The 288,358-nt window shown below is 44.1% G+C and overlaps 1 protein-coding gene and 2 non-coding genes across 4 annotated transcripts; 1 reads left to right on the top strand and 2 right to left on the bottom strand.

Moving 5' to 3' along the window:
* Positions 1 to 80,568: 80,568 nt before the first annotated feature.
* On the top strand, positions 80,569 to 275,857 carry COG6 (component of oligomeric golgi complex 6). 2 transcript variants are annotated; one of them, XM_040340358.1, is made up of 19 exons: positions 80,570 to 80,777; positions 102,048 to 102,191; positions 111,467 to 111,538; positions 128,869 to 128,927; positions 170,939 to 171,050; positions 176,479 to 176,561; positions 194,886 to 194,956; positions 198,943 to 199,036; positions 213,983 to 214,111; positions 215,052 to 215,143; positions 218,475 to 218,539; positions 227,721 to 227,812; positions 231,134 to 231,251; positions 245,545 to 245,676; positions 246,965 to 247,132; positions 252,908 to 253,015; positions 253,900 to 253,953; positions 260,882 to 260,961; positions 275,637 to 275,857. In XM_040340358.1, exons 1-19 carry the CDS (start codon positions 80,658 to 80,660, stop codon positions 275,782 to 275,784), a joined length of 1,941 nt encoding a protein of 646 aa, XP_040196292.1. In that variant the 5' UTR covers positions 80,570 to 80,657; the 3' UTR covers positions 275,785 to 275,857. The 2 variants fall into 2 exon arrangements, with proteins under 2 accessions (XP_040196293.1, XP_040196292.1); XM_040340359.1 differs by lacking the exon at positions 260,882 to 260,961 and having other exon boundaries at positions 80,569 to 80,777; positions 275,637 to 275,742.
* On the bottom strand, positions 84,428 to 84,499 carry TRNAR-UCU. The gene has a single exon. It is a non-coding gene; the product is annotated as a tRNA-Arg (tRNA).
* LOC120929733 lies at positions 153,958 to 154,061 on the bottom strand. Its single transcript, XR_005747440.1, has one exon. It is a non-coding gene; the product is annotated as a U6 spliceosomal RNA (small nuclear RNA).
* Positions 275,858 to 288,358: the final 12,501 nt, after the last annotated feature.

Raw genomic sequence — 288,358 nt, 5'->3', positions numbered from 1 at the left:
TAAATACGCTACGCCCGGCGCAATAATGCACCGCTGTACGTGGATCTACCCCTATGTGTCTGCCTGCTGATGCTGAGACTTAGTTGCTTGCTGCAGAGAGAAGAGAGTAGGAACCCCAGAGGCTGGGCGCCCCCTAGGCGGCTGCCTAGTTTGCCTAGTGGTAGCACCGCCCCTGGGTCAGAGTTTAGGGAAGAGCTCTGTACTTGGGGTGGGGGAGTGGCTTTGTGTTGGTTTTTCTTCTAGTGTCACCACCAACATAGGGACAATTTTTTTTTCTTTCAGTGACGCGGGGACAATATTTTCCTTTCAGCACCGATTCATGCATTTTTCTTTTCAGTGACACTTTTGACACAGGGGCATTTTTTCATTCTAGTCACATCATGAACTCTGGAATATTTTTTTAATTTAGTGACACCACTGACCCAGGGACACTTCTACCTTTCAGTAACATCATCATCACAGGGGCATTTATCTATTGTTGCCATATATTTGTGCACATATTGTAAATTTTTCACTAGTACTATTTCATTGCATGCAACAAACATAAGGAACATTTTGGTGCTCCCCACTATTGACCCCGTTCCCTTCATCACCCATCGGGGTTCGCACAGCTTCCCATCCTCGTCTTGGGCATGGGTTGATCTGGTCTTAAAACTGGCTATAAGGAGATTACAGGCAATACTGGTGACTAGTTTTATGCCTAGCTTTTTAGGGCACAGCTTCCAGCATTCATTTGCCCTTTAAAGGGTAACTCCTCTTTCGTGGGAAAAAAAATAGCAAATAAAGAAAAAATAATACAGCGTGTACAATTGCGACACAAGTCATATTGTAATTGATTGTTATTATAAATGACCTTCCCTTTTCATTCTGCAGCCGCTGTAATGTTCTATAAATGCAATGCAATATAGGTACATGGAGTTGTTCTGTACACAGAGGGGTAGATTCACAACGGAGATACGACGGCGTATCTCCAGATACGCCGTCGTATCTCTGAGTATGCCCGGTCGTATCTATTCGCCTGATTCATAGAATCAGTTACGCATAGATTTCTGTTAGATCCGACCAGCGTAAGTCTCTTACGCCGTCGGATCTTAACTGCATATTTACGCTGGCCGATATGGGCGTGTACGCTGATTTACGCCTAGAATATGTAAATCAGCTAGATACGCAAATTCACGAATGTACGCCCAGCCGACGCAGTACATTTACTCCGTTTACGTTAGGCTTTTCCCGGCGTAAAGTTACCCCTGCTATATGAGGCGTATATGCGGCGCACCAATGTTAAGTATGGCCGTCACTCCCGCAACAAAATTTGACAATTTTACGTTGTTTGCGTAAGTCGTTCGCGAATAGGGCTGGACGTAATTTACGTTCACGTCGAAAGCAATGACGATTTGCGGCAGAATTTCGAGCATGCGCACTGGGATTTTTTCACGAACGGCGCATGCGGCGTTCGTAAAAAAACGTCAAATACGCGGGGTCACAGTTAATATACATAAAACACGCCCAAATCATCCACATTTGAATTTGGCGGGCTTACGCCGACACACATACATTACGCCGCCGTAACTAAGGGTGCAAGTTGTTTCTGAATACAGAACTTGCGCCCTAAATTACGGCGGCGTAACGTATCTGAGATACGTTACGCCGGGCGGATAGATACACCATTGTATCTGAATCCAGCCCAGAATGTGTACTGACCACTCCCCAGAAACATAATTTGCTGCTTGTGTGATTGGCGCACTGACTTTCCCAGAAGTCTGCTTAAGATACGTCAGATTTCAGGCATCTCCTGCAACAAAAACATTTTTGGAGATATTTTTCCAATAGGAATACATCTAAAGGGATGCAGCCCCTGCAGCTTTCCTTATTAGTGCTCTTCAGCCACACAGCTGACTGATAATTATGAAACCACTCCTATTAAACCCACTATACACAGAGGCACAGACAAACACACATGGATTTCTTCAGAATAACAAAAAGTAGGAATTTGCAAAAATGGTTGTTATAATCCTGCAATGTACATTGATCACCCAGAGGGGAATGTTTTTTTCTCAACAAAAGTGTAGTTACCCTTTAAATGAACTATACACTATGCCCAGACTTAGGGACAGTTTTTATGTAACATTTATAAACAAGGATAAGTAGGGGATTTTGTCAAATTTGATTATGCTGCGAAAACAGTGATTTCTACATTTATTTAAAAAATTCAAATCTAATTTTACAATGCAAGACAGCTAGGCAGCAGTTGTTGGGATGAGCTGACAGGAGGCAGGCGCCAAGCATTATATATAGAAACTGTATTTTTACTGCTTCTATAGATGACAGCTACCTGCATTGTGGCTCCGGCCACTCACACAGCCAGAGTCCGCGAACCCAGAAGGAAGACAGGTGAAGATGGAAGCTTGCCGCTGGAAGGGCTTCATTCTAAGATAAGTTTACATAATGTGCTAGTATGTGATGCAAACTAGCACATTATGGATTTACCTTGCAGGTAAGGGAAAAAAAACACACACATCGGTTTACTATTGCTTTAAAGTATAACTTAAGGCAAACTTTTTTTTTATCAAGTTTGAACATTTTGAGTAGAGATGGATTAGAACATATGCTTTTTTTTGGAGAGCTGCGGTGGCTCAACGCGATTGGCACTGCGCTGATAAGCCATTCACCTCTGCAGCTAGGGGTTCGGATCCTGGTCTCGGCTACATGTGAATTGAGTTTGGTGGTCTCAGCCCGGGTCCCGGTGGGTGTGCTATGTGAGGTAAGCCTGCGCTTAGTACGCCCACCCCCTCCCACAAAAACCACCACACTTACACGCACTCGAAATTGGGTTAACATGCACGCACTTTGACCACGCGGTCTCTAAAAAAGAGAGGCGAAGGACTAACGGGGCTGGTTGAGCGGGCAAATCCTCTCACTCCCTTATAGGGAGTCCCTCTGCCCCGTTGGGCTTCAAAGCGGAGCAGGTAGGGCGGGCTGTGTGGGAGGGCCCCCTCACACACCCGCCATTGCCACCCGGGGCATGGAGAAAGGTGGCAGATTGCCTCTGGGGGAGGCCTGCCTACTCCCAACTCCTGCAGTCCGGCTCCTCTCTCGAGTACACGCACAAAAAAAAAAAAAAAAAAGAACATATGCTTTTTATGGCTACCTCTCCCCCCATTAGGGAGCTTCACCCTCTATTTGTCCTGCTTACCGTTATCCTCAAAAGTGGAAAGTGATAGAAAAACAAACATTTTTGATTGTCCCCAGAAAAATTATAGAGGGGGAATCTTCCAATAGGGACACTAGTTCTGGACTTCTGGTGACCTGGGGGACCACAACAGATTCCCTTCATTTGCAGGGATTTCTTCTCACTTCCTGTTTTGTCTATGGGACAGGAAGTGAGGGTAAATCTCCCCAATGGGACACATATGGCCGGAAAGAAAGCTGATGGTGTTACTCCCTTTAATCTATCCAGAATTTAACCACTTAAGGACTGCCTCCTGTAAATATACATCAGCAGAATGGCACGGCTGGGCAGATGTATGTACCGGTACGTCCTGTACATCTACCCAGTCGTGGGTCGCGGGCGCGCGCCCCGCGACCCGGTTCCGAAGCTCCGGGACCGCGGGACCCGTGGACCCAATCGCCGATGGGGTCCCGCGATCGGTCCCCGGAGCTGAAGCACGGGAAGAGCCACGTGTAAACACGGCTTCCTCGTGCTTCACTGTGGCGGCTGCATCGATCGTGTCGTCCCCTTTATAGGGAGACACAATCGATGACGTCACTCCTACAGCCACACCCCCCTACAGTTGTAAACACACACTAGGTGAAACATAACTCCTTCAGCGCCCCCTGTGGTTAACTCCCAAACTGCAACTGTCATTTCCACAATAAACAATGCATTTTTTGCTGTAAAAATGACAATGGTCCCAAAAATGTGTCAAAATTGTCCGAAGTGTCCGCCATAATGTCGCAGTCACGAAAAAAAAAACGCTGATCGCCGCCATTAGTAGTAAAAAAAAAAAAATTAATAAAAATGCAATAAAACTATCCCCTATTTTTTAAATGCTATACATTTTGCGCAAACCAACCGATAAACGCTTATTGCGATTTTTTTTACCAAAAATATGTAGAAGAATACGTATCGGCCTAAACTGAGGAAAAAAACATTTTTTTTATATATTTTTGGGGGATATTTATTATAGCAAAAAGTAAAAAATATTGCATTTTTTTCAAAATTGTCGCTCTATTTTTGTTTATAGCGCAAAAAATAAAAAACCGCAGAGGTGATCAAATACCACCAAAAGAAAGCTCTATTTGTGGGAAAAAAAAGGACGCCAATTTTGTTTGGGAGCCACGTCGCACGACCGCGCAATTGTCAGTTAAAGCGACGCAGTGCAGAATGGCAAAAAGGAGCCTGGTCCTTTACCTGCATTTTGGTCTGGGGCTTAAGTGGTTAAAAAAAGGTTTTGCCCATAGTTCTACTTTAAATATGCTATAATAATTTTCAGGTGACAGGCACTTATAGGTAGATTCACAAAGAGTTAGACCGGGGTATCTACAGATAAGCCGACCTAACTCTGAATCTAAGCCGACCTATGCTTAAGTGTATTCTCTAACAGAGATACACTTAAACCTATCTAAGATAGGATGGCTTGCGCCGTCCTATATTAGATTGCAATGTTTTGGCTGACCGCTAGGTGGCGCTTCCATTGCAGCCGGCCTTGATTATGTAAATGAGCTTGTACGCCGATTCCCGAACGAACGCGAGCCCGCCGCAGTCGATTAACGTCGTTTCCGTACACGATAGGCCGCCTAAAGTTTTTCCACCTATGAGGTGGAATAACAATGTTAAGTATGGCCGCCGTTCCCGCCGCGAGGTTCGAATTTTTTACGTCGTTTGCGCAAGTCGTCCGCGAATTGGGATTTACGTCGTTTACGTACGCGTCGAAATCAATAGGCCCGTACGGCCTACTTAGCCGCAATGCGCACTGGGAAATGTAGTCGCCCGGCGCATGCGCAGTGTCAAAAAACGTCAAAAAACGTGAGGTCAAGCCTCATTTCAATACAACACGCCCCCCTCCAAGTCATTTGAATCAGGCGCGCTTACCCCCGCTCGTTTTAGGCTACGCTGATGAAAATTAGCAGGTAAGTGGTTTAAGAATCACTACTAGCCTAACTAATTTACGGCGGTGTAGCCTAAAAAGACTAGGCTAGGCCGCCCTAAAGTTAGGCGCCCCTACGTGAATCTACCTATTAGTCTGCATTCTCAGGAATAGTTCCCCCTAAGCACTCATGCATATGATATACAGAATGTTATTTACCTTTGTTTTGTGAAGCCTCCTTGGCAGGGGTCAAGTCCTGGGGAAAAAAGTGTGGGAACTCCCACCCAAGATCCACTCCCCCACCATACGCTCATATGCATAATTACTATACCGCATGTTTTTTTTGTTTTTTTTCTTTCGATCCACTGTAACTTAGTAATCCTTTATGTTATCGCCGGAACTTTAAGCAAGTTCTTTGTAAATCCCACGATAACTCACGGCAGACCTCCGCAACGTCTCCTGGGAACAATGACAAAAGCTCCCAGAAGACATTGCGGCATCGAGGAAGTGACGGAATACCCGCACACTACTCGATGAATCCATATACAGGAAGCGGCCAGTAACATAAAGGATTACTAAGGTTCGCCTGCCCCTGACAGTGACTAGAGCTTGGCATCGTCGCTTAGTGAAGGATTGGCTCGGGTGGCTCGGCTGCTCTAGTCCTGCAAAGGGAACTGCGTTCCTGCTGTGAAAAAAGTGCAGGAACTCCGTTCCCACGCGTTCCCGCAGGACTTGAGCCCTGCTCCTTGGCATCTCTTAGAAAGTTATACACAGGAGCTTATTGAGGTAAGTGGGTTAGAGTGAGAGGTTTGTAGATCTGAATGTATGCCTTTCTCTTGGGGCTGGATACACAAGGCCAGCCATCTCATTAGAAATGAGAAATTTATGACTGCATCAAATTAATTAATTTTATAGCTGATTGTTATCCACCCATGCTAATTTTCCAGCTGCTGATTTATTATCACGTGTTATTACTTTGGATATTCAAATCAACGAATGATTGCTGGATTCAAGCTGCCATGACAACAGAATGAACTTGATAGCCGTTTCACAGATCTGCTCTTACTGTACATCCTACTTTCCTGCTGTAAGTTGTAGCATAAATTCAGCTGCGCCAAAACTTTTTATACTAAAAAAATCTTTGAGAATTTTTTTAGTTTTTTACTTTTTATTTTTAAACCAGAACTGTACTTGTTCTGGATTCTGGGTGGAATAAGTCAGACATGAAGAGGTTAAGCATCATTTATAAATAGTGCAGTACAGCAGCACTCAGTGGAAGGATAAAATGTAACTGGAATATTGATCCACAAAACACTCTGCCACCGGCTGCTACTCAGGAAAGTATTTTTGCACATTGAAATATAATTGCACTCAGGCTTTGACTTCCTTCCCCTGAATCAATATAAATATAAAGTATAAATATCAGCTGAAGAAAAGAACACAGTCAATACATTTGGACCATCTTAAAGGTTCTTTGTTGTAAATAGCCATTTATGATGTAATATGCCCTTTGAAATGCACGTAACTCTATTTACTGTGGATCCAGAGCAACAGCTTTACTTTTGCTTGGTCTGTCACTGATACCTAATTCAAGATGATTTGTCCAAGTTTCAAACTGGTACGATGTGGTTTGGCCGCAAGGGGGTGTATCTGCGATTTGTATGCGCTTTAGCCGTTTTTATGTGTTGTTCTTATAGACTTTCCATTAGTTGGAGGCGCATTTTTGCAAAGTGCACCAAAAGCCCTGCAGGCTCAAACTTTGGGGCACTTTCAGAATACGTGCAAAATTGTGCATTCTAATAGACGGTCTATGGGACCGTGGCTAAAACTGACAGTAAAAGGGCATAAAATTGCCCGCACTGTGGCCAAACCAAAGCACACCAGTGTAAAACTGGCATTACTGTTGACATAATAGGGAAAATAAGAAATTACAAAACTAAAACCTAGTACAGATAAAAAGAGTGCAAATCTCATATTCCCCGCACCTCAATGTCCCATCCTTCGCAGTCCCATGCATAACAACCAATGATGTTGTGTACGCCTGCATCGTAGTTACAATGACATTGTGAGGCCCAGGGAGCCAGCATCCTGACAACCGAAGACTCTATACAGTCTGGGCAACCAGCATCCTAGCAACAATTATGTTTTGCAGCCCAGGGCATCAGCATCCTGTTAAACAAAGACACTGTGCAGCCTGGGCAGCCAGCATCCTATCAACAATGATGTTGTGCCGCCAAGGCCACCAGCATCGTGGCTACCAAAGATGCTGTGTAGCCTGGGTAGCCAGCATCCTAGCAACAAATATGCTGTGCTGCCCAGGCTATATCACGTTCCTACGTACCTGAAGGATGAGCCCGATGTGCAGAGGAAGCTCTCCTTTACGTATGTAGCGACCCCTTACTTTCAGTAAAGGTACTACGCTAAAGTTAGTGGGGTAATGAGAGAGATAATTTGCTCTCATTCCGAATTATGTTAAATTTGGCTGTTGCCAAATCTGGATTGTTCTGTGTGCCAGACTGCGTTCTAGGGATGCGGTACTATCCCTGGGCGGCAGGTGGCACCAGAGAGGTCCAGGCTTTTCCTCAGCAGCAAATGAGAGAAGTTTTCCCTTGCGGGGCATGCTGGGGAGGAGTATTTTTGTGGCATAGGCCGTTGTTCTTGGTTTTTCGCGTGTTCCTGGTTCCAGGTGCGGCACCCACCTTTAGGGTGTGCGCACATCGTGGGCCCCACCACTATGGCCTACCTGGCCTGGGGTCGCGCGCAACGCGGAGTTCCGGACTCTGGGCCCTCCTGGCCTGGAGCAACTGATGCCACAAAGGGGCCCCAGTGACTGACCGGGTCCCCCTTCTACTAAGGAGATCCCAGGCTGTATGCCGTTTCGGTGGGGGGTCGGCTTGAGGAGAACCCGGAGGCAGGTTGTCCAAAAGGGCTTGAACGAACCATCGGGGATCTGGTGACCGGGACATTGACAGGAACACTTCCACTTTCAACCGGTGACCCTAGCGCAAATTTACTGGGAGGATAAGCTCAACTATTTAGCTCATCCAAGTTCTAGGCCTGTGGCAGAGGCCCCATCAGAGCCAGGTCTGTGGCAGAGGTCTGCTCCTCCCAGCATCCTTAAAGTGACACTTCGGCTGCCAGGCCTGTGGCAGAGGTCTGTCCGAGGGCACTTCACCCACTCTGTCTGGAGTGGCGACGAACTGTATCTACTACTACTGAGAGCAGGATTGCTCTTCCTTCTATCCAAGCCTGATACTGCAAGGTTTTCTCACTTCATCAACCTTTCCTGTCCTACCTCATGTTGATGTTGGTCGCGTTGGGCCGAGAAATAAAGCATTCAGAAAACCTATTTCGCTGATTGAACATTCGTTTACTGCTCTACTCACTACTATCACCCTAGACAACGATTAGAGGTAACTTAATACGCCGATCCCAAAACAACCAGCCGCTCCTGAGGGGGTAGCGCTACACGTATCTGACTCGCGGCCCCTGGTAGAGCAGACAGGTGGCAAGGGAGTGCAAAATGGTATGGTGTGCCTGGTGGGTCAGCTGTTAGGAAGACCGTTCTGAGATTCCTGATGCTGCAGAGATGAGGACCAGCTGGGAGGAAGATCAGAACAGCAGACAGGCTGAAGGCTGAAACACCCGATATCCGGAGACACACAGATGCCGGGTCTGGCAGATAGTGGAACAGTCCAGAGGGGTGTGGATACAGGCAGGGATGGACTGGCCATTGGGACTACAGGGAGTTTCCCGGTGGGGCGATGGCTCAGTGGGCCGGCTTCAGTTACAGCGGACCGCTGCCCCCATTCACTCCTCTGTCTCTCCCTCCCCGCAGAGTTCACCTCCTCTCCCTCCCTGCAGCGCTCACCTGGGGGGGAACAGAGAATCAGGGGGAGGACCAGAGGAGCAGGAGGGACGACAGAGGAGCATGGGGGAGGGGACAGACAGCTGACTCAACAGCTATAGCCTGGGAGTTTCTCACTTCTGCCTAAACTTGTCCCATAAGGGGGAGCATCGAACTGATTCTTTGCCCCCGGTGAAATAATGTCTAGCTTCCCCACTGGTACCGCCTATAAGAGCACCAGTACCAACCATTCTATTCTAATAAAGTAGAAGGGCTAGTGGCTAGTGAAGGGGGAGAGGGGGCTTGGGTGGCCGGGGGCGGGGGTGCGGGAGTTGTCCGGCCACCATAGGAGAGACATGTCAAAGTGGGCCAGTCTGAATGAAGTCCAGGGCCAAATTTTTGTCCCAATCCAGCCCTGGATACAGGCAAGTGCAGACAGGCTGGGTCTCAGCACAGACAGGGGATGCTGGAGCACTGGCAGGTGCAAGAGGCAAAAAAAAATGTCAATAATAAAAAAAAATGTCATAATTCTATCCCCTAGTTTGTAGGCGCTATAACTTTTGCGCAAACCAATCACTATACGCTTATTGCGATTTTTTTTTTACCAAAAATATGTAGAAGAATACGTATTGGCCAAACTGAGAAAACATTTTTTTTTTAATTGGATATTTATTATAGCAAAAAGTAAAAAAAATTTTTTTTTTCACAATTGTCGCTCTATTTTTGTTTATATCGCAAAAAATAAAAACCGCAGAGGTGATCAAATACCACCAAAATAAAGCTCTATTTGTGGGAAAAAAGGATGTAAATTTTGTTTGGGAGCCACGTCGCACGACCGCGCAATTGTCATTCAAAGCCTGACAGTGCTGAAAGCTGAAATTTCGCCTGGGCAGGAGGGGGGTATATGTGCCCAGTAAGCAAGTGGTTAAGGGATACACCTTTGCTGATTCCGTCTGCAGCGTTTATGAGTTTATGAGCTGGAGACATCCATTTTTCTCTAGGAGAGGGTAAATATATCACTATCCATTCTGAAGCCATTATGTGCAGCCTTGACCAAAAGTGGCTCTTGTAGTTAGCATGCCTTTACTAGTGGTTTTCTTTCCTTTATATTTTTTTATATAGATCTGCGGGCTGCCCCTGATCTTTGGACTACTACATTATTGTATATTTGTCTCCTTGGGGATCCTACCTACAGGATTACTGCGTGGCAATATTATCTACATGCCAATGTCATTTAAAACGTTTTCCCGTTCTGACTAATGATTCGGATATGAAACAAGATTTTTCTCTTGTAATACATAAGCCACATTAGAGGTAAATATCAAAAGTGTCAATCTATATAAAATGAACTAATAATTATAAAGTACCATCTTTTTTTGATGTGATTTTTAAATATAAATACCGATGTCCCTTGCTCTGATACAACCTTTATAAGATTGAATTAATATTCATCTGCTGTAATTGTAGAACAATTTACAGTTTTACAGATACTGTACTTGAGAAATGTATAATTTTTTCTGTTTGTAGATCCTACACAATCAGCTCTCACATTCTGGACGGATGCGATCCTGGTCTGTTCCACGGTCGCCATTGCGCTGATCCACTTTGCGTCTGCCCCCGTGGCCTTTGATTTTTACCGCTCTTTGGGACACTAATTTTCCCTCACACGACTTTAGGGTCCTGTGGGGTTTTTTTTCTCCTTTTTTCTTTTTTTTCTTTTTCCTCTTTTTCTTTTGTTGATTTCCGCTGCGGACCACCATGCATGCATATCCATGTAAGTATGCCTCCGCCACTGTATATCCAGTACCCACGCTTTTTATATTCACCCTTTGCCATTATGATGACCTAGAATGTGTTTCTCTGATCAAAAATATTGTAAGTTTATGTATTGCTTTTGTATTTTAGATTACAGTATAAAAACATACAGTGAACTTTCCCTGAAGAAGGAGTTTCGTCTCCGTAACGCGTAGAAATTTCTTCATTGTATGATGTGTATACCTTTTGTATCTTCACAAACTGTATATTCCATTTTTATATGGCCGCATGTTTTATATGTTTCAACACTTTTAAAAAAAAATTATACTACTTTTTACCCTTTGTGGTTATACAAATCTGTGCCTACAAAGTCCAGCCCTTGAGGGGAAACTTCTTTTCTATATGTATCTAACCATGGGAAACAAAAATGTAGTATATTGCAGCTTACCATGGTTGTTGCACTGGTTTTCTGTTTTAAGCAATTACTGTATTTCTTTTATTTTCATTTAGTGATCCTCCCAGTAACACACTTCCTGTCCTAGGGTGACAAGACTCTATCAGGCCCCGTACACACGACCGAGTTTCTCGGCAGAATTCAGCCAGAAACTCGATCGGAGCTGGATTCTGCCGAGCAACCCAGCGTGTGTACACTTTCGGCCGAGGAAGCCGACGAGTTCCTTGTCGAGCCAAATAGAGAATATGTTCTCTATTTCCTTGTTGTTCAATGAGGAAAGTTGGCTCGCCGAGATCCTCGGCGGCTTCACACAGAACTCGACGAGCAAAACAATGAGTTTTGCCCGTCGAGTTCCTCGGACGTGTGTATGGGGCCTCACTGTACTGTATCTTTGGAGAAGCAGCATTGCCATCCTTGGATAGAAAATGTGTTAGGGCTACAGACCACCTCCCTTCTCATCTCCATAACATAGGAGGGGGTGTTCTGTAGTTATACATATATTTTCAGGGCCCATTCACATAAAAGTGTTGCAGTATGCGGTTAAACAGCTACTTTGCACCAAGGTCACTGCACTTCGTACTATTCTTTTTCACACCTGCCTCATGGGCCTGGCATTTTGGCTGGGACCAGAGTAAAGCCTCGTACACACGATAGGTTAACCAGAGGACAGCGGTCTGAAGGACCGTTGTCATAGGTTAACCGATGAAGCTGACTGATGGTCCGTTACGCCTACACACCATAGGTTAAATAACCGATCGTGTCAGAACGCGGTGACGTAAAACACAACGACGTGCTGAAAAAAAACAAAGTTCAATGCTTTCAAGCATGCGTCTACTTGATTCTGAGCATGCGTGGATTTTTAACCAATGGTCATGCCTACTAACGATCGGTTTTGACCTATCGGTTAGGAATCCATAGGTTAATTTTAAAGCAAGTTGGCTTTTTTTTAACCTATTGTTAAATAACCTATGGGGCCCACACACGATCGGTTTTGACTGATGAAAACGGTCCTTCAGACCGCTGTCCTCTGGTTAACCTATCGTGTGTACGAGGCCTTATTTTTCATTCCTGGCCGAAGGGCCGGCCATTGTATTGCACAATGGTCACTTTCACTTACCCCCACTTCCTTCTTCCCCGCTTCTTTTATTTAAACTCTTGTTTGTCACTTTTTTGTATTTTTTTGTTTGTATACAGTTTTACACATGTGACTGGTAGGGTTTAAGTCCTCAGGCCTGCCCTGAAAGTCTTGGGAGAGGGTGCACATGGCCTTCTGGCTTGGTTCGCCCTCTCTCATGGGGTCTCCCTTCGGGGGGGGGGAGCCCCACATAGTACTTGAGTGGGTCTGTTTGGGTAGACCCTCCAGAGAAAGGGGTCCATCTAGTTTCGGCCAGATGGACCAAGTGTACGTACCCCAGTCCCCGTCTGGAGCCTAACACCCTGGGGGATTAGGGCAAGGTCCTTCATTCACGGAGGACTATGTGTACACCCATTGCACGTCTTGTGTTACACTCTTTATGTGTGTGCACTTTTTTGGCCACTGGGTGGAGTTTTTGGGAGTGTGTTCACACACCATGGGCTTTAAAAAAAAAAAGTATTAGCGGTTAAACAGAGGTTTTACTAAGTGTATATACACCAAGTTTTAAGTACTGTATTTCACTATATCAACTCAGTCTACTGTTAAAAAAAAATGTAAAATGCAAAACTCCAATTGGTGTAACAAGATGTCCACTTGCTCCCTTCAAATAAAGTGTATCTTTGCTATGGTAGAGTGTGGTGTGAAGCAAGATGGCGGCGACAAAACATCACTTCCGTTACCAAATCTGACTTGCTCCCTTCTAATAAAGTGTATCTTTACTATGGTAGAGTGTGGTGTGTAGCAAGATGGCGGCGACAAAACATCACTTCCGTTACCAAATCTGACGGGTCGCCATATCTGACGGAACAAAGGCACTGATAGGCACTAATGAGGAGGCACTGAGGCTGCACTGATATGCAGCACTGATGGGCACTGATAAGCATCATCAAAGGACACACAAACACAGAGCGCGCTGGATGCGTGCCCCAGCAGATGTGCAAGGGGAGCAGTTCTGGGAGAATGTCAATAGATGCCCTCCTAGAACTGGACTTCATTCGGCTATAGCATGGTCGGCAAGTGGTTAAAGAGAAACTTCACCCCTCCCCACTCCATTTATAATTTTTTTTCTACTCTCTTACCTAATGCTGGGCATTCTGATACTTTGCTGCCACTGGTGCAGGAACAGATCCAGGGGGGGGGGGGGGAGGCAACAGGGCAATTGCCACCCCCGAGAAATTAGCTAATTTCTAGTTGCGAAATTTGCGGGCGCCGGAGAGTGCAGGGTGCCTTGGTGTGTGGGCGGGCGGCTTGGTTGGCGAGTGAGAGTGAGGCAGCGAGTGGGTGGTCAGCTCTATGGGTGAGCGGGCGGCTGGCCAATCAACAAGCCGGCGGCCGGGGGAGCAGAGAGATGACATCATCTCTCACCACCCCGCGCCCCGCTCTGCATCCCTGCAGTTACTTCTGCCCTCACTGTGCAGGCAGCAGAGAGATTACATCATCTCTCTGCTGCCTGACTCTGACAACAAAACACCACCTTAGCACGTGACAATCTGCAAGGTGTGGCAGGTGAGGTGGCAAGTGACAATCTGCATCTGGTGGCAGGCAAGTGGAATTCCACAACTTGTGGCAGGTGACGTGGCAAGTGACAATCCGCAACATGTGGCAGGTGATGTGGTAAGTGACAATTCGCAACATGCGGCAGGTGATGTGGCAAGTGACAACCCGCAACATGTGGCAGGTGACGTGGCAAGTGACAATCTGCAACTTATGGCAGGTGACGTGGCAAGTAACAATCCACAACATGTGCTAGGTGATGTGGCAAGTGACAATCTGCATCTGGTGGCAGGCAAGTGACATTCCGCAACTTGTGGCAAGTGACAATCCGCAACATGTGGCAGGTGATGCGGCAAATGACAATCCGCAACTTGTGGCAGGTGACGTGGCAAGTGACAATCCACAACATGTGGCAGGTAACGTGGCAAGTGACAATCTGCATCTGGTGGCAGGCAAGTGACATTCTGAAACTTGTGGCACGTGACAATCCGCAACGTGTGGCAGGCAACGTGGCAAGTGACAATCCGCAACATGTGGCAAGTGACAAGCTGCATCTGGTGGCAGGTGGTGTGGCACGTGACACACTCAGGGCTCCCACTGATTCTGCATTATGGTGAGTTGAACCATTTCATTTTATATTACAATTTAATAATATAAATAATGCGCTTCAATCATCCTGATACCATAACAACCATGGTGCCATGATCATTGAAGCGCCAACACCATTAATTTCCCTGATAAATTAAAATATTTTCCTGACGCATTCATGGCAGCACACAATGGGTTGTGACTCCGCCCCCACAACCTGACAGGATTGGTTACCTATAAATTTGAAGAGGGAACACCCCGCACCATTCTCTTTTTTATCCTCACCTGACAAGACTGGACGTTACAAGAAGATTTGCCTCTTACCGCAATCGCCCCAGCAGGTTCAGGCCTCTCCTGTTGGAAGTCCCTCCTGTACAGTCTCTAATAGAGCTATATGGTGGGAACCCCGCTCTGGTGGTCTCAGGGGTCTGTTCAATGTCTTTTCCTGGCTATCTTACAAGCTTTAAATAAGCTTAATGTGGCATGGCTCCCCCCTTTTTTCCTTTTACTATATTCATGGCTTCCCCAGAGTCTGCTGCTGCTGCCTGGTTATTGGTCTTATTAGGCTCTTCTGTTCCTTGGCCCCTGCAATGATTTACCTGGGTTGCTGGCTTTGCTGGGCTTTGCTGTCCCTCTCACCGCCACCGCTGCATCTCCCGGCCGTTCTGCGCATGCGCGCAGCAGGCTGATGACGTCGGCGGTTCCTTTCGCCCTCACCCAAGATGGCGGCGGTCGGCGCGGGACGCTACTGCGCATGCGCGGACGCGTCATTAGCGCCGCGACTACGGCGCCAATTTTAAAAACAGAGAAATCTGTTTTTTCCTTCTCTAGGCTGCTGCTCTGCCTGAAAAACTTCAGGAAAGCTATCCAGGTACCTGGGGGCTTCTCTCCTTTCAGGCCCTTCTGCTCCTTTCTCATTCCCCTAAAGCTAACATCTTCCTTTCTCCTTTCAGACACCTGCTGCTGTCCCTGCATCCTTTCATGGAGTCCACTGCCCTAGCAGACCACCACCAGCAAACAAGGTAAGGAGGCCGTCCAAGTTGGTAAGTAGTGAAGAGACAAAAGAGTGCCGGCCACTAACACTGCATTGTTTTTGCAGTCCCATCAGGCCTAGAGATGCAAGTCCACGGCAAAGAAGGAGGTCCAGCCGTGCATCCAGCAAACGCTCACGCAGAAGTCGGTCAAGGTCACCCTCTCGCCATTATCGGAGGCATAGCCGGTCACATCGCAGCCGCTCCCGTCGAAGCCGGTCTCACCGCAGACGGTCTCCGTCAGTCCACCGCGAGCATTTTCAGACCCGTCCTGCAGCAAATGCTTGCTGGGTGTGCGGTGCTGCTGCATTGCCAGGAAAATTAGCCTGTCGCTCCTGTTTTGCCGAGGCAACCAGAGAGAAGGAAGCTGACGCCAGAATGGCCACGGATATCTTAAGAGAGTCGGTACGGGAATCATTCATGGAGACCACGGCCATGCCTACTGACCCTATTCCGGGTCCTTCATCTGCGCATGGCTCGTATGCCCAACTAGCAGAGACCCACTCTGACTTCGGAGAACGCGAGCCAACATCAGGATTTGATTTCAGCTTAGTGGAGCCCTTTGCCCGCTCTGTTAAGGAGGCTATCGGCTGGGAGGAAGCCATAGAAGAGCCCCAAAAACTTGGGAAATACTTCCCTGAATTAAGAAAAGATCCTGAGCTATTTCCATTCATTGAGGAACTGGAGGATCTCATTAGGGACGAATGGGAAAAGCCGGACAAGCGGCCCAGCCTGTCCAATAAGCTGGCAAAGCTGTACCCTCTAAAGGAGTCCAAGGTCACCTCCTTCATTAATGCTCCTATTGTGGACTCATCCCTCATGCGACTCGCTAGGCATGTCACCTTGCCGATAGAGGATGCGGTCACCTTCCGTGATGTCCTCGATCGTAAGATCGACTTGGAACTGAAAAAAGCCTACTCCTCGGCAGGGGGGGCCTGCAGGCCAGCCATCACCACAGCGGCCGTGGCTAAGGCCATTTCTGCATGGGCGGCCAATGCGGAAAAAGCCCTCCGAGAAGGGACTGACCAGAATGAAGTACTCTCCTCCCTACAAGAAATCAGGCTAGCAGGTGACTTCATGGCAGGAGCCTCAGTGGACATTATTCGCTCCGCCGCTAGATCTATGTTGGCCTCAGTAATGGCCCGCAGGGCCTTATGGCTGAAGCCCTGGGTCGCTGACTCTGCTTCCAAGTCTAATTGGTGTAAAATACCCTATGACGGCACGAATCTGTTTGGTGCGAAACTGGACTCAGCAATTTCTAAAGTCACTGGAGGAAAGTCTGGACTTATTCCCTCCGACAGAAAGCCCAAGCCTCAGAAGGGCCCTGCCTTCAGGCGCAATCTGCCGGACAGGTACAGGGATACTAGATCCTACCGCTGGGGGCAGAACCCGGGCAAGGATTTCAGAAGGGATTGGAGGTCGACTCGTCCTTCCTTTGCGAGGGTCCAGAAATCCAAGGCCTTCACCGCCGGAGACCAGCAGAAGTCCTTTTGAAAGCTCGCCTGCCCACCCAGCTCAGGTGGGCGCCAGGCTCAGGAGTTTTGCACGAATTTGGGCAGAGCACATAAGAGACCCGTGGACACTCTCCACGATCAGATATGGCCACAAGTGGAATTTTATGTCATTCCCAGGAAGTTTCTTTCGTCCTACCAAGGTTCCTTCTTCCCCGGACAAGAGGAAACTGCTCCTGCAGTACGTCTCGGAGTTAATTCAGAAGGAGGCAGTCATAGAGGTTCCTCCGCACCTAAGGGGCAGGGGATTTTATTCCCCTCTATTCTTGGTGCGAAAGAAGTCGGGGATCTTCGGCCCGTTCTGGACCTCAAACGGCTCAACGCAAGCATCAGAATAGAGGCCTTCAAGATGGAGAGCCTCCAGTCCATCCTTCTGGCAGTAAATCTGGGAGACTGGATGCTGTCCATAGATTTGTCGGACGCCTATCTCCATGTGCCAATCCATCCAGCCTTCCAGAAATTTCTCCGTTTCTCCATCAACGGGTGCCACTTCCAGTTCCGATGTCTACCATTTGGTATCTCCTCGGCACCCAGAACATTCACGAAGGTTCTCCTTCCCCTCATTGCACTCCTCAGGGAAAAGGGGCTACGGGTGCACCACTACTTAGACGACATTCTCCTATTGGCAGAAGATCGGGAGACTCTGCTCCTCCAGCGGGAGACCCTAATATCTACCCTCCAGAACTTTGGCTGGTTGATCAACTGGCGGAAGAGCAGCCTGCAACCTTCACAGGTCATGGTATTCCTGGGAGCAGAGCTGGATACCAAGCGGAACAGGGTACAGCTCCCGTCAGAGAAGGTGGTACCTTTGGTACAGAAAGTACAAAACCTAATGTCGTCCAGACGTCCGTCAGCCAGAACCTGCCTGAGCATGCTGGGCTCCATGGCATCAACCATACCCATGGTGCAGTGGTCCCAGTGGCACATGAGAACGTTGCAGAACGCATTCCTCAGACAGTGGAACGGGACCTCAATGTCACAGTCCATCCATATTCCCGACTGGGTGAAGCACTCACTTTGGTGGTGGACTCACCACCCCAACCTCAGAAGATTCAGGCCTATAGTCCCTCCAAGTCCAGAAATAGTGACTACGGACGCCAGTCAGAGAGGTTGGGGGGCTCATTATCAGGACCATGCGGTCCAGGGTCGTTGGCACTTTCCAGCCCAGGGTGTAGTCTCCAACGTATTGGAGCTACGAGCAGCCTTCCAAGCCCTCTTGGCCTTCGCACCTCTACTACGAGGGAAGAGTGTCCTCCTCCGAATAGACAACAAGGTCGCGGTGGCCTATATTCGAAGACAGGGGGGTACCCGGAGTCGCACGCTGTCGGAAGAAGTTCGTCCCATAGTGGAGTGGGCTCAGATACACCTTCTGGATCTGAATGCAGTATATGTCCCGGCAGCGCAGAATGTGCTAGCCGACTATCTGAGTCGGGAATCGCTCTCGAACAACGAGTGGTCTCTGAACCACCGGGCATTCTCCCTCCTAACGAAGGCATGGGGCATCCCAGAGGTCGACTTGGCAGCAACACCAGCGAATGCCAAATGCCCGAGATTCCTCTCCAGAGCTCCCTTTCGGTCAGCCGAGGGGACGGACTGCCTAGTACACCCGTGGGACTTCAACCTGGGGTACATCTTTCCCCCAACTCCTCTAATAGCGAGGTTCCTAGCCAGGCTCCGGAGATCCTCAGTCACAGTAATCATGGTGGTGCCATTCTGGCCGAGGAGGCCGTGGTTCACGACCCTCTTGCAGCTCAACACCCGGCCTCCAATCCACCTGCCGTTCTCAGCAGATCTCCTATATCAAGGCCAGTTCCTCCATCCGGCCCCGGACAGACTGCACCTAACAGCATGGAGGTTGAGAGGATTAGGCTGAGAGAACAAGGTTGCTCCCAAGAGGTGATAACGACACTGATGCAAGCCAGGAAAAATTCCACAAATACCACCTACACTAGGGTTTGGGAAAGATTCTTCCTGATGGCACAATTAAAAGGCTGGGATCCTGTCTCTCCAGCTCCATCCCAAATTCTGGAGTTCCTGCAGTCGGGCGTTGATAAGGGACTTAATTCAAGTACCCTCAAGGTACAGATATCCGCCCTGTCCGCCAAAACAGGCACTAGATGGGCTATTCACCCTCTGGTTATTCAGTTCATGAGAGCTTGTCTGAAGATCAGACCCCCCAGAAGACCATCCTTTCCTACATGGGACCTTTCGGTGGTTCTAGAAGCTCTCTCCTTACCACCCTTTTTTCCGTTTGACTCCATTTCCCTGTGGGACTTGACTCTGAAATTATCCTTCCTCATCGCTATTTCTTCAGCCAGAAGGGTGTCAGAGATCCAGGCTCTGATGGTCAAGGAGCCCTACTTAGTCTTCTTATCCGACAGAGTGGTACTAAGGCCTTCAGATCGTTTCCTACCAAAGGTTGCTTCGGCCTTCCACTACAACCAGGATATCGTCCTTCCACACCTTACGGACGAGAACGGCGAACCCCACGCCTTGGACATTAAGACCACTATATCCAGCTACCTTTCGGCTACCACTCACCTTCGAAAGACAGAGGCTCTCCTGATCATTCCACACGGAGCCAGACGCGGCCAAGCAGCTACTTCTCGTACCATCGCCTCCTGGCTAGTCAAAACTATCGAGAAGGCCTACTCCGTTCAACAACTTACAGTTCCAGAGGGCATCAGAGCGCACTCGACCAGGGCAGTGGCAACATCCTGGGCAGCATATTGTGGTGTCTCATCAGAATCCGTCTGCAGGGCAGCAACCTGGTCTTCCAGGCATACGTTTATATCCCACTATAGAGTGGACGCTGCTCTTTTGTCTACAGCCGACTTTGGTAGATCCATCATCAGGGCCAATTCTTCCGCTCACTAGGAAATAAATACTATTGCATTAAACCCTCCCGACTGGCGAGTTATTTCTCATTGTGTGCTGCCATGAATGCGTCAGGAAAACGGAAAATTGTATACTCACCTTTCCGTAATTTTCCTTTCCTGACGCATCTTCATGGCAGCACACAGATCCCACCCTGCTGTTTAATGATGATATATACAGAGAATGGTGTGGGGTGTTCCCTCTTCAAATTTATAGGTAACCAATCCTGTCAGGTTGTGGGGGCGGAGTCACAACCCATTGTGTGCTGCCATGAAGATGCGTCAGGAAAGGAAAATTACGGAAAGGTGAGTATACAATTTTCCGTTTTCTGGTAGTGCCCCTCCCAAGACTAGACTCTGGATCCGCCCCTGCACTGGTGCCGCCATCTTTTCTAGCTACATCATTGGAAGCTGTCTGTCTCTTTTGGGTCCAGCAGCCGGCCCCGATGGCACGCCACGAGTCCGTCCTGTTCCTCCATTTGACATTTGGAAGCCTATGCCTCCTGGGATAAGTGTGCATGCTCCAGCACCCTATATTAGCACATCACGGGTTAATAATTAAACATCACAGGGGCTGTAAGTTTATGATAGAAATAGACATTTAGCAACACTCTGCTAAACAAAGGGAATATGCTTAATGAGCATGTACACACGGCAAGAGACAATTAGCCAAATCTTTTTCCTCTGTTGGTCAGGGGTGTCACCTAGTTCTTAGTCAAAGTCTTCATTCTGACAATTTATATCCTGCCAATTAATATGCATCACCACCCTATGTTATGCCTTACCATACCTTGCATTTCATGGTTAGAATAATTAATGAAAATGATTGGTTACAAAGAGGGATTTAAAGAGTGTAGACATTCTAAGGATGTGGGAGAGTTCTTTTTAGTTTGGGCCTTTCCAGGACCATATCTCTCCTAATATCTGTGTTATTGATAAATGATTGACACAATTTCTAAGTATTATGATGTATTTGTATCCACAGGTTTGCATTGGCTTTAAAATGACACCATGGTTGTATGACCCGGTCCGAAGCTCCGTGACCGTGGCCGCGGGACCTGCAGACCCGATCGCCGCCGGAGTCCCGCGATCGGTCCCCGTTCTTCACAGTGGCGTTGTCATTGATCGTCTGTTCCCTGATATAGGGAAAGGCGATCAATGACATCACACGTCCAGCCCCGCCCCCCCACAGTTAGAAACACATATGAGGTCACACTTAACCCCTTCAGCGCCCCCTAGTGGTTAACTCCCAAACTGCAATTGTCTTTTTCAAAGTAAACAATGCATTTTTATAGCATTTTTTGCTGAGAAAATGACAATTGTCCCAAAAATGTGTCAAAATTGTCCGATGTGTCTGCCATAATGTCGCAGTCACGAAAAAAATCGCTGATCGCCGGCATTAGTAGTAAAAAAAAATTATTTTTAAAAATGCAATAAAACTATCCCCTATTTTGTAAACGCTATAAATTTTGCGCAAACCAATCGATAAACGCTTATTGCGATTTTTTTTACCAAAAATAGGTAGAAGAATACGTATCGGCCTAAACTGAGGAAAACTTTTTTTTATAAATTTTTGGGGGATATTTATTATAGCAAAAAATATTGTTTTTTTTTTCAAAATTGACGCTCTATTTTTGTTTATAGCGCAAAAAATAAAAACCGCAAAGGTGATCAAATACCACCAAAAGAAAGCTCTATTTGTGGGAAAAAAGGACGCCAATTTTGTTTGGGAGCCACGTCGCACGACCGCGCAATTGTCAGTTAAAGCGACACAGTGCCGAATCGCAAAAAGGGGCCTGGTCCTTTACCTGCATAATGGTCCGGGTCTTAAGTGGTTAATGGCATCCCAGTCTTAGTCCGTAGGGTTCAAAATTGAGTTGGCCCATCCTTTGCAGCTATAACAGCTTCAACTCTTCTGGGAAGGCTGTCCACAATGTTTAGGAGTGTGTCTAGGGGAATGTTTGACCATTCTTCCAGAAGCGCATTTGTGAGGTCAGGCACCGGATGTGGACGAAAAGGCCATGCTCACAGTCTCCACTCTAATTCAAATCATAAGTGTTCTATCGGGTTGAGGTCAGGACTCACTAGGTTGCATTTATGAGGTTAAGCACTGATGAGGACGAGAAGGCCTGGCTCAAAGTCTCCACTCTAATTCATCCCGAAGGTGTTGTATCGGGTTGAGGTCAGGACTCTGTGCAGGGCAGTCAAGTTCCTCCACCCAAAACATGCCCATCCATGTCTTTATGGACCTTGCTTTGTGCACTGGTACACAGACATGTTGGAACAGGAAGGGGCCATTCCCAAACTGTTCCTAAAAAGTTGGGAGCATGAAATTGTCTTGGTACCCTTCACTGAAACTAAGGGACCAAGCCAACCCCTGAAAATCAACCCCACACCATAATCTCCCCTCCACCAAATGATTTGGACCAATGCACAAAGCAAGGTCCATAAAGACATAGATGAGCTAGTTTGGGGTGGAGGAACCCGACTGTCCTGCACAGTGTCCTGACCTCAACCCGATACAATACCTTTGGCATGAATTAGAGTGGAGACTGCGAGCCAGGCCTTCTCGTCCTTATCAGTGCCTGACCTCATAAATGCGACCTAGTGCTCTTAAATCTTCTGTCCCTGTGTTCCTTTATTCTGAGTGGGGGTACTCTAATAAAAGAGGTGTGTTACTGGCCAGATCCCCATGTGTAAAAAGAGGAAAAAAAGACTATATATATAAAAAAAACGAATGCTGCAACATTTATGATTGGTAAGCTGCAATATATTACATTTATGGTTTTGGGTTTAATACTGCTTTAACCCCAACGCGCCAACCACCTGCTAATACTTGGCCTCTTGGCGACCAGGCCTTGGTGCAGAGGGGCCGCATATTTGCGTGCATTAGCGCCGATAGAGCTGTGCCATGCCTGGCACAGTGACCGGCGGCTTGCAAAATGTTTTCTGATCACATGACCGCTGTGACAGCCAATCAGATGCAGTTACAAGCCCCACTCCGCCTCTTGAAGGTTTGGAAGGAAGCGGCACAAAGGGGTTAAACTAGTTAAATGGAAAAAGAACGCTCAGTGTCTGACCAGAATAATAATGTAAAAATAAAAAGCACACAAACTTTCTTATATTGGTGAGTTTATTCCTTTTAGAGAAAGTTCACAATGTATCATTACATTTAAATGCAGTTCATACATATCACTGTCTGCATAAAACCTTCCCACCGCTCAGGCTGCACTCAGTGTTACAAGTAGGGAAAAGTAGGGGAGTAGGGAAAAGCTTTTATGCAGACAGTGATATGTATGAACTGCATTTAAAAGTAATGATACATTGTGAACTTTCTCTAAAAGGAATAAACTCACCAATATAAGTTAGTTTTTATGCTTTATATTTTTAACATTGTTTTACATTTATTATTATTATTTTGGTGTATCGGTCCATCTACTGACGCGGTGCGATTTACCTGCGGGTTTTCGTGCAGGCTACTTGTGCTTTGCCATAGACGTCTATTGCATCAGGCAGTTTTGGCACATTTTCAGAAAGAACCCTAAAAGTCCTGTAATATGTAAGTATTGAGAGAGATACAGGGAGATATTAATATACTGTATATAAAATGAATTTATATATATTAATGCAGGGTTTGACAAATTTGCTTGGAATCTAGGAGCCAGCTAAAAAGGTTAGGAACCAGAAAACGCGCCCCGTCCCGCCAAGCTTAAGCGCAGAAGCGAACACATACGCGAGTAGCGCCCGCATATGTAAATGGTATTCAAACCACACATGAATGAAGTATCGCCGCGATGGGTAGAGCGAGAGCAATAATTCTAGCCCTAGACCTTCTATGTAACTCAAAACATGCAACCTGTAGAATTTTTTAAACGTTGCTTATGGAGATTTTAAAGGGTTTGTCGCCATTCCACGAGCGGATGCAATTTTGAAGCGTAACATGTTGGGTATCAATTTACTCAGCGTAACATTATCTTTCACAATATAAAAAAAAAGTTGGCCTAACTTTACTGTTAAAAAAGTATATTTTTTCCCCAAAAAAGTGCACTTGCAAGACCACTGCGCAAATACGGTGTGACAGAAAGTATTGCAACGACTGCCATTTTATTCTCTATGGTGTTAGAATAAAAAATATATATAATGTTTGGGGGTTCTAATTGGAGGGAAGGAGATGGCAGTGAAAACAGTGAAAAACACATTAGAGCTGCTGTTTTACTTGTAATGCCAACGGCCACCACAAGATGGCACCAGATCACAGAAGGAAGCTTAGGCCTGCAGAAGGCCACAAAGCCGCAGCCCCAATTACCGGCGGGCGCAGGATCCTGTGTCCAAGTGCGCCGCCCCACCTCCCCCGCCACGCCGGACAGTAATTGAGGCCGTGGCTTTGCGACCTTCTGCAGGCCTAAGCTTCCCCGGGCGCCAGGTCACAATTTGTCGCAATTGCGACCGGGCACCTGGATTTTGTCGAGCCCTGTATTAATGTAGTGCTCTTCTATCATATATAATATAAAGAGGCAGGACTACAATATGCAGACAATGTGATTCCTCTGGCGCCTATTGCCAAGAGTGAGTCAACTTGTTTTACCCCACAAGGTGGAAATATGCATATAAGCTTACAATCAGTGTGTTTTTCTGCACATGTACAAGTGGGTGGATCTGGTTGTGATGTTTAATAAGCGGTTTTAGAAAGATTTTATACTATCAGAGTTTCTCTATTTGCTGACATGTTTTTAAGTGGAAGATAAGATGTAAAGTTTGGAGCTGAACAAGAGTACAAACAAATTCTGTCAGACCTTTCTATAAAGTGGAGGTCAATTTGTTCCAGTGGGTTAGTTCTCTGTTAGTTCCCTGTTGCATAGGATACGGGATTCGATTCACATTGCTAATGTTTGGACTACAAAGTGCCAAAGAAACATTATTATTTACAAGAACAAACAAGTCTTTTAATGCACAGTGGTAAAGAATCACAAGCAGACACATTGTTTTATATTATTTGGCCTTTTATTTTTATAAAGATTTGCTTACATTTTCTAGATTTTAATTCTTTATTGTTATTGCATTGCATTGGTATCAAGGCTTTTTAATTTTATTTATTTTATTTTATTTTATTTAGCTTACTTGTAACAATTCTGTACTGTACAATGTTTGAAAAGTGACAAGGAAGAGCCCAGTGGAAGGGAAGAGGAAGAGCCTCGACTTTGGTGCCCAGTGGAAGGGAAGAGGAAGAGGCTCGACTTTGGTGCCCAGTGGAAGGGAAGAGGAAGAGGCTCGACTTTGGTGCCCAGTGGAAGGGAAGAGGAAGAGGCTCGACTTTGGTGCCCAGTGGAAGGGAAGAGGAAGGGGCTCAGTTTTGGTGCTAAATGGAAGGGAAGATAAAGGGGCTCGGTTTTTGGTGCCAAAAAGAAGGGAAGAGGAAGGGGCTTGGTTTTGGTGCCCAGTGGAAGGGAAGAGGAAGGGGCTCAGTTTTGGTGCCCAGTGGAAGGTAAGAGGAAGTGCTCAGTTTTTGGTGTCAAATGGCAGGGAAGAAAAAGGGGCTTGGTTTTGCTGCCAAATAGAAGGGAAGAGAAAGGGGCTTGGCTTTGATTCCCAGTGGAAGGGAAGAGGAAGGGGCTCAGTTTTTGGTGCCAAATGGCAGGGGAGAGGACGGGGCTTGGTTTTGCTGCCAAATGGCAGGGAAAAGGAAGGGGCTCCGTTTTGGTGCCAAATAGAAGGGAAGAGGAAGGGGCTTGGTTTTGGTGCCTAGTGGAAGGGAAGAGGAAGGGGCTCAGTTTTTGGTGCCAAATGGCAGGGGGAGGAAGGGGCTTGGTTTTGCTGCCAAATGGCAGGGAAGGGCAAGGGGCTCAGTTTTGGTGCCAGATAAAAGAGAGGAGGAAGAGGCTTGGTTTTGGTGCCAAATGGCAGGGAAGAGAAAGGGGCTTGCTTTTGGTTCCAAATGAGAGGTGGGGCTGCAACAGGAGATGCAGACTGAAGGAAGTGGCATTTAAATATTACCACCCACTCTACCCTTTTGCGACCTTAAGTCACAGAGGAATCACACCAGGGTGGTGATGGGACCGATCCCAAAGAGATAATGAGCAGAGAACTTTCCAAGTACCCAGGACAGGAAATATTAAGGAAAGAGGAAGCTGAAGCTCGAACTGAACTGAACTTAAGATGTGTTGGGAAGAGGTCTTTGCAAGCAGCATTATTCAGCAAGGTAATTGATGCGCAATACACAAAAATGTATTTTGTATGTAGTTGGGTTTATATTACACATATGTTTTGACACATTGGGAGGAATTCACCAAAACTGGGACAGAAACTAAAGCAACTGTACATGGCATCCTGCTTCTATCTTCAGCTTGTTTAATTAAGCTTTGTAAATAAAAAGATAGAAGCTAATAATTTGATTACAGAATAGACATAACAGGAAATTAATTTGTTTCATGCCAGTTTTATTAGGAGCTCACTACATTATAACATATAAAATGTATAAATTCATGTATATTCCCGGACTCACATCAGCCTACTATGGAATCCTTGGCTGACATGAGGAGAATCTAGGAAAGGAAAATTATGTTAAGTATGAAAACAATTTTCCCGAATACCTGTATATACAGTTTTTAGATTAAATGAATTAAATTTAGATTCTCACTAGCCTCTCTTAATTCTCTTCTGCTTGGGTGCTGGACAGACATTTTGTCCATATTTGGCTTATGGTTGCTTTAAAGAGCATCCGAGAGTCAACCATGCTCCAGGAAAAGGTCCCTAAAAGGTAGGAAGCTCCTTGAGAAGGTTTGGAGAAAAGACGGGTTGAGAGTGGACACATGTCTGGAAAACTTCCTAACTGTTGAGCTTAGATGAATGCTGCCTAAGCCAGCATTGGCAACATTTTCTGTGGTTAAAACCTTGTGTTGGTGAAACATTGTTTATGTTATTGTGTTAAAGATAAGCAGACTTTTATTTTGTAATTTTGCTAAAATCCATTTTTTTTTACACTTGCTACTGGAAGTGTTGCCTTATTTGCTTTTAGAGGAATAAAGTATTTCTGTCAGTTTAACCAGTTACTGTCCAACCTATAGCAGGACTTCCATTGATCTGGGTGGACATCATATGACATCCTCCCGGATCACAACTTAAATGCAGCTGCGGGGTCGCGCTGCGGCGTGATGTGTCCAACAGACACAGCCGAAGACTGATCAGTGCACCGGCCCACTGCAAGCACCATGTGATCGCTGTAAACAATCACAGCAGATCACATGACAATTGTAAACAATGGATGGCTTCCTCCTTTCATGCCAACCATTGTATACAATTGCAGTACAAGCTGTGATTGGTCACAGTGATCAAATGGTACAGACCAGGCCAATTACAGCCCATCTATACCATGTGATTAGCTGTGGCCATTCACAGATAATCACAACAAAATACACTGAATGAATTCATTTCATAGAGTAAAAATGGTTGCTTATACCAGTGAAATGCACTTGTACAAACAATCAAAAAAAAAAAAAAAAAAAAAAAATATATATATATATATATAGCATTACCCCGATTGGAGCTTCTGGATTTTTGGGCGGCATGTTACCTCGCAGCTCCTCCAAATTCTCTAGGGGTGAATGATGCGTATGTGCATAAACAGAAGTAAAGGAATGTCCACGACAGGTGCTCTTTTGCTGTGCTCTTTATTACCCAGCAGGGTAAAAACAATAAACTTGTGGTGACAAGAGTAAAGTTGAAAGGAGAAAGATTCAGGCGTAATGATAGGAAACAGTCCTGCTCCCAAATGTAACACTTCTCTTCGCAACTCCCGCCGAAGTGGGTTCAGTGTACCCGGACAGGCCTCTCTCACTGACCTGGCAGCCGGAGTATCACTTGGACAATTATAGGAATAAGTCTCTGCCACATACCCCTCTCAAAGAGCCTCAGAAGATACCTCTGCCACAGGTCCCCTCTGGGTTGGATTATTGGAGATATGCCTCCTTAGACCCTTTCACATGGGGCGGATCAGTAATGATCCGCCTCCGTATGCTCCGCTTGCTCAGCGGGGATCGCTCCGTTGATCCCCGCTGAGCCGACGGATGACAGGGCGGTCCACGCACACTGTGCAGGGACTACCCTGTCTTTTCTCCGCTCTCCCCTATGGGGGGATCGGATGAACACAGACCGTGTGTCCGTGTTCATACGATCCGATCCGCAGACGGAAGAAAAAAATAGGGTTTTCTTCCGTCTGCAAAATCGGATCTTTTTGGAGGCGGACGATTACGGGTGTCAGCGGATATTCATCCGCTGACACCCGCAATCTCATTGGGACCAATACATGTCCCTTTTTTATCCGCAAACGGATGGATGAAAAAGTGGACATACGGTCCGCACGTGTGAAAGGGGTCTTACTCGAGTTACGTCTGGATCTCCTTCAACTTGTCGCTCAGGTACCGACTGACAGGTGATCAGTCCTGCAGTGTCTGGCTACCTGTGATCCCCGGTGGTTTCGTCCAAGCCCTATTGGACCGCCAGCCTCTCAATGGCGCTCCTCAGACCAACTCCCCCACCAAACAGCACTCAGCTTGGGATCTTCAAAAGAGGGAACCTAGTCGATCACTGGATCCACATCGCTGGTTCAGATGCACACCAAAGAAAAACCCTTGTGATTGGCTGCTGGGAAGAGCACCCAAACCTCGACTTCACATGCTTCCACCTGCAGGGCTGGGGTTGGAAGAACTGAAACAGAGACCGCAATTTGCTACTAATAATCTGGATCAGAGTTTAACTACACTCTGATCTGTACTTAAATTTGACTAGCACCAGTACTATAAAGTACATGGGCGCTACACATATATATATCCTGATCACTTCCCTAGAGTAGTAGAGTGTTACTATGGTAACACTGTATTGCTCTGGTCACATTGTGTAAAAACAAAATTGTAGATTTTTTTTATAAAAAATAATTGATTTATATACTGTCGCCAGTCCCTGATCACCACCACACCCCCGGTACTGCACTGTATGTAAAATACTTTTTTTCCAAAAAAAGTGACAAAAAAAAAATGACAAATCTCGCCAGGTCTCCTACAAAATACCTTGGACTGTCTTCTTTCCAAAAAATATATATTTTTAGTGTCCTGGTGTTTTCAGGCCCTGAAAAAATGAGATAGGATATCAGAACATCAGGACTGATCAATTTTCAGAAAAATACTGTATAACTTTTATACATGCTAAATAATATACACTGATTTGGGTTATTTTCACCCCCAAAAAATTTAGCAGAAATGTTGAAGAAAGTTTATTTATTTGAAAAAATGTATGACAGAAACAAAGAAAAATGGCTTTGCATGTGGTCCTGGAGCATTACAATGGTTGTTAATACCCCAGAATTGTACAATACATACGTAACATTATCCACTTACCCCCCGGACCATATTGCTGCCCAAAGACCAGAGTACTTTTTGCGATTCGGGACTCTGTCGCTTTAACAGACAATTGCGCGGTCGTGCGACGTGGCTCCCAAACAAAATTGGCGTCCTTTTTTTCCCACAAATAGAGCTTTCTTTTGGTGGTATTTGATCACCTCTGCGGTTTTTAGTTTTTGCGCTATAAACAAAAATAGAGCGACGATTTTGAAAAAAATGAATATTTTTTACATTTTGCTGTAATAAATATCCCCCAAAAATATATAAAAAAAAACATTTTTTTTCCTCAGTTTAGGCCGATACGTTTTCTTCTACATATTTTTCTTAAAAAAAAATCGCAATAAGCGTTTATTGATTGGTTTGCGCAAAAGTTATAGCGTTTACAAAATAGGGGGTAGTTTTATGTCATTTTTATTATATTTTTTTTTACTAGTAATGGCGGCGATCAGCGTTTTTTTTTTCGGTACTGCGACATTATGGCGGACACTTCGGACACTTTTGACACATTTTTGGGACCATTGGCATTTTTATAGCGATCAGTGCTATAAAAATGCATTGGATTACTATAAAAATGCCACTGGCAGTGAAGGGGTTAACACTAGGGGGGGGGGAAGGGGTTAAGTATGCCTGGGTGTGTTCTTAGGGGGGGGGGGGGGTGGCCTCACTAGGGGAAACACTGATCCACGGTTCATACATTGTATGAACCGAAGATCAGCATTTCCCCCGCTGACAGGAACGAGAGCTGTGTGTTTACACACACAGCTCCCGTTCCCCGCTCTGTACCGAGCGATCGCGTGTGCCCGGCGGCGATCGCGCCCGCCAGGCACACGCACGGGAGTCGGGGGCGAGCGGGGGGCGAGCGGGGGACGTCATATTACGTGCTCTCGCCCAGCAGAGCCACCTTGTGGACGTATTTCGACGGTGCGGCGACGGCAAGTGGTTATAATACAAAAATGCAGTCTATGTAATGTTTAATATAATTTAAAGTGGTTGTATATGTAAAGCCGTAAGATTTTTTCAACTTAATGCATTCTATGCATTACCTGTACGTTCGTACTTTGACATTAAAAGGGGTTGTAAAGGTTTGTTTTTTATTTTCTAAATCGGTTCCTTTAAGCTAGTGCATTGTTGGTTCACTTACCTTTTCCTTTGATTTCCCTTCTAAATGTTTTTTTTCTTTGTCTGAATTTCTCACTTCCTGTTTCTCCTCAGTAAGCTTGCCCCCATCATCACCCGAGCTGTTCTGGCTGGGGGTTAGTCAGCCAGAACAGCTTACTGAGGAGGAACAGGAAGTGAGAAATTCAGACAAAGAGAAAAAACATTTAGAAGGGAAATCGAAGGAAAAGGTAAGTGAACCAACAATGCACTAGCATAACCTTTATAACCCCTTTAAATACCAAGGTTATGGCAGCAGCTAGCTGCTATAACTCCAGTATTTTCAGGAACGGCGTGTGGTTCTCTTTAGGATAAAAGTGGTCTCTGCGGTGAATTGCAATTGTGATGCCGCATACACATGATAATTTTTCGGGTTGTAAAAAATTACGTTTTTTTTATGTCATTAAAAACGATCGTGTGTGGGCTTCAGAGCATTTTTTAGGTTCTGAAAAACAGGCAAAATGATTTTTTTTCATGCTGAAAAATGATCGTGTGTACGCGGCATTATAGTTTCATAGATTTACAAAAAATGCTTTTATTTGTTTTAAGGTGGCGTCATCCGAATGGAACTTCCACTTCCATTTTGTAGTGCCGTTGTACGTGTTGTACATCACGCGCTTTGCTAGAGCATTTTTTTTCCACAATAGTGTGTAGGCAAGGCCGTTTTAATGATCAAGTTGAAAAAAACATTGTTTTTTCTAGAGCCTGAAAAACGTCCTTTTTTACAACCCGAAAAGTGATCGTGTGTACGCGGCATAAGGCCGCTGCGCAAATACAGTGTGACATAAAGTATTGCAATGACCGAAATTTTATTCTCTAGGGTGTCTGAAAAAAAATATAGATATGGTGTTTGGTGGTTCTAATTAATTTTCTAGCAAGAAAATATATTTTAACTTGTAAACAACAAGTCTCAAAACGAGGCTTGGTCCTTAAGTGGTTAAGGTGAAAAACCTTATGTGTTGCAGCCCCCCCCCCCCTTTTTATTACCTGAGCCCAATTTGATCCAGCAATGTGCACAAGCCCACTGTCTCCTCATTGGACAAATTGATAGCAGGGGGATCCATTGTCTCCTGCTGCTGTCAATCAAAAGCTGTGACACAGGAGTGGGGGGCAGAGCCGAGTCCCACCGCCTGTGTCAATAGATGCAGCAGCAGGACTCAGAAGCGAGCCCACACAGGTTCCCCCATGATAAAGTGTCTTTCAGTGGGGGCACCCGAGGAAGAGGAGGGGCCTGGAACGCCGATGGGGAACTCCAGAAGAAGAGGATTGGGACTGCTCTGTGCAAAACCATTGTAGGTAAGTATAGGCATGTTTGTTTTGTTTTTTGTATTTGTAAAATCGAACGTTTACAATCACGTTACCTTCTGCTTTTATGAATTTCAGACCGCAATGTACTCACTGCACATAATCCAGTTTAATCACATGGTTAAAATCCAGAACAGGTAATCCACATATACTGACATTACGTACATGAGAGTTTATGGAGTAAAAGACAAACACTTTGAATAGGAATTAAAAAAAGATTAAATAACACTCCAATATTTCTTTCTGGACTGAAAAATGTCAAAACACTGTGTTTGTGTTTCTCATAGATTGCATCAGTTTGACAGGTGACCAGATATCCACACACAAGGAGCTAACTAGCTGTGACAGGGCACTGATGTAACCCAGGGAGCAGAATAATTAGACGGAGGTGCCTCTGCCCTGGCTCAGCAGGTCTGTGCCAGCTACAATTCACCTTCTGCTTGTTAACAGTGAGACTTCCTAAATTCGCAATACCAAGGCAGATGCTATCTAAAAGTATTCTACCACACACAGGGACGGAACACACTTCTTGTGGAAGAATCCAATACAAACGTGCTAAATAATATGAAGTAAGAACTCCGACCAAACATAACAAAATATAAATAAAATAGCCCAATAAAAGATTAACCACTTCCATACCGGGCACTTACACACCTTCCTGCCCAAGCCAATTTTCAGCTTTCAGCGCTGTCGCACTTTGAATGACAATTGCGCGGTCGTGCTACACTGTACCCAAACATTTTTTTTATCATTTTGTTCCCACAAATAGAGCTTTCTTTTGGTGGTATTTGATCATCTCTGCGGTTTTTATTTTTTGCGCTATAAACAAAAGAAGAGCGACAATTTAAAAAAAATAACACAATTTTTTACTTTTATTTAATAAATATCACAATTTTTTTTAAAAAAACATTTTTTTTTCTCAGTTTAGGCCGATACGTATTCTTCTACATATTTTTGGTAAAAAAAAAAAAAAACGCAATAATCATATATTGATTGGTTTGCGCAAAAGTCATTGCGTCTACAAAATAGGTGATAGATTTATGGCATTTTTATTTTAATTTTACTAGTATTGGCAGCGATTTGCGATTTTTTTACTGTCACCGTGACATTGCGGCGAACACATCGGACACTTTTGACATGTTTTTGGGACCATTCACATTTATACAGCGATTAATGATATAAATATGCATTGATTACTGTGTAAATGTGACTGGCAGGGAAGGGGTTAACCACTAGGGGGCGTTGAAGGGGTTAATATGTTCCCTAAGATGTGTTATAACTGTAGGGGGAGGGGACTCTCAAGGGGAGGAGACCAATGTGTGTTCCTCTGTACTGGGAACACACATTGGTCTCCTCACCGCTGACAGGAGGTGTTTACACACACAGATCCGCACTCCTGCCGTGATTACAGACAATCGTGGGCACGAGTGTCGCCGCGGGCACGCGCGCCCTTGATCGCCGGGAACGCAGGACGTCATATGACGTCCACCCGGATCGAGGAGGGGTTCATGCCGCCGTCATTTTACAATGACGCGGTATGGATGTGGTTGAATAACAAAACCAGCTTTTGCTACAGTATTTACCTTCAATCCAGTGATTTTTACCGCAGTACTTTCCTTCTGCCACTAGCTGTCCTCATTCTGATGGTGAGAACTGTTCAATCTACTTCCTCTGAGCCAAGGTTGTCCTGGACCAGTCCCAGCCTATAATTGGACAGGGAAAGAAGCGGCACAGTGATAGGATCACTTCTCTCTACTCTCCCCTCCTATCAGCATGTCAGCACATGACCCAATTGTCTTTGTGCTGCTTCCTTTTACATTCTAGCTCTGCTATTCTGGGGCTACAAGAATCTGATTGCATGTCAAATCCAAGAAATTACGCAGCTTGCATGTGAAAAATACATTTAATGGTAGATTAATGATTACAGAACTGCATTAATTTGTGTCTATTATACACTATATTGCCAAAAGTATTGGAACATCTGCCTTTACACGCACATGAACATAAATGGCATTCCAATCTTAGCTCGTAGGATTCAATATTGAGTTGGCCCACCCTTTGCTATAACAGCTTCAACTCTTCTGGGAAGGCTGTTCAATTAGGAGTGTGTCTATGGGAATGGTTGACCATTCTTCCAGAAGCGCATTTGTGAGGTCAGGCACTGATGTGGATGACAGTCATGTTGGAACAGGAAGGGGCCATCCCCAAACTGTTTCCATTCAGTTGTGAGCACAAAATGTCTTGATATGCTGACACCTTAGGAGTAGCCCAACCCCTGAAATACAACCCCATACCATAATCCTCTCCACCAAATGATTTGGACCAGTGACTTGAGTAGTGCTAATTAAAACAGCTCTCATCGACTAAGATGGGATTTCACATGTCATGCAACTTGGAGTCTCACAATTCGGATCCCTAGTCGCGGCAGTGTGAACGGAGCCTTAGGTTATACTTTAAGCATCATAATGTAATGCTAGTTTAATTGTTGAGTAAGCCCTTATTTTACCACAATTTTACCACCTATGTTGAATATAAATGGTCCGGACCTCCTATTTCCTAGGTTGCTCATTCCTTATCTACAGAATAGGCCTTTCTCCCATTTCCATAAGATATTGGGAAAGTGTTCTGCGGTGAAATGGGCAAGGCCAATAACATTGTTTAAGATTTCAGTGCAGCACAGTCAGAGAGGAAAGTTTAATTCGATTTTTGGTAGAATCAACAGGTATTTTTTCCACATATATAAACTTACCAACTCTGGCCCAGATTCACGTACAGCGGCGTATCTTTGTGCAGGCGTAGCGCATCTCATATGCGCTACGCCGACGTAACATAGAGAGGCAAGGCCAGTATTCACAAAGCACTTGCTCACTAAGTTACGGTGGCGTAGCGTAAATGGGCCGGCGTAAGCCCGCCTAATTCAAAGTAGGCAGGTAGTGGGCGTGATGTATTGAAATGAAGCGTGACCCCATGTAAATGAAGGGCCGAACGAACGGCGCATGTGTGCGCATTCTCAGAATCACTTTGCATATACTCCCTAAGATACGACGACTCAATGCCTTCGACGTGAACGTAACCTACGCCCAGCCCCATTCACGTACGACTTACACAAACGACGTAAAATCCGATGGCTGTTCCGACGTCCATACCCTAACATGACTTACCCCTGCTTTATGAGGCTTAACTTTACGCCGGACGCCTTACGTAAACGGCGTAGATTACAGCGACGAGCGTAAGTACGTTCGTGAATAGGCGTATCTAGGTCATTTACATATTCGATGCGTAAATCAATGGAAGCGCCCCTTGCAACCAGCATAAATATGCGCCCAAGATACGACGGCGTAGGAGACTTACGTCGGTCGTATCAAGCCAAAATTCAGGCGTATCTTGTTTGCTGAATAAGGCGCATAGATACGACGGCGCATCCGTGGACTTACACGGCGTATCAGAAGATACATAGTTACATAGTTACATAGTTACATAGTTAGTCAGGTTGAAAAAAGACACAAGTCCATCCAGTTCAACCACAAAAAATAAAAAAAACAAAATAAAAAACACAGTAAAATCCTATACACCCAACTCCATACCCACAGTTGATCCAGAGGAAGGCAAAAAACCCCAGCAGAGCATGATCCAATTTGCTACAGCAGGGGAAAAAATTCCTTCCTGATCCCCCGAGAGGCAATCGGATTTACCCTGGATCAACTTTACCTACAAATCTTAGTACTCAGTTATATTCTGTACATTTAGGAAAGAATCCAGGCCTTTCTTAAAGCAATCTACTGAGCTGGCCAGAACCACCTCTGGAGGGAGTCTGTTCCACATTTTCACAGCTCTTACTGTGAAAAAACATTTCCGTATTTGGAGGTGAAATCTCTTTTCCTCTAGACGTAAAGAGTGCCCCCTTGTCCTCAGTGTTGACCGTAAAGTGAATAACTCAACACCAAGTCCACTATATGGACCTCTTATATATTTGTACATGTTGATCATATCCCCCCTTATTCTCCTCTTCTCAAGAGTGAATACATTTAGTTCTTCTAATCTTTCCTCATAGCGGAGCTCCTCCATGCCTCTTATCAGTTTGGTTGCCCTTCTCTGCACTTTCTCCAGTTCTCCGATGTCCTTTTTGAGAACTGGTGCCCAAAACTGAACTGCATATTCCAGATGAGGTCTTACTAATGATTTGTACAGGGGCAAAATGATATCTCTGTCTCTGGAGTCCATACCTCTCTTAATACAAGAAAGGACTTTGCTCGCTTTGGAAACCGCAGCTTGGCATTGCATGTTATTATTGAGCTTATGATCAACTAAAACCCCCAGATCCTTCTCCACTACAGATCCCCCCAGTTGTACTCCCCCTAGTATGTATGATGCATGCATATTCTTAGCCCCCAAGTGCATAACTTTACATTTATCTACATTAAACCTCATCTGCCACTCAGTCGCCCAATTAGACAGAGCATTGAGGTCGACTTGTAAATTGGAGACATCCTGCAAGGACGTTATTCCACTGCATAGCTTGGTGTCATCTGCAAAGACAGAAATGTTACTTTTGATCTCAGACCCAATATCATTTATAAATATATTGAAAAGTAAGGGTCCCAGCACTGAACCTTGGGGTACACCACTGATAACATTGGACCATTCAGAGTAAGAATCATTAACCACGACTCTCTGAATTCTGTCTTTCAGCCAGTTTTCTATCCATTTACAAACTGATATATCCAATCCTGTAGACCTTACCTTACACATGAGCCGTGTGTGCGGAACTGTATCGAACGCTTTTGCAAAATCCAAGTATATCACGTCCACAGCCACGCCTCTGTCCAGGGTTTTACTTACCTCTTCATAAAAGGAAATCAGGTTTGTCTGACAACTTCTGTCTTTCATGAATCCATGTTGTCTGCTGCTTAAATAGTTTTTTTCCAGCAAGAACTCATCCATGTGGTCTTTTATTAAACGTTCCAGTATCTTCCCAACTATAGAAGTTAAACTAACAGGTCTATAGTTACTTGGTAAAGACTTTGTTCCCTTTTTAAATATGGGCACCACATTGGCCCTGCGCCAATCCAGTGGTAATATTCCTGTCTTTAATGAGTCCCTAAATATTAGATACAGTGGCTTTGAAATGACAGAGCTCAACTCACCTAGGATCCGTGGATGGATGCCATCAGGTCCAGGTGCTTTATCCACCTTTATTCTGTCTAAATATTTCTGGACCATATCACTTTTGAGCAGAGGCGTCCCTAGGGGGGGGGGGCAGAGGGGGCCCTGACCCCCCCAACATCATGCTGTGCCCCACCATGTGCCCCCCCAATTTTTGTATTTTGCTCCCCGAGAGGGAGAGCGTCCCCAGTCAGCTCTGCGGGGGATTCCTCCCCCTCCCTCTGCTCGCCGACACTGCATAATGCGAGCGCTCACACAACCAGATATTCTAGCCTGGGCCGTGTTTAAGTGTGTGCACTGCAGACTGCAGTACACTGTAATCACTGAACTACATTATCTCCATCCCTTCTGTCCCCCCCCGATCTGTCTCCCTCCCCCTCTTCTGTTCTTTCAAAACATTCACAATTTACTTTCACTTTCAGTTAGGCAGATAATATACGGTGCAAATTTCTTTCCTGCATCCACAGATTGCAGGAAAGAAACTTGCATGATTCCCCCATCAACAGACAGTGGTGACAGGGTAATATCCCTCCTGCCCAGCAATTATATTCTCCCGACAAACAGTGATTATCACCAGTGGCTATACAGCAACCACTAGTGATAATTATAAGAGAATCTGCTCATTAATGGTTCAAATCTCAGCCAGTTTCTGCTGAACCAGCTGAGATTTAAACTGTCTATGGCTGGTCTTAGCTCTTAGGCAGCCCATACATTGATTAGCACTGTGGAGTGTCGGCTTCCTGGCGGGATTGGGCATGTGGGATTTCAAACACACCCGAGCCCATCTCTATTGGTTGTAGACAGTTGAGCTCCCTGAAGGTTGCTTAGCAGCAGTGGACCCTTCTCTGACATGCTGATCAGGATGCAATCCAGGTGATGCTCTTAGTCAAATCCTAGTCATAAATATCAGTGACTTTATTGATCAAAGCCCACACTTTACAGGCATAGAGCCCACATGGCTGCTGATCATACGGTTGATTATATTTATGTGGTTGTACTCTTGATGCTAATAATTACTGTGTTTATTAGATCTGACTGGGAGCATCACCTGGATCACATGCCGATCAGCATGTCAACAGAGAAGGTTATATAGCATTACTGCTGCTAGGTGACCAGCTGGGGGCTCGGCTCTCTATAACCAATAGTGCCAGCCTTCCCCTGCATGCACCCATAATGTCACCAGCACTAGATCCTAATAGACTGCCGCCGCTGCCAAGGAGACAGACGCCAGACCAGCTCTGTAAATAGCAGGGGCAGGACAGCTGGGGAACCCTAGAGTGGCAGAACACCAGGGCCCGGTGGCAAGACAACCTTTGCAACCCTGATAGTTCTCCCACTGCTTTGGACCCTTATATTTTCTTGGTGTGCTGGTGACATATCTCTTGTTTTCTGCCACCCTGGGGGGCCCCAGTATAGTAGGAAGGGAGCTCACTGCAGAACATGTGAAAGGGCCCATAGTGAGATCGTAGTAAAGGGCCCCAGGAGATATATATATATATATATATATAATTGCATTTTATAGTTGGCCCCCCTACTTTTGTCCCTGTCCCCCCATGTGCCCCCCCTAAATATGAAAGCTGGAGACGCCACTGCTTTTGAGCCATTGTGGATTTGAGGCTGTGTCACTCCCACCCCCATTTTGGACATGAGCTCCCCCATGCTCCATTGTATACACAGAGCTGAAGAAAGTATTTAATAAATTTGCCTTCTCTTTGTCCCCAGTCACCCACTCTAGATTATTTTGTAAGGGGCCTACATGCTCAGACTTCACCTTTTTACTATTAATATATTTAAAGAATTTTTGGGGTTTTGTCCTACTATCTTTTGCAATCTGTCGTTCGTTTTGAATTTTTGCATCCTTGATTTCCTTTTTGCATATCCTGTTATATTCTTTGTAACATTTAAACAACACTAGTGTTCCTTCATTTTTGTATTTTTTAAAAGCTACTTTCTTATTGTTTATAGCTTTTTTAACTTTGACCGTGAGCCACATAGGTTTTATTTTTAGCCTTTTAAACTTATTGCCCATGGGAACATACTTTGCAGTGAGGTTCCACACAGTCTTTTTGAAGAATTCCCATTTCTGTTCTGTGTTCATCTGTGCCAATAGTCCCTCCCAGTCCAAGTCCTGGAGAGCAGCCCTCATCCTTGGAAAATTTGCTCTCTTAAAATTTAGTGTTTTAATATTTCCTGTATGTATTTCTTGCTTATAGTTAACATTAAATGAAATCATGTTATGATCACTGCTACCCAGGTGTTCCTTTATCTGAACATTAGTAATAAGCTCTGCATGGTTTGAGATTATCAGGTCCAACAGGGCATCATTCCTAGTTGGCGCCTCAATAAACTGCACCATAAAATTGTCCCGCAATAGGTTTTTAAATTTTTGTCCTTTAACTGTCCCAGAAGTGCCATTAATCCAGTCAATTTCTGGGTAGTTAAAATCCCCCATTATTATCACCGTCCCAGACCTTGCAGCCCTTTCCATCTGTGCAAGGAGCTGAGTCTCCACTTCCTCATTAACATTGGGTGGTTTATAACAAACTCCAATGATTAATTTTGAACTACGCACATCTGTATGCAGTTCCACCCATAATGCATAATGCATAATTACGTCGGCGTAAATCCTTTCTGAATCTGGCCCTCTGTGTCTAGGTGTCTCATTAAGTAAAAAACATAAAACAGAGAGATATAGATAATAAATATATATATATATATATATATATGAAAAGAAAATTACTCATACACACATCCTATCTCGATGTACCAAATTTCAACCAATATGCAGATCTCTATTAAACAATAAATGAATACTCTGTCGCTGTGCTTAGTGATCCCTCCAGTTATCAGCATAGACCAGATGGCTAACACCTTCAAAAGCCCAGTGCTGAGCTCCATTACCAGCCCAATATGTGAAAACCCCACAAAATTGTTTGTATAGCCAAATAACAATGTGAATAAATGAATTGCAACAGATTGCAAATAAAGAAAAAAAAAGAAACAAATCAGTGCCCGTGCAAAACACAAACAAAAGAATAGTGATAATACTGTATATAACTGATAACCCATGTAGGAATTACACAGTGTCAATCCACTAGCCCCATCGGGGGTCATCAGACTTTCTAAACAAAGGGCCAGTTTTCTGACCTTTAGACTTTAGTGGCCAGTGGAAGTAGAAAATAGTATCTGTGGAAAGAATAGTACCCCATCAATGGTGTCAGTGAAAAGAATAATGCCTCATCATTGGTATTAGCAGAAGGAATAGTGTCCCATCATTGGTGTCAGTGGAAGGGATAGTGCCCCATCATTGGTGTTAGTGGGAGGAATAGTGCCCCATCATTGCCCCATCATTGGTGTTAGTGGGAGGAATAGTGCCCCATCATTGGTATCAGTGGGGGGAATCGTGCCCCATCATTGGTATCAGTGGGGGGGAATAGTACCTCATATAAATGTTGGAAATAGTGTCCCAAAGCCTGGATAAAGGCAAGCAAAGGGCCGCATTTGGAGACGAATACACTAGATGAAAAAAATCCAATAATATGAATATTCTATTCCAATAATGAGATCTGTGCTCTTCTTATTTAAAGTGGTTAAATAAATGTCCCCCAAAAAATAAAAAACAATTGCCTGAAAATCGCGTTTTATATAGCTAGAATACTTGAAATGGATCAGAGATCTGCCCCTCCGTAGACTATTTTCATGCATAGCTGCTTCACAAATAAAACCGTATTGCTGCTCTAGAAAATTGTTACCTCTTAGGCCGCGTACACGCGATCGGTCAAAACCGATGAAAACGGACTGAAGGACCGTTTCATCGGTCCAAACCGATCGTGTGTGGGTCCCATCGGTCCGTTATCCTTCGGTCAAAATAAAGAGAACTTGCTTTAAAATTGAACCAATGGATGCCTAACCGATGGGTCAAAACCGATCGTTAGTATGCAAAAGCATCGGTTAAAAACCCGCGCATGCTCAGAATCAAGTCGACGCATGCTTGGAAGCATTGAACTTCGTTTTTTTCAGCACGTCGTGTTTTACGTCACCGCGTTCTGACACGATCGGTTCATTAACTGATGGTGTGTAGGCACATCAGACCATCAGTCAGCTTCATCGGACCATTGTCATCGGATGGACTGATCGTGTGTACGCGGCCTCAGAAGCAACTAAAGGCAAACAATCCTTACACAATATAAAAGGGTCCAAATCATAAGACAAGTGGCCAGCCACTTTCTACTTTAAAATGATCTCACGCCTACGACAAAAGAATCCTTGGAAAATGTGTCATACACAGGAGAAAATAGAGAAAACCACAAAGCCACATTAATTCTTATTGCTGCGAGTCCTTCCTGTATTGCTCTCATTATTCTTGCAATTACACTAGACTATTTTCAGCTGAACTGACCCCATCTCATTACCGCTCAGCTATATTGTCCTCATGTACACATTCCTATTCCCTCGACTATAATAACAACAGAGTCACAGGAGACATGTCACCAGACTGGCTAAATGACTTCTGATACAAATAAACTTGGCTGATATTTCATATAGAGCTTAGAGTGTATCATCACGGTCATTAATTAAGCCCCACTGTTGCCAAAACCAGAAGTAAAAGGGTGAAAATTATGCCTACATTAGTCACCTCTGAGTTGATGAAATACTATTCTGCATTCCACTGCTGCTTTTTAACTTATCAAACAAAAGCAGTAGCAGGCTTTTTCAGACGGTACAGCGCTAAAAATGCCAACATGTGTTCCTGAAGCCCGCCCTGCTCTCCCAGCCTTTTCGAGGCCGCCCAGCTGGGCTGTCCCTGGACCCTGTGGCCACCCAGCTGGGCTGTTCCTGGAGCCCTTGGCTGCCCACTCAGCCTCTTCGCAGCCGCCCATTCAGTTCACAGCATGGCCAGGGGGCAATGACTAGAGGTCAGCTGACTGGTGAGGAATGTAAAGTGGGAGAGGCTGAAGGAGACCCTATCTCCTGATTTCAGCATAGGTGTCACTGCTGCGAGGCACCACAAAGTTTGAGACACTGTGAAGCCAGAGACACAGTGAGTAACACTACCTGATTATAGTTGCCTTTAAAAGTCCCCACTACAGTTCTCAGATCAGCAGATAAGCTGGATCAAGAGCACCTAAGTGCTGATCAGAATTCCCCCCAGCACTGCCACTGATCCCACCCCCCACCAGCACTACCACTCATCCCATACATGGAAAAGAGGGGGAGGAATAAAGAAAAAGGGAGAGAAAGAATAAGAGAAAGAACAAGAAAGACGGCTAGAGAGAGGGATGGGGAAAATAAATGTATCTTAAGGTGTTTTAATACTGTACGAGTGGAAGGGACTCAGGGAGCACTAAAGGGGGCAAATTACTTGTCTTGCCTTGGGTGCTGACAACCCACACTATGAAAATTTTAATGTCAGGGGTCCCTACAACTTGGGAAATGTTATCAAGGGGTCACGGCACTAGAGGGTTGAGAACCACTCCTCTAGGCGAATGGCTCATAGGAAATGTATCCTAGCTGTGGGTAATACAGGAAATTTACAGTATGTGCTTGTCACTGCCCACTGTGAGTGTCACACAAGGTTGGCAGTGGGTGGAGATGGCAGCAAACCAAGAGGAGGGCCTGGGCAGAGACATGAGGACAGTTATAATCTTAATAACCCCCTTTCACCGGGGCTTTGACACTTGTTAGCATGTTTATAAGACTCAAAGCAAAGCTCCTGGATTTATTAATCCAGATGAGGAGGGTGATCAGTAAGTGAAAGTCGATGCAAGCATCCTTCTGGGCTAGAATAATAAATCCAGAAGCTTTGCTTTGAGTCCTATAAACATTCTGACAAGTGCTAAAACCCTGATGAAGGGAGACTTCGTGGCTCCAGAAACGTATTGACTGCCTTTGTCTTCTCCTGTTATCATGTGCACATTGTCTTTTGGACTCCAAGAATGTCCGTTGGGCACACCTTCTGGTTCAAATACACATAGGGGCTGATTTACTAAAACTGGGTAGTGCAAAATCTGGTGGAGCCATGCATGGTAGTTAATCAGCTTCTAATTTCATTTTGTTTTATTAAGCTTTAACAAAAAAATGGAAGCTGATTGGTTTATATGCAGAACTGCACCAGATTTTGCACTATCCAGTTTTAGTAGATCAACCCCATAGACTTCTCAAGGGTGACCCCTGTTTCCACACAGGATAATTAGCTGTTTATGTCAAACAGTTTCAAAATGCAGCACCTAGCCCAGGACATGTAACCTATGCCATGACATGGGCCGTGTCATAAGAGGTAAGTTCTAAAAATTACATTCAATATTGAAATAAACATTTTCAACTGACACCTCACATCTAGAGTTGAGCGGACACCTGGCTGTTCGGGTTCGACGGGTTCGGCCGAACTTCGGAAAAAAGTCTGGGTTCGGGACCCGAACTTGACCCGAACTTGACCCCGAACCCGAACCCCATTAAAGTCAATGGGGACCCAAACTTTTGAGTACTAAAATGTCTCTAAAAAACTAAGGGAAAGGGCTAGAGGGCTGCAAATGGCAGCAAAATGTTGGTAAGAGCATGGCAAGTACTTTGCAAATAAATGTGGCTAGGGAAATAAGGCAGGACTGACTCCTATATATTTCTCTCCCTATAAGCACAATCAGGAACCTTTCCCTAAATTATCTAATGTAGAGTATCTCACAGGAACATATGCAGTGCTGGTGCAATATGCAGAGTATCTCACAGGAACATATGCAGTGCTGGTGCAATATGCAGCGTATCTCACAGGAACATATGCAGTGCTGCTGCAATTTGATATGTGAAGCAGGACTAACTCCTATATATTTCTCTCCCTATAAGCACAATCAGGAACCTTTCCCTAAAGTATCTAATGCAGAGAATCTCACAGAAACATATGCAGTGCTGGTGCAATATGCAGAGTATCTCACAGGAACATATGCAGTGCTGCTGCAATTTGATTTGTGAAGCAGGACTGACTCCTATTTATTTCTCTCCCTATAAGCACAATCAGGAACCTTTCCCTAAAGTATCTAATGCAGAGTATCTCACAGAAACATATGCAGTGCTGGTGTAATATGATTTCTGAAGCAGGACTGACTCTTATATATTTCTCTCCCTATAAGCACAATCGGGAACCTTTCCCTAAAGTATCTAATGCAGAGTATCTCACAGGAACATATGCAGCGCTGGTGTAATATGATTTCTGAAGCAGGACAGTCTGACTCCTATCTTAATTCTCTCCCTCAGATCAGATCAGCAGCAGCCTTTCCCTACCCTATCTAAAGCAGAGTGACAAGCTGTGCTATGTGCCTCTAGCTTATATAGAGGCTGGGTCACATGCTGGGTCACATGTTGCACTGGCCAATCAAAGCCATGCCATTAGTAGGCATGGCTGTGATGGCTTCTAGGTCACACGAGTGAAACAAATGGTGATTGGCTGCCCTGCAGCACGCCATTACATTGCCGAACACCGGACCTGAACCCGAACTTACAGCAAATTGTTCGGGTTCGGGTCGGGGTACCAAAAACCCAAAAGTCCGGTACGAACCCGAACTTTACAGTTCGGGTTCGCTCAACCCTACTTACATCTACTTGAGTAGCTAGTTATCTATTAAACAAAAAATCAAAATGTACTTTATAGTATAATATACTTTATGTCTACTGTTAAATAATTCATTTTCTCCAGGTCTTGTTTTAAATGAGTACTAGAAAATTCATTATGATTAAAAAAAACACTCTGAGGCCCCATACTCACGAGCAAACATGTCTGCTGAAACTGGCCCGCAGGCCAGTTTCAGCAGACATGTTTGGTCGTGTGTGGGCGCGAGCGGGCCGAATTCCAGCAAACATTTGCCCGCCGGGCCTTTTCCCAGCAGACAAATATTCCTGGACTTGTTTTAAAACAGTCCGCTGGAATTCTGCCCGCTCGGACATGTACGGTCGTCAGTACAGACCTACCGTACATGTCCAGGCGCCCGCCGTCCCTCGCATGCGTCGAATGACTTCGACGCATGCGTGGAAGCATTTTAAAGGCGGGCCGCCCACGTCGCCGCGTCATTGTCGCGGCGACACCGCGTCATCGACGCGGCGACACCGCGGACACGCCCCGCGTATTGTTTACGCGCGGACTTCTGTACGATGGTGTGTACAACCATCGTACAGAAGCCCTCTGGCAGACATGTATGGTGAAAACGGTCCGACGGACCGCTTTCACCATACATGTTTGGTCGTGAGTACCCGGCCTAAGAGGTGCACAGATTGCTTTAGAAAAATAGAAATATTGAATGCAAATTCAAATACTTCTACTGTAATGCAAGTAATGTTCCTGTAAATGGCATTTTAGGAAATTAGAGCATACTCATGACATTTACATTTCTTCCGATCTGCCTTGTTATTATTTATTGTTATAGTATGTTCAAATGTTTGCAGTTATCTCTTCTACTCTAACGAATAAGACATACGTGCATGCAGGGGTGGGGGGGTTTGTTACCCAGTTCTTGGTCTGATTTAAGCTACAGTAGTACTTCTTAAGCCTGGTACACACGATCGTTGGCCAGGAAAGTGTCTTGTATACAAACGGCACACAATTGTCAGCCAAAAAACACGAACGTAGCTACGTACTACTTAATTTTTCAGCTTTTTATCACCACCCTTTAGGCACCTTCTGCTAATGTTGTGTTTGGTAAGCATTGCTTCTGAGCATGAGTGTTTGTACTTTGGACTTTTGTCCGACGGACTTGTGTGCACACACTCGGAAAATCCGACAACAGACCATTGTCCGGGTAAAATTTCTAGCCTGCCACCCAACATGTCCGATGGAGCGTACAAACGGTCGGATTTTCCACCAACAGCCTGTTGGAAAATCCAATCGTGTGTATGAGGCTTAACATTCTAAATTGTCTTCTCAAGCAGCACTACCACTTTACCATACCAAGTACTTTTACAATAGTGTTGCTGCTAAGGCAATTGCAATAGTTTCTGATATACCTCATAAAGCAGTGGTCATCAACCCTGTCCTCAGGGCCCACTAACAAGCCAGGTTTTATGTATTACCTTGGGGAGATGCAGACTAGAATACTGCAATCACTGAGCAGCAAATGATATTACCTGTGATGTATTTCAGTTATCTTGCAAACCTGGCCTGTTAGTGGGACCTGGGGATGACCACTGTCCTAAAGCACCTGCATAGCAGCGTAACTGAAAACTCCCTAGCACCACCTCTGGTTACAGAGCAGTAATACTGTATAAGGGGCATTAACCACTTAAGGACCCCTTCACGCCGATATACATCGGCAGAATGGCACGGCTGGGCACATCCACGTACATGTACGTGGCTCTTTAAGCCCAGCCGTGGGGTCGCGGGCGCGTGCACGCGACCTGATCTGAAGCTCCGTGACCGCGGGACTCGCGGACCCGATCGCCGCTGGAGTCCCGCAATCGGTTCCCGGAGCTGAAGAACGAGGAGAGCTGTGTGTAGACACAGCTTCCCCGTTCTTCACTGTGGCGCTGTCATCAATCGTGTGATCCCTTTTATAGGGAAACACAATCGATGATGTCACACCTACAGCCACACCCCCCTACAGTTAGAAACACAAATGAGGTCACACATAACCCCTTCAGCGCTCCCTAATGGTTAACTCCCAAACCGCAATTGTCATTTTCACAGTAAACAATGCATTTTTAAAATGACAATGGTCCCAAAAATGTGTCAAAAATGTCCGAAGTGTCCGCCATAATGTCGCAGTCATGAAAAAAATCGCTGATCGCCGCCATTAGTAGTAAAAAAAAAAAAATTAATAAAAATGCAATAAAACTATCTCTTTTTTTGTAAACGCTATAAATTTTGTGCAAACCAATCGATAAACGCTTATTGCCATTTTTTTTACCAAAAATAGGTAGAAGAATACGTATCAGCCTAAACTGAGGAAAAAAAATAATGTTTTATATATTTTTGGGGGATATTTATTATAGAAAAAAGTAAAAAATATTGCATTTTTTTCAAAATTGTCGCTCTATTAGCGCAAAAAATAAAAACCGCAGAGGTGATCAAATACCACAAAAAAAAACTATATTTGTGGGAAAAAAAGGACACCAATTTTGTTTGGGAGCCACGTCGCACGACAGCGCAATTGTCAGTTAAGCAAAGCAACGCAGTGCCGAATCGCAAAAACTGGCCGGGTCCTTTAGCTGCCTAAAAGTCCGGGTCTTAAGTGGTTAAACTACAACATCCAATTACAGTTTAATATAGTTTGGTGCGTGAAAGATTAATTCTGATTGGTTGCTATAACTTACTACATTTTCCAGACTAAGCATGATATAGTGTGAAAACTATGTGCAACATGCATTAGCCCAAAGAAACCAATCAATGTTCAGTTTGCTGTAATTAGCCGCCCTTGGGAAGTAGTCTTTGCGCTTTAGTCTAACCTAATATACTCAACAGCTTTGTTGTGCTGGCAGAATGATGTGGTCACTGAGAGAAAACTAATTCTGGAGCTATTTATCTGCATGGAATCTATATATTTTATTCTAGAAGCCATAGAGCTTCACCTGCAATAGATCTTGTGCTTTAAAATGCCCCTTGGGCCATGACATTTAGTGTAGCAAGTAATTTGGTAATTAGGAGAATGGCAGCCACAGTGGAGATTTTACAGAGCAAATAAACGCAAGACTAATATGTAAAAGAAAGTTGAAGCCTCAGCACAATGAGGGTGAGGAATAAAAACCTTGTCTGTCTTCCCGTCCTCTGAAGCCGTCTCGGTCTCACAGATATTTCACTTGGTCAGTCATCTGGGGAAAGATCATAGAAATGTACCCGGTGAGTATGAAAGAAGAACAGCTTCCTCAATAAAAGATTGCATCTTGCAATTGCAAAGGCATTTAAAGGGTAATTCCAAGAAGATTGGAAATCCCTTCGGCACTTTAAAGAGAAAGTATAATGGTTCTTGCTCAATGTTTTTAAAATGTTTTTGAACGTTCAAAAGCATATAAACTGATGTTTTATATGGATGTTCAAGTTATTGATATGAAATTTTTATTTTACAAATAAACATTTAATAAAGGGTACATCCATGATACCTGCCTGGTTTTGCAAATAGTGCTAGGCTTTCTAAAAGGAAAGCTCAGCACTACCTGTATACTTGGCAGCAACATAAGGGCTCATGTATACGGTTGCAAAGGGACGTACACAGTCAAGAAGGAGTTTTTTTTCAACCCCATCAGTCACAGGTGCTTTCTTATGCCACGGCATAGGTGTGCGCAGCCTATTGCATTAGGGTGTGCACCCTAAATCTCAAACATACATGTGTGTGTCTACATATATACTATTTGGCCCTAGCACATTGATCTCCTTGCCGGCACAGTGAAAGAGAAGTGTACACACTTGTCTTATGGCAGAGCTGGTAAGAGGGAGAACTTTCCCATCTTCCTGCAGATACACACAGAGGCGGCTCTAGGCTTTGTGAGGCTTTAGGCAAAACTTGACATGGGGCCCCACTCACGCCCATGATGGGAAAAATTATTCAAGGACAAGAGCCTCTTCCCCACAACCCTGGCCGGTGGTTTAACAAGGTGACCTCCAGATCCTGCTCTTTAATAACTAAGGGGCAGGGGCCACCCGGCGATGTCACCTGCTGAACCCGCCCCCTTGTGACGTCATTGACTGAGGGCATGCTGGGTCATTGACGTCACAAGGGGTGGTGTCACCGATATTCACTGGTTGTTAGGAACACTGGTGGCCTCGCTCTTGAGTCAGGACTCTTAACGCTGCCTGAGCACAGCAGCGTTAAGGTCCCCTGTCCCTCAAAACTGGGGTAATGCATTGGGTAAGTTAGGCCGCCGCGAGGCACCTGTGAGTGTCAGGCCTTAGGCGACCGCCTAATTTGCCTAATTAAAGAGCCGCCTCTGGGTACACAGACCGATAATGCTCATGCACATGGAGTGATTAGGGTGTGCCCAGGCACACCTGGCACACCCTGTGTGCACGCCTTTGTGCCACAGCCAACACCCTGTACAAAGCAACGACAGGCTGATTGATGTGGAGGCTGTATTATATATATATATATATATATATATATATATATATATATATATATATGTAACCACACAGCTGAGCAGTTACATGTGTACAGGGACAGATCAGTTGGCCTGGACACAGACAGTTTGTCCAGGGCAGTTACATCTATACAGCGGTTTTGTCTGTCAGCTTGTCATTGGTTTGTAATAGGGTTGCGCTGATACCAATACTGGTATCGGTGTCGATACCGAGCATTGACCCAATACCTGGGCAGTCAGGGATGATTGGTGCGGCTGTGGGGGGAGTTACGAGCACCGATCTCCCTGTATAGATTTCAATAAAGCAGCTGACAGCCGCTTCTCCTCCTCTCCCCCGTGGCTTTCAGCTGCTTTACTAAAATCTATACAGGGAGATCGGTGCTTTTAACTCCCCCTCACCACAGCAACGATCATCCCTGACTGTCCCATGTGTCTTCCTCCGAGTCCTCCTCCATGCTCCTCTGGTCCCCCTCTCTGTGCTCCTCTGGTCCCCCTCTCTGTGCTCCTCCGGTTGCCCTCTCTGTGCTTTACCGGTCTCCCTCTAGTCCCCCTCCATGTCCTCTTCCGTGCTCCTCTGGTCCCCCTCTCTGTACTCCTCTGGTCCCCCTCTCTGTGCAACTGTGGTCCTCCTCCGGTCCCCCTCCGTGCTTCTCCGGTCCCCCTCCATGTCCTCTGTGCCCTTCTGGTCCCCCTCCATGTCCTCCGTGCTCCTCCAGTCCCCCTCTGTCCTCCTCTGATCCACCCCTCCCTGTCCTGGATCTGTCAGGATGGAAATCGGAGGAAGGAGCTGGTAAATCTATCATTTACTGGATCCTCCCTTTTCCAAATGCACAGAGTCAGTGATCACTGACTGCCCATTCATAACTGAGCATCGTAAACTGTGTTTACGATGCTTCAGTTTATGAATGTGGAGGAGCCGCTGTCTCCAGTCCATTTATCTTCAGTGCAGCTGAGGCTGAAGAGAAAGGGACAGGGGAATCTGTGTCCTAATTTCCTTTTCCCTGTCTCAAAGGGGAGATGTCAGGGGTAAAAAAATAATTTTTTTACAAAATAAAATGGTAAAAAAAAACTTACTGACACAGTCCACACGTCATCAGTACCCATCGGTGCTGCATATTAGTGCCACTGTCACATGACATTAAAAAAAAGTATTGGTACTTGTACTCGGTCTTAAAAAAGTGGTATCGTTGCAACCCTAGTTTGTAAGTCACTGCGAAGAAAAAAACCCTCTTGTGTCTGGCATAGCCAGCTGCACTCATGGGACTCAGAGAACCATACACCATCATGAAGGAGTTTATTTCTGTGCCCGGAAGTCACAGATGTGTGCAGACAGCAATGGCCAACAGCCTGTACAAATCAATGATAGGCTGACAGATGTGACTGCAGAGTAAAGCAATTACATGCATACAGGAACAGATGAGGGGCCCTGGATACAAATTAGATGAAATCTGGGGCTGCTTATCTGCCCCTGTATGCATGTAGCAGTGCCGTTACATTCGTATAGCAGTGGCATCTGTCATTGATTTGTTCAGGCTGCTGTCCTTGGCTTTCTGCACACACCTGTTATTCCAGGAGGTAGAAATATGCTCCAACTTTATGGTGTACCCCCTTCTGAGCCCATGTGCATGAGCCCTAGCTGGTTAAGCCAGACATACTGTAAGAGAGAGGGAGGGTTTTATTTCTCTTCTGTGACATATCTGGGTAAAGGGAGTGCAGAACTAAGTGCACCCCTGTGACCTACAGAACAAGAATGAACAAAGGAGGTTTGGCTAGGGTGACCAGACATCCCCAGTTTCAGGGGACAGTCCCCTGATTGAGGACACTGTCCCCGGACCAAGTCTGTCCCTGTTTTTTTCCCCAGATTAGATTTAATAGGGGGCAGGGGCAATTTCAAAGACAATCCGTGCAGAATTGAAATAAAAAAATTAGAATTGCACACCCCCGCTCCGCCGTGGCCCATAGGGGGGTTGTATTTTTCCCATTATCTGTGCCCCTTATCATGTGCTGGTCGGAGCGGAGGGAATATTTCTTCAGTTTCGGGCGCATGCCCATTCAGCTTCGCTTGCATGTTCTTCTGCCTTGGCTTAAATCCTGGTCAGCCTCCTGCCTATCTCCTTGCCTTCCCTGGCGGAGTGATCTTCCTCCGCTCCCCATTCAGTAGTACCTGGGGCCCGAAGAGTAATGCTGTGTACACACGACCATTTTTCGGCATGAAAAAAACGACGTTATTCGGCATGTAGAAAAAACATTGTTTTTTCCAACTTCATCATTAAAACGACTTTGCCCACACACGATCGTTTTAAAAAATGCTCTAGCAAAGCGCGGTGACGTACTATACGTACGTGACGCCACTCTTGGGGCTGCTTTAGCTGATTTCCTGTTAGAAAAAGACGATTAGTGCTTTTCTGTCTGTTACAGCGTGATGAATGTGCTTACTCCATTACGAATTGTAGTTATACCAGAACGAGCGCTCCCGTCTCATAACTTGCTTCTGAGCGTGCGTGGGTTTTTAACGTCGTTTTAGCCCACACACGATAATTTTTTACAACCCCAAAAACTACATTGTTTAAAACGTCGTTAAAAAATGCAGCATGTTAGAAAAAAAAAAATTGTCGTTTTTCAGAACCCGAAAAATGATGTGAAGCCCACACACGATCATTTTAAATGACATTTTTTAAAAACTAGTTTTTGTTCATGCCGAAAAATGATCGTGTGTATGTGGCATAAGACTTGAGAGGCTGTGAGGTGGGCGGCAACGGGCAGAGAGTCGTTGATTGTTGCCATTACTAGTAAAGAAAAAATATGTCCCTGGATCTCATTTAAAAAATCTGGTCACCTTAGCTTTGGCTATAATTTTCTTTAATCAGCATATGCTAGCGTTTGACAACATAGGATGAAGCATATAGCTGCAAAATTCCAACAAAGTTAGTGGATCTGATTCTGACATGTTTTGCCAGATACACAATCCTGTTAATACACACAATGCCACTTTCTTGTGCATGTTGACTTACTGTCACTGCTCTGTGCTCAAAGCAGACCTAAGAACTGAGCGATCTCTGGTCTTTGATCGCAAAGTTCTCGGGTGTAGAGGCGGCAGGGTGACAACGGCAGCATCTTAACAATGCTACATCTATATTGGTAAGTAGTATTGTTTATTTTGTTAGAATCCCGCACTCCTTTAAAATAAATGTGCTCAGACTGTTGCTGGATTTGTAAATTACCCCCTCTAGTGGTCAATAGTGAATAGTTTCAAATGTGTTTGATCAGATTGAAGATTCACCTCTCCCTAAAGCAGTGGTTCTTAACCTTTCTAGTTCTGTGACCTCTTGATAAAATTTCCCAAGTTATGGGGACCCCTAACAGTAACATTTTCGTAGCATGGGTTGTTGGCACCCAAGGCAAGACAAGTAATTTACGCCCCTAACCCGCGGACATTTAGCGCTCCCTGAATCCCTTCCACTCGTACATTATTAAAACCCCTTATGGTATATTTTAGGATGTACCACTCTTTCTCTTTGTTCTCCTTTTTTTCCAACCTCTCTCTATCATAATTTCTTGTTTTTTCCCCATCCCTCTCTCCAGCCGTCTTTCTTGTTCTTTTTCTTATTATTTCTCTCCTTTTTCTTTGTTCCTCCCCCTCTTTTCCTCTCCCTTCCATGTATTCTCTATTTTTATTTCTTCTCTTATTCCTAGCTGGTTTGTGTGTGTGGGGGGGGGGGGGGTCTAATCAGCCAACTTAGGTGCTCTTGATTAAGGTCATCTGCTGATCTGAACTGTAGTTGGGACTTTTAATGGCAACTATAATCACAGGTAGGCCTCGTACCGTTTTCATCGGACATGTCCGCTCGGAGATTTCGGTCTGATGGTTGTACACACCATCAAACCGAAATCTGCGCAGACAGGATACGCGGTGATGTGGCCGCGCCGTCGCCGCGACAATGACGCCGCGACGTGCGCGACCCTGGAAGGTCAATGCTTCCACGCATGCATGGAATCACTTTGATGCATGCAAGGGCTTTCGGCCGAGCGGACATGTCCGGTAAGCCGTACAGACGACCGAACATGTCCGACGGACAGGCTTCCAGCTGACATGTTTCTTAGCATGCTAAGAAACATTCGTCCGCTGGAAACCTGTCCGATCCGCCGGAAAATTGTCTGGTCGGGCGTACAGACGACCGAACATGTCTGCTGAAACTGATCCGCGGACCAGTTTCAGCAGACATGTTCGGTCGTGTGTACGAGGCCGTAGTGTTAATCAGGCTTCACTCTGTCTTCAGCTCTGTGGTGTCATGTAACAGTGACACCTATGCCGAAATTAGGAGATCGGGTCTCCTCCAGCCAGTGTCATCTTAAGAGCATTATAGGCCCCCAGGCAATACAGTGCACTGGGGCCCTGTCTACACAATCACGCACGAGAATTTACTGACAAAAATCATAACATTTACTGGCAGAACCACATTTTTTACTGCCACTGCAAAAAAAGTACCTAAAATTACAGTTTTCAGTGCCCAACAATGCAAATGTCAGTATTTAAACTATAAACATATAGCTAGTGGTATTAGAAATGTGTTTAAGTTAAACAAAAGTAAAAAAAAAAAAATGTCTTCATTGACATGAAGGTCAGGTTACTATAACCCAGCCAGCACAGAGTTTCCTCTTACATCAGAGTCTGCAGGATTCCCCCTTACAGTGAAAGGGAACTCTTATGTAAAGGGGAATGCTGCAGATCATGATCTAAGGGGGGAACTCTGATGTGGAGGGGGGCTATGGTGACCAGAGACAACCTTATATCAGAGTCCACTGCTTTCTCTTTCCCACTTACATCAGGGTCCGCAGACTGAGTTCCCCCTTGCATTGTAAGGGGGAATCCTGCAGACTCTGATGTGGGGGGTACTCTGGTGACCAGAGACCACCTTCCTTAGATTAAATACACTAAGGTAAGGGGGGTCACTAATATAGGAGGGGGAACCTTTATATCAGTGCCCCCTTACATTTTTGCATTCACTCCCCCCTTACATCAGCAACCCCCCGCACTCGTGGAGGACTGGATCTTCTCTGTGATTTCCGCGAACTGGGCATGGGCAGTTCTAACCCGTCACTCTCCATAATTTTTTACTGGGGTTGCTGGGCAGCCGGTGGGGCCCCCCAGGCAAGCGGGGCCCCCGGGCAACTACCCAGCGTGCCCAATGGAAAAGATGGCCCTGCCTCCAGCGCCTCCCACTTCACATTCCTCACCAGTCAGCTAGTCTCTGCTCTCCAGCCATTCCAGTGAACTGAATGGGCGGCTGTGAAGAGGCTGAGTGGGTGGCCGTGGGCTCCAGGGACAGCCCTGCTGGGCGGCCACGGAAAGGCTGGGAGAGCGGTGCAGGCTTCAGAAAAAGCCCAGGATTTATGACCCCTGACAAATCGTCATTTGACCCCTGAGGGGGTCCCGACCCCAGGTTGAGAACCACTGCCCTAAAAAAAATTAGCAAAATAACTAAATGTACCTAACATAGCTGGCCTAGGAGAGTGCAAAGTTTATAAACAAAATATAAAAAGTTATATTTATAGCATGTGTGATAATGCAAAAAGCAATGCATAACCAGTACCAACCAATCATTGTTTTAGTAATCTTAAATTGATAAACTATAATGTTCCCTGCTACTGGTTGCTTTGACTTTGGTTTAGTATACATGGAAACCCCAAATATTTTTGAAAATTATGTTTTACTAGGTGTTGTTACTTCTCCAGGTAGACCAAAAGCCACTGAAAAAAGACCTTTATACTGAAGGTGAAAAATCATTTTAGCTAGTCATCTTCATCCTCATGTCTAAATAAAAGCCCAACTTTTCCAACCAGATCCCCAATAAATCCCTGAATCATCTTCAGCAAAGTTCAGTAGAATAGCCCCCCACCCCTCTGCCCCCACCCCCACCTAACTCAGCAGGGACCTCGATGAGCAAAGCAGAAATGCAACTGGACTACCCAGAGGGGCATCAGCACTTCAGGCTGGGATATCCTCCTCCTAGACAAGAACCCCTCTATTCTAGGCCTTAAACTATTTATGCACTCTCCCAGACACCATTTGGGCACCATTTCCCAGGGATTGGCTGCTACTGGTTGCTTTGACTTTGGTTTAGCATTAATGTAAAGCCCAAATATGTTTGTAAATTATGTTTTACTAGGTGTTGTTACTTCTCCAGGTAGACCAAGAGACACCCAAAAATTACCTTTATACTGAAGGTGATAACCATTTTTTTCTAGCCATTTTCATCCTCACGTCTAAATAGAAGCCCAATCTCCACTCATAACACCAGGGGTTCCTCCACTTTTCCCTTTTTTGATCAATACTGATTTTTAGTTTTTAACTTTGACTAACTTTGTGGGACTTATGCCCCATACACAATAACCGAATTTCCGCCAGCATAAAGTCAGATTTGAGGTTCTCATCCGAAATTCCGACCGTGTGTATGCTCCATCACACTTTTGCTGGCGGAATTTCCGCCAGCAAAGGTTTGAGAGCAGGTTCTTAATTTTTCAGACGGAAAAAAATTCCTATCGCAAAAGCCCTTCGTCTGTATGGAATTCCGACAGGAAAAAAAACATGCATGCAACAATTCGACGCATGCTCAGAAGCATTGAATTTCTTTTTCTCGCCTTGTTGTAGTGTTGTAGTCTTCGCGTTCTTATGCTTGAGAACTTTTGTGTGACCGTGTGTATGCAAGCCAAGCTTGAGCGGAATTCTGTTGGAAAAACCATCCAACTTTTTTCCAACGGAAATTCTGCTCGTGTGTACAGGGCATTACAGTTACATAGTTACATAGTTAGTCAGGTTGAAAAAAGTCCATCAAGTCCATCAAGTTCAACCACAACAGTTCCATCGGACAAATACATAATCGTTGGTATTCAAAAGAAAAAGAGCATTCATCGTGGTCTCCTTCTTCCTTTCTGGTAATAAAGCAGCACTATATAAAACATGAAAGCATTTAATAATTTAAGTACATTCATAGTGATAGATCATTATTGTTTTAGCCTGACAATTCATTGATTTGAAAGGATTTTATTTGAGGAGGCACTATGATGGACGAGGTTAATAACGGAGCCGAGGAATGAATAACCTGATTAGGATCTCATTTTCTTTTGTGATCTGGAGCAGGATAGTCACACTGAGATGAATTTTAATAAACCACATGACACTTTTTTGAAGCATTAAACGCATTAAGAATTGATTGAACACATATTGCGATGGTATACCTCTGACACTACTTTCCTTCAACATATTCGGCAACAAAGGAAACGGTTCAATGAACATATCGGTGTGGGGTAGATTAGGCTTAAAAAAGAAATATAATGCAATAAGATATTGTGGATGGGGAAGTATGCATTTATAATATACTGAAATCAGATAAAAGTAGTATTGTTTAAAGTGTTTGGGGAGCAATACCACGGCGATGTGATATTTACATAGAGAGTCCCCACTGAGCTGTCAAAACAAGAAAACAGGTATTCAGGAGGCAGTAGTATCATCCCCTAAATGCCTGTCAGCTGCTGCTTTACTGTCCCCTGAAAAGCGATAAACCGCAATTGCTTTTCAGAGGGTCAGTAAAAAGTGCTGCAGGTATGAGCAAGCCCTTCAAAATAGAAATTAAAGCGGAGGTTCCGCCTTTTTTTTTTAAAGTCAGCAGGTACAAATATAGCAGCTGCTGACTTTTAAAAAATGGACACTTATCTGTCCAGCGCGCCCGCGATGTCAGCAGCCGAGGCTGAGCAATCGCTCGGTCCTTGGCTGCTTCCGCCGCCATCCTCAGTGAGGGAATCAGGAAGTGAAGCCTGACGGCTTCAATGCCCGATTCCCTTCTGTGCATGCGCGAGGATCGCGACACGCCGTCACTGGTCCCCGCTCTCTCCTGGGAACAGTGTTTCCCAGAAGACAGCGGGGGGAGTGATGTCACAGGCTGGATTCCCCTGTGGGGATCAGACCCGGAAATGCTGCAAATACCTGTCTCAGACAGGTATCTGCACCCCCCTCCCCCCGAAAGGTGCCAAATGTGGGGGGAGGGATCCAAAAAGTGGAGGTTCGCTTTTTGTGTGAACCTCCACTTTAAAGGTAAAACATTTGTTTATAGATATAAATATATATATATGAGGGATCAGAGGGCCCTGCTCGTTAGCGCTTACAATCTAGAAGAGAGGGTCAAGTGATACAAAAGGTAATATGATCTGTTTGTCATGCAGGGCATCCCATACCCTCAAGGTGGAAGATGTGAACAACAGCATGTCCTCGCTATGTGGGCGCAAATGGGGATGTATCAAAGGTAAGGACCTCAGCTTTAGGCAGGCCCGGACTGGCCATAAGGCAGACCGGGCAGATGCCGGTGGGCCGGCCGGCCAGGGCTGCCTGCTTTGTGGCCTGTTGCTGTTCAGGCTGCACAGCGGAAGGTAAGCAGCGCTAGCCGCTCTCAGGCTGCGGCCGCCGCTCATCTACCGCTATGCGGCCATGCATGCGGCCGAGTCTGTGTCTTGCTCCGGTGCAACATCATTAGCGCTGATTGGCTGAGCGGCAGAGCTGTGTCTCTCTAACACACAGCTCCGCCGTGTGCTCACACCCCCTGTGTCTGTCCTGCCCTCGCCCCGTGTCTGCCCCGCCCACACATCCCAGAGGGATGGCAGTAGACATTTAACAAGATTAAAAGCTGCAGGCAGCCTGCTCCTGAGCCTCCATCCTCGGGTGAGTAAGATCACCCTCTCTCCTGCCCCCCAATGTATATATAAAACACATTTAGGGGTGTTTTGTAGACTCTGTTGTAAGGGGGCTCAGTGTGGACTCTGATTTAAGGGGGCTCAGTGTGGACTCTGATGTAAGGGGGCTCAGTGTGGACTCTGATGTAAGGGGGCTCAGTGTGGACTCTGATGTAAGGGGGGCCCAGTGCGGGGGGCAGTGTTGCCAACCGTCCGTATTTTTATGGACAGTTCGTAAAAACTGGCACTTTTTCCCCCCGTTCGTAAATGTCTGTGGTTGCGGGAATGTGCCAGTAAAAATAGCCGAGATCGATTCGGCTTGGAATTGCGCATGGAGATTGGAGGCAGGGGGTGATTGGAGGCAGGGGGTGATGGTGGCTGTGGTGGCACCGCAGAGGGGGGTGGAGGCAGGGAGCAATGGAGGCAGGGGTTGTTAGTGGAAGGGGGTTATTGGAGGCAGGGGGTGTTGGTGGCACTGCAGAGGGGGATGGTGGCACCGCAGAGGGTGGGGGATGGAGACAGGGGTTGTTGGTGGCACCGCAGAGGGGGATGGAGGCAGGGGGTGATTTGAGGCAGGGGGCCTGGAGGAGATTGGAGGCAGAGGGAGATTGTGGCACCGCAGAGGGGGGTGAAGTCAGGGGGTGTTGGTGGCAGAGGGCGATGGAGGCAGGGGGTGATGTGACTAAATAATTTGCCCTTATTATATCGAAAATAACAAAAATATTTTTTTTTACCTTAATATCTACCTTAAATCACATTGCTATTTGCCTAGCCTACTTGTTTGTAGCCTAAATACTGAAATTTGCAATTCAGTAACTTTTGTGAAATGCCAGTAAAAACTTGGCTGCGCCAGTAAGTTTCAGGTGTCGTGCCAGTAAATTTCAATCTGGTAGGTTGGCAACACTGAAGGGGGTCAGTGTGGAATCTCTGATGTAAGGGGGCTCAGTGCGGACTCAGATGTAAGGGGGCTCAGTGCGGACTCCGATGTAAGGGGGCTCAGTGCGGACTCTGATGTAAGGGGGCTCAGTGCGGACTCTGATGTAAGGGGGCTCAGTGCGGACTCTGATGTAAGGGGAGACTCTGTGCGGACTCTGATGTAAGGGGGCACAGTGCAGACTCTGATGTAAGGGGGCTCAGTGCGGACTCTGATGTAAGGGGGCTCAGTGCGGACTCCGATGTAAGGGGGCTCAGTGCGGACTCCGATGTAAGGGGGCTCAGTGCGGACTCCGATGTAAGGGGGCTCAGTGCGGACTCTGATGTAAGGGGAGACTCTGTGCGGACTCTGATGTAAGGGGGCACAGTGCAGACTCTGATGTAAGGGGGCTCAGTGCGGACTCTGATGTAAGGGGGCTCAGTGCGGACTCCGATGTAAGGGGGCTCAGTGCGGACTCTGATGTAAGGGGGCTCAGTGCGGACTCTGATGTAAGGGGGCTCAGTGCGGACTCTGATGTAAGGGGGCTCAGTGCGGACTCTGATGTAAGGGGGCTCAGTGCGGACTCTGATGTAAGGGGGCTCAGTGCGGACTCTGATGTAAGGGGAGACTCTGTGCGGACTCTGATGTAAGGGGGCACAGTGCAGACTCTGATGTAAGGGGGCTCAGTGTGGACTCTGATGTAAGTTATTTAGTTATGTAAATGTGTTGCTAAGCCCAATTCTCACCTCCCTCCCCACCCCCTTGGGTGCCTCCAAGCCAATATTGTTTGCTTTTTTATATGACTTCAGGATTGAGGGTCCTCTTAGCTATGCCCCTTGTTTGGTGCTAAACAGTTCTCGATGAGTTTACCTCAATGAAACTAACATGATGACACCAGTTAAGTTCTCTCCATCATATACTATGAATGCAGGGTGCCATGGTGACACCAGCCTATTGCCGCGTACACACGATCATTTTTCGGCATGAAAAAAAAAAAAAAAAAAAAAATGTAATTTAAAATGATCATGTGTAATTTTTCAGGTTCTGAAAAACAACAACATTTTTTTTTCTTCGAACATGCTGCATTTTTTAACGTTGTTTTAAACGTTGTCGTTTTTCAGGTTGTAAAAAATGGTCGTGTGTGGGCTAAAATGACGTAAAAAACCCGCGCATGCTTAGAAGCAAGTTATCAGATGGGAGCGCTCGTTCTGGTAAAACTACCGTTCATAATGGAGTAAGCACATTCATCACACTGTAACAGACAGAAAAGCGTAAAAGTGACCCCCTACATTTGACATTTTTTGGGGGGGGTTCTCTTTTTAGGAACATCCAGCTCCCACTTTCTCCCGGGGCTTTGCGGCACAGGAAGGAAGTTCACCTCTCCCCCTCACCTCCCCAATCTTCAGGGACACGTCACAGGTCCCAGAAGATTGCCCGGCCGATCACAGTGTACAGCGTGATTCGCGCATGCACAGTGTGCGCCCGGCTGTGAAACCATAGCTGGGCGTTCAAAGTCAGAATGCCAGTGCCGATGAGAGGAGCAGGGCTTCGTTCGCCCCCATATCTGGACTGTGAGACAGATAAGTGTCCGGTTATTAAAAGTTAGCAGCTACACTTTTTGTAGCTGCTGAATTTTATATGGGTGGAACTCCGCTTTAATTATGCCTATTCTACTCATTTTTTTAAACTATGAGGGTGAGTTGGTCTTTAACCACTTGACAACTGGGCACTTAAACACCCTTAATAACCAGACCAATTTTCAGCTTTCGGTGCTCTCACATTTTGAATGACAATAACTCAGTCATACAACACTGTAACCAAATGAAATTTTTGTCCTTTTTTCCCCACAAATAGAGCTTTCTTTTGGTGGTATTTGATCACCTCTGCGGTTTTTATTTTTTTCGCTATAAATGAAAAAAGAATGAAAATTTTGTAAAAAAATGAATTTTTCTTCATTTCTATTATAAAATTTTGCAAAAAATGAATTTTTCTTCATAAATTTGGCCTAAAATGTATACTGCTACATATCTTTGGTTAAAAAAAAAAAAATTTGGATATTATTTAGTCTGGGTGAAAGTTATAGGGTCTACAAGCTATGGTACCAATTACTGAAAATTGATCAATTTGATTACATCTGATGTACTGACAGCCTCTCTCATTTCTTGAGACCCTAACATGCCAGAAAAGTACAAATACCCCCTAAATGACCCCTTTTTGGAAATAAGACATTCCAAGGTATTTAGAAAGAGGCATTGTGAGTTTTTTGAAGTTGTCATTTTTTCCCACAATTCTTTGCAAAATCAAGGTTTTTTTTATTTTTATTTTTTTCCCACAAAAGTTTCATATTAGCAGGTTATTTCTCACACACAGCATATGCATACCACAAATTACACCCCAAAACACATTCTGCTATTCCTCCCGAGTATGGCGATACCACACATGTGTGAGACTTTTACACAGCGTGGCCACATACAGAGGCCCAACATGCAGGGAGCACCATCAGGCGTTCTAAAGCACCCAGACCAGTTCTGACATTTCTCTCCTACATGTAAAAATCATCATTTATTTGCTAGAAAATTACATAGAACCCCAAAACATTATATACAGTATGCTTTTTTAGCAAAGACCCTAGAGAATACAATGGCGGTCGTTGCAACTTTTTATCGCGCATGGTATTTGCACAGCAATTTTTCGAACGCATTTTTTTGGGAAATAAAACAGTTTTGTGCTTTTTAAAAAAAAAAACATTAAAGTTAGCCCAATGTTTTTGCATAATATGAAAGATGAAGTTACGCCGAGTAAATAGATACCCAACATGTCACCCTTCAATATTGCACACGCTTGTGGAATGGCGCCAAACTTCGCTACTTAAAAATCCCCATAGGTGACGTTTTAAATGTTTTTACTGGTTACATATTTTTGTTACAGAGGAGGTCTGGGGCCAAAATGATTGCTCTCGCTCTAACGTTCGCAGCGATACCTCACATGTGTGGTTTAATCACCGTTTTCATATGTGGGCGGGACTTACATGCACATTCGCTTCTGTATACGAGCATGCGGGAACAAGGGGTGCTTTAAATATATATATATTTTTTTTTATTGTTCATTTTACTTTATTTATTTTAGTTTGACACGTTTTTCCCCAAAAATAAATGTTTTGATCACTTTTATTCCAATTACAAGGAATGTAAACATCCCTTGTAATAGGAATATAGCATGACAGGTCCTCTTTACAGTGAGATATGGGGTCAATAAGACCCCACATCTCACCTCTAGGCTGGGAAGCCTGAAAAAAAACAAAAAAAAAACGATCCTGGCTTCGATCGCAGCGGTGAGTCGGAAGAAGCACCGGAGGGCGAAGGGAGTGGGGACGTCCCCTTTTGCCTCCCGTAAGAACGATCAAGAGGTGGAACAGCCGCCATGATCGTTCTTATGGTGTAGAGAATCGCCGGCTGAAAAAAATGATATCTGAATGATGCCTGTAGCTGCAGGCATCATTTAGATATCCCTGCACAAAGTCAAGGACCTCATATGACGTGGGCGGGAAGTGGTTAAAACACATTTTTTTCCCCAGAGTATTTTCTGGGTATTGCAGAGTATTGGCCGGGGTATTGCAAAGTATTGGCCGGGGTATTGCAAAGTATTGGCCGGGGTATTGCAAAGTATTGGCCGGGGTATTGCAAAGTATTGGCCGGGGTATTGCAAAGTATTGGTGCGGGGGTATTGCAGAGTATTGTGTGGGGGGTATTGCAGAGTATGGTGCGGAGGTATTGCAGAGTATTGTGTGGGGGGTATTGCAGAGTATTGTGTGGGGGGTATTGCAGAGTATTGTGTGGGGGGTATTGCAGAGTATTGTGCGGGGGGTATTGCAGAGTATTGTGCGGGGGGTATTGCAGAGTATTGTGCGTGGGGTATTGCAGAGTATTGTGCAAGGGGTACTGCAGAGTATTGCGCAGGGGGTATTGCAGAGTATTGCGCGGGGGTATTGCAGAGTATTGCGCGGGGGTATTGCAGAGTATTGGCCGGGGTATTGCAAAGTATTGGCCGGGGTATTGCAAAGTATTGGCCGGGGTATTGCAAAGTATTGGCCGGGGTATTGCAAAGTATTGGCCGGGGTATTGCAAAGTATTGGTGCGGGGGTATTGCAGAGTATTGTGTGGGGGGTATTGCAGAGTATGGTGCGGAGGTATTGCAGAGTATTGTGTGGGGGGTATTGCAGAGTATTGTGTGGGGGGTATTGCAGAGTATTGTGTGGGGGGTATTGCAGAGTATTGTGCGGGGGGTATTGCAGAGTATTGTGCGGGGGGTATTGCAGAGTTTTTGGCGGGGGTATTGCAGAGTATTGTGCAAGGGGTACTGCAGAGTATTGCGCAGGGGGTATTGCAGAGTATTGCGCGGGGGTATTGCAGAGTATTGCGCGGGGGTATTGCAGAGTATTGCGCGGGGGTATTGCAGAGTATTGTGCGGGGGGTATTGCAGAGTATTGTGCGGGGGGTATTGCAGAGTATTGTGCGGGGGGTATTGCAGAGTATTGTGCAAGGGGTACTGCAGAGTATTGCGCAGGGGGTATTGCAGAGTATTGCGCGGGGGTATTGCAGAGTATTGCGCGGGGGTATTGCAGAGTATTGCGCGGGGGTATTGCAGAGTATTGCGCAAGGGGTACTGCAGAGTACTGACAGGGGGTTTTGCAGAGTATCGCGCGGGGGTTTCGCAGAGTATCGCGCGGGTTTTTTTTGCAGAGTATCGCGCGGGGGTTTTTTGCAGAGTATCGCGCGGGGGTTTTTGCAGAGTATCGCGCGGGGTTTTTTGCAGGGATGGCTGAGCAGGGATGGATGGATCTGTGACTGCAATAGTCACAGATCCATCCCACACTGCTGCTGCCATCCGCGCTCTCCTCTCACACTGTACCGATCGGTACAGCGAGAGGAGGGAGGAACCGGCGTCATCAAATGACGCCGGTTTGTTTACCTGTGATCGCGCCGTCATTGGACGGCGCGATCACATGGTAAAAGATCGCTGTTATCGGTCAGTTACCGTGATCTGTGTAGCGCCGGGTCTCATAGACCCGGCGCGCACAGAATTTTCTTTGTGCGCGCCCGCGGCGGCGCGCATTACTAATTCTGCTGGGCGCCGTTCCATAACGGCGGCCCCCAGTTAAGCAACCACCTTGCCGCCGTTATATGACGGCGGCTGGTGGTTAACTGGTTAAAGCGGAGTTCCACCTAAAAGTGGAACTTCCGCTTAATCCACTCCTCGCCCCCTTGCATGCCACCTTTGGCATGTAATTTTTTTTGGGGGGGGGGGAGTGGGGGCTTCAGGAGGAGTGGGACTTCCTGTCCCACTTCCTCCTTCCGCCGAGGGGCTGCTGAGGCGAATAGTCATATCGCCTTTTGGCAGCCCCTCCCTCTAGGCGATCGCCTGGGACCTGTGACAGGTCCCAGGCGATCGCCTGTTCAATCGGATGGCGCAGCGCCGCTTGCGCATGCGCAGTGGGTGCCCGGTCGTGAAGCCGAAAGCTGTCACGGCCGGGTGCCCACCCTTAGAATGAAGACGCCGGCCGGAGAGGGGGGGAGAGGAGCGGAGCCCTGGCCGGCACATCGCTGGAGCGTGGAGCAGGTAAGTATGTTTATTAAAAGTCAGCAGCTACACTTTTTGTAGCTGCTGACTTTTAATAAACATTAAAAATGACTGAAACACCCCTTTAAGTACAGTGAAGACAATGGCAATCTTTGTCAGGTTATGTCTTTGTTCCTATTGGAGCGTTGTCCTCGTATCTAGTTTGGTCGCCAGCACAGAAACTGGGGTGAAAGTAAGTGAATTAGCAATAAAATCCTTTTTCCGCTCCAACTACAACCAAAAAATAAATTTTTGGTCGTAGATGGGCTGTAAAAAGAGCTGAGCACATTTTATCATCTGTTTGGGATGCTGTATTTCGATATGTGGGTCTGTTCTGCAAATCAGATTTACGAATATAGTGGAATTCAGGAATATTTTCTTTTTATGTGCACAGCAGGCTGATGCAAAGTACAGCTTTAAACATCTATCAATAGTCAGGGAGGTTTGCGAAGCCTGGAAATTAACCTTTAACTTTTCTATTTTCCACCCCATCTGTGTGTAATGAAATCCTACTGAGGATAATCCTACCCCATACTATGCTAGTTTCCATTTTTCCTTTCACATTCTACAAGGAGCATTCATTTATTTTCTGATTCGTTTCTGGTCCCATGGTATCAGCTCTAGTCTAAGTTATTTCAAGAATAATAACTGTTTACTAGAACAATTCAAACTGCATTTTCAATTTTACATTATGGGTAAACAGATTTGTGTAGTGATGTGCAATGCACAGTATTAGCAAATGAAAAAAAAATACATGTTTTATTGTTCTCAAAGCAATTAAAGTGCACCTATGCCTAGACTAGGGGAGCCCTTTAATGTGGCCCGTGACCTCAAACCAGAGAAGCGCATGCCCAGGGTCACCAACCTATTGATCTCAATCTGGGCTTGCCATCCCAGAGGATCAGAGTACATGGAAAAGAAAAAGATGAGAATGGTGCGCTTATTCAATAATGTGCCATAAAGTAGTATACTCAAAGAATGAATATGATGAGTATCCAAACATACAAATAAATAAATGTGAAAAAAAGTCTAACTAAAGCCCAATGGTAGGAGTCAGTTCATATAAAGGTAAAAATCTCATAGGGATAACTCGATAGAAGAAAAAAAAGATAAAATATCAATCCAAACATCGACTGTTAAAGTTATGAATTGGCCGCTCACCTCCAACAATGACCCAAGGGTCAAACAAGGCCCATCAGATAGTCAGATAAGGAATCCTGCTGATGGATCTGTAAAGGCATCCAGGTCCCAGGCGAAGAACTACATCCAAAACTTGGCCTCAAAACATCTTGGGTAATTCCAGATATAGAGGAAACAGCTCGCTCCAAGGAATGACACTTCTTGTATAAATGGCGCTCGAAGGGAACAAAGAACAGCCATAGTGCAATATTGCCAAATGAAAATTAAATTTATTTAGTAAAAGAAACTGCTTACATCAAGTAAGGGTAAAAACCGCAGTAAAAATCAATGGGAGTAGTGACACACAGGCCTCCTCACCGTACTTCCGTAAAACACCACCGAAACTGACATCACAAGGCTTCACCCGACACGTTCGGTCACTGGTCACGTGACTTCCTAGATCACTCGTATCGCAAGTTTTTACTATCTGTTTGTAAGTAGTTCTTTATACTTTACTTCTAATAAAAGAATCTAAGGATAATGCACAAGGTTGGTGAGCCTGCATAGTGGCAGACTGTTGTGTCAGAGAGGTGACATCAGTAATGATTTTTCTAAGTTTGCTGAGTTTGATAACATTGGATCTTGGAACATTGGTTTGAAGAGCAGAGTCTAAGCTGTACATAAATTGGAGGAACAGCAGATGCTAAACTACATTCCTTGGAAGAATGCCGTATTCATTTCCTCTTGTACAATTGTGGATTGAGGTATCCACCATTTTATGTCCTGCATCATGGGAAACTAGGAAACTAGAGTGGATATCTTGTTTCATACTTCCTGTGGCTCTCCCTGCTAATATTTTGGGTGCTGTTATGGGGATGTTATATCAATCAAAATAATACAGTAAAGCCCTGTACACACGATAGGTTAACCAGAGGACAACGGTCTGAATTGCTTTTCTCACAATCCTGCGAGCTGTTCTGTCTGATATTTTTCTTGGTCTTCCAGATCTTGCTTTAACTTCCACTGTTCCCGATGACTGCCATTTCTTAATTACATTCCGAACAGAGGATATTGACATCTGAAAACGCTTTGCTATCTTCTTATAGCCTTCTCCAGCTTTGTGAGCGTCAACTATTTTCAGTTTCAGTTTTCTAGACAACTGCTTAGAAGAACCCATGGTGCTGATTGTTGGGGCAAGGTCAGATGAGTCTGGGCATTTAAAACCTTTGAGATTGACATCCCCTGGTCTTCCCAGACGATGATTGAGAACAATCCATGACACTGGCAGGTCTCAGCTTTGCAAAGGGGGCAGTGCATGCTATAAATTCTGCAGGGTGCCCAAACCTTTGCAGACGCCATTTTTTGTTTTCTGTAATTTTGAAAGTGTAAATAATGGAAATAAAATCTAACTTTTTTTTACATATTATAAGAATGTCTAATCTGTAATTTAATGCCCTTTGGAGATTTTTCCATCTTTCCTTGGCTTCGTTATGCACATTAATACAATTTTTTACCTGGGGTGCCCAAACTTTCGATCCTCACTGTAAGCTGTGTACAAAGTATGATTTTTGCATAGAATTTTGCATACACAGTAAATATATTTTTGATTCTAAAATGTAAACCTCACATGTCAGCTCTTGAAAACGTTACTTCTAATCCTTGTCCCTGTAAATGGGCAAAATGAATGCATGTCTGTTTACTGAATTCAGCCTTTTGATAGTATATTTATTAAACTGTGCCATGCATGAAATGAACTCATTCTTGAGATCTGTGTAGTTTAATGTATGTTGAATGTATATGTGCCGGGAATACCTTATTAGAGCAATGACGATATAAGCTGTGCAGAATGCAGGGCACGTTTTCTCCTTTAGAGATCATTGCAGCAATGTAAAATAAGAGATCACCTGAGCTTCTACATGAGGCATGGGGCTGCATTCAGCTTCTGGTATCTTTTATCCTAGAAATGAAATTCTTTTCACATTACGGAGTTGAACAATGTGTTCTGCATTGCACTTCACTTCTTATTTCAGGGGAACAGGAGTGATAACGTGGCCCAGATGTAATTTCAGCTTGCACAGGGTACCAGCAGGGCCGGACTTACCATTGTGCTTGACTGGGCTCAAGCCCATGGGCCCCGTCCAATAGTGGGCCCCCTTTAAAAAAAAAATCATTTTTTAGGGGTCCGGAGGTCCCCAGGGGCCCGGAGGCCCCCAGGGCCCCGGACGGCAACCCCCCTTTTTATTATTATTATTATTATTAATAAAAAATTTACATTTATATATATATATATATATATATATATATATATATATTTTTTTTTTTTATTAAAGCGGTGGTTCACACTAATATATAACATCAGCTCAAACACCCAGGCTCAGGCCGTTTTTGCACAACTCGTTAGTTAAAAAATATAAAAACGATTCCATACCTTTGATCAGCTGCCACTTCCTGGTTGGTATCCCGCGGGAGTGGGCGTGTCCCTTCGTCGCCGCATTGTTTCCTGGGATTACTGTGCAGGGTCTCGTGACACTGCAGAGGATGAGAAATCTTTGGCTCCAGCATGGCAAATCTCGTGTGATTTTGCATGTCACATGACTCTGCAGCAGCTGCTCAATTAGTTCTGAGCTATTGCTGAGAGAAAGTATTAGCTCAATTGTGTCAGCAGCACAACGGGGCGGGTCATTATGACACCGGCCGTTGTGATGGCAACTGAGCAGTGTTGACGGCGCGGCTCGCCGTCAACACTGCACATGCGCGGGATACAGCGGTGAATGCTGGGACTGCAGCATTCACCGCATCCCAGAAGAAAGTCCTGTGGGGCTTCACACTGCCAGGACATAAGATGGAAACGTCCATCTATAATTTATATAACATATCGTTTTATGGCAAATCGTTATGCAGCCACATAAAACAGCAGGACGGGTGAGTAGACTCTTGCATCTAGCAAAAGCGGGTGAAAGGGTTTTAAAAAAAAAAACGTAATTAGGGGGAACCACCGCTTTAAAGGGCTCAGAGGTCCCCAGGGCCCCATGTGGCAACCCCCCCTTTTTTTTATTTTTTTTATAAATGTTTATTTTTTTTATTTTTGTTTATATTTTATTAAAAGGCCCAGAGGTCCCCAGGGCCCCGGATGGCTAACCCCCTTTTTATATATATATATATATATATTTTTTTTTTTTTCTTCTTTATTTCTTCTTTTTTTTGTAAAGGCCCCCCCCCGCTTCTCAATTTCAGGCGGCAGCACCCCCCCCCCCTAGGTTCTCTGCTTCAGGGGGCCCATGCCTTAAGCTGTGTAAGGGGCCCCAAATGCTAATGACAGTCTGTGGCCCTGGCTGTTGGCACTCCCCCCGCTCAACAACTTCAATTTGCACCCCCCAGGGGCCCCCACCACCCTAAGTCCTGCCCTGGGTACCAGGTGTGGATTCATACCGGCCTACCATCTGATTCAGCATTTATCATTACAGGTATATGAGCCTGCATACTGGAACGTGCCATGCAAAAAGGAAAAAAAGAAAAACGACTTCTCGCTTTACTTGATCTGCCCCTTAAAGTAATACTAGAAAACAAAATTGTAAAAAAAAAAGAAAATATATATATATATATATATATATATATATATATATATAAAATAAAATAATTAGAAAAAAAATTATTTATATATATTTGTCTTTACATACAGTCACCAGTCATTGTCCCTGATCACCACCACACCAGTTATATAATAATGCTTTACTGCACTGGAACAGTATGTAACAAAAAACTAAGGATTGTGAACATTTTTGGGGTTATTTTCACCAAAGAAATGGAGGAGAATAAATTTTGACCTAAATTTATGAAAAAAGATTATTTATTTGCAAAAGTTTACAACAGAAATAAAGGAAAATAAAGTATTAATACACGTCGCAATGTATAGTGGAGTGTTATGAAGGAAATTAGTGTACAAAGCGCTAAGCATCCAATAGAGTCGCCTGACACTAATTGGGAAACAGGTCTCAGAAGCCTGCTTCCTGATTGGCGGGGAGGAACTTTAGTGTGATAATAACGAAAATCCATTCGCTATGGTCGCACAACTGGGTGGCCTTGGAGCGTAATGCTCTCCGCTCCGAGACCATACTTTTTTGAAGCCTATTAGAGCCTCTGGCTCTAATCAGGTGTTTGAAACCCCCCCCCCCCCCCCACATTGGAATCCATGGTCTGATGTTCTGATATGTAGATCAGGGGACCGGACGCATGGTTAGGTGAAGCGCCGCCTGTGCGCCCTCTATGGACGGTCTACCACTGCTATCTATCTATCTATCTATCTATCTATCTATCTATCTATCTATCTATCTATCTATCTACAGCAGGGGTCTCCAAACTGCGGCCTGAGGGCCAGATGTGGCCCTTTGTTAGCCTTTATCCGGCCCTCGGGCACCATCCCTCTCACTGATATGAGGTACTATTCCTTCCACTGACACCAACAAGGAGGCACTATTTCTTATACTGATACCAATAATGGGATACTATTGCTCCTACCAATAGGGGCACTTCTCCTCCTCCTACTGACCACCAACCCTGAGGTCATATTTATTCTCACCGATGCCAAGCCCAGGACATTTTCTGCCCCCGCTGGCCACAGTCTGGCCCTTCTAAAGTCTGAAAGACAATAAACTGTCCCTTTCTTTGAAAAGTTTGGAGACCCCTGATCTACAGTATCTAGCTACAGGATCGTGACTAACACGTTAAACCCATATAAATTTCATGTCTTGTACACTGCAGGAGAAGAAATAGAAGCTTAATTGTATTACCTGATCGCTAGCTAGAAAACGTATGAATGATACAGTGGGCCAGATTCTGGTACATCCGCGCAATTTTATGCGAGCGTAACATATCTGATTTACGTTACGCCTCCGCAACTTAGACGGGCAAGTGCTGTATTCTCAAAGCACTTGCTCCGTTAGTTGCGGTGGCGTAGCGTAAATCGGCCGGCGTAAGCCCGCCTAATTCAAATTTGGATCAGGGGGGCGTGTTTTATGTAAATCTACTGTGACCTGACGTGATTGACGTTTTTCCCGAACGGCGCATGCGCCGTCCGTGGAATTTCCCAGTGTGCATTGCTCCAAAGTACGCCGCAAGGACTCATTGGTTTCGACGTCCAGCCCCATTCACGGACGACTTACGCAAACGACGTAACTTTTTCAAATTTTGACGCGGGAACGACGGCCATACTTAACATTGACGCGCCGCACTTATGCCACCATAAAGCAGGGGCAACTATACGCCAGGAAAAGCCTAACGTAAACGTCGTAATTTTACTGCGTCGGACGCGCGTACGTTCGGGAATTTGCGTATCTAGCTAATTTGCATACTCAACGCGGAATTCGACGGAAGCGCCACCTAGCGTTCAAAAAAAAAATGCAGTTTAGATCCGACGGCGTAAGAGACTTACGCCTGTCGGATCTAATGGATATCTATGCGGAACTGATTCTAAGAATCAGTAGCATAGATACGACGGGTCAGATTAGGACTTACGACGGCGTACATGGCGCTGCGCCGTCGTAAGTCCTTTGAGAATCTGGACCAGTGTGTTTAATATTTCTATATAGTGATCCTGTAAATGGCATTGTCAGTGATATAATGAAAATTCATGCTATATTACAGAGTGAGCAGCACTTGTGTTTTTCCATTACAGAGAATGCATGATGACTATAAAGTTGAATGTTAGTTATAGAATGCGCTCGCTGGATTCTGCAGAGAAATAAGTCTGTTTGGTGTCATTATACACACAATAACACGGCACTGCCAATTTGTTCCACTCTATAGAAGATGGAAGGTTTTACATAGTATATAAATCACATTTTTGATTACCGTATTCCTGACAGTAATACCTATTTCCGCTGTCCTGGATTTCATTTTTGTACAATACTATATGACTAATGTATGACCTTTAAATGATAAACTTCCATTTCTAAACAAACCTGCTGCCAAATCAAAAATGCTCTGCTTTTTCATCTTGGCATAATAGAAGACACAAGAATGGAAAAACATCAAAAGGTTACTGTAGCATTGTGAGTCTTTCTATCTTCAAAAGCTGTATTTACCTTAATGTGTCAGGTTTGGTGTGATTGGACCAGACGGACATCCGTAACATATTTTCCACAGGAAATGTTGCATATCATTTTCCCCCACATGTCCCATATCCTGGAAGCATGCAACATTTTATATAATGGCCATAAAAGCAATGATACACCTATGATGGTTGGCTTTAGACATTCCACTGGGTTGGGTTTAGATGTGTTTTGCTTTGGTTAGGATGAAGGTAATAACTAGACATGTGCAGAACAAAAACAAAATAGTTTCATTTTGTTTTGTTATTTACTAAGGGCCAGATTCACAGTCGAGATACGACGGAGTATCTCAGATACTCCGTCGTATCTCTCAGAGTATCTATGCGACTGATTCATACTGTAGAATCTATGGACTGATTCATAGAATCAGTTACGCATAGATATCCCTTTGATCCGACAGGTGTAATTGTTTTACACTGTCGGATCTTAGGATGCAATACCGCGGCCGCCGCTGGGGGGAGTTTGCGTCGAAAACCAGCGTCGGGTATGCAAATTAGTAGTTACGGCGATCCACGACGGTTTTTCGCATTCGACACGTCGCTGCTAGTCTAGTTTCCCGTCGCAAAGTTAGTCGTCGTTTTAGGTGCCCTAACTTTAGACAGCACACGTATGTGCTGTTTAAAGTATGGCCGTCGTTCCCGCGTCGAAATTAAAAAAAAAATTCTTCTTGCGTAAAACGTCCGGGAATACGAAAGTACGCTACGCACGTCGCACGTCGTCGCCGTTCGAAAAAATGACGTCACTTCGCGCAAAGCACTGCGGGAAATTCAAAATAGAGCATGCGCAGTAGGTCCGGGGCGGGAGCGCGCCTAATTTAAATGGCACACACCCCTTTGAATTACGCGGGCTTACGCCGGAGGCTGCCAGCGTAAGTTTTCACGCAAGTGCTTGGTAAATCAGGCACTTGCGATGAAAACTTGCGGCGGTGTAACGTATCTACGATACGCCGCCGCGATTCTACGTGAATCTGGCCCTAATTTTTTTTTAGTTAAGTTCATGTAATTCTATATTGCAATTTGTTTATTTTATTCAAATTTGAATTAATTAATATTTATTATAGCAAAAAAGTAAAAAATATAGCATTTTTTTCAAAATTGTCGCTCTATTTTTGTTTATAACGCAAAAAATAAAACCCGCAGAGGTGATCAAATACCACCAAAAGAAAGCTCCGTTTGTGGGAAAAAAAGGACGCCAATTTTGTTTGGGAGCCACGTCGCACGACCGCGCAATTGTCAGTTAAAGCGACGCAGTGCCGAATCGCAAAAACTGGCCGGGTCCTTTAGCTGCCTAAAGGTCCGGGTCTTAAGTGGTTAATAATGCCCTTGCTATAGGTGTAGGTCATTTACATACCTCCCCAAAGCCTTCGAATTTGAATCTAATTCCATTCAAAATCAAAGTTATTCTATTCAAAATTTGGATTTTGGAAGATGGCTATATTCTTTCTATTCCATTCTATTCTATTGTTTTTTTGTATCCTTTTATTTTCTATTCTAGTCTTTTCTAGTCTATACCTGCAAAAAGGGGCCAGCCTGAAGTCATCCAGCAGGACTTAATTTTATGACTAAATTTCCAATTAAATGTATTTTTTTGCTGGCACCTCCTTGGTGAGAATGATGTGTCCCTCCTTCTGCAGCCTAGGAGGAACAAAGATTGTCTCTGGACAGCCGCACTCTGAACAAATTGTAGCCTTTATTAAAAGAAGGACAGCACTACAAGTCACAGCAAAATAAAATAAAACCTGACCTCTGACGCGTTTCGCACTGAAACTAGTGCTTAGTCATAGCTTAGTCACACCCTCCTTCTGCAGCCTCTTGAGATTTCCCCATCACATAGTTGTTTGCTATGTCTGGAACTATTTATACTGTATATTGTATTTAACCTCTTCACAGCGGCCGAACGTACATATGCGGCCTCTCAGTGTGTGGTCTTCACGCCAAGTGGCCGCATGCATATATGCTGCCCTGTGTAAACCACTTACCATGCTGAGAGCATGCTCCCTGCACACTCCCAGCACGGTAGCCGGTGGTCACTGGAAAAACTCACGATGCATACCAGCGATTGGGTTATTTTCGATCATGTGACAGCCAATCACATCGGTCACATGACCCGAATGCCCACATCCACCATTTAGCACCCTTAAAAGGCTGGGAGTTAAAGGATTAATACACCTTTACTAAAAAACTGCATATGCAGGGAAGGGTCTCCTGTAGATAAAAAGAAACTGTGCAGCTCTGACCAAATTTGAATAATGAATTACTATAAGTGTAGGCTGTTTACCTGCCTCCTGGTTAAACACTTCCCGCCCGGCCTATGGCCGATTTACGTCCGGGAAGTGGTTTTGAAATCCTGACAGGACGTTCCTGGACGTCCTGCAGGATTTCATGCCGCGCACGCCCGGGCGCGGCGATCGGTGATGCGGGGTGTCAGTCTGACAGACGCGAGTATAGGAGAGCCGATCGGCGGCTCTCCTGACAGGGGGGGTTCGCGCTGATTGTTTATCAGCTCAGCCCCCCCTCGGATCGCCACACTGGACCACCAGGGTGGGCAAAAAAAAAAAAAAAGCCTGCAAAAAAACAAAACAAAAAAAGGCTGAAAAAAAAAAAAAGCATACAAAAAAAAAAAAAAAAGATGCCAATCAGTGCCCACAAATGGGCACTGACTGGAAACCTGGGAAAATCAGTGCTGCCCCACAGTGTCCATCAGTGCCACCCCAGTGTCCATCAGTGCCACCCCACAGTGCCCATCCATGCCCAGTGCCCACCTATCAGTGCCCATCTGTGCCATCCATAAGTATCCATCAGTGCCACCCATAAGTGCCGCCCATGAGTGCCCATCTGTGCCGCCTATGAGTGCCCAGTGCCGCCTATGTGTGCCCATCAGTGCCGCCTATGTGTGCCCATCAGTGCCGCCCATGTGTGCCCATCAGTGCCGCCTATGAGTGCCCATCAGTGCCGCATACCAGCGCCGCCAATCAGTGCCACCTCATCTGTGCCCGTCAGTACTACCTCATCGATGTCCATCAGTGCCATCTCATCGGTGCCCATCAGTGCCGCCATATCAGTGCCCGTAATTGAAAGAGAAAAACTTATTTGCAAAAAAATTTACAGAAAAAAATAAAAACATATTTTTTTTTTCAAAATTTTCAGTCTTTTTTTAGTTGTTGCGCAAAAAAAAAAAAAAAAAAAAATCGCAGAGGTGATCAAATACCACCAAAAGAAAGCTCTATTTGTGGGGAAAAAAGGACGCCAATTTTGTTTGGGTACAATGTAGCATGACCGCGCAATTGTCAAAATGTCAATTGTCAAAATGCGACAGTGCTGAAAGCTGAAAATTGGCTTGGGCGGGAAGGTGCGTAAGTGCCTGGTATGGAAGTGGTTAAGAAACATCTAGACGTGGCAACATCCTGTTCTACCTTGTTTCTTCTCACCCCTCACCATCACAGGAACAAGCTCTCAGATTTGAATCAGCTGGGATAGTCTTAACAACATACTAGCAACAAGGCAGAACAGGATGATGCCATCTCTGGGAGTTTTTCGGTCAGGCTTTGGGGAGGTATGTAAATGACCTACACCTATAGCAAGGGCATTATTAACCACTTAAGACCCGGACCTTTAGGCAGCTAAAGGACCTGGCCAGCGATTCGGCACTGCGTCGCTTTAACTGACAATTGCGCGTTCGTGCGACGTGGCTCCCAAACAAAATTGGCGTCCTTTTATTCCCACAAACAGAGCTTTCTTTTGGTGGTATTTGATCACCTCTGTGGGTTTTATTTTTTGCGCTATAAACAAAAATAGAGCGACAATTTTGAAAAAAAATGCAATATTTTTAACTTTTTTGCTATAATAAATATCCCCCAAAAATATATAAAAAAAAAAATTTTTTCCTCAGTTTAGGCAGATACGTATTCTTCTACCTATTTTTGGTAAACAAAATCGCAATAAGCGTTTATGGGTTGGTTTGCGCAAAATTTATAGCGTTTACAAAATAGGGGATAGTTTTATTGCATTTTTTTTTTTACTGCTAATGGCGGCGATCAGCGATTTTTTTTTCGTGACTGCGACATTATGGCGGACACTTCGGACAATTTTGACACATTTTTGGGACCATTGTCATTTTCACAGCAAAAAATGCATTTAAAATGCATTGTTTACTGTTAAAATGACAATTGCAGTTTGGGAGTTAACCACAAGGGGGTGCTGATGGTGTTATGTGTGACCTCATCTGTGTTTCTAACTGTAGGGGGTGTGGCTGTAGGTGTGACGTCATCGATTATGATTCCCTATATAAGGGAACACACGATCGATGACGGCGCCACAGTTAAGAACGGTGAAGCTGTGTTTACACACAGCTCTCCCCGTTCTTCAGCTCCGGGGACCGATCGCGGGACTCCAGCGGCGATCGGGTCCGCCAGTCCTGCGGCCGCGGTCACGGAGCTTCGGACCGGGTCACAGGCATGCGCCTGTGACCCCACGGCTGGGCTTAAAGGGCAACGTACAGGTACGTTGATGTGCCCAGCCGTACCATTCTGCCGACGTATATCGGTGTGAAGGGGTCCTTAAGTGGTTAAACCACTTGACCAACAGAAGGTTTAACCCCCTTTATGACCAGGACATTTTTTGTTATTCAGCACTGTGCTACTTTAACTGGTAATTGCGTAGGCATGCAACGCTGTGCCCAAATGACATTTATGTAATTTTGTTCACACAAATAAAAAGGTTAAGTGTGTGCCTAACAAGTGTAAGGGTACTTTCACACTAAGACGGTACCGGCGTTCGCGCTTTTCGGGTGGTAGCGGGGCACTTTTAACCCCCACAAAGGGGATAGAAAGGGGATTGAAAGCGCCTGTGATGCTGCACTTCCGAATCGCTTTTCAGGAGCTTCGGAATCAGTGCCCATTCATTCCAATGGGCACTGCACCCACTGCCCCAAAAATGCTTCCAGCGGGACTTTTTTTCCCGTTTCGCAAGCGCACTGCCCCAGTGTGAAAGCATTTGGGCTTTCACATTGTGGAGGCATGAGAGGCAGTTTTCCCACTCTTTACAGGCACTGGCCCAGATTCAAGTAGCAATTGTGCCTGTGTAACCATAGGTTACACAGTGCAATTGCTTACTTGTCCTGGCGTTACGTATGCTCCTGATTCAGGAACATCGTAACGCCGACTGCAGCCTAAATCTGCGTGGCATAAGGCTCTTATGCCACGCATATCTAGGCTGCATTCTTGCGATGACCGCTAGGGGGCGTTCCCATTGTGGTCAGCGTATAGTATGCAAATTGCATACTAACACCGATTCACAATGTTGCGCGAGCCCTGCGTATGCAATTTACTTCGTTTCCGTACGGCGTGTTTAGCGTAAGGCTGCCCCTTCTAATAGCAGGGGCAGCCAATGCTAAAGTATACCTGTCGTTCCCACGTCGCGACGTTCGAATTTTACGTAATTTGCGTAAGTGATTCGTGAATGGCGCTGGACGCCATTCACGGTCACTTTGAAGCAAATGACGTCCTTGCGACGTCATTTGCTGCAATGCACGTCGGGAAAGTTTCCCGACGGAGCATGCGCTCTACGCTCGGCGCGCCTAATTTAAATGATTCCCGCCCCCTACGGGATCATTTACATTAGGCGCCCTTACGCAGGGCAAGTTTACACAGCGCACACGCAATTTACGGAGCTACTGCTCCGTGAATCGCGGGTAGCGCAGTAAATTTGCGGGGGCGCAGGGCAAAAACGCTGCCCTGTGCCTCCGTAAATAAGGGGCAAATCTACCTGAATCCGGGCCACTATTTTTAGCTCTAAAACGCCTCAATACGGTCTCAGTGTGAAAGGGGTCTTAATGTGTGTAAAATGTTCTGTTTTCTTTTTTCAAACATATGTTGGTTCCTTCAGCCCGGGTTTTCCACTGATGTGGCATGGGACACCACATGTAATTTGCACAGGAATCGCAGCACATTCCTGTGCGAATTACATGTGGTGTCCCATGCCACATCAGTGCGATTTGAGCCATGGATTTGTATTGCAACATTTTGCCCATAGTACTTCTTTAAAACCCAATCAGGTTTTTTTTTTGTTTTTTTGCATCCTGTTGGGCAGTTTTTTTCACTTCATGTCCCAGTGACACAGCAGAAAGTGAGAACAATTCTCTTCTTAGACAGTTGTACCTGAAGGTGTCTCTGTCAGAAGATCTCTCCTCTGTTACTGTACTATTGGCAGCTGAAAAAATGATGGGTTTCTTGCTGCTTTCTGTCTTGTTGCCCATGATCACTAGGACACATAGGGCCAGATCCAGAGAGAGAGTACGCCGGCGTATCTACTGATACGCCGGCGTACTTTCAAATTACCCGCGTTGTATCTTAAGTTTGAATCCTCAAACCAAGATACAACGGCATCTGGGTTCGATCGGACAGGCGTACGGCTTTGTACGCCTTCGGATCGCAGATACAATACTTTGGCGTCCGCTGGGTGGAGTTTGCGTCGTTTTCCGCGTCGGGTATGCAAATGAGCTTTTTCCGACGATCCACGAACGTACGCGCGGCCGTCGCATTCTCTCACATCGTCTCTAGTTGGCTTTTTCCGGCGTATAGTAAAAGCTGCTATTTTGCGGCGTATAGATAGACCTGCCATGTTAAAGTATGGCCGTCGTTCCCGCGTCGAAATTTGAATGTTTTTTTTCGCGTAAGTCGTCCGTGAATAGGGATGGACGTCTAAGTTCAAAAAATGACGCCGTTGCGACGTCATTTCACGCAAAGCACGGCGGGAAATTTCAAAACGGAGCATGCGCAGTTCAATCGGCGCGGGGACGTGCTTCATTTAAATGAATCAGGCCCTCTACCCGCCGATTTAAATTCCGCCGCCAGAAATACACTACGCCGCCGTAAGTTAACTTACGGCGCGAAATCTTCCTGGATTCGACTTAAAGCCAGGTAAGATACGGCGGCGTAGCGTATCTCTGATACGCTGCGCCTATCCAATTCTATGTGGATCTGGCCCATAGAGAGGGAGACAGGAGGTAGGTACAGGAGAACTAGACCAAATATTAATGAGGAGTTTGATATAAAATGTAAAAAAGACGGAGCCATCGCATCTGGATGCCCCCTTCATTAGGGGCTAAAAATTGCTGGTAAAAATCTGGATGGTCTCAGGCTTAAAAATTCAAACCAAACATCTGTTGGTTCCTTCAGCCCGAGTTCACACTGATGTGATGCGGGACACCGCATTGTAATTCGCACAGGAATCGCAGCACATTCCTGCGCAGATTACATGTGGTGTTTATGGGGTACGATTTGAGCCATGGATTTGTATGGTTCAAAGCGCACCGCATTCACACCAAACTTGCAGAGGGTCCTTTTTTTATTCGCCACCAGAATCGGATCGCATGGATGTACACAACCATGCAACACAATTATGAAAATTGCACTGCGTTTGGCAAACTAATTTCAGGGTTTCGGTAACCTTACATACATTCCTGCAAATGGATTTTATCAACGGGTTGCGATTTTGATAAGTTGTGGAATCCGCGCTTAATTCGCACCTCATCTAGTGTGAACTGAGTGAGTGAGTTGTATAGCGCAGCAAATGCGAACTTAATCGCCTCAAGGCGCTTGGAATCCAGCGTCGTACCGGTCTTTCAGAAGAGGTGGGTCTTTAGTTTTTTCCTAAATGCCCAATGGTTTTCCTCTAAGCGGATGGTGATGGGTAGAGCATTCCAGAGCCGTGGTCCTTAACCACTTGACCACTGGGCACGTAAACCCACTTAATAACCAGACCAATTTTCAGCTTTTGGTGCTCTCACAATTTGAATGACAATTACTCAGTCATACCACATTGTACCCAAATGAAATTTTCGTCCTTTTTTTCACACAAATAGAGCTTTCTTTTGGTGGTATTTAATCACCGTTTGGATTTTTATTTTTTGCGCTATAAGAGAAAAAAGACTGAAAATTCTGTAAAAAAAAAGAATTTTTCTTTGTTTCTGTTATAAAATTTAGTAAATTTAGTATTTTTTCTTCATTCTTTTGCATAAATGTGAAAGATGAAGTTACGCCGAGTAAATAGATACCTAACATGTCACCCTTCAAAATTGCACACGCTCGTGGAATGGCGCCAAACTTCGGTACTTAAAAATCCCCATAGGCGACGTTGCAGGGTATTGTGGGGTATTGCGGAGTATTGTGGGGTATTGTGGAGTATTGTGGGGTATTGTGGGGTATTGCGGAGTATTGTGGGGTATTGCGGAGTATTGTGGGGTATTGCAGCAGAGTATTTTGGGGTATTGCAGCAGAGTATTTGGGGTATTGCAGCAGAGTATTTGGGGTATTGCAGCAGAGTATTTTGGGGTATTGCAGCAGAGTATTTTGGGGTATTGCAGAGTATGGCTGGTACTGCAGAGTATTGCACAGGGAGGGATAGATGGCTGGATCTGTGACTGTATGTGTCACAGATCCAGCCCGCAGCAGCTGCTGCTGCTTCTGCTCTCTCCCCTCTCCTCTCTCACACTGTACCGTTCGGCTGATCACAGATCAAGGTAAATCGCCGCTGATAGCGGCGGTTTACCACGTGATCGCTCCGTCCAAGACGGAGCGATCACTTGTAAACAAACCGGCGTCATGTGATGACGCCGGTTTGTTTACAAGTGATCGCTCCGTCATTGGACGGAGCGATCACGTGGTAAACCGCCGCTATTAGCGGCGATTTACCGTGATCCGTGATCAGCCGGGCCCGGAGGAGGACCCGGTGGTCACGGAGATTCCCGTGTGCGCGCCCCAGAGGGCGCGCGATTCTGGGAGGACGTACATTGACGCCCTCCCAGAGTTAAGCAACCGCCTTGTAGACGTATTTCGTCTATAGGGCGGTTGTTAACTGGTTAAACCCGAACTCAGGTTTAAGGATCAAAATTTGATAAAGTGGGAACATCCCTGAAACCCATACAGAGCAGGCAAGAATGTCCAAAGCTCAGTGACCTATAGCAATGAATTGAATCCATCTTTCTTCAATTTAGCTACATTGACCTGGAAATGTACTCTTAGTACCCCTAAAACCTTTAAACACCAGCTTTATGTTCTTTATTATTTTCTATATGCACTAAGGAACGGTGCAGTATTGAACTTATGTATAATGTATTTACAGGCGAAATTCAGAGGCAACCAACATACAACAAACATAAGAATCGCTGGCTCACAATGTGCGCGTGCGCGTGCGCATACACATCTCACTCCGTACTCAGCACGGGTGACGTGTCGGTGTATCTGATTGGTTGGCATCCCGGAAGTGCGCCGTGCGTGTCACCGGGTGATGTGTCTGCGTCCCACGGACAGACTGCAGGAAGTGAGAGTTACCTACAGTGAAGGGAGATGGCAGAGGTAGAAGTGAATGGGGGCAATGCCGCACTTTCTACCTCCACGTCCCAGAGCTCCAACCCCCTGTCCAGGAAACTCAACAAGATCCTGGAGACCCGGCTGGATAATGACAAGGTGAGGGCCCAGGACAGAGCAGACCATAGGTGGGGGAGGGGGAAGGGGTACTGTCTGTACATTTCCAGACTCAGAGCTGCTGGGGCTTGCTGCAACTTCTAGTTCTACAGGAGACATGGGCGATCAGAGACTTTAATTAAATGTTGCTGACTAGAAACGACATCTAAATATTAAGATCTTATTACCACTTTATCCCCAGGACAAATCTGACATTTCACTCATACATGTAAAAACCAGCAAATGGGCACATAAGTGAATGGTACCGATCGCTCACTGTGTTTATTTAGGAATAGAAGGGGCAAGTAAATTACATTTACCAGCCCCTTCCCCCAGATCTCTCCTCCACCCTCCAAAGCATTTGATCAAATTGAGATGATTTGTTACTTTTAGCTTGTGGGGTTAAAGCACAACTCCATGATTAAAATATTCTCCCATGCAGTGGAGCTGTGCCCGCACAGCATGGGTTGCTCCTTTTGTCTAAGGGCGCACCGTAAGGCTATACATACCCAATCCTCTGAAAAACCGTGTTCCCCCATGTGCAGTGGTGAACTGTTTCTGCCGTCCTCGCGTCCAGAGCCGTTCTTTGGGTGTGATGGCCATTCACAAGACTGCTAGCGTCTGGGGGCAGCAGGGACTAAGAGATTGACGTATTAGATTAGTTCATCTCCGCTCTGAAATCCCCTAGACAGAATCAAGTAGTTAAAGCGGGGGTTCACCCTATATAAAAAAAAAAAAAATTTTTTTTCCCTCTAGCATTAAATCCGGCATAGTAGCGGGAGCTACACTATGCCGGTCTTAATTTTTTTTTCCCCGTACTCACTGTTATAGCGTACATAGAAGATTCCGGGGAATGGGCGTTCCTATGGACAGGGAAGGTGATTGACGGCCGGCCGTGGCACGTCACGCTTCTCCGGAAATAGCCGAAATAGGCTTGGCTCTTCACGGCGCCTGCGCATAGCCTGTGCGCAGGCGCCGTGAAGAGCCGAGACCTACTCCGGCTGTCTTCGGGGAGCGTGACGTGCCAGAGCCGGCCGTCAATCACCCTCCCTCTTGCTAGGAACGCCCATTCCCCGCGGCAGACGGAATCGTCAATGCACGATATAACCGTGAGTACCGGGATAAAAAAATTAAGACCGGCATAGTGTAGCTCGCGCTACTATGCCGGATTTTATGCTGCATTGTTCTTAAGGAGGGTAAACTACCGCTTTAACCCGTGCAGTGCAAGCACAACCCCAACATTTTGCATGGAGTTCTTCTTTAATACCCAGTTAGGTTTTTTTTTTTTGTGTGTCCTGTTGGGCAGATTTTCTTCACTTCCTGTCTCAGAGACACAGCAGGAAGTGAGAGGAATGGCCCTCCTAGACAGTTGTACCTGGAAGTGTCTCTATTGAAAGATCTCCCCTAGAGCTGCAAGATTCTGGGAAAAATGAGAATCGCGATTCTTTTGCATAAAATGAAGATCACGATTCTCAAAAATGTATTTTTTCAAAGTTATTTTCAACACAAAACGGAGCTTATGTGCTTAAATACAGTATATGTTAATCTGACGGACTGTTTACATGTTAGATTTTAAAAGCCGCAGCAAACCTGCTGACCTTACATGCTTGCTAATGTGAAAGAACACCTCTGATTTTCACATTTAACTCAGGGGTTGACAAATTTGCTTGGAATCTAGGAGCCAGCTAAAAAAGTTAGGAGCCAGAAAACGCACCCCGTCCCGACGAGCTTGCGCGCAGAAGCGAACACGTACATGAGCAGCGACCGCATATGTAAACGGTGTTCAAACCACACATGCGAGGTATCGCCGCGATTGGTAGAGCGAGAGCAATAATTCTAGCCCTAGATCTCCTCTGTAACTCAAAACATGCAACCTGTAGAATTGTTTAAACGTCGCCTATGGAGATTTTAAAGGGTAAATGTTTGTCGCCATTCCACGAGCGGACGTAATTTTGAAGCATGACATGTTGGGTATCAATTTACTCGGCGTAACATTATCTTTCATAATATTAAAAAAATGGGGATAACTTTACTGTTGTCTTATTTTTTAATTAAAAAAAGTGTAATTTTTTCCCCAAAAATTGCGCTTGTAAGACCGCTGCGCAAATACGGCGTGACAGAAAGTATTGCAATGATTGCCATTTTATTCTCTAGGGTGCTAGGATAAAAAATATATATAATGTTTGGGGGTTCTAATTAGAGTGAAGAAGATGGCAGTGAAAAATTACATTAGAATTGCTGTTTAACTTGTAATACCAACGGCTCACCATCAGATGGCGCCAGCTCACAAAAAAAAAAAAGTAATTTTTTTTTTTTTTTTTGCCACCCTTCCAAGCCAAGTCACCAGGACCCTATTTCTAGTCGCCATGGCGACCTGGCGCCCGGGATTTGTCGAGCCCTGATTTAACTAAATATGAAAATCAGAGGTGTTCTGTCACATTGGCAAGCATTGTAAGGTTTGCTTCTGCTTTTTTGTGTTTAAAATAACTGGGTGTAACAAGATGTCCGCTTGCCCCCTTCTGCACAGTAATGTTAGTGAGGAGTGTGGGGTGAAGCAAGATGGTGGCGATGAAACGTCACTTCCTGACGAGACAGCCGCCGCCGGGTGTACCAAGATGGCCGCCGCTCCGGAGCTAGGCCGAAGCCGGGGACTTTCCTATGGCCACACCCGAAAATCGCGTGTCATCCAGCCTGGAGATCACGGGGGATGGAGATTGCGATCTTTTCGCCATTAATCGTGCAGCTCTAGTTTCAGGCAATGTGCTCAGTCATATATGCCTTTTACTTTTGGCTGGTTGAGCTTCCAAATGATAAGAGTTCTACACTTTCTTCCATTGACTGTCCTGTATAAAATTCTTCTGATTTAGACATTAATGGCTGTGTGTTGTGATATTTTGAGGGGACAGAAAATGTACACTGTTATACAAGCTGTACAATCACTACTTTACATTGTAGATACAAAGTGTAATTTCTTCAGTGTTGTCACATGAAAAGATACAAGAAAAGGTTTACACTATTGCGAGGGGTGTACTTGCTTTTGTGACATGCTGTATGTGATCTCCCGCACACAGAGGGGTGTACTTACTTTTGTGAGATGCTGTATATATTTATTGTGATCTATAAGTGGTTACATCACACATGGCGTGTGCTGAGGTCTGCAGCAATGAAGGATTTTTGTATTTGAAACATTAATGTAAATCTAGACAGTTGAGGGGGTGTATTATTCCCGCTGGGTGGAGTATGCGATCCCCTTACTTTCAATATCGCCCCAATCGAGGGGTGATTTTTGCCGCGATTGTCGCCTGACAAATCGCAGGACTGTTTTTGGGAAACAGGTGTCCCGTCATTTTGTTTGTGTGATTTGTCAGGTGACAATATTGTCCCGTGATTGGGGTGTCATTGAAAGTAACGGGATCACAAGTGTGTCACGCGTTTTGCAGCAATTTGGAAAATCCGGAACGCCGAGGTATGATCGCAGCCAAAGCTAAGCGTCTTCTCTCAGTTGCTGGGTTCTCCTTCTATAGATTCTGGGGGAACATTTTCTTCCACAAACATTCCACACATTCTCCTCATTCTTTATTCCACCGCTAATATATACTCTGCATTGACCTTGTATTGCGCTTTTCTCGCTGCGGACTCCAAGTATTGGAGATGGCGTTGGCCGGGAATCGAACCCGAGTCATCTGCTTAGAAAGCAGCTATGCTTACCACTGCACCACCAACGCAAAAGTAGCATGTCTTTGTAGTGTGGGAGGAAACCGGAGTACACAGAGGAAACCCACGCAAGCACAGGGAGAACATGCAAACTCCATACAGATAGTGTCCTGGTCAGAATCTGAAACAAGGACCCCAGTGCTGCAAGGTTAACCCCTAAGCCTCTGTGCTGCCCATATGCGGCCTCTGTTCTAAGGCCCGCCCCCGCTGAGCGGGGTAAATCACTTATGTTCACTTAAAGTGCCTTCAGAAGAAATGGAACTTATCCTAAACTACAATATATGACACTCCTATAATAAAACGCACCCAAATAACAATAAAGAGGGGTACAGTGTTCCCCTTATTGGCAACACAGTGGAGCTAAATATTCCATTCACCCTTGCGCCTCATTCACATGGGGGGTATTTATCCGTACCCCATGGGAGGGCCATGATTACCGGAATGGGGATACACAGGTGTTACCAGCATGCCGTGTAGGCAGTCCCATTGCTGTCACCTGGGCTGAAGTGACTGTACCCAATGTGACATCTGTGTGGGTGCCGGTGCACGGCCCCAAACGCACCCAGGGTGCGTCCGCACAACTGCACCCACATGGATGTCCTTTTTTGGGGTTAACGCAGCCCCCACACAGGGTACAGATTCATACACCCCGTGTGAGTGAGGCCTTGGACTTCTCCATTTAAAACCTCACTGACGGGAAGAGTTCTCATTTCTCCAGCAGAGAAAGCCTAAAGAAAGTTGAAAAGACTTCTCCGACCTCTGAAGACAAAGAGTTCCAAACTCCCCTCATAGCTGGTCCAACACACGCCTCAAAAACATACCGGCCTTCAACCTACTCTTATAGCTGGTCCAACACACGCCTCAAAAACATACCGGCCCTCAACATCCTCTTATAGCCGGTCCAACACACGCCTCAAAAACATACCGGCCTCCAACCTCCCCTTATAGCCGGTCCATCACACGCCTCAAAAATATACCGGCCTTTAACCTCCCCTTATAGCCGGTCCAACACATGCCTCAAAAACATACCGGCCTTCAACCTTCACTTATAGCCAGTCCAACATACGCCTCAAAAACATACCGGCCTCCAACCTCCCCTTATAGCCGGTCCAACACACGCCTCAAAAATATACCGGCCTTTAACCTCCCCTTATAGCCGGTCCAACACACGCCTCAAAAACATACCGGCCTTCAACCTTCACTTATAGCCAGTCCAACATACGCCTCAAAAACATACCGGCCTCCAACCTCCCCTTAGCCGGTCCAACACACGCCTCAAAAACATACCGGCCTTCAACCTCCTCTTAGCCGGTCCAACACACGCCTCAAAAACATACCGGCCTTCAACCTCCCCTCATAGCCGGTCCAACACACGCTTTAAAAACATACCGGCCTTCAAACATCACAACATAATCCAATTTCTTTATGCCGATCGACAATACATAGATCAAACTTATCACCTGTAAAAACGTGCTTGAGATGTTGGTGGTAATCGGCCTGGGGGGAACCAAACCAAGTCCTCCCAAAAGTTACCTCATATCCAAAAGTTGCTAAGAGTGTATATGTAGACATTATGCTTTAAGGTTAATCAAAAATATCACATTTTAAAGGGAAAGGTAGAACAAGGGGAGGGGAAGTATGGAAGAGGCAGAGAGGGAGGGGAAGTATGGGGGATGGAAGGTTGCGGGTAGGGAAGGGGTGTGGGGGTTCCCCCCAACCCTCACCCCCTTCTTCCTCCAACCTTCCCTTCTCCCCCCTTTCCTCCCTCTCACCCTCTTCCATGCTCCCCCTTTGTTCTACCTTTCCCTTTAGAGTGTTATATTTTTGATTAACCTTAAAGCTTAATGTCTACATTTACACTCCTGGCAACTTTTGGAGGGTCTGGTTCGGTTCCCCTCGGGCCTAGCAGGCTGTTTACCACCAACATCTCAGACACTTTTTTTTTTTTTTTTTTTTTTACAGGTGATTATGTTTGGGTGATGTATTGTGGAACCTTAAAGCTTCTGCAGAAGCTGCAGAAAGGTAAATAGAGGGCTGATGGAAAGACCCTCTGGTTACTGGAGTGGCAGCCGCCACCAGTGTAGGGGCCTGTGTTGGTACAGCTGTACCTGGCCCCTGGGAGGGTTCCTCAAACTTTTTGTTCTTCTAGGCACAGCCAATTGTCTTGTTTGTCCAGCTACGTTGATAGTTGGTGACTCAGAAGCTGCTTATGAGAATCTTTTAAGAGATTGATGATGTAGTGGATTCCTGTCATGATGGCTTGAAATTAAGATCCTCTCCCTCATATTCACTAGCAAATCGTCCTCTTCTCATCATCTAGTTTAACTTTTCTTCCAACATTTTGGCCATCTTCAATCCCAAGAAAGCTGCACCCCTCCCATTTAAGTGCAATCCGTCGCTACTATGAAGATGGTAACGGCCTGAAAAGTCAGCCCAGTTCGCCATGAAGCCAAACCCCTCCTCCCTGCACCAGTTCCTCAGCCACTTGTTAAGTACCATAAGCTCTTGCTGTCTCTGTGGTGTGGCTCGAGGTACAGGCAGTATTTCAGAAAATATTGCCTTGGGGGACCTTTTCTTCAATATGGCCCCCAAGTCCCTGAAATCATTTTGTAGGGCACTCCATCTTTCTCTAACTTTGTCATTGGTACCGATATATACCATGACAGCTGGGTCCTCTCCAGCGCCATCCAATAATTTGTCCATGCAATCTGCAATGTTCCGAACCCGAGCGCCCGGTAAACTACATACTGTTTGGCGATAATGGTCTTTGTGACAGATTGCCCTCTGTATTCTTCCAATAACTGAATCCCCTACCACTAGTATGTGTCTATCCTTTCTGGTAACCTTGCCCCCATCTTCGTCACATGCTGGTGGAGTCTCTGTGTGAAAGTCACATTCTGGTGAATTCTTTACGCGATTGTCACATTCTGGAGGGGTCTCATTGTGAACATCACATTCTGGAGTAGTCTCGTTGTGAATGTTGCATTCTGGAGTAGTCTCGTTGTGAATGTTGCATTCTGGAGTAGTCTCGTTTTGAATGTTGCATTCTGGAGTAGTCTCGTTGTGAATGTTGCATTCTGGAGTAGTCTCGTTGTGAATGTCGCATTCTGGAGTAGTCTCGTTGCGAATGTCGCATTCTGGAGTAGTCTCGTTGTGAATGTCGCATTCTGGAGTAGTCTCGTTGTGAACGTCAACAACACATGCTGGTGAAGCCTCTGTGTCAACGTCACATGCTGGTGAAGCCTCTGTGTCAACGTCACATGCTGGTGAAGCCTCTGTGTCAACGTCACATGCTGGTGAAGCCTCTGTGTCAACGTCACATGCTGGTGAAGCCTCTGTGTCAACGTCACATGCTGGTGAAGCCTCTGTGTCAACGTCACATGCTGGTGAAGCCTCTGTGTCAACGTCACATGCTGGTGAAGCCTCTGTGTCAACGTCACATGCTGGTGAAGCCTCTGTGTCAACGTCACATGCTGGTGAAGCCTCTGTGTCAACGTCACATGCTGGTGAAGCCTCTGTGTCAACGTCACATTCTGGTGAAGCCTCCGCGTCAACGTCACATTCTGGTGAAGCCTCCGCGTCAACGTCACATTCTGGTGAAGCCTCCGCGTCAACGTCACATTCTGGTGAAGCCTCCGCGTCAACGTCCCATTCTGGTGAAGCCTCCGCGTCAACGTCCCATTCTGGTGAAGCCTCCGCGTCAACGTCCCATTCTGGTGAAGCCTCCGCGTCAACGTCCCATTCTGGTGAAGCCTCCGCGTCAACGTCCCATTCTGGTGAAGCCTCCGCGTCAACGTCACATTCTGGTGAAGCCTCCGCGTCAACGTCACATTCTGGTGAAGCCTCCGCGTCAACGTCACATGCTGGTGAAGCCTCCGCGTAGCGTTCATATTCTGTCTCGCTCACTAGGGCAGTCCTGCCTTGTGAGCTGTCTCTGCAGTAAATACTGCATACATCTGCAATAAAAAAAGAAGAATCAGGTTTAGCACTTTCACCTACATTATATATAATATAATATAATATATATATATATATTATGTGTGTGTGTATATATATATATATATATATATATATATATATATATATATATATATATATATATATATATATATATATATATATATATATATTTTTTTATACAACATCAAATTATACAGAGAAGTTTAAAATTCCAATGCCAGGGACAATAAGTAAATAAACCCAACATGACAGGGACACAGGGATCACTAATGGTGACCTTCCTATAACAATTTTGATTGCCTGCCAGTTATGCCGACCCACTAAAATGAATGGAGTCAGAAAGGGAACTGATTCTTAATTCTTTGGACTCCATTAAAGATGTTTTTGTAACAAAATATTTTTTTGCGTGTTTTGGCACCATTAAAACGTTTGTTATCCCCAAAAAATAAATAAAGATCCTGTTCCTTTAAATATCGGTCGACCGATATATCGGTCGGCCGATATATCGGCCGATATTTGTCCGTTTTTATGAAATCGGCATCGGCCGATTATTGTGAAAAAATCGGCCGATTCGCGGCATTCGCGGCTATTACAACAAACGGCATGCCAGTACTGACAAGTGCTCTAGCAGCGTGTGTCCCTGAATCCTCCATCCGCACGCCCACTATTGAAGTAAAGGAAAGATTTTACTGGCCTTGCATCGTAGCGCCCCGCCCCCGCTCCGCCTCCTCCCTTGGCGCGCTGTATTGCATAAACAATCACAAGCTAAGGAGAGATTTCACTGGCATTCGTTGTACCGCCCCGCCCTCGGCGTGCTGTAATAGATACTTGTAAAGTGCCAATAATTGTTTCTCTATTACAGCACGCCGAGGGAGGGGGCGGGGCAGTACGATGAATGCCAGTGAAATCTCTCCTTAGCTTCTCTATAGTGGCTGTGCGGGTGTATGAATCAAGAATACATTGCTTCAAGAGCACTGGTCAGTTATGCAGAGAAACAATCATTGGCCCTTTACAAGTATCTGCCACCTGACTTGCAGTACTGACCAGTGCTCTTGAAGCAATGTATTCTTGATTCATACACCCGCACAGCCACTATAGAGAAGCTAAGGAGAGATTTCACTGGCATTCATCGTACTGCCCCGCCCCCTCCCTCGGCGTGCTGTAATAGAGAAAAAATCAGCTTCCACCTGACATGGTAACTCCCCCCAGCAGGAGATCGTGGACAGCACTAGCTCTGTCTTCCTTTCCTGCTGAGGGGGAGCCTGCTGGCTGCTTCTATTACACTTGTTCAATGATTTGCTGGTCATCTCATCTGCATGCACCTAGCCTATCAGGTGCATGCAGATAGATACCTGCAGACTTAATTGTATGTCTTTTTAAAGTGAAATCTGGCTGAGGCTGGCATTGAGAAAATGGATGAGGATGACTGGGTAAATATCAGAGTTACATTGTGGAGATCCTCTTCACAATGTAACTCTCATCCTCATTCATTTTCACAATGCATTGCAAATCAATCATCTTCATTGCCACAACGCAGCACCACCCATCCCCCACCACAACGCAGCACCACCCATCCCTCCCCACAACGCAGCACCACCCATCCCTCCCCACAACGCAGCACCACCCATCCCTCCCCACAACGCAGCACCACCCATCCCTCCCCACAACGCAGCACCACCCATCCCTCCCCACAACGCAGCACCACCCATCCCTCCCCACAACGCAGCACCACCCATCCCTCCCCACAACGCAGCACCACCCATCCCTCCCCACAACGCAGCACCACCCATCCCTCCCCACAACGCAGCACCACCCATCCCTCTCCACAACGCAGCACCACCCATCCCTCCCCACAACGCAGCACCACCCATCCCTCCCCACAACGCAGCACCACCCATCCCTCTCCACAACGCAGCACCACCCATCCCTCCCCACAACGCAGCACCACCCATCCCTCCCCACAACGCAGCACCACCCATCCCTCCCCACAACGCAGCACCACCCATCCCCCCCCACAACGCAGCACCACCCATCCCCCCCCACAACGCAGCACCACCCATCCCCCCCCACAACGCAGCACCACCCATCCCCCCCCACAACGCAGCACCACCCATCCCCCCCCCACAACGCAGCACCACCCATCCCTCCCCACAACGCAGCACCACCCATCCCTCCCCACAACGCAGCACCACCCATCCCCCCCCACAACGCAGCACCACCCATCCCCCCCCACAATGCAGCACCACCCATCCCCCCCCACAACGCAGCACCACCCATCCCCCCCCACAACGCAGCACCACCCATCCCTCTCCACAACGCAGCACCACCCATCCCTCTCCACAACGCAGCACCACCCATCCCTCTCCACAACGCAGCACCACCCATCCCTCTCCACAACGCAGCACCACCCATCCCTCTCCACAACGCAGCACCACCCGCGCCTAGCAAAAAATAAAAAAATCGGCCCAAAATATCGGCCGCAAAAATCGCCATTATATATCGGCCATCGGCCGCCCTGATTTCTAAATATCGGCATCGGCCATAGAAAAACCCATATCGGTCGACCTCTACCTTTAAAGCCTGTTACAGTGCTTGTGCTGTGTATGAAATATCTGGCTGATCCTATCAGTTTCTACCCTCCCCCTCTCTGCACTGACTCCCATGTATCGGGGCTGCAGAGTCCTGACACCGGAGTCAGTATGTGTCTCCATCATACGCTGCTATCTGCGCGCCCCCCGCTCGCCCCGACTTCCGTGCGCGTGCCTGGTGGGCGCGATCGCCGCCGTGCACCCGCGATTGCTCGGTACAGAGCGGGGATCGGGAGCTGTGTCCGCCATCAGGGGGGTACAGGCAGTACACCTGTAAGGGTCCCGGAGGCCCACAGGGCCCCAGATGGCAACCCCCTTTTTTTTTATTTATTTTTTATAAAAAATATATATATTTTTTTAATATATTTTGATTTTATTTTTTATTAAAGGGCCATTTTTTTTGGGGGGTCCCAGATGACAACCCCCTTTTAAAAAAAAATGTTTATATATATATATATATATATATATATATATATATATATATATATATATATATATACATACAGTGTGTGTGTGTATATATATATATATATATATATATATATATATATATATATATATATATATATATATATATATATTATTAAAGGACCCAGATGGCAACCCCCCCCCTTTTTTTCTTTATACATTTTTTTTTTTTTTTTTTTTTTTTAGTTCATTATATATATATATATATATATATATATATATATATATATATATATATATATATATATATATATATATATATATATATATATATATAATGTATTAAAGGGCTCAGAGGGCCCTGGATGGAAACTCCCCCTTTTTTTATATATATATATATATATATTTGTTTTTTATTAAAGGGCCCAGAGGTTTATTTTTTTTATTTTTATTTCTTATTAAAGGGCCCAGAGGTCCCAGATGGCAACCTCCCTTTTTTTGTAATTTCCTTTTATAAAAAATAATAATAATTTGTGTGTGTGTATGTGTATATGTATATATATATATATATATATATAATCACACACACACAGGGCCCCAGATGGCAACCCCCCTTTTTAAAAAATATAAATATTTTTTATATATTTTTTTTTTAAAACATTTTTCCCAGAGGTCCCCAAGACCCCGGATGGCTACCCCCTTTTTTTTATATTTTTCTGTATTCCTTCTTTTTTTTGTAAAGGGCCCCCCCCCCCCCCCCCGGGGGCCCATGTCTGCAGCTGTGTAAGGGGCCCCATAATTCCTGATGGCGGCCCTGGCTCCCGGTCCTGTCAGGGGGGGAAATGCTGATCCTCTGTTCATACAATGTATGTAGTGAGGCCACCCCCCTCCTACAGTTAGAACACACCCAGGGACATACTTAACCCCTTCCTGCCCCCTAGTCTTAACCCCTTCATTTTTATAGTAATCCAATGCATTTTTATAGCACTGATCGCTATAAAAATGCCTATGGTCCCAAAAATGTGTCAAAAGTGTCCAAAGTGTCCACCATAATGCCGCAGTACCGAAAAAAAAACGCTGATCGCCGCCATTACTAGTAAAAAAAAATATTAATAAAAATGCCATAAAAATACCCCCTATTTTGTAAACGCTATAACTTTTGCGCAAACCAATCAATAAACGATTATTGCGTTTTTTTTTTTTTTTTTTTTTACGAAAAATATGTAGAAGAATACGTATCGGCCTAAACTGAGGAAAAAAAAAGTTTTTTTATATATTTTTGGGGGATATTTATTATAGCAAAAAGTAAAAAATATTGCATTTTTTTTTTCAAAATTGTCGCTCTATTTTTGTTTATAGCGCAAAAACTAAAAACAGCAGAGGTGATCAAATACCACCAAAAGAAAGCTCTATTTGTGGGAAAAAAAGGACGCCAATTTTGTTTGGAAGCCACGTCGCACGACCGCGCAATTGTCAGTTAAATCGACGCAGTGCCGAATCGCAAAAAGTGCTCTGGTCTTTGGGCAGCAATATGGTCCGGGGGTTAAGTGGTTAATCTTCAACTGCCATAATGCCGCACATATGATCCATTATGACAGTTTGATTGTGACAGTTGGCATTCCCAGCCAGGAATAGAAATGTTTTTTAAAACTGTTAAATCTATGGCTTTCCTTCCGCTTTATACCGGTTGAAACTTTAATATTTCCTTCTGTTCTAAAATTCTATGAAACTGAATCATTTTGGGGTAAAGGAGCCTTCGATCGATGAGTGTAGGTGACATCCATTTTGTATCGATCACTAAACATAGTACTTACCAATCTCGGTGTCTGTATCCCGGTGATGTCCATTGGCTTTACAGCCGGATCCGAAACATCCAGCGACGGTTCTGAAACAGCCGCGTACAAATGCTCGGGTCTTCTTCATTTTGGAGGGCTTTTTGGGGGTATCTGCAGGCTGGTCACTGATACCTCCTTCCATAGCTGCCCTTCCTTTGCTGGCTTTCTCTTTGGTGTTTTTCAGAGAAAAAAGCTTTTTACATTTAAATTGTCTCATTATTAAAAAATAAAGAAACACTCTTTAAATGCACAAGAATAGAAATCGCAATGAAATCGAATCGCAATGAATTCGAATCAAATCGCAAGAAAAATCTCAGGAGAGATTAGAAACACGTCTTCACTGGTCAGTGAACACTCAGCTACTGCCGTTTCTGCCTCCTTCCCTCTCTGCATCGGCTTATATTCGCTCAAGATATGACATCACAGTGACCTTTTTTTTTTAATCTCATTATGACTCAGCAAAAAAAATAACTGCCAATTTTTCTTAAAGGGGCCATGTCCTTATTTTTGAACTTTGTGAATTCAGCGTGTAGGATCAGTGTATGGATCTAATAGGGACACAATGTTATTGTGAATGAGATTTAACCCTTTCAGTCCCATGGCTGAAATAAAGATCTCTATTCTTATAACATCTTTTCATTTCTTTTATTTTCTAGTTATTACACCCCCAATTATTTCTCTATTTTTAACCCTTTCACTACGAAATCATATGTGTGTGTGTGTGTGGATAATTTTTTTTCTTTCATTTATAACCCTTTAACTGCCAAACCAATAGATTCCCCCACCCCCATGTGTTACATTATAAATACAATGGAAATGTTGTTTATTTTTAGTTTTGGATGGAGTGGAGAGGGATTATTAGAACCTGTCAGGCTTTTTCCTTTAAAAAGAAATTGTCAGTTATTTTTTTTTATTTTTTTTCATCAAATCTCTTGATGACTGAAAAATAACGGACAATTTTTCTTAACCACTTGCTTCCCGGGCACTTAACCCCCCCCCCTCCTGCCCAGACCAATTTTCAGCGCTCTCACTCTTTGAATGACAATTGCGTGGTCATACAACTCTGTACCCAAATGACATTTTTATAAAAAAAAAAAATTCCCACAAATAGAACTTTCTGTTGGTGGCATTTGATCACATCTGCGTTTTTTTTTTGTTAAAAAAAAAAAAAAAACAGATAAAAAAAAAAAAATACAAAACCGTTTTATATTTAGTGGGAATGCTTCAGCAGTCCCACTATTGTTGTTGTTGTGTGTGTTTTTATTTTTTTTCATCTTTAATTTAAAATTTTATTCCGTACGTTTTTTGGAGTAACTTCTGCATACTTTCAGCTATTAAAATTATTCAACTTTTAAAATGTTCAGCTCATGATGGGACTTCTTCAACTTTTTTTTTTCTACTATTCATACTTTTTAAAATATTAACCTTTTTAACACTTTTTTTTGTTTTGTTTTTTTGTTTTTTTTAACATTGAAGTCAATGAGAGCATGAGGTACACTTTTTGATGGGGCAATAGGATGGGGCCACTTTTTGATAAGGCAATAGGATTGGGGCCAGTTTTTGATGAGGCCATAGGATGGGGGCAATTGTGATGGTGCAGTTTTTGATGGGGCAATAGGATTGGGGCCAGTTTTTAATGGGGCAATAGGATTGGGGCCAGTTTTTGATGGTAGTTTGGTGGTAATATGATACTTTCAGCTATTAAAACCATTTGACTTTTAAAATGTTCAGCTAATGATGGTACTTTTTTGTTCTACTATTTATACTTTTTAAAATATTAAGCTTTTTAACACTTTTTTGTTTTGTTTTTTTAACATTGAAGTCAACATTGAAGTCAATGAGAGCATGTGACACTTTTTGATGGGGCAATAGGATGGGGCCAGTTTTTGATGGTAGTTTGGTGGTGGTAATATGATGGGAGAAATTTGATGGGGGCAATTTTATGGGGCAGCTCCTTCAAAAGGTAATTACTTTTAAAAAGATGCTAATTAGTGGGAATGCTGATTCTCACTTCAACTTTTTCTTACGGATTTAAGCTATTCATTCAGTTAGCTTTAGCAATTCAGCTATTCAGCATTCCCATGCATTTTCTCCAGGAAATGCATTTTCTAGTTATTATTACCGCAGTGCTGTACAGAGATCACTGTGCTTATTGACGTTTGTACACGCAGTAGAGCTGCACGATTCTGGCCAAAATGAGAATCACGATTTTTTTGCTTAGAATGGAGATCACGATTCTCTCACGATTCTCACGGCGTAAAATCTTTTACATTTATACAAAAAAAAAAAAAAAATGGGCTAACTTTACTGGCTATTTTTTTTTTAATTCATTAAAGTAATTTTTTCCAAAAAAATTGCATTTAAAAAGACTGCTGCGCAAATACAGGGCAACATAAAATACTGCAACAACCGCCATTTTATTCTCTAGGGTCTCTACTAAAAAATTATATAATTTTTGGGGGTTCTAAGTAATTTTCTAGCAAAAAAAATAATGGTTTTAACTTGAAAAGAGCTGTCAGAAAAGGTTTGGTGTTTAAGTGGTTGAACGTTCCTAATGTACATGCAGAAGTTTATTCCTTTGATGTGATACAATGTTTAGACTTAACATACTGATAAAGAATGTTTTCAAAACTTGGCAAATTGCCCAGACTTTGACTTTTGGCGGAGAGCAGAGAGGAAATTCTTTTCATGTCAAAGATCTTGAAACCCTGTGTCAAGAATCGCAATGGGAAAAAGATCGCGATAACGATTCTTGACGATTAATTGTGCAGCTCTAATCTCCCCTCTGTTCCTCTGATTGGCAGCTGAAAAATGATGGGTTTCTAGAGCTGCTCGATTTTGGCTAAAATGAGAATCACGATTTTTCTGATTAGAATAAAGATTGTGATTCTCTCTCAATTCTCGCGGTGTAACATCTTCTTTCACATTATACACAAAAAAAAAAGGGGCTAGCTTTTACTGTTTATTTTTTTAAAATTCATTAAAGCAGGGTTTGAAAAATTTGCTTGGAATCTAGGAGCCAGCTAAAAAAGTTAGGAGACAAAAAACGCACCCCGTCCCGCCAAGCTTGCACGCAGAAGCGAACGCAGACGTGAGTAGCGCCCGCATATGTAAACTGTATTCAAATCAAACATGTGAGGTATCGCCGCGATTGGTAGAGCGAGAGCAATAATTCTAGCCCTAGACCGCCTCTAACTCAAAACATGCAACCTGTAGAATTTTTTAAATGTCGCCTATGGACGCAATTTTTTTTTCCAAATACACTTTAATGCAGGCCTCGACAAAATCCAGGCGCCAGGTCGCAATTGCGACAAGAAATTGTGACCTGGCGCCTGGGGAAGCTTAGGGCTGCAGAAGGTCGCAAAGCCACTCCCTCAATTACCGGCCATCGTAGGGCGCGATCGCGGCGGGCCTGCACTCGCTGGTAATTGAGGCCGCGGCTTTGCAGCCTTCACAGAAAGAAGCTGAGGCCTGCAGAAGGAATCTAGTAGTGGCCATCTTGTGGTGGCCGTTGGCATTACAGGTTACATTACATTACAAGTAGCAAAAAACAGCAGTTCTAATGTGTTTTTTTACTGCCATCTCCTTCCCTCTAATTAGAACCCCCAAAAATTATATATATTTTTTATTTTAACACCCTAGAGAATAAAATGGCGGTCGTTGCAATACTTTCTGTCCGTCTTACAAGCGCACTTTTTTGGGGGAAAAATACACTTTTTTTAATTAAAAAATAAGACAACAGTAAAGTTAACCCAATTTTTTTTTTTATATTGTGAAAGATAATGTTACGCCGAGTAAATTGATAGCCAACATCTCACGCTTCAAAATTTAATCCACTCGTGGAATGGCGACAAACTTTTACCCTTTAAAATCTCCATAGGCGACGTTTAAAAAATTCTACAGGTTGCATGTTTTGAGTTACAGAGGCGGTCTAGGGCTAGAATTATTGCTCTCGCTCTACCAATCGCGGCGATACCTCACGTGTGGTTTGAACACCGCTTTCATATGCAGGCGCTGCTTACGTATGCGCTCGCTTCTGCACGCGAGCTCGGCGCCACGGGGCGCATTCCTGGCTCCTAACTTTTTTAGCTGGCTTCTAGATTCCAAGCAAATTTGTCAAGTCCTGCCATAATGACAACATGAAAGAAGTTTGTTTGAAATCTTTGCAAATTTATTAAAAATAAAAAATGAAGCCATTTTCAGATCTATTCAGAGATGTTCAATAGGGTTTAAGTCTGGGCTCTGGCTTGGCCCATCAAGGACATTTACAGAGATTTCCTTTGTTCTTGGAATGCCGACAAACTTTTACCCTTTTAAAATCTTCATAGGCGACGTTTAAAAAAAATCTACAGGTTGCATGTTTTGAGTTACAGAGGAGGTCTAGGGCTAGAATTATTGTTCTCGCTCTACCAATCACGGCGATACCTCACATGTGTGGTTTGAACACCGTTTACATATGTGGGCGCTGCTCACGTATATGTGTTCGCTTCTGCGCGCAAGCTCATCGGGACGGGGTGCGTTTTCTGGCTCCTAACTTTTTTAGCTGGCTCCTAGATTCCAAGCAAATTTGTCAAACCCTGTGATGAACGATGCCTGGTTTCTTCCAGACATGACGCTTGCCATTCAGGTCAAAGAGTTCAATCTTTGTTTCATCAGACCAGAGAATTTTGTTTTCGATAGAAGAAGATCCTGGACTGCCGCACTCCTTAAAACAATGTCTTTATTGTACAAATGAAATCCAAAAAACAACCAAAGCAATGCAGTCAAATTGAAGTGAACAACAGGAAAAATGTGGCTGACATGTTTCACATCATGTGATGCTTACTCATACCTATGAGTAAGCATCACATGATGTGAAACATGTCAGCATTTTGACTGCATCGCTTTGGTTATTTTTTGGATTTAATTTGTGCAATGAAGACATAGGGCTAGATTCAGCAAAAATTTACGCCGGTGTATCTTCTTTCTGTATACAGAAAGCAAGATACGCCGAAATTAGGCTAAGATCCGACTGGCGTAAGTCTCTTACGCCGTCGTATCTTAGGGTGCATGTTTACGCTGGCCGCTAGGTGGCGCTGCCGTCGATTTCAGCGTAGAATATGCAAATGACCTGTATACGCCGATTCAGAAACAATTTTTTTTACGTAGTTTTCGTAAGGCTTTTTCCGGCGTAACGTTACTCCTGCTATATGAGGCATAGCCAATGTTAAGTATGAATGTCGTTCCTGCGTCTAATTTTGAAAATTTTACGTCGTTTGCGCAAGTCGTTCGCGAATAGGGCTTTGCGTAAATTACGTTCACGTAGAAAGCATTGACTATTTGCGACGTGATTAGGAGCATGCACACTGGTATACGTTCACGGCTGGTGCATGCGCCGTTCGTGAGAAAAGTCATTTACGTGGGGTCATGTTTTATTGACATAAAACATGCCCACCTCTTGACAATTTGAATTTGGCGCGCTTATGCCGGCAGATTTACGCTACGCCGCCGCAACTTACGGAGCAAGTGCTTTGTGAATACTGAACTTGCCCGTCTAAGTTGCGGAGGCGTAGCGTAAATAAGATACGCTACGCCCACACAAACTTGCGTCCCCCTACGTGAATCTAGCCCACAGTTTTAAGGAGTGCGGCAGTCCAGGATCTTCTTCTATCCAATGCACCTGTGCATAGCCAGCACCCTTTTGGTTTAGTGGGATGGAAGCAAAGCCAAGGGATCAGCAGTTTTTAGAGCGCTATCATCTCTCACTTCCGAGAAGTTTGTTTGTCATAGTCTAAGAGTCCTTTAGGTGCTTTTTGGCAAACTCCAGACGGGCTGTCATGTGCCTTTTACTGGGGAGAGGCTTCTGTCTAACCACTCTACCGTAAAGGCTGATTGGTGGAGTGCCGTAGAGATGTTTGTTCTTCTGGAAAGTTCTACTCTCTCCACAAAGAAACGGTGGAGCTCTGTCAGAATGACCATCGGGTTCTTGGTCACCTCCCTGACTAAGGCCCTTCTCACCCGATCACTCAGTTTGGCCTGGCAGCCGGCTCTAGGAGGAGTGACACCTGGTGGTTCCAAATGTCTTCCATTTACGGAAGATGGGGGCCACTGTGTTCATTGGGACCTTCAATGCTGCAAAACAATTTCTGTGCCCTTCCTCAGATCTGTGCCTCGATACAATCCTATCTATTGGATCTACAGACAATTCCTTGGACTTCATGGCTTGGTTTATGCTCTGACATGCACTGATAACTGTGGAGCCTTATATAGACAGGTGTGTGCTTTTCCAAATCATCTCCAATCAACTGTGTTTACCACAGGTGGACTCCAATCAAGTTGTATAAACATCTCAAGGATGATCAGTGGAAACAGGGTGCACCTGAGCTCAATTTTAAAGGGTCACTAAAGGAATTTTTTTTTTTTGCCAAATAGCTTCCTTTACCTTACTGCAGTCCTGGTTTCATGTCCTCATTGCTCGTTTTTGCTCTAATCCTTCTCTGTTCTGAACACTTCCTGGTTGTCTGTTTCCTGATGAAAAAAGTCATGGGAGCTTTCTCTCTGTGATCACTAATCAAGGAGGTGTGATTACTGTGTGTCTAAAACCCCTCAACACCAATCAATTTCATTTTACAAACCATCACTGCCCTTTATTGGCTCTGTGACTCTGTACATCACATAAGCAGCAAACAACATGCAAAAACGAAACTGAAACTCCAGGTACATTATATGATTGATTTTTATCTATTTTTAATCATTTTTAAAAGGAATCAGTTAACTATTATGTCTCTATACCCTGTAAACAGTCATTTCAGAAAAAAAAAAATCCTTTACAACTCCTTTAAGTGTCATGGCAAAGGCTGTGAATACTTATGTACATGTGATTTATTTTATTTTTTAGGAAAATAATGAATTTAATCCATTATGGAATAAGGCTGTAACATAACAAAATGAGGAAAAAGTGAAGCACTGTGAATACTTTCTGGATGCTCTGTATACTTTAAAGTGGAGTTCCACCCATAAATATAACATTACATCAGTAGTTTTAAAAAAATGTCATTAGTCCTTTACGATTTTTTTTTTTTTAGATGCCTTCAAAGTGTTGTTGCTAGGCAGAATAGTTAATCTTCCCACTTCCTGCACCTAGGTGCTTAATGCTTCTTAACCTACACCGCACAGACTCCTAGGAATGTAGTGGGTGTAACTTTCCAGGAGTCTGTGCACTCCCCAGTCTCAAAGAATCATGTGACTTGGACAGCACAGGTGCTGAAACCTGATCTGACACTGCTTATGCAGCACTGAGCATGTGCGACATCTGCAAGGCTGAAATCCAGGAAGTCATACAGTCTGGCTTCATGATGCCCACACTTAAGATGGCCCCAGTCAATTTCTATTTTATAAAGTGTCTAAATGCTGTAACAACCTAACAAAACGGACCTTAGTTTACAGACTAACTTTACTAGAATACATTAAGCGTGTGTATTACAGGGGTATTTATATTTAAAAATGTCTGCTTTAAGACATTGCTGAAAGTGTTTTTTATGATTTTCAGATATTATAAATAGGGTGAGTTTTAACGCTCACATGCCGCATATATGCATAGCCGGGCGGCTGTTTATGTGTTGGGAGTACACTCACATCACGCACGCAGCAAAATCTGGGCAACAGATTGGTACCTGGTTATGTTTTATATATATATAATTTATACCACTTAATGTCGTACGAATGCCCATCACTACCTGAATTCTTGTTAAAGGGGTTGTAAAGGTAAAAAAAATATTTTCCCCCTAAATAGCTTCCTTTACCTTAAAGGTGCAGTCCTCCTTCACTTACCCCATCCTTCCATTTTGCTTTTAAATGTCCTTATTTCTTCTGAGAAATCCTCACTTCCTGTTCTTCTGTCTGTAACTACACACAGTAATGCAAGGCTTTCTCCCTGGTGTGGAGCGTCGTGTTTGTCCCCTCCCTTAAGGGGGGAGGGGGCAAACAGGGGAGTCAGGACGCCCACTAACGCACAGCTTCTTTCTCTATCTGCAACATAGAGAGTGTCCTGACTCTCTTGCTCGACCCCTCCCCCCTCAAGGGAGGGGGCAAGCACGACACTCCACACCAGGGAGAACGCCTTGCATTACTGTGTGGAGTTACAGACAGAAGAACAGGAAGTTAGAATTTCTCAGAAGAAATAAGGACATTTAAAAGCAAAATGGAAGAATGAGGTAAGTGAAAGAGGACTGCACTAAGGTAAAGGAAGCTATTTAGGGATTTTTTTTTTTACCTTTACAACCCCTTTAAGCCAGCCATAGATGGATCAAATATTGACCGGTCCAGCAGGGACTGGCTGAGATGTAATCCTTCTTTGGGAATGCTGGTTGTACTGAAGACGATCCATTAATCAACTTCAGCACAACCAGCCTGTCCGATCACTTGCGATCACTGCCGACGGCTAAAGCCACCATCAGTGACAGTTGTGTTCTGTTGGCATGGAAGGCTCCCCACCAGAAGAACACAAAAGCAAGGAATTGAGCAATTTTCTTCTCTTCCAAGGAAAACATTGCCTAATCTGTGGTGCTCCTTAAGCAGCTACTTTTAATGCCCAACTGAATTTAAAGTTTAAATCTGTGAAATGCAATCCAGGCACATGAAAACAGGTGTACAAAGTCAGACATAACCTGAGTAGAAAAGCCTGTCCAGAATGTCATAGAGAAGAACCCATGTGTGGAAGTGATTGTCTCTCTCTATAGAGAAATGTTAATCAAATTTTTTCTGTATTAATTGTAATCTTCTTTTAATAGGAAATGTTGGAAGCTCTTAAATCCCTCTCTATATTTTTCACTGAGAACAGTTTGAGGAGTCGGAGAAACCTGAGAGGAGATATTGAGCGACGGAGCTTATCCATAAATGAAGAATTTGTAGCTATATTTAAAAAGGTTAAAGAGGTATGGTGTGTTTTTTTTTTTTTTTTTTTAATAAAATAAATTGCTATTATATTTCAGCAGCAGTACAAAGTCATTTTTGAAATGGAAAGTGTGTGCTCATGTCTGGGGATCAGTATTATTTTTTTTTTTTTTTTTTGGCGCAGCACTGTAAGTATTCAATGAAACATCTCCCCCCACAGGTTCAGATAAGTGTGATGCAGAATATGTTCGTTTAGTGTTGGCATTTCTTTATCGTACATCACGGGACACAGAGCGGCATTCATTACTATATGGGTTATATGGAGTACCTTCAGGTGTAGACACTGGCAATCTCAAACAGGAAATGCCCCTCCCTATATAACCCCCTCCCATAGGAGGAGTACCTCAGTTTTTCCGCCAGTGTCTTAGGTGTTAGTCATGGTTTAGCTTGCCTCCACATCCTTGGGATTAGGTGAGCTAACCGGTTCTGTCCAAAAAAGCCTCAGCGCTAAAGTGGTCAGTAACCGGACCCCAAACCCTTGGGGTATAGCCCATAATGCTTTTCTTTTTAGAGAGCTGGACCCTGGGCCCAGAACTTAGAAACCTTTGGGTGCCTAATGTTTCTGTTGCCAGAGTGCTATATGGGCCCAGGACAGTGGATCCTTCATAGGAACCCAGGGCCTGAAGGTCTAGACATCCCCACCGAGATGGGGGAAGATTGGGCCTCTTGCTTGGCAAAGTCCTGCGGCATGGAGCAGGTAAGTGAGGGGAAAACTTGCGGAACTTGGTTCTTAGCAGGTTTTTTCTGGGGGGTCACAGGGGACATGCCTAAAGTTATGCACTGCATCTGGCAAACTAGTCACATATCATAAAGATAGGATGGCTCTATATGTATTATTCCCCATAAGATGTGACCTCCCTTGTAGTGTTGGAAAAGCATTGAGTGGGGCCTGTGTTATATAAAAATATATGTGTGTGTCAGAGAGCTGTGCTTACCTGCAAGCCTCCAGGCGATGCTCCATTCAGTCTTCCTCCTCACGGCCTGCAAAGCAGGCAAAACGCTGACCTCCTCATGGCTGCAGTTTGCTGGAGCAGAGAGGTCCCTTCCTCCCAACCCCACCCCCCCCCTGTCGGGAGGGGCATTTCCTGTTTGAGATTGCTGGGGGGGAAGGGCGGGTCAGTGGCTTAAGGAAGGGGCGGCCCTTCCTTGTTTGTTCCATATAGCTCATTCAATACTTTGGAACTGAGGAGGAAAGACCAGAACGGCAAGCACGGGGCGCCGAGGACACACAGTGGCCAGAAAGAATATTGCAGTCTTCAGAAAGACTGTTTTCAAGCCTAGGAATAGGCTGTTTCTTTTCCATCTCATAGTTTTTCTTGCAATACTACTCAGGGGGACAGAATGTTTTTTTCTTTCCTAGATTTGAAAAAAAAAAAAAAAAAAGATTTTTTTTTGAAAAAAAAAAAAAAAAAAAAAAAAAAGAGAAGTGTCATCTAGGGGAGAGGAAGCATTTTTTATCCCCCAAACAGGTGTTTGGGCATTTAACTATTTATAAGTCCCAGGTACCAATAAGTAGCAGGTGTACCTCGGTATTGTACCATGGCATCAAAAAACAAGGGTACAAGAGGTGGGGATTCCCCCAGAGAGTCTGAGGTCTCGGACAATGCTATGCCGCTGCTTTCCCCACAGGGAGCCTTGGGGCCATCGGGATCTGGGGCTGGAGCTGACGTGGGTCAGTCCAACCCTAAGATGGTCACGGAGGAGGTATTACTCACCTCTTTAAAAGAGATGCAGAAAAGCATGGGAAAAATGATATCCGCAGCTATGCGGGGCAGTAAGCGGAATAGATCTCCGTCGCCCGAGCGCGGACCCTCAGAAGAGGAGGTCCTTTCCTCAGGGGAATTGGACGACCTCTTGGACAAGGACCAAGTAGGTTCAGGGATCGAAGATCCGGATACAGAGGAGTCTGGGGCAGTCTCCCTGAGGGAGAGCTGGTGGATTCAAGGATTGTCGGACTTGGTCCATAGGGCATTCAACTTGCCAGTACCAGATCTCCAGGTATCGACGGTTTCAGCTTTGGGTTCACTGAGGGCGCCTCAAAGCAATGCTGTGTTTCCGATCCATCCTCTATTAGAGGGAGTTTTGTTCCAAGATTGGAACAAGCCAGATAAGATCTTCTTACCACCTAAGAAGTTCTCTGTCCTATATCCTATGGAAGAAAAATTTTCCAAAAGATGGGCTACTCCTGCAGTGGACGCAGCCATCTCATGTGTTAACAAATCGTTAACATGCCCTGTAGAAAACATACAGGTGTTCAAGGATCCAGTTGATAAGCGCTTGGAAGCACTACTTAAGAACTCCTTCACTACTGCAGGGGCAGTAGTACAGCCAGCTGTGGCTGCGATTGGGGTCGCTCAAGCATTATCGGATCAATTTAAGCAGATGCTTAAACTTATTCCTGCCCAGCAGGCAGAAGAATTTTCGGATGTCCCTAAGGCCATATGTTTTACGGTAGACGCAATCAAGGATTCTATCCAGCAAGCGTCACGTTTATCGTTATCCCTTATCCATATGAGAAGACTCTTATGGTTAAAAAGCTGGGAGGCTGAGCCCCCATGCAAGAAGCTCCTGGTAGGGTTCCCCTTCCATGGAGGACGACTCTTCGGAGAAGACCTAGATAAATACATTCAGACCATTTCAAACGGCAAGAGTACTCTCTTGCCAACTAAGAAGAAGGTTCAGGGGCCTGCGTTTAAACGACAGTATTCCCCTGGGCAGGGGCCCTCTAATGCCAAGCAGTATCGACGGCCTCCTGCAAAAGCAAACTTCGGCTTCAACAGCAAGTCACAAGGACAGGCTGTTAGAGGCAAAAGGCAGTGGTTTCGCAAACCAGCAAAACCAGCCCCCAAGCCAACCTTATGAAGGGGCGCCCCCACCCACGAAGGTGGGGGGAAGGCTGCGACTCTTTTCAGAGATTTGGGAAGCCAGCATTCCCGACGAGTGGGTACGGTCTTCCGTGGCCACAGGCTACAAATTAGATTTCCTAAGGTTTCCTCCTCCTCATTTCCAGGAGTCGAGGATTCCAAACGATCCGCCTCGGATTCCGGCCAGCCTGGAACAGGGGCTGGGTTTCTACTCCAACCTATTCATCATCCCCAATGGAGATGTCAGGCCAATTTTGGACCTAAAGATGGTAAATGCATATCTAAAGATCCGCTCATTTCGGATGGAATCCGTGCGGTCAGCAGCTGCCACACTCCAGAAGGACGACTTCATGGCGTCCATAGACATAAAGGATGCCTACCTTCATGTTCCAATTTATCAGCCACATCAAAGATATCTACGCTTCATGGTGGCTTCGCGTCACTTCCAATTCGTGGCGCTTCCCTTCGGGTTGGCTACGGCCCCCCGGGTGTTCACGAAGGTCCTAGCTCCGATCCTAGCCAAGCTAAGGATCCAAGGGGTCACGATCCTAACATACCTGGACGACCTCCTAGTCATAGACCACTCGTCTCCCGGCTTGGAGCGAGCAGTGGCCCTCACGGTCCAATACCTCGAGAGGTTCGGCTGGGTCCTAAATCGAGAAAAGTCAGCTTTCCAGCCCACAAGGCAGTTGGAATATCTCGGCATGAGATTAGACACAGAACAACAAGGAGTGTTCCTACCTCTGAGGAAGGTAAAAGCCATCAAGGAATTAATCCTACTGGTTCTAAGCAAGAAAGAACCGACTATTCGCCTATGTATGAGGTTACTAGGCAAGATGGTGGCCACATTCGAGGCGGTACCATACGCCCAGAGCCACACTCGCATCCTACAGGCAGCCATCCTGTCAGCATGGAGCAGAAGGCCACAGGCCTTGGATATCCCGTTGCCGCTCTCATCAAGAGTCCGACAAAGTCTGTGTTGGTGGTTAGACCCTCAGAATCTACTGAAAGGGAAGTCTTTCAGCCCAGTGGCTTGGAAGATAGTGACCACAGACGCCAGCCTGACGGGCTGGGGAGCAATTTTGGATGGTTGCACTCGCCAAGGTACTTGGGCAAAGCCAGAGAAGCAGTTGCCCATCAACATCTTGGAGCTCAGAGCTGCTCGACTAGCCCTCAGGGCTTGGACGTCAAAATTGCAGGGGTTCCCGGTGAGAATTCAATCAGACAATGCCACGGCCGTGGCATACATAAATCACCAAGGGGGAACCAGGAGTCAAGCCGCTCAGAGAGAGGTGAGCTTGATTCTCCTATGGGCAGAGGCTCATGTGCCCTGCATATCGGCAATATTCATTCCAGGAGTGGACAACTTTCAGGCGGACTTCTTAAGCCGCCAGACTCTATGGCCGGGGGAATGGTCTCTGCATCCACAAGTCTTTCAAGCACTCTGCCAAAGTTGGGGAGTGCCGGACGTGGATATCATGGCATCGAGACTCAACAAGAAACTAGACAGGTTCATATCCCGCTCAAGGGATCCGATGGCCTGCGGAACCGATGCGTTGGTTTGCCCTTGGCATCAGTTCAAACTTCTTTATGCGTTTCCCCCGCTCCAGTTACTACCCCGCCTGCTGCGCAGGATCCGGGTGGAGCACATACCAGTCATCCTGGTAGCTCCAGCATGGCCCAGAAGGGCAGGGTACTCACTAATCTTAAGGATGGTAGTGGGAGACCCTTGGACTCTTCCTCTACGGCCAGACCTGCTATCGCAAGGTCCGATCCTCCACCCTGCCTTACGGCATCTAAATTTGACGGCCTGGAAGCTGAATCCCTGATTCTCAGGGGTAGAGGTCTGTCTCAGAAAGTAATCTCTACCCTAATCAGAGCCAGGAAACCGGTCTCTAGGGTGATTTATTACAGGGTCTGGAAGGCCTATGTAGGCTGGTGTGAGTCCAAGCGATGGCTTTCTCGCAAATTTACCATCGATAGAGTATTAAGTTTTCTCCAGCTAGGAGTGGATAAAGGATTGGCATTAAGCACAATCAAAGGACAGATTTCTGCTCTGTCAGTGTGGTTTCAGCGGCCGCTGGCCACCCACTCGCTGGTTAAGACCTTCCTTCAAGGGGTCTTACGTATTAGACCTCCAGTTAAATCCCCGCTTTGTCCGTGGGATTTAAATCTTGTTCTGTCAAATTTACAGAAACAACCGTTTGAGCCGTTGGCTGATATTCCTTTGGTTCTACTGACAAGGAAGTTAGTATTTTTGGTTGCCATAGTTTCCGCAAGAAGAGTTTCGGAGCTGGCGGCCTTATCCTGTAAGGAACCATATCTTGTTTTTCATAAGGACAGGGTCGTTCTACGCCCTCATCCTTCCTTCCTACCGAAGGTCATATCCAGTTTTCATTTGAACCAGGATTTGGTATTACCATCCTTCTTCCCTAAACCTACTTCCAGAAAGGAAGGGTTGCTGCATACCTTGGATATTGTCAGGGCCATGAAGGCCTATCTTAAAGCTACAAAGAAGATCCGAAAAACAGATGTGCTGTTCATTCTACCGGATGGGCCCAAGAAGGGGCAGGCAGCTGCAAAGTCCACCATTTCTAGGTGGATTAAGCAATTAATCACTCAGGCCTACGGCTTGAAAGGGTTGCCTCCTCCAGTATCATTAAAGGCTCATTCTACTAGAGCCATGGGCGCCTCCTGGGCAGCACACCACCAGATCTCTATGGCTCAAGTTTGCAAGGCGGCAACCTGGTCTTCTGTCCACACGTTTACAAAATTCTACAAGTTGGACGTAAGAAGGAATACTGATACTGCCTTCGGGCAGGCAGTGCTGCAGGCTGCAGTTTGAGACCCTCGGATTCCGGGGGCTCCTCTTTTTTGAGTTAAATTTAAAATTTAAAATTATTTTTCTCAACTAAATTGGATTTATTATGATTTGAGTATATCTCTAAATTAAATCCTTTTGTCTTGGAGATGTTCTCCCTCCCCTCATTGTAAGCATTGCTTTGGGACATCCCATATAGTAATGAATGCCGCTCTGTGTCCCGTGATGTACGATAAAGAAAAAGAGATTTTTAATACAGCTTACCTGTAAAATCTTTTTCTTGGAGTACATCACGGGACACAGAGCTCCCACCCCTCTTTTTTGAGGACCATTTTGGGAGGCATACTGCTTGCTACAAAACTGAGGTACTCCTCCTATGGGAGGGGGTTATATAGGGAGGGGCATTTCCTGTTTGAGATTGCCAGTGTCTACACCTGAAGGTACTCCATATAACCCATATAGTAATGAATGCCGCTCTGTGTCCCGTGATGTACTCCAAGAAAAAGATTTTACAGGTAAGCTGTATTAAAAATCTCTTTTTCATTTAGAGACTACGATAAATCGGTTTAACCTGACACTGGTAGAATTGCAATTGAAAATTTTCATTTCAAGACTGTTCCTTTTTGATTTTCTAAATGTTAGTGGGTTGACAAAAAAATTTGAGAGCGCAAGATGGAAATCTTTCTCAAACAAAAAAATTTCGAACAGTGTACATTCATTCCACAATTGAATGCTAAAGCGGTAGCAAAGTCCCTTAACCCCCCCCCCCCCCGCGTACTAGCACATTATTGCCTAGTACACACAACAGGGATTCCTGACAGGAAAAGATCAGTCGGAAATCCTGAGGGGAAAACCGAGAGCCTGCTCTCTACTTTTGCCCCGTACAGACGCTTGGTTTTCCCATTGGGGAAACTCCGATGAGAGCTTTTCTTCGGGAATCCCGACCTTGTGTATGCTCCATCGTTCTTTTTCCCCCACATGAAAAGTGCCAAAAACTGAAGTTTGCCGCTGGGAATCCCAGCGGGAAAAAAGAGAACAGGTTCTCCTTTTTTTTTTTTTGTTCGGCGGTTTTTGGGCAGTTTTCCAGTCGGAAAAACTGCGAGGAGCATACACACGGTTGGGATTCCTGGCCAAAAGCTCTCCTTGCAGTTTTCCCATCGGGAAACCCGCTCGTGTGTATGGGGCATATGACATTCTTACCTGTAAAAGGGATCCCTCAAGTGGCACGCTATCACCACTGACTAGGGCTTCTATCTTCACTGAGTCTTTGTTCTGGATTCACATGCTTTGGACATTTGAATAATCGAGCCGTGAGGATGTTGATCCCACACATAGGAACGGGAGTCCTGCCACAGTGCTCTGGACTGACGGCACATTCAGTGTGCCCTCAATTCCGAGTGCAGTGCGCATGCGCCTGTGTTGTTACCAGCTGCAGGAATTGTAAATGTCTCCTAAATTGTGCAAGTTTAGGAGATATTCATTGTATCTACAGTGGGGAAAATAATTATTTGATCCCCCTGCATATTTTGTAAGTTTGCCCACGTACAAAGAAATGAAGGGTCTATAATTTTTATCATAGGTGTATTTTAAATGATAGAGACAGAATATCAACCAGAAATTTAGATGCAACAAATGTTATAAATTGAGTTGCAGTTCAGTGAGTAAAATAAGTATTTGATCCCCAAGCAAAACATGACTTGCTGGAGAAGCCCTTGTTGGCAAGCACAGAGGCAAGACATTTCTGATAGTTGGTTACAAGGGCCCAGATTCAAGTAGCAATTGCGCCTGTGTAACCATAGGTTACACAGAGCAATTGCTTACTTGCTCTGGCGTTACGAATGCTCCTGATTCAGGAACATCGTAACGCCGACTGCAGCCTAAAATCTGCGTGGCATAAGGTTCTTATGCCACGCATATTTTAGGCTGCATTCTTGCAATGCCCGCTAGGGGGCGCTCCCATTGTGCTCAGTGTATAGTATGCAAATTGCATACTAACACCGATTCACAATGTTGCACGAGCCCTGCGTACGCAAGTTACGTTGTTTCCGTACGGCGTGTTTAGCGTAAGGCTGCCCCTTCTAATAGTAGGGGCAGCCAATGCTAAAGGATACCCGTCGTTCCCGCGTCACGATATTTGAATGTTACGTCGTTTGCGTAAGTGATTCGTGAATGGCGCTGGACGCCATTCACGTTCACTCTGAAGCAAATGACGTCCTTACGACGTCATTTGCCGCAATGCACGTGGGGAAAGTTTCCCGACGGAGCATGTGCACTACGCTCGGCGCGGGAGCGCGCCTAATTTAAATGATTCCCGCCCCCTACGGGATCATTTAAATTGCGTGCTCTAGCGCCGGGCAATTTTGCCGGCGCGCCCTCGCAATTTACGCAGCTACTGCTCCGTGAATCGAGGGCAGCGGAGCAAATTTGCGGGGGCGCAGGGCAAAATCGTTGCCCTGCGCCTCCGCAAAAAAAGCGCAATTCTCTTTGAATCCGGGCCAAGGTTTACACACAAAAAAAATTTGGGTCACTTTTATTCCTATTACAAGGAATGTAAACAGCCCTTGTAATAGAAACAAAAGCATGACAGGACCTCTTTAATGTGAGATCTGGGGTCAAAAAGACTTCAGATCTCACATTTAGACTTAAAGCGGTTGTATACCCGCAGGACAAAAAAATAAAAAACCTGTAAGGCAAAGGCATAATGAGCTAACTTTTGTAGTACGCACAACCATGTACAGTTCCACCTATAATGCTTCAGACTCATCACACTCTCCATCAACCAGGTCCTCTTTCACACTCGCTTTGATATCACTTCTCACATAGAGATAGACAGCACCACCCCTCCGTTTTACCCTGTCTTTCCAAAAGAGAACATAGCCAGGAATTTTAATAGCCCAGTCATGAGAAGAATGAAGCCAAGATTCAGCAATACCAATTACATCATAGTTCTCCTTGTGCACCAGAGCTTCCAACTTGCCTATTTTGCTTGGCAGACTTCTGGCATTGGTGAACAAACACTTTAATTCATTGTCACATTTTGCAAACGTATGCTGCATATTTTTTATTTTTGTACATATAGTAAAATTTGCAAAGGTTGGGTTGTAACATGGGAACCTTTTATATCATCTGCCATAGCCCCCCATATTTTCCCATTCCACCCCCAAATAGGGGCTGACCCCTGTCTGACCTACCTGACCCAATATAATCTAATTCACCATCCCCCTACAATCCTAGTTTAAACACTCCTCCAGCCTTCCCATTAACCCTCTCCCCCCAGCACAGTAGACCCCCTTTCATTTAGGTGCAAACCATCTTTAGCATATAGATTGCACCCCAATGAAAGGTCAGCCTAGTGCTCTAAAAACCCAAATGCCTCCTCCTTACTCCAGCTCTTTAGCCATGAATTCGGCTCTCTAATCTCCCCCTGCCTTTCTGTGTTGCGCATGGCACAGGAAGTGTTTCGGAGAATATCACCATTCTATAATCTTGTATAATATAGTAGTCTGTTGAATATATTGCCTTCTGAAATTAGATGTGGCAAAGTATCATTGTTGAAAATGTCTGTTTTCAGGAACTAGAAAGTATAAATGAGGATGTACAAGCAATGAGCAACTGCTGCCAGGACATGACCAGTCGTTTGAAGGTAATTGTGCCATCTTATTCCACCTTCCATATTGGCATATTTATTAACACTTCTATTCTTTCTGTTGTGCACATTTTTATAAAGGTAGTTTTAGGTGCAAACCGCTAAATGCACCTATGAATTATTAGTATAGGTGGTGTTTTACCTGCAAAAGAATTTGTATTGCTGTCCATTTTTCCTGGAACTTACACAGCAAACGGGGACCTGCCAAATTTCGATCAATGTATGGGCAGGCTTATGGGCAGAGGACAGGGACAGGGACCGGCCAAATTTCGATCAATGTATGGGCAGGCTGATTGTACCCAAGTCGATCCATCGATCGACTTGGATACAACCAGCCTGTTGGTTTTTTCTGCATGCAATTACTACCAGCAGCTATAGCCACTAGCACTAATCATTTTATTCTGCCTGTGCAGGCAGAATACAGTAGTACTGAAGGAGGCATTGCCTCATCAATACTGACTATGTTGGGCGAATCGAGCGGCTTTCCTTTCATCTGTGGTGGAGGGGGAGAGCAAATCAATTCATGGTTCCTGTGTACTGTGTGAGGGGTGGGGCTGTCCCTTTGCTCCAATCAGCTCTCCCACAATGTAGAAGACCTCTACCTGCTGCTCTCCCCGTCCCCTGCTCTGTGCTACCGACAGATGAAGATGGATTTTATCTAAATTCTTCACTTTGGATGTGGAGAAGAGAAGACCGCAGATAAACATATACAACTTATGTAGAGGTTTCATCTCTGTGTATCGCCTGAGACCAGTCGCTTCACTGGGTACACGAGAGGCTTTACAACCACTTTTAATGGCTAAAGGAGCTTTCCCGGCAGGTGTTTGAGCATTTTTTTTTATTTTTTTTTTTCTGTGCCTGGAAACTCTCTTCCATTCTAGCCAAAGTGTCCATGCACACTATAGGCATTTTTCATGGGTTTTACAGGCATAACCGCCCCCCCCCCCCAATGATCTCACTTGAGGATAGATTCACCCCTAAAAACATAACAAAAAAGCAGCAGATACTGCACCTAATTAACATTGGTGAAAACTCACAGCAGGAGTTTTTTTTTTTTAACCCTGCATGCAGTGTAATCAAATCACTGCAGAGAGAGATGCAAGCTGGTCTTCTAGATGAAAAACTGCCATGTTTCTTCTGTTAACCACTTAGTGACCTCCTGCAATGTACGGATGGGCGGCCACTGTAGGCAAAACAACATATGCGTATGTCGCTGATTACTTCTGGGTTTGGGGCACGTGCATACTGTACGCGCCCCCCCACCTGGCATCCGCTGTGACTGCACACAGCGGGAGCCTATCGGCAAGTTTCGGTCACAGCCCAGAGCTCTTGTGTCAGGATGAGAAACAGATCTTTTAGTAAAAGCAGCACACTGCACACACATTACATATAGTTAGGCACATGTTTAACCCCTTGATCGCCCTAGATGTTGACCCCCTCCCAGCCAGTGTCATTAGTAAATCGGCATTGTATACTATTAGCACTGATCATAGTATTAATGTCACTGGTGATTAGGGTGGCCACCTCATCCCTTTAAAACAGAACACATATGAATTACACAGGTTCTGAGGCTAATTTAATGCAGGTAATGCACCAAATGAGTCTAATTACCACCTTAATTAGCCACAGAACCTGTGTAATTAATATGTGTTCTGTTTTAAAGGGATGAGGTGGCAACCCTACTGGTGATGCCAGTAGCAGTTAGTCAGTTCCCCCCAGCGTCACTTATTGTCAGATTGCCTTCCGCATTATTGCAGTCTGGTTATAAGTTGCTGATCGCCACCATTAGTAGTATATAAAAACTGCAGTATTTATAGCATAGCTTGTAGGCACTATAACTTTCACACAAACCAATCAATAAACACTTATTGTTTTTTTTTGTTTTTTCAAAAACGTAACAGAATACATTTTTGCCAAAATTCATGAATAAATGTTATTTTTTTTTTTTTTTATTGGATATGTTTTAAAGCAGAAGGTAAAAAATATTAGTTTTTTTCCCCCCAAATTTTTGGTCTTTCTTCATTTATATTGCAAAAAATAAACCCAGTGGTGAACAAATTCCATTAAAAAAACAACTTTGTGCTGGGGAAAAAAAAATATATACATTTTGTTTAGGTATTGTATGACCACACAATTGCAAGTTAAAAAAGAGCAGTGCTAAATATAAAAAAAATGGCCTGGTCATGAGGGGAGTAAAATCTTCCAGAGCTGAAGTGACCTGTATACCTAAATACGGGTATACAGGTGTAACATTACAAATTAAAGTGATCTTGCATATACTATGGTCTCCCATCTTCAAAATACCGTAAATCAAATAATGACAGGTATATTCAATGATATGGAATTAAATAAAACTACTAATTTCATACAACCAGTGTTCATCCAATAAATGGTGACAAAAATAATAAAATATGTGCAGTGAAGTCCATAAATATAAATAGTCCAATATTGCAAATAGTGATGAAAATGAACGAATAATAATAAATTGGCGTTTCCTCGAACGAGTAAAGCGCTGCCACCACACCACTGTGCTCACAGGATTCTCACCTCATGGGCGTAAGTCATATAAGATGTTCCGTTCCACATAAAGGTAAATAAGCCTCCAATAGTGTATTACCTATACAAAGATGTTTATTAAACTTAAAAGTGCATGGTGGTAAGAGTCCCCCTGAGGAAGTCGCATGACGTAATGTGTAGGGCGTGGCCGGAGTGTACCGTGGACCAGAAATTACATGAAAGGTGGCGTGAACACCGATTGTTTGTCTTTCTTTGGTACATTTTTTACTGTATTCATGTAAGCATGCACTTTTAAGTTTAATAAACATCTTTGATTTATTTTGTATATGGGAGACCATAGGATATGCGCAAGATCACTTTAAATTGTAATTTTGATTATTTCTGAACACTATTAGGTTTTGCTGAAATTCTATTTTATTTAAATTACATTTCAGTTATAATTAGTAGCGCAAAAAAATGGGGGAAAATGTCTCTGCGTCTTATGGAGTGAATATTGGCCAGAAGGCCCCCCCGCCGCGTTACAATAATGGGCCGGCCATGGCGACCGCCAAGCAGTATGGCCGCATAGATCCACTCTGCACCAGGGAATCGGCTTCAACATCACAGCCCAGGACCTCTTTAGCAGCTGACCGTCCAGACATGCGGAGATGCCGCCAAGACCCGCCGCCGGTTAAAAAAGTATCAGCTTTCTACCCGACCATGCAGGGCAGGCTTCACCAAAATGGCGGTGGGAGTCACAATTCCCCCTGCAGCTGCTGGACCTCCAGAGTCTTCCTACTCGGCTTGAGCAGCAAGCGCAGGCTCAGATTAACCTGTCATTACAGGTGAGCAAACTTCACACCATGCCCTGGAGGTTAACCCCTTATCTCCCTCCACAAGCCCAGTGAAATCTAGATTCTGGGGAGCCAGAAGTATGTTCTCCTCTTATGAATGTGGCAGACTCCTCTCCTTCACAGCACCCCCTGTCACTCTCCCAGACCCCATTGCAGTTTCCAACTACAGGCCAGCCCATGTCAGATAGAATAGAACAGTGGAATGCACGCCATCCTGTCAGCGCGAGCCGGGTGGCTATCGTCTCTTCAGTCTACTATTTTATTGTAGAAAGTGAAAAACGGAAAGTTAAAAAATGGTGACTAAAATAGTACAAATAGATGTGGTTGCAGTAATTATACACAGAGATAATATAACAAATAACCACAAAGCTCTTTTTGTGGAATACACATATACAGAGTGGTGCCAGAGTGGTATATTACTCTGTTATATTTTATTAAATATTTTAGTACACCATTTTTTCTTGTTTTCCTCCTCTAAAACCTAGGTGTGTCTTATAGAGCTAAAAATACGGTACACATTTTTCGTACTGGTGTAACGTGTTGCAAAAGGTGCAGTTAGTCCCCACAGCAAAAAATGTAAAGTCAGCAGCTACACATACTTTAGCTGCTGACTATATAATGCCATTTAATATTAGGACACTTACCTGTCCTGGAATCTAGCAATGTCGGCACCCTAGCTGATGTTTCTATCGAGTCTTGGGTGCTGCCGCCACTATTCATGGTAAGGGAAACCGGCAATGAAGCCTTTCGGCTTCACAGTGGGTTCCCTACTGCACACTGTGCTTTCTGAATATCCTGGGGGAGGTAGAGGGGGTGAACTTTCGCATGATCTCGCCGTGGTAAGATCTCTCGGAAGTGGGGATAGGTACCTGTCAATAACAGATACCGGGTCCCCCCCCCCCCCGAAAAGTGGCACTGGAGGGGGGGGAGGAGGCTGATGAGAGGAGCTTACAATTTTGGGTGGAACCCTGTTTTAAACTTGGGGATTCATGTTTACATTTCTCCTGAGGTGCTATCTTCTGGTGAAGGCTGGTATTGCAGAACAAGTTTTTGTATATGGCGCTCTATGTGCTCAATTGTATCTAAATGGCTGGAAATGTGTTCTTCGACTAAAAGTAATCAGCAGGTTGCTGTTACCTCTGAATTGGCCGAATAAAGGGGATGGGAAGCTCATTGTTGCTGTACAGCAGGAGTAGGAGAAGTCCATTTAATGTCAATTGAATACCAGTGACAAATTAATAAAAAACAGCAGTTGGTATAATGCCAAAATGGTGACTTGTGCTTGTTTCCAACCTTAAAAAAAAGTTGGGAATATGATCAACACAACTCGGCTTTTACAACAGAAATCTTTCTGTCATGGACTTGGCAGCCACTGAGCTGTCAATTTGCTTGTAGTGTTGCATTTGGTTTGGATAATTCAATATGAGACTGGTATTCATATTTTCATTGCACACACATCTTCTGAATGTCATAGAAAAGCCTAGCAGGACGGTAGAGGAAACATACGCTAGCTGCTCCTGGCTTTTTGTTTTGGCAAGCTGTTCAAGTGCTCTTTATTTCACAGGCAATTAGTCCATAATTCTCTGGAATCTCATTTGGTATTGTGTTCTCTATTACACTGTCAAGCTTGCTTAGCTCTGCTTAAGTGTCTTTTTATTAATAGCTGTAGGAATGAACATATCTTCTGGTGCCACTGAATGTAGGTATTTTCACTTTTTTCTCAAATTTTTCATTTAGTCAAAGTGCATGGTCCGAGGACACACAACATTGTATGAACACTTTGGCATATAATACAGCACTACATATAGTCATATGAAAGGAACATACAAGGACATTATGTCCATTAATCGCTCATGAAATCATTAATACTCTTGGCTAAACGTAGGAAAGCGATAACCAGGAAACTGAACAGGGTTAGAGTATATCGAAAGGAGACGGTGGCGGGGAGATGAAATGTGAAGTTGTGGTCACTGTATACATTGTTCAGATTGTGAATTTGGTATCTCCACAGTACCAAAGATATTCAGAATCATAATATTGTAAATTTAGCCAACAGAGTCGCTGTTAAGGGTTTGACCCTCGTCCGAGAAGACAAACATGTTCCATAGTGACCAGGTTTTGGAGTAGTGTTCTTGTTGGTGATGTGCCGAGAGTACCAGGTCTTCCAGTTAATTTATTTCCTCCACTTTCTTAAGCCACGTCCCGATGGTCGGGGCTTGTGCAGATTTCCATTTAAGAGGAATACATATCTTGGGGTCAAGGAGATGGCGAACGATTGATTTTGGGTAGATTTTCCCGGGGGTATTGGAGGCATGGAGCAGGAAAAAAGCTGGATCGTCCAATATCGGGCGTTCCCTGAATTTTTGTGCAATTCGTCTTACCTCCTTCCAAAAATTTTCTAGTTTGGGACAGGTCCAAAAAATATGGAGGAGGGTGCCCTGTTCCTCTTGGCATTTCCAGCAGCAATTGGAAGTTGCGAGAAATATTTTTTGTAAACTGGTGTCCTATACCATTGACAAAAATAGGTACAAATGCGCAACCTTTAAAGTGCAAATAACACTGCAGGTGAATAAGCTTAATTTAGATCGTTCAGTGTAATAACATAAACAAAGTCTACTTGGAGGTGGCTGAAAACACAGCCAACTGTGATCAGTGGTATGGGTGAGAAGCAATCTTCGTCCAGACTGCAGAAATGGTGTATAGAAAAGCCGCTTACCGGATCTGATGGATCCCTGTCACAGAGATCATAAGGGCTCAACGAGTGTCCACAGGACTCCACGGCAAACAATGGTTTTCTCCTCTAGTTCGAACCGTTCTTGCTTCACCAAACAGCGTCTGGACCAGGTGCATGCGATCGTGACACGGACAGGATTACTCCCGACATTTGATACATATTGATTCCCCTTTTTTCTGGGTTGCTGTGGTGTCCTATTGCCCCCTGTTTTAGCTGGTCCATAATCTCTGTACCCTGAAGTAGTAGAGGTGGGGCCCATTTGAGCTCTCTGGTGTTCAGTAGTGGGAAGTGCGACGTCACGTTAAAAAACAAAATAAGTACTTAAGCGATGTGGAGGATTATAAAAATCACAATGTCTTTTGGTGGCAGGAGAATCATCGTGAAAGTTTTGTCAAACAGCCCGAGAGTAGTAGTATGGAAGAGGGGGTAGTAGGGGATAGTGACGTCGCACTTCCCCCTACTGAACACCAGAGAGCTCAAATAGGCCCCACCTCTACTACTTCAGGGTACAGAGATTATGGATCAGCTAAAACAGGGGGCAATAGGACACCACAGCAACCCATAAAAAAGGGGAATCAATATGTACAACAACCCCCGATGAGTGGTTTCAATACCTATTACCCACCACCATACCAGAATCCTAGGAACCAAGGGAGGGTCCCCAATGGTAGAGGAAACATAGGAAATCTGTATCCTCAAGGGCAGGAAAATTACCAATCCCATCTATACACCCATCCGCCTATGAGGCCTTCATATGGGGACCATTATGGTCCATATGAAGATCCGGCATATAGAACCCATCAAGGGGAGCGGTATAGAGAGGGGGTTCCTGTTTCCCCTAGGGTGCCATGGAGACAGGACATTCCGGACAAAAGCCAGTATGGGCCTTTACAGGACTATGATGGTAATAGGGAGGAGGACGAACCGTACCATTTGGGAACTAGAATGGCAGCAACTGTTCGAAGGCCCACCAGGTGCAGCTCCCTTACGTACCTAGACGGATAATTTTTAGGAAAAGACCAGGGAAAAAAAAGGAAGACTAAGAGAGGATGTAGAGGAGGCCAATGGAGGAACTCCCAAGAAATCGAGAAGGAAGTAGTGTGTCAAGAAGTTTTCAATCTCAGTGGGGAAGAACTTACAAGGTCTGAAAAAATCACGTTAAATCAGGGATTGAAGTATGCCCCTAAGAAACCCCTAAATAAGTTTCAAATGTTTTTGGACATACAAAAATATACAAGAAAATTGAACATTAAACGTTATTTTTTATCCAATCCCATAGTAAGGAATAGAACTCTGGTGAAAGGAACTGGCCCAGGAGGGACAAGACTTAGGAATGCATCTCTCTTTAACTTTTAAAAAGGAAAGGCAGAAGAATACAGATGAAGGCATTGCATCACTAGGTCAAAGAAAAAATTGGGTTATAAAACCAGCTGATAAGGGGGAGGTATCGTGGTCCTAAAGAAAGAGGATTATCTCAAGAATATGGAGGTGCTACTCTCAGATAGGGGAATCTATACTGTCCACAAGAAAGATCCTATTGAGAAATAAAAAAAAAACTCTCAATGGTATTGTAACTGATGGACACAGAAAAGGGGTTATCAATGACAAGGAATTGGATTTTCTGGTACCCTTGGCCCCACGTACCCCTATTATCTATTATATCCCCAAAATCCCAGCCAACCCCGGGCCGCCCAATAGTAAGCGGCATAGATTCTCTGACATCTAGGGTGGGGAAATTTGTGGATGTTTTTCTCCAACCAGCATTTTTAAAAGATTTGATGCAAATCATTAGGGAAGTGTCTAAGCTTACAGTTGAGGAGGACATCCTGCTGGTTACAGCGGACATCTCTTCCTTATACACAATCATTCCCCACCATTTGGGATATAAGGCCGCTGAATATTTTCTGCGAAAAGAGCTCTCACTCAAATCTTCAACGTTGGAGTTCGTGATGAAATTGCTTTGTTTTGCCATGGAGCATAACTATTTTTTCTATGGCGAACAGTTTTATCTACAAAGCATGGGCGTGGCAATGGGGGCCAAATTTGCCCCCAGCCTTGCGGGCCTGTTCATGGCCTTATGGGAAAATGACAAACTGTTTTCCCTGGAAGAGCCCCACCTCCTCTTATGGCGTTGGTATATCGATGACGTGTTTGTCTTGTGGAGAGGGGATGCGGAATCCCTTAGTGCAGTGGTCATTAACCCTGTCCTGCAGGGCCCACAGGCCAGGTTTTATGTATTACCTTGGGGAGATGCAGTCTAGAATACTGCAATCACTGAGGAGCAAATGATATCAGCTGTGATGTATTTCAGTTATCTTGCAAACCTGGCCTGTTAGTGGGCCCTGCAGGACAGGGTTGGTGACCACTGCCTTAGTGAATTTATGATCACACTGAATACCAATGACTGGGGGATACAATTCACATATGAATATAGTGCCTCTTCTGTAAATTTTTTAGATCTAGTGATTTTCAAACAGGAATGTTCCCTTATGACTAAAACCTATTTCAAAGGGACGGACAGGAATGGTTACATTCCAATAGACAGTGGGCATCATCCCAACTGGCTCAAAGCTATCCCAAAGGGTCAGTTCCAACGAGTAAGAGGCAACTTCTCGCGTCTGGAGGACTACGAATCCCAGGTGTCTATACTAAAAAAAACGGTTTGTGGAGAAGGGGTATAAACCCCTAATCCTAGAAAAGGACATACAAGAAGTCGCATCGATGGACAGACAGAATCTCCTGATTCCCAGGAATAGAGAAACCAAGAAGAAAGGCACTGACTTACAATGGTCCTTTCTGACCACTTTTTCATCCCATTTTTGGTGGGTTAACAAAATTATAAGTAAACACTGGCCAATACTTTAATGTGACAAAGTGTTGGGACCACAGCTTCCTGAGCATCCCAAAGTTTTGTTTAGAAGGAATCGGAATTTGAAGGATCTGGTGGCACCCATTGTTGTTGATCCCCCTCCAAGGACCCATATGTTTGGGCACTTGAAGGGGTTCTTTCCGTGTAAGAAATGTAAAGTATGTGCATCTTCTAGAACTGTTAGGACTTCTACCTTTACTTCACACACTATGGTATGTGGTCTCCAGTATGTAGGGAGGACCACCCGTGCTTTGAAAGTTAGGATAGGGGAACACCTCTCTAACATCGGTAGGGGATTCGTAGGCCACAGTGTCTCATTGCACTTTCGCCAGCACCATCACAGAGACCCATCAGTATTGGAGGTTATAGGAATGGAGAGGTGACAATTTGCAACGCCACATATCACGCAGAGAAACAAGGTGGATTTATGATATGGCTTGCTACAGTCCCCTGGGCCTCAATATTGAATGGGACATCAACTGCTATATCAATAACAGTTAGTGTCAAAGGGGTCCCTATATTCCCCTTGTCCCCCTCGCCGCCTTTCCCCCCCTCTCCTTTTTCTGTAGGTGTTCACGTAGTACCTATGTAGGTTTGGAGTTTCATTTTACATAGGAGAAGTAAGGGGGGTAATTATTTCATATACCTACAAGTAAGGCCCCGTACACACGACCAAACATGTCTGCTGAAACTGGTCCGCGGGCCAGTTTCAGCAGACATGTTCGGTCGTGTGTAGGCCCGAGCGTGCAGGATTCCAGCAAACATTTGCCCGCCGGGCCTTTTCCCAGCGGGCAAATATTCCTGGACTTGTTTTAAAACAGTCCGCTGGAATCCTGCCCGCTCGGACATGTTCGGTTGTCTGTACAGACCTACCGTACATGTCCGAGCGCCCGCCATCCCTCGCATGCGTCGAATGACTTTGACGCATGCGTGGAAGCATTTAACTGGCAGGCCTGCCCACGTCGCCGCGTACACGCCCCGCGTATTGTTTACGCGCGGATTTCTGTACGATGGTTAGTACAGCCATCGAAACAGAAATCCCCGGGCAGACATGTACGGTGAAAACGGTCCGGCGGACCGGTTTCATCGTACATGTACATCGTACATGTACATCGTACATCGTACATGTTTGCCGGTGTGTACGCGGCCTTACAGTATGTTTTTAAATTTTTGTAACCACTCCCTGTAAGCTATAGAATATAAATGTATTTTTTAGTTTTAGGATGGTATAATGCTATGATGAACTACAGGATGTAGGTTGCTGGTCCTGTCGTCAATCTCTTTTGTGCCCGTTATGAATTTACTGACACAGGAGATGTATGAAGAATGGAGATTCCATGTTTTTTGTTAAATGTTTTTTACTAAATGTTTTTTATTAATGTTTTTATTTATTTATATGTTGATGAATTTGTGGCGGGAGCATGCCTTTTCGTTGATTTACATTACATTCAAATACGGATGGACATGCTCCAGTTGCACATTGATAATGAAGACATGGGAAGTGTACCTGTGTTTCCAGTGTCATTCTCCTGTTGAGTCTTTAAATAGCGTGGTGTGTGACGTCCGGGTATTGCCTCCTATCCCTGTCGAAGTCTCGTATGGAGAAACGCAGCGTCGGGCGGAGCAACACTATCTGACGTCACCACGCCCCCAGCTGACTGGCTTGAGCCGCGGCTGGATGACCGCAGAGTTTTTTTAAACTGTCTTACTACATGAAAAGTTTGTTTGGATGTCAGTACCCTGAAATATCGAAATAAAGGGACGTTCTATTCATCTATGTATCTGTTCATCTGCCGTTTTTTAAATGGTCTGATCCATGGTACAATGGCCACTGATCTGACACTAGAGGCCAACAGGGAAGAAAATACTGTAGCTGCTGACTTTTAAAATAAGGACGCTTACCTGTCCAGGGAGAACGCAAAGTCTTCACCTGAAGCTGACTCGTCCCTTGCGGCCTCACAGCCCGGTTCCCTACTGCTCACGAGCGCATTCTGAGTGGCCCCTGCTGTCTTCTGGGACCTGTGTTTCCCAGAAGACAGCGGGGGGGACGGAGGAGGGGCCGGACATGGCGTAGATCGCTGCAGATACTGTGGGCGATCTTTCGCCGGAAGTGGGAGCAAATACCTGTATTACACAGGCATCTGCTCCCCCCCTCCCCCTCCCCCCTAAAGGTGCCTAATGTGACTCCAGAGAAGGGGAGGAACTGGATCAGTGGTGGAACTCCGCTTTAAACATCAAAGTTTAGTAACTGAAGTGCATAAACAATATCTTTGAAAAACAAAAAACAAACAAAAGAACTTAAACTGAATATATCAGCTGGGTTTACATAAAAAATTACTTCAGACACGGTCCTTTAATCACAGCATGTCTTCCCATGATGATGTTTCAGTTGTGCCACCAGGCCTGGCATCTCTTTGTTGCATTGCTTTTCACGCATCCCTGCTTTACCCATAGGTAGAAGGACCTCATCAAAATATTCCCAAACTGGGTCTGTTTTATGGCCTGCTGCCATTTTGCTCCTTCTCAAGCTATGTGCAGAAAGTTTACAAGGTTTATAAGCTGCTTAGAAAGTTTCACTTTCATTTTTACTGCCTGCCCTTCCTCCTCACACCCAGAACCTGGTATAAAACAATCGTACAGTTTGTAATGTACATAGATTTGAAAAACCACGCGGTAAAGGAATATTCCTGAACTTTGTTTCATCTCATGGTTACTGTGAACTTGTGTGAATGCATCAATGCAGTGCATGTTATCTCGGCTTGCAGAGCTTGGATTCATTGAATGAGTTTACCAAAAATGTAAATGTAAATATTGCAGAATATACAGTAAGGGGCAAAAAATGTTTTTAATTCCCTCCCCTGGTGTTTTTTTGCTAAGGGGACAAGACAACTTCACTGCATCAAAGGGACCATGAACGGGGCCATGTACCGTCAAATCTTGGGTGAGAGAGGAATTGAATATGGTTCGCGAATGGGTATTCCAGCATACCTCCTGAGATGTGTGCAAACCTGGTGGCCAACTACAAAAACATCTGACCTCTGTGCCAACAATGATTTTGCAACCAAGTACCAAGTCATGTTTTGTCACTCATTTTGTCACTCATTAAAACGCAAATCAATTTATATATTTTTTTAAATGCATTTTTCTGGATATTTTTGTTATTTTTACTCGCACTGTTAAAATAAACCTACCAATAAAATTATAGACTTTGTCAGTGGGTGATTGTAGCCGGGCAAACGTCAGTGGGCAAATGTACAAAATCAACAGGGGGTCAAATACTTTTTCCCTCTCTGTGTAATTTCTGGTAACACTTTGAAATCTGCTGTATGGAAATTTGTTGTTGAGGGATAGTTTTATCCCCTCTGGATTTCCTTCTATGTAGTTTTTGAGACATGGACGCCTGTGTTAGGGGGAAAAGTCTCTGACAGTCATAAAGGTAACATATGGTAAATGCATCCAGCCATGGAAAATAATTTATCATAACTATTCATATAGCAGTTTAATGTCTGTCTCCAGGGTTGGGTGACATATTGCATTTTAGTATTTCCTTGATTTTACTGTGCTGCAGTTCATTAATTATCTTGTCGGAATGTCGATAATGTCTTTACCATATTCTTGCTAAAAAGCAGGATTCTAATATATTCTTATTGGAAGTATAAGACTTTCATTCTGGCCTTCTTTTTTTTTTTTTTTTTTATGCTTGGCTTACAGACTAAAAAAAAACTTTATTGCAGTTAATGGTCGGGTCACAGTAACGGATTGTACCAGTGTTTGGCCACAAAGAACTTTCATTTTAGTCCCTACCTGCTGTATGAATGACTGAACTTCTTCAGGATGGTCATATCTCTTTGTTACAAAATTCTTTCATCGGCGCAACCCTGATGAAAGCATTTTCCATCAAAGAGGAAACTGACAATCCTGAAGCTCCAGCATTCATACAGCAAGTAGGCATTGTAATAAATTATGTGTGAGAAGGCTCCCCAATCTCCCTTGCCGACTGCTGCACGCATGGCAGAATGGCAGCGGTAGGCAAATGGGCGTACCTGTATGTCCCCTTGCGTGCGGCGTGACCGTGCCCACGGGACCCACGGACTCGATGTCTGCCGGTGTCTAGCGATCAGGTCTCGGAGAGGCAGAACGGGGGGATGCCTGTGTAAACAAGGCATTTCCCTGTTCTGCCTAGTGACAGGACACTGATCGTCTGCTCCCTGTAATCGGGAGCAACGATCAGTGTCGTGTCACAGTAAGCCCCACACAGTTAGAATCACTCCCTAGGACACACTTAAACCCTTCCTAGCCCCCTAGTGGTTAACCCCTTCCCTGCCAGTCACATTTATACAGTAATCGGTGCATTTTTATAGCACTGATCGCTGTATAAATGTGAATGGTGCCAAAAGTGTCAGATGTGCTTACTGAATGGGCAAAGTTTTTGTGCCAGACAATGGAGGAGCATCAGCTCCCCCCTGATTGTGTGAGGTTGGCTGACCAGTTGGTAAAGGGCCTTGTGTATGTCTGTGATGCCACTCTGGATGCAGCTCCCTTGATCTCCAGAGCATCTGTATCGGCGGTGGTATTGCGCCACCTAATTTGGCTGAAATGCTGGTCTGCTGACCAAGCATCCAAAAAAGCTCTAGTAGATTTGCCCTTCAAAGGTTGGAGGCTTTTTGGTACCTCGCTGGATGACATTATTAAGGATGTCACTGGAGGTAAGAGCACACTTCTTCCTCAGTCCTCTAAGGGGAAGGAGCTGCGCCGTAAGCCTGGGCCCTCCTATTCCGCGCAGAAGTGGTATTTTAATCAGTCTGGGTCAGCCGGCAGATCCTCATGGTCTGACAAAGCTCCAGCTGGGGGACAGAAGCTCCCCCGGGTGCGCAAGCCAAACAAGCCGGCTACCAAGCCTGCTACCGCATGAAGTTTTGCCCCAGCCCGACTCAAGGGTGGGGGGGGGACGGCTTCACGGGTTTGCAGCTCGGTGGACCTCCCTGCTCTCCAACCAGTGGGTCTGCGAGGTGGTAACTTCAGGGTACAAGATAGTTTCTTTCTTGTCCAAACAGATTTTTCCCCTCCTTCCGCCTCGTTGGGCTGCTTTAATGGGAGCAGTACAAGAATTGCTCAGGTGCAGGGTAATTTTACCTGTGCCACTGAAGTAAATATTTCAGGGATTCTATTCAAATCTGTTTGTGGTCCCAAAGAAGGACGGTGTCCATTCGATCTTGGACCTCAAGGCCCTCAATGCCTTTGTGAGGGTGCGAAAGTTCAGGATAGAATCCATTCGTTCGGCTGTGGCTGTGCTCCATTTGGGGGATTTTCTGGTGTCCCTGGACAACAGGGACGCATACTTGCATGTCCCCATCTGCACCGGGCATCAGAGTTTTCTGCACTTTGCGATAGGCGAAGATCACTATCAATTTGTGGCTCTTCCCTTTTGGCCTAGCATCAGCACCAAGAGTGTTCACCAAGGTGCTCGTCCCGATTCTGGCTTTGCTGAGACAGCGAGGCATTGCTGTCGTGGGTTACTTAGAAGATCTTCTGAGAGCTGCTTCCAGATCAGGATTAGAGGAGGACGTGTATATAGCCAGTCAGACCCTCCGGGAATTTGGTTGGGTGCTGAACATTCAGAAGTCAGTCTTGGAACCGACTCAGCGTCTGGAGTACCTAGGATTAATTCTGGACTCCTTGGAGGCGAAGGTCTTCCTTCCTTTGGAGAAGTTGCAGACACTCCAGTAGGTGGTGAAATTGTTATCATCCCGCAAATGGTCGTCTCTCAGTTTTTGCATGCGAGTTCTGGGCCTCATGATGGCCTCCTTCGAGGCAGTACCGTATGGCCAATTCCACATTTGATTCTTGCAGAAGGAGATTCTGTCCAAATGGAACAAATCTCCTTTGTCTCTGGATCGTCGGAAGTCACCTGGTCAGGGCCTCCCTGAGTTGTTGGCTGAGATCCCCAGCTCTTCAGTCCGGGAAGTCGTTCCTTCCTCTCCATTGGACTGTGAACACGACGGACGCCAGCTTCACAGGTTGGGGGGGGGAGTCTGGGGGGGGGGGGAGAGTCTGGGGGGTCCAGTCGGCCCAGGGTCGCTGGATTCTGGACGAATCCCGCCTGCCGATCAATGTACTAAGACCTTCGAGCGACCAGGCTGTGCCTCTCCTTGTGGTCGCAGAGGCTACAAGGCCGTCCAATCAGGATCCATTCGGACAACGCCACAGTGGTGGCTTATGTCAACCATCAGGGGGGAACAAGGAGCTTGGCTGCGGCATCGGAGGTCACTCACATTCTGCGGTGGGCGGAGCACGCCAGCCCTGTCAGCCGTTTACATTCCGGGCGTAGAAAACTGGCAGGCGGACTACCTAAGTCGCCAGATGCTGGATCAGGGGGAATGGTCGTTGCATCCGGAGGTGTTTTAAACTCCTTTGCCGGAGGTGGGGCACACCGGACATGGATCTCCTGGCTTCTCGACTCAATCGCAAGGTGTTGAGGTTCGTGGCCAGGTCCAGAGATCCCTGGGCAGACGTGTCGGATGCATTGTTGGCCCTGTGGGGTCAGTATCGGTTAATTTATGCCTTTCCCCCACTAAAGGTTGCTTCCTCGTCTGCTTCGCAAAGTGGAGACAGGAGGTCCCAGGGATCTAATCGCTCCAGATTGGTCCCGGCGTCCCTGGTACGCCGATTTCGTGCTCCTGGTGACGGACGCCCCATGGCGGCTGCCAATGCGGGAGGACCTGCTGCCTCAAGGTCCCATACTTCATCCTGCTTTACAGTTGCTGGCTTTAACGGCATGGCTATTGAAAGCCAGGTGCTAAGGGACCGAGGTCTTTCAGATTCGGTCATCTCAACCATGCTGAAGGCACGGAAGATCTACCATCGCACCTGGAAGGCCTACATCTCTATGTGTGAGGAGATGGAGTGGCGTCCACGGGCATATTCTGTTTCTGACACTGCTTGGGGACGTCCCAAATGTCAAGATTTAAGGAGCTGTGTCCGTCCATGGACGAAAAGAGAAAATAGGATTTTTTGTACTCACCGTAAAATTATTTTCTCTGTCGGACTGACACAGCACCCACCCCTTCAAAGTTTGTACTGCTTTTTGACGAACTGAGGCTGCATGCTGCAGGGTGAGGGGTTATAACCGGAGGGAGCGCCCCCTGGGCAGGGCTGTTCTACTTTGTTAAAGTTACATGTTTTAAGATAACTAACATGTTCTGCCTAGTCCTCTCCTATGATCAGGAACATAACCCAAATGTCAAGATTTAGGGAGCTGTGTCTGTCCATGGGCGACAGAGAAAAGGATTTTACGGTGAGTACAAAAAATACTATTTTATCTCACACTGGGATTGTTTTGATTGGTCAAAGGACAAGTCAGACTATCATAAAGTTGGATTGAAGTAGTATCCTGTTCATTTAAGTCGGATGGATGTCGGACCAATGTAGGATCGATGTCGCAGAGCAAAGTAGGATGAAAGTCGTATTAATGTCGTGTAGTATCAGTGTGAACCCAGCCTTAAACTCTATGTGAAATGAGAATACACATATAAGAAAAGACTACCTAATAAAGTGGCCGGTGAGTGTATATCTCGCAACATCAAACTTCACTGCTATTCTAAACCAGGGTTTTGTGGTACCCTAGGGTTTCTGCAAATGTTGCATGTGGCTCCTTGAACTGTGGCTGATAGATCTCCCATTTGATGGTGCTTGCATAGGTCTGGGGGTCAGTGCCACTTCTCAAAGCCATCACTGTGTACCCAAATATCTGTTTAGTTGTATGCAAGGGAGGACATTCTTCCCACTACCCACCGAAGTAGGGGGCATTTTTCCCACTGACCACCAATACATACATTTTTTCAAGTGTTCCTTGAGACCAAAAAAATATTTCAAGGTTTTTCTCAAAAAGGTTGAGAAAGACTGGTATAACAAGTAGGACTTAAAAGGAAATCTCTTCTGACTGTCTGCTCCATGATTCCTCGCTGTCGGGCATTTGTTATTTCTTCAACCTAACCTGTTAATATTCTGAACCACTGGGCTATTACAGCTGTTCTAATAAAAATAAGAACATATTTCAGGCAACATTATCAAGCAAAGTCTTCAAGTCATTTGCCTGAATGTGTATCTTTGAATGAATAATTCATGACACATTCATTAAAAAGAGGTAAATAACACGGTCCCTTGTGATATGGCAGGTGGCGGTAATATGGTTTTCCTCATCGGAAATGTAGCAGTAATTATGCTTTGCTTTATATTTCTCAAGTAAGCTGTTGTGTTTTTTTTTTTTTTTTTAAATCATTACATTCATTATTTTACATTAATTTATTTTAAATGTACTTCTTCTTTTCCTCCCCTTTTTCAGGTATATTAACAAAAAATAATTTTATGTTTTTAGGCATCAAAGGAGCAAACTCAAGATTTGATTGTGAAGACGACAAAACTTCAAGCAGAGAAGTAAGTACATATCCTAAACACGGACCAGTAAAAATTGTATTTTCCAATAAATAATGGATAGAAAGATCCCAAATGTACGCTATATTACCAAAAGTATTGGGACACCTGCCTTTACACGCACATGAACTGTAATGGCATCCCAGTCTTAGTCCGTAGGGTTCAGTATTGAGTTGGCCCATCCTTTGCAGCTATAACAGCTTCACCTCTTCTGGGAAGGTTGTCCACAAGGTTTAGAAGTGTGTCTATGGGGATGTTTTTAGTGTCTGTTATAGCTGCAAGGGGTGGGCCAACTCAATATTGAACACTACTGACTAAGACTGGAATGCCATTAACTACTTGCCGACTAGCCGTCGCAGTTATACGGTGGCAGGTCGGCTCTGCTGCGCGAGATCACGTAGCTATACGTCATCTCGCTATGCAGCTAATAGGGGTGCGTGCGCGCCGCCCCTGCTCGCCCCCAGCGGTCGCGATCACCGCCGGGCATCCGCGATCGTTCGTTACAGAGCGAGAACCGGGAGCTGTGTGTGTAAACACACAGCTCCCGGTCCTGTCAGGGGGAGAAATGACTGTTCGTCTGTTCATACAATGTATGAACAGCGATCTGTCATTTCCCCAAGTCAGTCCCACCCCCCCCTTCAGTTAGAACACACCTAGGGAAAATACTTAACCCCTTCCTCGCCCCCTAGTTTTAACCCTTTCCCTGCCAGTGCCATTTTTATAGTGATCAATGCATTTTTATAGCACTGATCGCTATAAAAATGCCAATGGTCCCCAAAATGTGTCAAAAGTGTCCGAAGTGTCCGCCATAAGGTCGCAGTACCGATAAAAATCGCTGATCGCCGCCATTACTAGTAAAAAAAAATATTAATAAAAATGCCATAAAACCAGAGCTTTTTTTCTCAAAAAATAGGTGCAGGAACTCAACTACAACCCCATTCAAATTTCACAAACAGTATAAGGGTCTTAAAGGGGCATTAAATACCAGGATTGCATTACATACAGAGTGTAGAGTTCAGGGGGTTACACACAGAGTGCAGAGCTGTCACTTGTAAACACAGAAACCAGACTTCTGTGTTTACAAGTGATTGTGGTGAGCAGACGCCAAAGGTGGTGGAACTGAGTTCCCCCTGAAAAAAAGCCCTGCATAAAACGATACCCTATTTTGTAGACGCTATAACTTTTGCGCAAACCAATCAATAAACGCTTATTGCGATTTATTTTTTTAACAAAAAATATGTAGAAGAATACATATCGGCCTAAACTGAGGGAAAAAAATAGTTTTGTTTTTTATATATTTTTGGGGATATTTATTACAGCAAAAAGTAAAAAATATTATTATTTTTTTCAAAATTGTCGCTCTATTTTTGTTTATAGCGCAAAAAATAAAATCTGCAGAGGTGATCAAATACCACCAAAAGAAAGCTCTGTTTGTGGGAAAAAAATGACACAATTTGGTTTGGGAGCCACGTCGCAGGACCGCGCAATTGTCAGTTAAAGCGACAGTGCCGAATCACAAAAAGTGGCCCGGTCATTGACCAGCAATATGGTCCGGGGCTGAGTGAGTGAGAAACTTGTAAAGCGCAACACATGCGAACTGAATCGCCTCTGGGCGCTGTATCCATTTCATGGGTAAGGAACCCCTTGACCTCAGAAGAGATGGGTTTTAATCTTTCTCCTGAAGGCCAAGTGGTCCGACTCCAGTCGGATGGTGGTTGGTAGTGCATTCCACAGCCGAGGTCCCTGGACTGCAAATCTTCGATCTCCTTTGGACTTGTATCTGGCTCTGGGTATCTGGAGGAGGTTTTGACTGGTGGATCGCAGAATGCGATTGGGGTTATGGGCTTTTATTTTTTCGCATAGATATTGGGGGGGCGTTTCCTTGAATACACTTATGTATTAGACAGAGTGTCTTGAAAGTGTTTCTGGGCCAGATTCACATAGAATTACGCCGGCGTATCAGCAGATACTCCGACGTAAGTCCGAATCTAAGGCCGTCGTATGTTTAAGTGTATTCTCAAACTGAGATACACTTAAACATGCCTAAGATACGAAGGCCAGCGCCGTTGTATCTTAGGGTGCAATATCTACGCTGACCGCTAGGTGGCGTTTCCATTGCGGTCAGCCTAGAATATGCAAATTACTAGTCACGCCGATTCACGAACGTACGCTTGCCCGTCGTAGTGATTTTACGTAGTTTCCGTAAGCGATACGCGGCGCAAAGATAAACATGCCCCCTAGGTGGCGTACTCAATGTCAAGTATGGCCGTCGTTCCCCGCGTCGCAATTTGAAAATGTAACGTCGTTTGCGTAAGTCGTCCTTGAATGGCGCTGGACGCCATTTACATTACCGTCAAAACAAATGACGTCCGTGCGACGTCATTTAGCGCAATGCACGTCGGGTAATTTACCCGACGGAGCATGCGCAGTACGATCGGCGCGGGAGCGCGCCTAATTTAAATGATCCACGCCCCCTACCAGGATCATTTGAATTAGGAGGGCTTGCACGGGTGGACTTGACGCTACGCCTCCGCAAGTTTACAGGTAAGTGGTTTGTGAATCAGGCACTTGCCCGTAAAACTTGCGGCGGAGTAACGTAAAGGAGATACGTTACGCCGCCTGAGATCTACGAGAATCTGGCCCTCTGTCTTTTACTGGCAACCAATGAAGGGATCTGAACCAATGAAGGGGCTAAAGTGGTTAAATTTCCTTACTGAAAGTATGTCAGATAATATTACTGTGGTTGGTACAGATAGAATGTGCTTTCCTGAAATAATAATCACACTGCTGTCACCTGGCACAACATGGGTAAAACCCCCCTCTGTCACACATTGATACAGGTGCAAACAAATGTTATCACAAAAATGTGTTTCAGCATGTGATTTAAACTACTTATTCAGAGTGATGAGTGCCAAAATTGCAGATACAGAAAATATATTGGTGCTGACAATTCAACTGACAAAATGACCCACACCGAACACTACAGTAAGCACTAGGGACTTTGGGCCTTTTAAAGAGAACTAGCTGAATACCCGGCGTTGCCCGGTCTTCCTATCTTAACCTTTTGGGGAGGAAAATCATAGTAATATAAATATACCCATCTTTTATATAAGGGTGTAGGTAAGGGTTAATTTAACTGTCATATATTTTTATTTGGCATATAAGTAATATGTGTACCAGGTATTATTGAAATATCTCCAGGCGTACAGAAGTTATGTGGGAACATACATTTCCCATTGATTTGCATGGGACTTTAAACAAAAACCCAGACCCTCACAAATGGGGGTAGTTAAGGGATAAATTAACTATCCTATAGTTTAAGTGGACATATAAGTAACATGTGACCAAGTGTTATGGAAATATCTACAGCCGTTTGGAAGTTATGAAGTAACATGTATTTCCCATAGAGTTGAATGGGACTTTAAAGGAAAACCCCGACCATGGCAAATGGGGGTGGGTAAGGGTTAAACCACCTTTTCTATGTTTGTTGCTGACATATAAGTAACATGTGTGCCAAGTTTCATGTTAATATCTTTAGCCGTTTGGACGTGATGCTGGAACATACATACATACACACACACACACACACACACACACGTTGAGTTTTATATATATATAGATAGATGACAACAATTTATAGATGTTTCAGTGCCCTTCTACCTTTCTCGTTGTCCTTTTGACATTGCATCCTAAAAAGGATTATTGGGTTTTCGAAGCTTATGGCGTTTTGTTCTTAAAATCTACATGCAAGACCCCTTTCACACTGAGGTGCTTTGCAGGCGCTATAACGCAAAAAATAGCACCTGCAAAGTGCCCTATAAGAGCCGCTCCTCACACTCCAGTGTGAAAGCCCGAGGGCTTTCACACAGGAGCGGTGCGCTGGCAGGACACTAAAAAAAGTCCTGCTAGCAGCATCTTTGGAGCTCCTCCACTGCTCCTGCCCATTGAAATTGATGGGCACCATGGCTATACCGCGGCGCTTTGCGGGTGGGTTTAACCCTTTTTCGCCCGCTATCGGCCGAATACAAATACGACGGTAAAGCACCGCCAGAAATAGTGGCGCTTTACCGCCCATGCCCCAGTGTGAAAGGGGCCTAAGAAACTAACCTGGAGTTTTCTTTCAATGGGAAAGAGTGGTGGAGGAGTGGTAAACACACCGCTCCAAAGATGCTGCTAGCAGGACTTTTGGAGCGGTCCTGCTAGCGCACCGCTGTTTAGGGTCGGTTTGCAGGCGCTATTTTTAGCGCAATAGCGCCTGCAAACAGCCCCAGCGTGAAAGGGGCCTTACTGTTTTAATTTAACTTGCCAAATAGACATTTCCAGCTTGGTGGCATGCCATCATTTCCGTGCAAATTCTCCATACTTTGATGTAGAGCTGCACGATTTATCGTGAAGAATCGAAATCTCGATCTTTTTCCGATCTTTTTCCCTTCCCGATCTTCAAAACTGCATGTCGCAATCTTTCTAACAAGTGCTGAGAGTTCTCACAGCTGGAAAAACAAATCCAGGCCACCTGCCAAGTTTTAATACAACAACATGCAAATAAGTAGAAACAAAGTATCTTTTCTACTTATTTAAGGAAAGATATATAAGTAAATGTAAGGAAAGAACTCTGGTGTGTAGATGAAGGAGGTTTGACTATTTAAAGACCAAACCTTTTCTGGCATTTGTTGCTTACAAGTAAAAAAAAATCATTATTACTTGGAACACCCAAACGTTTTTTTTTAAGCAGACACCCCAGACGAGAATACAATGGTGGTTGTTGCAATATTTAATGTCGCACCGTATTTGCGCAGCGTTTTTTCAAACTCTCTTTTTTTTTAAGAATACACTTTAGTGAATTAAAGTGGAGTTCCACCCATACATATAACATTACATCAGTAGTTTTAAAAAAATGTCATTAGTCCTTTCCTTTTTTTTTTTTTTTTTTTTTTTTTTTTTTTTTTAGATGCCTTCAAAGTGTTGTTGCTAGGCAGAATAGTTAATCTTCCCACTTCCTGCACCTAGGTGCTTAATGCTTCCTAACCTACACCGCACAGACTCCTGGGAATGTAGTGGGCATAACTTTCCAGGAGTCTGTGCACTCCCCAGTCTCAAAGAATCATGTGACTTGGACAGCACAGGTGCTGAAACCTGATCTGACACTGCTTGTGCAGCACTGAGCATGTGCGAAATCTGCAAGGCTGAAATCCAGGAAGTCATACAGTCTGGCTTCATGATGCCCACACTTAAGATGGCCCCAGTCAATTTCTATTTTATAAAGTGTCTAAATGCTGTAACAACCTAACAAAACGGACCTTAGTTTATAGACTAACTTTACTAGAATACATTAAGCTTGTGTATTACAGGGGTATTTATATTTAAAAAGTGAAATTGTGGCCGGAACTCTGCTTTAAAACAAAACTAAATAGCAAAGTTAGCCCAATTTCTTTGTGTAATGTGAAAGAAGATGTTACACCGCAAGAATCGTGATCTTTATTCTAAGCAAAAAAAATAGTGATTCTCATTTTATTTAGAATCGCGCAGCTCTACTTTAATGTAGTACAATTCATATTTGTGTGTGTGTATTAAATATATAATTTCTCCATTTTTCAGTTTGTCTTTTAGCACTTTAGTCTTTGTGGCAGCCGTACTTTTCTGCTGCACGTGAAAGTACAGATTAAGTGGAAATCATCCTCCATGTTATGGCCTCTTGTAGAGCTGTGTTTGCAAAGTTCTGAACAATAAATTCATAGCGGGCAGATGACAGCACAGCCATAATTGAGATTTAATAACAGCCCGACTGGCCGTAATGTACCGTATGATGAAGCTTTTCTTTCAGTGGCCAAGTTTAAATACACAGGAGATTGTTCAAAACAAACAATTCCTGGTTGACAGTTCATAACACAAGCGAGTGAAGTTTTATGCTTCATTGGTAATAAAACACTAGTGGGTATAGGTGCCGCTTCTGTCACATTAATCTCTATAATGGGCATTTAAAAAATAGCAACGCCATTTGTCACTTTATTCATTTTGGAAAAGGAATAATTGCTCAGAATGGCTCATTAAACTTAATTTACACACAATCCTTATTTAGTAATTAGAGTCGATGGTGGAGCCACTGTAAGTCCAGGAGAATTAAGCTGTTGGCTATGTGGAAGCAGAATGAGAGTGTACAGGGAGGGAAGGGATCGATCAGCCCAGATAAAGGTGGTCCTTACTAAAAAATTAAGTTATTCCGAAGTAAAACAAAATGCCCGTACTTGTTTGATGTATACCTGTAGTTACCCTAAAGGGAACCTGTACTGAGAGAAATATGTTGGCTGCTGTTCTTGATCTCTTTTTCAGATTTCTAATTTTATTTGAATTGCTGTATATTTGCAGAGGAGTTCCAGTTTGTAAAAAAAAAATACAAATTTTTACAAATCCTGTAGCTGCTGACTTTTAATATTAGGACACTTACCTGTCCAGGGATCCCGCGATGTCGGCAGCGCTAGCCGATTTCGTCAATCGGCTTCTGGGGAAGGCGCCGGCATCTATAGTAAGTGAAACGGGAAGTGAAGCCTAGCGACTTTGCAGCCGGTTTCCTACTGCGCTTGCGCAAGTCGCGCTGCTCTTTTTGAATGGTCCCGCCATCTTATGGGGCCTCTGTGTGTCCCAGAAGGCAGCAGTGAGGAGGAGGGGCCGGAAATTTCATAGATTGCATAACGCTGATCTTACCCAGAAGTGGGAGCGGGTACCTGTGAAAACCAGGTACCCACCCCCCCTCCCCAAAAAGTGGCAAATGTGTCAGTGGAGGGGTGGGGGGGGTGTGAACAAGTGGAGCTTCCCCTTTTGGGTGGAGCTCCGCTTTAAAGCGATAATTAACTTAATGAGTCTGCATTTATTTTAGGCACCTACTGGAGGGCATTTTAAAAACACGGAAGCAGATAGAATCTGGAGCAGTTGTGCACCAACCAGCATCTATTGTCCACTTGTTTAGTTAAAGCGGAGGTTCACCCAAAAGTGAACCTCCGCTTTTCGGAACCCTCCCCCCCTCCGCTGTCACATTTTGACACCTTTCAGGGGGGAGGGGTGCAGATACCTGTATACAACGGGTATTTGCACCACTTCCTGGCATAGACTTCCGCGGGAGTCCGGCCCCCCCGCGTCACCCCCGTTGTGTTCTTGGAAACACTCGGCTCCCAGAACACAACGGGGACCAGTGGGAACGGCGCAGCGCGACTCGAGCATGCGCAGTAGGGAACCATGCAGTGAAGCCGCAGCGCTTCACTTCCCGATTCCCTCACCGAAGATGGCGGCGGGGGGAGCCGAAAGCCGAGCTACTGCTCGACTTCGGCTGCCGACGTCGTGGGCGACCTGGACAGGTAAGTGTCCATTTTTTAACCACTTCCAGACCTGCTCACGACGATGTACGTCCTATTTTTAAAGATGGATATCTCGGTAACGGCAGCAGCTGCTGCCCCAACCGAGGTATCGATCTTTAGTGTGCGCGGTCCGGTACACAATAACGGCGGTCTCCGCGGCGGATTCGCCGCGAGATCGCCGTTATTGGCGTCGGTAGCGGCGGAGGCGATCGGGACCGTTCGGCGGGTGACTGGGGACGAGACTGAAGGAAAAATCTCCTTCACCCGTCCCCATAGCTCTGCTGGGCGGAAGTGACGTCAAAACGTCAGTCCCGCCCAGCCTGTTAAAGAAACATATTTTTTTTTTCTTTCTTGCATTTTAGTCTAATTATGAGATCTGACGTCTTTTTGACCCCAGATCTCATATTTAAGAGGACCTGTCATGCTTTTTTCTATTATAAGGGATGTTTACATTCCTTATAATAGGAATAAAAGTGGTCACATTTTTATTTTATTTTTTCAGTGTAAAAAGTAATAAAATAAATAAAAATAAATAAGAAAACAAACGACGAGCTTGCGCGCAAAAAAATATATACTGTTTGGGGGTTTTAAGTAATTTTCTAGCAGAAAAAAAATGTTTTAGTCTTGCAAACACCAAATCCATAAGGTCTGGGAGTGGTTAAAAGCCAGCAACTGCTGTATTTGTAAAACATTTTTTTTCAGGTGAACCCCCGCTTTAAATCGGTGTTTAACCCAAAACTTAAAATGTAATATTTATTATTATACAGGATTTATATAGCGCCGACAGTTTGCACAGCGCTTTAGAACATGAGGGCATACAATACACTTACAATACAAATCAATACAGGGGGAATAATATATTGCACCTTACCAATATTCATGGTGATGGCTGCGGGGGGCGTGGCCGGACCGTGAGGGAGAATGGATGCCTAACCGCTGAGCTCCTGCCACCTCGGGATAACTTTCTCCCCGTACAGCTCACCCAGCTAAAGTTCACAGTCGTTACCGATATGGGAACAGCCTCTAGGTCCTCGTCAGCATCTAGATCCCGTTCGCCCAGGGAAAACAGCGGCACAACTACTTTTTCATCCACGGAGATGTCCCGCGCTAACAGGGGAGATATGGCAGCATCCCGTCAGAGGATTACCTCAGGTACCTCACAGACACAGCAGAGGGTCTCGGATGACATTATCCTTAGCCCGACACTGAACCCAGCGTTAACCCCGATGGGACCGGAGGCTTCGGGGTCACAGGGTGTCGCAACACAAAGATCACAAACTATTGATGACTTAAAAAGTGTGGCAACTGATATTAAAGACGCCCTGGCAGCCGCCATTTCGGAATTGCGGTTAGACCTCCGCTCCCTCACAGACAGAGTATCGCAAACGGAGACTGTTATAGAAGACCATGAATCTGCCCTCAGGCGATGTACTAGGAAGGTGGATGATCACACCCTTCAAATGAGGGATATGAATAGACACATGGAGGACCTCGACAATAGAGGACGACGCCAGAACTTAAGGGTGCGGGGGTTACCCGAATCGGTTGAGGGGGACCTCATCTCTCAATCAGTGGTGGGCCTGTTTAATTCTATTCTTGACAGACCCCCTCAGACTGACATAGATCTCGTCAGAATTCATCGCGCATTGCGCCCTAAAGGTAAAGAAGCAGACCCCCCAAGGGATGTTATCTGTTGCCTAGCTGATTTTAGAATTAAGGAGGATATTCTAAGAAAAGCTCGGGGTAAGCAATTATCCTGTCAGGGTGCACCGATTCAACTTTTCCAGGATCTGTCGGGCATTACATTAAAACACTGCAGAGATCTTAGACCCCTCTTAAATGTATTAGACAGAAACATAAGCTATAAATGGAAGTTTCCATTTTGCCTATCAGCATCTCATCAGGGTTGCACTGTTTTGTTGAAAGTTCCTGAGTATTTGCCACATTTCTGCGACACTTTGGGAATCCACTTGATTGCTGTACCGGATTGGTACGCGATGTATCGTCAATCAGTGAACCAATGGCCACCTCAGCGTACGGAGCCAATGGAGACTCAGTCTACCAATTACCGCCGTCGGCGCTCTCCGTCAGAATCAGAACTGCCACCTGATGACAGGGCACCCGGCTCTCAGAGCCTAGGCTCCACTAGACCGGCTGCTAGAAGAGCACGGAGAGACCACTGAGACCTTTCCTTCACTAGGCCCCGTTGGCGGTGTCCCCTGTTTCTCTAACTCTTCGCTACGGAACTTTGGCACCATTTCTGAGATGCAACCAAAAGTTAATACATATAGCTCTCATCTAACTGGGAATGCTGGCTTACTGTTAATACCATTTCTGGGTTAAAGATGAGGGCTGATATGGTTTTTGTTTGGGACTGAAAATTGGAATCCCACATCCCACTTAGCTTGCAGTTCATTGAAGTTTAAAGCAACAAATGGCCTTACTCGCACTTCTTTCGTAACACAGACACTCTATTCTACAGCTATGCCATGTTGAACATTTACTGACAGTGTGCAATTATACTTCATCACCCTGAAGGTTTCAAGGGTCCCTTATGTATACGGTGTAGGACCACAGTACCTTGTATGCTAGGAGGGAACGACATTACAAAATGTAAGCCTCTAAACTATTGAGGTATGGGACGTTCTCTTAGAACCCAAAATACTGGGTAATAGATCTTAGTACTAAAACCAGTACCGGATCTCTCCAATGCAACTTTAGCACGGTGCTCCAGATACTCTACATCTTCGGGTGCTTCTATGCCTTGGAGGACCACTGCCATTTATCTACACACGCTCCATCCGGATTTATCATATTAACTCTTGAACTCCACGCTAGACCTAGGAAGAGCACCTAGGATATCTTGCCTCACAAACTAGAAAGTGGTTGTTCTACTAATGGATAGATTCTATGGCCCATGCGGACGCACCTCTAAAGGAGACTTCCTGGGCACAGACTTGGCAGTGTTTGAGATTTTACCCTTCTTTATTCTTCTTCTGGGAGGTCTTTTCATTTTTTGCATTTGGAACTACATCCTGGCAGACATGGTCATCTACGAGTCACCGGAACGGGATTTCTCCTACTTCAATGTAACATCTTCATTTCAATGTCAATAATTTGTGAGGGTATTTCTTCCGTTAATTTTGATTTATCTTTGTAGATATGCTTTAGTGGGGAGGGTTAGCTTAGTTACTCCGTCTGTTATCCCTACATGCTAATGGCTCGTATAAAATGGTTTATATGACAATAATTCTCTGGGTACCACTGGGAGGATGTAGGACAATTAGAGGAGGTTTACGATGCATCCCCTAGCTCCTATTGGGCAGGGAATCGTCATCTCTAACAAAACCGAGAGGGGTGGGGATTCTGCCCTACTAGGGGGATCGGGTATTCTTATTTTGCTAATATGTAGGGGGCTCTATCCCTTACTGTACACTACGAGATCCATTGTTGAGAAGATTACGATCCATCCTCTCTAGCAATATCTATACTCCCTGGGTTACGATATTCGCCAGTAGTTTTAATTTTGGCTGGTATATGCTTATCTATGCTAGGGGTTGTCCTGGGGTGGCATGGGTCATTATAGTTATTAATATTTGACTGTTGATATTGTTGGTTATACTTTTTGAGTTACTACGTTCTGCTCCAGGCTCGGACCGGCCGACCCCCACCCGGTGGGGCCTGGTAGCTCCTATACCCGCTGGTTGCGGTATACCTGATTTGGGTGCACCGCACCCTTTGCCGTTCGGCCTTCTATTTGTTCGGTTGATTACTGAATCTTGTACTATTGTACAATTCTCCACTCCGCAGGTCCTGCAATATTGCTCGCTTAACTGAACTTTCCTCTTCCTTTTCTTCTACCTTCCCCTTCCTCTCTTACCTCGTTCTTACTTCCACTCCTGACTAATAGTGAGAAGATGGTCGACAGAACTGACGTGACCTTACGGTCCACTGGCCAAGACACTACTAATATGAATTTGAAATTATACTCTCTGAATGTAAGAGGCCTAAATACACCAGAGAAGCTCTCCTTATTACTTTCCTCTTTATGGAAGGAAAGGCCTCACATAGTTTTTTTACAAGAAACCCATTTTAGGTCAGATAGCATTCCCACATTACGGAGCGTCCATTTCCCGAATGTGTATCATGCCACCAATGGGGTATCAAAATCGAGAGGGGTATCCATTCTATTGTCTAAACATTGTCCACTTCAGGTTGAGAGCGTTGAACAAGACCCGGATGGGAGGTTTCTTTTCATCAAGGGCAAGATTTATAACTCCCCGATGACCATTGCTAATATCTACGCACCGAATTCACAACAGGTTAGCTTTTTTAGAGACATTGTTCAAAGACTCGCGGTGTTTCAGTCTGGGATACTGATCTTAGGCGGAGATTTCAATGTCCCCCTGAATCCCCTTCTTGACACATCCAATGGTTCTTCATGTTTGACTTACCGAGCCCTCCGGGCCATTAAAACTCAATTAGACTTGTTGACCCTACATGACCCATGGCGTATGCTCCATCCTACGACTAAAGACTTTATTTATTATTCATCACTACATACTAAATACTCGAGAATTGATTTTTTCTTTGTAACACAGGAAGACCTGGTCCGACTTTCTGACACGTCAATTGAGCCCATGGTGCTTTCGGATCACCACCCAATCACGATGACGCTATCGTGGAGGGGTCACTCTCCGGGTAGACCCATGTGGAGGATGGATGATTCTATTTTGCTTGACCCCAGTTTTGCAACAGAAATTTCGGAATGCATAGCCCATTACTTCGCCGATAATTCCACGAATGAGGTTGCTCCGGCATCGGTTTGGGCAGCACACAAATGCGTCCTTCGGGGAAAAATCATTTCTATTATGGCCAGACGGCACAGGCTCAGATCTGCCAGACTTAATGAACTTTTGTCTAAAATTAAGATTTTGGAAGCTGCTCACAAACGCTCTGTAGCGGTGGGTTCTCTCGAGGCTCTATTGGAGGCCAGAAGAGACCTTCAAACTGAACTCCACAAAAGACTACAATACAAGTTTAACCTAACTCATAAACTTTACTATGAGTTTGGCAATAAGTCTGGCAGGTTATTAGCACACGCACTACAAAAGAAAAAAGAGGCCAATACAATTCATCCCATCACCACCCCTACAGGAGAAATTTTCCATAGGTCAGACTTGATTGCTAATCAATTTACAGATTTTCTTTCATCACTATATGACTTACCTTCTCAGTCCGGGTTAGGGATGCCGATGCCCCGGGAGAAACTTTTGGATGACTTTCTCTCTGGGTATGGTCTACCGACTTCTCAGATTCCTGACCTGTCATATTTAGACGAGCCAGTGTCTGTGGACGAAGCATTGAATGCTTTGAAACAGTTGAAGCCGGGTAAGAGTCCTGGCCCAGACGGTTTGACGTCAGGATATTACACGACATATTCTACACTATTACTTCCCCACTTCATTAAAGCTTTCAATGACATTCCTTTTTCCCTCTCCACTGGATCCGACTTACTTGAAGCACACATTGCTTTGATTCCGAAGCCTGGGAAGGACCATACATTAGTTACTAATTACCGTCCCATTTCATTATTGAATGTGGACCTAAAACTCTTTGCTAAAATATTGGCCAATAGATTGCTTCCCCTCCTTCCGACTTTTATATCTACCGATCAAGTTGGATTCGTCCCGGGTAGAGAGGCTCGGGACAATACCACAAAGGCAATAAATATACATCGGTGGTTGTCCACTTCCAAGGTTAAGGGTTTCTTCTTGTCCCTTGACGCCGAGAAGGCGTTCGATAGAGTGGCCTGGGACTATATGGAAGCAGCGCTTTGTAAGCTTGGTTTACCGCATCGCTTCATGCAAATGGTCATGGCGCTGTATTCAACTCCCACGGCCCGGGTCATGGTGAATGGCCGGCTATCGAGCGCCTTCTCGGTGCATAATGGCACGAGGCAAGGTTGTCCTCTCTCGCCCCTCATTTTTATTCTAACTTTGGAACCCTTTTTAAGACGTTTGCGCGACAACCCGGATGTGCGGGGAGTTGATGTCAAGGGGAGACAATATAAGGTGGCTGCATACGCGGATGACGTCCTTCTATTTCTGACGAATCCTCTGATTTCCATTCCAAATTTACTCAAAGATTTCAAATTATTCCAAGTACTCTCTAACTTTAAAATCAATTTTGGCAAGTCAACCGCTCTGAACGTGTCGCTTTCTCAAGATGTTGTGACCCTTTGCAAACACAATTTTCCCTTTAAGTGGGACTCGAATGACATAACATACTTGGGAATCAAATTGCCCACCAAGCTATCTGATTTATACATACGTAATTTCTTACCAGCCTTGCAGTCTATCAAGACCGATTTGGAGGTTTGGACTAAGGGAACAATCTCATGGTTTGGGAGGGCGGCGGTTTTAAAGATGAATGTCCTTCCCAGGCTTCTTTACCTATTCCAAGCTATACCCATCAAACTCCCTGCCTCCTTTCTGGCCTCATTCAAAATCATATGTAGACGCTTTCTTTGGGCTGGACGTCCGGCTCGGTTGAATTGGGACAGAATGACCATGCCCAAGCTGAGGGGTGGATTGGGAGTACCAGATCTATCTAGATATCACAAAGCTTGCTTACTAACAATAGTCGATTGGCATGTCCACAAGGAAGAGAAGGATTGGGTTAAGTTGGAGGAGGCCTTTGTTGGTTTTCGGATTTCACATCTCCCATGGATAGATAAAAAATGTACTCCTAGGTCCTGTACTTCCCACCCCGTAATTGGCCCAACCCTTGCTTGCCTTAGAAAGACAAGTGGGGACTCATATGTGGCACCTTATCCAGGTCCTATGACCCCACTCAATCTAAACCCCGGATTTCCAGAGGGTATCAATACTAAAAATCCTGGGGGGTCTGAGATAGCCCCCACCTTAAGAGCACATCAGTTTTTTGACAGGGGCAAACTTTTATCCCACTCAGCCATGGTCCGGAGATTTCCGGATTTCCAAATCCCACGTTTTAAATACTTTCACATAAGAAATGTCATCCTAAACTCGCAAACATCTGATCTGTGGTGCAGGGATCTTTCACACCTTGAAAAGCTGTGCGAATCCTCTACCCCTCAACGTCACCTTATTTCAGGAATTTATTTGTGGCTCACCCCTCAAGATACCGCGATGTCCACTATCCATACGAAATGGGAGGCTGATCTTCAGGTATCATTGTCGGATGGTGACTGGAGCTCAGTTTGGACCCACATACATAAGGGCTCTGTTAATGTATCAGCTCAGGAAAATAGATACAAAATCTATTCCAGGTGGTACAGGACCCCAAGCAAGTTACACAAATTTTACCCGACGGTGTCACCGACTTGTTGGAGGTGTGGTGGAGAAGTGGGTACTCTTCTACATATCTGGTGGAGCTGTCCGAAACTACAGCCCTTTTGGCAGGAGATACATTTGCATATCGCTAAGATAACCTCCTATACACCTGACTTTACCCCAGGGCAGTATCTTCTCCATCACACCTCTCTGCCACAATCGATTTATCGAAAATCACTTGTATTACATTTGATCAATGCTGCTACTCAATGTATTCCGATACGGTGGAAGGACCCCCTTCCGCCTACACTGTTGGAGTGGCAGGTTAGGGTGGACAAAATCGAGATGATGGAAAGGCTGATTCACCAGGCTAATGCCAATTCTGAAAAATTTAGACACATTTGGAGATGTTGGACACTCTATAGGACCTCCATTACTCCTAACTCGACGTAGGCTCCCACCTACTGGCCCGACTTACATCTCTCATTAAACCTTATTTCTGAACGAGGATTCTCTGGTAAATATGCTATGGACATACTTTATATCTTTCACTGTTCTGCCTTTCAACTCCTTTTATATTCTTTTAACCCCCTTGGTCGCGTACGACTGCTTGAACTTGCGGAGTGTGAGTTAAAATCATAATCTCATTGAGAGGGTTTGAGGCCTCTGGGAAAAGAATCTCTTACTTTTAGGTAGGTCTGAGGTTCCTATTGCCCGGGATTTTTTGAGCGGGAGGTTAACCACAGTTTAAGTTTTTTGACCAGATGTTCGCTTTGTTGAACTTATCCTTATTTTTATTCCCCCTCTCCGGTATGCAGCTAAGTCCATGAAGGGGGCGTATGGGGTGGGGGTTCGCTCCTCCTGGTCTCTGTTTATTTATTTACACTCATGCAACTGGGTTACATGTGTATGGATAGAGTGATTAGAGTTGCTTTACCCTTTAAACTTCATATCCGATAGTTTACTGTATTAGGACGGGTATTAAGTATAGGAGACCCTTAATGGTACTCCTTCCTTATATTCAAGTGTATCTTCGGTCCAGATGACACGAGTCGGGGGTGGGTTATGATCTGTTGTTCTTCATTTGGCCTTTGTACACATGTAAGGTTTATATGATATTCTTTGCCAACTTTATTTTTGTTATATTAACTACTTACTTATGTAATTCATACCTGATTGTACTGACATTAACTTTCAATAAAGAATTTTCTGGAAAAGAGGTGATGGCTGCATCTGTTTTCTTTTCTTAAGCTTTTTCCCCTCTGTTTTCACCTGGTGATCTGGCCAGTAACACACCTCCTGTATTAGAGCGCCCCCACTGTAGATGAAGAAGTACAGGGGGCATCTTTGGACAGCAGCATGGGGGTGGGGGGAGTGTTAAATTTACTAGCAGATATAAATACAATAACCCAAATTTCAGCTCAGTTACAGCGGTTTCCCTTTTGATAAAAGTTTTTCATAAATAAAAGTGGCGTGAAAAAGTGGAGTGAATGGAGCCACTCTTTCAGAGCGCTTTGCCAGGAATGCAGCCCCCACCATTGCCAGGAATGCAGCCCCCACCATTGCCAGGAATGCAGCCCCCACCATTGCCAGTAATGCAACACTGACCATTGCCAGGAATGCAGCACCGACCATTGCCATCAGTGGAGCCTTGGAGGTGGCAGGACGAGCGCCAAAGATACAGGAGCATATCCTGTTTACACGGCGACCTCCTTAAGAGAAAGTCCCGCCTCGTTTAATGGACAGAACAGTCGTCCAATAGGACGTAATAGGAGACGGGACTTCCTATTACAGAGGCTGCAGTGTAAACAGGAAATACTCCTCCTGTGTGCATGGCACTGGTCCCACCTCCTCTCTCCGAGGAAGCCAGACTATATATCTTTTGTGGCCCCGGCGCTGGGAGATCGTCAAGGGCCACAAAAGATATATATGTTTAGATAACCAGGCGGGCCGTTCAGAACCGGACAGCGGGCCACGATTGGCCTGCGGGCCAGACTTTGGACATGCCTGATTTAAAGTGAAGCTAAACTGCATCTGAGCACCAAGAGCTGAAAACGCTATTTAATTTTTAATATTCAAAGCAAACTCGCCCATCCAGCCACGTATCCATGGTTTATTTTGTTGAGAAATCCCTTTGAGAAACAACCCCCTAGCATTTTTATCTGTGTCCGTCTTGAGTAAGGGCAGATGAATCATGTAGCATTTACTTCCTTGACTCCATCTGCCCTTAGCTCAGTCATGCAAGCAGACAGGTGTGCTTAGCTGAGAAAGCCCCTCCTCCCTTTCTCCAGATGAAATAAAAAAATGCCCACGAAGAATTCTGTGGTGTATGACATAATTTTAGCTGAGGGCAGGAACCAGGAAGAAACTGAACAAAAATATAAAAAGTTTAACACAAGTAACTATACTGTACTTTTCTCCCTGTTTACTAATATTAGCCGCATAAGGACTAAAAATAGTTAATGCTGATTAGATTATTCTTGGTTTTGAGAGAAATTAGTCTTGGTTTCTGTTCTGTCTTAAAAGAGGATAGAAGGAAAATCTTAAAGTGATTGTAAAGTCAAAGGGCCAGATCCACAATAAAGTTACGTCGGCGTATCTATTGATACGCCGCGTAACTTCTAGGATGCTCCGGCGTATCTTTGTTTTGTATCCACAAAACAAGATACGCCTGAATGGGGGCTAGATCCGACTGATGTACGTCTTAGTACGCTGTCGGATCTTAGGTGCATATTTACGCTGGCTGCTAGGTGGCGCTTCCAGTGATTTCCGCGTAGAGTATGCAAATTAGCTAGATACGCCGATTCTCAGAACCTACGTCCGGCGCAAATTCTTTGTGGATAAGGAACCTCCGCACTAAGTTACGGCGGCGTAGTGTATCTGAGATACGCTATGCCCGCTTATATTTACGCCGAGGTACGTGGATCTGGCCCAAAATGTTTCTATAAAAATAATAAACATGTTGCAGTGATTTTGCAAAGAGCAGCCCAGACTATACTTTCCTTGGGTCCCTGGCTGGTGCTCCTGGCCGCTCCCTGTTGAGTGCTTTTTGTGGGGGCACCCAAGCTGCAGCTCCATGTGTCCATTGAGACACGGTGCCCTGGTTTGGCCCCGACCCCTCCCTCTCCTGATTGACTAACTGACTTTGACAGCAGTGGGAGCCAATGGCGCTGCTGTGTCTCAGCCACCCAAGAGGTTAGAATAACGGACGGCCGAGGCAATTGTGGACCTTTCTGGATAGCGAAGGGGCTTGGGTAAGTATTAGGGGGTGCCTGGTCGGCTATTGCACACAGAAGACTTTTTTTAACTCAATGCATAGAATGCATCAAGATAAAAACTTGTGCCTTTAAAACTACTTTAATGCGTAGCACGGTTTAGGAGATATTCCCTGCCCCCTGCATGTGCCAATGTAATCGGCACATGCGCAGTGGGGCAAACTGAAGCAATTGCATCTGTGTGCCGTTACCGGCGGCTCATGCGCGGGAGTGACTTCATCGCCGCTCTGGCCAATCACAGCGCCGGAGCCACGATACCCGGAAGCAAGCCCCGGGCGACATGTCGGTGGCCGGAGGGGGAGACTAGGACCACTGCGGGGGTTTTGATCTGAGGTAAGTGATACATAATGAGCTAGTATGCTATGCATACTAGCTCATCATGCCTTTGTCTTGCAGAGTTTTTATTTTTTTTGTCCTCTGATCCCCACTGAGCAGGCAGATGGCTTGTCTGTGTCTGCTCTGCTTATGCAGAGCTGACAGACACAGCCCAGGGTCCTGTAAGGGTAGTCAAATGTGAGCAGGCCATCTGTCCATTTACACCCAATAGGCATGTTCGTTGACACCCACCGCCCCATAGAGAGCAATGGATGGTCTGAGCAGCCTAAAAAACTGAGTAGTGGAACCGATGGTTGGGTCCATCCATGTGATAGGGGCCTAAGATGTACATTAACTATAGGTTAAAGTAGTAGTAAAGGCTAACTATAACTATTCCTAAAATGATTTTCTCCATCCTCCTCCTACCTATCCTGCACATCCTGTATATAAAAAAGATCTGTGTTCTTATCTATTTATAATCCAGTCCGGTCACATGATTCAGCAGCTCTGTTTCCCCTGTGTAAGGCCCGTTTCACATGTACTGATCCCATGAGGATCCATACATGTCTCATCCGCTTGCTCAGCAGGGATCGCTCCACTGAGCCAGCAGATGACAGGACGGTCCCTGCACACTGTGCAGGGACCGCGCTATCATATATCTGCTCTACCCTATGGGGGGATCGGATGAACATGAACCGTTTGTCCGTGTTCACCCAATCCGATCCGCAGACGGATGGAAAAATACGATTTTCCTCCGTCTGCAGATCGGAGCATAGCGGACACTGATGAGATTGGGTGTCAGCGGATTACCCGCTATCTCAAAGGGATACATGTATGTATGTCCCCTTTTCATCCGCAAACGGATGGATGAAAAAACGGACATGCGATCCGCTGTTGTGAAAGGGCCCTAAGGTAGCATTTGACATTGGTTGAATTCCAGGTGCTGTGACGTCACCCATGTCTCAGAAGCTGTTGGCACCTCTGCTGTCCCCTGCAGCAGCCACTCACTGGGAGAGCCAGAGCTGCAGGATCGTATGACTGGATCGGAGTGGATTAAAAATACTGTAGGTAAGTATACAGATCCTTTATGTACAGGTTATGCAGGATAGGTAGAAGGAGGGGATGGGAAAAAATTAGGAAGAGTCCTGCTTTTCTTCCATTTTAACTTTTTAAGTTATTCTTACACAGACATTAAAGATGATTTGGTATGGTTGGTTCTACAATTTTGGCTATCTGACTTTGCACGTTGTTATCCCTTGACGCAAAATACACTTTCCCTGCTATGATGCTCCATGACTCCTGTATGGTACAGCGGATTGAACACACACAGATGTGACATGGAAGGGTGATTGGAACAGGAAAGATTCCAGTTTGCTTATTCCCTCCATTCTTATAGCGAGGACAGTAAGTGTGAGCTTGTTATGCGATTTCAACAACTCTTCCATTAAAAACAATATTCACATTTTTAATTGGATTTGTCCTGTGAATGTTTGCACATGTACCGGATTATTTCCATGGTTTGGCAGATTGCCATTTAAACATTCAATTACTATTGAAATTGGTTCTCCAACATGAGAATCTTTACAATGTGTTTTCAGTTCATTATATATTAATAACGACAGTAATTGTCACCCACATACAAAGGCAAAAAAATAATTGCATTTGTTGTAAGCTTTTTTATGAAAAATGTATTTCTCTTTTGTCTAAAACTTCTCTGCACATTTAGGGGCAGATCCACAGAGAGAGTACGCCGGCGTATCTACTGATACGCCGGCGTACTTTCAAATTTCCTGCGTCGTATCGTTGTTTTGAATCCTCAAAACAAGATACGACGGCATCTGGGTTAGATCCGACAGGTGTATGTCTTCGTACGCCTTCGGATCTAAGATGCAATTCTTCGGTGTCCGCTGGGTGGCGTTCCTGTCGTTTTCCGCGTCGAGTATGCAAATTAGCCATTTCCAACGATCCACGAACGTACAAGTGGCGGTCGCATTCTTTTACGTCGTCTCTAGTCGGCTTTTTCCGGCGTATAGTTAAAGCTGCTGTTTCGTGGCGTATAATTAGACTTGCTATGTTAAGTATGGCCGTTGTTCCCGCGTTTCATTTGAATTTTTTTTTTCGTTTGCGTAAGTCGTCCGTGAATCGCGGGATGGACGTAATTTACGTCCAAGTCAAAACAATGCCGTCCTTGCGACGTCATTTCGCGCAATGCACGGCGGGAAATTTAGGGACGGCGCATGCGCAGTTCGTTCGGCACGGGGATGCGCTTCTAAATGAAACACGCCCCCCCTACTCGGCGATTTGAATTAGGCGCCGTTACGCCGCGAGAGATACACTACGCCGCCGTAACTTACGGCGCAAATTCTTTGTGGATTCAAAGCTGCCAAAAGTAAGTTACAGCGGCATAGCGTATCTCACATACGCTGCGCCCATCTAATTGTATGTGGATCTGCCCCTAGTTAATTAAAGGGGTTGTAAAGGTTTGTTTTTTATTTTCTATATAGATTCCTTAAAGCTAGTGCATTGTTGGTTCACTTACCTTTTCCTTCCATTTCCCTTCTAAATGTTTTTTTTCTTTGTTTTCTTTGTCTGAATTTCTCACTTCCTGTTTCTCCTCAGTAAGCTGTTCTAAATGACTTTCCACCGCTCGGATGATGGTGGAAAGCTTACTGAGGAGAAACAGGAAGTGAGAAATTCAAAGAGACAAAGAAAAAGAACATTTAGAAGGGAAATCGAAATAAAAGGTAAGTGAACCAACAATGCACTAGCTTAAAGGAATCTATTTAGAAAATAAAAGACGAACCTTTACAACCCCTTTAAGATTGTAGTGCAAGTGGAACTTCTTGTTCATTTAATTCTGATCAAACGTCCCTATGATCTTTACTGAAAGGGGTAAAGCCATTTTCATGGGGAAAATAAACAGAAAAAAAATAAATATATAAAGTATGTACAATTGCAATGATGTCATATTGTAATCCAGGGCTCGACAAATCCCGGGCGCCAGGTCGCCATGGCGACTAGAAATAGGGTCCTGGCGACTTGGCTTGGAAGGGGGGCAAAAAAAAAAATTTTTTGTTTTTTTTGTTTTTTGTGAGCTGGTGCCATCTGGTGGTGAGCCGTTGGTATTACAAGTTATTACCACCAGATGTGTAAGCTGGTGCCATCTGGTGGTGGCCGTTGGTATTACAAGTTAAACAGCAATTCTAATGTAATTTTTCACTATTTTCACTGCCATCTTCTTCCCTCTAATTAGAACCCCCAAACATTATATATATTTTTTATCCTAACACCCTGGAGAATAAAATGGCGATCATTGCAATACTTTCTGTCATGCCGTATTTGCGCAGCGGTCTTACAAGCGCACTTTTTTGGGAAAAAATTACACTTTTTTTAATTAAAAAATAAGACAACAGTAAAGTTATCGCCATTTTTTTTTATATTATGAAAGATAATGTTACGCCGAGTAAATTCATACCCAACATGTCACGCTTCAAAATTGCGTCCGCTCGTGGAATGCCGACAAATCTTCATAGGCGACGTTTAAAAAAAATCTACAGGTTGCATGTTTTGAGTTACAGAGGAGGTCTAGGGCTAGAATTATTGCTCTCGCTCTACCAATCGCGGTGATACCTCACATGTGTTCGCTTCTGCGCGCAAGCTCGTCGGGACGGGGCGTGTTTTCTGGCTCCTAACTTTTTTAGCTGGCTCCTAGATTCCAAGCAAATTTGTCAACCCCTGTTGTAATCGAATGTTATTAAAAATGACCTTTCCTTTCCAATTTGCAGAGCTGTAATTCTTTGTAAAAAGCAATATGGCTACCTGGATGTGTTCTGTATACAGATTGTGTACAGAACGCCCCCCAGAAACATAATTTCCTGCTTGTGTGATTGGCTTACTGATTTTTCAGAAGTCTACACTAACATACAAGTCAGATTTCCGGCATCCCCTGCAACAAAAATGTCATTTTTGGTGAGATACTCACAATAGGAAATTGCATCTAAAGGGATGCAGACCCTGCAGTTTTCCTCATTAGAGCCCTTCAGGTGCAGCAGCTGATTTATAAATTATGAAACCACTTCCATTAGATTCACTTTTAACATGGACACAGACAAATGCACAGGGATTTTTTCAGAATAACAAAAGGTAGAATTCTTCAACAACGTTTGTTCAAATTCTTGCAATGCACATAGATCACCCAGATGGCAATGTTTTGACCTAAACTAAAGTTGCTCTTTAACATGATATACCTGTATACTGGAAAGTGGAGATGTTCAAGCAGAGCTAAACATATCGATTGAAAGTGCAACTAAGGTCCGCAATACTTGCCTTTCCTTCAATGGCCCGATGTCCCTAGTTGGCATCTTCTACTCAGTTTCTTCCAGGTGCTGGCCTGTGGCCACCTTCATTGGCCAACAGGAGATGATGTCACTCCTGCACTCCAGGAGTTAAGTTATCCTGGCGTACAGCATCTGTGCCAGGACGTAAACTGAGCTGTGAATGCGGGCAGGCAGCTTTTAATACTTGCAGAAAAAATACTGCATGGCTATTCTGCATTGAGACTTTAGTTACACTTTAACACAAAAGAGTTGCATTCAAGGCTTTCCGTGAATAGTAACTGTCACAGCGCCTTCTGCTCTCGGCTGAACTATCATAATTGATCAAATATGTTGCACCATGGCAACTGCAGATCAAACAAGGGCTAAGATGGCAGCTTCCTCGGTTGTAAAGAATAGCAGAGTTTGGTTCCAGTTTAGTTTAGTTTTTTACAGGCAGTGGCGGCCTGTCCATTAGGGGCGCCCGGGCTCCACCCCTTCTCTCCATGCCACCCCCCATATGCAATAGATATATTTAGCATAGCATGAATCTATCCACGGCCGCCCAGACACCCCCTATTCATGCGTACGGCACCTTTCAGGGCACTGGGCAAATGAATTGCAGCGGCCAGGGTTTTTTTTTTTTAAAGCACCTGATTAGAGTCGGAGGCTCCAATAGGCTTTAACATAGGGTGGGCTCGGGTCGCAGAGAATGTGCTCCAATCCCACCCAGGTGTGCAACAGCGAATAAATATTGTTTTTCATGCATTCCATGGTGTGCGCTCACAAAACGCTTAGATGTGAATGGAGCTTAACCGCTTCCGGACCACCCACCACATATATACTGCGGCAGGGCGGCCTGGCTGCACAAAATCACGTACCTGTATGTTATCTTGTGCACATGATCTGGGGCACGAGCACCGCTCCTGCTGTGGTTAGACACAATCAGCGGTTCTGGTGGCCCACGATGGAGGCTGGGATCTGTCGATCGTTCGCTGCATATGTGAATAAGGCAGACCACTGTTCTGTCGAGGAGTAAAATAGAGATCTTGTGTCAGAAACACGGATCTCTCTTTTTTGTTCAGTGCATCCACTCCCCCCCCCCCCCCCCCAGTTAGAATGCACTCCCTAGGAGCACACTTAACCACTTGATCGCCCCTGGTGTTAACCCCTTCCCTGTCATTCATACAGTGATTTTTTTTGATCTCTGTATTGGTGTCACTGGTCCTCAAAAACTGTCACTTAGTGTCAGATTTGTCCCCCGCAATGTTGCAGTCCCACTAAAAAATCCCTTTATGCCACCATTACTAATAAAAAAAATAAAGTCCATAAATCTATCCCATAGTTTGTAGACACTATAACTTTTGCGCAAACCAATCAATATACACACTTGTTGGGATTTTTTTTTACCAAAAATATGTAACAGAATACATATTGGCCTAAATTGATGAAGAAATTCATATTTTTTTTAAAATAAAATTGCTGAATGTGTTTTATAGCAGAAAGTCAACAAAAATATATATATTTTTTTAAATTGTTGTTTTTTTGTTTATAGCGCAAAAAATAAAAAAGGCAGAGATGATCAAATACCACTAAAAGAAAGCTCTATTTGTGAAAAAAAAAGGACATACATTTTATTTGGGTACAGTATCACACGACTGTGTTTGTCAGTTAAACCAATGGCGTGCCATATCACGAAAATGGCCTGGTCAGGAAGGGGATAAAACCTTCCGGAGCTGAAGTGGTTAAAGGGGACTGTTTAGCTAAACTTTTTTTTTTGGAGTTCTTATTTAACCATTTGACCTCTGGAAGATTTTACCCCCTTCATGACCAGACCATTTTTTTTTTCTATTCAGGACTTTGCTACTTTTAACTGGCAATTGCAAAGGTCATGCAACACTGTACGCAAATGATTTTTTTTTCATCTTTTCACACAAATGGAGCTTTTTTTTTTGGTGGTATTTGATCACCACTGGGTTTTTTATTTTTTGCAATATAAACAAAAAAAAATTAAAATGTAAAAAAAAAAAGATTAAAAAAAGATTTATTTATTGTACTTTCGGTTATAAAACATATCCAATAAGAAAAATTCGAAAATTACATTTTTAAAATTTAGACTATAATATATTCCGCTACGTCTTTGGAAAAAAACAAAACAAAAAAAACAATCCAAATAAGTGTATAATAATTGGATTGTGTGAAAGTTATAGCGTCTACAAACTATACTGGAATTCACGCAGCTATGACGCACTACTTGTAATGACGGTGATCACTGATTTATAGTTGGGCAGGCGATCTGATGCTAGCCAACACTGGCTGAGAGGTACACTAACTGACTAACTGACGCTGACATCAATAGTGACACTAATACACTGATCAGTGCTAATGACAATGGCTGGGAAGGGAATAGCATGTAGGGGCAATCAAGGGGTTAACCTGTGCCTGACAATGTGTAATGTGGTCTTTTTTTTTATATGGAACGCTTCACGAATTTGCGTGTCATCCTTGCGCAGGGGCCATGCTAATCTTCTCTGTATCGTTCCAATACATTTTTTTTTTATATATAGTATATGTGCTGCCGACGCAAGCACATGTGGTCTGTTTTTACTTTACTACTGGCCTGTTTTTTTAAACGGTCAGATCGCTGTCCACCGTGCAGAGTTTTGTCGTTTTGCAAACACAGAACTCTCTGCGTGATTGGCCACAGCCGATTAGCTGACTCCAGCCAGTGATTTGGCTTCAACCAAAATCATTGGCTGAAATCAGCTGCCAAACTCGTGTGTGTCCAATCACAGCACGGGTTCGGCAGGGGATGCGCTGCCCCCGGTAGCCAGAAAAAAGGCCGCGACGTACAGGTACGTTGCCAGGCCTGGTACAACTACTGTGGGTGGGCAACAAGCGGTTAAAACAGAATCCGTTTTTTTTTTTTAAATTTTACAATAAAAATCATAAAATAAGCCAACATTCTTGCTTTCTTTTACGGTGTCACTATAAAATGTACTATTTTGATTGCTTACTCTCCCAGTGCCATCTCGCTCTTAGAATACTTGCTGTTTTCACAGCTTTAAGATGCTTTTGCCTGCATTTCTAATTAGCAGCTAATTTTCAATCTGCGGAGTCATTTTTAATTTTGCTCTTCCATGAATATTTAGTAGTTACGCTCCCAAATCCTCAGGGAGTAATTATTTGTGAATAAAGAATGGCTGCATTGAGAGTCGAGAGACAAGGGGCATGCCTTCCTTTTATTGTAAAGTCTCCCCCGTGCATGGACTGTATGAGAATGGCGCTGTGGATTTATGTAAGCACGCTTGACTTTTGTCCTCTGGATGTACATCCATTGAGTGTACTTTACATACGTGTAAAAAGCCAGCGGCCCCATGAGTACAGGTTGTCTGTCACTGTGGGGATGTTTTTTCTTGTCTAGTTTAACGTGAACTTCAAAAGAAATATTTCATTATCATTGCTCCCAGCTGTCCATCTTTTGGATCCAATTCCCTATGTTCTTCGGTTCCTCATCATAATTCTTTAAGGGTCTGATGTTTGGATCTGTATAAATTAATGCTTTGATTTACTACAAGAGTACCTCTAAAGAACAGGCAACTTGCATCTTATTAGAAAGTACCGTATATACTCGAGTATAAGCCGAGGTACCCAACTTTACCACAAAAAAACGGGGAAAACTTATTGACTTGAGTATAAGCCTAGGGTGAGAATGCAGCAGCTACTGTAAGCGGAAAAGAGGGTCAACGATGCCCATTTGCACACCTCACTGTGCCCATTGCAACCTCCTGTGCCCATCGTCACTGTGCCCGTCGTCACTGTGCTAGTTGTCAGTGTACCTGAAATTGACAGGCTGCATGCGTCCATTCATTGTTTAAAACTCACGGCTTCCTCCTGGTCCCTTCCGTGATGGGCGTTTTTCAGCAGACACAGTTCCGCCTATCACGGACGTTCTCTCATCCTCAGACTCAGTTTCCTAGCAAACACTGTGTTCAGTGTTCTGCCAATCACAGACGTCCTCTTGTCCGAGGATGAAAAGGCATCTGTGATTGGCAGAACACTGAACACAGTGTCTGCTGGGATGGGTGAGGATGAGAGAACGTTCGTGATAGGCATTTCTCAGCAGACACAGTTCCGCCTATCACGGAAGGGACCAGGAGGAGACCGCGAGTTTTAAACGATGGACGTCCGCAGCCTCTCAATAATTTTAGGTACATTGACTCGAGTATAAGCCAAGGGGGGCATTTTTAAGTTTTACGTGTTTTTAACGTTGTTTTAGCCCACACACGATCATTTTTTACAACCCGAAAAACGACATAGTTTAAAACGTCATTAAAAAATGCAGCATGTTCGAAAAAAAAAAATTGGCGTTCTTCAGAACCCGAAAAATGATGTGATGCCCACACAAGATCATTTTAAATTACATTTTTTAAAAACGTCGTTTTTTTCATGCTGAAAAATGATCGTGTGTACGCGGCATTAGGCTTGGGACTTATTAGTATGGACTGACCAAATGTCAAATCAATGGGCAGATGTCAAAAAGGACACATACACACAGAAGGATAAAAGTGCTACCAGCCTTGTTGACGAGGAGATAATTTGCCAGATTTAACTGCAGTTACTGTATGCTGTAGAGGTGAACTGCTCATGTTGGATGAATATACCGTATCCACTTAAGCCCCGGACCATATTGCTGCCTAAAGACCCAAGGGGTTTTTACAGTTCGGGACTGCGTCGCTTTAGCAGACAATTGCGCGGTCGTGCGACGTGGCTCCCAAACAAAATTGGCGTCCTTTTTTCCCCACAAATAGAGCTTTCTTTTGGTGGTATTTGATCACCTCTGCGGTTTTTATTTTTTGCGCTATAAACAAAAATAGAGCGACAATTTAGAAAAAAATGCAATATTTTTTACTTTTTGCTATAATAAATATCCCCCAAAAACATATATAAACATTTTTTTTCCCTCAGTTTAGGCCGATATGTATTCTTCTACTTATTTTTGGTAAAAAAAAATCGCAATAATCGTTTATCGGTTGGTTTGCGCAAAATTTATAGCGTTTACAAAATAGGGGATAGTTTTTTTGCATTTTTATTTTTTTAATTTTTTTTACTACTAATGGCGGCGATCAGCGATTTTTTTCGTGACTGCGACATTATGGCGGACACTTCGGACAATTTTGACAAATTTTTGGGACAATTGTCATTTTCACAGCAAAAAATGCATTTAAATTGCATTGTTTATTGTGAAAACAGTTGCAGTTTGGGAGTTAACCCCAGGGGGCGCTGTAGGAGTTAGGGTTTACTTTGTGTGTGTTTACTAGTGTAGGGGGGTGTGGCTGTAGGAATGACGTCATCGATCGTGTCTTCCCTATAAAGGGAATGACGCGATCGATGCGCCGACACAGTGAAGCACGGGGAAGCCGTGTTTACACACGGCTCTCCCCGTTCTTCAGCTCCGGGGAGCGATCGCGACGGAGCGGCTATAAACAAATAGCCGCGCCGTCGTCCCGGATCGCTCCCCGAGCGGACCCGACCTCCGCATGTACCGGGGGGGGTCCCGATTGGACCCCCCACCCACGTCTAGCAGAGGACGTACAGGTACGTGATTGTGCCTGTCCGTGCCATTCTGCCGACGTAAATGTACATGAGGAGGTCGGGAAGTGGGTATATACTCGAGTATAAGCCGAGGTACCTAATTTTACCACAAAAAATGGGAAAACTTTTGACTCGAATATAAGCCTAGGGTGAGAATGCAGCAGAAAAGAGGGTCAACAATGCCCATTTGCACGCCTCACTGTGCCCATTGCAACCTCACTGTGCCCTTTGCAACCTCACTGTTCCCAACCTCACTGTGCCTATTGCAACCTCACTGTGCTCCACTCACCTGGAGGATGCAGGAAGCGTCCATAGGCCTGAGTGCAGAAGCCAGGAAAGGAGGGATGCAGCGCTGGTGGAGAGGCCGGGAGTACCAAGATGGCCGCCAGAGCTTGGGACTAGGCCAAAGCTGGATTTGGGGCTGCCGCCATGCGGGAGGGCACTGCTCCGTTCAGACCCCCGCCCGGTCGGAAGCCCATGGAGCAGGATCTGCGTGGAATGAGGGAGCCAGACACCAGGGAGGCCGGGATACAGTGCTGGTGGAGAGGCCGGGAGGAGAAAGATGGCCGCCGGATCCGAAGACTAGGCCGAAGCTGCTGCCTATAGTAGTGGCTGCCGCCATGAGGAGGAGCGTTGCACCGTTCAGGTACACTGACTCGAGTATAAGCCGAGGGGGACATTTTCACCCTAAAAAAAAGGTCTGAAAAACTTGGCTTATACTCGAGTATATACGGTAGCTGAACATTTTTTAGGAAATGTTACCAAGCTCCTGTTTTCCTCCTACAGTGGTCTGCAGATGTGTTACATTGCTATGTTTGGCTTATTTACCACTTGCAGTAATTATCCTGCAGAAATAAGTATTTATGTCTTAACAGCAGATAAAAATATATTTCTAGGTGGTAGCGGTGTGAGAAAGTAGTGTAAGTGAAAATTGCTTATTTCATCTAAACTTTAATTCATTTGATTGCTTGAGACTTATTACAAAGTAAAATGAAGCAGAGGTGAGAACATTGTATAATGACTTTAAAAATTGCTTTTTGCAGTTATATGTGCTTATGTGTACTGTGAGAGGGAAAATCTGTTGGGAATTGGATCTTTGCCATTACTCTTGTAATTGGCTCACAAAACTTTTTAAGCCTTTTTAGGGCATTTGTTATGGTTAAAAAACAGAATGCAGCAATAACCTTTTTTACTGTCCTTTTTTTGGCTTTTTACATATTTTTTTTTTTAATAACATTATTTTAAGTGTGTGGTGAATAAAAGGGAACTTTAGTTTAAAACAGGGGTGTCCAACCTGCGGTCCAACACAAAATCGGAAATTTACTTTAAAATGTTTTTTTTTTTTTTTGTGAACACATGCAGCCGAAGAAAAATGTTATAGTTTTATCTTCCCAAAGTAAAATATCTCACTCTTTACAATCACGCCTTACTCATGTCATCCGTTTTTGGCAGCACCTATATTTGTGAGCAACTATTCTCAAGGATAAAGTACACGAAAGGTAAAATTAGAACCATTAAACAATACAAAAGTACAATGACATTTTATTACTTATATCAGTGATCATTACCGTATTTATCGGGGTATAGCGCGCTCCCGCGTATAGCGTGCACCCCTGAAGTTGCCCTGAATTCCTGTGGAAAAAAGATTTTTTGTACTTACAGTTTTGGTGTCTTGTGCGGCGTCCATCGGCGGCCTCGTCGGGTCCGGCGTCCGTCTGCGGCTTCGGGTGTCCTCTTCGTCGGGTCCGGCGTCCTTCTGCGGCGTCCTCGCGTCCTCCCCGCTCGTTTCCCGCGCCGAGTTTGAATACTGCGCCGACATATACACAGCGCAGTACACTCGTGCATAGTCGGGCAGGCTCGGCTACTCTCACGCTGACGTCCAGAACGTCAGCGCGAGAGAAGCCGAGACTGCCCGACAATACACGAGTGTACTGCGCTCGGTATATGTCGGCGCAGTATTCAAACTCGGCGCTGGAAAGCGGGTATCGGCGTATACCGCGCACCCACGATTTTGCCCTGATTTTCAGGGCAAAAGAGTGCACGGTATACGCCGATAAATACGGTAACTTGTGATCAGCCTGACTTTTTCTGCTCATCAGCTCTCGTTATTATTAGTGTATTTTATGTGTGGCCCAAGACAATTTCTCTTCTTCCAATGTGGCCAAGGTAGGTCAAAAGTTTGGACACCTCTGGTTTAAAAATATACAGTATACAGCTGTGCTCATAAGTATAAATACCCTGGCAGAATTTATGATTTCTTGGCCATTTTTTAAAGGAATATGAATGATAACACAAAAACATTTCTTTCACTCATGGTTAGTATTTGGCTGAAGCCATTTATTATCAATCAACTGTGTGTTACTCTTTTTAAATCATCACAACAAAAACTACCCAAAGGCCCCCGATCAAAAGTTTATACACCCCAGTTCTTAATACTGTGTATTGCCCCCTTTAACATCAATTACAGCTTGAAGTCTTTTTTTGGTATGTGTGGATGAGGCTCTTTATCTTCTCAGATGGTAAAGCTGCCCATTCCTCTTGGCAAAAAGCCTCCAGTTCCTGTAAATTCTTGGGCTGTCTTGCATGAACTGCACGTTTTGAGATCTCCCCAGAGTGGCTCAGTGATATTGAGGTCAGGAGACTAAGGCCCCGTACACACGAGGAGACATGTCCGATGAAAACGGTCCGCGGACAGAGAACGCGGTGACGTAGAAGACACCGACGTTCTCAAACACGGAAGTGCAATGCTTCCACGCATGCGTCAAATCAATTCGACGCATGCGCGGGATTTCGGGACGCTGGTTACACGTCATAACCAGCGGACATGTCCGATTAGGTGTACTAACCATCGGACATGTCCGACGGACATGTTTCCAGCGGACAAGTTTCTTAGCTTGCTAAGAAACTTTTGTCTGCTGGAAACCTGTCCGCTAGGCCGTACACACGGTCGGATATGTCCGCGGAAACTGGTCTGCGGACCAGTTTCAGCGGACATGTTCGACCGTGTGTACGCGTGCCTGAGATGGCCACTCCAGAACCTTCACTTTATTCTGCTGTAGCCAATGACAGGTCGACTTGGCCTTGTGTTTTGGATCATTCCTAGGTTGAAATGTCCAAGTACGTCCCATGCACAGCTTCCTGGCTGATGAATGCAAATGTTCCTCCAGTATTTTTTGATAACATACTGCATTCATCTTGCCATCATTTATGACCAAATTTCCTGTGCCTTTGTAGCTCACACATCCCCAAAACATCAGCGATCCACCTCCATGTTTCACAATAGGAATGGTGTACCTTTCATCATAGGCCTTGTTGACTCCTCAACAATGTTTACATTCCTTGTAATAGGAATAAAAGCAATCCAATTTTTTTTTTAAAGTGTCAAAATAAAGAGAAAAAAAAAAGCAAAATTAACAATAAAAAAATTAAAATAAATTTCCCCTGTCCCCGTATGCTTGCGAGCAGAAGCGAACGCATACGCAAGTCCCGCCCACATATGGAAACAGTGTTCAAACCACACATGTGAGATGTCGCAGAGAACGTTAGAAGGAGAGCAATAATTCTAGCCCTCCTCTGTAACTCAAAACATGTAACCAGTAAAAAAAATTAAAGCGTCACTTATGGGGATTTTTAGGTACCAAAGTTTGGCACCATTCCAGGAGCGTGTGCAATTTTGAAGCGTGACATGTTGGGTATCTTTACTCTGAGTAACTTCATCTTTCACATTATGCAAAAAAAAATGGGCTAACTTTACTGTTTTTTTTTTTAAATGAAACGCATTTGAAAAATTGCTGCGCAAATACCGTACGAGATAAAAAGTTGCAATGACCGCCATTGTATTCTCTAGGGTCTCTGCTAAAAAAAAAAACACACACATATATTAGGGCTGTGCAAATTAACTTTTAATTAATCGATTAATCTTTAATTTTTTTGATCGATCAAAATCTTTTTGATAGATTAAAATTCTTTTGATTGGTACTCACCTCTTCGCCGGCTTCTGGGCCTTCAGGGAGTTCCGTCAGAGATCCAGTAACGTCACGGACACCGGCGGGGCTTGCCGTGTCCATCTGAAGGGCTCCTTTGCTGTGCCTTCATATCTGCATGCCGGCGGGACCTTACTCTCTGCCACACGCAAGGGCTGTTACACTTCCCTCTATCACTTCCCTCTATCACTTCCCTCTATAAACCTGGGATTCTACAACCATCCACTGGGAATTGTGATAGTTCCCTTCACGGGACATCTACATGCCGACGGACTGATGTTAACCGCTCCTCATCTGGATTCAGCAGTGGTATCGTTGTACACATTTTTATACCAGTGTCATACTTAGCTACATGTTTTTATGACTGCTTTTGGTACCGTTTGGTATTACTCGCACCATTTTTACAGTTTATGTAGCTACATCGATTTTATCTCCAGTGCAATATTTGGTTACCTACTTGAAGACTATAAAGGTTTTAATGCTATTCCCATCGAGCGCTGCCTTTGTATGTTTTTTGTATCCTGCTATCCATTTTTCCAGTGGTTGGGAATCAGCCTGCAAGGAGATCAGCTAAAAGTAGTTGGATCTGTATGTGCATTATAATTAATCGGAATTAGTCGATTAATCGATAACAAAAAAAAAACGATTAATCGAACAGAACAATTTTGATCAGTAACAGCCCTAATATAAATATATATATATATATATATATATATATATATACACACAGTACAGACCAAAAGTTTGGACACACCTTCTCATTAAAAGAGTTTTCTTTATTTTCATGACTACTTCACACTGAAGGCATCAAAACTATGAATTAACACATGTGGAATTATACATAACAAAAAAGTGTGAAACAACTGTAAATATATTTCATATTCTAGGTTCTTCAAAGTAGCCACCTTTTGCTTTGATTACTGCTTGGCACACTCTTGGCATTCTCTTGATGAGCTTCAAGAGGTAGTCACCTGGCGCAGCACCCCATCACTCTCCTTCTTGGTCAAATAGCCCTTACACAGCCTGGAGGTGTGTTTGGGGTCATTGTCCTGAAACACGCCTGAAAACCGAATTGGCTGCATAGATGTGAACCTAGGGTCAATAAACCACTTGGTCTTTTTCTGATGTCACTCGTCTGTTTCAGTGACACTAGGGAACTGAACGGAATAATAATTTTTCCATAGGCAGTCTGAACATATGTTTAAATAAAATCCAATGATCAGCAGGTTGGCAGCGTTTTTTCTCTAGTTCACAAAACTTTAATAACTGTGCAGCGCTGAGTTCAGTTTTCACTCCTGATATCCTGTAATCTCCTTAACGACATTTCTTCCCGCGCTCACCGAAGTGTAAAAATCTTTCTTTAAAGCAGACGTGCAGAATCGGCATAAGCAACAGTCAGTGAATTAAAAGTCACCCTGGTGTCCGTTGTGAACTCGGAGCAGAGCGCTCTGTTGTGTGCCAGAGAATGGACCGTCATTTTCTTAACAGCATGAAGGCAGTTGCACCGCAATCTGGTTTCCATGGAAACAAATCAGGCTGGGGCGTAGGGCTTCATTAGGGCCCTTGTGAGATCAGAAAGCGGGACTGTGCAATGGAACATTCCCATGATCTGTTACCCTTTGTCTTCCTCCGACTTGTCTTAAGTTGTCAATGGAGCTTTTGTTCCCTCTCATTTTTATACGCATAATTATGAGACAACGCAGTACATTACAATACATTCCACATCACTGCAAGTGACCCCAGTCACCCTCATGGGCTTTGCCATTTATCGACAACGGAAACTTTCTATTATTTCCAACTTTTAGTTCTGTAAAATGTTAATATCCACAATATCTAAAGTGGTATTTAAAGCAGAGCTCTGACAATAGTAGAGATATTGTTCATGTTCTATTATCGGAAGGCATTCTGTGGATTCTGCAACATATGGAATTATTACATTCTACGGGCCTAGGCTTTTCCAGCTTTGTATCATTGCTGTAATTATATATACAAGTTGTGTGCCAAATGTATTTGATTATTCTATTCTTCAAAAAGTATTTTTAAAAATAATATGCCAACCAATTGACTTTTATTTATGGTATACAGTCATGCAGGAATGAAAGAATTCATGAAAGAATCACCAAAGTCTACTCTAAGCTAAGGCCTTGCGTTTCTTATTGTGTGACACGTGAGGTTTTGCTGCCACCTAGAGTGTAGGAAAAGCAGTTCACCAATTTTATCAATAACTTTCATTTTTAGTGTTTCTAGGCCAGAGGCCTCCAAACTTTTCTACAGTGCCCCATTATTGATATCAGTGGGAGAAATAATGCCCCCGTTGTTGGTGTCAGTGGGAGGAATAGTGCCCCATTACTGGTGTCAGTGGCAGGAATATTATACCGCGTACACACAATCATTTTTCGGGTTCTAAAAAATTATGTTTTTCAGGCTCTAAAAACAAAGTTTTTTTCAACTTGATCATTAAAACGGCCTTGCCTACACACGATCGTGAAAAACAAAATGCTCTAGCAAAGCGCGGTGACGTACAACACGTACGACGGCACTATAAAGGGGAAGTTCCATGCGGATGACGCCACCCTTGGGGTTGCTTTAGCTGATTTTGTGTTAGTAAAAGACGATTCACGCTTTTCTTTCTGTTACAGCGTGATGAATGTGCTTACTCTATTATGAACGGTAGTTTTACCAGAACAAGCGCTCCCTTCTCATAACTTGCTTCTGAGCATGCGCAGATTTTTCACGTCGTTAAAGCCCACACACGATCATTTTTTACAACCCGAAAAACTACAACGTTAAAAACGTCTGTTAAGAATAAAGCATGTTCGAAAAAATGATTTGCCCATTTTTTAGAACCCGAAAAATGCTCTGAAGCCCACACACAATCGTTTTTAATGACATTAAAAAAAATTCATTTTTTAGAACCCGGAAAATGATCATGTGTACGCGGCATTATTATTATACAGGATTTATATAGCACCAACAGTTTACGCATCGATTTACAATATAAAAGGGAGACAAAACAGTTATAATATAATTAAAATAAGAAAGGATTAGGAGGGCCCTGCTCAGAAGAGCTTACAATCTATAGTACCTGTTCGTTAGTGTCGGTGGAATAGTGCCTCATCACTGGTATTACTGGGAGGAATAGTGCCCCATCACTGGTATTAGTGGGAAGAATAGTGCCTCATCATTTATATCAGTGAGAGACATTATGCCCATTTTGTTGGGAATAAAAGTTTCTTTTTGTGTGACACATGATGTTTTGCTGCAACTTAGAGTGTAGGAAAAACAGTTCACCAGTTTTGTCAATAACTTTTGTTCTTAGTGTTTCTAGGCCAGGGGCCTCCACACTTTTCTAAAGTACCTCATTATTGATGTCAGTGGGAGGAATCGTGCCCCATCGTTGCTGTCAATAGGTGGAATAGTAAGAGCCAGTCCACACTTCCGCGGCACGACTTCGGGGGCGACCTGCAAAACCACTTCTGTATAGAAGTCAATGCAGGTCGCCCCGAGCTGCCCCCGAAGTCGTGCAAGAACTTTTTTCTAAGTCGGAGCGACTTGTGTCGCTCCTATTAGAACGGTTCCATTGCATTGAATGGGACGCGACTCGTCAGGCGGCTGAGCTGCCTGACGAGTCGCCCCAGTGTGAACAGGCTCTTAGTGTAAATAAGAAACATAGAATGATGGCAAGAAAAACACCAAATGGCTTATATATATATATATATATATATATATATATATATATATATATATATATATATATATATATATATATATATATATATATAGTAACCCTAAACTGCGTAGAGGGTTCTTTACTATAAGTGCGGCAAGGATGTGGAATTCCCTTCCACAGGCAGTGGTTTCAGCAGGGAGCATCGATAGTTTTAAAAAAAAGATTAGATAAGCACCTGAACGACCACAACATACAGGGATATACAATGTAATACTGACATATAATCACACACACAGGTTGGACTTGTGTCTTTTTTCAACCTTGCCTACTATATAGAACATTTGTTTAGCTCATTACATGAAAGTAAGGTTAATATTATAACTTACATTACAAAATCTTTATCCAAATGAGTTGATGCAAAAATAAATACACCCCACAACAAAAACTACCTCATCTAGTATTTTGTACGACCTCCATGATTTGTAAGGACGGGACCAAGTCTTCTAGGCATGAAATGAACAAGTTGGCGACATATTGCAACATCTACAGTATCTTTTTCCATTCCTCAACAATGACCTCTTTTGGAGCCTGAATGCTAGATGGGGAGTGATGCTCAACTTGTCTCTTCAGAATTCCCCATAGGTGTTTGATTGGGTCCAGATCAGGAGACATACTTGGCCACTGAATCACTTTAACCTGTTGTTCTTCAGAAATGCAACATTGGCCTTAGATTTGTGTTTTGGATCATTGTCATGTTGGACCTTGCTTTGTGCACTGGTGCGCAGTCATGTCTGAACAGGAAGAGGCCATCCCCAAACTGTTCCCACAAAGTTGGGAGCAGGAAATTGTCCAAAATGTTTTGGTATGCTGATGCTTTAAGGGTTCCCTTCACTTGGAACTAAGGGGCCAAGCCCAACCCCTGAAAAACAATTCCACACCATAGTCCCCCCTCTACCAAATGATGCAAAGTACGGTCCAAAAAGACATTGGATGAGCGAGTTTGGGATGGAGGAGCTTGATTGGCCTGCACAGAGTCCTGACCTCAACCCAATAAAACACCTTTTGGGATAAATTAAAGCGGAGACTGTGAGCCAGGCCTTCCCATCCAACATCAGTGCCTGACCGCACAAATGCGCTTCTGGAAGAATGGTCAAACTTTCCCATAGACACACTCATAAACCTTGTGGACAGCCTTCCCAGAAGAGTTGAAGCTGTTATAGTTGCAAAGGTGGGCCAACTCAATATTGAACCCTACGGACTAAGACTGGGGTACCATTAAAGTTCATGTGCGTGTAAAGGCAGGTGTCACAATACTTCTGACAATATGGTTTTTAGAACATTTGTTTTCTGGGGAGTATCTAACTAGGTGCACTACAGCACAGTTACCTCAGGAGATAAAAAGAAAGTCGTAAAAGCACAAACGGGTTTTGAGCAAGAGTGTCTAAGAAGAGTTTATTCTCTCCAACGGTTTAATGGATTTAAGTGTCGTCTTAACAAAAATGGACAGGGATCCATCAAAGGCGACGCAATCAGACTGAATAAACACCTCTTGTTTGGACATAAACTCCTGCTCAAGACCCTTGAGTGGCTCTACTATAATACAATGTAGTCTTTACCTTGTATCACTACATCGTACATTGCAGGTACTGTTTTTTGGTTTGCCATCATCATTTTTGTCAATGTGTTTGCATTACATTTATGATTTAGCTACATACAATTACATTATACTACATTATCCTGTTGGAAGGTGAATCTTCGCCCCAGTCTGAGGTCCAAAGCGATCTGGAGCAGGTTTTCACCAAGGATGATCTTTCCCTCGATCCTGACTAGTCTCTGATTTTCTGCCTCTGAAAAGCATCCCTACAGCAAGATGCTGCCACCACCATGCTTCACTGTAGGGATGGTATTGGCCAGGTGACATGACATGAGCTTGCCATTCAGACCAAAGAGTACAATCTTTGTTTCATCAGACCAGAGAATTTTTTTTCTCATGAGTGAGTGAGTGAAGAACTTATATAGCGCAGCACATGCAAACTAAATCGCCTCTGGGCGCTTGGTGTTCCTGTCTCTTTTGATATCAAAAGAGATGAGTTTTGATCTTTCTTCTAAAGGTCAAGTGATTCTCCTCCAACCGAATGCTGGTTGGTAACGCATTCCATAGTCTGGGACCTTGGAGCGCAAATCTTCGCTCTCCTTTGGACTTGTATTTGGCTTTGGGTATCTGGAGCAGATTTTGATTTGTGGATCGCAGAACGCGATTGGGGTTGTGAGCTTTTATTTTTTCGCATTGATATTGGGGGGCCTTCCCATGGATGCACTTATGTGTCAGACAGAGTGCTTTAAACGCAATTCTATCTTTTACTGGCAACCAGTGAAGGGTTCTCAGCGAAGGTGAGATTGATTCCCAGGGTTTTTTCCCAGTCACCAGTCTGGCGGCCGAGTTTTGAACGACTTGTAGACGAGTGATTTGGTACTTTGGGAGTCCGAGGTAAAGGGAATTTGCATAGTCCAGTCTGGAGTTCACAATTGTTCCCACTACGACCGCTACGTCTTCTTTGGGAATGAATGGGATAAGTCTGCGTAGTAGGCGCAGCAGATGGTGAGATCCGCTGACTACTGACCCTATTTGTGCATCCATTGTCCATGTAGGTGTCGAAGATGACCCCGAGACTTTTGACTTTGGTGCTAGGGGTGATGATTTGGCCCAGAATGGGCGGGGGTGTCCAGGGTGTTGCTGGTTGATTCTTACGACTGGCGTGCAACAGAAGAAGTTCTGTTTTTGCCCTGTTGAGTTTAAGATAACTCTTTGTCATCCAGTTTTCTATCAAAGAGAGACATTTCTCTAGACCGAGATGATGATCCTCTTTGTTACAGATGCGAAAATACAGTTGTGTATCATCTGCATAGGAATGATAAAGTAGTTTTTGGCTGCTGATGATTTGAAAGAGGTGCTAAAGATAGATGTTGAACAGTACCGGCGACAGGGGGGATCCTTGAGGGACCCCGCATGACACCGTGCGTTTTTCAGAAGTGAAAGGACCAAGTTTCACTGTTTGTGATCGGTTTTCCAGAAAGGAGGAGAACCAAGATAAATCACCTTCCGTGACTCTGGCTACTTCAACTAGCCGAGTCAGTAAGAGTTTGTGGTCTACTGTGTCAAATGCTGCGCTTAGGTCCAACAGAACCAGAAGACAAGATTCTCCTTTGTCTGCAGCCTCGAGAGCATCGTCCCATATTTTGAGCAGTGCTGTCTCCGTCCCGTGCCCGGGACGGAAACCCGATTGAAAAGGATCGAGCAAATTGTGGGTATCTAGATGCTGTTGCAGCTGTTGTACCACTGCTTTCTCCATTACCTTTGAGAGGACGTTCAGGCCTGTTAAGGGACGACGATGTTCAGGGGCCTTGGGGTCGAGGGTGGGTTTCTTCAAGATAGGCTTGATTGTGCCCTGTTTCAACAGGGTGGGTACCAAGCCATCCTTAAATGATTGATTTATAAGCTGCTTGATAGGTGGTGCCAGAATATCGGCGCATTCCTTCAGCAGTTTGGTGGGGATGATGTCATTAGGCGCCGTGCTATTACGCAGGGAGTCAATGATATTTTTGGTAGTTTCAATGGAGATGGGTTTTAGGACGAACCTCGTTGACTGCGGCCAACTAGTGTGCGAGTTGGGTGTGGGTCTAGGGGGAAGATTGAGGGGGGTACTGTTTTGCAGAATGCTTTCACGGATCCCTTCAATTTTGTTAATGAAATAATCCGATAATTCATTGCAAAATTCTTGGGTGTCAGAATTGGGGGCTTCCAAACAGACCGGATTCATGGTCTGGGTGACGAGCTTGAACAGCTCGCAGGGGCGGTTGAGGGCATTAGTGATGATGTAGGAGAAGTGATTTTTTTTGGCCTTGAAAATTTCTTTGTGGTATATTTTTGTTACTACCTTATAGGTGGTATGGTTTTCATCTGGTCTGAGAGTCTTTCAGGTGCCTTTTGGCAACTCATGTGCTTCCGTCTGGCCACTCTACCATACAGGTCTGATTGGTGGAGTGCTGCAGAGATGGTTGTTCTTCTGGAAGGTTCTCCTCTCTCCACAGAGAAACGCTGGAGATCTGTCAGAGTGACCATCAGATTTTTTGGTCACCTCCCTGACTAAGGCTCTTCTCCCCCCATCCTGGTGGTTGCAGACTTGTAGACCTAGTGGTCTACAGACACTTCCTTGGACTTCATGGCTTGGTTGTGCTCTGACATGCACTAAGGCCCCTTTCACACTGGGCGGATCAGTGATGATCCACCCCGTGCACCTTCGCTTGCTCAGCGGGGATCGCTCCGTTGATCCCCGCTGAACCGGCGGATGACAGGGCGGTCCCCGCACACTGTGCAGGGACCGCCCTGTCAGAACTCCGCTCTCCCCTATGGGGGGATCGGATGAACACGGACCGTCTGTCCGTGTTCACCCGATCTGATCCACCAGATGGATGGAAAAGTAGGTTTTTCCTCCGTCACACTTTGGCGGATCGGAGCGGGTCGGATGTCAGCGGGCATGTCACCGCTGACATCCGCGGCCTCAAAAAAAACTGTCAGGCGGACCTGAACGGGCCGCCTGTGTGAAAGAGCCCTATCTGTGGAGCCTTATATAGACAGGTGTGTGCTTTTCTAAATCCTGTCCAATCAACCTAATTTACCAATCAAGTTGTAGAAACATCTGAAGGACGATCAGTGGAAACGGGAGGCACCTGAGCTCAATTTTGAGTGGCATTGCAAAGGCTGTGAATACTTATGTTTTTTATGAATTTGCAAAGTTTACAAACAAACTTCTTTCACATTGTCATAATGGGGTATTCTTTGTAGAATTTTGAGGAAATGAATGAATGGAATTCATTTTGGAATAAGGCTGTAACATAACAAAATGTGGAAAAAGTAAAGCACTGTGAATACTTTCCGGATGCTCCTGTAGGTTTAATCTACATGGTATACCACCATATTATACGTTACAGAATGGCAAACGTTACATTAATCTTGACCATACACATTTTAGGAAATTTCAATTGTGAACAAAACTAAATGGATCAACGCCATCTATCACTAACAATTTTAGGGCTCTGAAGAAGCTTTTTGGGCTGTTTTGCATGTTATTATTGAGCTTTTTTGAGCATAAGCATTTTTTTTTCACAAACCCTCCCCTCAGCTAATTTTTCCTTTTTTTTTTTTTTTTTGTGTATTTTTCAAGCTTCTTTGAGTTTATTCATGCCTTTTCGCGAGTTTTCTGGGCACTTAGGCGTCTTTTCTGCTTGTAAACGCCTGAAGAAGCCATAGTGTGCATGGTTTCCAGACAGAAAATATGAGCGTTTAAAAAAAAGCTCAAAAGTCTGTAGGAGCAGCTTCTTTGAGATGCAGTGTGCATGGACCCTTATTGTTTAAGGTTTAAATAAGGTTTAAATAAAAATGTGGGTGGGAGGTTGCAATAATCCATTTGTTTATTTATACAGTGGAACCTTGGATTACAAGCATAATCCTTTCTAGGAGAATGCTTGTAATCCCAAGCACTCGCATATCAAGGCGAGTTTCCCCATAGAAGTCAATGGAAACAAATATAATTTGTTCCGCATTGACGTCTATACCATGCAATACCACATGTGGCCAGATTTGGGGGGGGCGCCGGAGAGCCTCGGAAATACTTGGAGACAGCTCGGCTGATCTCAGGAACCCTCGGAAACACTCGGGAACGGAGTGTTTCCCAGTGATTCTGAGCATTACAAACGGCTCCGAACCGTTCCGAGTGTCACCGGCGCCCCCGCACCTCTGGCCAAATGCGGTACTGCACACCCCATTAGCTTGAATTCTGCTCGTGTTGCGAGACAACACTCACAAACCGAGTCAGGATTAAGAAAAAAAAAAAAAAGTTGCTCATCTTTCAGAACGCTTGTTAACCGTGTTACTCACATACCAAGGTTCCTCTGTACTATGGAAAATTGGAGGGGAGAAAGTAAAATTTCCCTGTGTGTGGCTATCAGGATAATTTGAATCCAGCACTTGTGTTACAAAAATAAACGACTTTCTCCCAAAACTCATGGTATCGCTACGTTGTCTTATACTTTCAAAAACCCAATGGAGAGATTTCCTTCTAGTAGATCATGTCTCTCTTGTATTACTGTTGATGTCCGATTTTATTAAATTGTTTGTTTGATTTTTTTTTTTATCTTTTCAAGTCAGCGACTGGAGATACGAGCTCAAGTTGCAAATGCCTTCCTAGACAAGTTCCAGCTGACATTTGAGGAAATGAGCATTTTACGCGGAAGCCACGAAGGTCCATTAACTGAAGTAAGGAGAAACATTGAGTTTTTTTTTCATTAAAATTAGGAATTAGGTGACACATACAATGTTTGCAGTAATTTGTGTTATTGTAGAAAATAAAACAAATATTTTTGTGCTATTTTAGGCAACAAAAGTGTATAAAAAAATTGTTAATGCTCAAATAAAGTGCGTAAAACACCCCTAATGTAATGAGAAAAACAAGGGCCGACGGGGTGGAAAAGCCATTGCGTGCTTGAGCTTATTTCAGTGTGTTTTGTTCTTGGGAGGAGCTTGGGCACGCACTGCTTTTTAACTCTGGTCTGGTTGCAGAGAAGCACTGTCAGGGGATGTCGGGTGCAGCTGTCAGGTGAATGCGATCATGCCGAGTGGCCTTTGGAAGCAAGTGTAGGCAGCAACAAGTGGACTATAGGAGATTGACCTGTGAGTATCGCGTTCACATCTGGCGATTTGGGGTCTCTGCTATTTCTGCAGTTCTGCCCAGGATTCCAAATCGCACTGCAATAGTCGCAAAATGCACCACATGTGTTTGGGTGCCATTCAGATCAGCCCACTGGGTTGAACGAAAAAACACAAAAAACGTATTGGGCCAGATCCACGTACATGCGCCTATCTTTAGGCGGGCGTAGCGTATCTCAGAAACGCTACGCCGCCGTAACTTAGAAAGGCGAGTACTGTATTCACAAAGAAGTTACGCCTTTAGTTACGGCGGCGTAGCGTATATCGGGCGGCGTAAGCCCGCCTAATTTAAAAGAGGCTGGTTGGGGGCGTGTTCTATGCTAACTAATCGTGACCCCACGTATTTGACGTTTTTTACGAACGGCGCATGCGCCGTCCATGAAAGAATCCCAGTGCGCATGCTCCAAATTACGCCGCAAATCGTCAATGCTTTAGATGTGAACGTAACTTACGCACAGCCCTATTCGCGAACGACTTACGCAAACGACGTAAAACGTAAAAAAAAATTGACGGTGGCCCGACGACCATACTTAACATTGCGTACACCTTATATAGCAGGGGTAACTTTACGCCGGAAAAAGCCCTACGTAAACGACGTAAAAAAATGCGGCGGACGTACGTTTGTGAATCGGCGTATCTACCTAATTTGCATATCCCTTGCGTAAATCTACGGAAGCGCCACCTAGCGGCCAGCGTAAATATGCAACTAAGATACGACGCCAGTCGGATCTTAGCAAAATTCTGGCGTATCTTGTTTTCTGAATACAGAAAAAATATATTCCGGAGCATCCTAGAAGTTACACGGCGTATCAATAGATACGCCAGCGCAACTTCTTTGTGGATCTGGCCCATAGTGTGTACCAGGCTTAAATCTGCCAGTCCATCTAAATTTCCTCTCCCCCAAGACTGACAATGCTGCTGTCCAATGGAATTTGTCCTGTTTACTTGGGCTGTCCCCAAAAAAAGTAATAGAAGGGAAATCTTCCAATGGGGACACTAGTTCTGGTCACCTGGGGTCCCCAAGGAATTTCCTTAATTTGGAGGGATTTCCTCTCCCTTCTTGTTTGGCCATGGGACAGGAAGTTAAAATGATTGTAAAGGCTAATTTTTTTTTTAAATAACCAACATGTTATACTTATCTTATCTCCTCAGTGCAGTTGGTTTTGCACAGAGCAGCCTGGATCCTTCTCTTCCCATGTCCCTCTTTGCTGCTCCTAGCCCCTCCCTCTTTTAATTGCCCCTCAGCCAGCAGCTTGCTACAGGGGCACCCTAGCCGAGTCAGAGCTCCGTGTACCCATTCATGGAGCCATGCCCCTCTCTTCCAATTGGCTGACTGACTTTGACAGCCGTGGGAGCCAATGGCGCCGCTGCTCTGTCTCAGCCAATCGGGAGGAGTGTACTGGATGTCTAAGGTGATCATTGACATCGCTGGAGAGAGAAAGGTAGGTAATTGGGGGGTGCTGATGGGGCTGCTACACACAGAAGGTTTTATATCCTAATGAATAATATTACAACTCCTTTAAGGGAAATCTCTGCAATAGAACACAGATGGCAGAAACAAAATCTGACAGAGGTTATAACCCTTCCTTGCTCTATTCAGGCAAAACTTTTTTGTCATTTTGTACTTTAAAGTAGGCAAGACTTTTTTTTATTTATTTTTTATCGTTTTGGATAGAGTAAGGAAGGGATTTAACAACCCTGTCAGATTTTGTTCCGCCATCTGTGTCCCATTGTGGAGACTTCCCTTCACTGTCTGTCCCATAGCTAAACAGGAAGTGAGAGCAAACCACTGTAAATTAAAAGGGAAATCCTTGGAGACGCGAGGTGACCAGGACTAGTGTCCCCATTGGAAGATTTCCCTTTAAATAGAGGATGCATCTCCCTAATGGGGACACAGACACAAATACAAACTGACAGTTGTTCTAATCCTTCTGTACTCTATCCAAAACAAAGAGAAACAAAAAAAAGAGTTTTGCCTTTAATTATACTTTAAAGGGGTTGTAAAGGTTAGTTTTTTATTTTCTAAATAGGTTCCTTTAAGCTAGTGCATTGTTGGTTCACTTACCTTTTCCTTCAATTTCCCTTCTATGTTTTTTTTTCTTTGTCTGAATTTCTCACTTCCTGTTTCTCCTCAGTAAGCTGTTCTGGCTGACTAACCCCCATGGATGATGGGGACAAGCTTACTGAGGAGAAACAGTAAGTGAGAAATTCAGACAAAAAAAACATTTAGAAGGGAAATCGAAGACAAGGTAAGTGAATCAACAATGCACTAGCTTAAAGGAACCTATTTAGAAAATAAAAAACAAACCTTTACAACCCCTTTAGGTGGTGGCTGCTCAACAATGGCTCCGAATAGATCGAGGATAGAAAAAATAAACAAGCATATTTAAGCCGGTGTTCTGCTGAATAAGTTTCGCCCCTTGTACTGCGCAGGCGCGGCGCTGAGTCTCCGAAAATAGCCGAACAGGTAGAGCTGAGAGTCGGCTCTGCACCGCGCATGCACAATGACTATCACATATGCCGCACGCTCCCGATGCTAGTGCTACTCTGCAAGGGGCGGGGGTGATTTTAACAATAAAGTACACGTCTTAGCGGGGCGTGTTGGCCATCTGAGTTAAATGTGCAAATCCGCCCATCAACATTGCGATTGCAAAATCCGTCCATCCACACACACCGCTAAGACGTGTACTTTATTGTTAAAATCACCCCCGCCCCTTGCAGAGTAGCACTACCATCGGGAGCGTGTGGCATATGTGATGGTCATTGCGCATGCGCCATGTAGCGCCGACTCTCAGCTCTACATGTTTGGCTATTTTCAGAGGCTTGGTTGAGTTTCGTACTGCGCAAGCGCCGCACCTGCGCAGTACAAGGGGGGTCCTAATCTGCCAGGGGAACATTTTCGGCAGGACACCGGCTGAAATCGAGGCATCACACCAAATGGCTCATTGTGCCAAACAATGTTGACATCCAACAGAACTTCTGACCTTCACAAACCTCTCTGTGATCATCAGTGTGTGTTAACTGGTGCCCGGGAGGCTGGCAAATGTCTGGTTGATTTGATAACCCCAAATGCTGGATTGTTTTCCACCTCGATCTCCTACTACCAAAGCCTGCATGCAGCAGCAGACCCCCGTAAGTTGAGTGTGAAGGGTGTGTTGGGTGAAGTTATTGCTTTATCCTTGTAAATGCAGATGAGATCCTGGGCAGCAACTTCATGCAACACACCCTCCACACTCAACTGCCGGGCTTTGGTAGCAGGCGATGGAAGTGGAAAAATAATCCTAGAAATCAAGTCAACCAGACTTTTGCCAGCCTCCCAGGCTCCAGTTAAAACGCATGAATGATCTCAGAGAAGTTTGCGACGGTCAGAAGTTCTGTAGGATGTCAACATTGATTTGCACAATGAGCCATTTGGTGTGATGCCGGCTTCACTATGCTTGTTTATTTTTTCTATCCTCGATCCATTCGGAGCCATTGTTGATCAGCCACTGCTTATTACAGATGCCGGGTTAACATATACTTTTTTCACCATTTATAATGTGTGGTCCACGATATCTGGTAAAAGGCGTATGCTAATGCCACGTACAGACGATCGGAAATTCCGACAACAAATGTTCGATGTGAGCTTTTTGTCGGAAATTCCGAACGTGCGTAGGCTCCATCGGACATCTGCTGTCGGAATTTTTGACAAGAAAAATTTGAGAGCTGGTTCTCGATTTTTCCGACAAAAGTTCTTGTCTGAAATTCCGATCGTCTGTATGCGATTCCGACGCACAAAAATCCTACGCATGCTCGGAATCATTGAACTTCATTTTTCTCGGCTCGTTGTAGTGTTGAACGTCACCGCGTTCTTGACGTTCGGAATTTCTGACAACATTGTGTGACCGTGTGTACGCAAGATAAGTTTGAGCCAAAGTGCCGTCGGAAAAAAAATCCACGGTTTGTTGTTGGAATTTCCGATCTTGGTGTTTGGTGGTGAAGCTCGTTGGTCAACCGTTTTCTATGTTTTTGCACTTTATGGACATGTTTTGCTTGCTATTGAAAGGATTTTGCACATTGATATACCGGTATGTACCGTATTTATCGGCGTATACCACGCACCCCAAGCTTAGAAAGGATGTGTAAGGAAAAAAAACGTACATTTTGAATGCTCGTCGGTGCAGCCTTGTCAGTGTCCGTCTGCTGTCTTGCCCGGCGTCCGTCTGCGGCCTTGTCCGGCGTCCGTCTGCGGCCTTGCGCAGAGTCCATCCCGCCTTGTGGGTGTCCTTCTGCGGCTTTGGAGTTTTTTGAGTTTGGCGCCTCAGCCAAGCTGTACAGAGCCGGATTTCCTGTGTGTTCGGCTCCTCTCGGCTTCTCTCGCGGTCCTGCGGGCGGAGCAGAGCCAAGCCGAGTGCACAGTACACCCGGCTCGGCTCGGTCTATGTCAGCGGCTCTCAGAGACAGCGGGGATCGGCGTATAACGCGCTCCTGCGGGCGGAGCCGAGCGTGGCCGAGCCTAACCAAGTGCGCAGTACACTCCACTCGGCTCGGTCTATGTCGGCGGCGCTCAGAGACAGCGGGGATTGGCGTATAACGCGCACCCACGATTTTCCACTGATTTTAAGGGGAAAAAAGTGTGCGTTCTACGCCGATAAATACGGTATTTGTTTGTAATAGCACTAATTAGGATATTTAATGCTCAGTTATTGTATGATTTGTAGGTATCTTTTTGTTTGATTTATTTTTTATCACATTGCACCTTCATTTGTGTTCATTATATGGAGATTATTTGTTACACATTGTACATTTTAGATTTTTTTTTAGCACCGCTTCTTATCTGAATTATATTGTTTACAACTGGTATCGTAGTTGTTAGAGGGGCTGCTTCTATACTATCTTTGACCTAGCGCAGATCTTTTTTGATTTCTATATGTTGCTACATTTGTGTCTTGTGGAGTGTTCGGCGATTCTGAAGTTATCATTTGCTCTTAATTTAAAGGAGTTCTTCAAGGTTCTGGATAAAGTAAAACAGATCCATAATGATGTCAAAGTGCTTCTGCGAACAAACCAACAAACCGCAGGGTACGTTTTTTTGTGTTTTTATATTGTTGTTTTCTATGTACATTATTCCAGGCATTACCAGGATAATTCTTTACAAAGTTTAATTTGTCGTCAAAAAAATATGTTTATACTGTTCTAAAAAAATTCTCCAGAGCCTCTTAGAAATAGCAAAGACTTGGGTCTTTGAAATACAGTGGAATCTTGGTTTACAAGTGATGCGGTTAACGAGCGTTTTAAAAGATGAGCAACTTTTTTCTTTATCGTACATCACGGGACACAGAGCAGCATAGCCATTACATATGGGTTATATAGTGTACCTTCAGGTGATGGACACTGGCACTCTCCGACAGGAAGTTCCCTCCCTATATAACCCCCACCCATAGTGGGAGTACCTCAGTTTTTTCGCCAGTGTCTTAGGTGTTGGTGCACGTTGAGGCTGTGCCTGTAGTAGTCCTTGGGACCAGGGCCAGCTGACCGGATCCGTCCAAGGTGCTTCATAGCCAAAGTGGACGGTACCCGGGCCCCAATTCGTGGATGGGGTTTTGCCTATAATGCCTCTCCTTGGAGGGCTGGACCCTGGGTTCCAGGTCTGGTTTCTATACCTAGAGAATACCTGTTGCCAGTGGTGCTGTATAGGTCCAGGTGTGTGGTGTTCTTTTAAGACCCCGGTCCCTGAAGGTCTATGACCATACCCACGGTGAAGGGGGAAGATTGGGCCTCTTGCAGAGCAATACCCTGCGGCGTGGAAAGGTAAGCAGGGGGCCTACGGAACTTGGTTTGTCAGTAGGCTTCCTACAGGGGATTCTTGGGCAGCCTATTTATGCCTCAGTGCATGGGCAAAGGAGAACCACAAAGTTTTCAAACGGGATGGCTCAAAGCACCCAGGTATCGTCTCCCCTGGCTGGGCTAGTAGGCTGCTGCTGCTTCTGTCACAAGGAGGGCCTTTTTGGGCAGGGTGTTCCACAGAGAGGGAACCATACCATTAGGGAGACAGTTGAAAGCTTCCATTTTACCTGTGTCTGCTCTAGCGTTTCAGGAGTCATGGGATTCCATTCCTGATGCTCCTCTCCACATGGCTTCCTGCTTCCCCTGGCGGCGTCTGACGCGCGCGCGTGCGTTGCTTGTAGGTGCGCGCGCGGCGACGCCGCGGGGAGGGGGCGGGTGACGCCGGACGGCTCCTCCTCCCTACACGCAGGGAGGATAAATCCTGGAGGGCTATTCAGTCTGTGAAGGCTGTGGAGGGACACGGAGCAGCGATGCTGGCTACAGCATAGGAAGGTTTGACAGAGTTTTCTGGCACAGTGACACCCGGTGGCAGTTGTTGGAAGTACACCTTACTAAAAGAGCCTCTGGCTTAAAGTTTGCATTTAAAGCCTGTGTACTAAGCAGCGCCTTGAACACTGAGGGGTGCTCACCTAGCCCAGCATTAGGGGGTCAATTCCAGACTGGTAGTTGAAGCCCTTGGGGCTCAGTATTGATTTTCCCTTTTTATAGGTTATGGGAGGTTTGGAGTTCCTCTAACATTACCCTACCCTATTGTTTCACATTTACTTGATTATATGTGTATTTCCTCCAGCTATTACAGTCAGTTGTATACTAGCGGAGTGCCTCAGAATTTGTATATTATGGCTCCTAAGGGTGCAGGTAGCGCTAAAAACGCTAAGACCGTTAAAAAACCAAGGGGTTCTCCATCAGGCTCTGAGGATATCCAAAATCCAGCGGCCCCTACCGCTCCGGAATGCCCGGAGGTTGTTGTCCTAGGTGAGCCATCAGGGTTGCTAGGTGCTACGGCTGGCCCTACTCAACCAGCTCCTTCCTATGTGACGGAAGAGATGTTAGCCTCCACCTTGGGTGGATTGGAAAAGAGGATGGCCGCTCTAATTACGGCATCTTTGTCAGGGAAGAAGCGGGTTAGATCCCCGTCTCCCAGGTCTGAGTCTCTGGAGGAGGATATCCTCTCCGCTGACGAATTGGAAGATCCAGGAGACCAGACTCAGGATCACCTTGACCATTTAGGTTCTGAGGATTCTACAATAGAGGAACCTTTTTCAGCTTCTCACGCAGAAAGACTGTGGGTTCAGTCCCTAACGGATATGGTGCGGTTGGCTTTTAAGATACCTGTGCCTCAGCCTCTGGCCTCCGCGGTATCCTCACTGGGCTCCCTGAAAGCGCCCCAAGCCAATTTGGTATTCCCGGTACATCCTTTGTTAAAAGACCTGATATTTCAGGACTGGGCTAAGCCAGACAGGATTTTTCTGCCTCCCAAAAGGTTCGCAGTTATGTACCCCTTAGAGGAAGAGTTTTCGAAGAAATGGGCTGTCCCTACTGTGGACGCGGCCATCTCATGCGTCAATAAGTCTTTAACGTGTCCAGTAGACAATATCCACATGTTTAAAGACCCTGTGGATAAAAGGCTTGAGACCTTATTGAAGGCATCCTTTGCCACAGCGGGGGCAGTGGTCCAGCCGGCTGTAGCCGCCATTGGCGTCTGCCAGGCTTTAAAGGACCAAGCTAAGCAGGCCCTAAAGGACCTCCCAGCCCAACAAGCTCAGGAGCTGGCTGACCTACCTAGGGCCTTATGTTTCGCGGTAGACGCAATCAAGGATTCGATCCAACAGGCTTCTCGCTTATCCCTATTTCTGGTTCATATGAGAAGATTGCTTTGGTTGAAAAACTGGTCTGCAGAAACCCCCTGCAAGAAACTCCTTACTGGATTCTCCTTTCAGGGAGAAAGATTGTTTGGAGAAGATCTTGACAAATATATACAAAAGATCTCTAGTGGTAAGAGCACCCTCTTGCCGGTTAAGAAAAGGTTCCGGGGTCCCTCTTTTAAGCGTCCAACCTCTCCAGTCCCAGGGCCCTCATTCTCTAGGCAGTATCGACGGCCTCCTGGACGCGCAGCTGCAAACAGGCCACAGGGGCAAGCTGCAGGGAACAAGAGACCATGGAACCGTAAGCCGGTTAAGGCTGCCCCTAAGGCAGCCTTGTGAAGGGGCGCCCCCACTCTCTCGGGTGGGGGGAAGACTCCGGTTCTTCTCGGAGTTGTGGGGGGCCAAAGTTACCGACCAATGGGTTCTGTCCTCAGTGACTCAGGAATACAAGCTGGAGTTTCGGGAGTTCCCCCCTCCTCACTTTCAAGCGTCAAGTCTTCCAGGCGACCCTCAAAAGCAGGCATCACTTCTGTCCGCCCTAGAGCGACTCCTATCGCAAGGAGTGATTATGGAAGTACCAGCAGGGGAGCAAGGACAAGGGTTTTACTCAAACCTCTTCATTGTCCCGAAGCCAAACGGCGACGTCAGGCCTATACTGGACCTAAAGTCATTAAACCGCTTTTTAAGAGTCCGGTCCTTTCGAATGGAGTCCATTCGCTCGGTGGTGGCCGCCCTTCAAGGAAGGGAGTTTTTGGCCTCCATCGATATAAAGGACGCGTACCTGCACGTTCCGATTTTCCCAGGCCATTACAGGTTCCTGCGTTTTGCCCTAAACTATCGGCATTATCAGTTCGTGGCCCTGCCGTTCGGACTAGCCACGGCCCCTCTGGTTTTTACGAAAATCCTGGCCCCTGTGTTAGCCATCCTAAGGGAACAGGGCATTCTGGTCATGGCCTACTTAGACGATCTTCTGGTAGTCGACCACTCAGCGGCCGGCTTAAATCGGGCAGTGTTGCTAGTAGTAAACTGCCTAGAGTCCCTGGGTTGGGTTCTAAACCGGGACAAATCGGCCTTACAGCCCACAAGAAGGTTGGAGTATCTGGGTCTGATTTTAGATACAAGACGACAACGGATCTTCCTGCCCCAGTCCAGAGTGGACTCGATAAGGGAGTTAATCCAGATAATCCTAAGCAGCACAAGGCCATCTATACGCCTCTGCATGCGCCTGTTGGGAAAGCTGGTGGCCACCTTCGAGGCAGTGCCCTATGCCCAGATCCATTCTCGGAGGCTACAGAGAGCAATTCTCACGGCCTGGGACAAAAGACTTCAGGCCTTGGATCTTCCCATTTCTCTTCCCTATGCGGTAGGCAGAGTCTGTGTTGGTGGCTAGTCACAAAAAATCTTCTGAAAGGAAGATCGTTCAGTCCTCCCTCGCGGAGGATAGTAACCACGGATGCCAGCCTATCGGGCTGGGGTGCAGTCCGAGACAATTTAACCCTACAGGGGAAATGGTCAAGGGCAGAATCAGCCCTATCCATAAATGTCTTAGTGATCCGAGCAGATCGGTTGGCTCTTTTGGGCTGGACGGAGATTCTGCAGGGCTCCCCAGTAAGGGTACAATCCGACAATGCCACTGCCGTGGCTTATATAAACCACCAGGGCGGCACCAGGAGTCAGGCAGCCCAGAGGGAGGTAGATCGGATCTTTTCATGGGCAGAAGCCCATGTCCCCTGCATCTCAGCTATCTTTATCCCCGGGGTGGACAATTGGCAAGCGGACTTCCTCAGCCGCCAACAGATGTCCCCAGGGGAGTGGTCCCTCCACCCCGAAGTGTTCCAGGACATCTGCCGGAAGTGGGGTACGCCGGAGGTGGACGTTATGGCGTCCAGATTCAATGCCAAAGTAGCAAAGTTTGTCTCTCGAACGAGGGATCCATTGGCCTGCGGGACGGATGCCTTGGTGTGCCCTTGGCATCAGTTTGCGCTAATCTATGCCTTCCCTCCAATACGGATGCTACCCCGTCTTCTTCACAGAATTCAAAGGGAACGCAAGCCAGCGATTCTAGTGGCCCCAGCGTGGCCCCGAAGACCTTGATACTCCTTGATAAAAAGGATGACGGTAGAGGAGCCTTGGGTCCTCCCTCTACGTCCGGACCTCCTCTCACAAGGGCCATTCTACCATCCTGCCTTACAGGCCCTAAATTTAACGGCCTGGCGGCTGAGTCCCTGATTCTCAGAAACAGAGGCCTTTCAGGGCAGGTCATTTCCACCCTTATAAGCGCAAGAAAACCAGTTTTCAGGTTAATATACTATTGGGTGTGGAAGGCCTATATTACCTGGTGTGAGACCAAGAAATGGGATCCCCGCAAATATACCATTGGGAGAATCCTGGAGTTTTTACAGTTGGGAGTGGAAAAAGGTTTGGCGGTCAGCACAATTAAGGGGCAGGTGTCTGCCTTGTCGGTCTTCTTCCAGAGACCTTTGGCTGCCCATTCTTTAATGAAATCCTTTTTACAAGGTGTTATTCGGGTGAATCCCCCGATTAAAGCTCCCCTGTATCCTTGGGATCTAAATTTGGTTCTATCGGCCTTGCAAAGGCAGCCCTTTGAGCCCTTGTCCGCGATCCCTTTGGTCCTTTTGACTAGGAAACTAGTGTTTCTGGTGGCCATGGCATCCGCCAGAAGAGTGTCGGAGTTGGCAGCCTTGTCATGTAAGGCACCTTATTTATTACTGCATAAGGACAGGGTCGTTTTGCGGCCGCTTCCGTCCTTCCTGCCTAAGGTGGTGTCTAATTTTCACCTTAATCAAGATGTGATTCTTCCATCATTTTTTCCAAAGCCTTCCTCTAAGGAAGAGAGGTTACTACATTCCTTGGATGTAGTTAGAGCTGTAAAGATTTACTTGGAAGCTACAGCCCAGATTCGTAAGACTGACGTCTTATTCATTCTGCCAGAAGGGCCCAAGAAGGGCCAGGCAGCGTCTAAAGCCACTATTTCTAAGTGAATTAGGCAGACAATTATACAGGCCTATGGCCTGAAGGGGAAGAGTCCACCCTTATCGGTTAAGGCCCATTCCACTAGAGCTGTGAGTGCCTCTTGGGCAGCGTATCACCAGGTCTCTATGGCTCAGGTCTGCAGGGCAGCGACCTGGTCGTCTGTCCACACATTTGCAAAGTTTTATCAAATGGACGTTAGGAGGAACGCTGATTCAGCTTTTAGGCAGGCGGTCCTCCAGGCCGCAATTTAACCTCCTCCTGTCCGGTGGCACCTCCTGTTTGTTTTTTTTTTCTGGTTGTCTCCCTCCCCTCATGGAGCATTGCTTAGGGACATCCCATATGTAATGGCTATGCTGCTCTGTGTCCCGTGATGTACGATAAAGAAAAAGGGATTTTTAATAACAGCTTACCTGAAAAATCCTTTTCTTGTAGTACATCACGGGACACAGAGCTCCCACCCCTCTTATGGGGAATTTTGGGATGCATATTGCTTGCTACAAAACTGAGGTACTCCCACTATGGGTGGGGGTTATATAGGGAGGGAACTTCCTGTCGGAGAGTGCCAGTGTCCATCACCTGAAGGTACACTATATAACCCGTATGTAATGGCTATGCTGCTCTGTGTCCCGTGATGTACTACAAGAAAAGGATTTTTCAGGTAAGCTGTTATTAAAAATCCCTTTTTTTCAAAAGCCTGACTGGGTTTGCGAGAGTGTTGTCTCACAACACGAGCAGGATTCAAACCTCTGCGGTGTACAGTACCGCATTTGGCCAGAGGTGCGAGGGCGCCGGTGACACTCGGAACGGTTCAGAGCCGTTCGGAAATACTCAGAATCACTCAGAAATACTCAGTTTCCGAGCCTTTCCAAGGGTTTCCAAGTTCAGGCGAGCTGTCTCCGAGTATTTCCGAGTCTCTCTGGTGCCCCCCACCTCTGGCCACATGCGGTATTGCATGAAATAGAAGTCAATGCGGAACAAATTATTTTTGTATGGGGAAACTTGCTTTGATATGCAAGTGCTTTGGATTACAAGCATTCTCCTGGATCGGATTATGCTCGTAATCCAAGGTTCCACTGTATATTAATTTGGTATCTTTCACGTTATAAAGGAAAATAAAAAATATAATGTTCTGGGTTTTAATTAACCACCTCAATACAGGGCACTTACACCCCCTTCATGCCCAAGCCTTTTTTCAGCTCTCAGCGCTGCCACAATTTGAATGACAATTGCGCGGTCATGCAACATTGTACCCAAATGACATTTTTAGACCCCCCCCCCCCCACAAATAGAGCTTTCTTTTGGTGGTATTTGATCACCTCTGCGGTTTTATTTTTTGTGCTATAAACAAAAGAAGAGTGACAAGTTTGAAAAAAACACAATATTTTTTAATTTTTACTATAATAAATAATTGTTTTACTAGTAATGGCTGCGATTTTTATCATGACTGCGATATTGCAGCGGACATATCGGACAATTTTGCTATAAAAACGCGCTGATTACTACCGTATTTATCGGGGTATTGCGTGCTCCGGCGTATAGCGCGCACCCCTAAAGTGGACCCGCATTCCTGTGAAACAAAGATTTTAGTACTTACAGTTTTGGTGTCTTGCGCGGCGGCCTCGTCGGGTCCGGCGTCCGTCTGTGGCTTCGGTGGTGTCCTCGTCGGGTCCGGCGTCCTTCTGCGGTGTCCTCCCTGCTCGATCTCCGCTTCCCGCGCTGAGTTTGAACTACTGCGCCGGTGACTTGTCCTTAATGTTCCCCTAACGGGGAAGTTCCTTCAATGACAGCGCAGGCGCAAACTTCCCGACGGAAATCTCCGAACCTCGCCCGGCATCCAGGCTCATTCTTTAACATCCCCGTGGATTGGAGGATGTTAAAAAAAGAGCCAGGAGGCCGAGCGAGCGGAGCGACTTACCTCGAAATCAACGTCGCCCTGGATGCCGGCCGCGGTTCGGAGATTTCCGTCAGCAAGTTTGCGCCTGCGCAGTCCTTGAAGGAACTTTCCCTATAGCTGGAACCATCTGAGCACATCAGCTTGCGCATGCGCTGGAACTTCCACGATAGCTGGAACCCGCACGTCAGATCACCGGCATATACCGAGCGCAGTACACTCGTGTATAGTCGGGCAGGCTCGTCTCCTCTCGCGGTCATGTCCTTTGCGTCCTGTACATCCAGGACGTGACTGCGAGAATAGTAGTTCAAACTCGGCGCCGGTATCAGCGTATATCGCGCACCCACGATTTTGCCCTGAATTTCAGGGCAAAAAAGTGTGCGGTATACGCCGATAAATACGGTATATTAATGTGACTGGCAGGGAAGGAGTTAACACAATGGGGGCGATCAAAGGGTTAAATATGTTACCTAGGCAGTGATTCTAACTGTAGGGGACTCACAAGGGGAGGAGATTGATCGGTGATCCTCTGTACAAGGAACACACCATCGGGTCTCCTTGCCTCTGACAGGACGTGGATCTGTGTTTTTACACACACAGATCCACGGTCTTGCTCAGTTACTGGGCAATCGCAAATGCCCGGCGGACATTGTGGCCACAGGGCAAGCGCATCGGGTCCCCTAGTGGCCCGGGAAGGCGAGGACGTCATATGATGCCCGCCCAGAACAAGAGCAGCACCGTCCAGCCGTCATTTCACAGGCGGCAAGCGGTTAATTTAATTGCCAAAATTTAGATTTTTACATGTATGCGAAAAATACAAAATATTGCTCTGCAGCTGAACTGGTAAAGATGCAGTCTACCTTTACTTTTCTAGGCCACCTGTTCAAATAACTTTTATTGGGTAAGCAGATAACCAGAAGTTTTCCCAAGCAGCATCTTGCATTGTTTTGTTCTTGCAGCTGCTTCTGACTACCACTAGAGGGGGTTGAAAGATAAGAAATTTGGTCTCTGTTGGCATTACCAGTGGTCCCTATCTCTTCTTTTCTTTAGTCCCCTCTGTTTTCTGCAAACAGCTGCTGCAAGAATAGAGTATAAACACACTACTTCATCTCTGAGAATCCTGTCTCTGATTATCAGCAAAGTAGCTGTCCTTTGCAGCTGACATATTTTAGAAGGCTGCACATATAAATTTGCACTTGTCTTATAAATGTAGACCCGGATTCAGATACAATGGTGTATCTCTCGGCGGGCGTAACGTATCTCGGATACGTTACGCCGCCGTAAATTAGGGCACAAGTTCTGTATTCAGAAAGAACTTGCGCCCTAAGTTACGGCGGCGTAACGTATGTGGTCCGGCGTAAGCCCGCCTAATTCAAATGTGGATGATGTGGGCGTGTTTTATCTAAATTAATTGTGACCCCACGTATTTGCCGTTTTTTACGAACGGCGCATGCGCCGTTTGTGAAAGAATCCCAGTGCGCATGCTCAAAATTACGCCGCAAATCGTCAATGCTTTAGACGTGAACGTAACTTACGTACGGCCCTATTCGCGAACGACTTACGCAAACGACGTAGAATTTTCAAAATTCGACGTGGGAACGACGTCCATACTTAACATAGGATACGCCTCATATAGCAGGGGTTACTTTACGCCGGAAAAAGCCTAACGTAAACGACGTAAAAAAAATGCGCCGGGCGGACGTACGTTTCTGAATCGGCATCTACCTAATTTGCATATTTCTTGCGTAAATATACGGAAGCGCCACCTAGCGGCCAGCGTAAATATGCAGCCTATGATACGACGGTGTAAGACACTTACGCCCGTCGGATCTTAGGGAAATCTATGCGTAACTTATTCTATGAATCAGTCGCATAGATACGACCCCGCACACTCAGAGATACGACGGCGTATCCGGAGATACGCCGTCGTAACTGCTATCTGAATCCGGGCCTTAATCTGCAAGTGCTGTCCATACCAATGTGTAGTGTTTTTTACCTACATTTAATTACCCCTGAACAAAAGAACCAAATTCTGTATGGACAGATGGCTATTCTTTGCTAATACCCGATTTAGGTATACATTTTTTGACTGCATCTAGTAATACAAATTGCATAATACAAATTCAGTGTACATTGGCTCCAGGTGGCTGTTTGCACATGCGCACTGTGTGATGGATACACATATACCAAATGGAAGCATACCCGTTATAAACCTCTGATTTCATATTGGTCGTAAAAAAGTAAAAATTATTCTATCCTATGCTCCTTCGATCACATCTTCAATCTCTCCCTTTCTAATTGGCACCTTCCTGTCCTCTCTAAAGTATGCACAGATCACTCCCATATTTAAAAAGCCCTCACTGGACCCCACCAACCCGAACAACTTAAGACCCATCTCATTGCTCCCATTCACCTCTAAACATTTAGAACAATTATAGCCAGATTCAGGTAGGGCGCCGCATCTTTAAGGCGGCGTAGCGTATCGTATTTACGCTGCGCCTCCTTAAGTCAGAGAGGCAAGTACTGTATTCACAAAGCACTTGCCTCCTAACTTACAGCGGCGTAGCGTAAGCGCACCTAATTCAAATGAGGATGGGGGGGCGTGTTTTATGGAAATGATTGGTGACCCGACGTGTATATATCCCAGTGTGCATTGCTCCAAATTACGCCGCAAGGACGTATTGGTTTCGACGTGAACGTAAATTACGTCCAGCCCCATTCACGGACGACTTGCGCAAACAACGTAAAATTTTCAACGACGGCCATACTTAACATTGGCTAGGCCAACTATTTGTTGGAATAACTTTAAGCCGGAAAACGCCTTACGTAAACGGCGTATCTTTACTGCGACGGGCGCACGTACGTTCGTGAATCGGCGTATCTAGTCATTTACATATTCTGCGCCGAACTCAATGGAAGCGCCACCTAGCGGCCAGCGGAAAAATTGCACCCTAAGTTACGACGGCGCAGGCCGTCGTATCTTAGCTAGGTTTAAGTGTATCTCAGTTTGAGCATACACTTAAAACTTACGACGGCTTAGATTCCGAGTTACGTCGGCGTATCTACTGATACGAAGTGAAAAAATATATGCATATAATGACATCCAATTGAAATATTGTGTCAGTGATGATATAAAGCAGCTCTCACATGAAATGAATGAATAAACAATCAACATATATTTAAATAAATGAATGAATATGTGAATAAACACCCTTTACGTGATTGAAAATAGACAGTGCAACTGCAATTGCACAAAAAAAATAATAAAATGGCAATAATGTCTGCAATCCGTGAACTGAATATGTGGACATGAAAAATAAAGTTCATAAGTGTTCATAAGTGAAATTTTCTTCACGGGTCTTCAGATGTACTTCCACCACACCACAGTGTTTTATGTGATTCCACCACCCTTCAGAAATGCGCACTCACCGCAACAAATGGCCTGACACTCTCGTGTTTAGGCAAATAAGCTTTAAACTGGATCACTCAGCTCAACAGATGGAACTCTGTATCAAAGTAATAAACTCCAAAGGGGTTGTCACATGAGTAATGAAGAGAGAAAAGCACAATAGTGTGATATTGCAAAGCAACTTTAATAAAACACTAAAAATTCCTCCAAAAGATGCACTCACAAAACACTCTATTTGTATCAAGCAGTGAATAACTCCAAATAAACCAAAGTGTTGCACGAAAACAAAGAAACTTCTCCAGGTGAACTAGTGGTCACGGCGGACCAGCGAACAGCCCAAAAAAAAAAAAAAAAAACGTACTCGCAGCCCTGTGTGGTATGCTGGAGCAGCTGCTAAAATGGATGCTTGTTGCTTGTGTCAGCTCAACCGTCACACGTCCAGCTAGTACAGATTCGATTGCGGAAGTGACCTAGTGACCACGCCCCGAATCACTTCACTAATATATATTCATTTATATTATTTATTCATTCTCCAGTTGAGCGCAGTGGGGGTGGTTCACATAGACGGCCCTTTTTTCCACCAACTTGCTCATTCGTATCTACTGATACGCCGGCGTAACTCTTTGTGAATCTGGCTATTAGTCTACAACCGTCTTGGGCTCCTAGACACTGCCCTACTAAAATTCACTATCGATTTCCTAACTGCTAAAACCAATGGACACTACTACATACAGTTGTGTTCAAAATTATTCAACCCCCCAATGCTGTAAAGGGTTTTAGGGAATTTAGTGTACATTTGTAATTGTATTCAGAATGAAATCCTACAAGGACTTCTTAAAGAACCATATGCAACTAAAATTACATCAATTGGTTTTGTAATACAGTAGTCAATGTTTCTTTTGTGAATTCTTCATTTACACAATTATTCAACCCCTTAAAGACTACCACTCTGAAGAACAGAGGTTCATTGAAGTGTTTTCAATCAGGTATTGAAAACACCTGTGGATGTCAGGGAGCAGCAATAAAGCCTAATAAGCACCAATTAGGCTGCTTTAAAATGACTGTGATACTCAGCTCCTTCTAGACATTTACTGGTGTGGTTACAAACATGGTGAAGTCAAGAGAATGGTCCAGGAAGACAAGAGAAGAGGTGATTACTCTTCACAGGAAGGGCAATGGCTATAAGAAGATTGCAAAGATGTTAAACATACCAAGAGACACCATAGGAAGCATCATTCGCAAATTCAAGGCAAAGGGCACTGTTGAAATGCTACCTGGTCGTGGCAGAAAGAAGATGCTGACTTCGACTGCTAAGAGCTACCTGAAGCGTAGAGTGGAGAAAAGTCCCTGTGTGACTGCTGAGGAGCTGAGAAAAGATTTGTCAGATGTGGGTACTGAAGTTTCTGCTCAGACAATACGGCGCACACTGCATAATGAAGGTCTCCATGCCAGAACTCCCAGGCGCACCCCCTTGCTGTCTCCAAAGAATAAGAAGAGTCGACTGCAGTATGTCAAAAGTCATGTGGACAAACCACAGAAGTTTTGGGATTGTGTTCTGATGAAACAAAATTAGAACTGTTTGGGCCCATGGATCAACGCTATGTTTGGAGGAGGAAGAACAAGGCCTATGATGAAAAGAACACCTTGCCTACTGTGAAGCATGGCGGGGGGTCAATCATGCTTTGGGTCTGTTTTGCTTCTGCAGGTACAGGGAAGCTTCAGCGTGTGCAAGGTACCATGAATTCACTTCAGTACCAGTATGACGAATGGGCGATGACAATGTGATGCAGTCCGTCACAAACCTGAGGCTTGGGAGACGTTGAACCTTTCAACAGGACAATGATCCCAAGCATACCTCCAAGTCCACTAGAGCATGGTTGCAGATTAAAGGCTGGAACATTTTGGAGTGGCCATCGCATTCACCAGACTTAAATCCGATTGAGAACCTCTGGTGGGACTTAAAGAAAGCAGTTGCAGTGCGCAAGCCTAATAATGTGACTGAACTGGAGGCTTTTGCCCATGACGAATGGGCGAAGATACCCGTAGATCGCTGCAAGACACTTGTGTCAAGCTATGCTTCACGTTTAAAAGCTGTTATAACTGTAAAAGGATGTTGTACTAAGATTGAATGTCACTTGGGGGTTGAATAAAACTGATAATGATGTGAGCACAGAAAAGACATTTGTGGTTATTTCATTATAAATGTTATGTTATATTTGTCTGACCTACACGTGCCTCTTTGATTTAATTGTAAGCAGGATGACTGAATGATCAAAATCAATGTCAAACTAGCCAAAACAATCAATTTCAGTGGGGGTTGAATAATTTTGAATGCAACTGTACTCTTACTACTAGACCTCTCTGCGACCTTTGATACTGTTGACCTCCCACTCCTTCTTAAACTCTGTTCCCTTGACCTCCAAGATTCTGCTCTACCCTGGTTCTCCTCCTACCTATAACAGTGCTGGCTCAGTGTTACTTACAACTCTGTCTCCCCCTCTCCTCTTCCCATAGCTCCCAACTGTCCCTGATTTGAGGCACAGTCCCTGATTTGGAGCAATGTCCCTCTGTCCCTCATTCCTCCTTATTTGTCCCTCATTTTGGTCTGATCTATATAGTTGTATATGAAATGCACTTTTTATTTATCAAAAAGTGTTTTATAGCACTAAGCCTTTCATTAGATTTCTAAATTGCTGCATTTGTAAATTCCAAAAACCAATATAAAGGAATAGTAGTTGTAAAAAAAGCACTTTTTTTGTACAATTCTCCTTTAAGAGGGCTTGGCAAGGGGTGTGTCCTATGCCTGCATATTTTTGCTGATAGGTGTCCCTCATTCCCATTTCAAAAAGTTGGGAGGAATGCACTTCCTCTTTCTGTAGGGGTCCCCGAAGGCTCTGTTCTTGGACCGCTACTCTATCTACAACCTTTTCTCTTGTTCATTTGATAATCTCCCACGGCTTCCAATATATCTCTACGCCAATGACGCCCAAATCTATCCTACTTCTCATCTCACTCCTTCGGTCTCCTCTCGCATTAATAACTGACATATCAGTATGGATGTTGTACTACTTCCTTAAACAAAATCTCTCTAAAACCGAAACTGATGATAAATCCCCCCTGCCCGTTCCCCCCTCCTATGACTTTTCCATCAAAATCAATCATGCAATCATCAATCCCTCTCCTCACGCCAGGGTACTAGGTGTAATCCTAGACTAGACCTGTCCTTTTAGCTCCAAATCCAGTTGTTGTCAAAAGCTTGAATTTGAGATGTCACCTCCGTAAAATCTCAAAAAAATTTACCCTTTTTAACTAACGAAACCACCCAGCTACTCATTCACTCCCTTGTTATCTCTCGCCTCGACTATTATAACTCCCTTATCAGAGGTCTACTTCTCCATAGGCTATTCCTCTTCAGTCTATCATGAATGCTACTGCCAGACTCATCCACCTTACCAACGCTTAGTGTCTGTTACCCATCTCCCTGCCAATCTCTCCATTGGCTTATGATTGCTCAGAGAATTAAATTTAAATACTAACAACATACAAAGCCTTTCACAACTCTACCCCAAGCTACTTCACCAATCTTGTCTCCAACTATCACCCAAACCGTCCTCTCTGCTTCTCTCAAAACCTCCTGCTCTCAAGCACCCTTCTCTCATCCTCCCATGCTCGTCTCCAGGACTTCTTCAGAGCCTCTCTCATCCTCTGGAACTCTCTACCTCAATCCGTCCAGCTATCTCCTACTCTGGCTGCCTTTAGGTGATACCTGAAAACTCATCTATTTACGAAAGCCTATCACGCCTCTAATCTTTTATCACTTCCATCAGCTCATCACCCCACAGTTATAATCCTTTGCACCACTTGCCCCACCCTCTCAGATTGGAAGCTTTTATGAGCAGGGCCCTCCTAACCCTGCTCATTGGTAAAACCAATGGCCACTACTTCATACACTTGTAAAAGGGGGGGGAACTAATGCGCAAACCAACCTAACCCGGGCACAATAAATAAAATGAATAAAATAAATAATAAAATATAAAATTAACTGAGCAGCAGCCACAACTAATAGTGCTCACGCACTGGTAACAGATATAGAATGGGGGGGTGTAGTGGCGCTTGCAAGCAATAAAGAATATACTAACAATAGTTAAACCAATATATAGTAGTGCAAAGATAGAGTATTTATACGTGCATCCATCCCCTGCTGGGGTAAAAATATGTTCCACTCTAGGTTATTAACAACAATACCACCCAACATCAATCATATGATGTGGAGGGTAGAAGGAGTGAAAATAATTAATGAAGTCCAGTGAACAACCGTGCCAATGACAGCACAATGTATGTATGGTGAGAATAAAATCACCTAAATATTTTCCAGATGATAATAAATAAGTGTTCAAATAATGTTGCAATCAACAAATCCTTACTGTGCTTAATCCAAACAAAGTGCCATGTGCAACTAAAATAATGATATAATGAATGAATAAAAATATTCAATAAACATGCACCAGTGATCGAAACCAAACATTAATAAAAATAAAAATAAACTGAAAATGCAAGTGTCTTCTGCGATCCAATATCGGGATCGGTCACAGTGAAGTGTAAATAAAAAATGTAGTATACTTAAAAATAATATCAAAGTCTAGTAGCAAAAAATAAAAATGTAAAAATAAATAAATCAAGTGTCCAGTGCACAAACGTGCAAACAGTGAATAAAAGTCCAAAATCAGATGCAATCATAAATCCTTAAAGTGCATAGGTGCTCCACTCATCCACAAGCAATTTCTTTAGTGCAGGATGATGCAATGTGCCCACATGCTTCTAAATGCAGACTTCCACAGTGTGAGGATGTTAATACCAGCCTCTTACCTCAATGAGGCTTTTTAACCACTTACCCCCCGGACCATATTGCTGCCCAAAGACCAGAGTACTTTTTGTGATTCTGGACTGCGTCGCTTTAACTGACAATTGCGCGGTCGTGCGACGTGGCTCCCAAACAAAATTGGCGTCCTTTTTTTCCCACAAATAGAGCTTTCTTTTGGTGGTATTTGATCACCTCTGCGGTTTTTATTTTTTGCGCTATAAACAAAAATAGAGCGACAATTTTGAAAAAAAAATATATTTTTTACTTTTTGCTGTAATAAATATCCCCCAAAAATATATAAAAAAAATTTTTTTTCCTCAGTTTAGGCCGATACGTATTCTTCTACCTATTTTTCGTAAAAAAAATCGCAATAAGCGTTTATTGATTGGTTTGCGCAAAAGTTATAGCGTTTACAAAATAGGGGGTATTTTTATGTAATTTTTCTTAATATATTTTTTTTACTAGTAATGGCGGCGATCAGCGATTTTTTTTCGGTACTGCGACATTATGGCGGACACTTCGGACACTTTTGACACATTTTTGGGGCAATTGCCTCCCGTTCCCTGCTCTGTACCGAGCGATCGCATGTGCCCGGCGGCGATCGCACCCGCCGGGCACACGCACGGGAGTCGGGGGCGAGCGGGGGGCGGCTAAAAGAGAGGACGTATAGCTACGGGCTCTCGCCTAGGAGAGCCGACCTGCCGCCGTATAATGACGGTGGCTGGTCGGCTAGTAGTTAAAAGCCTAGAACAAACTGCTGTTCAGAACCCAGGTTGATCCACTCCAAGAAGGCTCACAAGGTCACAGCGATGGCTCTCAAAATAAAATACAGGGAAGCCTCCATAGCATAAAATCATTTACCGTTTTTAATGAATTAAAACAAAGATACACTCACAGACAATGCTGTAGGAACAGCGTGTGTAATCTCATGTGTCTCCGCTCTGCGGCCGCGAGCGGATGACATCACCAGCGAACCTTCCTAGTCCTAAAAAGACTAGGAAGGTTCGCTGGTGACGTCATCCGCTCGCGGCCGCAGAGTGGAGACACATGAGATTATACACGCTGTTCCTACAGCATTGTCTGTGAGTGTATCTTTGTTTTAATTAATTAAAAACGGTAAATGATTTTACTCCATACACTTACTACTAGACCTCTCTGCAGTGTTTGATGCTATTGACCACCCTCTCCTTCTCAATAAACTCTACTCGCTTGGCCTCCAAGTTTCTGCTCTATCCTGGTTCTCCTTCTACCTATAACATTGCTCCTTTAGTGTTACAACTCTGTCTTCTCCTCTCCACTCCAAGGCTCTGTTCTTGGACTGATTCTCTTCTCTATCTACACCCCCTCCCTTGGTCATTTAATAACCTCCCGCGGCTCCGAGTACCACCTCTTTGATGACACCCAAATATATCTCTCTACTTCTCCCCTCACCTCTTCAGTCTTTTCTCGTATTACTAACTTACTGACATATCCGTATGGTAGTCGCACCACTTAATTCTCTCTAAAACCAAGCTAATAATATTCCCCTCTGCCAGTGTCCCCCTCCCATGATTTTCTCATTAAAATCAATAATGTAAACATCAACCCCTCTCCTCACGCCAGGGTATGTGGTGTAATCCTAGACTCTGGCCTGTCCTTTTGGCTCGAAATCCAAGCATTGTCAAAAGCTTGAATTACATAGATGTCACCTTCGTAATATCTCTAAAATGTGCCCCTTTTTAACAAATGAAATCACCAAGCTCCTCATTTACTCCCTTGTTATCTTTTGCCTTGACTATTGGCAACTTCCTTCTCATAGGCCTACCTCTTCATAATTAAAAATTAAAAATACGAACATACAAAGCCATTCACAATTCTGCCCCAAGCTACATCACCAATCTTTACAATAAATGGTGCTGCGCTGCACTTACAGCGCAGCACCATTTATGGTGTATAGTTCACCTTGTGGCTATGGGATGACCATTTTGGTGCTTGCAGCAGTTATTATTAGTACCTATTTTTCTGGTAGCGTGGGAATACCTACACTTTTTATTTACATCACCAATCTTGTCTCCAAATATCACCCAAACCCTCCTCTCCGCTCCTCTCAATGTCCTGCTCCCAAGCTCCCTTGTCTCCTCCATCCATGCGCATCTCCAGGACTTCTCCAGAGCCTCTCTCATCCTCTGGAACGCTCTACCTCAGTCTGTCCGGCTATCTCCTACTATGGCTACCTTTAGGCGATCCCTGAAAACTCATCTCTTCATGGAAGCCTATCATGCCTCTAACTAATCTTTTATCACTTCCATCAGCTCATCCCCCACAATTATAAACTTTTGTACCACTTGCCCCACCCTCAGAGATTGTAAGCTCCTATGAGCAGGTCCTTTTTAACCATCTTGTATTTTATAGCATTGTAACTGCATTGTTTCCCTTTTTATATTGTAAAGTGCTGCGTAAACTGTTGGCGCTATATAAATCCTGTATATTTGTAATACTAATAGCTCTTGCCTCCTCTTTCAGCTTGTCTGCAATTATGTTTATTTTGTGTTGTTGTTAGGCTGGAAATTATGGAGCAGATGGCTTTACTCCAAGAGACATCATATGAGCGGCTGTATCGATGGGCTCAGAGTAAGTGCACCTTTTTCTTTTATAGCTTGCAATGGATTTTTAAATAGGAGCTTCTCTAGCTAAAGATTAGTACACTTTATTTAATAAACCTCGAATAACACTGTGCTGTAAAAAAGTAATATAAATCATATAACTCAAACAATAAATAGTGATAAATAAGGGTTTTAACAAGTAAACCATAACAGTGAAAACAAGCCTGCTGCCTCCTTTATATGAAATGCATCTCTCCCATGAAATCAAATTAATGCTAATAGATTCCAGAAGACGCTAGAACAATGCTAAAAATTCAAAGCGTGAAGTGTTAAAGTTAATTAAAAAGTCAATTAAAATGTCCCATACTAATATAACTGAAAAATAGCTGTGTTCCAATCGTGCAGGAAAGATGAGGTTGTGATTGTCCCACTTCACAAGCAATCATCTCAAGTGCTTACCCCATGTAAGTCTCACTCACCAAATGGTGATGCCTCATGTATAAATGCTTGGAATAAAGCGCTCAGAATGCACCATTCCTTCTGAAGAGTCTTCCCATACACTGGTATGAATGATAATCCAGAGGTTCCTCAGATATTGGGCACAGAAAAGGGAACTTGCATAGTTTATTACCATAAAAACATTTAGATGATTAAAAATCCAATAACTACTCGCAAACCTAAAGATGTCAAAGGCATATCATATATCTCAGCTGATCTCTTGGTTCAATTGGCTGTCCCACACATCATCCCAACTCCAGGAGAACGCGTGGTGTCAATACCGATTGCCGTGCAGCTGCACCCTGGCGATATTTTTTGCACATTTACAAGCAGTTGATGTGTGTTTTTCTATCTGCATTTGTGCTGTGAGTTCACTTCCTTCTTCTTACTTTCCCTGGGCTTCTATATGCATTCTGATGTGTTGCAGTGCATTTGCATACATTCCTATCCATTTTCGCTTGTTTGCGGTGCAGAAACATGCAGCATTTTTTATTTTATTTTTTACTACACTGCACTGCGATAATGAGAACTATGGCCATAGCAGCCCTCAAAAATCTACTAGCCTGCTCGCATTTTGCGAGTGGATTTTGAGGGGGGGGGGGGCGAGTGTGGACTGCCTGGGAGCGGGGGAGGGGGGGCGAGCACCGCTGTCGGCCTGAGTTGTATGAGAGCTTTTGTCCCAGTGATCGCAGGGGAAGATAGAGGAGAGCCGCCGCCGCTGCCTGGCTGTTTAGAGCACTGGGGAGTGGGGAGCATAATAGCTGTGTGTTTCCCCGCCGTGCGGCATCATATACAGCCCCTCCCCCTTGTCCGGGCACTTAATAGACAGATCACCGTCCAATCCCGGGACGGTGATCTGTCTATCAAAGTTCCCCCGGATAGGGGTGGGGGGGCTGTATATGACGTCGCACGGCGGGGAAACACGCAGGTATTGTAACGAAAGCTGTTATGTTCCCCAGCGTGGTAATTAGCCAGGCGGCTGTGGTGGCGACTCTCCCCTCTCATCCCCTACGATCGCGGGGACACTGAAACTGGGGACACTGGCTAAAACAACTGGGGACACTGGCTAAAACAACTGGGGACACTGGCTAAAACAACTGGGGACACTGGCTAAAACAACTGGGGACACTGGCTAAAACAACTGGGGACACTGGCTAAAACAACTGGGGACACTGGCTAAAACAACTGGGGACACTGGCTAAAACAACTGGGGACACTGGCTAAAACAACTGGGGACACTAAAACTGGGGACACTGGCTAAAACAACTGGGGACACTAAAACAACTGGGGACACTAAAACTGGGGACACTGGCTAAAACAACTGGGGACACTAAAACTGGGGACACTGGCTAAAACAACTGGGGACACTGGCTGAAACAACTGGGGACACTGGCTGAAACAACTGGGGACACTGGCTAAAACAACTGGGGACACTGGCTAAAACAACTGGGGACACTGAAACTGGGGACACTGGCTAAAGAAACTGGGGACACTGGCTAAAGAAACTGGGGACACTGGCTAAAGAAACTGGCGACACTGAAACTGGGGACACTGGCTGAAGAAACTGGGGACACTGGAACTGGGGACACTGGCTAAAGAAACTGGGGACACTGGCTAAAGAAACTGGCGACACTGAAACTGGGGACACTGGCTAAAGAAACTGGGAACACTGGCTAAAGAAACTAGGGACACATGCTGCATTGGGGACACAGGCTGCACTGAGGACCGGGACACAGGCTGCATTGAGGACCGGGACACAGGCTGCATTGGCGGACACGGGCAGGCTGCATTTTTGGGTATGGATAAAGTTGTTGTTAATATTTATTTTTATAACTTAATTCTGCATAGAACATTTAAGTGTAATTTCATGAGATAATATATGAGGGCTTGTTTAGGGGCAGAAATAGAGGCAGGACAGGGCAGGTGATGGGCGGGGCAACTGGTGGCGAGTAACCCTTGAGACCTGGCTAGTAGCTCAGGACTTGAAATTTTGAGCCCTGCTTATTGTATAGCCTTGATTTTTCCACTGTCTATGCAGTTGGAGTGCAGTCAAAAATGCAGCCAACTGCTTGCCACTGCGTTAGGTGTGAATGGGCCTTAAAATCTTTTTCTTACCTACTAGCTGGGCAAGCTTTTTTGCCAAGCACAGCACATTCATGGTAATGCAGACCATACAGAAGAACTAGGTCTCAGTATGAACTTGGAGCGTCCTTCAAAGTTAGGGACTCTGCTCCTGTGATCCACAGAAATAAAAGGTGCAGGCATGCCAATATAATCATCCAAAGCAGTGTAGTGTATGCAGTAAATGGGGAAGGGTGATTTTCTACCACTGACACAGAAATGTGAAACAGCCTCAGCCTACATGTTTCCACCAAGACACCACACACTGGCGCATTTCGCCCTGCCCACCGGCGCTTAGTCATAAGATCATAGAAGAACTAGGTTTCTGTTGACTGCAGAAGGAGGAGAGGAGTTTACATGTGGAAAAAAAAACACGCTAGTGTAAACAATCAATTAGACTAAATTTAAACTAAACATACAATAGGAGGCTGCGGCTGGCGTGCGATACACAGAACAGCATAGAAATTGGGAACAAAGCCGCGCCACAAACAATAAACATATATTAATGTGATTAATAACAGTGTAAATGTGTCAAGTCCATGTAGCGGTTAACAAACACAGGACAATCGTGAATCAAAACCAGTCCATATAGTGGGGTTGATGACCAGTTGTTAACCCAGATCTAAAAATGGGAGATTTCTCAGGCAAAATTCACACCACCAAAGTGACTTGATGCATAAAATAAGTGAACCCTTCACCGATAATGAGAGGCCGCTTACCAGAGGGCAAGCACAAATGAGCAGATGGCTATAGCCCAGCCGCGGCCTTTGGTATTCACAGGATCCCTCAGGGACAGATATCAGGAACCGCTCATATGGTGTCACCGTCCGATACATCCAGTGAAAGATTTAAAGAAGAAATGCACCATAGCGTGACTCTGCATCAAATGGGCGTTTAATAAAACAGTCAATATACTTACAAAACATAGAAGTAAAAACAGCGTTTAAAATCGAACATAGCCGGCCGGCATACAAGGAGCCCTCCTCCTCTGCGTGGTGACGTCACTGCACGTCCTCCCAGACGCATTTCGTCATCAACAGGACTTTTGGGGTCAAGGTGGTGCAATAAAAGTCTTTCCTGTTTCTACCAAAATTGTACAACTTGTTTTGGATGAAATTGCTGATGGATAACATTGTACACAGAGCAGCAATATTTAATAGTGGTCACTCAGAGATCACCTTTCCAAATTCTGCCCTCAGTAAGATACCGAGGGCCAATCTGTAAGTGACTGTAGTAGGTTGCAGCACGTTGGTGCTCTTTGAATATGGCTATAGGCTTTTGTAATATAGTGGACATCAAAGTGTGTGTTCTGTTAATCGCATCAGAGAAACTCATGCTTTACGATATTGAGTTCTGGAGTTGGTATTTATTACTTATTTTTTCTTTTAATGGTAGATGACTGCAGAACATTGACGCAAGAATCATGTGACATATCTCCTATTCTCTCTCAAGCAATGGATGCTCTACAAGACCGACCAGTCTTGTACAAGTAAGTTTCAGTGTTCGTCTTGTGATTATTCTAATAACCTAAACAGCATTTTAACACTGCTAAATGGCATCATGATTAGAGCAGAACGCTCGATTTCTTCAGCAGTCACATCTGTGTTGCCAATGGAACACCTGGCTAATTCATTTGCTCGCAGTCTGTGGCGGGAACAGCCGGTATTTACTTTTTTAATTTTGTGCCTTTTCTGTGTCACTGTTGGTCTGCAGGGCAGAACCTGGGACCGCTAGTGCGCCTGCTCAGCCTACTTCTTGCATTAACACAGTGCACATGCGTGCCCAAATTTGATGATACATGCCTGGGGACTGACTGCTTTTCCACTCCCTGTTTCACTGCTTGCTATCAGCCCAGCAATCCGTTGACATTCTGAGTTCCCACTGCCTACAGCAACTGGTCATAGAAGCCTTAACCCTTACGGGCTTTGAGTAGTCCATGTTGGATATAGAGCACTACATACATATACTGGCTGCAAACTAGAGTTTTGGTCTCTGTCTCCACCTTGTTTCATGCTATCAAATTTACCAGGCTCCCCGCAAAAGGGGGCCAGATCTTCACTCTGCTCTGCAGTAAATCCTCTTGCAGGTGTCGTAGTCCTTTTCACAAAGGTGGAAACAGTTTTTAGGGTTTTTACTAAAACCTATGCACCATGAATTTTCACTAAGGTGCTAGTGCCTGTGCTTTGCTTTCTTTAAAGCTCCTGCTTTGGGATATGTGAACAGCCTCCTGCTAGAGCTATGCAGTGGAATAATGTCCTTACAGGATCTCTCCAACTTACAAGCCGACCTCAATGCACTGTTTCATTGGGCAATTGTATGGCAAGTGAGATTTAATGTTGGTAAATGTAAAGTTATGCATTTGGGGGCTAAGAGTATGCATGCATCATACATGCTAGGGGGAGTACAACTGGGGAATCCATGGTGGAGAAGGATCTGGAGGTTTTGGTAGATCATAAGCTTAATAACATGCAATGCCAAGCTGCTGTTTCCAAAGCGAGCAAAGTCCTTTCTTGTATTAAGAGAGGTATGGACTCCAGAGAGAGAGATATCATTTTGTCCCTATACAAATCATTAGCAAGACCTCATCTGGAATATGCCCAGTTCTCAAAAAGGATATTGGGGAACTGGAGAAAGTGCAGAGAAGGGCAACCAAACTGATAAGAGGCATGGAGGAGCTTGGCTATGGGGAAAGATTAGAGGAACTGAATTTATTCTCTCTGGAGACTAAGGGGGATATAATCAACATGTAAAAATACATAAGGAGACCATATAGTGATCTTGTTGGTGAGTTATTCACTTTAGGGTCATCACAGAGGACAAGGGGCACTCTTTACTCTGGGGGGGGGGGGGGGGGGGAGAGATTTCATCTTCAAATATGGAAAGGTTTCTTTACAGCAAGAGCTGTGAAAATGTGTAATAGACCCAATCAAAAGCTGGTTCTGGTCAGCTCAGTAGATTGATTTAAGAAAGGCCTGGACACTTTCCTAAATGTCCACAATATAACAGGATACCAACATTTGTAGGTAAAGTTGATCCGGGGGATATCTGGTTTGCCCCTTGAGGGATCAGGAAGGAATGTTTTCCCCTGCTGAAGCAAATTGAATCATGCTTTGCTGGGGTTTGTTTTTTTCCTTCCTCTGGATCAACTGTGGGTATAGGATTGTATATATAGCACACTACCTGTGTGTGTGTGTGTGTGTGTGTGTGTGTGTGTGTGTGTGTGTTTTTTTCTTTTATTGGTTGAAATAGATGGACTTTTTTCAGCCAGGCTAACTATGTAACGAAACAATTGGCCCACACTCTGTCATTCAGCCCTGGTTCACACTGGGCTGCGGGAGTGAAGCCGTGCGAGTTCAGCTGAACTCGCACGATTTCACTCCCGCCGGCAGTCCCGATTTCGGCCGCGATTTAAGAGACATCTGTGCAGGTTTCTCGCAAAAAGTAGTACAGGAACTACTTTTTGAAATCGGTGCAGCGCCGCAGATGCGGCGTCGCACCGATTAGGACATCGTCATTGCCGACAATTGGCAGCAAATGCCGCCGATTTGAGATGCGATTTCACATGTGAAATCGCACCTCAAATCGAAGCAAATCGTACCCAGTGTGAACCTAGGCTCAATGTTGAACAGACAATGAAGACCCTGCAGATATTTGGATGGGTGCTACATTTTTAGAATTAAGTGCTGGATCAGGCTCATCGCTTGGATTATGTGGGATCTTTGATAGGTGGCCCTGTCCAGGTTCTTCTTTCTATATGCCTGACTAACAAACCCAGGCTTGCTCTGGTGGGGTGGATTTCCAACTCCACATTGAAATTAGAAAATCTGCTTATGACAGCTGCTAACCTGTAAGACTGGGTAGGAGACGTTTGGTGCAGGGACTTGATTGCTGGAGGTAGCTTGGTTTTTATCGGTATCCTGAAACTCAGAGCAATTCGGTTGTCAGTTCAGTTGTTCTCGGAGCATAGCACACATGTCAACTGGATTTCGATGATATCAATCAACAGGAGGTTAAGTAATAGACCAGAAAATTCTATCATTAGCTAGGATGTGTGTACATAGTGACTTGAAACTATGGATGAAATTCGGGTTCGGGTCAAACTCATGTCACTTATTTGCTGTCCCTCCTTTCCTGGCCAAACAGGCTGCATGCTTGGAATAAAGATCTGCTTGGAATGCAGTTTTTTTTTTTCTTTCTCTGTTTGTAAAGTACAACGTCCTACTGTTCTGTAATGTCAAGTACAACTTTAACCCTTTTGCTGCTACTGAAGTTAGGCTACTTTCACACTGAGGCGCTTTACAGGCGATATAGCGCTAAAAATAGCGCCTGCAAAGCTTCTTTAAAGCACATCTCTTGTCACCCTAGTGTGAAAGCTTGAGTGCTTTAACACTGGAGTGGTGCACTTGCGGGACGTTAAAAAAGGTCCTGCAAGCAGTACCTTTTGAGGTATACGCCACTCCTAAAGCGTGCCCCTGTCCATTGAAATCAATAGGCAGTGCCGAAACGTCTGCAAAGCGCAGCAGCACTTTTCAACCACTTTTAAGCTTTTATTCGGCCCCTAGCAGGGGTTAAAAGTGCCCCACTAGCATCTGAAAAGCACCTCTAAAACGACCGTAAATCGACCTAACACTAGCGGCGCTTTATTGCCGACGCTGCCGCACCTCAGTGTTAAAGTGGTCTAAGGCTTAAGCCCTGTACACACGGGCCAGAATCTCGTCAGGAAAAAAAACATAGTTTTTCCTGACGAGATTCTTGGCAAGATTCTCTTGCCGACCGAGTGTACACACACTCAATTCAAAAGAACCGCCGTTCTTTTGAATGGCACGAACACGGTGACGTCATCGAGTATGACGAGCATGCGCTCGTCACATTCGATGCCGTCGCCACCATCTTGCTTCACCCTACCTTGGAAGCTACCGCGCATGCGTCAAAGTCATTTCAAGCATGCACGGGTTTCCACGGCGACCAGGTAAGTATACACACGCTCGGGTTTCTCGGCAGGAAAACTGCAGAGAATCTCACGATGAGAAAATAGAGAGCAGGTTCTCTATTTTTCTCGTCGATATTCTGGGCAGTTTTCTTGACGAGAAAACTGAAAACCTCGTACACACGCTCGGTTTACTTGAGAAATTGGTGCGTGTGTACGAGGCTTAACTTCTAATTAGACCCCTGAGGTTTAATTAAAAAGAACTGGTTACAAATGATACATTAATCACATAGTGGGCTGGTGATCCTCTATGTAATAGCAATACATTTATACCCCCTCCCCCCGCATACACACATACATATGTAAACGCATTTGTTGTTGATATATATATAAAAGTGACGATTGTGCTAAACATATTAGATATTGCCATGAGTACCGGAGTAAGCGCAATAATTCTAGGGTCATTATTAATGGTTAATTCTAAACTGATGATCTGTACGTTTTTTTGTTTTCTCTAAATAGTTTTCTTTATTTTTATGAAGCTTTAAATAAATTCAAACTTTTTTTTTTTTTTACTATTTATTCTTCCTTTTAATCCAATGGTTAGAAGAAGATCCTGGACTGCCGCACTCCTTAAAACGATGTCTTTATTGTACAAATGAAATCAAAAAAACAACCAAAGTGATGCAGTCAAAATGAAGTGAACAACAGGAAAAATGTGGCTGACATGTTTCACATCATATGATGCTTACTCGCTTTGGTTGTTTTTGGGATTTCATTTGTACAATAAAGACATTGTTGTAAGGAATGCGGCAGTCCAGGATCTTCTTCTATTCAATGCACCTGTGCATAGCCAGCACCTTTTTGGTTTAGTGGGACGGAAGCAAAGCCAAGGGATCAGCAGTTTTTAGAGCGGTATCATCTCTCATTTCAATCCAATGGTGTTCAAGTAGGAGGTGATCTTTTTTTGGGATATCCCTGGTGGGACAATTAATTACTCTTTTTTTTTTTCTTTTTTTTTTTTTACTTTCTTATTTACTTTATGAGGCTTGTGCATTACATACAACTGAATTTGGCAATTATATATGTTAGTATTTGACTGTCTATATACCTTGGCCACTGTTCTACTTTAAAGCATAAAGAGAAGAAAAAGTGCCCCTGGAAATTACTTATTTCTTGCAAACCACAAAAAAGGCAGAAAACGACATTTAAACAATGATAAAGGAACTTCAGAGGAGTACAAAATAAGTCATTAGCTCATTATGTGACTGATGTGAATGTACATTGTATATGTAAAACGCTGCGTAAATTGACGGCGCTAGTACCTAAATAATAATAATAGAAATAATAATTAGGACTGTGCATGTTCTTTACAAAGAAACATACAAAAAAAAGTTCTAGCTTGTACATCTTGTGGCCACTAGGTGTCAGTAACATAATGTAGTTGTCACAAGTTATATAACATACTGTCCTTGCGCAGTAATAGGCATGCAATGCTGAACCTTACCACGGGTAGCCATTTAGTAAAAACATAATTCATATCTAAACTAATTAGACTGAATCTAGAACTGTTTGCATAGTTTACATTTATACAATTTATATAAATACATTTATGTGTTAAAGATGTGTCCATATTGTCATTCTTCATAGTATTTTGAGGAAATGTCATGTTTTTTTCGAAGCAGAAATGTTGTATGTGCTCATAATTGTGTCTTTGGATGGCGTTTTCAAGGTCTGAGGACATTAGAAAGTTTTATTCTTAGAAATTATTTGCGCTCATGGGTGTGTGACTAGCCTGGAGCATGCATCAGTAAGTGATTTTGCCCTAGGTAAGTGTTAAACGGTTGATTGAATTTATAACTGCGAAAGCTTTCATTTATCCAGGTCATTGTAAAGCTAGTAAAAAATGTTTGAAATTTAACTGGACTTGTTCTGTAATGTTCAATACCAACCCTGGGCAAATACAAAACATAGCCCTTCCCGTGGGGCTGTGGCCCACATTGCGAGGCTTAATTGCTTGTTTTGTCCAGGGCAATGCAGAAAAGGTTTTGCTTACCTGACCCTGAGCTCCCCATGATCTGGTGGTGGTCTGTCCCTCGACATCCTCGCATCCAGAACAGGCTTATGGACCCTGCTCTGGTCTTGATGATGTTATTACTCTAGGGGGGTCTCCTTTTTATTGTTCCCCTTGACATAAATAAGCAATTAACCCTTGCAGAAAAAGCACAGCCCAACTGCAAGGAATATTTTTTTATTTGCCTGCAATTCCCCGATTCCCCCATTCACATATTTGAGGTATATGGGGGAATCTTCTCTGCTGTGTCATTGTATCTTGATAGCGGGTACACTTGTATACTTTATATACCGTATTTATCGGCGTATACCGCGCACTTTTTTGCCCTAAAAATCAGGGCAAAATCGTGGGTGCGCGGTATACGCCGATACCCGCTTTCCCGCGCCGAGCTTGAATACTGCGCCGACATATACCGAGCGCAGTACACTCGGGTATAGTCGGGCAGTCTCGGCTCCTTCCGCGCTCACGTCCTGGACGTACAGGACGTCAGCGCGAGAGTTGCCGACAATACACGAGTGTACTGTGCTCTGTATATGTCGGCGCAGTATTCAAACTCGGCGCGGGAAACAAGCGGGGAGGACGCGAGGACGCCGCAGAAGGACGCCAGACCCGACAAAGAGGACACCCGAAGCCGCCGATGGACGCCGCGCAAGACACCAAAACTGTAAGTACAAAAAAAACTTTTTTTCCACAGGATTCGGGGCAACTTTAGGGGTGCGCGGTATACGCGGGAGCGCGCTATACCGCGATAATTACGGTACTTTCAAAGACATATTGGGGTTTATTTGGTCTGCTGTTTTTATAAAAAACCTTGCTCTGTGTTTTGTTTTTTAACCACTTCCCGTCCGCCATATAGCAAAGTGACGGCCGAAAAGCAGTTGTATTATCCTGACTGGGCGTCATATGACGTCCAGCAGCGTGTGCGTGCGCATGCGTGGGGATCGGTGGTGTGTCAGTCTGACACACGGCAACTCCGATCTAGTTAAAGAGCCTATGACATAGACTCTTTACCATGTGATGAGCTGTTTCCAATCACAGCTCATCACATGGTAACCAGAAAGTGCTGTTTATTGGCTTTTTCTCTATTCGCACTGACAGGTGTGAGTAGAAGAGAGTCGATCAGTTTCTCCCCTGACAAGGAGTCTGCGCTGATAATCTGTGCATTGATTATTAGTGCAGACCCATTGAGGATGCCCACTGGAGACCACCAGGGATGCCAATCAGTACCAATTAGGGATGGCACTTTGTGCCCATCTGTGATGCCTGACAATGCCTCCTGATTAGTGCTGCCTATTAGTGCCATCTATCAGTGCCATCTATCAGTGCTGCTTATCAGTACTCTTCAGTGAAGGAGAAAACATACTTATTTACAACGTTTTGTAATGGGAATGAAGAAAAAAGTTTATTTCATAATTTGCTGTCTTTTTTTATATTTGTAGCGCAAAATATAATAAGAGAAAGCACTATTTGTGGGAAAAAAATTATAAGAATTTTGTTTGGGTACAGTGTTACATGACCGCGCAATTGTCATTCAAAATGCGACAGCGCTGAAAGCTGAAAATTGGCCTGGGCAGGAAAGGGGGTGAAAGTGCTCTGTATTGAAGTAGTTAAATAGGCTGATAAATGTTCAAAAATGTAAACTGATTTTCTATTTGTTTAAAGTGGTTCTAAAGGCAGAACATTGTTTTACCTTAATGTATTCTAAGCATCCTCCCCAGCCCCCCCAATACTTAACTGAACCCAATCTCAATCCAGCAATGTGCATGAGAGCAGTGGCTCTCCTGGGTCTCTCTTCCCTCATTGGCTCACACAGCAGTGGGAGACATTGGCTCCTGCTGCTGTCAATCGCAGACAGGGAGCCAATGAGGAGAGGGTGGGGCCAAGCCACGCTCTGTGTATGAATGGACATTCACAGGAACATGGCTTGAAAGCGAACCTGCTCGAGCACCCCCTGGCAAGTGGGGAACCCAAAAAGAAGAGGATCGTGCTACTCTGTGCAAAACCATTGCACAGAGCAGGTAAGTATAACATGGTTGTTATTTTTATTTATTTATTAAACTTTAGAATCACCTTAACCACTGCTGACACACACACACACACACACACACATATATATAAAATATTTATGTTTTGTCAGCAAGTGGTCGTTACATGACCATAGCTGCATTTATAGCCTTAGTACCCCTTTAAAGTGGGGGTTCACCCAAAAATAAATTTTTAACATTACATTCAGCCGAGTTGTCCTAATGACAATCAGCTGTTTTTCGCCCCCCCCCCCCCCCCCCCCCCTCGTACATACCGTATTTTCACCGCCGCTTCCGGGTATGTCTTCTGCGGGACTGGGCGTTCCTAATTGATTGACAGGCCTCCGACCGTCGCATACTGCGCGTCACGAGTTGCCAAAAGAAGCCGAACGTTGGTGCAGCTCTATACGGCGCCTGCGCACCGGCGCTCGGCTTCTTTCGGCCCTGGACAGTAAGTGTTTAAAGGACCGTATACATTTTTTGTTATAGAAAACTATTGTAAGAGAGTATTGGCATAGTAGAGACAAATAATTGTAATATTGGTACCATCACCTAAACACCCGAGATGACGTGTTTTTAAGGGTGCTTTAAGTTTGATGACAGGTTCACCTTAACTACTTGCTTACTGGGCACATATACCCCCTTCCTACCCAGGCGAAATTTCCGCTTTCAGCACTGTGACGCTTTGAATGACAATTGCACGGTCTTGCGACGTGACTCCTAAACAAAATTTACATCCTTTTTTCCCCACAAATAGAGCTTTCTTTTGGTGGTATTTGATCACCTCTGCGGTTTTTATTTTTTGCGATATAAACAAAAATAGAGCGACAATTGTGAAAAAAAACATTTTTTTTACTTTTTGCTATAATAAATATCCAATTTTAGGCCGATACGTATTCTTCTACATATTTTTGGTAAAAAAACCCCGCAATAAGCGTATAGTGATTGGTTTGCGTAAAAGTTATAGCGCTTAAAAAAAGTCGTCGGGCCGGCGGGAAGTGGTTAACGAATACGTCTTTATTGTTCATACATACACACACAGACACACACAGACACACACACATATGTATAGGATACGACCAGCGTAAGTCTCCTACACCGTCGTATCTTAACTGCATATTTACGCCTTTATGCCTAGAAATATGTAAATAAGCTAGATACGCCTATTCACGAACGTACGCCCGGCCGTCACAGTACAGATACGCCGTTTACGTAAGGCTTTTTCCGGCGTAAAGTTACCCCTGCTCTATGAGGCTACCAATGTTAGGTATGGACGTCGGAACAGCGTCAAATTTTTCAAGTTTTACGTCGTTTGCGTAAGTCGTTCGCGAATAGGGCTGGGCGTCATTTACGTTCACGTCGAAAGCATTGGCTTTGTGCAGGTTAATTTGGAGCATGCGCACTGGGATACTTTCACGGACGGCGCATGCGCCGTTCGTAAAAAGCGTCATTTACGTGGGGTCACACTAAATTTACATATCACACGCCCACATCTTCCACATTTAAATTAGGCGGGCTTACGCCGGCCTATCTACGCTACGCCGCCGCAACTTTGGTTTGTGAATATGCACTTGCCTGTCAAAGTTGCGGAGGCGTAAGGTAAATAGAATACGTTACGCCTGCACAAAGATGCGCTCTTGTACGTGAATCTGGGCCAAAATGTTTTTTTGTTGATCAATAGCAGAATCTTGTACTTGAAGAATAGTAAATTAAGCCACTTAACCATAATTTCATAGTACACTGAAGATATATATATATATATATATTTTTTTTATGTCTGCACAGTTATGGAATTACTGAATGTGAGATGCCCCCAAAACATTTGGTGGCATCCAACATTGTATTGTGTCAACTATTCCTGAACTAACAAGTACGTTCTTTGATCCAGGTGACTAAGTGGTGACTCCATGATTCCCATCTTTCATTTGAAACCATCATTTTGGCCCTTTTAAAACTTATCATCAAAATGTCAAAAGTGGTTTGAGAACCTACAATTGTGATGACGCTTATAAACTGGGGTTCATGTTGGGCAAATTCTCTTGTTTATAAAGGTACTTCACAATGGATAGATAAGTGGTGGAATTACCAGGGAGATGATGTGAGTAATTTGGCCTGTCCTTGTTATGCGATAAAAGCACAAATGGATTTACTGTCGACACTTTTTCACTCCCTCTTTGACTTCTAAAAAAAAAAAAACACAACGATTGAAAAATATCAGTTTTTATTGTCATTCTGCTCCACGCATAAAAAACATCTGAAATTTGTAAAATTGGTGTAACACCTTACCTTACAACCTTTTCATATTCGATGAAATTGCAGAGATCTTGCTAAAAGCTATCATTTTTGTTCCAAGGCCATTTTTAATGTACTTTTTGTTTTTATTCATTTTCAAACTATAAATAACGTTGATTTGTGCAGCAAATAAATCCAGTGTAGCTAAATGTAAGCTCAAGTTGGAGAAAAAAGAAACACCAGTGCACTTGATATATTTCATGATTTCATCATAAAGAGTACCAGTCTAAGGAAGGAAAAGCTATGTAAAAATGCTGTTACCACTGCCTACAGTGTGCACTGGTGTATTTTTATTTATTATTGATTTTTTTTATGAGGTGTTTATTTATGATTTTGCATAAACATTTAAATAGAATTATTACAAAAATAGAAAAAGATTATCCACTTAAGCCCCGGACCTTTAGGCAGCTTAATGCCCAGGCCAGGTTTTGCGATTCGGCACTGCGTCACTTTAACAGACAATTGCGCGGTCGTGCGACGTGGCTCCCAAACAAAATTGGCGTCCTTTTTTCCCCACAAATAGAGCTTTCTTTTGGTGGTATTTGATCACCTCTGCGGTTTTTATTTTTTGCTCTATAAACAAAAATAAAGCGAAAATTTTGAAAAAAATTCAATATTTTTTACTTTTTGTTATAATAAATATCCCCCAAAAACATATATAAAAAAAAAAATTTCCCTCAGTTTAGGCCGATACGTATTCTTCGACCTATTTTTAGTAAAATAAAATCGCAATAAGCGTTTATCGATTGGTTTGCGAAAAATTTATAGCGTTTACAAAATAGGGGGTAGTTTTATTGCATTTTTATTAATTTTTTTTTTTTTTTACTACTAATGGCGGCGATCAGGGATTTTTTTTCATGACTGCGACATTATGGCGGACACTTCGGACAATTTTGACACATTTTTGGGACCATTGTCATTTTCACAGCAAAAAATGCATTTAAATTGCATTCTTTATTGTGAAAATGACAGTTGCAGTTTGGGAGTTAACCACAGGGGGCGCTGTAGGAGTTAGGGTACACCTAGTGTGTGTTTACAACTGTAGGGGGGTGTGGCTGTAGGACTGACGTCATCGATCGAGTCTCCCTTATATAAGGGATCACTCGATCGATACGCCGCCACAGTGAAGCACGGGGAAGCCGTGTTTACACACGGCTCTCCCCGTTCTTCAGCTCCGGGGAGCGATCGCGAGGGGGCGGCTAGAAACTAATAGCCGCGCCCTCGTCCCAGATCGCTCCCTGCGGGTTACCGACCGCCGTATGTACCGGGAAGAGTCCCGATCGGACCCCCGACACGCGGAAAGGCAAGGACCTACATGTACGCCCATTTGCCTGTACGTGCCATATTGTGGACGTACATATACATGCGGCCGTCGGGAAGTGGTTATAGATCACATCCACAAAATGAATACAGGTCATGGGAATTACACAAAGCCGAATAAGGATATGAGACAATACAGAGTATCCATAAGCAATTGCAAACAAAATTACACACTCTCATACCAGCGCTGCTATCCCCCTCCAGAAAAAGCCTTGTTTACGCGCCGGAGGAACCAGAAGTGATGTCATGACGTCACTCTGGTCCTCCAAGGCCATATAGATGAGCGGAGGCCATCTTGCCTTAACTTATCTCTATTGCAAGCCACCGGCAGCTCCAGGTGGGCCCTGGGCTTCACCTATCGGTCAAGTAAGCCCGAAAAGCCGCAGGAGGGAGCACTTCTAAATTCGTCACATGGACCACTTTTATCTTGTAGAGAATCGCCGGCTGAAAAAACAATACCAGGGTTATGTCATATTGCTGCAGCCATAACCCTGGTAATTGTACTTGCAGGCCAGGATGTCATTTTGTCTATGGCCTGGTCGACAAGTGGTTAATATGCTGCAGAATGGTAACAAATGGCAAAAAAATCTGCTTAAGTAAGCAGCTAACACTACCTATAGACAAAGGTGGAAAAACAAGACAAACAAAAGTATAGCGCTTTAAACAAAAAAAAAAACACCCAAATGAATAATAAGTGCATCAGTGGAAAGAGATAACAATAATGAACACTAAATATAATGAATAAAAGTCTCTGATGAATAAATGCTGATCAAAACGAATTCAATGTGAAAAAATAGTGGTACTCGCAATATTCCAAATGAAGTGCAGTAAAGAAATCCACCACCGATCATTGAAAAGGAGGCTTACCAGAGGCAGTGAACCCTTATGCCGCGTACACACGATCATTTTTCGGCATGAAAAAAACATTGTTTTAAAAAAATGTCATTTAAAATGATCGTGTGTGGGCTTCACATCATTTTTCAGGTTCTGAAAAACGACAAAAAAAAATTCAAACATGCTGCATTTTTTAACGACGTTTTAAACGATGTAGTTTTTCGGGTTGTAAAAAATGATCGTGTGTGGGCTAAAACTACGTTAAAAACCCGCGCATGCTCAGAAGTTATGAGGCGGGAGCGCTCGTTCTGGTAAAACTACCATTCGTAATGGAGTAAGCACATTCATCACGCTGTAACAGACAGAAAAGCGTGAATCGTCTTTTACTAACAGAAAATCAGCTAAAGCAGCCCCAAGCGTGGCATCATCCGCATGGAACTTCCCCTTTAGAGTGCCTTTGTACGTGTTGTACGTCACCGCGCTTTGCTAGAGCATTTTTTTTTCACTATCGTGTGTGTGTAGGCAACGTCGTTTTAATGATGAAGTTGAAAAAAACTTTGTTTTTTCTAGAGGCTGAAAAACTGATTTTTTTACAACCCGAAAAATGATCGTGTGTACGCGGCATAACTCAGTGAAGGGAGTGGGCAAGGCCATCTTTGTTTAAACCAGGGGTCTCAAACTGGCGGTCCTCCAGCTGTTGTGAAACTACAAGTCCCATGAGGCATTGCAAGACTGACAGTTACAAGCATGATTCCCACAGGCAGAGGCATGATGGGACTTGTAGTTTCGCAACAGCTTGAGGGCTCCCCCCCCCCGCCAGCAGTCTCCATCCTTTCTCTTCTCTGAGTACCCCCTCAGCAAGCGGTGTGCTGAGAGGTCACTTGTGCATTCACATTCCTGAGCCAGGCTGTGTGTGTTCATAGACGCATACAGTGCACTCCCTCCTCACTGGATTCCGACTCCTTCCTCACTGGATTTGACAGACAGCAGCCGGAGCCAATGACTTCAGCTGTTCTCAGAGACTCCAGTAAATAGAGGAAGTGTGATAAAGAGCTGCAGCAGCTGGGCACAGTGGGCCAGATTCACAAAAGAGATACAACGGCGTATCTCCTGATACGCCGTCGTATCTCTGAGATACGATTGTCGTATCTATGCGCCTGATTCATAGAATCAGGTTACGCATAGATAGCCCTAAGATCCGACAGGTGTAAGTGACTTACACCGTCGGATCTTAGGCTGCAATTCTTGGCCGGCCGCTAGGTGGCGATTCCATTGCGGTCTGCGTAGAATATGCAAATGACTAGTTACGCCGATTCACAAACGTCCGCTTTGCCCGTCGCTGTAACTTTACGTTGTTTTTGTAGAGATACGCCGCGTAAAACTAAAGCTTCCCTCTAGGTGGTCTAGCCAATGTTAAGTATGACCGTCGTTCCCGCGTCGAAATTTTAAATTTCACGTCGTTTGCGTAAGTCGTCCGTGAATGGACGCCATTTACGTTAACGTCGAAACCAATGACGTCCTTGCGACGTCATTTAGCGCAATGCACGTCGGAAAATTTTAAGGAAGGAGCTTGCGCAGTACATTCGGCGCGGGAACGCGCCAAATTTAAATGGTCCCCGCCCCATTTGAATTAGGCGGGCTTGCGCCGGGCGCTACGCCGCCGCAAGTTTACAGGCAAGTGCTTTGTGAATCAAGCACTTACGCTGAAAACTTGCGGCAGTGTAACGTAAATGTAATACGTTACGCCACCGCAGCGTAGGGCGATTCTACGTGAATCTGGCCCAGTGTTTTTTAGCAGTAAATACATTACATTTAAAAAAAAAAACACGTTAATTGTGATTTGATTGAGACATTATTCATTTTTAGACTTATTTAAGGTGCATTAAACCAACACTGTCATCTTGGCCCTTCAGGGCAAAGTGACCATGTCTGTGGAAAGCCTATCCCCAGCCTATTCCCAGCTGCTTTATACTCCTCACTCCTGTGCTCTAAAATGCTCAACTCTGGAGCTTGTAGGAAACAGTGACCTCAACCCCACCATCATATAAAACTGCATCATGAGAGGAGGCCACATGCTCCCCCACACACAGAAGAACTGGGTAATTTGCAGTGGTGGCCAAAGAAGAAGAGGGCAGTGCTGGAGAGGTAAGACTAAAGTGGTCAGGGGCTGGGCTTTACACAAACACTGTCACTTTGCTTTAAATAGCCAATAAGTGACAGTGTAGTTTTGTTATGTATAACAGATTTACACACCCCCCGTACCTTGAACAGATTTTGGATATTTCTCTTTTACGAACATAAAACTGATCTGGCAGAATGAGAAGTACTATGGGCCAGATTCACAAAAGAAATACGACAGCGTATCTCCTGATACGCCGTCGTAGCTCTGTTTCTATCTATGCGACTGATTCATAGAACCAGTTACGCATAGATATCCATAAGATCCGACAGGTGTAATTGTTTTACACTGTCGGATCTTAAGATGCAATACCGCGGCCGCCGCTGGGGGGAGTTCGCGTCGTAAACCAGCGTGGGGTATGCAAATTAGGAGTTACGGCGATCCCCGACGGTTTTTCGCATTCACTACGTTGCCGCTAGTCTAGTTTCCCGTCGCAAAGTTAGTCGTTTTTTTTGGTGCCTTAACTTTACACAGCAATCGTATTGCTGTGTAAAGTATGCCCGTCGTTCCCGCGTCGAAATTTAAAAAATAACGTTGTTTGCATAAGCTGTCCGGGAATACGGAATTACGCTACGTGCGTCGCCGTTCAAAAAAATGACTTAGTGCTTACTCTTGGACCTAAACTTTTTAGTATGAGCGTGCTCCGAATCCCCTTAAAACAGAAGCTGTATACTTTCATACTATCAGAGAGATGTGGGTTTGTTCAAGACTTATATACTCTGGGTAGTTGAGAAGTGTTTGAAGGACATTTTGACTAACCCTTCAACATTTTATCTTGTTGGCAGATACACATTGGATGAATTTGGAACAGCAAGGAGGAGTGCCGTGGTGCGTGGATTTATTGATGCACTCACCAGAGGTGGGCCTGGTGGAACCCCCAGACCTATTGAGATGCATTCTCATGATCCATTGAGGTATTTGAAGAATATCGTTACTATCAACAAACATGTATACCTGCATTCAAATCATGATGTGATACAATACATACTAGCTTTTCGAAAATCTCAGCGCAAGCCCACCTTCAATTACTCGAAAGTTTTGCCCTTCTCCTCCAAAAACGCACATTGGCCCGGATTCAAGAAGCAATTGCGCCTGTGTAACCATAGTTACACAGCGCAATTGCTCAATTGCCCCGGCGTAACGAATGCTCCTGATTCAGGAACCTTGTTACGCCGACTGCAGCCTAAGATATGCGCGGCATAAGGCTCTTATGCCTGCATATCTTAGGCTGCATTCTTGCGATGGCCGCTAGGTGGCGTTCCCGTTGTGCTCTGCGTATAGTATGCAAATTGCATACTAACGCCGATTCACAACGTTACGCGAGCCCTGCGTACGCAGTTTACGTCTTTTTCGTACGGCGGTTTTCGCGTAAGGCTGCCCCTGCTATTAGGGGCAGCCAATGTTACGTATACCCGTCGTTCCCACGTTGCGAAATTTAAAATTTACGTAGTTTGCGTAAGTGATTCGTGAATGGCGCTGGACGCCATTCACGTTCACTTTGAAGCAAATGACGTCCTTGCGACGTCATTTGCCGCAATGCACGTCGGGAAAGTTTCCCGACGGAGCATGCGCTCTACGATCGGCGTAAATCAAGGGCAGCGCGGTAAATTTGCGGGGGCGCAGGGCAAAAATTTCTACCTGAATCCGGGCCATTACCTATAGCACACCGAATTCTGTGAAAGGGAGTGTTAGCTAAAGGTGAAACAAAGAGAGAGATGGACAACTGGTAGATTGATAGGTGAGCAGAAGGTAGAGAATGCCAGTGAATAGGATCTAGGGAAAACATGGCAAGATCTTTGTCACATGTTGTATGTTTGATGTAGAGTGTAACTATTTTTTCCTCTATTAAAAAAGGTATGTTGGGGATATGTTGGCGTGGCTTCATCAGGCTACTGCATCAGAGAAGGAGCACTTGGAATCTCTTCTGAAGCAAGTCAACATCCAAGGTGAGACTGAAAATACTTAAATACTTTGGCCCAGATTCACAAAAGAGATACAACGGCGTATCTCCTGATACGCCGTCGTATCTCTGTTTTAGGGTCTTCCTAACTATGCGACTGATTCATAGAATCAGTTACGCATAGTTAGCCCTAAGATCCGACAGGTGTAATTGAATTACACTGTCGGATCTTAGGATGCAATACCTCGGCCGCCGTTGGGGGGAGTTTGCGTCGTAAACCAGCGTCGGTATGCAAATTAGTAGTTACCGCGATCCACGATGGTTTTTCGCGTTCGCTATGTCGCTGCTAGTCTAGTTTCCCGTCGCAAAGTTAGTCGTCGTTTTAGCTGCCCTAACTTTACACAGCAGACGTATGTGCTGTATAAAGTATGGGCGTCGTTCCCGCGTCGAAATTTAATTTTTTTTTGTTCTTGCGTAAGACGTCCGGGAATACGAAAGTACGCTATGCAGGTCGCCGTTCGAAAAAATGACGTCACTTCGCGCAAAGCACGGCGGGAATTTCAAAACGGAGCATGCGCAGTAGGTCCGGCGCGGGAGCGCGCCTAATTTAAATGGCACACGCCCCTTTGAATTACGCGGGCTTACGCCGGAGGCCGCCGGCGTAAGTTTTCACGCAAGTGCTTTTTGAATCAGGCACTTGCGATGAAAACTTGCGGCAGTGTAACGTATCTACGATACGTTACGCCACCGCGATTCTACGTGAATCTGGCCCATAGTTTTCTGTCGTTCTGGGTAGAGTGAGGAAGGGTTCGGCTCTCTCTGTCAGGTCCAAATGTCTGTCTGTGTTCCCTATTGGAATATTTCAGCATTAAGAGAGGTTTGCTGATAACCTGTTTACACTGTGATTAGCTGTGATTAGACACAGCTGGTCACATGGTAAAGAGCCGCTGTGATTGGCTCTTTCCCCCCCCCGAAAGACGAAGGATCCCTGTCAAAGCTTGCTGCAGGGGGCACACAGGAAGCGCAATCACGGGAGGACATCAATAGACGCCCTCCCAGCAATGTTAGTCTACGCTGTAGCCGTCATTTTCCTATAGCCTAGACGGGAGGTGGTTAAGTGATCCACATGCAAATGTGTAAAAGTATCCCTTTATGCACCTTACCAGATTGGTGCTGCCTAAATCACTTTCCAAATAAATCATCAACTTCCAACAGTTGCCCTTCTTCACGTCATCTTCTTTCCAGGGCTCCCATGCAAAAGATATCATGCAAAGGCCAAGTGCAGTAAATCCTTATAAAAATCATATTTATTTAAAATCTATGAACATTTGGTGAAAAAACATTTTGTTACCATTACTAAAATGGCCACTGCGGCACTTCCAATGCGCGTAAACCACGTCACTTCCAACTTGTTTCGTTGTCAAGACTTCTTCCCAGGATGAGAACATCATACTTTCCTGCTCCATACAATGGTTTTTGCACTGAGCTGCCCCATCCTTCTCTTCTGGGGTCCCCCACCAGCGCTCCTGGCTCCTCCCTACTGCTGAGTACCGCCATAGCAAATCGCTTCCTATGGGGGCACTTGTGCTGGCCTGTTTACATCTATTCACACACACAGCCCGGCTCAGCTCCATCTCCTGCTCTCTGTTTAGAGGTTTTAAATGACAGCAGCAGGAGCCAATGCATAGGATGGCATTAAGATAAAAAAATAAACTTTTACAACCACTTTAATTAACCACTTCCCGCCCGGCCTATGGCCGATTTACGTCCGGGAAGTGGTTTTGAAATCCTGACTGGACGTCCATGGACGTCCTGCAGGATTTAATGCCGCGCGCGCCTGTGGAGGCGTGCAGCGCGGCGATCGGTGATGTGGGGTGTCAGTCTGACACCCTGCATCTCCGATCTCGGTAAAGAGCCTCCGGCGGAGACTCTTTACCACGTGACCAGCCGTGTCCAACCACGGCTGATCATGATGTAAACAGGAAGAGCCGTTGATGGCTCTTCCTCACTCGCGTCTGACAGACGCGAGTAGAGGAGAGCCGATTGGCGGCTCTCCTGACAGGGAAGGGCAAATAAATAAAAAAAAAGGATTGAAAAAAAAAAAAAAGCTTTTAAAAAAAAAACATGCCAATCAGTGCCCACAAATAACTGGCAACATGGGTAGATCAGTGCTGCCCCACAGTGTCCATCAGTGCCACCCCAGTGTCCATCAGTGCCACCCCAGTGTCCATCAGTGCCACCCCACAGTGTCCATCAGTGCCACCCCACAGTGCCCATCCATGCCCAGTGCCCACCTATCAGTGCCCATCTGTGACACCCATAAATATCCATCAGTGCCACCCATGAGTGCCCATCTGTGCTGCCCATGAGTGCCCATCTGTGCTGCCCATGAGTGCCCATCTGTGCTGCCCATGAGTGCCCATCAGTGCCGCCCATGTGTGCCCATCAGTGCCGCCCATGTGTGCCCATCAGTGCCGCCCATGTGTGCCCATCAGTGCCGCCTATGTGTGCCCATCAGTGCCGCCTATGTGTGCCCATCAGTGCCGCCTATGTGTGCCCATCAGTGCCGCATACCAGCGCCGCCAATCAGTGCCACCTCATCTGTGCCCGTCAGTACTACCTCATCGGTGCCCATCAGTGCCGCCATATCAGTGCCCGTAATTGAAAGAGAAAACGTACTTATTTACAATAAAATTAACAGAAAAAAATAAAAACATATTTTTTTTTTTAAATTTTCAGTCTTTTTTTAGTTGTAGCGCAAAAAAAAAAAATCGCAGAGGTGATCAAATACCACCAAAAGAAAGCTCTATTTGTGGGGAAAAAAGGACGCCAATTTTGTTTGGGAGCCACGTCGCACGACCGCGCAATTGCCATTCAAAGTGCGACATTGCTGAAAATTGGCTTCTGCGGGAAGGTGCGTAAGTGCCTGGTATGGAAGTGGTTAAATACTATCACGCTACACATCTCTGTCATATAATATCTGTGTCACCTTGCTGTGCTCAAAATCGTTGGACAGAGATAGAACATGGCCAATTGTTTCCAGCACACCTTATCTCTTTGATATGGTCTAATAATGACAAACGCTCTTCCTCCCTAAACTGTCACTTTCTGCCACCTGTAGCCTTTACATTACAGATATGGAAGAAATCTCAATTGTTTTACTCCTACTTACATTTTAAAGGTTATTTCTTAAAGGTGATGAGACGGTAAGCATGCCCATAGTTTTGTCTCCCTGTCCTTCCCCAGATTTTCTTTCTGCTGGCAGCGGCATTTGGCAACTGTCATTTCTCTGTTTTTGTTTCAGTTGCTTATTCAGTTGTGTGTCTGGAGCTGATTGGCCAGTAGGATTTTTAATGTCTCTGTCTCATTTTTTGTAGGAGTTGAGGATAATATCCAGGAAGTAGTCGGACATATCACTGAGGGTGTCTGCAGACCACTGAAGGTGAATAATTGCTGAATCGCCTTTTACAAACCTCAATTATATGTTTTTCTTAAAAAAAGATCATTTATAATTCCAGTAATATACAGTGGGGTGGATTCAGGTAGGGGCGCGCAAAACTGCGGCGGCGTAATGTATGACACTTACGTTACGCGGCCGCAAGTTTTACTGGCAAGTGCTTGATTCACAAAGCACTTGCCTGTAAAGTTGCGGCGGCGTAGCGTAAAAGGGGCCGGCGTAAGCGTGCGTAATTCAAATGATCCCGTAGGGGGCGTGGATCATTTAAATTAGGTGCGTTCCCGCGCCGAACGTACTGCGCATGCGCCGTCCCTAAAATTTCCCGACGTGCATTGCGGTAATTGACGTTGCAAGGATGGCATTGGTATCGACGTGCACGTAAATGACGAAGAGGTCCTGCGTGACCTCGAAACGTTGCTTTTTGGATCGCTATTATGCATTAAATTTTTGGAAGTTTTTTCAATGATCCTTGGTGTGCTGGCGAATATGTGTACATAACAGCGCCATTCATGGACGACTTACGCAAACAACGTAAAAATTTCAAATCGCGACGCGGGAACGACGTCCATACTTAACATTGGCTGCGCCTTCTAATAGCAGGAGCAGCCTTACGACGAAAACGACGTAAAAAACTACCGCCGGGCGCACGTACGTTCGTGAATCGGCGGAAGTATGTAATTTGCATACTCTACGCTGACATTTATGGGAGCGCCACCTAGCGGCCATCGTCAGAATGCACCCTAAGATACGACGGCGTAAGAGACTTATGCCAGTCGTATCTTAGGCTAAAGTCGGCGTATCTAGCTTTCTGAATACAGACAGTAGATACGCCGGCGCTACTTAGCAATTACGCTGCGTATCTATGGATACGCCGGCGTAATTGCTCTCTGAATCTACCCCAGTGTGCCCAGTGACACACATTGAACAAAAGTGGACACATTTCTGCTATTAGGAAAAGCAGGATGTTGTTACATCTGGGTAGGCATTTGTATACAGGATTGCAAATCTAGCTTCTGAATGTAAAGCTGAATTTGCACATAGCTTTCACAGTTGCTGTACAGGGATTACTAGACAGTTGTCATGTGAGAGGGAACAATAACGAGTCTACAGCCATCCCTATACACGCGTAATGTTAAAAGGGATTGCAAGAAGAATGGCATGGGCCACCTTAATATCGTATCTCAACCTGCAAGGTCACTCCCAAGTGCTGCTTGTAGGTCATATTACCTTGGAAGGCACTTTGGAGCCAGAAGCAGCGTACAGACACAAGATCTAAGGAGAATGATTGGCATTTTACACCCACTTCTGCCACTTGTAAATGTGGCAGCCCGCCTGTGTCCATCGATGCAGCCCGCCTGTGTCCATCGATGCAGCCCGCCCATGCAGGGGAAGAGAGAGGAGAGCAGGCAGCTGTATTAATGGAGAGGGCGGACATCGCTGTAACAACTTATATTTCAATTTCCGCGTGTTCCCCACACTCGCTGTCACATACAGCCCCGCCTCCTGGCCCCCGATACTTTGTTAGACAGGTCACCCATCCAATCCCGGGACCTGTGATGTATATCACAGTCTCCAGGCCAGGAGGAGGGGATATGTGCGACGGTGAACAGTGGGAACACACAGCAATTGAAATGTAAGCTGTTACAGCAATGTCCCCACTCTTTGACAATCCGGCCGCCTGCTCTCCTCTCTCTTCCCCTTTGCGAACACTGGGAGAACGGCTCCCATTCAATCCTGCATGCTAGTGATGCTTACCCCCCCCCCCCCTCCCAGGCAGCCCCGCCAGCCCTCATTTTCCACTTGCAAAATGCGAGGGGGAAATTTGAGGGCTGCTGATGATTTTGCACTATTCCTCCCAATGACACCAATGATGGGGAACCATTTTTTCCACCAATATAAATTATGGGACACTATTTCTCCTCTTTCTGGCCACAGGCGCTATGTATTTTTTTACTCTTACTGACCACCAAGCCTGAAAGGGGTTGTAAAGGTTTGTTTTTTATTTTCTAAATAGGTTCCTTTAACCACTTAAGCCCCGGACCTTTAGGCAGCTAAATGCCCAGGCCATGTTTTGCGATTCGGCACTGCGTCGCTTTAACAGACAATTACGCAGTCGTGCTACGTGGCTCCCAAACAAAATTGGCGTCCTTTTTTTTCCCCACAAATAGAGCTTTCTTTTGGTGGTATTTGATCACCTCTGCGGTTTTTATTTTTTGCGCTATAAACAAAAATAGAGCGACAATTTTGAAAAAAAATTCAATATTTTTTACTTTTTGCTATAATAAATATCCCCAAAAACATATATAAAAACGTTTTTTTTCCTCAGTTTAGGCCGATACGTATTCTTCTACCTATTTTTGGTAAAAATAATCACAATAAGCGTTTATCGATTGGTTTGCGCAAAATTTATTGCGTTTACAAAATAGGGGATAGTTTTATTGGATTTTTAATTTTTTTTATTTTTTTAATTTTTTTACTACTAATGGCGGCGATCGCCGATTTTTTTCGTGACTGCGACATTATGGCGGACACTTCGGACAATTTTGACACATTTTTGGGACCATTGTCATTTTCACAGCAAGAAATGCATTTACATTGCATTGTTTATTGTGAAAATTACATTTGCAGTTTGGGAGTTAACCACAGGGGGCGCTGAAGGAGTTATGTTTCACCTAGTGTGTGTTTACAACTGTAGGGGGGTGTGGCTGTAGGTCTGACGTTAGTCAGAACAGCTTACTGAGGAGGAACAGGAAGTGAACAATTCAGACAAAGAAAAAAAAATTAAGAAGGGAAATGGAAGGAAAAGGTAAGTGAATCAACAATGCACTAGTTTAAAGGAACCGATTTAGAAAATAAAAAACAAACCTTTATAACCCCTTGAAGCATTATTGACATAATTAACTATAGGACCTAACTTACATATTTTATTCTGGGGCATTTTCTACTCCCAATGAGTCCAGCCCTTTTAATGTCTGAAGGACTGTAAACTGGCCTTTTGTTTAGAAAGTTTGGAGACCCCTGTTCTAGAGAAAATAAATTAGCATACATTATTTCCAAGGTACTTATTTCCAATCATTCCCATTGGTGCTACAGCTTGTGTTTCCAGGCTTTTGGCACAGGCTTGCTTTGAGTAATCTCTCCAGTCTTTGAGGAGTAGGTGTAATATGGCTGCATACAATAGGGACTCCAGATATTTGTTTTCTGCAAAACAAAATATTTTGCAGGTTTACTATGGCTACTATAAGTGCAGTTACTAGGATAATTCTTAGAATCAAAATTAATCTTTTATTGATATCCCTGCAGGAAACTAAAACCTGATTGGTTGTTCAGGGTGACTGCACTTTGCAGATCATTGTTATACCATGCATATTGGATAAACCTATATTGTCAATGAAACAAGGGCATGCGTTTGAAGAAGCAATACTGGCATCCACAAAGCAGGAAAGCAATATGCCAAATGTGTTTTTTTATTTATTTTTTCATAAAAAAATAATTAAAAAAAATTAACGCATAATCAACTGGACTGAATTGATGACAATTCCGTAAAATCTTGGTTTATCCCAAAAGGTGGTAGCCTAATTTGTCACCTATCTGCAATGAAAGCAGATTTTTGTATTTTATTCAGGTGTTAAGGAAGTAATAGTTTAAAGCGGAGTTCCGGCCACAATTTCACTTTTTAAATATAAATACCCCTGTAATACACAAGCTTAATGTATTCTAGTAAAGTTAGTCTGTAAACTAAGGTCCGTTTTGTTAGGTTGTTACAGCATTTAGAGACTTTATAAAATAGAAATTGACTGGGGCCATCTTAAGTGTGGGCATCATGAAGCCATGGATTTCAGCCTTGCAAATCTTGCACATGCTCAGTGCTGCACAAGCAGTATCAGATCAGGTTTCAGCACCTGTGCTGTCCAAGTCACATGATTCTTTGAGACTGGGGAGTGCACAGACTCCTGGAAAGTTACACCCACTACATTCCCAGGAGTCTGTACGGTGTAGGTTAGGAAGCATTAAGCACCTAGGTGCAGGAAGTGGGAAGATTAACTATTCTGCCTAGCAACAACACTTTGAAGGCATCTAAAAAAAAAAAAAAAAAATTCGTAAAGGATTAATGACATTTTTTTAAAACTACTGATGTAATGTTATACTTATGGGTGGAACTCCACTTTAAAGGGGTTGTAAAGGAAACAGTTGTTTTTTCATAATAAGCATCCTTTACCTGCAGACATTCCTCTTTTCACTTCCTCATTGTTCGTTTTTGCTCAGAAGTTGCTCTATTTCTTCTCTGTTCTGTTCACTTTTTGCTTGTCTGATTTTACTGACCACCGTGACTGGAGGCTTTACTGCGGTGGTCAGTAACGTGCTCACCCCCTCCTGGGAGCTACATCTGTGCGGCAGGACGCTCTCTACGTGTTAGAGACCTCAAGAAGGTTTGAATTACTGGGCGTGCCACAATGCATACTGGGAAATGTAGTTCTTACATGAACGAACGATGCAAACCAGGAAGTGAATGAGAGAACAAAAACTAGAATGCCGGAGGGGATATAGATGAAGGAATTTACTAGGTAATTACCGTATTTATCGGGGTATAGCGCGCTCCCGCGTATAGCGCGCACCCCTAAAGTTGCCCGAATTCCTTTGGAAAAAAAAGATGTTTTGTACTTACAGTTTTGGTGTCTTGCGCGGCGTCCATCGGCGGCCTCGCCGGGTCCGGCGTCCGTCTGCGGCTTCGGGTATCCTCTTAGTCGGGTCCGGCGTCCTTCTGCGGTGTCCTCGCGTCCTCCCCGCTCGTTTCCCGCGCCGAGTTTGAATACTGCGCCGGCATATACCGAGCGCAGTACACTCGTGTATCGTCGGGCAGGCTCGGCAACTGTCGCGCTGACGTCCTGTACGCTCAGGACGTCAGTGCGAGAGGCGCCGAGACTGCCCGAAGATACACGAGTGTACTGTGCTCGGTATATGCCGGCGCAGTATTCAAACTCGTGGCGGGAAAGCGGGTATCGGCAATTATCGCGCACACACGATTTTGCCCTGATTTTTCAGGGCAAAATAGTGCGCGGTATACGCCGATTAAATACGGTACTTGTTTTTTAACAGGATCATTACACTATTCTGTCTGTCTACCTTGCAGACATTAATTTTAGGCAATTCTTTTTTTTCCTTTACAACTCCTTTAAGACTCCTATCGCAAACAGAACATACGCATTTTCCCATCATTTTAGTATTGCTGACCAGGGGACAAGTGAAAACAAAGTTGTTCCTTTCGAAATGTTTCAAAGCTATTACTTTGAAAACACCAGAAGGCCACATTCTAATGCTATCGTCGCTGGTCAAACTGTCATTTCTGCGTATCCAGTTTAATTAAAGTATGATAACATAGTCACATCCAAGGTTATGTTTTTGTGTATAGAAATAGGATGGTTTACATCGCTGTGGGAATGTTCATTTAAAAGAATGTAGCTTTAACACACCCAATGGTTTTAGCTTTGTTGTGGGCTTAATCTGGTGGGCAGAAGCTTTTTCATACTTCATATAATTTGGCTTAGTGCTCCCTGTTGTCAGCTTGTGTGCCATGTTCAAGTATGATTTAAAAGCTAGCACTGAGATAAATATTGAACACTGATAATATTACCACTTCAATTACATTAAAACTGGCAAAAGAAAAATCCTCCCTTTTTAGTGGGGCTCCCCCTGCAAAGGTTAAAGCGGAGTTCCGGCCACAATTTCACTTTTTAAATATAAATACCCCTGTAATACACAAGCTTAATGTATTCTAGTAAAGTTAGTCTGTAAACTAAGGTCCGTTTTGTTAGGTTGTTACAGCATTTAGACACTTTATAAAATAGAAATTGACTGGGGCCATCTTAAGTGTGGGCATCATGAAGCCAGACTGTATGGCCCCGTACACACGAAAGGATCTATCCGCTGGAATTGATCTGCGGATCAGTTCCAGCGGATAGATCCGCTGGTGTGTACAACCCAGCGGATATTTTTCCGCTGATTTTTTTCGGGCCGACCGATTTCCAGCGGATAAAAATTTCTTAGCATGCTAAGAAATCTATCCGCTGGAATCGGCTCCAGCGGATCGATCCGTCCGAACCCATCCCCTTGCATGCGTCGTAATGATTCGACGCATGCGTGGAATTCCTTATATGACAGCGTCGCCGCGTCATCATCGCGGCGACGGCGCGACACGTCATCGCGATGGGAATTCGGCGCGGATTTCGATCCGATGGTATGGACACTCCATCGGATCAAAATCCTGAGAGGATTTATCCGCGGAAACGGTCCGGAGGACCGTATCCGCGGATAAATCCTCTCGTGTGTACCCGGCATAAGACTTCCTGGATTTTAGCCTTGCAAAACTCGCACATGCTCAGTGCTGCACAAGCAGTGTCAGATCAGGTTTCAGCACCTGTGCGGTCCAAGTCACATGATTCTTTGAGACTGGGGAGTGCACAGACTCATGGAAAGTTACACCCACTACATTCCCAGGAGTCTGTGCAGTGTAGGTTAGGAAGCATTAAGCACCTAGGTGCAGGAAGTGGGAAGATTAACTATTCTGCCTAGCAACAACACTTTGAAGGCATCTAAAAAAAAAAAAAAAAAAAAAAGAATTCGTAAAGGACTAATGACATTTTTTTAAAACTACTGATGTAATGTTATATTTATGGGTGGAACTCCACTTTAAGGGCCCATTCACACCAGAAACTGCACAAAACTGCACATAACTGCACGTTTTTGACTGCATGTTTCCATGCATTTGAAGCACGTTTGCCGTGCGCTTGATTGCATTTTGCACTGAATATTCAGAGTGTTTTTCTATCGATTTTTGGGCTTGGCTTTCTTGGCTTAAAGGGGTGCGGTATGGTGTGTTTGAAGCATGTTTGTAGCGCGTTTCCTGCATTAGCAGTGCAGAAAAATGCAACATGCTCTACTTTTTTTTTTTTTTTTTTTTAACTGCACTGGAATGATTTGCACTGTGCCCATAGGATTACCTTGATTTTGGTCTGTCTATGCAGTTGGAGTGCTGTTCAAAATGCATCCAACTGCGTTCTGTGTAAAAGAGCCCTAAATGATCGCTTATTCCCAGGGTCCCTCACTCACACAGGCTTCCTCCACGCTATGCTATCCTCTTCTGTAAGGTTTTCTAGTGGTCGCAGGCACTCTGTTGTCATAAAGCACTTTAATGCAGGGCTCATCGCCTGCATTGGATGGGAGAAAACCAAGGGACCACCCACAAGCTGGATTGTCGGGGAGAAAAAAAGAGCGCTGGATGCAGGAAGAGGTCGTCTATACATAAATTAACTAGCAAATCCAGTCCAAGTGCTAGCATGCCGTTTCAGGGCTATTTCATGCAGTTGCTTGGCATCAATGCTGTAATCGGAGCTTGTCAAATTTCCAGTATGTTTTCCAAGCATTGACACTCATTTGTGATGTGCCGATTCCAAGGTGAAGTTTAATGTATTTATGTTTGGCTTCTCTTGTTTTGTCTTGTAAGAGCCAGTTCACACTGGGGCAACACGACTTCCAGCATGACTTTGGGAGGCAACTTGGACACGACTTGAGTATGAATCATCAGGCAACTTCCAAGGCAACTTCAAGTTGCCTCCAGGACAGTACAAGGCAACTTCAAGTCGCCTCCAGGACAGTACAAGGCAACTTCAAGTCGCCTCCAGGACAGGAGGCTTTCCAGTGGCCAATCAAACAACAATCAGCTCTGGGGGAGGGAGGGGTTTGCCTGAGAAATGTAGGTTATCTTCCTTCATTATTGCTTCAGTTAAGACAGTGATCCGAATTCAGAGGCAACTTCCATTGAAATCAATGGGTACAAGTTGCCTACAAGTCGGATTGAAGTAGTACAGGAACCTTTTCTGAAGTCGGAGCGACTTCAGTAGTGTACATTAAGACGGCTCCCTATTGGACAGTCAGTGATCTTTGATTGCTCAGTTCTCAGTGTAACGGTGGCAGGGGACAGATGCTGTATCAGGTCGATGCTACATCCACCTAGGTGAGTATGGATGTTCATTTTTTTTTTCAAAACCTGCACTTCTCTTTTAACACCACATAGCATTTGAGTAGCATTTAAAAAGTGTTTGAGAATTGGTTCATTGGAATGTTACAGGTATCAGAAGTGCTTTAGATTACAAGACTTGATCATCGACATTCAAAAGACACATAGCAAACTCTTGTCTCAAACTAATTTGTATACGTTTGTGGGAGTAAAGCCCCGTACACACGATCGGACCTTTGTCCGCCCAAAATCACATAGGAATTCCCAACGGAATTCCATCGGAGCAAAAGAGAACATGTTCTCTATCTAAACTCTGATGGAATTCATCGGAATTTCCGATGGAATTACTTTGATGGGGCATATACACGGTCGGAAATTTCCCATGGAAAAAGTTTGTCTGACTTTTTCCATCAGAAATTCCGATGCTGTGTACAGGGATTTAAAGTAATAATTTTGCGATTTCTTGATATTAACAACCCCTTTAAAACAGACCCTTTAGTCTTCAATAACCATGCCCTGTAAAAAGGAACACTCTTCCACCTCTATCTCTATAAAAAAAAAAACTTTCACCCTGTTTTTTCATTGGGGAGATGTTACCTACCCGTGCCTGTGACACAAGTATTGTCAGAAGTTCAACAAAAAAATGTTTTTGCTTGTGTCTCTGTAGAGATGCTCCTTTATCTAGCAGGAGTTAAGGAGAAAGCAGCCTTGCATGGACCTGGAATAAATACTTGACAGGCTCTCACCCATTTCTTCATAAAATTAAATATTTTGCCAAGTGTTCAACTTTAAAAAATGGTTGTAAAGACGGAATGTTTTTTACCTTTTACTGCATGCAACTTACCCTGGGCCCATTGGCTCAAGCCAAGAAAATACAATGGATTGGCAAAAAAGGATGACTATCAGGTGAAACACTAATAATCATTGACTAGAGAGACTATTAGTGACTTCCACATGACATGCAGTCTCGATACCTTAAACTCGGTTGTGCATTCAATAATTTTGTCATGCCTGGTTCTCTCAGGTTGGCTTTTCAAAATATTTCTGTTTGCCTTGGCTTCTAACCTGCCCTATTTATAAATGGATTACCCACAGTGCTAATCAGCTGTTGTCATATTTTATTAACGTGAATGTCCTGCTTTATTTTGTTAGGTTCGTATAGAACAAGTTATCATTGCAGAGCCAGGTGCAGTGCTGCTGTACAAAATCTCTAATCTTTTGAAATTTTACCACCACACAATAAGGTAAGGACCTGAAGAAAAACTTTAAGCGACCACATATTTTATATTTTTTTTTAATTACAGGTATTTATATAATGCCAACAATTTACAAAAAGCTTCCACATGCATAGGATTCTTTAGCTAAAATGGCATTCAGCAAGTCCCATGCAAGAACCACCTTGAGCAGTTACCATTTGAAGGCAAACCCTTGTTTTGTAGCTCCTTGGAAAAGTACATCAGATTACAAAGCGTAAGAATTTGCTTCTAAGGCTTTCCAGACTTCTTCCCAGGCATCCACCCTCTCTGAGAAGTAGAGGTACCCTGTGTACCTCTACTTCTCAGAGAGGGTGGATGCCTGCTGTCCCGCTTGGCCTTTTGGTCCAGGAATATCTCAGATGCCTGAGTCTAGATTAGAATGTTGTTTCCAGGCACTACAAACTGGAGATTTGCACTCTGCCTACTCCCTGCTTTCATACTTTTAAACTTGCTTCTATGTCAATTACAACAGGCAGATGTACTTGCTGCTGCCCAGCAACTCTTGTCTCAAGGGGTCATTTTCCCTGTACCAAAAGTAGGACATTCAAAGAGGGCTTTCTCTGGGACCAAAGAGTTCATGCCTGAGCTATTTGGGCCTAAGGAAAGCCCTCACTTCTCTCCTGCAATGAGGGTCTTGGTTCTCATGGTTGCCTCTTTCAATTTTGTGCTGTACACCCAGTTTCACTCTGTATTATAAAAATTCGGTCTCTTTTGTGGATTTCCAACTCAGTGTTGGAATTAAGCAAGCTCTTTTCTTCAAAAATGTGGAAAGTTTCCATGACGGATACTAGCCTCTCAGGCTGGGGAGCTGTCCTTATTGTCCTCTCGGTGCATGGTACTTGTTTTTTTTGCTTGATGTGAGCTGGGGAACTGTTGTCTTAGGTCCGTACACACGACCGAGTTTCTCGGCAGAATTCGGCCAGAAACTCGATCGGAGCTGAATTCTGCCGAGAAACCCGGCCGTGTGTACACTTTCGGCCGAGGAAGCCGACGAGTTCCTCGTCGAGCCAAATAGAGAACATGTTCTCTATTTCCCCGTTGTTCAATGAGGAAAGTTGGCTCGCCGAGATCCTTGGCGGCTTCACACAGAACTCGACGAGCAAAACGATGAGTTTTGCCCGTCGAGTTCCTCGGACGTGTGTACGGGGCCTGAGAAAGTACTCTGTGGGGTGTATTCTGTCCTTCCTCCAGTCTGGTCTGAAGCAGCATTTGGCCCTGTGTACCATCAAAAGACAAACCTCGGCCTCGTACTCTCTAGTGACCTGAATTTCACTCACATAATTCCTCCTGTATACTATTCATTCCAAGAGTTCCCTCAGGGGCATCTTGCCATTTCAAAGTTGATCATTGGAGCTTATGGTTTAAAGGATAAGGTTTCTCCACCATATCTGTTAGTGCATCACAGGCTCTTCAGTATCAGGCATTCCGTTTCTCAGATTTGCAAGGCTGCCACCTGGGCTTCTGTTCACTGTTCACATATTCTATCAGGTGAATGTTCAGGCTCCCTCTGATGCCAGTTTTTGCATGAGGTGCCACAAGCTGCTATTTGGGTCTGTTGAGCCTTCTTGACCTGTTGGTTTGGGAGTCTACTGGCATTGTTTGCTGTGTTGACCATCCCTCAGTTTTACTAATTTTGACTTGAGATCTTGTATCTCATGCTGTTTTACTAAGAAAATAGGCGTTTGTGCTTACCAATAATATCTGTTTCTTGGAGTACAGTACAGGACTGAGTAATACGTTAACCTGCAGTTATGCCAGCCAATCCTCTTCTTTTGAGCACTGGAATGTGGGAGTGCCCTCGATGTTATCACGTACTGTGCAGAACCAGCGATGACTAGCCCAACTCTGCTAAAGCAATATTTCCAATGCCTTCATGTTTTGGTAGTACCATAGAAAAACAAAATTTTTTTTTTTTTTTCTCCCTTTCTTATCTGCACGCTTAATTTTTTTTAAATGCTAGTACAGAGGTTTAGCATAAGAGTCAGATAGCTGGTAGTAGTTTGTCATTCAGCTGAAATGTTCAGTTGTAATGATAATGTTTAATCACTCATCAAAGTACCTTCCTTAGTTCAAACAATTGCCCAACATGGGTAGCATACCCAGCTTAATCCAATTACCATAATGTCAGGAAATGTGTTAAAGCAGTCGTTGGTTGATCTAGAACAGAGGTCTCCGAACTATGGCCCTCCAGTTGTTGAGGAACTACGATTCCCATCATGACTAGTCATATCTGTGAATGTCACAGTTTTACAATGCCTCATGCGATGTGTATTTCCGCATCAGCTGGAGGTCCATAATTTGGGGATCCCTGATCTAGAACATGGCTGTATATGTGAAAAATTGTAAAATGCCCTGTTCTAATTTACACAATCAAAATACGAAAGTGCCTGAGGTCTGGGACAGATTATAAGTAAGTGACAGTCATGAAAAAACTGATGAAGCCTGGAATTCTTTGGTTCCCTAAAAGTGGGAATCTCATGGTGCCATGCCCTAACTCCTACATGATCTTTAGAACTTCTAGAAAACACTATGTTATAGAGCTGCTGGTGTTTGCCAAAATGTGTATAACTTCCTACCTTCATCTCCCTAGAGATCAGTCATGACTCCATATGGTAACTCTCAGCAGTTAATAAACCCTTTTCTCTACATATACAAGGTTATTACCACATGTTACATATCCTGCTAATGTATATAATTATTTAGTTTTTTGCTGAGTCTCTAATTCTTCTTAAAGTGGACGTTCAATCAAACTCTAACTAAACATAATTTACTACCAGCCCATTCTAAGCCTCCTCTATCTACGCTGTGAAAGGAAAGATGTGTATAGTTACCTATTCTGAGGGGAACTGCTGTCCAGTCACATGATTGTGTCCCAACACCGGCTTAAGGGTAGAGGAGGGACAGCCGACAATAGATGCCAATAGTAAGCCTATGGGTGACATCATCACCTAGACTCTGCAGTCATTTTTGGCATTCTCTCCTCTTCACTGAAGCCAGTGCTGGGACCAGTTCATGTGACCGGGCACCCTCAGCATAGGTAAGTATACAGATCTTTAATGTACAGGTTTAATAGAAATGGCTAAGAATGGGGGTGAGAGTAGATTGAAGTATAGTTTTTGTTTGATTGAACTTCCTGTTTACCTTTTTCTAGCCAGGTCCTTTAAAAGTTCATAACTCCAGAACCATTGCATTGGCTTCACAGTCATGTGATCATGTGCTTGTGTTCAAAATAATTCTCAAAGATGTTTTCTTTTACACTAAGTACTGCTTCTAAATGAGAAAACTCCTTAAAATTGTTGTCTCTTGTAGTGGAATTGTTGGCACAAGCGCCTCTACACTGCTGACTACAATAGAAGAAATGCATTTATTGAGCAAAAAGATATTTCTCAACAGTCTGACCTTACATGCAAGTAAACTGATGGACAAGGTAAGGACAGATATTGCTTCATAAGGGTGCATATACTTGTCTTATGTATCTTGTACTATGTAGAAAAAAAATTACAATTGTAATGAACTTGATGGCCCGGATTCACAGAAATTGGCGCATATTTATGCCGCTGTAGCGTATCTCTTTTACGCTACGCCGGCGCAGTGCACAGAGGCAAGTACTGGATTCACAAAGCACTTGCTCCCACTCGCTGTTAAATACACGCTGGGTTTCCTCGGCGTAAGCCAGCGTAGGTGGAAGTGGGCGTGAGCCATGCTAATGAGGCTTGACCCCATGCAAATGATGGGCCAAGTGCCATAGAAGTACTTAAAATGAACGGCGCATGCGCCGTCCCGTGGCCGCATCCCAATGTGCATGCTCAGAATCGCATCCAGACAACTGCCTAAGATACGTCGAATCACTGCCTACGACGTGAACGTAACCTACGCCTAGTCATATTCACATACAACGTAAACGACAAAAGATACGACGGCTTGTGTTCCCTGGTCCATACCTTTGCATGAGTTGCGCCTCCTATATGGGGAAAAACTTTACGCTGGACGTACGACTTACGCAAACCGCGTATATGATGCGCCGGGCACAACTACGTTTGTGAATCGGCGTATCTCCCTCATTTGCATATGTGCATAGAAAATCTATGGGAGCGGCAAATGCGCACGGCGTAAATATGCGCCCACGATACGACGGCGTAGGCAAGTTACGTCGGTCGTAGGAAGCCTATTTTCAGGTGTATCTAGTTTTGTGGGCACGGGGCATAAATACGACGGCGCATATTTACACTTACGCGGCGTATCTCGAGATACGTCGGCGAAAGTGCTTTGTGAATCCGGGCCAATGTATCTAAATAATGATCCAATTTGGTTTGATATGTATTGTTTTTTTCTGACTGACATCTAATATAGGGACTATCCTTGAATTAATTAATTTTCTTTACATTCTGTCGACTACATTGTAACAATTAGAGTCTTATATATAAAGCTGTGGTGCAATTGAGTCACAACTGCTGCATTTATAATGATGAATATTATGATGATCAACCTAGGAAATATCTAGAGGAAAATATTCAGGGAAGAATTTCTGAGTGATATAGGTCATCTGAAATCTGACATTTGCCTGTCAACTGTTATGCATTGTCTCCCTTCTTCTATGCAGTTTGTTAATTAGAATGACAGGAAGCTATTTACAGACATTCGATGATCTATAGTTGGGAACCATTCGCGTGATTAGCTGGATGGCAGAGAAACGTTGCCCATACACATGCTGTGTGTAGTTATCTGCGGCCAGCAACCAGCAGCTGCCCAGGCATATTTGATCTCTTTTTAATTGGTGGCCAGTGCCACTGCTATTGTCATGTCACCACTCATCCAGGTATTTACATGTGACTAGGTAATCCCTCTAACAAGTTCCAGGTAGCAGTAAAAACCTGACAGGGATTCTAACCCCTCCCTGCTCTATGCGTGCTGTGTGGATTACGAGATTACAGGTATTTGTTACGTTACAGATATTTGACCAGGTAAAACAGTTCCTTATTTTTGTTCCCAGGTTATGATTAACCACCTCAATACAGGGCACTTGCACCCCCTTCCTGCCTAGGCCAATTTTCAGCTTTCAGCGCTGTCATATTTTGAATGACAATTGCGCAGTCATGCTACAATGTAACCATGTGAAATATTTATAATTTTCAGCAGACTCTTGTTTGCATCAGATCAGGCTGAATCCGTGGATGGATGTTGGCAGCACACTCTGCGTGTCTCCATCTGAGTATTGCTTGTAACAAGCAAAGAAACAAAAGAGCACATGGCGTAATCCAGTAATAAAATTGTTTTATTTATATAATAAAAGAAATTCCATATGGATGTGCACTTACAATGTAACAACATTTTAAATTGCCTATAATGTATCTCCTTGTTAAGTCGTTGGATCCTGATATACCTTCCTACCGCTGAAGCAGTATTCCCGGGTGAGGTATTACAGGTAATGAACGGCGTGGGTTGCTGCGTGGACTAGCCCTGACGCACGTTTCCTCCATTGCTTTACACGCCCTCTGACGAAAGCAATGAGGAAACGCCTGATCTGATGCAAACAAGAGTCTGCTGATATTAACCAGTAAAAGACACACTGTTAACCCTTTATCATCTGGTAAGTGCATCACCTTTGGGGGATTCCCACACAAGCAATGTGGTGAAGGATATTGCACTGAAATTACGATCTGCAAAGATTTGAGTTTTTCAACCATATTCAAAGTGGACTATCTGTTATTCTACACCTTGCTTCTTTCAATTAAAACAAGTGGAACTTTATATCCATATAAGAACTTCCTAAGCGTTACTAATGTTTTAATGATTTATTTGTTTTAACATATTTTTGAGACTTTCGGGGGTTCTAAATAATTTTCTAGCAAAAAAATGTTTTTAACTTGTAAACGCCAAATCTCAGACAGAGGCTATATATTTTTTGTTTCTAATGCTGCGTACACACGATAATTTTTCGGCTTGTAAAAAACGACGTTTTTCAGCCTCTTGAAAAAACAATGTTTTTTCCAACTTCATCATTAAAACGACGTTGCCCACACACGATCGTTAAAAAAAAATGCTCTAGCAAAGCGCGGTGACGTACAACACGTACGATGGCACTATAAAGTGGAAGTTCCATTCAAACGGTGCCACCCTTTGGGCTGCTTTAGCTGATTTTCGTGTTAGTATAAGACGATTCGCGCTTTTCTGTCTGTTACAGCGTGATGAATGTGCTTACTCCATTACGAACGGTAGTTTTACCAGAACGAGCGCTCCCGTCTCATAACTTGCTTCTGAGCATGTGTGGGTTTTTAACGTCGTTTAAGCCCACACACGATCATTTTTTACAACCCGAAAAACGACAGTTTAAAACGTTGTTAAAACATGCAACATGTTCGAATTTTTTTTTTGTCGTTTTTCAGAACCAGAAAAATTATGTGAAGCCCACACACGATCGTTTTAAATTACATTTTTAAAAAACTTCGTTTTTTTACATGCCGAAAAATGATCGTGTGTACGCGGCATAACACGCTAGAGCATAAAATGGCATACTATGCAATACTTTTTGTCACACCGTATTTGCGCAGTGGTCTTACAGGCACACTTTTTTGGGATAAAATTCCCTTTTTCTTTTATATTGTGAAAGATGACGTTACGCCGCCTAAATTGATACCCAACATGTCATGCTTCAAAGTTGCACCCCCTTAAAAATCTCCATAGGCAACGTTTAAAAAATTCTACAAGTTGAATGTTTTGAGTTACAGAGAAAGTCTAGGGGTAGAATTATTGCTCTCGCATCCAACGATTGCAGCGATACCTCACATGTGTGGTTTGAACACCATTTTCATATGCGGGCGCTACTCACGTATGCGTTTGCTTTTGGACTCAAGCTTGGCGGGACGAAGCGTGTTTAAAAAAAAAATAAAAAATCTTCTTCTTAGTTATTTTGTTTTTCATTTTTACTCTGTTCTTTAAAAAAAAAAATGTGTCAGTTTTATTCCTATTACAAGGAATGTAAACATCCCTTGTAATAGAAAAAAAAACATGACAAAACCTCTTAAATATGAGATCTGGGGTCAAAAAGACCCCAGATCTCATATTTACACTAAAATGCAATCAAAAATAAAAATAACATTTTATGTAATTTAAAAAAAAAAGTGTCCCTTTAAGAGCTATGGGCGGAAGTGATGTTTTGACATCGCTTCCGCCCTGCAATGATATAGAGACGGGTGGGGGCCATCTTCCCCTCACTCGTCTCCATGTCAAGCCAGCGGCAGGACCTGATTGCCGGTAAGCGGCGGAGGGGGGCCTCTCCCGCCGCCGATTAAAAGTGATCTCAGGCCGAAACTGCCGCAGAGACCATTTTTTTCTTGAAGTGGACCGCCTGCTGAAGAAGAGGATACCGGGGTTATGGTAGCTATCTGCTGCCATAACAACGGTATTCCTCTTCAAAGTACCGACGTAAAATGCCGGTGGGCGGGCCAGAAGTGTTTAATATGCACATGGGATTGTTTTTGTTTTACATTTTTATGACATTTGCAAAGATTACAAACTTTTTTTTTACGTTTTCATTATGGGGTATTGTTTGTCGAATTTTGAGGAAAATAGTGAATTTAATCTATTTTGGAATAAGGCTGTAACATAACAAAATGTGAAAAAAAGTGAAGCGCTGTGAATATTTTCCAGATGCACTATAGAACTTAGGATGGGGTGGGAGCAGGTTTAATCTTAGATATTTAGACCATTTTATAAATAAAAAATTGCACTCAAAACACATTCCAGTGCAATTGGAGAACATGAGTTCTTGTGCCATCATCCTTTTGGCACACTACTGCACACCTCTATTGCGCTAAATATTAAACTCATTTTCTGAACTTTATTTTGCGAAGATGACTTTGAGATTTCCTAAAATTTTGTACATTACTCACATCTTACTTTTCAAACCCTTTAACTTGAACAATTAATTTTGTGCAAGTGGTCCTAAAAGCAAACCTTTTTTTACCTTAATGCATTCCCTGCATTATGATAAAAAAATGTTCTATTAGCTCCCCCCAGCCCCCCTCCCCCCGCCCTTACCTGACACCTCTCATGATCCAGCGTTGTCTCAATGGGCAGCCCCATTTTCCTACCTTCTAGTGGGAGCCTTAAGCCTCGTACACACGATCAGATTTCCATTGGACAAAGCCGTGGAATTTTGTGCGAAGGGTGTTGGCCGTGAACTTGTTCTGCATACAGACAGAAAAACGTTGTCAGCCAACAAATACAAAACGCCATGGTTTTTCAGCTCTTTAGCGCCCCCCTTTCATCAACTTCTGCTAATGTTGTACTATTGTTAGCATTGCTTCTGAGCACGCGTGTTTGTACTGGACTTGTGTATACACGATGGGATAATACGACAGCACACATTTGAAGCATGCTATCCAACAAAAATCCATCAACAATTGTCCGATGGAGCATACAAACGCTCGGATTTTCCAGACAAAACCCTGCCATCGCACATTTGTTGTGGAAAATCCGATCGTGTGTACGAGGCTTTAGGCTTCTGCTGCTGTCAGTCAAATAAAGAGGGAGAGGACAGCGCCGGTGAGGGACTGCCAAAGAAGAGGTATGGGGTCGGCTCTGTGAAATACCGTTGCACAATGGTAAGTATAACCTGTTTTGTTTTTCTGTTTTTTAAATATAAAATGCTTGTAAAAACACTTTAATTAATGAAAGTAGCATTGTATTGAAAGTGTTAAAACATACATTTTTTTGAAGCATTGTATCATATTATTTAACTTTTGGAGACTAATTAAAATTTGCAGCTTTTAACGTGTTCACTGTATTAGATGATTTTTTTGTATCTTTTTTACACATATACAGTGTGTGTGTTAGGTGTTATTCTAGCTGATGACACAAAGCGAGCGCGTCTCTCGTATTACTGGTATTGATTGTGCTCTGAACGAGCTGTTCCTAGTCGTCAGTCTTGCTCTGTGTCGTGTTCAGGCGTATTTTGGCTTTAATTTAAGCCAGCAATAGAATGATGTTTTCACCCTTACATTGCACGATGTTGATGCCATATAAACCTTGTAAACTCTGGCTTTGACTTTCCGCTTAATATTTAGGTCTGACTAAAGTAGCTGGAAATTAAGTAATTTTTTATTTAATTTACCTTTTAAATTAAGAATTTGATAGAACACTCAGTGCAAATCCTGTATAGCACCTTAATGGGAAAACGGCACATTACTTTTAAAGGGGTTTTCCACTTTTTTTTTAAGTTTATTAAAAGTCAGCAGCTACAAAAAGTGTAGCTGTTGGCTTTTAATAAACTGACACTTACCTGCTCCATGGCTCCAGCGACGCGCCGGCCGGGGCTCCGCTCCTCGCCCCCCCCCCTCGCCGGCCAGCATCTTCATTCTTAGTGTGGGCACCCGGCAGTGACAGCTTTCGGCTTCACGGCCGGGCACCCACTGCGCATGCACGAGCGGCGCCGTCCGATTGGACAGGCGCTCGCCTACAGGGAGGGGCTGTGAAAAGGCGATTAAGCTAATCACCTTTGCAGCCCCTCGGCGGAAGGAGGAAGTGGGACAGGAAGTCCCCTTCTCCTGAAGCCCCCACTCCCCCCCCAAAAAATTACATGCCAAATGTGGCATGTAAGGGGGCGAGGAGTGGGTTAAGCGGAAGTTCCATTTTTAGGTGGAACTCCGCTTTAAGTAATACATTAACCACCTCATTACTGGGCACTTTCACCCCCTTCCTACCCAGGCCAATTTTCAGCTTTCAGCGCTGTCACACTTTGAATGATAACTAGAAAATGCATTCCCTGAGGAAAATGCGAGTGGGAATGCTGAATTGCTGAGCCCGCACCAAAGCCATTCACCATAACCACTACAGTATATTTAGGACACACAGCTCCTTTCTCTATCTGCAAAGTAGAGAGTATGCTGACTTCCTGGTCGCCCCTCCCCCCTCAAGAGGTTTCCCCTCCCCCCAGGTCAGTGAGGAGGAATATTGCACTGAGGTAAGGAAAGCTATTTATGGAAAGAAATAACATTACAAACGCCTTTTAATTCACAGACCAATACATTAATTACGCCTCCAAACAAAACGTAATAAATCCACAACCGTACATGCGATCGATACAGCGACTTCACCGTTTGAAAGACACGGCCCTTGTGAACGCATCGATATGAAATTTATGTTGATAAACTTAAAAATGTGGCCATGTCAGCGATTTAGAAAAGAGCGTCGTTGTGTGTTTTGCAGAAACATTTTTTAGACTTTTTAACATGTCTCTTGTCCTTTAGAAGCTCCTGGAACTAAAACTAAAATACGTATCACAAAACTGATCACATTGCCTGAAACCAGACAAGCATACCTACGTTTTGATATATAAATTGTGTATGACAAGTAGATCTTGTGGGCGTGAGAGCAATTTGTTCGCCCTTTTTTTAAATATAATATTTTTTGTGGATGATCTCCACTCTAAAGGTCACATGACACACTCTAAACCTGCTCCATAGGATTACATTATAACCGATAAAAAAATCACTAAACGTAAATTGCGTTTTCACAAAAACCGTAAAAGATATCAATCTAAAAAGTCATGTTTGGATAGCTGAATATTTTGTGACCGCTTTAAAGTTTGTTTGGTGTCTGTAAGTGAAAGTATGAAGGAGCTGAAACTTTTGGCAGAACGTGTGTTTTGAAGCAGGAAAAAGGATGTTCTCATTGACTTCAATGTTAAAAAAAAGTGTCTAAAAGCTTAATATTTTAAAAAGTATAAATAGTACAAAAAAACTTGAAGAAGTCCCATCGTTAGCTGAACGAGATGAACATTTTAAAAGTTGAATGGTCTCAATAGCTGAAAGTATGCAGAAGTTACGCAGAGCCAAAAAACGTACGGAATAAAATTAAAATTAAAATTAAGAACTAGAAAATGCATTCCCTGAGGAAAATGCGAGTGGGAATGCTGAATTGCTGAGCCCGCACCAAAGCCATTCACCATAACCACTACACTATCTTTAGGACACACAGCTCCTTTCTCTATCTGCAAAGTAGAGAGTATGCTGACTTCCTGGTCGCCCCTCCCCCCTCAAGAGGTTTCCCCTCCCCCCAGGTCAGTGAGGAGGAATATTGCACTGAGGTAGAAAGCTATTTATGGAAAGAAATTCCATTACAAACGCCTTTTAATTCACAGACCAATACATTAATTACGCCTCCAAACAAAACGTAATAAATCCACAACCGTACATGCGATCGATACAGCGACTTCACCGTTTGAAAGACACGGCCCTTGTGAACGCATCGATATGAAATTTATGTTGATAAACTTAAAATTGTGGCCATGCCAGCGATTTAGAAAAGAGCGTCTTTGTGTGTTTTGCAGGAAAAAATTTTAAATTTTTAACATGGACGGTCAATGAGAGTGGTTTTGTCACTCTTGTCCTTTAGAAGCTCCTGGAACTAAAACTAAAATACGTATAACAAAACTGATCACATTGCCTGAAACCAGACAAGCATACCTACGTTTTGATATATAAATTGTGTATGACAAGTAGATCTTGTGGGCGTGAGAGCAATTTGTTCGCCCTTTTTTTAAAGATAATTTTTGTTTTCAAAGATCTCCACTCTAAAGGTCACATGACACACTCTAAACCTGCTCCATAGGATTACATTATAACCGATAAAAAAATCACTAAACGTAAATTGCGTTTTCACAAAAACCGTATAAGATATCAATCTAAAAAGTCATGTTTGGATAGCTGAATATTTTGTGACCGCTTTAAAGTTTGTTTGGTGTCTGTAAGTGAAAGTATGAAGGAGCTGAAACTTTTGGCAGAACGTGTGTTTTGAAGCAGGAAAAAGGATGTTCTCATTGACTTCAATGTTAAAAAAAAGTGTCTAAAAGCTTAATATTTTAAAAAGTATAAATAGTACAAAAAAACTTGAAGAAGTCCCATCGTTAGCTGAATGAGACGAACATTTTAAAAGTTAAATGGTCTCAATAGCTGAAAGTATGCAGAAGTTACGCAGAGCCAAAAAACGTACGGAATAAAATTAAGAAGAAGAACTAGAAAATGCATTCCCTGAGGAAAATGCGAGTGGGAATGCTGAATTGCTGAGCCCGCACCAAAGCCATTCACCATAACCACTACACTATCTTTAGGACACACAGCTCCTTTCTCTATCTGCAAAGTAGAGAGTATGCTGACTTCCTGGTCGCCCCTCCCCCCTCAAGAGGTTTCCCCTCCCCCCAGGTCAGTGAGGAGGAATATTGCACTGAGGTAGAAAGCTATTTATGGAAAGAAATTCCATTACAAACGCCTTTTAATTCACAGACCAATACATTAATTACGCCTCCAAACAAAACGTAATAAATCCACAACCGTACATGCGATCGATACAGCGACTTCACCGTTTGAAAGACACGGCCCTTGTGAACGCATCGATATGAAATTTATGTTGATAAACTTAAAATTGTGGCCATGCCAGCGATTTAGAAAAGAGCGTCTTTGTGTGTTTTGCAGGAAAAAATTTTAAATTTTTAACATGGACGGTCAATGAGAGTGGTTTTGTCACTCTTGTCCTTTAGAAGCTCCTGGAACTAAAACTAAAATACGTATCACAAAACTGATCACATTGCCTGAAACCAGACAAGCATACCTACGTTTTGATATATAAATTGTGTATGACAAGTAGATCTTGTGGGCGTGAGAGCAATTTGTTCGCCCTTTTTTTAAAGATAATTTTTGTTTTCAAAGATCTCCACTCTAAAGGTCACATGACACACTCTAAACCTGCTCCATAGGATTACATTATAACCGATAAAAAAATCACTAAACGTAAATTGCGTTTTCACAAAAACCGTATAAGATATCAATCTAAAAAGTCATGTTTGGATAGCTGAATATTTTGTGACCGCTTTAAAGTTTGTTTGGTGTCTGTAAGTGAAAGTATGAAGGAGCTGAAACTTTTGGCAGAACGTGTGTTTTGAAGCAGGAAAAAGGATGTTCTCATTGACTTCAATGTTAAAAAAAAGTGTCTAAAAGCTTAATATTTTAAAAAGTATAAATAGTACAAAAAAACTTGAAGAAGTCCCATCGTTAGCTGAATGAGACGAACATTTTAAAAGTTAAATGGTCTCAATAGCTGAAAGTATGCAGAAGTTACGCAGAGCCAAAAAACGTACGGAATAAAATTAAGAAGAAGAACTAGAAAATGCATTCCCTGAGGAAAATGCGAGTGGGAATGCTGAATTGCTGAGCCCGCACCAAAGCCATTCACCATAACCACTACACTATCTTTAGGACACACAGCTCCTTTCTCTATCTGCAAAGTAGAGAGTATCCTGACTTCCTGGTCGCCCCTCCCCCCTCAAGAGGTTTCCCCTCCCCCCAGGTCAGTGAGGAGGAATATTGCCCTGAGGTAAGGAAAGCTATTTATGGAAAGAAATTCCATTACAAACGCCTTTTAATTCACAGACCAATACATTAATTACGCCTCCAAACAAAACGTAATAAATCCACAACCGTACATGCGATCGATACAGCGACTTCACCGTTTGAAAGACACGGCCCTTGTGAACGCATCGATATGAAATTTATGTTGATAAACTTAAAATTGTGGCCATGCCAGCGATTTAGAAAAGAGCGTCTTTGTGTGTTTTGCAGGAAAATTTTTAAAATTTTTAACATGGACGGTCAATGAGAGTGGTTTTGTCACTCTTGTCCTTTAGAAGCTCCTGGAACTAAAACTAAAATACGTATCACAAAACTGATCACATTGCCTGAAACCAGACAAGCATACCTACGTTTTGATATATAAATTGTGTATGACAAGTAGATCTTGTGGGCGTGAGAGCAATTTGTTCGCCCTTTTTTTAAAGATAATTTTTGTTTTCAAAGATCTCCACTCTAAAGGTCACATGACACACTCTAAACCTGCTCCATAGGATTACATTATAACCGATAAAAAAATCACTAAACGTAAATTGCGTTTTCACAAAAACCGTATAAGATATCAATCTAAAAAGTCATGTTTGGATAGCTGAATATTTTGTGACCGCTTTAAAGTTTGTTTGGTGTCTGTAAGTGAAAGTATGAAGGAGCTGAAACTTTTGGCAGAACGTGTGTTTTGAAGCAGGAAAAAGGATGTTCTCATTGACTTCAATGTTAAAAAAAAGTGTCTAAAAGCTTAATATTTTAAAAAGTATAAATAGTACAAAAAAACTTGAAGAAGTCCCATCGTTAGCTGAATGAGACGAACATTTTAAAAGTTAAATGGTCTCAATAGCTGAAAGTATGCAGAAGTTACGCAGAGCCAAAAAACGTACGGAATAAAATTAAGAAGAAGAATAATAAAAAACGAATATCAATACTGGGAATGCTTATTAAAGCATTCCCACTAATAATAAAAAACGAATATCAATACTGGGAATGCTTATTAAAGCATTCCCACTAATTAAGAAGAAGAATAATAAAAAACGAATATCAATACTGGGAATGCTTATTAAAGCATTCCCACTAATAAAAAACGAATATCAATACTGGGAATGCTTATGAAAGCATTCCCACTAATTACTGTCATGTAACACTGTACCCATATAAAATTGTTATCTTTTTTTTTTTTTTTCTCCCACAAATAGAGATTTTTTATGGTGTTATTTAATCACTCAAAAACTCAAATCAGTGTATATTATTTGGTCTGTGTGAAAGTTAGAGTCTACAAGCTATGGGAGGCAGTCATTGAAAATCGATCAATCATGATGTACTGATAACCTATCTCACTTCTTGAAACCCTAACATGCCAGGACAGTACAAATACCCCAAAATTACTCCTTTTTGGAAAGTAGACAGTCCGAGGTATTTAGTAAGAGGCATGGCGCGTTTTTTTAAGTTGTAATTTTTTCCTACAATTCTTTTGGAAAATGAAAAAATTCAATAAAATATTTTTTTTTTCACAAAAATTTCATGTTAACCACTTGCCGACCAGCCACAGTACATATACTGCAGCAGGTTGGCTCTATTGCGTGAAACGACAAACATGTATTTCATTTCCTGCAAAAGCCAAATGGGGGGGGGGGGCTCTGTTTTTAACTAGTGAGTCCATCCCCTAGGGACACACTTACTCTGTAAGTATGAGAGAAAAAATGTAAAACTGAACCCATAGTATGACTTTAATGTTATCCTTAAATGCTTGTGTATGTAACTAATATACTAGGAAAGTATTATGACTTTTTAAAACTTTGATTTATATTGCTCTAACATTTTTTGCTTATGTAATTATAAATTTATTGCATATTTCTTAGGTTTGGGTTTCATAAAAAATACATTTATACTCGCCTACGGTAGATGGATGCAGCATCTGTCCCCTGCCGCTTCTAAGACTGAGAACTGCGAGATCTAAGACTGCTAATCTCTCTGTTCTCTGTTGTCGGTGAGCAGAGAGACAGTGACTGTCAGGCTTTAGCCCGCTGTCGGCTGTAAATGGGTCACAGGAGTGCTGAACCAACTGCACTCCTGTAACCTAGAGGAGAAGTATAGCCAAAATAGCTTTGGCCATACGTCTCCTTTAAATTGTTTCATTGTAAAAAAATATAAAAACATTTTTTTACAGAAAACATTTAACCACTTGCCGACCGCGCTATAGCAAAAATACTGCTACAGCGCGGTCGAGTTGTTGTGACACGATGTCCCTGGGACGTTCTCGTGCACTTCCTCGTTTGCGCGCCCCCTGAGACGCGCTCGCGGAAGTGTCCGTGCTCGCCGGGTCCAGGGGACCCGACGCAACACGGATCACGGTGAAGAGCCAATGATAGCGGCTCTTCACCACCTGATCGCTCCCTCCAATGAGGGAGCAGAGAAAAGTAAAAAAAAAAGGTCATCCTGAGGTCTTCTCTTCTCTCCTCACACCGATACAGTGTGTGAGGAGAGAAGTGATTTTTAAAGTGAGTGCCATCTACATTGTGCCCAGCAGTGCCACACAGTGCCACTACACTACCCATCAGTGCCCCTACAGTCCCAATCTGTGCCACCAGTACCACTACAGTCCCCACCAGTGCCACTACAGTCCCCACCAGTGCCACCTCTGCCACTTCAGTGCCCATTGGTGCTGCTAGTGTCTGTCAGTGCCGCACCAGTGCCACTACAGTACTTATCAGTGCCACCAGTGCTCCATCAGTGCCACTACCGTGCCCAGTGCCACTACAGTGCCAATATCCCATTTTTTTTTTTTTTTTACCAAAAATATGTAGCAGGCCAAATTTATGAGGAAAAATTTCTTTTTTGCAAAATGTTATGATAGAAATTAAGAAAAATTCATTTTTTACAACATTTTCGTCCTTTTTTTTTAATTTATAGCAAAAAAAATAAAAAACGCAGAGGTGATCAAATACCACCAAAAGAAAGCTCTATTTGTGGGAAAAAAAGGCCAAAATTTTCATTTGGTTACAGTGTTGTATGACTCAGTTATTGTCATTCAAAATGTGAGAGCACCGAAAGCTGAAAATTGGTCTGGTCAGGAAGGGTGTTTAAGTGCCCAGTGGTCAAGTGGTTAATATAGGGTAAATGTAAATAAATGGCTAAGCCAGACAAAATCTAATTTAGTTTTTTGTAAGGTGGGGGAAGGGAAGGGATATGTAAATTTAATGTTATCTGATCTCTCCTGCTTTTATGTATCTTTAGCATAGCTGTTTTTTGAAACCCAGGAAAGCTGTTATTTGTACATAATAACTGTATGCTGCAAAGATGAAATATTTATATGTATTATATAATTTATGATTTTTTTTTTTTTTTTTTAAAGAAAACATATATACTGTATATGTATATAAACAATTTTATGTCTGTTTTATAAGTGAATACTCCTCAGCTGACTTTGTCATTTGAAATGTTGATGAGGCTCAAGCCCTGTACATACGACCAGGATTCCCGGCGGTATAAAGTCCACCGGGAATCCCGACGTGAAAACCGAGAACCTGCTCGGTAAGTTTCCTCGTGTACATGCGGCCGGGAAAACTGCGGGGAGAGCTTTGGCTGGGAATCCTGGCCGTGTGTATGCTCCCTCGCAGTGTTTCCCCATAGAAAAACTGCTAGGTTTTAAACCTCCGGGAATCCCGGCGGGAAAATAGAGAGCAGGTTCTCTATTTTCCCGATGGGATTCCCTGCAGTTTTCCTGTCGGGAAAACTGCAAGGAAGCATACACATGGCCGGTTTTCGAGGATGAGAAGGCATCTGTAATAGGAGGAACACAGAACAGAGGCGCTGCTGGGAAGATTTGTGTTCCACCTATCACAGAACACGCTGAGAAGAAGGAGCGTCTTTTAAATCACTGACGCTCTCGCAGCACCCGGAGACTGTCACCGCAACGCACCGCCTATTCACAAAAAAGTGAGTGATGGCAGAGACCGTACCCGGCGTATAAGACGACCCCCGACTTTGGATGCATTTTTTTGCATCCAGAAAGTCGTCTTATACGCCGAAAAATACGGTATTTGACTGGATTGTAACCCTTCTTTTCCCTCTCTATAGAATTTTTTTTTAATATGATTAATCTATACTTTACAAGCAGCAAATACAAGATTATAAGGCTGTGCAATGACACTTGTTGATTATAACCTTCTTTGACTTTTTCAGAGAGATTGCATCTTCCATTGTTACACATGTAATTTTTTTAATGCATTCTGTTTGATGTTTTATGTACCTAATATTATGAAATCTGATATCTCAATATTGAAAAATTTGCAATGAATAAGACAATTGCCTACCTTTATATCTTTCAAGGTGGAGTTGCCTCCAGTAGATCTAGGTCCAAGTTCTGCCCTGAATCAAACACTGACCCTACTACGGGAAGTTCTGGTTTCTCACGACTCCTCTGTGGTTCCTCTGGATGCACGACAAGCCGACTTTGTCCAGGTAAATAAATTCTGTTCACATGACTCTGTATTTATAGCCAAAACTTTTATTTACTGTAATGTCCTATGTAAGGGGATGGGGGTTACTTTCACTTCTGTCCTGTAAACACAACACCAAATGAAGAAAATCCCCAGTCAGTAAGTTGCCGCCACAATAATTGTCCCTGTTGGAAGATTTCATCTCCTCTCTTGACCACTCAAAATGTTGGCATTTTCCATCACTTTTAGTCCTATTAACGATGGTCACTAGGACAAATAGAGGGAATTAATCACCCCAGCAGGGACACACACAGCGATAAATAGTTCTAATGCTGCGTACACACGGTCGTTTTTCGGCATGAAAAAAAACGTCATTTAAAATCATTGTGTGTGGGCTTCACATCATTTTTCGGCTTCTGAAAAACGACAAAAAAAATTCGAACATGCTGCATTTTTTAATGTCGTTTTTTAAAATGTCGTTTTTCGGGTTGTAAAAAATGATCGTGTGTGGGCTAAAACGACGTTTTAAACCCGCGCATGCCCAGAAGCGAGTTATGAGACGGGAGCGCTTGTTCTGGTAAAACTACCATTCATAATGAAGTAAGCACATTCATCACGCTGTAACAGACAAAAAACCGCAAATCGTCTTTTACTAACAAGGAATCCGCTAAAAGCAGCCCAAAGGCGAATGGAACTTCCCCTTCAGAGTGCCGGCGTACGTGTTGTACGTCACCGCGCTTTGTTCATCATTTTTTTTAAATGATGGTGTGTGGGCAACATCGTTTTTAATGATGAAGTTGGAAAAACTGTGTTTTTTGGACATGCTGAAAAATGTCGTTTTTTTTCCATCCCGAAAAACGACCGCGTGTACGCGGCATAACTCTTCTTTATGCTATTATAAGCTAAAACGAAAAAAAAAGGCTTGGGTTTTACAGAAAATGTAGGATTACTGCATCTAGAATGCTCATTCACCATAAACACAATTTACTTTTGTGCTGAAAGCAGTTTTCTGTGTTCATCAAAACTTTGCTGAATACTGGACAATAAAAAATGTTGAAGTATTGATGATTGCATTAAACATGGAGATCTTTTTCATCTTGATGTGTTATCCTTTTCAGATAATTTACTGTGTAACCTATTTCTTACACCACAGTATGTACCGATACCGGGCTGTGCATCATGTGTCTGGCCAGCTGTGGTATCACGTACATGTGAAGAGAACATTGTGCTCAAGTGTAATTGGGAATCAATTGCCTTCTCAGGAATTGTAACATGATGTTCTGCTTTGTGTGTTCTGAACTTCCTTCTAGGTGCTGTCCTGCATCCTGGACCCTCTGCTACAGATGTGCACGGTGTCTGCCAGCAACCTGGGGACAGCTGACATGGCCACATACTTGGTCAATTGCCTTTATGTAATGAAGACAACACTTGCTTTGTTTGAATTTACTGACAAGCGTCTGGAGATGCTGCAGTTTCAGGCAAGTTTCATTTATAAATTTTTACCTAGCACAAGGACTTGAAATTGTGACTCTAGCTAATGTAGCTAAACCTTTTTCAGCAACTTTTTGGTTTAGCAAATAATATTTACTGTGTTATGGTCACAGTACTCTATGTAGCCAGAGGATGACACAGGAGTTAAAATTGTATTGCTTTACAGCAGGGCTCGATAAAATCCGGTCGCAATTGCGACAAAAAATTGTGACCTGGCGCCCGGGGAAGCTTAAGCCTGCAGAAGGCCGCAAAGCCGCGGCCTCAATTACCGCCCGGCGCGGGCCTGCCGTGATCGCGCGGCGGGGAGGTGGGGGCGCACAGAGACACAGGATCCTGTTTTGAGGCCGTGGCTTTGCGGCCTTCACAGAAGGAAGCTTAGGCTTGCAGAATGCCGCAAAGCCGTGGCCTCAATTACCGGCCCGTGCGGGCCTGCCGCAATCGCGCTGCGGGGGAGGTGGGGACATACGGATCCTGTGTCTCTGTGCGCCCCACCTCCCCCGCCGCGTAATAGCGCGCCCGCCGGTAATTGAGGCCGCGGCTTTGCAGCCTTCTGCAGGCCTAAGCTTCCTTCTGTGATCTAGCGCCACCTTGTGGTGGCCATTGGCATTACAAGTAAAACAGCAGTACTAATGTGTTTTTCACGGTTTTCACTGCCATCTCCTTCCCTCTAATTCGAACTCCCAAACATTATATATATATTTTCTTATTCTAATACCCTAGAGAATAAAATGGCAGTCGTTGCAATTAGGGCTGCAACTAACTATTATTTTCATAATCTATTAGTTGGCCGATTTATTGTTTCGATTAATCGGATAATAGCCTTAAAAAATAAAAAATAAATTTTTAAATTTTTTGGGCCAATTTGTTGTTGGGCAGATTACAAAACACAAATTGCCGCAAAAACATATTACATGCTTTTCTGCAGCTTCTCCATTGAAGTATATTGAACAAAAAAAAAAAAAAATAGCACCATTTTGCGTTAAAAAGCCCTTTCCAAATACGCAGCAGCTGAAAAAAAATCATGGATGTGAACGTGTCCCATAGGAAAACATGTAAATGAACTGTAGTGTGTTTCTGCAAAAAGGACCAAAAACAGAGGTGTGACCCAGGCCTGAGATGTTTAGTAACATAATGGGGTTAAAAAAACAAAAATAAGTATAAAAAGAGCAAATAATCGCTACGGTAAGGAGTTCATTTTTTGTGGGACAGTGAAAGTAATATTTACAGTAGTGATTTTCTTTTTTATACTATAAAGGGCTAATTTTAGTTTTTTACACCCAATTATGTTACTGGCCGATTAATCGATTCTGAAAATTGTAATCGATTAATTTCATAATCGATTAGTTGTCGATTAATCGATTAGTTGTTTCATCCCTAGTTGCAATACTTTCTGTCACACCGTATTAGCGCAGCGGTCTTACAAGCGCACTTTTTTTGGGAAAAAATTCACTTTTTTAATTAAAAAAATAAGACAACAGTAAAGTTAGCCCAGATTGTTTTTGTGAAAGATAATGTTACGCCGAGTAAATTGATACCCAACATGTCACGCTTCAAAATTGCGTTCGCTCGTGGAATGGCGAGAAACTTTTACCCTTTAAAATCTCCATAGGCGACGTATAAAAAATTCTACAGGTTGCAGGTTTTGAGTAACAGAGGAGGTCTAGGGCTAGAATTATTGCTCTCGCTCTATCAATCGTGGTGATACTTCACATGTGTGGTTTAAATACCTTTTACATATGCGGGCGCTACTCACGTATGCGTTCGCTTCTGCGCGCAAGCTTGGCAGGACAGATCGCGTTTTCTGGCTCCTAACTTTTTTAGCTGGCTCCTAGATTCCAAGAAAATTTGTCAAACCCTGCTTTAGAGCAGAGGTGTCAAACTCAATTTCATCATGGGCTGCATCATCATTATGATTGTCCTCAAAAGGGCCGGTTGCATCTGTAAGATTTAGATGTCCAGCGCATCCTCTCCCCTTACATTAGATGTCAAGAGCCCCCCATCAGAAGTTGAGTCCCCCACTCTCCCTTACATCACAGTGCATCCCCCTTTTCTATGTTGCTGCTGGAGGACCAGAGGAGGGCCGGAGCTCTCCTGCAGCTGTAGGAGAGGTGAGAGGGTCGCATTAAATGGTCTGAAGGGCCGTATTCAGCCCACGAGCCTTGTGTTTGACACCTGTGCTTTAGAGCTTCTGGTGTCACCTGAAGCCAATTCTGCTAAATATGAGCTCACTTCCTTGGGTGCTTTTCTTGTGCACTCTGCCAAAACACCCGTCCTTCTAACATTATATTATTGAAGTAAAGGGTAAAGGGTAGTATGTTATTTTTGCCTGCACTTCTGTTTAAATTTTCAATTTTAACACACCGATAAACAGATTAAGCCCTGGTTCACACTGCTGCATTTTGACATGCGATTTGACTTGTCAAATATTTCAAATCGGCTGCATTTTCCAGCAGTTACCGGCAATGACACCATCCTAATCGGCGCTGCACCGATTTCAAAAAGTAGTTTCTGTACTACTTTTTGCGATTTCGGCCAGCGATTTACATTGACATTGTCTCTGTAATCATGGCCGAAATCAGTACTGCCAGCGGGAGTGAAATCTTGCAAGTTCAGCTGAACTCGCAAGGCTTCACTCCCGCAGCCCAGTGTGAACCTGGGTTTAAAGTGGAATTCCAGGCTATACCTAACCTTACAAATGTTCCCTCCCCTTTCTAAAACCAATGCTAACTTGTGTAAAATAGATCTAAACACTAATGCCCTGTACACACAATCAGTTTTTCCGACAGGAAAAGCGTGAGATTTTTTCCGCAGGGAAAACGGCTCAAACGGTCACACAAATCTTGTCTGAAATTCCGAACGTCAAGAACGCGGTGACGTACAAAACGTACGATGAGCTGAGATCAATGAAGTTCAATAGGCAGTTCGGCTCTTCTGCTTGATTTTGGAATTTTTCCTGTCACTAATATATCAATTAGTGCAAAATATTATCGCACAAATAAAATGTAAGTACAAAACACAAAAAGTGCATAGGTGCTAATAATAAGTAGTCACAATGAAGTGAATAACCGCAGATTTGTTCCTTGTAAAACACCATAATCTGCTTAAAGCAAAGGGGGGGAGGGTTCCAAAAAGCGAAGGTTCACTTTTTGTGAGCCCCCCCCCCCCCTCCTGTGTCACATTTGGCACCTTTCAGGGGGGAGAGAGGTGCAGATACCTATATTTGCACCACTTTCTGGTTCTGGCTCCCGCGGGAGTCCGGTCCCTTTACGTCACCCCCCCCCCCCTGCTGTCTTATGGGAAACACTGTTCCCAGCAGAGAGCGGGGACCAGTGGCGGCGCGCAAGGCTTCACTTCCTGATTCTCTTACCCAGGATGGCAGCGGAAGCTCAGCCTCGTCTGCTGACATCGCGGGCACGCTGGACAGGTACGTGTCCATTTTTTAAAAGTCAGCAGCTGCAGTATTTGTAGCTGCTGGCTTTTTTTTAAAAAAAAAATGGCGGAACCTCTGCTTTAAACTGTCAACCCAGTAAACCAGAGTGGTATGAGATGGGAGAATGAAAAACAAAGTCTATGCCAGGAAAGAATGGTGCAGAGTGTATAACAGATGCCAGATCACCCAGGATAGTGCGTCCTCCACCCATGGGAAGGGGTAGGTACTCTTACTGTAGACTGTGGGACCCACGTGCCAGTGGCAGCAAGTCAACCAAGCTTTAAGATGGAAACCGAAACTCTGGTACAGATCACCAAAATCCTTACACAGGTGTACAGCAAGCAGAGCAGCAGAGATCGATATCACCTACTGCAGATTATGGTGGATTTTTTTTCCAACAAACAAATCTGCAGTTTTTCACCTCATTGTGACTACTAATTAATAGCACCTATGCATTTTTTGTGTTTTGTACTTACACTTTATATGTGTGATGATCTTTTGGACTAATTTATATTACACTTTAAATATTGGTATACACTGTATATAGGGTTGCCACCTCATCCCTTTAAAACAGAACACATATGAATTACACAGGTTCTGAGGCTAATTTAATGCAGGTAAGGCACCAAATGAGTCTAATTACCACATTAATTAGCCTCAGAACCTGTGTAATTCATATGTGTTCTGTTTTAAAGGGATGAGGTGGCAACCCTAACTGTATATATTGTGTTGATGTTTATATATGCCACAATTGTTGCATCAGCTTATGTGCACTTTACACATTGTTCCATCATTATAAACATACTGTTGTTCATACAATATAACATATGGTATACTAACTGATGTTAAATAGCACTGCACTTTTTACTTTTCATGTAAATACTTACCTATTTTCACGCTACTCTGTTTACGTGTTCAGCTGCCCTCTGTCAGCTAGTGATGGCTGCAGGGGAGAGGAGGGAACACGACCGCCGACCACAGCTGGACCATAGGAATCTATGGGTGACGTCACCACTTCCAGGCATTTCCAGCCATTTTTGAGTGCTTTCTTCTCTCCTCTGCAGTCACTGCTGGCTGACACGGAGATCACGTGAACAGAATGGAGCAGCCGGAAAGTAGCTAAGCATAAACATCTTTCTTACACAGGTTGGTCAGCATAGGTGTTAGGTGTTGGAATGGAGCATTTTTACGATTAGATGAGCGTAGCCTGAAATTTTACTTTACTATCACAGTTGAAGTAGTTGTAAAGGATGGAGGTTTTTTACCTTAATGCATTCTATGCATTAAGGTAAAAAACCTTCAGTGTGCAGCTCTACCCACGGCCCCCCTAATACGTACCCGAGTCCAATCCAGCAATGTAAACGAGGGGTGAGGCTCTCCCGGGTCTCTCTCTCCTCATTCATTGGCTGAGACACAGCAGCGGGAGCCACTGGCTCCCACTGCTGTCACTTACAGCCATTGAGGAGTAAGTGGGGGGCAGGACTGAGCCACGCTCTTTGAGTCCCATAGACACACACAGGCTGCTCGGGAGCTACCACGCTGTGGTGCCTCCAGAGCAAGTGGCTTACTATGGGGGCACTCTGCAAGGGGGAGGGGCCAGACGTGTTGACAGGGGGACCTGAGAAGAGGATGATTAGGGCTGCTCTGTGCACCACCATTGCACAGAACAGGGAAGTATATTATGTTTAATATTTTAAGGAAAACAAATCAAAACCTTTAGAACCACTTTATGCATTTAAAAAAAAAAAAAAAGATTTTTCTCCCTAAATTTTTTTAAATTGTGTTGGCTTATTTATGAAATATTCATATTCCCTACTTGTTTAGCTTTTATATTTTTATCCTGAAGCCACATGGAGTCTTAGAGCCCATTCACACCTTGGCGTTTTGTCGATAGTTTTTCCTATTGGCTAAAAAAAAAACGTCAAAGTACAAAAACGTCGGACAACGCTGTATGCAAACGCGCATATTAGCATGAATATGCGCGACAAAACGCCGGAAAACGCAGCTATTGCCTACGCCTAGGTGTGAATGCAGCCTTACCCTATGAACGGCTTGAACCCTGTACTGTTTCAGTATATACGTTCAGGCAGTTAAAAGGACAGCAACTTCGGGTGACCTTCTGGCAGCAGATGAAGAGTTAGATATAAACAAGGGAAAGCCTTGCGGGTCTTTATAATTTTAGGCCTAAATCTTGAGATTATTGCCTAAATCCATGGTTCTGAAAGAGGCGAATGTCCTTTTCTGTAATGAAAGGCCCTTTAAGCAAAAGCTGCAGATTGAGTACATTGACAGAAAGAAACTGTACAGATTTGTTTTCCTTTGTTTCATCAAGATTGAAGCTCACCTGGACACACTGATCAATGAGCAGGCCTCATTTGTATTGACCAGAGCTGGATTAAGTCAGATCTACAACTGTGTTCAACAGCATAAGCCGGAGCAGGTGAGGAATGGTACTTCTAAAGCTAAAACTGAGCAATAAGTGACAGAATGAAGACACAATAACCCCAGATCATTAGAAGGATTAGATTGTTTGTAAGAAATGTAAACAAAAAATGGGATATATCTCGGTGTTAAAACAGCAGTCCGTAATGTTGTATAAAAGTACATCTCTTCTTTTCAGGCTGCAAAGCAACAATTATTTTTTTTTAACTGGGGGGGCTGATTCTTTTCTATACCCGATGGGTGGCTAGAAGGGATAACTTTGCATTTTCCCCATAGAGCTAAAAAGTAATAATGCCTGAAACTGTAAATATCTCAAGTGTTAACATGCCATGCTGGTCGTACCACATAGTCAAAAATTACATAGCAGTCAAAAGTACATATCATGACCGTGATCTTAACGTTTCAAACTACCCTTGACCTGTGAGTGATCATTTATTTTGCCGTGTAATCTCTGCTTAATTTTCCATGATATGAAATGAATTGAAACTAACTGGGAGAGCAGGACCATTTTGTCATTACCATGGCTAGTGTACCAGCTGGGGAACTGTTGCCAGAGATCTCATTGTGTAATAAATCTTTGTGTGATTTTATATCTCAAGCATCTACCAAAACGAAACTATCAGTATGAGATGAACCGATCTCAAATTGAACAATCAAATAAAATCAAGTGGGGACCTCTTGTGTCATGTCTATTTACTTGTCTAGTTTGCAATTTGAACCCCTTTATTAATGTAATATTTTGGTGATCTAGAAAAAGACAAAATAGTAATCTATATCTATACAGTTATTAAGGAAAACCATAATGGTAATGGTTTTTGGTCAGTTTGGTTCATTTAAAGGTTGTTGTATAGCCTAAATAAAGAATTGTGTTTCTTATTACAGGGACCACTGGCCAACCTCCCTAACATGGACTCTGTGTCATTGAAGGCTGCAATGGTATACATATTAACTGACTTGTAAAATACTTAAATTTCTGGTTTTATATATGAATACATCTGCACTCTAATGAATGTATACACTAAGGGCTCTTTCACACGTCCGTTCCGTTCGTCCGTTTTTTGGACGTCCGTTAACGGACCGCAATGCTTCCCTATGGGCTAGCGTCCGTTAGCGGATGAGCATCCGCTAACGTCCGTTAGCATCCGTCTGCGTTCAGTTCCGTTTTTTTGGACGGAAGAAAACCCTATTTTTCTTCCGTCTAATAAACGGAACGGACGAAAAACGGACGTTAACGGATGATCCGTTTATCATCCGTTCCGCTAACATCCGTTTTTCTATGTAAAAAGCCCCCCCAAAATAAAAAATAAAACGGATGAAAAAACGGATGAAAAAACGGATGCAAAAACTGATGCAAAAACTGATGCAAAAACTGATGCAAAAACTGATGCAAAAACTGATGCAAAAACTGATGCAAAAACTGATGCAAAAACTGATGAAAAACTGACGAAAAACTGACGAAAAACTGATGGAAAAACGGATCAACTGATGAAAAAAAAACTGATCTAAAAAACTGAACGGACGTGTGAAAGAGCCCTTGCAATGACCTGTGATTGGCATTTTATTTAATTCCTGCAGCCTCTCCTTACAGCACAAGACAAAACAGATATCGGGGCCCTACCTCTTCCAAGATGGCTGCTTCCACACAGGGTGCAGAATGAGACATGTTAAGTCAGTAGTAGGGAAAAAATAAATCAGCTGCAGGGCGAACCCAGGTTGATATTGATGACAAGTTCTCTGCCCACAATTTTTTATTAAAAATTTTTTTTTGCTCCAGCTCCTCCTTAACCACCTAAGACCCAGACCAAAAATGCAGCTAAAGGACCCGGCTAGGTTTTGCGATTCGGCACTGCGTCGCTTTAACAGACAATTGCACGGTCGTGCAACGTGGCTCCCAAACAAAATTGGCGTCCTTTTTTCCCCACAAATAGAGTTTTCTTTTGGTGGTATTTGATCACCTCTGCGGTTTTTATTTTTTGCGCTATAAACAAAAATAGAGCGACAATTTTGAAAAAAATTCTATATTTTTTACTTTTTGCTATAATAAATATCCCCAAAAAATATATTAAAAAAATATTTTTTCCCTCAGTTTAGGCCGATACGTATTCTTCTACCTATTTTTGGTAAAAAAAATTGCAATAAGCGTTCATCGGTTGGTTTGCGCAAAATTTATAGCGTTTACAAAATAGGGGATAGTTTTATTGCATTTTTTTTTTTCTACTATAGGCGGTGATCAGCGATTTTTTTTCGTGACTGCAACATTATGGCGGACACTTTTGGACAATTTTGACACATTTTTGGGACCATTGTCATTTTCACAGCAAAAAATGCATTTAAAATGCATTGTTTACTGTGAAAATGACAATTGCAGTTTGGGAGTTAACCACAAGGGGGCGCTGATGGGGTTATGTGTGACCTCATCTGTGTTTCTAACTGTAGGGGGGTGTGGCTGTAGGTGTGACGTCATCCATTGTGAATCCCTATAAAAGGGATCACATGATCGATGACGCCGCCACAGTGAAGAAGGGGGAAGCTGTGTTTACACACAGCTCTCCCCGTTCTTCAGCTCCGGGGACCGATCGCGGGACTCCAGCGGCGAACGGGTCAGCGGGTCCCGGCGCTTCGGACCGGGGCGCGCGCCCGCGACCCACGGCTGCACAATAGCACAGCACGCACCTGTACGTGCATGTGCCCAGCCGTGCCATTCTGCCAACGTATATGTGCAGGAGGCAGTCTTTAAGTGGTTAATTGTTGAAAAAAGCCCCAAATTTGGAGCTAAAGCCATAGACCTTAATTGAATAAATAAAAAAATAAAAATAAATGATTAAATAAGCCACAATTCTTTGTCAGAAAATGGGCTTAATTCACAAAGCTGTGGGGATGATTTACTAAAACTGGAGAGTGCAAAATCTGGTGCAGCTCTGCATAGCAAACAATCCGCTTCTAGTTTTTTTTTTTGTCAAAGTTTCATTGAATAAGCTAGATTTAAAAGCTGATTGGCTACCATGCACAACTGCACCAGATTTTGCACTCTCTAGTTTTATCAAATCAACCCCTGTAATGCAAGAATAAGGTTCTGTATTTTCAATCATGTGACTGGCACTGTCAAATCTCATTGGATTTAGCTGAAAATAAGTGTCACTTTAAAAATAAAAATAAGGGCCATATCATACTGGGGATCCTGCTGATGGCAAGAACCCACTATTGGCAGGATAGCTCAAGAGTGCATAGCAAGGGGTGAAACCAATCACTTCCTTGCAGACATCTCTCCCTTGCCAGCGGAAAGGAATCGCTCTATCGTTAGGGGGGTTTTGCAGCATTTTCAGCAGCAATGGCACATCAGCTATAATGCAGGTACTGTATGTGTTAGCCCTGCATTTTCTAGCAATTCTGTTGCTGGCGATTTTTGGCTAGTGATAAAATCGCTAATGTGATGTGGGCCTTAATTAATGTCGTCACATGCCTGACGAAGGGGTCCTGAGCGACTCCGAAATGTTGCACTACCTGCTCTGTGATGTGAACATGCTTCAATAAAAATGTGTTTGGACGCTACCTGTTGATCCATGGCGGGCTGGCAAATATCCACATTGTGACTTTCTGAATCAGTTTCCATCTGGTGGTTGCTACAGCATCCAAGTCTTCTAGAGCTTCATCCAGGAACATGTTACAATGGGACAGGGATACTTACATGTCTGTAGCCATCACAACTGTAGCCTTTTAGTGACATCAACAATTCTTCGCCTCACATGGGCTACTGAGGGGCTACGAAAACAGGCGGCTGAGCCTGTATACTTATTTTCAGGCTGTTCTGGTCCGGCCATGTGAGCTGGCTCCCCTGTGTCAGCCAGTAGTGAGGAAGCAGGGGCATTTTCTGAAAGCAGTGGGCCTGTGTGCAAGGTCATACCTTGGGCCCTTATGTCTGCAAAAAATTTAAAATAAATGCTTCATAGCCAGAATTGGTTTTCTCTAGTTTTTGATGGCTTTACATAGCTTTTGCCGGTTACAAAGTAAAGTTAGGATGCCTGGCAGTTGTAGGGTTAATTGCCTGGTGCGGCTGTTTGGCTCCTGCTCGCCCCCTTCCCAACAGGGTTGTCCAACCCCCACAACATTTACCTCTGACAAAACATGGAAAATTTACTGACATAGTGCATTTTTTTACGGACAGCCTGAAATAAGACAAACTCCTATTCTAAACTAAGAGAACTGATATTAAAAAATATAAACAATATGTAAACATTTTCATGAAAGGCTTAAGGAACCCTAAACTGAGCAGAAAACAAGTCCAGTGGCAAATGGTGGTCGTAGCCAGGTTGTGCCCAACAGTGGTAGTGGCTTAACCACTTGATGTCCGCATTATAGTCGAATGACGGCTACAGCGCGGGCCTGAAATGCAGGGAGGCCGTCGCTAGACGTCCTCCCCTTTGCACACACCCCACGAGGTGTGATCACCGAGTTACTGAGACTCGGGTAATCACAGATCCGAGTAAGGGGCCAGTCCTGGCCCCCTACCACGTCATCAGCTGTCAGCCAATGAAAGCTGATCACATGATGTAAACAAAGCTCGGTAATCGAGAGGAGAAAAAAAGCCAATCAGCGGCTTTTGTGTAAGGGACATCGGTCCCCAGTGGTCCCCAGCCTCATCATTGCCCACCAGTGCCCCCTGCCAGTGGAATAAAGTGCCAGCTATAAATGCCCACCAGTGGTGCCAATCAGTGCCACCTAGCAGTGCTGCCCACCAGTCTCACCTACCAGTGCTGATCAGTGCCCATCATTGCCACCCATCATTGCCACACTTCAGTGCCCATCAAAGCCAGCTATCAGTTCCACCTATTAGTGCCAATTCCCAGTGCTGCCTATCGGTTTCCACCAGTGCCACCTTATCGGTGCCCATCAGTGCAGCCCGAAAATTGGTCTGGGTAGGAGGGGGGTTTAAGTGCCCAGTAAGCAAGTGGTTAAAGGAGAATGATTAACTAAAACGTGAACCTAGCCCCTGTATACACTGTAAACATATGCCAAAGTCTTACAAAATACTCCTAATTACTGTAACATAACTAACAGTCTCACAGCCACACGCAAACCTCAGGACAAAGGATCATTTTAAAAATTCGATTTTTTTTTTTTAAACAGGATTATGAAATGTATAACACATTTAGGAGTCAGGATGTTTTAGACCCTGAAATATTTTTATATTTTTTTTATGGGGGGGTGGGGGTTGCTTAGATGAAACATCAGACCCCTGACTGAAGTCTTTTTTGAGACAGAGAAATGCACCTAATACATAAGTCTATTCTCGTTCACTGGAGCCACAGCTGCACTTCATTTGAATGAATAGATGTCTCTCTGTACAGAGACTTCCTATTCATTTACAAACTGAACTATATTAAACACAGTTTTTCCTTACGGCCTGCATAGTAAACATAGTTTACTATGCTCTCTCCTCTCCGCTACAGCTGGCACTGGCTGACACATGGGCGTTCAGGTGGCAAGACTGGAGCAGGCTGAAAATAGTTAAGTATGCAGATCGATTGCTCAGGATAGATGCTAGGAGGGGGCAGGGAGCATTTTTAGGAATAGTTATGCTTTAGCTGGAATTCTAGTTTATAATGATTGTAAAGTCTCAAGGTTTTTCACCTTAATGCATTCTATGCGTTAAGGTGAAAAAACCTTCCTTGCGGCAGCTGCCCCCAGAGCCCCCCTATTTCCTTACCTGAGCCCACCTGATCCAGCGATGTGCACGAGCTCAGAAGCTCCAGCCGTTGTCTCTGTCCCGGCCCGCAGCTGCACATACACACACCGTCTATGATTGGCGGCGTACAGTGCCGGCTTCCTGGCGAGCTTGATCTGAACACACCCAAGCCCTTCTTTACCTACTATGATTGTTACCCAATACACAAGGGTATGTTTATAGGAAGGTTTATTGATACTTGAAATGACTCGGTAGCAGGAGATTTAAATTGCCCTAAAAGCCCTAACCAAGAGCTGTATGTAATCGGTTTACATTACACGGCACCTATTTGTATACATTCTAAGCAATTGGCTCACTGGTCCAAATGCTGCTTTTACATTCCATACACCACACTGTTGTTTTTCAGTCTTGGACATTACCTGACATACATAGCACAGTGCCTTCTGTGGGTTTAATCCCCCCCCCCCCAAACCCCCTTAGATAGGTTAAATGCTCACAGGGCTAGGAGGAAACGAACAAATGCAAGTTAATATCTTATTTATTTTTCCCGCAAGCTTCTTCTCTCGGTGTGACCGGTCCCCCAAACCTGCTTTTTGTTGCCCACCCAGGTGCAGTTCTCTGACATCATAAATAATGCAGGACCAGTCATCCTGCATTATACAAGACAGAGAGACACTCCTGTACAACACTTTGCTACTGAAAACAAATCAGATCAAACACATGACACTGTCTGCAAGGAGACTGGATGATCCAGTTTCCTTTTTCCATAGAAAAAATTATTGAAATATTATTTGTATTCTGTGTAAACCACATAGGAATATAGGGCCAGATTCACAGAACAGATACGACGGCGTATCTCCTGATACACCGTCGTATCTCCTGTCCTATCTATGCGGCTGATTCATAGAATCAGTTCCGCATAGATAGCCCTAAGATCCGACAGGTGTAATTGACTTACACCGTCAGATCTTAGGATGCAATACCTCGGCCACCGCTGGGGGGAGTTTGCGTCGTATTCCAGCGTCGGGTATGCAAATGAGGATTTACGGCGATCCACGAAGGTTTCTCCCGTCGTTACGTTGGCGCAAGTCTTAGTTTCCCGTCGCAAAGTTAGGGGTGCTATTAACATGGTGTAAAATTACTCCACCATGTTAAAATATGGCCGTCGTTCCCGCGTCGATTTTGATTTTTTTTTTTCCCTGCGTAAGTACATTACGCACGTCGCGATTCACAAACACGTCGCGCCGCCGTAATTTCGCGCAAAGCACGTCGGGAAAATTGCGAACGGAGCATGCGCAAGTTTCCAGGTAAGTGCTTTGAGGATCAGGCACTAACACTGAAAACTTGCGGCAGTGTAACGTAAACGGGTTACGTTACACGGCCACAATTGTACCTGAATCTGGCCCTCAGACTGTAAGCTCCACTGTAAGGTGGGCATTTGATAAATAGTTCTGTCTTCTGTGGAGTGTGTTGTGTCATCTATCAGGTCCCCTGAAGAATTTGTCAGTTTATAAAAGCCAAGTTGACCTTCTGAACATATTTAGGGTATAACAAGTAACATTTTCAGCACCCCCACCTCAATCCCCCCATCCATCTTTCCCTGGGATAGTGGGTGGGGAGGTTCTTTTCCACCCACAAAGCCGCATCATTCCTGAGTCCCATCTGCCACAGTGGCAGTTGGCTTTTAGTTTTCAGTGAATTATGAGCACGCTGATCAGTGTCCTCGTAGTTCATAGACACTTCCTGCTGCTCAGTAACTGTCTGCCTGTACAGAGACAAGCACAGATAGCGGTCAGCATTGTCTGTAGGAGCCTGACAATGTTCCGTGAGCCACTGATGACAGGTGCAATGATGCTTTGCAGGCTCCAGTAGGGGGGAAAAAAGCACTTTTTCTTATCCTATAAAATAATGTATATTTATAATTTATTTACTAAAGGAGAAGGTTAAATATATGAATGCAGTAAGAAGCAGACTTGTTGCTATTAGCAGAATCACACATATGCGTGTTTTGTTTTGTTGTGTTTGTCTCACTTTTTAATAAGTCAGAACTAGGTTCAGACAGTAAAAAAAAAAAAAACTGGGGAGGATTTTCTGCATGCAGTTTTGTTATTTACCTGGTCATAAAGGGGTTACCTGTAAATGAGGTTATAGTTATAATTTCTTTGTTATTGATGACTTAAGGTACAGTTTGATCGTTACTTGGCGGCTCCGGATAATCTGCAGATGCCACAGCTGAATTTCTTCCTCAGCGCCACTGTGAAGTAAGTAACATTATTTACTACTGTAACCTTTTGAAACTTTTATTTGCAGCGATTTTCTCCTTGAAGAACAGGCAGAACTTGAAATATACTTTTCGCTATCGTTCATTAAGGGATACAGAGTTCAGTCTAATGCCGCATACACACGCTCTGAATTTCCGACAACAAATGTCCGATTGGAGCTTTTGGTCGGACATTCTGACCGTGTGTAGGTCACATCGGACATTTGTTGTCGGAATTTCCGACAAAAAAAATTTGAGTGTTGGTTCTCAAATTTTCTGACGACAAAATCCATTCTCGTACATTCCGATCGTGTGTGGACAATTCCGACGCACAAAATTCCACGCATGCTCTGAATCAAATACGAGATGGAAGCGCTCGGTCTGGTAAAACTATCGTTCATAATGGAAATAGCACATTCGTCACGCTGTAACGGACTAAAAAGCATGAGGCTGAAAAGTGCAAATCGTCTCACCAAGCTTCTACTAACACAAAAGTATGGTATTGAACTTCCCTTTTCTAGTGCCATCATACATCTTTGCACGTCATGCGTTCTTGACGTTCGGAATTTCCGACAACATTTGTGTGACCGTGTGTATGCAAGACAAGTTTGAGCCAACATTCCGTCGGAAATGTATCCACGGTTTTGTTGTCGTAATGTCCAATCGGCTGTACGCGGCATAAGACAAGAGGTTGTTGCTGCTCCCTAAAGGGGATTGGACACGAACAAACAGATCTGTTAGTCAGCCAGATATAACCCCTCCCACTCCCATCCAATTATTTTTTTTTATTATAATAAGAGAAGCAAATTGACTTCTACCTCTATAAAAATCCCCTTGTTCCAAAAGATCCCCAGAGGGCTCATAATGCATTTTTCCAGATCAGTAGGCCATGGGAAAAGCTTTGGTGGCTGTTTCTGGGTCTCACCATGCCAAGGATGCAGGGCTGGCTTGCAACCTAACCTTAGGGCACTGAGCTGTACCATAGGCACTCTCCAGCACACCTGGCGTACAGTGTGAGTCAGTTGCAGAGAACTTTACAGTTCCAATGTCGAGATACACCCACTGGTGGAATTCTGTCCTTGAAGACTTCTTGTGAAGTATGCCCACTGGAGTAGGTGAAGACTGTCTGGATGTGACATGTTCCCCTGGATCCTGTCTGGCAACTTTTCTGCATTGTGGGGGCCACATGGCATCTTATAAACCACCACTGCAGTAAGTTAAGGGCCTTTTCCTTTAACAGAGCCCGGTGTATGCTTGGTACTGGTACTTGGTTCATCGCTGTTGAAGGTCCCAAAAATAGGGGTCCATCTCATTTTGTTATTCTTTGGTGCCTAAAAGCTAGAAAGTGCTCCTTTTACAAGGTCCACAATTGCACCTGGAAGGCATACTTTGGTGCAAGACAATAAATTTCCATCCCAGGGAGAGGGGGTACTTCATGGGGCACATCTAGCCTTTCTCCAGTCTGGCCTGGATCAGCATTTGGTTTTCAGCATCGTCCAAGATCAGATCTCGGCTCTCGCAATTATTTTCCAAAGACAGCTTGCTTCTCATTTCCTGGTAATAGCCTTTGTATGGGGTGTTGCTCAAATAATGCCCCCTGTATATCCTGCTGTGACTCTACAGGACCTAAACCTGGTTCACAGAGGACATCAGAGCATTGAGTCTGTGGAGGAAAGCAACAAAGAGGAGCACAGTATAACAGCAAAAGCTATTTTTTATTTTTTTTACCTCAACAGGTAATGGCCACTTGGATTTTAAAAGCACTGTAAACCTGCCTAACTTCACCCTGTGTTTTGCACCTGCATAAGATGTACAATGATCATGTAGTTTCATGAATGTCATCGGTGTCCTGTATGCACAGCGTAAAGTAGAGTGAATCCACGTTGTGCAAACAAACACAAAACAAAAAGAAGCTTGTGTGATGTCTTCAAACAAGGCGGGTTTGACCCCTTGCAGGGTCCTTTAAAGGAGGTGATCGAGCATTGCATGAGGTGGTGGGAGCACTCTGTTCATGGAGGTTGTTTGAAGACATCACACATGCTTTTTTTTGTTTTGTGTTTGTTTGCACAATGTGGAATCATTCAGTTTATGTTTTTGGACTTTTTTCATATTATTGCAATATCAGTGTTTATCACCATAATTGTTTATTTCACTTTTACAGCGCTGTTACACCTTTTATTTATTTTTTATTGATTTTTGTGGGAGAACATTAGTGACAGCTGCAGTAAAAAGTTATCACCACTATATGTTTTTCTAAGTTTTACATTGCATACCATATTAGCACGCAACTACCTCTATTTTCATTTCTAAAGTAGAGTGAATTTTAACATTCCTCTGTCAAATGTTTCTGTTTGTGTTCAACAGCTTCATAGGTTTCTTCTTGCATAAGGTCGTTTTTATCATTCCCCTCAACCAGGACTGGTACTGCTTTGCCACAGAACTGAGGCATGTTGGTAGTAGGAAGGGTTATCCTGAGCTAGTCTACAGATGTTTTTGCTATTTTCCAATCCTGTAGATGTTGGTATAAACGGAAGGAATGACTTCCTGTGTGCTTTAATGGGTTCCAACAAAAGAATTTTACAGTGAATATACTTTTTTTATTTTACAATGATAATATAGAATGTTCTACTTTTTACGTACCTTTTCTCTTCACAAGAGCAGCATGCTTTATAATGGAATGAGTGACCCATGAGTGACCCAGTGTAGCTTAGGTGCAGCACCAGTAAATGTACTGAGAAATAGAAACATGTTTGTTTTAAAAGCACTGTTCACTGGAGATGTTAATGTGTTTAAGAACATTGCCGGAGAAATGAGTGCTCCACTTTTAAACTGGGCATTTTTTTTCTTACTGTTAATTGCGTGAGCTGACTTTAAGATTTCATTGCTGTCATCTACCAGTATTATAAGTGTCTTAAAGAGAATCTGGCATTAAGAGGGAAAAAAAAAGCAAACTTCTGCTTGTATAATGTGAAGGTACCTGCAACAGCCTCCAAGAAACCTATAGTTACAGCCAACTGACAGTCTGTTCTGACAGGTAAAGCATAAAGCACCAGCATTTATTGAGGATACTGAAGTTTACAAACCCCTTCCTGCCCCTGCACATTCATGGCCAGCGAGGCAGCCTGTTATAGTCATTCCCTCTTCCCAAATGCCCTGTTTGTGTAAAATAAACCCAAACATTTGGATCATACAGTATCTGAGTTGCGTTGAACTATATGTTGCAAAGCTAGCCTGAAAGTGTGCAGTAGGTTCCACATGGGGCTCTTTCTTGACTCTGCTTTGGTAAAAGTAAGCTGTGAAGTGCTTTCCAAGTCTAGAGCCATTGGCACCGCCTCTGCGCTTGCCCGGTCTCTGACTCGCATAGTAGGCTGGTCAGACCAAGCATCGGGAGCTCTCAACTTTATCGGTCACTGGGTGCCATTATTTCTTGTTTACTGATAGTTATACCATGCAATTACGCAAACCTAGGCGCTACATGCTCTTCCTTGCAATACAGTGTCAAAGAAGCATCTGCCTGCTGCTGCACCTTTTTGCAAAGAGCCACATGAAACTTTTATCTTCAGTCTATTCCTGCTACCTGCCTTCAGTGACTTTGGTCAGTTCTGGCCATCTGACATTTCACCTGCTACCAGCTGACCATGGTTTGTGAGTATTGGAGGCCTTACTGCGTTCTGTGACCCTTTCCCAATGCAGTTGCAACGTCTGATTCTAGACACATGGGGATAGTCCAGTTACAGGGTGCTTTCGGCTAACTTTCTACTAACAGCTCTGAGAATGTTTGCAATGTGCCTATTTATGGTGTAGACTTCTACAGCCCTAGGGCTCTCCCATCCTAGCAGTCCTGTATGGCACCATTAGGTGTAGCTTGATTCCATGTACTTTTGGCTGAAGTTTTTACCATGACCACACAAGTTTTTATGACAAATTACCCAGTTATTTTCTGTTTCTGATCACAGAGGCCACAAGCATGCCGCTGCACCCCCTCTCCAACATAGAGCCTTTACCCATGGCCTTAGTGCCATCTAAGCCACCAGTCGCGGTGACTGATTCTAAGTCGCTCCAAGTCCCTGACTTATAAGCTTATCCCTAACTAGGTGAACTCTACTGCTATTGCTCGCAAGTTACAGGAATTGTTTCAACTCTTATTGATGCAGTGCACACTACTCTAAAATGAGAGGATCAGCTTGTTGCTCTTAAAAGTACTGTTTCTCTGGTCTTTTAAGACTCCTAAGGCTGCAAAGACTTTTCCTTTCTTTAAGGAGATTGGAAGCACCCTTGTAGATGGTTTGTTCCCCCTAAGCGCTTGCTGGCTTTGTACCTGTTATGTGAGTATTTTCAGAAGTGGTCCATTGCCAGTGCGGATCCAGGCTTAACAAGGCCTTTACCATACCAGGAAAGGATGCATTTGTATTTACGGATTCAACCAATTAGCATCTAGAAGCCCTTTCGAGAGCTTTTGTTTTTCTGGCAAGTCCCGCCCTACACCTGATTTTGGCTGTAACTTTTCCTTTGTCAAACCCTGTCTGACAAGTCGAAATTCCCCCAAAAAATATCCAACTACAACTGTGTTTCAAGTGTTTCAATTAGCGATTTTTGGGGTGGAGGAACTTTACTGGCCTGGACAAAGTCCTGACATCCTGATAAAACCCTTTTGGGTTGAATTAGGGCCCCTAATCGGTAATGATCCGCCTCTGTGTCCGTAAGCTCAGCGGGGATCGCTCCGTATATCCCCGCTGAGCCGACGGATGACAGGGCGGTCCCCGCACACTGTGCAGGGACGGCCCTGTCTTTTCTCCGCTCTCCCCAATGGGGGATCGGATGAACACGGACCGCGTGTCCGTGTTCATCCGATCCAAACTGCAGACGGAAGAAAAAATAGGGTTTTCTTCCGTCCGCAAAATCGGATGTTTGCGGAGGCGGGTGATTACGGGTGTCAGCGGATGTTTATCCGCTGACACCTGCAATCAAATAGGGACAAATGTATGTCCCTTTTTCATCCGCAAACGGATGGATGAAAAAGCGGACATACGGTCCACACATGTGAAAGGGGCCTTAGAGCGGAAACTGCGAGCCAACATCATTGCCTAACCTCACAAATGCGCTTTTGGAAGAACAGTCAAACATTCCCACAGACACACTCCTAAATCTTGTGGACAGCCTTCCCAGAAGAGTTGAAGCTGTTATAGCTGCAAAGGGTGGGCTAACTCAATATTGAACCCTACGGACTAAGACTGGGATGCCATTGAAGTTCATGTGCGTGTAAAGGCAGGCGTCCCAATACTTTTGACAACATAGTGTAGATAATTTGATGTTACTTTCAACAGTTAAGGTATTAATTAAGACCGTGACACCTCTTTGTTTAGTTAAAAACACTGATGTATTCTTGTTTCATCATAAAGGAAAAGAACTGTTGGTAAGGGTCCTGTGTTGTTCATGTAAACATGCAATGTGGGTCATGTAAGGGGCAGGGTTACTTTACAACTACAAACATTTGCATTGTCTTAGACCTTTTATTGAGGTGAGACAGTGTTTTGCATTAAACTTCCACAAACTTCCAGCTTTATTGAGTCTTCTTACGGAGGAAGGTTACATTGACCCAAAGGGCATGCAAGGAAAAATATTGCATTTACTGTAAGCATTAATGCAGGGCAGCCAGTACAGTTTGACTTATTGTTTCTACAAAGAACATTAGAAAAAATCCATTTGTGTATATGGCATACTTGTGCCAAGTATCAGGGCACATTAATCACTAAGTCCTTCTACTATGCTCTTAGTGAGTGTCCTATATTTATTCTTCAGATGCAGAGAAAAACAATAGAACATATGTAAATTGCTTAAAATTAGAAATTCATTGCATTAAATGTTTTTTTTTTTTTTTTAAATTGAGTGTTTACTTATATCTCGTTCTCTACCCCCCAAAGTCTCCTCAGCTCCTTAGGCCCCTTTCACACCTGCGGACCGTATGTCCGCTTTTTCATCCATCCGTGTGCAGATGAAAAAGGGACCTACATTGGTCCCTATGAGATCGCGGGTGTCAGCGGATGATCATCCGCTGACACCCGATCTCGCCCGCCTCCGCATTCCTCCGATTCTGCAGATGGAGGAAAACCCTATTTTTCCTTCCGTCTGCGGATCCGATTGGGTGAACACGGACAGACGGTCCGTGTTCATCTGATCCCCCCCCCCCCCCCCCATAGGGGAGAGCGGAGAAAAGACAGTGCGGTCCCTGCACAGTATGCAGGGACCGCCCTCTCATCCGTCAGCTCAGCGGGGATCAACGGAGCGATGCCCGCTGAGCAAGCGGAGGTTCACGGGGCAGATCATTACTAATCCGCCCCATGTGAAAGGGACCTTACACAGCTTCCCTCTGACCCCTACTGTGTTCTCAGGGATTCACTTCTCAAGAATTCGATATATCTGTTGTCTTCTCTCTTACATTCCACTTTGCCGTTATTGCTCTCCTCTCTGTCATTTTATTCCATCATCACTGATCCACACTGGTCCTCTCCTACCCTTCCCCCCCCCCTATCAATATCCTGACTACTATCTAATTCTACTTACTTTACGATCAGCGATCCTCACTGCCAAATGTCAAATCGCATGGCAATAGCACTACCTGAATCAGTACGATGCCCCATTTGTGGAGCCGCACTGATTCCCAAAAGTAGTTTCTGTACAACTTTTAGTGACTTCTGGGTGCAATTTCCATAGACATCTATGCAGCAACCCGCACAGATGTCTCTGAAATCGCCGGGCAAACTCACACTGACATGCGGGTATGAAATCGTGCGAGTTTAGCTGAACTTGCAGGATTTCATTCCTGCTGTCAGTGAGAAGAATGTCCCTTACATTAGTGATCAGTGAGAAGAATGTCCCTTACATTAGTGATCAGTGAGAAGAATGTTCCTTACATTGGTGATCAGTGAGAAGAATGTTCCTTACATTGGTGATCAGTGAGAAGAATGTTCCTTACATTGGTGATCAGTGAGAAGAATGTTCCTTACATTGGTGATCAGTGAGAAGAATGTTCCTTACATTGGTGATCAGTGAGAAGAATGTTCCTTACATTGGTGATCAGTGGGAAGAATGTTCCTTACATTGGTGATCAGTGGGAAGAATGTTCCTTACATTGGTGATCAGTGGGAAGAATGTTCCTTACATTGGTGATCAGTGGGAAGAATGTTCCTTACATTGATGGTCAGTGAGAAGAATGTCCCTTACATTGGTGATCAGTGAGAAGAATGTCCCTTACATTGGTGATCAGTGGGAAGAATGTCCCTTACATTGGTGATCAGTGAGAAGAATGTCCCTTACATTAGTGATCAGTGAGAAGAATGTTCCTTACATTGGTGATCAGTGAGAAGAATGTTCCTTACATTGGTGATCAGTGAGAAGAATGTTCCTTACATTGGTGATCAGTGAGAAGAATGTTCCTTACATTGGTGATCAGTGGGAAGAATGTTCCTTACATTGGTGATCAGTGGGAAGAATGTTCCTTACATTGGTGATCAGTGGGAAGAATGTTCCTTACATTGGTGATCAGTGGGAAGAATGTTCCTTACATTGGTGATCAGTGGGAAGAATGTCCCTTACATTGGTGATCAGTGAGAAGAATGTCCCTTACATTAGTGATCAGTGAGAAGAATGTTCCTTACATTGGTGATCAGTGAGAAGAATGTTCCTTACATTGGTGATCAGTGGGAAGAATGTTCCTTACATTGGTGATCAGTGGGAAGAATGTTCCTTACATTGGTGATCAGTGGGAAGAATGTTCCTTACATTGGTGATCAGTGAGAAGAATGTCCCTTACATTGGTGATCAGTGAGAAGAATGTCCCTTACATTGGTGATCAGTGGGAAGAATGTTCCTTACATTGTTGATCAGTGAGAAGAATGTTCCTTACATTGGTGATCAGTGGGAAGAATGTTCCTTACATTGATGGTCAGTGAGAAGAATGTCCCTTACATTGGTGATCAGTGAGAAGAATGTCCCTTACATTGGTGATCAGTGGGAAGAATGTCCCTTACATTGGTGATCAGTGGGAAGAATGTTCCTTACATTGGTGATCAGTGGCAAGAATTTTTTAATTCCTATAATAAACATTTTTTTTTGAACATTGTGTAGAGAAATTCTTTGAACGCATGCAATGTGGGCAGTGCAATATGTAGGTGGGACTTTGTGTGGATGTAGCTTGAACGTGGGAGGAGACACAGGGGGCCCCATAATCTCCTTTTGCCCGGGGGCCCCATGAGCTGTCAGTCAGCCCCTGTGTGTATTGCTACAGAGTTTATTTTCTTCTTGCGAGAGTGCATGTGATCAGCACAGGGCCAATCATCACTGTCCAGACTGAGGGTCAGGGGTCCTGGATCCTGATAGGCCAGCTCACTGCTGTATGAAAACTACAAGCTTAACCAGGAACTGATAGAAGTCACAAGTCTGATATATACAGTTGAACCTCGGATTACGAGCATACTCCATTTCAGGAGTATGCTCGTAATCCAAAGTACTCGCATATCAAAGCGAGTTTTCCCATTGAAGTCAATGGAAACTAAAATAATTAGTTCTGCATTGACTTCAATGGGATGCATTACCGAATGCGGCCAGGGGTGGGGAGGGCACCAGACAGCGCCGAAAAAGGCAAGAGGACACTTCGGCTCGTTTCCTGCGCCCCCGTACCTCAGGCCAAATGAGGTACTGCAGGCCTTTCTCGGCTCCTGCGCCCCCATACCGCAGGCCAAATGAGATACTGCAGGCCTATTTTCGGCTCTGCTCGGCTTCTGCGCCCCTGTACCTCAGGCCAAATGAGGTACTGCAGGCTTATTTAGCTTGAATTCTGCTCGTCTTGCAAGTCAACACTTGCAAACCGAGTCAGAATTTCTTGCTTGCCAATTTAAAAAGCTCTCAGACCAAGTTACTCTTAAACCGAGGATCCACTGTACTGCTGATGAGAAAAGGTATTTAGCAGTTTTTATTTACTGCTTTATTTACCTTCTGACCTGCATTTTGCCTGCATCAATCTGTTTTACATTCTGATAGCATTGTATGGAGAGAGAAGCAGTTCCTGGGCAAACAAATCCTCATTGACAAATAGGCTTGTGCAATTCGTTTCGTAACTAATCGAACTTCGTACGAATTTAGCAACTTTCGGACGTTCGGAAGCATTCGAATTTCTGAACAAAGCAATTTGCGAATAAAACCGAATCCGAAATAAATTAGAACGCAAATAGCAAATGCCTTTGGCATAATTCGTTGTTGCGTTAATTCGAATTGATTTGTTTTATTCCCTAGTGAGCTTACACACATACACACATCCAACAATAACACTCTCTGCTCCTCCCTCACTGTGTGAATTTCCTCTCAAAATGGTGTGTCAAAAACTAAAGTAAAACACAAGATTTTGAATCATTACAAATAACGAAAAGTACGAATCCATTCGAAGCACGTTAGGCAGCACCATTGTGACAGAGTCAGAGACACGGAAAATTACGAATCAACGAACCACAATGTACTCTACCGAAAGTACGAATTATAAATCAACAAAAAATTAGGCTTACATTAATACAAATCATTCAGATTCAACGAAAAATGACGCTTACAACAGGGTTTGACAAATTTGCTTGGAATCTAGGAGCCAGCTAAAAAAGTTAGGAGCCAGAAAACGCACCCTGTCCCGCCGAGCTCGCGCGCAGAAGCGAACACATATATGAGCAGCGCCCGCATATGTAAACGGTGTTCAAACCACACATGTGAGGTATCGCCTCGATTGGTAGAGCGAGAGCAATAATTCTAGCCCTAGACCTCCTCTGTAACTCAAAACATGCAACCTGTAGATTTTTTTAAACGTTGCCTATGAAGATTTTAAAGGGTAAAAGTTTGACGGCATTCCACGAGCGGACGCAATTTTGAAGCGTGACATGTTGGGTATGAATTTACTCAGCGTAACATTATCTTTCATAATATATAAAAAAAATGGGGATAACTTTACTGTTGTCTTATTTTTTTAATTAAAAACTTGTCATTTTTTCACAAAAAACTGCGCTTGTAAGACCGCTGCGCAAATACGGCATGACAGAAAGTATTGCAACGATCGCCATTTTATTCTCTAGGGTGTTAGGATAAAAAATATATATAATGTTTGGGGGTTCTAATTAGAGGGAAGAAGATGGCAGTGAAAATAGTGAAAAATTACATTAGAATTGCTGTTTAAAGGAACACTAAAGGTTCGTTTTTTATTAGATCAATTGATTGCTGTAAGCTAGAGCATTTAAATATCACTTACCTCGTTTTTCCTTTTGACCTCCAAAATACAGTAATCCAGGTTTTAAAATGCCATTTCCTGTCTCTCCTCTTCTTGCTTTCCACCAGCATCTGAGCCGTTTTGCATGGTGGAAAGCAGAATGTGCTCACCCCCCTCCCTAGGACTACAGCCCTGCGTGAAGATGCTCTCTTATCCCTCACAGACATGGAGGCTAAGCCTAATGGCAACTGTAGTTCCCATTAGGCCGTGATGTAGCAAGAATGAATCCGCCCCGCAAAGTCAGTCAGTGAGAATAATGATTCAGGAGTGCTGGAGGTGAATAAATCAGCTCGATTTCAACAGGTATCAAACTAGTTATAATGCAAAACATTACTTTTTACTTTATCAGCTACTGTCAGACTTTAATTTAAGAGGAAAATATTTTTGTCTTTACAACCCCTTTAACTTGTAATGCTTAACTTGTAACACCAACGGCCACCACCAGATGGCGCCAGCTCACACAAGGAAGAGGGGATTTTTTTGCCCACCTTCCAAGCCAAGTCACCAGGAGGCTATTTCTAGTCGCCATGGCGACCTGGCGACCGGGATTTTTCGAGCCCTGGCTTACAAAAATACAAATTATTTTGAATACGAAAATCCCTTTTAGCAAAATTACGAATCAACCGGACCGAAAAGAAACTAAACTAAACAAATGTTTCCGTTGTGCACAAGTCTATTGACAAAGGCCCTGAGTTCTATGAAGTGTAGGCCATGACCTTCCATTTGTGTACATAAATTACAGTAGAAAAGAGAGAATATGAGAAGCAACCTAAACACTTTTTTATTTATTGTGTTTATCTCCATTTTTGTGGAACAAATGCTACTTATATTATTTATTTCCTTTTCACCCTGGTACAGCTTTTTCTTTAGTTGAATTTTACAAAGCACTGGATTTAATTTATATTCTATTGGCTTCTTTTTGCATTAAAGAATATAATTGGTTGTGTACGGGGGTTCCTTTTTTGAATACATTCATTCCCAATGTGCTTTGCCTTAATGTGAAGGTCGTCATCCTACAGTGAGTCATTGTTACCCAGAAGCTGACATTTTTGTGCGACTCATTACTCTTTCAATGCCTTGACAGTGCTGCACAGTGCCTGCAATGCAACGGCCTTCAACTTCTATTTGATAGTAGATATTTACTTGTGTTACCTAAAAACTCTCTTTTATTATTAAGAAAAGGGATATTATATTCTAATGGAAATAAAAAAATAATATATGGAACTGTTACACATAATAAAATAACGTCTTTGCTTACATAATCTTGTCGGCATGAAGATTGCTGTGAGCGGGACTATTGCAATCCTGCCTAGTTAAAGGGGTTGTACAGGTAAAAAAATGTTTTCCCTAAATAGCTTCCTTTACCTTAGTGCAGTCCTCCTTCACTTACCTCATCCTTCGATTTTGCTTTTAAATGTCCTTATTTCTTCTGAGAAATCCTCACTTCCTGTTCTTCTGTCTGTAACTCCACACAGTAATGCAAGGCTTTCTCCCTGGTGTGGAGAAAGCCTCTTGAGGGGGGAGGGGGCGAGCAGGAGTGTCAGGACGCCCACTAACACACAGCTCCTTTCTCTATCTGCAAAGTAGAGAGTGTCCTGACACTCCTGCTCACCCCTCCCCTCAAGAGGCTTTCTCCACACCAGGGAGAAAGCCTTGCATTACTGTTATTTTTTTTTACCTTTACAACCCCTTTAAGGCCATCTGCCCTGTGATCCCAACAAAGTACAGGAAATCGAGGCTAGGAGTCATGGGACATGTTGTTTCAGAAACTAGGAGGAACTTAGGTTAAGAAGCTAGCACTAACACTATTAGCCAGATTCAGGTAGAGTTAAGCTGGCGTATCAGTAGATACGCTGTCGTAACTCTGAATCTGCGCCGTCGTATATTTAAGTGTATTCTCAAATTGAGATGCACTTAAATCTAGCTAAGATATGACCGCCGGCGCCATCGTATCTTAGCTGTCTATTTACGTCGGCCGCTAGGGGCGTGTACGCTGATTTACGCCTATAATGCGTAATTCAGCGAGATACGCCTATTCACGAACGTACGCTTGCCTGTCGCAGTAAAGATACGCCATTTACGTAAGGCGTTTTCAGGCCTAAAGATATTCCACCAAAAAGATGGCGCAGCCAATGTTAAGTATGGACGTCGGAACCGCGTCAAATTTTTTAATTTTTACGTCGTTTGCGTAAGTCGTCCGCGAATGGGGCTGGGCGTAATTTACGTTCACGTTGAAACCAATAAGTCTTTGCGGCGTAATTTGGAGCATGCGCACTGGGATACGTCCACGGACGGCGCATGCGCCGTTCGTTCAAAATGTAATTTACGTGGGGTCATGCTTTATTTACATAAAACACGCCCACCTCTTCACAATTAGAATTAGGCTCGCTTACGCCAGCACACTTACGCTCCGCCACCGTAACTTAGGACGCAAGTGCTTTGAATGGCACAGTGGCTGCGTTTGAATGGCACAGTGGCTGTTTGAATGGCACAGCAAATTACTTACAGGGCGAGGGTGAGGGTCAGGTTAGGTGCAGTGCAGTCACTCACACTCACAACAAGGCAGACTCAGGACAGGCTCAGCTCAGTCAGGCAGCTCTTCTCAGAAGTGCTCCGCTGTCCGCTCGCTCCCTTCTCTCTGATCCACGCTAAGTCTGAAGATAGCAGAGGTGGGTGGAGCTAGTTTTGCAGCCGCAGAGGCGGCGCACTCTGAATGCTGGGGCAGCCGCTGCACTCTCTGAATGCTTGGGCGGCCTCTGACGTCACTAGTTGGTAGGCGCTGGGCAGGCCATCGATTCTAGCAACCAGTGCAGACAAGTGTGCGGCGTGTCAAAGCTTTTACGCCCCTTGTCTTAGCCCCCCAGGCAAATGGGGCCCCCGGGCAACGTCCCAGCGTGCCCATGCGAAAAGACGGCCCTGGTCACCAGAATAGGTGCTCCCACTGGTAGATTCCTCTTCATTTCCTCTTTTTGTGGAAACTCAAAACTTTGGATTTTCCATCACTTGCCCTACTGTAGACAATGGTCAGTAGGACAAACATTGAGAGGGACCCTGCAGGGGACACAGACAGTTATAAAAATAGACAGAGGATTTAACGCTACCACATTCCATTCAAAGCTAGAAAACCATTTGGACTCTTTTTCTCTGGGAGCCTCCTGTCTCATTAAAAAAGAAAAAAAAAAAAACACCCATAAGAAAAAAAACTCAATAGAAGCTCCCCCACAAAAATGTAACAATTTAAAGACAACAAAATAACAAATAGCTCAGATCCCTGCTTACGACTACTTCCAAAGGGCGCTGGTGATATCACTGAGCCTCACTGCTGCCTCCTAAGAGAGCTGGGTACTTCCACAAAAATGTACTTCCACATTGTGCTAGAGCAACTTATCCCTGGATTAAGAGTACCTAGCTCTTCCAACAGTCAGGCGAGAGGAATGATGATATCAGAAGCTTCCAAAGTAACTGATGTACCTCCCTTTTTTTTATTCATACGGTTTAATTTTTCATATTTTTTATGGTTTAATATTTTAGCTGTATTTTATTTGAGGAGCTTCCAAATGAGTGAACCTTGCATTTTCAGGCATGAGCTACTTTAAGAAAAGAGGGCTACTGTATTTATCTGCGTATAACGCGCACTTTTTTCCTCTGAAAACAGAGAGTAAACAGTGCCTGCACGTTATACGCCGATATCATGTTTTACCAGCAGGGGGCGGGGATCTGGCCCTGGAACAGCGCTCTCTGCATTGTCTAAAGTTGAAAAAAAAAAGTCACTTGCCAGCCCCTTGTACACCACTCTTACTCTGTCAGCGTCATTGTAAAACGAAGCTTGTAAATGTCTCTATAGCTCCGTTTTTTTCAGGCTGCTCTCCTCCTTCTCTGAGTTTAGCTTTGATTGGAGGAGGAGAGCAGTCACATTCCCATCAGAGGAGAGAAGTCATGTGACCAGGTCAGTTAAAAAAAACATACCTTTATATTCTGTTTTTGTCCAGGGCTTCCGGATTCCGATGACTGCGGGACTGGGCGTTTCTATCCTTCGGTTCGATGATTGACGGCTTGTGAAACAGGTGACCTGTCGCACAACGCGCGTAACAAGATGTCGGAAAATAGCCGAGCTGCGAGTCGGCACTATACGGCGCCTGCGCAGTCAGCTCTACACGGCGGGCGCAGGCCCTGTATAGTGCCGACTCGCAGCTCGGCTATTTCCGGAAATCTGGTGACGCGCGTTGTGCGACAGGTCTCCTGTTTCACAAGCCATCAATCATCAAACCGAAGGATAGGAACGCCCAGTCCCGCAGTCATCGGAAATATCCACTTTCTGCATTTCTGATTAACCGGTAATTCATTTTTTATATATATATCATTTTTTTTTTTTTTTTCAGAGAACAGATAATTAAGCAGTCCACAGAGCTGGTATGCCGCGCTTACGGTGAAATTTACGAAGCCGTCATGAATCCTGCAAATAGTTACAAAGAGCCAACAAGCATTCTACAAAGATCTCCACAACAAGTTCAGAATCTTTTGTCATAAATATGGTTTACTACTTTTATTGGTTATATGGTTTATTTTATGATATCAATAAATCTTAATAATATCAGTTGAATGTAATGTGTGTTTCATATGTTTGCATTCCTTTGTAATCATTTATCCCTCGTTCACACTGAAGGTGTGTTTGAAAACGCGTGAGTTCAGCTGAAATCGCGTGATGTCAACCCACATTTCATCGCGAGTTCGGGGGCCATTTAAAATACATTTGTTCAGGTTCATCCACAGATGTCTATTGAAATCACCCCCCCCCCCCCCCAAGTCACCAAAAGTAGTGCAGGAACTACTTTTGGGAATCGGTGCACAAAGTCTGCGTCTCACTGATTCGTACAGTGCCGTTGCAGGCAATAGCATGCATGCGATTTGGAAAGTGAGTGCACAACAGGGAAGGGTGGGAGCAAAGAAAACCTGTTGCTTTGACCTGCATTGGCAAAGTACAGGTTTATTTAACCACTTGCTTACTGGGCACTTAAAACCCCCTTCTGCCCAGACCAATTTTCAGCTTTCAGCGCTGATGCACTTTTTATCAGTTTTTGACATTTTTATAATTTTTTTCCCACAAATAGTTTTCTTTTGGTGGTATTTGATCCCCTCTGCGGTTTTTATTTTTTGTTAAAAAAATTTAAAAAGACACATACAAAAAAATGTTATTTTTTTATATTTTGTTATACATTTTTGCAAACAGGTAATTTTTCTCCTTCATTGATGTACGCCAATGAGGCTGCACTGATGGGCTGCACTGATGGGCACCGATAGGCTGCATTGATGGGCATCGATAGGTGGCGCTGGTGGGCACTGAGATGTGGCACTGAAGGACATTGATAGGTGGTACTGGTGGGCACTGAGAAGTGGCACTGATAGCTGGCAGTGATGGGCACTGATGGATGGCAATGATGGGCACTGATCAGCACTGGTAGGTTACACTGATAGGCAGTACTGCTAGGTGGCACTGATTGGCACCACTGGTGGGCATTGATAAGTGGCACTCATGGGCATTAATAGGTGGCACCGGCAGGTGGTAATTGAGGGCACAGATGAGGCAGATGTGCCTCCTTCCTCTTTGGGACCAATGTCCCTTGCACATAAGACGGTGGTTGTTTTTTTTTTCTCCTCATGCTGTCGGCGCAAGGAGAAAAAAAATGACTACCAAGCTTTTGTTTACATCACATGATCAGCTGTCATTGGCTGACAGCTGATCACATGGTAAGGGGCCGGGATCGACCCCTTACTCGGATCTGTGATCACCTGAGCTGTGACTCAGTGATCACAGCTGCAGGGCATGTGGGGAGCTAGAAAAGGGGAGGACGTCTATTGACAGCCTCCCCGGAAATTCAGGTCCGTGCTGTAACCGTCATTCGGCTATAGCATGGACGCCAAGTGGTTAAAGAACATTCTTATTGAATGGGATGTTACCATGAAAAGCTTTGAGTGTCCAAAAAACAAAATATACAAAAATCATAAACCAAATAAACACTTGCTACCTTTTACAAAAAAACAAAATTATTTATTAGATTAATCGGACCAAAATAATCTAAGCCACCTATATTTAGGTTGTTTTGGTCTTTTAACCGCTTAAAGACCGCCTCCTACACATTTACGTCGACAGAATGGCACGGCTGGGCACATGCACGTACAGGTACGTCCTCTGCTAGTGCCCAGCCGATCGCCGCTGGAGTCCCGTGATCGGTCCCCGGATTGCGGGACTCCGCGATCCGGGGACGCTGTCATCGATCGTGGCGCTGTCATCGATCGTGTGATCCCTTTTATAGGGATACAGAATCGATGACGTCACACCTGCAGCCACACCCCCCTACAGTTAGAACCACATATTAGGTCATACATAACCCCTTCAGCGCCCCCTTGTGGTTATCTCCCAAACTGCAATTGTCATTTTTACAGTAAACAATGCATTTTAAATGCATTTTTTGCTTTGAAAATGACAATGGTCCCAAAAATGTGTCAAGTGTCCGCCATAATGTCGCAGTCATGAAAAAAATCGCTGATCGCCACCATTAGTAGTAAAAAAATATTTTTTATAAAAATGCAATAAAACTATCCCCTATTTTGTAAACGCAATACATTTCGCGCAAACCAACCTATAAACGCTTATTGCGATTTTTTTTTTTTTACCAAAAATAGGTAGAAGAATACGTATTGCCCTACACTGAGGAAAAAACATTTTTTTATATATATATATATTTTTGGGGGATATTTATTATAGCAAAAAGTAAAAAATATTGCATTTTTTTTCAAAATTGTCGCTCTATTTTTGTTTATGGCGCAAAAAATAAAAACCGCAGAGGTGATCAAATACCACCAAAAGAAAGCTCTATTTGTGGGAAAAAAGGACGCCAATTTTGTTTGGGAGCCACGTTGCACGACCGCGCAATTGTCTGTTAAAGCGACGCAGTGCAGAAATTTTTTTTGTCTATTAAAGTGCTTTTTTTTCCTTTTCTACTTTTTTGCGGTTATTTTTTGGAGACACCTGATGCTTTACATTATTTTAACCAGTTCAATATGAAGTCAGGATATTTTTTTTTATTTTAGATTTTTTGCTTGGGCTGTCTTAAGGAATGGAGATTTTTAACTGAGATGTTGATCCTTTCCAAGAAAGGCCAGCAAAAGTTCAGAGTCTTTCAATGTAAAAATGTAGTCAAACTTAAAACCTTTTATGCTATAACCTAAAGATAATCCTACCATTTTGGAGAACACACGTGCTTTTCAAAGAAAATCAACTAATTGGCTAGATCAGTGGCTGTTGGCAACACTGAGCTGAAATCGAGAAAGAAATGTCCTACAGTAATTACTGCGCCTAAAGTGTTTCGTTTTTTTGTGGAATGTGTGGTTTTGGATAAAAGTTGTATGTTATATGTGTTTGTGTACAAAGAGAAATGGTGTGTCTACCTTACGAAAACTGTATTACAAAATGAGCCAACTATAGCAAATAATTTGTGTTTTAGGTTTGTAAATAGAGGAAGTAATGACCTCTGACAAGCATTTATTGAATTAAAGAACGGTAAATCTTCTACAGAATCTTCAGGCTGACAATTATGCTTTTCTACTGCATTTACTGTATACAGTTATGATGGCCTATTTTTAGTCAGATGAGGAGAAAGAGAGCTATTAATATCACTGGTATAAATTATCCTAGAGGACCTTTGTGCCAAGAATAACATGGTTCGTGATTTATCACGATGACTTGTGTTCTCACTGAAAAAGCCATCACTGTATTTTCTGAATGGTGCTGTCATGTAAAAGCTCCTAAGGCAAATTATTTCCTAAGCAGTGTCTTATTACACTATGTATGGGCTTTTAGAAACTCAAAAACAAAAATGTAAAATTGTGTAGCTTACCAGTCCTTAGATTTAGTCGCTGCATTCGTTTTCTTTTTTTCAAACTTTTTTCCTTTGTTTTTTTATCTGGTAACCCACTTACACTTTGTATGTATAGCAAGGTACAGCGCTAAGATAACTAAACTGTGATATACTTAATGTGTGAACACAAGTGTGAATAAAAACGTGAATTAGATCAATATTAAAAATTGATAAATCAAAATAGAAATAAATAAAAGTAAAACAATTCCAAATCTGTGAATAGGAAATGAGAAACAGAAGAAGCACATCGGTGCACATAAATAAAATGTGTGAAAAGAGGAGTCTTCTTCCACCAGTGAAACACCCAAGGTAGTGGTAATGTAGTCTCCTTACCAGAAGTAGATGGCCGTTATTACACAGCGGTCTCTCTGAGCACAGGGGTTTAAAGTCTCCCAAAAGACTCAATCCAGATGGTCAATAGGCACAGGGTGATGACCAGGGCCGCCATCAGGAATTATGGGGCCCCTTACACAGCTTCAGGCATGGGCCCTCCTGGAGCAAAAATTGAGAAGGGGGGGGGGGGCTGCCTCGAAATGGGAAGCAGGGGGGCCCTTTTTAAGAAAATAAGAAGAAATAAAGAAAAATATATGTATAAAAAAGGGGGATAGCCATCCAGGGCCCTGGGGACCTCTGGGCCCTTTAATAAAATAAAATAAAGAAATAACAAATATATATTATTTTTTTTTAAAAAGGGGGGTTGCCATCTGGGGACCTCTGGGCCCCTGTGAACCTCCGGACCCATAAAAAAAATGTTTTTTTTTTTTGTTTTTTAAAGGGGGTTGCCATCAGGGCCCCTGGGGACCCCCGGGTCCCTTACAGGTGTACTGCCTGTACCCCCCTGATGGCGGCCCTGGTGATGACTCAATGTCTCATAGGGTTGAAAACAAAAAGAGGTCCCATAGCGTAATAACGTTTAAAAAGGATTTAATACTGCTAAAAAGTTGCACTTACATTTAAGCAGTCAAATTCTGGCAGTAAAAACAACGTGGAGGGACGCAGCGTTTCCTTAAGATTTCCCCTGTCCGTGGAGCTCCGTAACTGTGTGTCTCCGTGTAAGGAGCGTGATGACGTCGAATCAGCTAGGTGTGGCCTAGCTGATGGTTTTGGAGGTTTTTAGCAGTATCAAATCCTTTTTAAACATTATTACGCTATAGGACCTCTTTTTGTTTTCTACCCTATGAGACATTGAGTCATTACCCTGTGCCTATTGACCATTTGGATTGAGTCTTTTGGGAGACTTTAAACCCCTGTGCTCAGAGAGACCGCTGTAATAACGGTCATCTACTTCTGGTAAGGAGACTACATTCCCACTACCTTGGGTGTTTCACTGGTGGAAGAAGACTCCTCTTTTCACACATTTTATTTATGTGCACCGATGTGAATCATAACATACAGCCTTTTATTGCTTCTGTTTCTCATTTCCTATTCACAGATTTGGAATTGTTTTACTTTTATTTATTTCTATTTTGATTTATCAATTTTTAATATTGATCTAATTCACGTTTTTTATTCACACTTGTGTTCACATATTAAGTATATCACAGTTTAGTTATCTTCGCGCTGTACCTTGCTATATATATTGTTTTAAAATTTGGTATCTAGATTTGTCTGGTACTGGCAGCTTCTTATCCCAATATCATCGTGGGAAAATCTTTTTTCATATTCACTCATTTACCCTTTAGCGCAGTGTTTTTTCCTGTTTGGAATTTTTTTTCTATTGTTGTTTCTTGAACCCACTTACACTTACATAGTTACATAATCTGAAATGGAGACACAAGATCATCAAGTATAACTATTCGACAAATACACTCACAAGCCACTTCATTAGGTAGACCTTAATAGTACCGGGTTGGACCCCATTTTCCCTTCAGAACTGCCTTAATTCTTCATGGCATAGAATCAACAAGTTGTTGGAAATATTCCTCAGATTTTGGTCCATATTGACATGATGGCATCATGTAGTTGCTGCCGATTTGTCGGCTGCACATCCATGATGCCAATCTCACGTTCCACCACATTCCAAAGGTGCTCTATTGCAGTGGTCATCAACCCTGTCCTCAGGGCCCACAGGCCAGGTTTGCAAGACAACTGAAATACATCACAGGTGATATAATTTGCTTCTCAGCGATTGCAGTATTCTAGTCTGCATCTCCCCAAGGTAATACATACAATATGGCCTGTTAGTGGGCCCTGAGGAAAGGGTTGATGACCACTGCTCTATTGGATTGAGATCTGGTGACTGTGGAGGCCATTGGAGTTCAGTGACCTCATTGTCATGTTCAAGAAACCAGCGGTGAAATGATTTAAGTTTTGTGACATGGTGCATTATCCTGCTGGAAGGAGCCATCAGAAGATGGGTACACTGTAGTCATAAAGGGATGGACATGGTCAGCAACAATACTCAGGTAGGCTATGGCATTTAAACAATTCTCAATTGGTACTAAGGGGCCCAAAGTGTGCCAGGAAAATATCCCCCACACCATTACACCACCAGCCTGAACCATTTATACAACGCAGAATGGATCCATGCATTCATTTTGTTAATGCCAAATTCCGACCCTACCATTCTCATGTTGCAGCTGAAATTAAAACTCATAAGACAAGGCAACGTTTTTTCGATCTTCTATTGTCCAATTTTAGTGAGCCCATGCGAATTGTAGCCTCAATTTCCTGTTCTTAGCCGACAAGAGTGGCACCTGGTGGGATATCCTGCTGCTGTAGCCCATCTGCTTCAAGGTTCAATGTGTTGTGCGTTCAGAGATGGTATTCTTCATATCTTGGTTGTAACAAGTGCTTATCTGAGTTACTGTTGCCTTTCTATCATCTCAAAGCAGTCTGCCCATTGTCTTCTGACTTCTGACATCAACAAGGCATTTTTGTCCACACAACTGCCACTCACTGGATATTTTCTTTTTTTAGGATCATTCTCTGTAAACCCGACAGATAGTTGTGCATGAAAATCCCAGTAGATCAGCAGTTTTTTTTAAATACTCAGACCAACCTGTCTGGCACCAATAACCATGCCACATCCAAAGTCACTTAAATCCCCATTCTGATGCTCAGTTCTTCACCACCTCTAGATGCCTAAATGCATTGAGTTGCTGCCATGTGATTGGCCGATTAGCAGTTTGTGTTACCAAGCAATTGAACAGGTGTACACCTATAAAGTGGCTGGTCAGTGTATAAACAGATAGAAAACTTTCAGCTACATCAGCATTTCACAACCTTTTTAACCCAGGGGAACCCCTAAAATTATTTTCAGGTCTCGTGACCCTTAAACCAAATATTGGTGGTCAATTGCAAAAATGCCCTTCTATTGGTGGTCAGTAGAATGCAACCCTTAAAGTGGTGACCAGAATACTACCTTTACAAACGGCTCATAAGATAACTGGTGTCATGCTGCTGGGTTTGCCAAGTGGAGCAGGTCCTGCAACATTGCAGGCACCATCAAATGAGAGGTCAATGAGCCACAGCTCAGGCAATCCCTAGCACCCTCTGGAGGAACCTCAGAGTTCCATGGAACCCTAGTTGAGAATGGCTGAACTACACAATACTATACCCACAGTTGATCCAGAGGAAGGCAAAAACAACCCTAGAAAGCATGGACCAATTTGCTCTAGATGGGGAGGGGGGGGGGTTCTTCCTGATCACCTAGGAGGCAATTGGATATTCTCTGGATCAACAATCCCTGGAGTTACTACTTAAGTATAAATCTTAGGATCCAATTATATTTTGTGCATTTAGGAATGCATCCAGTAATTTTTTATCTACTAAGCTTGCCAGAACTAGCTCTTGAGGGAATCTATTCCACATTTTCACAACTCTTACTGTAAAGAAGCCTTTCTGTATAGCGAGGTTAAATCTCCTTTCCTACAGAAATATAGTATCCCCTTGTCCACTGTAATGACTTGAAGTGAGTAGCACCTCAGGCAGGCCATCTATGAACCCGTTTTCTTTCCTTTGACCAAAGGCTGAAGTTGATTGATATATCAACTTCAGTACAACCAGCTTGCAAATGTATGGATCAAAATACATCCTGTTCCTGCTGAGCTGGCCAAATTTTGATCTGTCTATGCCCAGCATCGGTTCAATATATGGACCACCTATGTTCAGTTCCAAGACAATACTCACTCTCCCATTTGTATCAGAACAGAAACCAGATAGGACAATGAAACCCTGAGAGGGCTCTGGTTCTCTAGTCCTCAGGGAACAATAAAACTGATAAGAGTGCAGCACAGCAAGACTACCAACTCATGCCTTCAAGTGTATATTTTACAAATAAGAGAATTTTTTTGAGTTAGCATACACTGTAAGGTACAACATTCATTAACCAATCTTCTTTCCTGCAACAAGGGTTTCACAGGCTGGGAGTTTAATTACTTCCCCCTGCCTCTAGAAGAAGCTTCTCTGCGCCGGGACAAGGGGTGGGCAGGAGGGACCCTGTCCTGGGCACTGTGGTATCAGGTGAGGTTCGGGGGCACCACAAGGAGATTGAGAGGAGAGGATTTGTGTAGGGAGGGGTAATTTGAGAAGGGTGGGGTCGGCAGGGGGTAAAATATGTTCTAGGAGGGAAAATATGGGGAGGGGTGGTAGGAGTGGTGATTAAGGGGGAGGATTTGTGTTGAGAGTGAAGAGGATTCATGCTGGAATGGGGGATTTGGGGCTTTTGTGCTAGTAAAAGTAATGTGGAGGGGAGGTTGTGCTAGGAGGGGAATTTTTTTGGGGAGGGAGACTTGTGCACTTTTGATGATTGGGGGCTTTTGTGTTCGGAGGGGACATTTGGGGGAGGGAGATTTGTGCTAGGATGGGGGATTGGGGAGGGGAAATTGTGCTGGGAGGGAAGATATGGAGTGGGAGGAGAGAAGATTTGTGCCCGGAGGGGAAATTTAAGGGGTAGAGGATTTTTGCTAGGAAGGGGGAATTTTTTTTGGGGGGGGGGGGTTGTGCTGGCAGCATATGTGGAATGAGAGGATTTGAGATAAGTGTGCAGCTTAGCGCTTGATTTTTTTCGGGAAGAGAGGATTTTTTCTGACATGCATAATACTCCTACATCTTGGGGGGGGGGTGCATCCTGGGCTCTAAATGACCATGTCCCGGCAATGAAGCTTCTATAGCTTTGGGCAGGAGAATTCAAATATCAGCCTGAATATTTAGCAGGGCCTAGCCCATCCCTGGGTTGGGGGTGTGCCCAGAAAGTGGCTTTGATACCGTTAAATGGGTTGGAACCCGGAGAGAATTGTCTTTTGTCCCCCCTATGGGGATGGATCCATGTATTCAAAGGAAAAGGGTCTGCTTGCCTTTGGACCCACCTTCTTGGCCTGTTGGATGTCGTATCTCTGGACTGATTATTACCAGGATCTGTGAGTAGAGCAAAGCCCCTGTTTTGCAGTGTCCGATGGTTCCTCAGCTAGACCATTTCAGCCTGTTTCTACTTAACTTGTCCAGCAATTTCCCTGATTCTAAGCAAGTACCAGATACTGTCTTGCTACTGCTTAGAGATAGAGTCCTCTGTAATGTATGCATCAAGACTTTTGGGGTATCTCATACCCCCACTGTCCTCCAAAGCTACCAGTTGCTTGGCAATAAACATTAAAGAGACACCCCTGCAGTGTTTAATGAGCCTGGGTGTATGAGATACTGTGGTGTGCCTGGCTGCCTGCACCGATTAGAGAAAACCTGTGCACTTCTACAGTGGTTCCTTCAGGGTAGCAATACACTCAGTATATCCTCTTAGGATAATGATGGCTTCTACATTGCTATCTTAAATAGAGTTGAGCGGACACCTGGATGTTCGGGTTCGGCCGAACTTCAGAAAAAAGTCCAGGTTCGGGACCCGAACTTGACCCTGAACCTGAACCCCATTGAAGTCAATGGGGACCCGAACTTTTCAGTACTAAAATGTCTCTAAAAAATGGCAGCAAAATGTTGGTAAGAGCATGGCAAGTACTCTGCAAACAAATTTGGATAGGGAAATAACTTAAAATAACATAAAATACATTAAAAAAAAATATGGAGGAAACACTGCAAACACTGGAGGAAACACTGCAAAATATTTTTTTTTGCCCTAAATAGGTGTTTTTTGAATAGAACAATAGAAGAACAGTATCTAAAGGGTGTATCTCACACGTACAGATATGCAGGAAACACTGCAAACACTGGAGGAAAAACTGCAAAATATATATTTTTACCCTAAATGGGTGTTTGTTGAATAGCACAATAGAAGAACACTAGCTAAAGTGTTTATCTCACATGTACAGATATGGAGGAAACACTGCAAAATATTTTTTTTTGCCCTAAATGGGTGTTTTTTTTAAAAGAACAATAGAAGAACAGTAGCTAAAGTGTTTTATCTCACACGTACAGATATGCAGGAAACACACCAAAAAAAAATTATTTGCCCTAAATAATTTTTTTTTTTGAATAGCACAATAGAAAAACAGTATCTAAAGTGTGTATCTCACACGTACAGATATGCAGGAAACACTGGAGGAAAAACTGCAAAATATATATGTTTACCCTAAATGGGTGTTTGTTGAATAGCACAATAGAAGAACACTAGCTAAAGTGTTTATCTCACACCTACAGATATGGAGGAAACACTGCAATTTTTTTTCCCCTAAATGGATGTTTTTTGATTAGCACAATAGAATAAAAGTATCTAAAGGGTGTATCTCACAGTAACATATGCAGTGCTGGTGTAATTTGATTTCTGAAGCAGGACTGACTCCTATTTATTTCTCTCCCTTCAAGCAAAAGCAGGAACCTTTCCCTAAAGTATCTAATGCAGAGTATCTCACAGGAACATATGCAGTGCTGGTGTAATTTGATTTCTGAAGCAGGACTGACTCCTATTTATTTCTCTCCCTTCAAGCAAAAGCAGGAACCTTTCCCTAAAATATCTAATGCAGAGTATCTCACAGGAACATATGCAGTGCTGGTGTAATTTGATTTCTGAAGCAGGACTAACTCCTATATATTTCTCTCCCTACTAGCAAAACCAGGAACCTTTCCCTAAAGTATCTAATGCAGAGTGACTTGCTGTGCTATGTAGATCACTGAGTAATTTGATTTCTGAAGCAGGACAGTCTGACTCCTATCTAATTCTCTCCCTCAGAGCAGCAGCAGCCTTTCCCTACCCTATCTAAAGCAGAGTGACTTGCTGTGCTATGTGCCTCTAGCTTATATAGAGGCTGGGTCACATGCTGCACTGGCCAATCACAGCCATGCCATTAGTAGGCATGGCTGTGATGGCTTCTAGGTCACACAAGTTAAACAAACGTTGATTGGCTGCCCTGCAGCGCGCCATTACATTGCCGAACCCGCACTTACAGTAAATTGTTCGGGTTCGGGTCTGGGTACTAAAAACCCAAAAGTCTGGTACGAACCCGAACTTTACAGTTCGGGTTCGCTCAACCCTAATCTTAAATCATTTGTTGTTCTAATAAAAATTTATGCTAATGAAATATTTAATTGTATGCGTGTCCCCCTATTTTGTACCGCTATATTTTTTTTGCAGTAGAGTACTTGAAACCATTAGTATTATATTTCCATGGTTCATATCACTTATAGTGTGAATGGAATCTTTTATTACCAGTCCTTCAAGTAGTCATACGTTGCAGTGAGTGCGCTCTCTTGTTCTGAGTGTCATCGACAACCTCTATGAGCTGGTCAAGAGCCTTCACTTTTAGCCCATCTGCTTGTGTGTCATTAGGAAATGGAATAGGAAGAGATACTAATGGGAACTGACCACAAAATGCACTTTCCTATTTTAGAGAAATTTCTCACAATGCATATTATGTTTAACTCTGAAAAAAAACCTTTAAGGAGCAATTGATTTTGATGTGGTCGATTAAAAGGGGACTGCACTTTGTTTTAGTCATAACTACACCTCCTAATGCTTGCTTGGTGCCTGAACCAGCCTGACTGATCCTGGAAATGGAATAAAAAGGTGGGTAGGTGTTCTGCTTCAGCGATCTACATAACTGATCCAGTTGTGGTGAGATAGACTAACTTACAGTATAGTAACTTGGCAGTCAGGGTTGTGTTTTTTTTTAACTTAATTGAACAAGCTAAAGTTAGCTGATTGGCTACCATGCACATCTGCACCAGATTTTGCACTCGCCATTTTTAGTACATCAAACCCACAGTGACTCGATCCATATGACATCCTGCAGATAATAGAAAGCTTTAACAAAACTTTTGCAGATCCTTACAGATGAAAATCAGATAGGTAAAAAAAAAAAAATAAATCATATAGAGTGTCTAGCTTTAACAGAAGAAGCACAAGGGTGGGACTAACTACATAAAGTAACCTCTAACTATGGACTGAGGGAAGGACAAATTATTTGAAGGCACACAGATAACAATACATAAATAACATGCTACTCCCCATCAAAATCTATGATTTCAAATATTAACCACTTGCTGCCCGCCCACCGTCAAATGATGGCTGAGCAGTGCGCCTCTCGTTCTTGGTGGACGCCATATGATGGCCGCCCAGAACGACCGCTCTTGCACGCCCCCAGGAACACGACCCATGTTACTAGGAAACGGCGCGACCCCAATCTGTGTAAATATCTCTTTAACCATGTGATTGTCTGTGTCCAATCGCAGCCGGTCACATGTAAACATGGAGATGCTGGTAATTGGCTCTCCTCACCTCACACTGACAGAGTATGAGGAGAGCCGATCAGCGGCATCTCCTCACAGGGGACAGCTAGGTATGTAATCAGTGCCTTGATTACAATTAAGTGCCACCAGTGATTGCCCACCTCTGCCAGCAATCAGTGCCAACCAGTGCCCATAATTGCCACAAACCATTGCCCAAAACTGCCAGCAATCGGTGCCCACAAGTGATGCCAGTCAGTGCTGGCTATTAGTGCTGGCCATCAGTGCCGCCTATCCATGCCTCCTATCTGTGCCCATCAGTGCCACCTATCAGTGCCCATAAGTGCGGCATATTCGTGCCTCATCAGTGCCACCTAATCAGTGCCCATAAGTGCCACCTCATCAGAGGAGAAGGCAGCACACACCAGTTTTTTTACCTCCATTTGAATAATGTTGTTGGTTTAGATGCTAAATCCAACTCCTATGAAAAAAAGAAGGAACACATCGAAAGATGACCTCAATAGAGGGAGATCCTTTGCTGATTTGCCATCTGTGATGCCCTTCACGGTCCTCTGTAT

Source organism: Rana temporaria, chromosome 2 (assembly GCF_905171775.1).
Source record: "Rana temporaria chromosome 2, aRanTem1.1, whole genome shotgun sequence".
Lineage (NCBI taxonomy): Eukaryota > Metazoa > Chordata > Amphibia > Anura > Ranidae > Rana > Rana temporaria.
The sequence above is the reverse complement of the archived record's forward strand: the minus strand, read 5'-3'. Positions and strand labels throughout refer to the sequence as shown.

Excerpts from the sequence above, each read along its gene's own strand:
- COG6 (XM_040340358.1), top strand. The coding sequence starts at position 80,658 with ATGGCAGAGGTAGAAGTGAATGGGGGCAATGCCGCACTTTCTACCTCC. Across the intron at positions 194,957-198,942 it reads GCTGTATCGATGGGCTCAGA|ATGACTGCAGAACATTGACG; the intron begins GTAAGTGCACCT and ends TTTTAATGGTAG. Across the intron at positions 215,144-218,474 it reads GAAGCAAGTCAACATCCAAG|GAGTTGAGGATAATATCCAG; the intron begins GTGAGACTGAAA and ends CATTTTTTGTAG.